At 49.4% G+C, this 287,088-nt stretch overlaps 3 protein-coding genes and 2 long non-coding RNA genes across 8 annotated transcripts; 3 read left to right on the top strand and 2 right to left on the bottom strand.

Annotated features, from left to right (window-relative positions):
• The first annotated feature begins 42,642 nt into the window (after positions 1–42,642).
• SH3RF3 (SH3 domain containing ring finger 3) lies at positions 42,643–204,280 on the top strand. The gene is given in 11 exon segments (XM_070379514.1): positions 42,643–44,588; positions 44,591–44,721; positions 121,618–121,872; positions 133,890–133,985; positions 144,909–145,280; positions 151,076–151,149; positions 164,894–165,064; positions 166,530–166,783; positions 175,353–175,663; positions 195,557–195,885; positions 202,972–204,280. Coding segments are annotated over 11 exon segments (2,550 nt in total). The 5' UTR covers positions 42,643–44,200; the 3' UTR covers positions 203,141–204,280.
• On the bottom strand, positions 68,019–73,635 carry LOC138989898 (uncharacterized). The gene is made up of 3 exons (XR_011466062.1): positions 73,232–73,635; positions 72,553–72,761; positions 68,019–68,650 (listed from the first exon to the last, which is right to left on the bottom strand). It is a non-coding gene; the product is annotated as an uncharacterized lncRNA (long non-coding RNA).
• Positions 204,281–208,365: 4,085 nt separating the features above from the next.
• Positions 208,366–244,118, top strand: LOC138989899 (uncharacterized). Of its 2 annotated transcripts, XR_011466064.1 has the most exons (4): positions 208,366–208,636; positions 219,921–220,070; positions 239,307–239,503; positions 244,042–244,118. It is a non-coding gene; the product is annotated as an uncharacterized lncRNA (long non-coding RNA). The 2 variants fall into 2 exon arrangements; XR_011466063.1 differs by lacking the exon at positions 244,042–244,118 and having other exon boundaries at positions 239,307–239,556.
• SEPTIN10 (septin 10) lies at positions 220,137–270,505 on the bottom strand. Of its 3 annotated transcripts, none has more exons than XM_005889041.3 (11): positions 270,291–270,500; positions 252,345–252,413; positions 248,348–248,465; positions 247,743–247,938; positions 245,683–245,869; positions 242,373–242,534; positions 240,830–240,926; positions 239,550–239,718; positions 232,774–232,906; positions 223,533–223,720; positions 220,137–221,683 (listed from the first exon to the last, which is right to left on the bottom strand). In XM_005889041.3, exons 1-11 carry the CDS (start codon positions 270,315–270,317, stop codon positions 221,668–221,670), a joined length of 1,362 nt encoding a protein of 453 aa, XP_005889103.2. In that variant the 5' UTR covers positions 270,318–270,500; the 3' UTR covers positions 220,137–221,667. The 3 variants fall into 3 exon arrangements, with proteins under 3 accessions (XP_005889103.2, XP_014338830.2, XP_070235616.1); XM_014483344.2 differs by having other exon boundaries at positions 221,599–223,062; positions 270,291–270,505; XM_070379515.1 differs by lacking the exons at positions 252,345–252,413; positions 270,291–270,500 and adding an exon at positions 250,621–250,639 and having other exon boundaries at positions 221,599–223,062.
• An 820-nt stretch (positions 270,506–271,325) lies between these two features.
• Positions 271,326–276,907, top strand: SOWAHC (sosondowah ankyrin repeat domain family member C). The gene has a single exon (XM_070379516.1). It carries the CDS (start codon positions 271,432–271,434, stop codon positions 272,590–272,592), a length of 1,161 nt encoding a protein of 386 aa, XP_070235617.1. The 5' UTR covers positions 271,326–271,431; the 3' UTR covers positions 272,593–276,907.
• The last annotated feature ends 10,181 nt before the right edge of the window (positions 276,908–287,088 follow it).

Genomic DNA, 287,088 nt, shown 5'->3' on the forward strand with positions numbered 1-287,088 from the left:
TCCCACTCTCTCTCTCTCCAGAGATCATGCTGCGTTGAAAACCCTCTTGTGTCCATTTTCCTGAGGTTTTGGAGGGAGCAAAGGTGTGTATCAAGTCAGAGTCTCTAACAGGCGTGACTTTTCCTGGAATTCAAGGGCTCTCATTCCCGCCAAGTCACCAGCCGGACCCGTGAAGCTGTCACCTTGGCTCTGAGCTGATCCAGTAGTAACCAGGAGTCTGGCCACTTTTCTGCCCTAGTATCCACGGAGGCAACGCTGTCTTTCTCTTTAAAGAAATGTAAACTTCATTTAAAAGAGAGGAACATTGTGTGTCTGGGGGTTGTTCTGAACTGCCAGGGCCCTGCACACAACTAGGGTGAGGAGTGCTGCTCGCTGTGTCCACCCGAGAGGCCCAGAGGCCCGTTGTGCATGATTCCAGCCAGGGCCCCCTGGAGGACACGTTCTCAGAATCCCCCTGTCTTTGTGTGTGCGTGCTCAGTCGTGTCTGACTCTTTGTGACCTCATGGACTGTAGCCTGCCAGGCTCCTCTGTCCATGGGATTCTTTAGGCAAGAATACCAGAGTGGGTTGCCATTTCCTCCTCCAGCGGATCTTCCCAACCCAGGAACTGATCCTCTGCCTCTAAGGCCGTTCATTTCTGTCCCTTCCTTGGGGGAGTAACTCAGTCTGGACCCATGTCCTTGTGATACCAGCGGGGATTGACCTCTGCACAGATTACTCTTCTGAGTCATACAGCTCGTGGTTGAAAACTGAGGCCAAATTCACAGCAGATTTTTATAAAAATACATTTTTTACTGTCAGCACAAAAAGGCAGTTTTTCCCCATGTGATTTACTTTTTTAGGATAATTTTTTTCATCCAACAGCTGTCACTATGGTAGCCTGATTACTTTTTAACTTTACAACTGATTTCTCTTGAAAAGCAAGTGGTTTAGTGTTTTGTTTGCTTCCTTTTAGAAAACATTAATAGATAAAGGGGTAATTGCAAGAGCTTGAGGTAGTGTAATATCATTCTCAGTGTAATGATTTGCCTCTCTCAAGGAAGCGCTGTTCTTACAAGTAAATGGCTGGTTCCCTTCAGAGGCGCACCTGCCCACTTTGAGCAGTTTGCGAGAGGCATCAGTGCACTTGGGTTACAGATGATTTAACGATGTACAAACATCACTAGAAAAGCGGGGGAGTGTGTGCCCTCGGGCAGCCCTGTGACACACATGGTTGTCTATTCAAGCCTGTTTGTATTGCAAAGTGCAGGGTAATCTCTTTCCACTCATTCTTAATGGCTCTGTCTACTCCCATCCCGGATTGTTACTGGATAAAGTTTGAAGTTCAGAGCAAGTCAAGTTACTTTGTTCCCCAATTTTAAGCAACAGGGAAATATTCCAGTTCTGAGTTTTCTAGACAATAGGACAAGCCAGCTAGAATTCCAGGGTCTTGGAGACAGTATTGGATGTGCGTTGTTTATGGGCTGGTGAGCCGTTTAGTGCTACGTTTAATTTTTATGAAGTCATTGCAATCAACAGTCTCTCCAGCAGACAGGAAAGGTCTCCCATCAGTGAGAACACAGCCTTCTTTTCCATGTACTCCTCAAGTGGCCGTTGCTTTAGAATTTGGGTTAAGACATGAGGGTCTTGCTGGGAACTAGGAGAGGCCCTGAGTGTGTGAGCTTGACTACCCTGAGCTTGGTCCCTGTTGTGCCCAGTCGTGAGCCTTCACAGGATTCTGCGGGTGCAGTGGGTAATGTGCGCTGTGCAGTTGAGGGGGGTGGGCAGGAGGAGACCAGGGCTGGAGCAAGGCCCAGTGTCCAGAGGGGCCCTGGACTCAGAGGGGCCAGTCAGGAGAGGCTGCCCTCTGACCACACACGCCCCTCCTCTGCCATGCACTTCTCTCCCCCAGACCCTCTCACCCCTCCCTGCTTTCCTGTTCCCCTCAACAACCTGGGTTATTCTCTGTGGTCAGACCTGTGTCCTAGAGGGTAGGGAGAGCAGAGCAGTCTGGGCTCAAGGGCTCCCTGGAAAGAATGAAATTTTCACTGACAAGTTATCTCCCAGGCTTCTGGGACAAGGGAATGTATGATGTCACTCTGAGCTCTGCAAAGAGGGCATCCATGTGCCTCCCAGGTCCCTCCCCATATTGCTCATTCCACCCCAGAGACTCAGCATGGCCAGCATGGTCTGTTGAAGGCAGGGAGGGTCTGAGTCAAGACTGGGGACCTTCTGAGCCCTTTCCACTTCCTCTACTGGGTCCAGGCAACCTGATCTGGGCATCCTTACCTCTGGGGCTCCGAAGGGGTGACTGGCTTGGTCAGCTGAGTAGCCCGACTCCTGGACACAAGCTCAGAACTTTTGACCCCAGCCTGGAGCTTTGAGACAGACACTGAGGTTGCCTACCCAAACTTCACTCTTGTCTCCCAGAGGGTCCAGGGCCCTTGAGACATGTATGTGGCTCCTGGGGGCGGGGGTGGTGTGGGGGACTTGTGTGGGAGATAGAACAAATAAGTGGAATCATTTGGTTATCATGACTTCAGCTGTGATGGCTTATTCATTTAGGCCTCAGTTCAGTTCAGTCACTCAGTCATGTCCGACTCTTTGTGACCTCATGGACTGCAGCACACCAGGATTTTCTGTCCATCACCAACTCTTGGAGCTTACTCAAACTCATGTCCATCGAGTCAGTGATGCCATCAAACCATCTCATCCTGTCGTCCCCTTCTCCTCCCGCCTTCAATCTTTCCCAGCATTAGGGTCTTTTCCAATGAATCAGTTCTTTACATCAGGTGGCCAAAGTATTGGAGTTTCAGCTTCAGCATCAGTCCTTCCAATGAATATTCAGGACTGAGTTCCTTTAGGATAGAGTGGTTGGATCTCCTTGCAGTCCAAGGGACTCTCAAGAGTTTTCTGCAACACCACAGTTCAAAAGCATCAATTCTTTGGTGCTCATCTTTATTTATGGTCCAACTCTCACATCCATACATGACTACTGGAAAAACCATAGCTTTGACTAGATGGACCGTTGCTGGCAAAGTAATGTCTCTGCTTTTTAATACGCTGTCTAGGTTGATCATAGCTTTCCTTTCAAGGAGCAAGGGTCTTCTAATTTCATGGATGCAGTCATCATCTACAGTGATTTTGGAGCCCCCCCAAATAAAGTCTCTCACTGTTTTCATTATTTCTGCACTTATTTTCCATGAAGTGATGAGACGAGATGCCATGATCTTTGTTTTCTGAATGTTGAGTTTTAAGCCAACTTTTTCACTCTCTTCTTTCACGTTCATCAAGAGACTCTTTAGTTCTTTGCTTTCTGCCATAAGGGTGATGTCATCTACATCTGAGGTTATTGATATTTCTCCCTGCAATCTTGATTCCAGCTTGTGCTTCATTCAGCCCAGCATTTCACATGATATAGTCTGCATTTAAGTTAAATAAGCAGGGTGACAATATACAGCTTTGGCATACTCCTTTCCCAAGTTGGAACCAGTCTGTTGTTCCATGTCCAGTTCTGACTGTTGCTTCCTGATCTGCATACAGATTTCTCAGGAGGCAGGTCAGGTGGTCTGGTATTCCCATCTCTTTAAGAATTAGTCACAGTTTGCTGTGATCCGCACAGTCAACGGTTTTGGCATAATCAATAAGCAGATTTGGGGGGGGGACTTTCTTGTTCTTTTGATGATCCAACAGATATTGGCAATTTGATCTCTGGTTCCTCTGCCTTTTCTAAACCCAGCTGAACATCTGGAAGTTCACAGTTCATGTACTGTTTAAGCCTGGCTTGGAGAATTTTGAGCATGACTTTACTAGAGTTTGAGATGAGTGCAATTGTGCGGTTGTTTGAACATTCTTTGGCATTGCCCTTCTTTAGGATTGGAATGAAAACTGACCTTTTCCAGTCCTGTGGCCACTGCTGAGTTTTCCAAATTTGCTGGCATGTTGAGTGCAACATTTCCACAGCATCATCTTTTAGGATTTGAAATAGCTCAACTGGAATTCCATCACCTCTACTAGCTTTGTTCATAGTGATGCTTCCTAAGGCCCATTTGACTTCGCATTCCAGAATGTCTGGCTCTAGGTGAGTGATCACACCATTGTGCTTATCTGGGTTGTGAAGATCTTTTTTGTACAGTTCTTCTGTGTATTCTTGCCACTTCTTCTTAATATCTTCTGCTGCTGTTACGTTCATACCATTTCTGTCCTTTATTGTGCCCATCTGTGCTGGAAATGTTCCCTTGGTATCTCTAATTTTCTTGAAGAGATCTCTAGTCTCCCATTATATTGTTTTCCTCTATTTCTTTGCATTGATCACTGAGGAAGGCTTTCTTATCTCTCTTGTTATTCTTTGGAACTCTGCATTCAAATGGGTGTATCTTTCCTTTTCTCCTTTGCCTTTCACTTCTCTTCTTTTCACAGCTATTCGTAAGGCCTCCTCAGACAACCATTTTGCTTTTTTGCATTTCTTTTTCTTGGGATGGTCTTGATCACTGCCTCCTGTACAATGTCTCGAACCTCTGTCCATGGTTCTTCAGGCACTCTGCCTATCAGATCTAATACCTTGAATCTATTTGTCACTTCCACTGTATAATCATAATGGATTTGATTTAGGTCGTACCTGAATGGTCTAGTGGTTTTCCCTACTTCTTTCAATTTAAGTTTGAATTTTCAATAAGGAGTTCATAATCTGAGCCACAGTCAGCTCCCAGTCTTGTTTTTGCTGACTGTATAGAGCTTCTCCATCTTTGGCTGCAAAGAATATAATCAGTCTGATTTTGGTATTGACCATCTGGTGATGTCCATGTGTAGAGTCTTCTCTTGTGTTGTTGGAAGAGGGTGTTTGCCGTGACCAGTGCATCCTCTCGACAAAACTTTGTTAGCCTTTGCCCTGCTTCATTTTGTACTCCAAGGCCAATTTTGCCTGTTACTCCAGGTATCACTTGACTTCCTACTTTTGCATTCCAGTCCCCTATAATGAAAAGGACATCTTTTATCAGTGTTAGTTCTAAAAGATCTTGTATGTCTTCATAGAAATGTTCAGCTTCAACTTCAGCATTACGGGTTGGGGCACGGACTTGGATTACTGTGATAGTGAATGGTTTGCCTTGGAAATGAACAGAGATCTTTCTGTCGCTTTTGAGATTGCATCCAACTACTGCATTTCAAACTCATTTAGGCCTTACCTCACTCCACAAGGAAGGTGGAAGGCTCTGTGGTTGTTATTACTGTTGAGAGTCACCTGGACCCCTTTTTACTGAAACGTGGTTGTTGTATGATGTTGTATTAGTGTTATGGGCCCAAGGGCCTGGAGTACCAGCACTGAGTCCCACGAGGTCCTGCTTCCCCCTGCCACAGCCTGGGACACCCACAGGGCTGCAGGCTCGACCTTTTAGTCCAGCTCTGCCCCCTCTTGTTCTGTGAAGGTAGGTGAAAGGAGAGACTCTATCAGCTGGAGGGCAATGCGGGGCTGAGCGCGGCCCAGGTCAGAGTGAGGCTGGAGTAGCTTTGCCAAGGCAGCTCCTTTCCTTCTGTTGTAGCCACACGTTCCAGGAAACAAACTCACTCAGAAAGACAATGCAGATAGTGAAAAGCAGTTTATTACACCAGCGGGCCCAAGGCAGAGTCTGCTCTTAGCCAAGGACCCCGACCAGCATTTGTGAAAATCTTTTATACCCGATGTGTACGTGTCTGAACCCACCATTCCAAATTCCTTGAGACTTACATAAACAAAGGAAGGGTATCCCAATAATCCCATCATTCACGTGTTATGTGTTCCAACAGTTAAACAATTGGCCAATAATCAATAAGCCCAAGGTTACACTCCAACTGGTACAGAAAAATTTATGGCCAATAAATAAATCACCCAAAGGCAGGGGTGATTAATGTATGTTTTCTCTTAGGTGATGAGTAACCTGCATATGATCTTCAAGGTTCCCCTGTCCAGAGGGGGTCTTATCCTTCTGTTGTCGTTTCCATAGACACTAAACACAGAGTTCAGAGTCCATTGGAGAGGTGGCTGAGTATGATCAGCATGAACAGGCCTAAGATGGAGTCCAGGCCCTATGAATTCCTTCTTCACTGCCAACTGTTGAAGTGGGCTCTCTGGTGCTCGGGGAAAGGGCACATGGTCCTTCCAGTGGACAAGGCTGGCACTGTTCTGTGGGTTTGACTTTTGGCTCCAGAAGCAGAGGAGAGGGACCTGCAGGGACAGGAAGCATACCCCCACCTGAGACCCCCCACGTGCTTTAGACCCCGGAGTGGGCATTCCTAACTATTCCTTTCTCCACATGTCTCTCCTGTCCTCACCGGGGCTATGGCCCAGGAGCCCAAAGAGCGTGTCTGCCACCATCGCCGATAGCCTGTGTCTGGGGGTCAGTGGGTTGAGCTGATGGTTACATTGAGGCTGTGACCACCTAGTGGGAGGTGAGACAAACTGGGGGTGACCCCAGAACTCTCAAGGGTGGCCTGGTGGCTTGCTCCCAGCTGGCTGCCCCTATGAAGGTGACACTAGCCGTCTGGGGTCAAGGACCTGACTCTGTATCCAGTCTATGGTTCATCCCTCACATCTTCAGGGAGTCTCCCTCCATCCAGCATCCACTCAAGACCGGTTTATGTCTCAGACGTACTGCCCAGTGTCCTTCTCCAAGGAGAACAAGCCCCCCTAACTGCCCCTTGCCATCTCAGAGTGTCTTGTCTGTGTAAACCAGGTTTCCAATTGGGCCAGATTCAGGGGCTCTTGGAGGAGACCCCCAGCCTAAACCCCAGCCCCACAGCCAGGAGACCAGGCTCCATTCTCCACTCACCCCGTGTTTTAGAGCTTTCCCTAGAAATCCCATCTCCCTCTCTAACCAGATGGCGGTATGCTAGGTAAAATCCCTTAAAGTTCTCTTGTAAGTGGATTTCACATCAACGAAGCCGGTCTTGTAACGTCCTTGGGAGGGTTAAAGTTAGGAGGTGCAATAACCCGTCACTGTGCTAATGGACATCACAGCTCCCAACAGAGCCCGGTGCAGGCGGGTGAGCAGGAAGTGTTAGCTGAATGGGAAAATGAATGAGTGAGTGAATGAATAAAGAAACAGCCCCACCTGCCAGAAGGGAGGGCCCTGGAGAGGGGTCACCTGCACACTGGGCAGGAGCAGGACTGTCCCAAGGTCCCAGGTGCTAAAGTTCTTGGACCGTTTTTGTCGACACACCAAGTTGTTATCCATGTTCTGCCTCAACAGTTTTTGAAACCTTCCCAGACCTGACTCTCCTTTGTGGAGTGGATGACAGCGAGACATACACCTAACTGGCACAGCTCCTAACAGCCCACTGACAGGGCGTGGACAGCTCTGTGATCAGCCACCTCTGTGCTTCTTGTTGCCCTAGTTGCCGTGAGGGCCCGGAGCTCACGGGGTAAGGCCTTTCCAAGATTCTCACCCCTAGACTCTCCTGTGGTCACTCGGCTGCAGAGACCGGTCACCCTTGGCCTCCTAGCTGGCCGGCACGTCGGTCACTCCAGTGAACACGGAGGCGGACCCACAGCCCCAGGATGCCCTGTGCTTCTGGCGTTTTCTGCCAGAGGCTCAGCCCCGCCAGCTGGGCTGAATAGACCCAGAACGAACCGGTACCAAGTGGCTGTTCCAGTGCTGCTGGCCCTGCAATGGCCCCGGATGCCCGGTTTCGTGAATGAATGAGAGAGAGCCCCGTCTTGGCCAACAGCCAACAGAACCCTCTTCCCTCTGAGCATTTTCTTCCACAAACAAGCTTTTACTTTTAAAAATTTCTTTCACTTGAAAGCAGTGCCCGCCCCCGTTTCCTTGCCCCCCACATTTGTTCACTCGCTTTGACCTTCTGCCAAAACTCTGTTTCTTGAGGCTCAGCTGCCCACCTGCCTGGATCACAGTGTCAGTTGCGGGGCGTCCTCAGCGTTCAAACCCCCCAAGGTCACAGGGAACAGAGGCTGGACTGTCTCCTTTCTCTTTTTAGGGTTTTGTTGCAGGTTCCTTAGGGCTTCCGCTGGCGTAATTACCGCCGTTTCCTTCCCAGAGCTGCCCACCTCCCTCTGTTTTGCTAAAAACTCCGTCGATCTTCCGAGATTTCTTTCCTGGTTAAAGTTCTGGCCTGTCTGCCTGCACCTCAGTCTCGTGGATTCTGCTTCAGGGTGTTTTACAGAGCAAGCTTGCACAGTGATTGTTCTGCTCTCCACTTTTTTGTGGAGGGGAGGTGACACAGGACAACTGAGTGGAGCTCAGGGCCCCTCCCCAGGCCCGTGGGCTCGGCCGTGCCTGCCACCCGCCTGCGGCTCCTCTTGTGAAACTTACCTGTGGTGACTTAGTACACACGGCATACTTTCCTCTCCTCCCACACACCTTGCACCCCACTAATGAGGCCCCTTCCCAGGCCGTGAGAGACCCAGGCCTTGGGGCTGCCTCACCTGGGCCCCTCCCTCACCGGTGGCCCAGGCAGGTGCTTTATACCAAGTTCAGGTTGTGATCATCGAGCCCTTGATTAAAGCCAATGTTGATTAGGACTCAGATCAGGATGGAAAATCAACCCCCCTCCCCAAGTTGTGGGGGTCATAGCTGAGCTGCAGATTCTGTGGGCATAAAGGGAAGCCTGTCCCCCAATGGCTATGGCCACCAGGCTCTTGGTCCCCCGCATGTGACCAGGAACTCATTTTCCCTGGATGAGGAGGCGTGTTTGACCCACATCCAGGGGGTAAGAGATGGATAACCTCTGAGCACCCCTGATGCTGCCCTTGGGAAATACATTTCCTGCTGACCAGCTGTCAGGCCTGCCCTTGATCTAACCTTGAGGACGGTGCTGACTCCCACAGGTGGTCACTCATCGACCATGACCTTTCTTGAGAGGCAGCAGCTCCCCTGGATGGAGTGCTGTGGCCTCAGCTGGCTGTGGACGGACACGTCCATGTCAGTTTTAATCCATCCTCACTCGCTTCTGTGAGCTGGGAGCCTAGACTCTCCCTGCAGAACAGAGCCTTGGCGATGACCTGGACACCATGGTCCCCACCTCCAGTCTGGACCAGCCCTTGAAGGGTGAACCCGTGGCACTTTCTTCCTGTCCCCACTCAGTTTCCCCCCTTCTCTGGAGGGTGTAAACGCTGGGGACAAGGAGACAGAAGCTGGAACCTGGGATGCTGGGGGGCCAAACTGAGGGTCTGCAGGGGGAGGGGTGAGGCCAGAGAGCCAGTAGATGGGGGGTACCAGTGGAGCAAAGGTGAGTCCTCCTGCCCCCACATTCCTTCTCTGGCCACTCTCTATATATTGCATGGATCTGGACTCAGGCCAGATGCTCCCAGACATGTCCCCAGTAGCTTGGTCCAAGCTTCAGGGTCTGGGATGAACCGATGGCGTGGTAAGCAATTGTGGAGATGTCTGGGCTTGGGTGTGGCCTCTGCTCCACACAGAACTTCTTGTTAACAGTCAGTAAATGGTGATGGCTAATGATGACCTGGAAGCCCATCCAAGAGGAGAGGGCTTGAAAAGGGCACAGGGAAAATTGCAGAAAAGAGAAGGGGCACATTTAAGCAAGGGGAAAATAGGGCTGGAACACAGGTTAGTCCTGCCCTTTGGTGGAGGCTCTGCCATACTGCCAGCAGTGGAGAGCTGTCCTGGGTTTTTGAGGAGTCACTTTGCTGAAAAACTGCCCTAAATCACATTTTCCAGGGGTCAGCTTGGGTCAACACACATCCAAACTGACCAATAAGTTTAATGCAATTCCTGTTAAAATCCGAGCAAGGTGCTTTGTAGGTACACGTTTACCCCAAAATTTATGTAGAAAGACAGGACCTAGAACAGCTTAAAAAAAAAAAATCATGAAGCACAGAATAAAGTAGGAGAAGCCTCTGTGTCTTACTATCTAGCTCCAGGGACCAAGGGAGGGTGGCCTCAATGTTGCAGGTAGGGGGACCCCTTCCAAGGCCTGAGAGGGGACTCTTGTCTAGTACTCAGAGATACACAAGCTGACAAAGCAAGAGATTTTATTGGGAAAGGGCACCTGGGTGGAGAGCAGCAGGATGAGGGAAACCAGGAGGACTGTTCTGCCACGTGGCTCTCAGTCTCGGGTTTTATGATGATGGGATCAGTCTCTGGATTGTCTTTGGCCAATCCCTCTGACTCAGAGTCTTTTCTGGTGGCGCATACGTTGCTCAGCCAAGATGGATGCCAGCAAGGAGGATTCTGGGAAATGGTCGGACATGTGGTGTCTCCTTTTGACCTTTCCTGAAATCTTCCAGTTGGTGGCTTGTTAATTCCATGTTCCTTACCTGTCATAAAATAACTCACAAAAATGGTTACTATGGTTCCCAGCCAGGGTGGGTGTCAAGCAGTGTACCTACCCTGACATCAGCACAGGGACAGAGGCCAACCCCAGAAAAATAGACCATCACCAGGGTGCCCGGGCAGAAATAAACCTCAACCTAAAACAGCTTACCTCACATTGGAACTTGACTCCATGTGCTGGGTCTTGAACCCAGCCAAAACCTACAGTCTTCCAACTGGGATCACAGACCTGGCTTCAGGACCTAATGAAGCTCAGGTTCTAGATGTCTCATCACAGAGAGAATTCAGTGAGAGACAAAGTGATAGGTAAGAAGTGGATTTATTTAGAGGGAAACACCCTCCACAGTCAGAGTGTGGGCCATCGCAGAGGATGAATACAGCCAATGAATGTGTTATGGTTGGCTTTTATGGACTAGGTAATTTCATAGGCCATAAAACAATAGAATGGTCATAGTAAACACCCTCTTCCAACAACACAAGAGAAAACTCTACGCATGGGCATCACCAATTGGTCAACATCGAAATCAGACTGATTATATTCTTTGCAGCCAAAGATGGAGAAGCTCTATACAGTCAGCAAAAACAAGACTGGGAGCTGACTGTGGCTCAGATTATGAACTCCTTCTTATTGAAAATTCAAACTTAAATTGAAGAAAGTAGGGAAAACCTACTAGACCATTCAGGTATGACCTAAATCAAATCCATTATGATTATACAGTGGAAGTGACAAATAGATTCAAGGGATTAGATCTGATAGGCAGAGTGCCTGAAGAACTATGGACAGAAGTTTGTGACATTGTACAGGAGGCAGTGATCAAGACCATCCCAAGAAAAAGAAATGCAAAAAAGCAAAATGGTTACCTGATAAGGCCTTACAAATAGTTGAGAAAAGAAGAGAAGTGAAAGACAAAGGAGAAAAGGAAAGATACACCCATTTGAATGCAGAGTTCCAAAGATAGCAAGGAGAGATAAGAAAGCCTTCCTCGGCGATCAATGCAAAGAAATAGAGGAAAATTCTATTTTGGGGAGGACGGGGGAAGATTAGAGATCTCTTCAAGAAAATTAGAGATACCAAGGGAACATTTCAAACAAAGATGGGCACAATAAAGGACAGAAATGGTATGGACCTAACAGAAGCAGAAGAGATTAGGAAGAGGTGGCAAGAATACACAGAAGAACTATATGAAAAAGATCTTCATGACCCAGATAACCACAATGGTGTGATCACTCACCTAGAGCCAGACATCCTGGAATGCTAAGTCAAGTGGGCCATAGGAAGCATCACTATAAACAAAGCTAGTGGAGGTGATGGAATTCCAGCTGAGCTATTTCAAATCCTAAAAGATGATGCTGTGAAAGTGCTGCACTCAATATGCCAACAAATTTGGAAAACTCAGCAGTGGGCACAGTACTGGAAAAGGTCAGTTTTCATTCCAATCCAAAAGAAGGGCCATGCCAAAGAATGTTCAAACTACTACACAATTGTACTCATCTCAAACTCTAGTAAAGTCATGCTCAAAATTCTCCAAGCCAGGCTTCAACAGTATGTGAACTGTGAACTTGAACTTGAACATCCAGATATTCAGGCTGGATTTTAAAAAGGCAGAGCAACCAGAGATCAAATTGCCAACATCGTTGGATCATAGAAAAAGCAAGAGAATTCCAGAAAAACTTCTGCTTTATTGATTATGCCAAAGCCTTTGACTGTGTGGATCACAACAAACTGTGGAAAATTCTTCAAGACATGGGAATACCAGACCACCTGACCTGCCTCCTGAGAAATCTGTATGCAGGTCAAGAAGCAACAGTCAGAACCGGACATGGAACAACAGACTGGTTCCAAATTGGGAAAGGAGTATGCCAAAGCTGTATATTGTCACCCTGCCTATTTAACTTAAATACAGACTATATCATGTGAAATGCCGGGCTGGATGAAGCACAAGCTGGAATCAAGATTGCCAGGAGAAACATCAATAACCTCAGAGATGCAAATAACACCACCCTTATGGCAGAAAGTGAAGAACTAAAGAGCCTCTTGATGAAAGTGAAAGAGGAGAGTGAAAAAGTTGGCTTAAAACTCAACATTCAGAAAACAACAATCACAACATCTGGTCCCATCACTTCATGGCAAATAGATGGGGAAGCAATGGCAACAGTGACAGACTTTATTTTTAGGGGCTCCAAAATCATTGCAGATGGTGACTGCAGCCGTGAAATGCTCCTTGGAAGAAAATCTATGACCAACCTAGACAACATATTAAAAAGCAGAGTTGGCAAACAATTGCTTTGCTAACAAAGATCCATCTAGTCAAAGCTGTGGTTTTTCTAGTAGTAATGTATGGATGGTAGAGCTGGACCATAAAGAGAGCTGAGCGCCGAAGAATTGATGCTTTTGAACTGTGGTGTTGCAGAAGACTCTTGAGAGTCCCTTGGACTGCAAGGAGATCCAACCACTCCATCCTAAAGGAACTCAGTCCTGAATATTTATTGGAGGGACTGATACTGAAGCTGAAACTTCAATAGTTTGGCCACCTGATGTGAAGAAGTGACTTACTGGAAAAGACCCTGATGCTGGGCAATATGAAGGCGGGAGGAGAAGGGGACAACAGAGGATGAGATGGTTGGATGGCATCACTGACTCGATGGACATGAATATGAGCAAGGTCCCAGAGCTGGTTATGGACAGGGAACCGGCACGCTGCAGTCCACGGTGTCACAAAGAGTTGGACACAACTGAGAGACTGAACTGAATTGAATTTCATAGGCTAATGAAGGGGAGGATTATTCCAACTATTTTAGGGAAGGGGTAGAGATTTCCAGAATTGTGCTACCACCCACTTTTGGTCTTTTGACAGTGCCTTGGAACTACAATGGCGCCTCTGGGTGTGTCATTTAGCTTGCTAATTGAGGATCAAGGTCTATTAGAAGTTGATTTGTCTGCCTAGGTGAACCCACTTGATTCTAATCAGTTTGTGTTGTGTCCTCGGGCTATGTCATTCTTTCAAAAGTTGTGCCCTGCCCCTTTACTCAGACACAAAAATAGCTCAAGTGCATCACAGGCTTCGATGTAAAGGACAGATTTATGAATTGGACCTCATCGCTATAAAAACCTCGAGCTCCATGAAAGACTCTGTGAGGAGGATCAAGAGGCAGGCTCCAGACAGGGGGATGTTTACAAACCACACATCTGACAAAGGACTAGCATCTGGAATAAAGAACTCTTAAAACTTGAGTCAACAAACAATCCAGCTAGAGAATAAGCAGGAAACAGGAGGGGATATTGAAAGGAAGAGGATAAACAGATGGCAAATAAACACAGGAAAAGAGGTTCAACATCAGCCAACTGTTAGGGAAATGCAAATCAAAACCTCCGTGAGCTAGCACTGCACACCTATCAGAACAGCTAAAAAAAAATAGCAACACCAGGAAATGCTGAAGCCAGATTGCTTACACCTTGCTGGTGGGGTGGAAAATGATAGACACTCTGGAAAACAGTTTAGCACTTTCTTATAAAAGTAGGTATGCAGTTACCACAGGACCCAGCAATGGCACGCTTGGGCATTTATCCTAGAAAAGTGAAAATTTATATTCACATCAAAACCTATATATGAGCTTCATAGCAGCCTTACTTGTAACAGTCAGAAACTGCAAACAATAGATACCCTTCAAAGGGTGAGTGATTCAGGAAAACCTGGAGCATCTGTATCACAGAGTACTATTTTTCAGGACACAAATGAGTGAGCTATTGATACACAAGTGATATCGATACACAACTCCAGGGAACCATGCCGAGAGCAACAGCCAAGCCCAAATATTGTGTACTGTAAACTCTATATAGCATTTTTCACAGGATGAAATCTCAGATCCTATTTATATTGTTACCTGCTAACTTTTATAGTAATCACGTCCTTGCTTTTTTTCTTTACCATCTAACCAAACATTTCTAAACATTAGAGATTTTTTAAAACTTTATTCTGTTGGAATCATACATAGTGTATTACATCATGTTTGTCTATCACACTCAGCAACAATGTGTTTTATAAGACGTATCTAAGGTGTTCCTGGACCTACCGGTCTTTCATTTCATTTACTATGTAATATTCCACTGAATAGTGTACCACAGTTTATGTCTTTCTCTTTCTTCTCTTCATGGACAACTGGCTTGTTTGGCCACCGTAAGAAATGTTTTTGTGGGTGCATGTCAAGAGTTATTCTGGCTCTCAGTAACTCTCTTTAATTGGGCTTCCCTGGTGGCTTAGTTGGGGCTTCCCTGGTGGCTTAGAGGGTAAAATGTCTGCCTGTAATGCAGGAGACCCGGGTTCAATCCCTGGGTTGGGAAGATCCCCTGGAGAAGGAAATGGCAACCCACTCCAGTACTCTTGCCTAGAAAATCCCATGGATGGAGGAGCCTCGTAGGCTACAGTCCATGGGGTCACAAAGAGTCAGACACAACTGAGCAATGGCACAGGTAGCTTAGTGATAAAGAATCTGCCTGCAGGAGTCACAGATTCAGTCCCCGATCTGGGAAGATCCCTCTGAACCTGTGCTCTAGAGCCTGGGAGCCGTAACTACTGAAGCCCACACGCTGCAAGTACTAAACCCTGAGCACCTTAGAGCCCATGCTCTGAAATAAGAGAAGCCAGTGCAATGAGAAGCCTGAGCCTGACAACCAGGAGTAGCCCCGCTTGCCGCAACTAGAGAAAAGCCTGAGCAGAAACGAAGACCCAGAGCAGCCAAAAGTAAAAATAATTAATTTTTAGAAAGATCACCTTCAGGTTTCTAAAGCACTGTACTAACTCATATCCAGTAACAGCTTTAAAAGCTCCAATTTGTCCACATTTCAACAGTTGATGTGGTTTGTCTCTTTCATTTTAGCCATTCTGGTACACGTACAGTGGTATCTCGTTGCAGTTTTAATTTGCATTTTTCTGCTATTAAGGAGGTGAATGTGATGGTTAATTTTGTGTGTCAAATTAGCTCAGTTGTTTGGTCAACTGAGCCTAGATTTTGCTGTGAAGGTGTTTTTCAAATTTAATTAACATTTAAATCAGTGACTTTGAATAAAGCCGATTGCTCTTCATAATGTGGTGGGCCTCATCCAATGAGGAAAAAAGCTGAGGTTTCCAAAGAAGAGGGACTCTTGCCTCCAGACACCTTCAGACTCAAGACTGCAGGTCGAACTGCCCCCTGAGTTTGCCCCCTGCACTCCTGGGGCTGCCAACAACACATCAGCTCTCACCTGCCTTCTTCATTCTAACCATGGCTCTGGGGCAAAGGCAGCTCAGCAGGCCATGCTCGCTGACCTGGAATTCAGTATCTGCTGGACGTTAGCCTCACAAGTCTTGCTGGCGCCCTAAGAAGATTTAAAAATAGCTTATTCAGCTTTTAGAGATGTCCCAGGAGGGAAGATTGATCCAAGCTATCTAATCTACATAAATGTAAATCCTCATGACCATTTTCATAGTGACTCAGGTGGTAAAGAATCTGCCTGGAATGCAGGAGATGCAGGTTTGATCCCTGAGGTGGGAAGATCCCCTAAAGGAGGAAATGGCAACCCATTCCAGTATTCTTGCCTGGGAAATCCCATGGGCAGAGGAGCCTGGTGGGCTACAGTCCATGTGGTTGCCAAGAGTTGGACACAACTGAGTGACTAACACTTTCACTTTCAATGATCATTTTCATAGTCAGCAAATTTGTTTTACTTTTAGAATTCATGACTACGCTACTATTGAATAGTCACATTCTGCTGTGAATTTAATGAACTTTAAAAATGCATTTTATTTCATTGTGTGTAATAATTGCACACATATGTGAAAAATAGTTGTTTACATGTACACAAGTTCTTGAGACACACACAGAATCAGGAACTACTCACAATAATGGCCCTAAATTCTTTAGTCCACATGTTAATACATATTACTGAGTAAAGGAATTCGAGGAAAATGACTCTATTATATAGGTCAACCAACACTTATTAAGCACCTCTTCTTGGCCAGGTCCAGTGAGGGAACCATGGCCCATGTCCAGCTGTGGCTCATGTTCAACCACGTGGGCTCCTGGGCCACACTCATTAGTGGGGTTTTCTCCACACAGAGGAGGTGTCTTTGTGTAACCTGCATGAGGACTAAAAATGGCCCTAGCTAGGAGCTCCACAGATAAACAAGGTGGAGTTTGTCCTCGGAATCTGCAGACCTGAAGACCCACTTCCCACCCAGGGTCGGGTTGGAGCAGGAGCCTTCCTGAGTTAACAAATGACCAGGGATGGCTTACAATTAGTCATTTGTATGTAACTTTGGTTTTCTGAGTTACTCTATGAAATGTATTCACTTAAGAGGCTCTTTCTTTAAATTTTATTTACCTTGTTCATTTGTCTAACCGTTATTATTTTTTTAGAATAGTTAATTCCAGAGTAAACTTCACTACAGTTTACCTTTGAATTGCAGCAAAGTCTCGTGTTTGCATAAGAGCACACAAGTAGAGATGATGATTTCGTGACATGAATGGATTTCATAAGTGCCCAGGCACAGTTACCCAGATATCGCCTGGCCAGGTGCTGGAAGACAGGCATCAAAGGATGGAATGAGTGAGCCCTTGATCTGGTTGGAAGGTTCTCGGGAGACCTAACACCATGTTGCAGTAGCTGGATCTCTTCCCATTGTTACTGCTTCCCTGGGTTTACACTGCAACTATTCTGGGATAACTGAAAGGATGCAGGCAGTCCCAAGCTGCCCTACCATGGAGTGGAGGCAGGAAAGTGTTCGGGTCTCCACGCAGATTGTTGCCTCACCAGCGGGAGGAATCAGAAGGGGTCCTTCCCCAAGTCTAGCTCCAGTAAGGGCACTTCTGATGGAATTTTATATAATGGAAAAAATAGAATTATTTCACCCCTAAGTAAGTTAGTAAGGGGAGAGAAACCATGGGGTTATCTCTTATTATAGTTTAATTAGAATAGAGTTGAAAAAATAAAATTAATGTCGCCAATTTTAAAGCAGAAAACAGTACTTATGAAGCTGTCTTTCTCTGACTCATTCTGTTAAAATAAAATTTTTACAACATCACAGAACTGTAAGGTGGTAGAACCTAAACAAATCTAGGTTTCTTGTTCAGGTCTTCCTCCTTTGAAGTCCCGCTTTGAAGTGCCTGTGGGGAGACGGGTGGGGGCAGGAGGAAAGAAGGTACTTGACTCCTGTCTGTTCAGCTCAGGTTTGGACATTTTTCGTGCAACTCAGTCACCATGTGTGTCCGGGAAGCAAGCCTGTAATGTTTTGATGAAAAGCACCCCAGAGTATTTCTGTCGCATAAGAGGATGGTTTCTTTTGTACAAGCAAGTGACTCTACCAGAGTCTTCATATGGGAAGGACTCGTGTGTTAGGAAAGAGTGGGCGTGCAGGCAGCTCCATGTGAGTTTTACCCGATATGTCCTGCCCCGTGAGCTGTGAGGGCAGGAGAGGGGGGACCCCTGCAGGAATCTGTGATGTACACTGGGTCTAAGGGCAGGGACGGCTGAGGGGCTGGGGGCAAAGGGGCCTACTGACAAACACATGGAAAATCTGAGGGGTTTCCGGGGTCAAGAGGGCAGGGCAGGCCCGGGCGCAGGTGACGTTTGAAGTCTGCGATTAAGACAGAAAAGGCACCAGCTCTACACTTTGTATCCAACAGGAACAACATTTGAAAGCACTGAATCAGTTGATGCTCATTGTTCATCTTCACCATGAGGGCTAAGCCAGGAGCACGGCAACCCCAGGGAGGAAGGGCCTTCATGTCGCAGCTTGGGGCCTGGAAAGAGAGTTTCCCACAAGCAGAGGCAACCAGACTGGGGCTGGGACGTGAGGCCTAGATGTCAAGGTCAAGGTCAAGGTCAGGGTGGGGATGACGTGCCTCTCAGGGGATGGGGCCAAAGCAGAGAGATAGAAAGGCTGTCAAGAGCAGGGAGACTCCCAGAGGGGGGGATGACTCTCCTTCACGTGTGACCCCTCATGAGGTCAGCCTGGATGCCTGAAAGCAGGACCTGCGGGTGTGATTGTCCTTCTGTTCTGTTTCCTTGGCCTGAGGACACAGTTACTTCCAGCTCTGACCACACAGTCACTTCCAGTGAGTCCATTATCTGGAACTAGGAATCTAAGCGTCCTCCTCTCGCCAACCCTCCCACATCAGCAGGCCTGGGGTCCAGGCAGGAGGAGCACAGTTACAGGAAGTGAAGGGCAGGCGTCTTCTGGCCTCAGTCTGCCAGTCTGTGCAGTCATTCATGCCAGAAACCCATGGAGGTTTTGGTTTTGGTGGTTAGATCATGGATGATTTTTGTTTGTTTTTACTTTTTTTAATTTGTTTTGAATTAGGTGAAAATTTTACAAGCATATACAGCTTTTTACTTTCCAAGACAAAAGAAAGCAAAGGGATAGGTTATTTCCACTTGAACTTACAGGAGAAGACAAACATCACCCCCTCCACCCATGGCCCCAGAGCCTGTCTTGACCACAGGCTGTTCTGAGCTGGGGTCTGGGGGTAGCAGCCAGAGTCCAGAAGGTTGATGGGGGGTAGGGAAAAGGAGGCATGCAGCCCCTCGCACCTTCCTGCCTGCGTTGCACCTGCCAAGACCCCACCTGGACCGAGTCAGGCACTAGAGCAGGCAGGGGCCCGCTGGGTGCCCCCTCCTTGGCTCTCCCTGGTCCCACCCACCCAGAGAAGTCCTGCCCCATGATCCCCACAGCCATGCTGGTGCCTGATGGCCTGAGGAGCCACTCAAGGTCAGGATTCAGGCCCTCCGTGACCTCTGACCCCTCCACAGCTCTCCTCGGGGCGAGAGGGGCCTTTTCCTACTGTTGTTGGGGTTCCTGACAACCCCAGAGGGGAAGGGAATACTTGGCCCACCAGATGCTCTGCTCTGCCCCTAGTCACTGCATGGGTCCTGCCTCAGTCACCCCCAGGACTGCTTGGTGTCCCGATTACAGCAGCCACTGAACCAACAGCTCCTTGGTCCAAATCAGGGCCCCTCCCCAACCCCGCAGTCTCGCTGGCCACACACTGTCCATTCTACCCAGCTGGAACCAGGTCCTGGGTGGTGGGAGGGTTCATTGTCACCGTCCCAGTTAGCTGATTCTACCAGCTGAAGTGAAATAGGATTTCCTAGGTCTCGGAGTGTATCTGCATAACTCAGACAAAAAGTAATTTGATAAAACATGTTCTGGATAACCGACTTTTTCCAAGTATTCAGGCTGTTTATTTTATCTGTAAATATAATCTTTGTGGCGGAATGTTTTTTCTCTCTGTTGCTAGATATGATTAATTTATTTACTCTCCAGGGTTTTATCATACCTTTGGCATTAGAATTAGGCACGGACTGTCTCCCAAAAGAGGTGACTTGTGGCATCGTGCAGACATTACATTTAACCATCCTAGGCAATCGTGTGATGCTGTCCTGGAGCCTGGGTTCAGAGCAGCTGTGACCGCACAGAGTCAGGTCTTCGTCTGCGTAACTGGTGGTCAAGCTGCAGCTGGGGCCCTTCTGAGCTGCACACTGACCCACTGGCACCAGGACCACACGTGCTGCCCTCAGGGTCAGGGAACCGAGGGCATTTACCGGCAGCCCCCGGTGTCTGCCCTTTAGAGATCATTCACATTCCTTTTGCACACTTCTTTTAATTATTGTAGAAAGTGAGCCACGCTTTTGAGGACAAGAATCTGCTGCAGCCCCTGCTCCCTTAGTCTGCGTGTGTCTGTGAAACTCCCCGCAGCTGCCTCCCTTCAGCACCCACAACCTGGTCTTCTCCGGTGGGTTCCCCTCCGGGTGGATGGAGAGCAGATCAGGAGCGAGGTCCACCTCACACACAATGCCTTCCTGTGTCCGGACGGTGAGAACAGTGAAGTGGGCTAACGGACCTGAACAACTCCCCCGTTTTCTTTAGAAGAGATTGAATTACCAGGTCGGTGTCACGGTTCTCCTTTTTGGACCATCCACTGTTTCCTGTCTGTCTCCTTTTTAAAGAATCGTCATGTTTAGCATGTGAAATGTGCCCTTTGTGAATAAGATGGAGAAGAAAGAAAAACGTTTTTCCTGAAGGACCCACAAGGCAAGAATTTCAAACAAAGGTGTTTTTAAGTGAAGGTTTCCTAGGAGACTGTGAGCTCATTACGGGATGGGTGGAACCAGGGAGCTAGAGCAGCTCAGGGAGGCCAAGGGCAGAGTCCAGCCAACCTCGGCATCCTGTCTTTCCCTCGGCACCCCCACCACCATCCTCCAGGTTTGCTGAACATGCCTCTGAGAGGGGCACTTGGGTGTATTTTTAGGGTGTTTTCTCCAGAGCAGGGAGCTTATCTGACATTGTCTGACAGCGAGCTTTTCTCTGCTTGTGCTCTTTGGAGCCGCCCTCCCCGCCCCTTGGAGAAGCCCCCATCTTGGGCTAATGTGCAGAGGGACACACGGGATCTGAGAGCAGAGAGGCGACCAAGGCCCTCTTCCTTTGATTTAAGAAGCTCCATGTGATCCGATTAAACTGGTTTTCATATTTATTTCCATCAGTGTCAGGGGACTCTCATTATGCAGGCTCTCAAGGGGCCCCTCGATTCTGAGAAATTGCCTCTCTTCTCTGTCGAGTGTTTATGGGACACGGAAATTTATGGGGGTTTTAAATAAAATCCACGGATCACACTGGCCAGGAAAACCTCCTCAGAACTTCAGCTTTTTCCTTGTTAGAGCTATTCTTCATTTGCTCAGGACTAACAGCAAAATCAAGTGTGTGTGTGTTTGTGTGTGCGTGCGTGTGCCTGTGCACGTGGGCCTGGGTGTCTGTGCAGCTACACACCCCTGTGGCTCCCTGGCCCTTGAAAATGGCTGGTCGAAGCTGAGATATGCTGTAGCCATTAATCACCCACTGGATTTCAAAGACTAAGCATGAAAAAAATTGTAAAATATCTCAGTGGTTTACAATTGCTTACATGTTGCAATAATATTTTGGATACACTGGGTTAAGTAAAATGTAGTATTAAATCATATAATTAAATCATTAAACATAGTATTAAAATCACTTTCCCCTTTTCTCTCTGCTGCATCTCTGGCTCATGTTCTGTTACCTTTAGACAGCACTGCTGTGGGCAGTGCACCCAAGGCCTGAAACCAGGACTGTGAGGGGCTGTGTATCCTATGCTCCCTCTGCAGGCAGTTAATGCTTGACAGTAATGGTCACTTTGGATCTGGTGAGTCTTGTGGACTCAATGTTGTGTGTTAGCAAGATATTTTTACATGTTTTTTTTTTTTTTTTAAAGACAACAGAAATGTTTGTTATGAAGAATTGCTGCACGTTTAGGGCAGGTTCCGGGCACAGAGGAGGGATGACCAGGAACGATCCATGGTACAGCAGGGAAGGGTCCTCTGAGCCCTCCCCACCCTGGGTTTCTGCCGTGTGTCTGGTGTCCCATGCCTTCCCGGCTTCCCCTGCAGGAGGCTGGGCCCCGACTGCAAAGAGAGCCTCCAGCTGTGTGGTTCGGTAGGGTGCCTCACACAGAAGTCTCCAGCAGGTTGCCTGTGACCACCTCTGCTCCCCAGCTCGGTCTACCCCCACTCCACTGTCTGAGCCTGGGGGCTGTGTGCGGGCGGGGCCCCCTCTGCTCCTGACCCAGAGGATGTGGAGGAAGCCACTCCGCTCCTTGTCTGCATCTCTCATCCGCCCTGAGCTGCTGTTCCACCAGCAGCCTTGCGCCCCATCCTGGCTGTTTCCCCAGAAACCCCAGGCTCTGCTTTCTGCTCTAGGTTTAAACCTCTCCCTCCCCCATCAAGGTCCTGAACAAACCCTACATCAGACTGCGTACCCCACCCCTGTTCTCTCCCCAAGGGGGATTTCTCCACTTCCTCACGCCGGCTCAGACCCACTCTGGTCTCCGCAGCCCACAGGAAAGTATGCGGAATGTTTGCTTTAGAATATTGTCTGAACATTTCTTGGCTCAAATCAATATTTGGTACATCAGCCTTAGAAATAATAACCCAAGCGGGAGAAAGATAAGTTATAGGAAAGAATGTGCTTTTCAAATACAAGGAGAAGGCAGCTGGTTGGGTCACCAGGGTCCCTCTGCTTTCATTACAATTGCTCAAGAAACTTCATGTTTGTGATATTTTACATTCTTTTGGGAGGGGAGGTGGTGCAGGGGCAACTGAAGTTTCTGGATTGCTTCTGGAGGGCACAAGAAGGTGGAGACAAACTCCAGGGGGAACTGGCCGAGGCTGGCTCCTGGTTATCGCCCATCATAGCAGGGTCCATAGGACCCCGATGCTGGTCACCGGGTTGGGTCAGCATCCAGTCTAAACCACTTTCAGAGCCATTAGGCACCCCCTCCATCTTTTTAAAAGGTCTGCAGTGCTTGTCAAACAATAAGTGCTTAACAAATGGTAACTGACTGTGTAAATAATTGAAGGAAGGGATGTGTTTATTCACCTCTGTTGGTTCAGCTTTGAAGTTTAATCGCTAACGGTAATCACAATATTGAATCATAATCACTAACATGGGTTTTCTGATGCTCCAGGAATCCTCCCAGTTTCCTGAGAAACGTCAGACAGTCCTTCAACCTTAAGTTTTACCAGCCTCCTCCGTCCATGGGATTTTCCAGGCAAGAAGACTGGAGTGGGTTGCCATTTCCTTCTCCAGGGGATCTTCCCAACCCAGGGACTGAACCCAGGTTTCCCGCATGGCAGGCAGATGCTTTACCGTCTGAGCCACCAGGGAAGCCCTAATAAAAATAAACAGAGATAGCATAATTAATAGAAAGAGGGGGCTGTCTTAGTGCTTTGAGCATGGCTTTGACATATTAAAATATTTATACTTTGGGTAAGTCACCATTTTTATTTCTTGGAGTAAATTTTGAGCATAGTCTGATTTTCTAAAGCAGCAAATTCGTAGTTCTGAGTTTTCTCTGGGGCAAAAATGGCAAAACACAAAATTCCCCAAATGTATTTGAAAGGCATGCCCACACGCTCACCCAGCTTCCTTGTGGTTCGTGCCCTGGGCTGAGCCCCTCCCAGGTGACTTCCGGCTGCACTGACAGGAGGTGGGTCTGGCTGTCACCTGGTCACAGGGCCCGGCTCTCTGGGGAGCCGCCCTGAGCTGTCAGCAGTGGCCCTCCAGCCTCTGGTCTGGCTGGACTGCTCTCCAAGTGAGCAGAGGGCCCCTTGGTGCATATGGTACCTCATTTCATGCTCATCTCAAGCCCCAGAAAACGGAGGGAAACAAGCTCAGCTGGGTTTTCTCAGCCAGAACATGCTGGTGTCTGGGACCCCGCTCCCTCCTCACTGAGGCCCTGATGCCACAGGCACCCACTCCTGGCCCCCATCCCCGAGGGTGCTCTGGCCTGGGTCCCTGGACGTTCTGCCAGAGAAGAACCCCATACAATACAGTCCCCACTCAAGGGCATGTCCACTCAGATGGCTGTGTGGAAACAAAAACAGCCCCTGAGAGCTGCTGTCTGTTTAGAGCCACGTATGAGCTTCCAGAGTGCTGGTGGAAATGTCCGGCAGAGCCCGTCTGTGGGAGGCCAGGTCTGCGAGCCTGCCATGCGAGGAAGCCATGAGGACTCGGCCTGGGCTCTGCTGGGGCCGGCCCCGCACTTCTTGTCCTGGGCACACAGCGTGGTTGTGCTCTCTGACCAGCCAACACACAAAGAGAAGACGGCAGTTCTCCCAGTCTAGGCTCCGGGGAGGGTTGGGCTGCCGGGCAGGCGGGCCTTACAGATCTTCCCGGCCTCAGGCAGCCCTTGGCTCAGAACCTCCATCCTCAGCCTTCCACCTCGCCCGCCACCCTCTGCAAACTCCATGGGCCAGAACCATCCCCACCCTCAAGTAGAAGACCCTCCCAGCCCCCAAAGCCCATTGTTTTCTCCTCTTGCTTTACGTTCTCCACCTGACATTTCAGATGCTTGCTCTCTCCTGTCAAGTGCATGAGGATTTATGTATTCCAGTTACTGCTGGACCCCAGTGTCCAGCTCGGTGCCTGACATACAACATATGCTAAATCCTTTCAGTCATGATTACGTAAGTAAGTATTGCTGGGAGAATCCAGTTGGAAAGCCGGGGCATGTGCTCAGAGCTATTATTGACTCCTGGATTGCACAAACCTGCCATTTTGCTTTGGGGCATCTGAGAGTCCCTGCCCGTGAGGTCAGCCCAGCACCCCACATTTTCTCTGAGTTCTAGGCCCCAACTGGCAGGGGTCTCAGACTCCTTTATTCTCTGGCCCATTGTCATGCATGTGGGCTGTCCCCAGTGGGCCCCTCAGCTACCGCGTCTAGGTTCCTGGCAGGACGACCAGGGCAGGCCCCTCTTCCTTTAGCCCCAGGACTCCCCAAGGTGCTTGCTGAGTCTAGGGTCCTGCTGAGACCACCAGGGCAGGCCCCCTTCCCTAACCCCCAGCCCCCGAGGTCTTTGCTTCCTTTCCTGCCTCTGCTCTTAATTGAGCTGATCTGTTATCAAACTTCAAAAGGCACAAGGCGCCATCCCTTCCTCCTGGGGGGCCTGGGCCTGACTCAGATTTCCCCAGTCTCTGCTTTGCGTCTTTGCTTAATTGAAGTATGATTTGCATAAAGTAAAAACATACAGATCTGAAACTTTGAGCTGGATGAGTTTGGACACATCCCTACACCTGTGTAGCCTCCACTCGGGTCAAGACCCCCCTACCCCCCGCGCCTCCTGTTCATATCAGCAGAGCCCAGTTAGGCTCATTCTAGAATGTCACACCCATGGGGTCTACTGGAGGTGTTCTGAGTTTCAATAGTCCCTTTTATCGCTGAGCAGTGCTCTGTTGTATGTGGGTGCCCCGATTTGTTCATTCACATTGGGGTGATTTCTAGTTTTTGCTGATTATGAATACAGCTGCGATAAACTTTATTATAATTTGAGAGGACAGAGGTCTTCATTTCTGTTGGGTAAATGGGAGAAAAATGGCTGGTTCAGAAATCAAATGACAATGCTGAGCCGTGTTCCCAGGGACTGTGTCATTTCCTGCTTCCCCTGGGAACACGTGACTCCCGGTGTGTCCATCTTCCTGACAGCAGCCACGTCAGTGAGTGTGAAGCCGAATCTCCTGGCGGTTTTAATTTCTGTTTCCATGATGATCCATGGGGCTTCCTAGGTGGCACTAGTGGTAAAGAACCTGCCTGCCAGTGCAGGAAACCTGAAAGATGTGGGTTTGATCACCAGGTCAGGGAGATCCGTTGGAGGAGGGTATGGCAACCCACTCTAGTATTCTTGACTGGGAGACCCCATGGACAGAGGAGCCTGGGGAGCTACAGTCTATGGGATCGCAAAGAGTCAGACACAACTGAGCACTCACACACCATGACCGACTGGACTGAGCATCTTCTCATGTGTGTGGTTTCTTTTGTGAAGTATCTGTTCAAGTCTTTTGCCCATTTATAAGCAGTGGATTGCTTATTGTACTATTTTATTTTTCAGAGGGTGAAATTTGTGTTTTGTTGGGGGTACAACTGACGTGTAACATTGTATCAGGTTTGGGCACCCACAGGATGAGTCAGTGTTTGTAAACACTGGAAGGCTCACTAGTATCCAGTCACCATCCAGATTCTCATCTTCTTATCACTGAGGTGTGGCCAGTTCCCCGGCAGATCCCTGTGTTGCTGACACTTTTCTCTGGTTGTGTCTTTTCCTAAGTGTCCCCTGTCTGCCTCTGTAGCCTTGTCTGCCATACTACACGGCTCCAGGGTTACGTGCGGTGTTCATTTGATCCTTGCTCATTGCCAGGCTGTGGGAGGAGGATCTCTGACCATGCAGCATCCCCACCCTGGCTCTCCAGGAAGCACAGTCATAGCTCTAAGCTCCCAACTTGGGGAACAAAACAGGGTGCTGGGTAAAGGAGCATCTCCTGAGGATCAGGAGATGTGGTAGCCTTCTGTTGTCCCAGCAGCCCAGCCGTCAAGACTGACCCGGGTCCCTCACCTCATCTAATGAGAACCTGATTTTTGAGTACACGCTGTCATAACTGATAAATTCAAAGTAACTTTTAAATCCCAGAATTCATAGTGACTCAGATGACTATGAATGTTCTGCAAAGGAAACAACTCCCATTGTGTCTGGGGGATAGAACTGGAGTTAGTGTTAGTGGTTAATTCACAGTCTCAACTTGTGGGTGTCAAATGCACCCCTCCTGATCCCACAGGTTAAAGTTCGGGGAGTGGTCACGTCCCAGGGACCCTGTTTCCTGAGCCCGCCCCTCCGTCATCAGGGCCCAGGACACCCAGCCCGCTGTCCCCTCACAGAAGGAAGGGCCACGGGGGTCTGGCGCTGGGCCTCCTCCTGCCGCCTTGGAGGACAGGGCAGAGTTCCGCACACAGGCCCTTGGGACCAAGTGATGAGGAAAAGATGGGCTTTAGCTCCTCCTCCCTGGCGCTGACTGACCCCCTCCTCGAGGTGCGAAGCCACCTCCAGGCCCTTTCAACCAGGTGCTGGAGGTGGCGCTCCCCCAGGGTCTCTGGCACCCTCTGCACACGGGTCAGGCATGGTCTTGGCACACCAGTGAACCTGCCCCAGTGTCTGCACCACGTGATCACCACCCAGGGCGACACAAAGGCCCCACAACCCCGCTCAGCTGGAGGCTCTGAACCATTAGGGTTGGGACCGCCATGGCTGGAGAAGGCAGACCCCAGCCATGAGCAGCCCTCAGGCCGTTACCCACACCGCCCTGTCTGGGTGACTAGCTCAGGCCATCCCGGGAGCGGAAGCCTCTGATGGGGCCAGAGGGCTGCGGGGGAGGGTGCTGGCAGCCTCTCGAGTTTGTGGGCCTCAGGGCGACCACCTGTGCAGACGGAGCCCCCCCAGCTCACCACCCACGCTGTCCTGCCTCTCCTCCTCTGCAGCCGCTTCCACCTGCTGGGCTGTGCTGCCCCCACCCCTATGCCAACCGGAGAGCCGCCACCTGCCCTGGGGCTGCCACCTCCCCGATCCGCCCCCAACACTATGCATGTGAGACCTGGAGGTTTTCCAGCTGTACTTGTACATCTCCAGGGGCCAGGGGGGGTGGGAAGCGAGCCACCCACTCCCTGGCTTTTGATCCTGCCTCCAATTACAGGTCGAGCCTCCCAGTGCTTCCTGGCCCCCTCAGCGCCTGCCCTGAACCTGGGTCTTCCTTTCCCTTCCCAGGTGCCCAGGTCTTGTGACACCAGAACGCGGGACCCCCCCCCACACACACCCCAGTCACAGTTGCCCCTCAGGAACACCTCCTTGTGTGCAGGGAGCACTCCCGGGTGATCTTGCCCAACAAGGAGGCAGAAAGTTGGCTGGGGAACAAACGCGCAAATGTTCCTGCCGGCACCTGAGTACACACAGGGGCACGTGTGCCCCACACATGCACTGTAAACCCCTGGCTTGCTGTCTTAAAAGAAGAGGATTTTCTTTCTTATGACAAATCACATCTAGGTAGTGACTTGACTTAGGCAGGCTGGCTGAAAGGAGTAACTGCTATAACTGAAAAGCTAGTTTAGTGTCTTTAACAAATAGAATTTTTTTTCCTCACCAAATACTAAGCTGAGGCTTTGTTTCAGGCATTCAGCAGTAACTGTTAATAGCGATTTTGTTGGTCTCATACTCATGCCCATTGCTATATGGCTACAGATTGGCTGCCCCGACTCCAGCTATCACATCCATTCAAGGTGGGTAGGTTTGGTTTCTAACTGTACCCACTGGGCTCCTAAGAAAAGAGAAACATATGTTCTAAGTGACAAGCATTGTCTCATTTAATCCTATGGTAATTCTATATGTGGGTACTAATGTTATTACCATTTTAAGTCATGAAGAAACTGAAATTTAGAGAGACTATGGGCTGGTAAGTGGCAGAGTTGGAAATGAGTTCCAGCAAACGCAGGGAGATAGTGAAGGACATGGAAGCCTGGCATGCTGCAGTCCTTGGTGTCGCAAAGAGTCGGACACAACTTAGTGACTGAACGGCAGCAACAAACGGCAGAGTGTGGACCAGAGCCCACTTATCTCAGTACAGCCTTTTCCTTCCACACACGGTCGAGTTACGTTTGCTCCTGTGGAAATACAGAGCAAGTATTTCAGAAGCTCTTTAAAAACTAAAATCACCTTGTGGCTGGAGGAAGGAGTGGGAAGCAGGTGAATGAGTGTGGGGCATGACCCGAACCCTGGGTGGAGGGATGGGGCCTCTACCCATGTCTTGACTGGATAGCCCTGTGTCTCCAGCTGGAAGGCATCCTGCACCCTACACCTTCCCCCAGTGATCTCTTGTTTCTGGGAAACAGTCTGTCTACTCAGCCTCATCATCCCAATCTATCCAGCCACAGCTGGAGATGGGAGCTCTTTACAGCAGCAGATGAAGGGACAGCTGGGGCTGGGGGGTCAGTGCTTGGTTAGTTCTCTAAACATTTGTTCAGTCTCTCAGTCATGTCCGACTCTTTGCCACCCCATGGACTACAGCGCCAGGCTTCCCTGTTCTTCACCATCTCCCAGAGCTTGCTCAAACTTAAGTCCATTGATTCGTTGATGCCATCCAACCATCTTGTCCTCTGTTGCCCCCTTCTCCTGCTGCCTTCAATCTTTCACAGCATCAGGGTCTTTTCCAGTGAGTCAGCTCTTCACATCAGGTGGCCAAAGTAATGGAGCTTCAGCTTCAGCATTGGTCCCTCCAATGAATATTCAGGACTGATTTCCTTTAATATTGACTGACTTGATCTTGCAGTCCAAGGGACTCTCAAGAGTCTTCTGCAACACCACAGTTAAAAGCATCAATTCTTTGGTGCTCAACTTTCTCTATGGTCCAACTCTCACATCCATACATGACTACTGGGAAAACCATAGTTTTGACTACACGGACCTTTGTCGGCAAAGTAATGTCTCTACTTTTTAATACTGTGTCTAGGTTTGTCATAGCTTTTCTCCCAAAGAGTAAGCGTCTTTTAATTTCATGGCTACAGTCACCATCTGCAGTGATTTTGGAGCCCAAGAAAATAAAGTCTATCACTGTTTGCCCATCTATTTCCCATTAAGTGATGGGACCGGATGTCATGATCTTAGAGGCAGAAATCATGGAAATCTATGACCTCTGGAGTGAGTCCGTTTCCAGCAAAATTCTGGCGTGGACTTTTAAACAGGTTTAAATTGAGCCAAAATCAACTGGCTTTCTCAGCATAGCCATCTGGGGTGTAAAACTTCTGTGGGGGTGCATTTGATGGGTGGATGTACCCAGAGAACCAGGGTTGCTCCCATGGAAGCTCTGTATCGATCCAGTTCTGCTGAACACTTTTAAATCATTAATTTCAGGGAAAACGTAGACAGGATGCTCAGAAATTACCAAGAACACAAACCTGGGAGGGCTAGCTTATGAGCAGGATACAAAGTAAAATTTCAAAAGACTTGAAAGACAGGCGCCTTGGGGCTTAAATAAATTAAAAAGGAATCTGATAGGATTCATGTACTGTCTATGACTTAGGTTCAAAGACTGAGCAGATATGTGCAGGCCCAGGGCTCCTGGTCCCTCGTGAGGTGGAAGGCAGAGGGCAGGGTCAGCCACAGACCACGGAGCAAAGGCGGTTCCCAAAGTCTGACACAGGCGCAGATAGGAGGCATCCCCAGAGGAGTCTGTCCTCTGTCTGTGAGCTGTGGCTAGTCTCCAGTGTTCCAGCTCCTGGTCTGATGGGGTTCTGTATTTACTCTTGCTAGTCACCCTTTCTGGATTGCATATCCACTGGCTTTCTGTAGACCTTTGACTATTTCCAGAGCCCCAACTAAGTCAACCCTGAGTTTTTGCTCCTGTTTTCATGCTTCTGGAATGGATGCTGTGAGCTTTCATCCCCAACCCCTGGTCCACCCATACTGGCCATGTCACTGCAGCCCCAGGTGTCAGGACCAGCTGCAAGTGACCGAGCTGGTGAAGGCCAGACACCTGTGGTCCTTGGCCTGGAAAGGAGTAGGGGCTGCTGGGGGTCAAGTGGCTATTTTAAAATCATGAGGTTCTGACACTGCATGGTTACAAAGAGAAGCACAAGGAGTTGGTGGGAAGTGGTGGAGACCCAGGGCCTCGAGCAGAAGGGAAGTGCTACATGCCCTCAGTTGGGGGGAGAGGGGGCGGTAAGGAGGGCAAGGTTGGGTTCTGCCCTCGAGGGAGCTGCTGTCTGACACTGTGGTTTTTCCTGCCCCCAGCTGCTCTGGGAAAGGCCTGGGTCCTGGGTGTCCCACCCCTGCTCCACTGACCCCGCTCTCTGCCCCGCCTTCCCCCTCGTGATGCTGTGATGGGAGCCTGGCCTGGGAACTGTGGCCAGGACTCCAAGATGAATGAGGAGGTGACTCTGGGATGAGCCTTAAAGGAAGGAGGGTCAGTGGGTGACAAGGGGAGCCCTGCCCCTCTGTCTGGAACCCAGTGTCACCCTTAGGACCTTGGCCACGTCTGGGGATGCTGGGTCATTGTAACTGGCTGCAGGTCGGGGGCAAGAGTGCCCAGGAGGATCCCCAGGTGTTAGCTGCAGAGGCAGGTGTACACGTGGAGAAAGAGTGTGGTCACTGTTGTGTCTCCAGCACCCAGAACAGGAGTCGGTACAAGAGATGCTCTGTGAATGTTGAATAAGTAGGTTCTGGTACATAGACAGCACTTGGTAAATATTCGCAAGTTATTTCTGATGGATTCATGGAATTTCCAAGCCTAAAGCTTTCTGAATGGCCTCTGCCTGTCTCCTGGGTGGTGTGGCCAAGTGGGCAGGTGCTGGACTGGTCTGGACTCGGCTTAGCTACAGGAGCTGTGTGTCTCTGGGCCAGTCCCTTCGCCTCTCTGGGATTTTATTCCCTCAGCCACTAGGTGAAATCAAATTTGCTTTTCTCTTTAATCTGTCAGATTATGGGATGAGCAGATATGATCCTGTGTCAAAATGCTGTCAGCAACAAATACCTTTAAATTACTGCCTTTACGAGATGCCTTCTGCAAGGCGGAAATCTCACTAATGTCACCACAGTGGACACCCACAGCGGTCAGGGGCCTGTTCCCTATAACTCAGAGGGCCCCCTTTAGACAGGCATTTTGAAAGGAGAAGCAGAAGGCCCTTAAGACACATCGCAGGTGTCTCACTCATCAGTGTTTGCATTTAAAATTCAGGCAATATGCTCAGGATAGTGCTAATGAATTTTCTATCTTGAGTAGTTTTTCTCAGACAGACACAAAATAAATTAATCAAAGAAAAACCCAATGGAACAGATGAAAAACACGCAAGGTGGCGACTGTGAGTCCAGGGCCTGGACCTCTAGCTGGCCCCATGGCTGCCTTGAGCTGAGGCCCCTGGTGTTTCATCTGGACATGTGTCACACGGAGGGATCATGTTTCTTCTGAACAAAACATCAAAGGACACGGCCAAGGTGCCAGCACACAGTGATCTGCAAACACGTGCCCAAGGGAGTAGGGGCCCCCTCCCTCAGGGACTGGACCCGTGGAGTGTGGTGCTTACTGGCCGTGAACCTGGCCAATGACAGCTGTGTGAGACTGTGGTAAGACCTGTGACATCAAAACAGGGCAGTGTGCTCATGCCAGAGCCAGGGTCTCAGCCCCACCCTCTGCTCAGTGGGGATTAAACCTGAAACAGCCTTGGAAACGTGGTGAATGTAAATATTACCCGCCTGGCAACACCATTCACATCTTCACTTCTGCTTCTGGGAGTCATGTTCTTTCCTCGAGGCACTAGTTCATTCATTTGTCCAACAGTTATTTATTAGATTCTCACTACTGCTGGGCACAGTCTGACACAACTGAAGCAACTTAGCATGCAAGCTGCTGGACGGTACTCTGAGTCCCCACAATCTTGTGGAAAACCAGACAAGTAACAAGTAAGTGGTGTAACTTCAGAGGGTCATAGTGTTAATATTTTTAAATGTCCATACTGTCTAAAGCAACGTACAGATTCAAGGCCGTCTCTATAAAAATTCCAATGATGTATTTCACTGAAATAGAAAAACAATCCTAAAAGATCAGGAAAGAACTCAAATAGCCAAATGAATCTTGAGAAAGAAGAACAAATCTGGAGGCATCACGCACCATGATTTCAAACTATACTACAAAGCTATCGTAATCAAAAACAGTTCGGTGCTGGCATAAAAATAGACAGATAGATGAATGGAACAGAATGGTGAGCCTGGAAATAAACCCACACATATATGGTCACTTAATCTATGATAAGGAAGGCAAGAATATACAATGGAGAAAGAACAGTCTTGTCAATAAATGGTGTTAGAAATTTGCTACTTGCAAAGAGGTGAAACTGGACATTGTCTGACCTCACAACAAAATTAGCTCAAAATTGATCAAAGTCTTGAACATAAGCCATGAAGCCATAAGACACCTAGAAGGAAACACAGGCAGTAAGGTCCTTGACATCAGTCTTGCTGATGACTTTTTAAATTTAACATCAAAAGAACAGGCAGCAACAAACATAAACAAGTGGGAATACACCCAACTAAAAATCTGCACAGCAAAGGAAACTACCACCAAAATGAAGAGGCAACCTACCTAACTGAAGAAAAAAATACAAATAAACAGGCAGAGTGTCGAGATAGACATTTTTCCAAAGAAGACGTGCAGCCAACAGGCACACGAAAGGAGGTTCAATGTCACAGGGCCTGATCACCAGGGAAATGCAAGTCCAAACCACAGTGAGCTATGACCTCCCAGCCGTCAGGACAGCCATCACCAACAAGACAAGAAATAACAAACGCTGTCGAGGATGCAGAGAAAAGGGAGCCCCCTGCACTTGGCAGGGATGCGACTTAGTGCAGCCACTATGAAAAAATGTATGGAGGTCCCTCCAAAAATTAAAAACAGGACTCCCGTATGATCCAGCATTTCTACTTCTAGGCATTTATCTGAAGAAAACAAAAATACTAACTCGAAAAGATACATGCATCCCCCTCCCCCGCAATGTTCACTGTAGCACTACTTATAATAGTGAGGACATGGAGGCAACCTAAGTGCCCATCAAGGGATAATGAATAAAGAAAATATGGTAGCTGTACATAAAATGCAGGGTTATTCAGCCACGAAAAGGAGGAAGTTCTGCTGTTTGTGACAACTTGGATGGCTCTAAGGATGTTATGCTAAGAGAAATGTCAGGGCCCTTGTGCAGTAGACAGTTGAATCTCACAGCAAAGGTACTGCACACTTATGATCTTGAGAAACATTGAGTTTCACCATTTTTGCACTGGTCTTATGCTCTGGGCAGCTTTAACCCATTGCATAATGGCCGCAAAGCAGAGCTCTGTAGCCCTTCAAAGGTCAAGTTCCTGGTACAGCTGCTTGTCACCTTGCTCCACACGTGAGCTCTGATGGTGGCTTCTTCTGTCACCTCTCAAAGACCGCCCCCCCACCTTGTTCTTCTTCAAAGGAAAAATCTACAGTGAAAGGAATACAAAGAGAAAATGAACCAGCCAGGTGCCAGCATGTCCTTACTTCTCAGGAATTCTACCTTCAAGTTCATGTCAACCAAATTCATACATTAAAAAGATCCAAAAAGTCTCTATTTTGGTGAGAAGGGGAAATTTGGAGACTACAGAATTAAGATTTTCACGTGAAAAAGGCACCTGCCACTCATGCATTTTCTGAAAGCTTCCATGAATCTCTCGGGAAATCAACAGGCTCATGTTCCCGCTGTGGGTGAGGACGCCATCGGTGTGAATGGCCAGATGGAGCCGAACTCCACATCCCTCACCTTCCTGAAGTTTCTACAAACTGGCCCGAGACCACATTGAGGTTGGCCACGGCCCTGCTGTCCCTGTCGGCTTCTAAGAGGCTGCGGCTTCTCATCTCTGTCTCCCGCAGGGGTGAGGGGTGAGGGCTGAGGAGGGTGACCTAGATGTTGTCAGAATCTTGCCAGGGATGTTTAAGATCAGAATGAGCTGAGGCCTGTGAAACCATGAAGATGAACAAAAGAGGGCTTTCCTAAGACTTGAGGACAGGACAAGGGCCCACGGCTTGTCCTCAGAGGGGGACCATTTGGCACAGAAGGACCCTTCTTATGGATTTTGTCAGCTTCTCTATATAGAAGCGAGGTCTCTAAGTGACGAAGAAAGAAGGGACTCTGGTATGAGGAAGCCAGGGCCCAGGGCAGCAGAGACGGCAGCTGCGAGCTGGGTACATCTAGGGCTATGGCAATTCCAGCCCAGTATCATGACGCCTGAACCAGAGCCGGCCCTCCTTGTGCCCACCTGGGGGCTCGTTAAACAGCCAGTCAGGTGAAGCCCTCGAAATAAGAGAATCTGCAAAACAGAGGCAAAGAGAATGCCCTGAATTTTAACCAGGGGAAGAGGTGAGTTTAGGGAATTTCCCCACGTTTCCTGCCAGACAGGAGCTCAGTCTTGCCCTCAGAACCACGATAGTATCTTCCTCACTGAGAGCATCCCTCAGGGGCACCTGGCCACAAGGAATTGACTGCGCATGCGTTGGAGGCGGGGGCAGGGAGGCGGCTGCTCCACCCTGAGCTCTGCCAATGACCGTGGTCGACATCACTTTGATGAAGATGTAAAAGGGCGCACACTGGGCAGTTCATCCGTAGTATTTATGCGGTTGCTAAGCACGACACAACGTTCACAAGATGAAAAGGAAGACATGGAAGCAGATAAGGCGTCCAGCCAAAGCAGGCACCCCAGGAACCACCGCCTCCCCCACCCCCCCGCCGCCCCTCCTCCCAGAGAGGGCCCAGAGAGGCCTGAGGAGAGGCTATGGTGTGGAGCTCCGATTCTGAGGATCAGATTTAATTCAGGACCTTGATGGCTTCTTGAAATGGCATTTGTGTCTAACTGCAGGTCACCAAGGTAAGTGCAGGTGAGCAATGGCTCCCAGGCAGGCAGACAGGAAATCCAGGAGTGAATGGGTTTCCTGCAACCTGTTATGGTTTATGTTGCAGATTTAATTAAATTGCTTCCTTCAAATGCCGCCCACTGCTGATTAATAAAAGTATGTTTTCTATTTACACGAATGTGGATTCTTACCTTCCCATTATACTTTACAGGCAAACAAAGACTTCATAAATGTGGGTGCAAATTATATTTCAGTTCAGTTCAGTTCAGTTCAGTCACTCAGTCGTGTCCCACTCTTTGCGACAATCACAGAGCTCCGGGCTTGCCTGTCCATCACCAACTCCCAGAGTTCACTCACACTCACGTCCATTGAGTCGGTGATGCCATCCAGCCATCTCATCCTCTGTCGTCCCCTTTTCTTCCTGCCCCTGATCCCTCCGAACATCAGAGTCTTTTCCAATGAGTCAACTCTTCGCAAATTATATTTAACTCATATCAATAGATTAGAGATTCGTTTCGGCTAATCCTGATGCAATTAGGTGAACTTAAAAGGATATTGAATCAATTTTCTTTTCCTGAAGACAGTAGTCTTAGAATGAATTAAAAATTTTTCTGTGGTCCTTCTGTTCTCATCATCATAAAAAGAACTTTTGATCTTTAATTCTGCTGCCACATACTCGGAGAATTGAGCAAAGAGTTCCATAGCCCCCCTTTCCTTGGCTCTGTGCTGCAAGTTCTTTACAAAAGGCTCTGAACGTAGTGCCTCTCTGCTCCTGAGGATCCCAGGATGGTCCTTGCACTGTCACCCTTTTCTGTCTCGTTTGCGACAGCCGGCCAGACGGTAGGGTAGGAAGGCAGGACTCTGATGCACAGGGCATTTCTGTACAACAGGCAGAAGGTGGATGATGAATGAAGGCCTATGGATGGTTGTCCTCGTAGAGTGCCTGGAAGCAGGGTTCACCGCTTCCTTCAGGAAGTAGCACCGGCTCTGTGTGGGTGGGTGGTGGACCAGCACGCTGGGAGATACAACAGGGCCTGACTGACCCTGAACGCCTGACATGGGCAGCTGGCATTTGTCGGAGTTCTGGGTGTCCATGTCCCAGTCCTGCGGCCCCGAGAGATGCTTGGGTGCTTGAGGGCTTCTTCCCACGCTGTGTTTAGACCCCGACCCACAGAATAATTCCTGGGACTAAGACTAACTCTGCCAACCCGGCATCAGCAGTGTGTAGAATGTGTGTTGCTAGAATCACAGGCTTGGTGCTGTGGGCACCTGCAGGATAACTGGCTGATAGTGGCCAGTACAGGGTTCCCTCCACCTGTGATCTGCTGGTCAGCATGGGCTGGCGGTCACTGGAAGGCTGGGCGTGGAATGGTCTTGGGAGGCAGCTATCCACGCCTTCCCGTATCAGGTGAGATTAGGAACAGTTCATGCAGGAGGATGGGAGCAGAGGTGTGTGTGTGCTAAGTTGTTGAGTCACGTGTGACTCTGTGCGATCCCATGAGCTGTAGCCTACCAGGCTCCTCTGTCCATGGGATTGTCCCAGCAAGAATACTGGATTGGGTTGCTATGCCCTTCTCTGGGGGAATCGTCCCGATCCAGGGATCAAACCTGTGCCTCTTATGTCTCCTGCATTGGCAGGTTCTTCACCACCAGCATCACCTGGAAAGCCTGGAGCAGAGGTGATGTGTGTCATTAAGGCCCAGTCCTCCAGCTGCAGGGGGCTCTGAACCCCAAGCAAGCCGGGCAGCACCATGCAGGGTGTGGGTCCCACACCATCACCCCTACCACCTGGGATGCTGCCCTCCACATGAGTCAGAAGCAGACCTGCACTGCGTCCACCCACAGAAAACGTGGTGTTTGTTTACTGCAGAAACCATCAGTACCCTAATAAAAGTGTACACGGTGACTCTGTTACTGCTTGAATATTTTCATGCTGAGCTGAGAGACTTCCTGCCTTGCGGGCAGTCCACCCTGTTTCTGAGTTAATAGACCACCAATCCCCATCATGATAGAAATCCTGCCTCCCTCTACCTGCCACATGGTGGCCCATTTTCTACATGTAGATCTGTACTTTCAGAGGTTTATGGGTTGTTTTTTTTTAATTTTTAAAAATTATTTTGATTTATCGATTCATTATTTATTCTTGGCTGTGCTGGGTCTTTGTTGCTGTGCAGGCTTTACTCTAGTTGTGGAGAGTGGGGGCTGCTCTCTAGTTGCTGTGCACGGGCTTCTCACTGCAGTGGCTTCTCTTGTGCTGGAGCACGAGCCAGAGCACAGGCTCAGTAGTTGTGGCCCATGGGCTCAGCTGCTCCTTGGCATGTGGGATCTTCCTGGATCAGGGATCAAACCTGAATCTCCTGCATTGGCAGGCAGATTCTTTACCACTGAGCCACCAGGGAAGTCCTCAAAGGTTTATGTTTTATTGATAACTGGAATACAACTTTATTGTGGGAATTTAACGGCTGGAAATGCTATGACACACCCATTCCACCACTGAATATTTGAATATCAGGATGCAACCATAGCAGGCTCTGACTGACCCAGAGGGAAAGCTCACTGGCTCTGTTCACACTTTCTCCAGCAGCTCAGGGCCCGCCTCTGGAAGGAGGCTGCAAACCCACTGAGCTGGGAGATGCTGTTCTCCCAGGAAAATCGACATTTCCATCATAAGCTCTGACACCTCAATCCTGCCCCTCATCTGGAGGGGGCCTGCATGTCTGCAGCTCTTCACACCAAAGAGCTCCTGGGCCCACTGCTGGGTGAGCAGGGGCAGAGAGGGGCCTGTGTGACTTCTGAGGGGCTACACTGCCCGTGCCCCACTCACTCCAAGGGACTGGTCACCATGGACCACACTGTAGGCCAGGCACGTGGGCCTCGTGGCTGAGCCAGGGAGAGAAGTTGCCCCATTTAGCCCAAGGGACAGATATGTGAGCAAGATAAATGGTGTCCTGGTTTCAAGCCTCTAAGTTCGGGCTGTTTTCCACATGGCACAGACACTGGACCACACGCTGTGATGCCCCAGGACAGCCTACATAGATGGTGAGAGTCCATCCCAGGCCTACCAGGAGGCCTCTTAGCAGAAAACAAATCAAAGTCTGGGTTTCAAGTGTTCCTAGTCCGCGGTCAGCGTCCACACTCATTCCTTGCTGCCTGGGGAAGAGGATGCAGGCACCCCGCATGAGAAGCTGGAGGGACTTCACAGTATCACTGAAGACGGCAGTGTGCACGGAGGCCCGAGGCCTGGCCCCTGGGCTGCAGGAGTGGGTGTGGGGCTGGAGGGGGACATCCTGACGTGGCATCAGTGAGTCTGTCTGAGTCCCCGTTGCTTCTGGGGAACTTCTTGGGGAAGCCTCGTCCCAAGCACACATAAGGCTGTGACCCCATTTTCTCAGAAGGGTCCCCAGTCCCTCCTCCCTCCATGAGTGAGCGGTGTGTCCTGTCCGCAGAGGCACATACAGGCCTTCAACATGCTTTTTACCCAGAAGGTCCACGTGTTTCACCACAGCTCAGATTAGAAAGAGTGCTCGGCAGACCCACACAATCCTAATCTTTCCTCGGAAGGAGGAGAGCATTATCTTACTGAGAAAAGGCTCGATTTTTCTTCTTTGTGAGATTGATTCTTCTACATTAGCACTATGTCTTTCATGAGCATTTCACATTTTTCTAGAAAACACATCAGTATCATTTATAATTGACAGCCTCCCCTGGGGTGATCTAAGACGTACTTCTGCCAAGACATGGATTCAGATATTAAATATTAGTCAATGTCAATTATGCTGTGATTATTCAGGAAGATTTTCTTTATATTCAATTTTCATTCATTTCACCTGTGACTGTAATTTAAACATGGGAGTTTCTTTATCAGGTTAAATGTGTCCCTGTGCTTTAGCTGATGGCACACAGCTTCAAGTATCTTCTGAGATCTGGGGCCAGACTGAAATAAAGTGTTATGTCTCCAGATTGCAGGAGAATCTATTATAATTCTTTTGAAGGCTGTGAACAAAACACAGGCAATGGCAGGATTATTTTTAATCCCCGAAAGCACTTGCAATATTTCTGTCCCAGTGCTATGGAAACTGCTGGCAGGGAGAAGCCCCGCCCGCAAGCCGTGGTCCTTCCTGCAGAGCGGAGGCAATTCTGACTTGTTTATTTAACTGAATGGCCTGCTCCGTCAGTTTGAGCAAATTCACATTCAGATAATCACTCAAGGCCCTACTGGATCGAATTGAGGGAAGCCCAGAGTCTGTTTGGCCTTCTCTCTGTGTCACCCACGAATCCCCAACCCGAGGGGCAGGCTCCCTTTCCACGGCAGTCACCTGGCAGGACCCAGCCTGCCTGGGTTCTGGCGTCACCCTCTCTTACACCTGGCACAGTGGGGAAGACCCTGAGATATTCTAAGGCCAGTCCCTGCCCACAGCCACCTTCAGGCAGCGAGGTTCCCGGGGGCACCTCCTGGAATCATCCAGATACTCGGGCCGTGGTCCCCAGATGTTAGGCCGGCCATGGAGGGGCAGTCTTCTAGCCTCAGCCACGTGCTCACTGGGTCAGCTATCCATGAGCACCAAGACCTGAGCCTCAGACCAATCCTACCGCTTCTTGCAGGGTGACCTCTCTGTCCACCAGCCTTCAGTCTGAAAGTATCCTGACGAGGGGTTGAGAGGACTGGAAACCAACTCAGCCTTTCGTTCGATGTTCCCAGAGATTTGGGGGAAGCGGCTCCTGTCGGGTTAGAGTCGCCCCAGCAGTGACAGCTCCCTCTCACCGGCCTGTAGCTCAGGTGTCTCTTCCCCGCAGAGACGCCCCAGCCTCCCTCCATGGCCCTCGGGGTGGCTCCTCTGCTTTAAGCAACTCACATTCTGTCCAGCCAGGTGTCCAGGTGTCCCAGGGTAAGGAAGCAAATGTGGGCTTCTGCAAAGCAAGGATGCATCCTGACCTTGGACTAATGATATTTACATCGAAACTATGTGGAACCACTGCCTCAGACATAAATGCCAGCACATGTCCTGTGAGCCCAAGACGGATGCTCTGTCATCCCCTCTGCATCATTTGAGAAGCACTCCTCACACCTGTAAGCATTTTGCCACCTGCAGATGCACCATGTCGCAGTGACTGAGAGTCCCCCTTGCCACAGGCTCCCTGGCCTCATCCTCATCTTCTGAGCAGAAGGCAGGAAGGTTCTTCCCTTCCAGATCCAAGGAAGGAACGCAGCTTCCTCTTCTCACCCGCAGTCTCATCCATCACCTCCAGGAAAATCTCTCCCAGACCTGCACGCCAGGCTCCGATTTCCCTCCAGAGTTCTGTTCACATCACTGTGCCTCCGGGGCTGCCAGTACTTCAGACTCGTGCCCAAAATAAGACCTGCTGTCTGGCCTCTTATCTCAGCCCCTGTGCTCTGCTGAGGGTCTTGATGGAGCCTACTGCCCCTTCCCTCGTTCCTCCCTGTCCAGCAGAGGTGTTTCTTTCCTCTGGTGTGCACAGCACCTGCTTGCTTGTGGGGAGGGTGCGAGCTTCAGGACGTGCAGAAGCATGGATTCAGGAAAGGGAAACAGAGCCTCTGTGCTGCATGGGGGAGAGGATAAGGTCAAGGGAGGAGCAGGTATCCAGGGAAATGGAAGGGAAGGGGCTGAGGGTTACAGGCTGCCTACCCTTCACCTGGCATTCAGCACTTGCTTTGGTTTCAGTTTCCCCAGAAGCAGGTCCTCAGGGCAGGTCTGGGGGCATGTGGCTTATTTGGGAGGGGAGCCCAGGAAGCTATAGCAGAAGGATACAAACAGAGTAGTCAGCCAATAAAGAGTTCCCTGGCCAGTAAAGCTCCATGCCTCTGGGCACTCAGGCACCATACAGTGTCATCTCTCCCAGGACCAAGGGAACTGTCCTGCTATCCAAGATCATGCCTGGCATTTACAGCCTCTGCCTCTGCCCAGCGCAGAGAGCCCGGTTCTGGGCTTGCACCGGGTGTTGTGGGGAGAGTGACCTCGGGACCTGGCAGCCCCCACCACACCTGCACTGTGTTTCTGGGGGCCCCATCAAGCAGTAAGGCAGGTGGTCTTGCCTCAGTAGCAATGGACAGCCGTGAAGAACCCGGGCAACCTGCATGGAATGTGAGCTGGCTGTGGAGGAGGGGGCACCAGGAACAGTGTGACTGTGTGGCTCCCCAGGCTTCCTGGGGTCAGCCTGGCTCACATCTGCATCCCCTGCCCTGCTCACCAGCAGGGGCCCAGCCTCCTCAGGCCCCTCTGCTCTCTCCCTGCCCCTCCATGGCCCTGTCTCAGGGCTCCCAGGCGCTGCTTCTCCCCACTGCCCATGGCACCGGGTGCCCATGGCTCTGCTATCCCTCGCCATCCACTGCATGGGGCTCCTGGCTGCCCACAACCTGATAAACCTCAGTGCTTGCCTTATTCATGAGCTTGAGAAGCTGGCTACATATGAAACTGACTCTGAATTTCCACCCTTTGGATGCAGGTTCTGACTCTTCCACTGAGCAGCTGTGTGACCTTCGGTGACTCACTTGTCCTCTCTGTGCCCAGGTTTCCTCCCCTGCAAAGTAGAGGCCTCCTGTTAACTCACCTTGTGGGGAGTGTGGAGGCTGTTGCTGTATTTCCAACTGCTTCCGGCTCATCCTTCTTGCAGGCCACAGTCCTCCACCCTGGAGCCCCTGTTGAGGCTTTTTTATTTTTACAGTGTGATGAAATATACCAGCTCACCCATTTTAGGTGTTCAATGGCATTAAGTACATGTCTGCTGTCATCATGCTATCTCTCCTGAGTCAGATTCCTCCTTGTCCCAAGAGACTACATTCAGGGCTGCCCTCCAAGCCTTCCCAAGACCCATGCATCCTCAGGCTGGCTGGTCACCAAGCCTGACATCTCCTGCTCCACCATCAGCCTGTGCTGTACTTGCATACCCATTGTACCCTGTTCTCCTGCCAATCAGGTGTCTTCTCTGCTCCTCACATTGTACCTTTGACCTTGCAGATGCCCTGCCCCGGGGTCCTCTCGCCTCCTTCATGAGGCTGAAGGCCTCCTCCTTGAAGCCCTCTAGGCTGCCCTTCATAGCGACATTTCAGTGCTGACAGGAAGTTCTGAGGATGTGCTGTGAACTTTCTCTTGCTGACTCTCTGGGGCCGGGGCTGTGCCCTACATGATGAATGCATGCTCAGGTACATGGACTGAGCGTCCATGTACCTGAGCTCAGTCAGACTGAGCGTATGACTCAGGATTGGCTGCCCAGTTGGTGCTGGTGGTAAAGAACCTACTTCACACTGTAGGATACATAAGAGACGCTGATCCAATCCTTGGGTCTAGAGGATCTCCAGGAGAAGGGAATGGCAACCAGTATTCTTGCCTGGAGAATCCCATGGACAGAGGAGCCTAGTGGTCTACATACAGTCCATGGGGTCACAAAGCGTCAGAGGTGACTGAAGCGACTTGGCATGCATGGATATGCATACGATTCTGGACACCCCAAACTAAGATGCTAAGATGTGCATTCAAATCACCACAAGACAATGACTTGGAGACCATTTTCCCATTAATTTCACAAATGTTTATTGAACAACTACTATGTGCCTGGGGTTTCCCTAGGCACTGGGGATTCCAGTGTAAAAATACGTGGCTTGTAGGGAGCTTGTATCACAGTGGACTGAGATCTTTTCTATGCATTCGGTTCTGGAGACACGAAGATTTAAAAAATCCAGCTGCAATGATTTCATAAGCATAAGCTTCATTTTCCTTGCATGCAAAAATGAGGTTAAAATAGTTATCTCATAGGGCCGTTTAGAGGATTAAATAAAAAGATGAACATTTTTGGCATTGAGGCCTCAACAGATATTATTTTTTCCCTGAAAAGTCTAAAAAGCCACACATAGCTTCACAAACCTCAAGACAGCCTGACCAGCAGTCAGGCCCTCGCGCCTTTCTTCGGTAGCCCAGTCTTGGGCTGTGCAGGTCCGCGGGCCAGCCCTGGACCAGGCTATGTCGGCCTCGGCGGGGCCCAGAGCGGCCACGAGGGGGCAGCGCTCGGCAGGGAATCTGCGCCACCGGCCGCGGCCCCGCGGCCCCCGGGCCTCCGTGCGCTCTTGCGTCGCTCTGACGCGCCCGAAGGCGGGCGCCGGGAAGGAGACCGCGACTCCCCTCATCTGCGCCTCCGGAGGAGGGATCGAGCGCGTTCCCAAGGCGGCCCGCGAAAGACTGGGGTCCGGCGGGCAGCGGCGCAGTCTCGGACCCGCGTCGCCGGGAGGACCCCAGCGTCCTCCCCCCTCCGCCTCGCCCGGCGCCCCGCGCGCCCACCCTGCTCTGGGGCTGTCACTTCCGCGCGCCGCCGGGCAGGGGACCGGCCGTCGTCGAGGAGGATGCCCGGGTGCTGGCTGCGTCCCCAGGCTGCTGGCCGGCGCTGCCCAAGGAGGCGGTCGGGATAGCGCCGCCCAAACTTTCCTTCGCTGCAGCGTCAGGCGGAAACATCCCGCTCAGAGGCTCACGGAGAGCTCAGGAGGCTCTGTCGCCAGAGGGGACAGGCCCGGGCCTGCGCTGCGGAGCGCCCTGGAGTTCCTGGGGGCGCTGAAGGCGCCTTAAGAACAGGACTGGTGTCCGGCCTGCGCCCAGGCGGGGCAGGTCCAGGGCGCGGCTGCCCCTTCCCGGCGCCCCGCAGTGACCGTGACCTCCGCGCGCTCCCCGCGCACGTGCTCGCGGCCGAGGACGAGGAGGGGTCTGGCTGCACCCGCTGGGCAGAGGCTCGCGGGGAGGCCCAGGGCTCACCGGGGCGGTGCGGGGGAGCGCGCACGCCGCGCCCCCGCCTCCCCCGGGATCGGACTGGCGGCTGAAAGCTCAGAGCCGCCGGGTGTCTTGCCCGCCCGGCGGCGCCGCTGGAACCCGTGCCGGCCGGACTCGCAGAGAAGAGACAGGTGTAGTCCGCATCTGCGGGCGCTGCGCTCCGAAGCACTGGGTGGGCTCGGCGGTCCGGAGGGGGCTTGCGGGACTCGGAGCTCCGGTCCCGGCCGCGCAGGCCGATTGGCACCCCTTGGCGCTGCCACCCTCAGGGAAGGAAGTCGCGGTGTAGCCCGGTCCCCAAGCGGTCGTCCAGACGCGACCCTGGCGCCCACTGCCTTCGGCGGCGCCCGCAACGGCCCCGGGACCTAGAGGTGCGCGCGGTCGCCGCCGGCGCCGCCCCCATGCTGCTCGGAGCGCCCAGGCTGTGCGCATCCCGGGCGGCCGCCGCGGCGCAGAGAGAAGACGACGGCGACAGGCTGGGCGGGGACATGGACGAGTCGTCGCTGCTGGACCTGCTGGAGTGCTCCGTGTGCCTGGAACGCCTGGACACGACGGCCAAGGTGCTGCCCTGCCAGCACACCTTCTGCCGCCGTTGTCTGGAGAGCATCGTGAGCTCGCGTCGCGAGCTGCGCTGCCCCGAGTGCCGCATCCTGGTGGGCTGCGGCGTGGACGAGCTGCCGGCCAACATCCTGCTGGTGCGCCTGCTGGACGGCATCCGCCAGCGGCCCCGCGCCGGCGCCAGCCCCGGCAGCAGTCCGCCCGCGCGTCCTGGCCCGGGCCCCAGCCCCGCTTTGGGGGCGGCCTCGGCGCTCGCGAGTGGCGGGGCAGCTCTCCTGGCTCCCCAGTCCTCCTCCCCGCGGCGACCGGCGCCACGTCCAGCCTGCGCGAGCTGGCGACCAGCAGGAGCGCGCCCCCGGCAAAGGTGGGTGTGCGCTTCTCCGAGTTGTGAGTGTGTTGTGGGCAGGGGGCAGTGCGGAGGGGCAGGGGACCAGAGGTGTTCTGCGATGGCCTTCACCTTGTGCTTCTTTCTCGACTGGCTTCCCTCCATCGACTCCGTAGGTGTAACCCTCCGAGTCCCACTTGCCGACTCTGGGGCATCACTGTGCTCCCATCCCGCCCCCTTCCAACTTCTCCTTGTGACTTGACGTCCATCCTCTCCCTCTGGAATCCCTGTGCCCACCTGCACTTGTTATGTGGCCTGTGCGTTTGTGTCAGTGCCCCTCACCACCACCACCACTTGGTGTGGCCAGGACTCCCTGCCCCTGTCCCCATCCAGTCCCTTGCTGCACTGGACCTGTTTCTCCACCTGTAACTTTGCTGGGCCTTTGGTCTCTCTGAACATAGTCTTCTCCTCCTGGACCCCAGACTAACCCTCTGTACACCCTTGCCCACCTGGACTGAAGTTAGTGCCTGCTGATTTCCCGGGTCCTGGCTGCTGGGAGGTGGGGGTGGGGGGGCGCTCCTGTCTGGTGTCTGGCAAGAGGGAGTCTGGCAGAGGCCAGTGCACACCTGGGTTACGAGAACACACACTGTAAACCTGTTTAGCAGGAGGGAAGAAGTCAACCTGGAGCCCAGGAATGTCTGCTTCAGCCCTAGGTGGACCGGGCCTGTCTGGCAGCCCTGGTCCTGTCCTGGGATCTCAGGCCTGCCGTGTCCCCACTGGGTTGTTATTTGAGGGTTTTTCTCCTTTTGCCTTTGGTGCAGCTCTGTTGTATAGCGTGGACTGCTTCTGTTTCAAAGACCGTATCTGGAGGGTTCCGGCGGTTTTGTTTCAAGAGCTACTCAGAGTATGTCATTTCACACCTCGGCCACCTTGGGCTCTGTGGCTGGGGGAAGCCAGCCCGTGGGATGCTGGTTTAAGTGAGAGATGAGAAAGTACTTGTGTTTCATGTTTTGTTTAAATGTGGAAAAGCTTAAAAGGATTGTTGATCTGTTGCAAATATTCACTTTAGAAAGCACAGCCATACCCCTCTGCTTTTGACCTTTTAAAGGTCTGGTGGTGCAGAAGCCATTTAATGAATCCTTCTTATATCTGAAGTACTGCAGTAAGGGAAGGTCTCCACCAAATTGCTAAGCACTGCAGTGTCTCTGAGGTCAGGAACTTAAGCCCTTGGGTAGTTAAGCTTTGGAGTTAAAAGTCAGACTTTGCCAAACTGGGTTTTTCCTATTAATCAGGGGGAATGACCATTCTCAAGTCAAGAATAGTCAAGGAATATTTATAAACGGGATCACTGCTGAAGGGGAATTGATGATATTAATTGCACGCCTGCTCAGTTGTTTCAGTCGTGTCTGACTCTTTGCGACCCCAGGGACTGTAGCCCACCAGGCTCCTCTGTCCATGGGATTCTCCAGGCAAGAATACTGGAGTGGGTTGCCATACCCTCCTTAAGGGGATCTTCCCGACCCAGGGATGGAACCGGCATCTCCTGTGTCTCCTGCATTGCAGGCAGATTCTTTACTGCTGAGCCACCAGGGAAGCCCGATTGTGTTAATTAATTTGGTTTTTAATTGTGATTAAATCCAGTTATAAGTGTTCTTGTTACAGATTTTTAGACTTTTCTTTCCCGCCTTGCTGTTATTGTCTAAGGTATTATAACTGAAGGCCCTTTTTTTACAAAACAAGTGGGTTACCTCTTCTGGCTCAGAGAATGAAATGATTTTTGAATGATGCTTCTAGTGAGGACGTTTTGTGAATGGAGTCTGATCAGGAGGGTGGGAGGCCTTGAGGCAGCTCCTGGAATCCATGGCATTTGCAGCATTTAAAGACATTTGTGAAGGGGCTGAACTTATAATTTTTAGTGATGACACTTAGTTCCAGAGAATTAATTTTTTGTTGCCTGGAGTTGGGGATGATTAACTGACTTTCTGTCTGGATACGTGCAGCAGATTCCGTCCAGGTCTGTCTGAACCCAGCAGACTCTGGAACACATTTCCCTTTTTCATTTTCCTGTTTTACCTAAGTGGGAGCTCAGTCCTTTTTTTTCAAGGCCCCCTCACCTAAGACACACTAAGCTTGTGTCTTAGGAAGGGTCCGAATTAAATCTGATATTACATTTGATCATTTTCAGAGAGGAAAGAAAGAATAGCGTCTGTGTGGACTGTAGTATCATCTAGGCTTTTAGCCACTGGTTTTCAATAATCGCTGGATGTCTTGGATAGAGGACTGTTAGCAGCCCCTGTGAGTGTGGCAGGCAAAACCTTAAGCTGAGCATCACTTCCAAGTAGGCTCTGGTACTTGACTGTCCACTGGAATAAATCTGGATCCGGGTGTTGCCGTGTGCTGTTTCATAGATGGGCACTTGCCATCAGTGGGTACTATGTATGCCTTAGTAGTAGGTGACTAAATATAAGACAGTCCCATTTCCCAGCGAGAAGCTCCTCCAACCTTCCTTTGGGTCAGTGGGGAAGTGTGGATGTTTTATTAGGTGGGTGGATTAGCAGGTATCTGCTTAGATGTCTGTTAATTTAGTGACAGGTAGATACTGGAATCAGAGAAGGCAATGGCACCCCACTCCAGTACTCTTGCCTGGAAAATCCCATGGATGGAGGAGCCTGGTGGGCTGAAGTCCATGGGGTCTCGAAGAGTCGGACACGACTGAGCAACTTCACTTTCACTTTTCACTTTCATGCATTGGAGGAGGAAATGGCAACCCACTCCAGAATTCTTGCCTGGAGAATCCCAGGGGCGGGGGAGCCTGGTGGGCTGCCGTCTATGGGGTAGCACAGAGTCGGACATGAGTGAAGTGACTTAGCAGCAGCAGATACTGGAATGGACTTAACTCCATTCAGTTCTGGGAACACTTTCCAAACCCTCACTTGCATCTTTCACTGGAGGTACTGGGACCCTCCAGCCTGGTGGGCGGGGCTCTGCATTCACCTGTGCTGCCTGGGACAAGGTGTTAGAAATGAGTTAAACCTGCTGCCCTGGAGCTCTTACACCATGGTTTCGGTGCCCACTGCCCAAGGCTGGCAGATGCCACCATCCTGTATGGCTATCAGAGTCGCCTTAGCCCGTGGGATGCGCTGCCACTGCAATTGCTGAGTTTCTCAGCCTAAGCTTTTTTTTTTTTTCTGTTTTACAGTTTTGCAAGGTGACCCCTCAAACACCCTAACTGCATTGATGGAGGTTTTTAGGGCCACTGGTCTTTCTGAGAGGGTTTTGTGGTTCCCAGTTGAGTAATTCAGAGAATACTTTTTAATGTGAATGAGTAGGGCATAGATATCAGACAACTGCAGTCTTTTTCTGAGTGATTTTCTGAGAAAATCCTTGCTTGTATCTGGCATACACCTGCACTGTGCAGGCGCCATCCTGGGTGACCAGGTAGGCGTGTCCCCGATGGAGCTGACATTAGGGCCCGGAGCCATTCTACCCTCAGGAGGTTCCTGGGGGGCGCCAGGCAGGTTTTGGCCAGAACTTTGTGGTGGTTAAAGGAAGGACATTATCACAGTTAAAGACCTATGGAGGGTTTGGCTAAGGCTCTTGCTGATGGAAAACATAGTGCTAGAGTCTGACTAGTTTGCCCGAAGGTACTTAAAACCTTGTGTATCTCTTGGCCAGCAGTATCTCCGAGAGATGGGGTCCGGGTAATGGGAGCGACCCAGTAATGGGAGCAGCGAAATGAACCATACCAATGATGTCTATTTGCTATTATATCTTACAAACACACACATACAATAATTCACCATATTTTGGATGCAGACTCAGAGTGTTCTCTGGGTTCTAACTTGCCTTTCTAGTTTGAGCCACAGTCACAATTTATGGTTTCCTATTTGTTTCTTTCAAATGGACTGAGGACTAAGAGACTCAAAATAATCTGAGTGGAGCACCTTCCAGATTTTAAATAATTCCCCCTGAATGTGTTCTGTTTTTGTTCCGGCCAAGTGCCAATTTTAAAGCCATCTCTCTTTGATAAGTCTTTCCTAAGTCATCACCTTGGTTTTCCAAGAAGTGACTTTTTATGCACTTAGATTTCTTTGGTTTACGTACTATTTAATTAGAGTTGTATCTATAAGTAAGTATATAAGCACGCTTGCATAAACATGCTTGAGAATCCAGACAGCGGACTCCTGGTGAGCACCAGCCTCCCCAGCAGGAGTGTTTACCTGGACAGTGGCCAGTCAGGTGCAGCTCTCTCTGGGGTGGACACCTTGGCTGTCCTGTGGAGGGTTAGGGCTAGGACATGACTGTGTCCTAAGGGTGGGAGGCTGTGGCTTTTTCTAGGGTGTCACAGGGGCTCCAGAGAAGGGACTTGGAGGTTATGAAAGCCAGGCTGCTCCCAGGATGGCAGGCAGTGGTGACCGCGGTCACTGTGTCTCCAGGGCAGATGCCAGCCTTTGTGATGGAAGAGTCGTGCCAAGTCCTTTGGGACATGTTTTTAGAAGGGCCTTGGGTGCAGAACCAGCTCTTCTGGGACACGTGGCCATTATTGAGTGCCTGCTGTGTGTGGGTAGGCTGGGCGGTGTAAGTGTGTCTCCTTGCTTTCCAACCGCAGCTCAGCGAGGCTGTTTCTTAGCAGATGGAAACTGACCTTGGAGGTGAACTCTGGATATACCGGCCTACTGGCTTCCTGATTAGCCACCTCTCACTATCATAGACCTAATCAGTTAGAGACTCTGGTCCCAAACCAGGCAGTTGGGTCCTGAGGTCACTCTGCCCACAGCTGCAGGTGTTTTGGGCCCTATAGGCGGGCCTGTGCAGAGTGAGGTGCTGGTGGGGGTCCCGGTGGGAGAGTGTCATGTTGGCTGTGGCTCTGGGGACAGGTTGCTGGCAGCTGTAAGTGTGGAGGCCCGGGCATCTGGGGTCTGTCCAGGGCTCCATTCTGTCCTCAGGGATGTATCTTCGTTCACCCTGTTCTGTCACTGTCCTGGGATGACACCAGGGGTCTCAAAGCAGATGCAGGGGCATCGTGACACTGTGAGAGGCCAGGTGTTCACTGCTCAGGTCAGGGAGCAGACCCAACTCGGCCACCCCCACCACACACCCCCGCACCCCATCCCTGAGGACTGGAGCCCAGCTCCTCGGGGTTTGGGACCCAGGCCCACCTCCCCCTGGGCCGCGCCCCACCGCCCCACCTCAGGTATTGGCAGGTTTCAGGGCTCCTGAGGGCCATGTGAGGAGGGTGGGTGGGGACTTGATAGACAACCAGGACTGGCACTGAGGATGGGTGTGTTCATTCCTGGGCAGATGGCTTGACTCTCCTGGGCCTTCTCATTAGTGGTGGGGAGAGCTTGTCTGCATTAGTGGGTGAAGGAGGTGATGCAGGTGGAGACCAACACAACCCAGGGGCTGTCGGCTGGGTACCATCAGCCACACACATCTTGAAACCTCAAATCACCACCAAGGTGTGCTCCTTGGGTCCACCTGACTGCTAGTGGAGTCAGAATATGGTGTCCTAAGTTGTGTGTGTGTGTGTGTGTGTGTGTGTGTGTGTGTGTGTCTCTCATACATGTTGTACCTCTAGGTTCAAAGTCGGTTCAAATCTAGTTCTCGTGACTGAATCTCTGAATGTTGAGGAGCGCCTAAGGGCTTGAATCTGTTTCACCTTTAAATTGCCTCCAACTTTTATCTGTTATTGAGGTAGTGTTCTTGATCCTTACAAGCTTCATTGAACTGAAAAAAAGCCCAAAAGATCATCTGTTTTAGGGAAGGCAGCTTAATAACCCTGCTGGGTGCTGAGTTGCTGCTTGGGCCTCTGCTGAGAGGGAAGGGGCACAGCTTCCTCCTCTGCAGGATGGGGGTAGTAGGATGGGGGGAGAGGAGTCGGGGGTCTCGTCTATACCTCCCACCTGTGCAGGAAGTGGTGGTGGGGGCTCATCTACACCTCCTGCCTCTACAGAACAGGCTTACCCCCGTTGTTCCCTCATCCAGCCCGTAAGAGCCCATGGGCTCGCTGGAGCAGGATGAGATTGAGTCTCAACTATAGAGTTGTTTCAAGTGTGCATTTCACTTCAGTCTGTATTTAACCTTTATTTTTGCAGTTAATATACTCTTTTTCAAGGTACATTTTTGGAATAAAACATCAGCAGGATTCAGTTGGGGAAATGCTCTAACTTTATGGTGCTTGAAGAGACCAAGGTCACTTTGTATCTGATTTGCCTTCCTTGGAAGATCTTCCAATCTGATGTACTTGATGCACATGTCATGATGTACTTGATGCATGTGTGACGTCAGTCCTGTTGGAATTCTAATTCACCTTGAAATGCGAGAGTGTCAGAGAGGTGGTGGCTGTGGTGAATGGTTTAAAAACTGTGGTGTGGCTCCCTTCTCCCTCCACACAAAACTGGACTAAAAAGAGCAGGTGAAGCAGCAGCATGATTCAGAGTCTCTTCGTAGGCTGCTGCTCCTTCGAGCCGGACTTCAGCTCCGATGGGAGGACTGGAGTCCAGCAAGCCCAGGGAGCTGCTGCATGGACAGCATGCTGCAGGCAGTCCACTTGCGCCAGCCAGCCCTGGACAAGCTACAGTACTTGGGCAGCAAAGAAATGCTCTTTGTATATTGTTATTTTTCATTTGCTGCTTGGTCAACACATCTGAGTCACGTTAAGTGAAAATCTTGCTGCACTAAATGGAATTCTAAACATAGCCCCATAAAGGGGCCAGAGAAAGATGCAGTGTCAATTATTCAAGAGGGTCGAACGTACGAGGTCTCATACTGTCACAGTTCCCAGTGCTTTCAAAAGTGATTTACTTCTTAATTGTCCACTGAGTGACCTTTCCAGTTATATCTTTCTGCTTCTAGGTCTTAGGGCACTTGGTTTAGTAACTTGAGTTTCTCTTACAAGTATGACAGGTAAATCATCAGTTGTTTAGGTAAATCGTCTGGAATTAGAGCCTGACCTGTTCATTCTCACTCAGTGACAAATATATTTCAATATATGTAAATGGATTTATGTATATACATACACATAAAAGACGCTTACTTCTTGGAAGAAAAGCTATTACAAACCTAGACAATGTACTAAAAAGCAGAGACATCATTTTGCCAACAAAGTTCTGTATAGTCAAAGCTATGATTTTTCCACTTGTCATGTACGGATGTGAGTGTTGGACCATGAAGAAGCTGTGCATCGAAGAATTAATGCTTTTGAAATGTGGTACTGGAAAAGACTCTTGAGAGTCCCTTGGACTGCAAGGAGATCCAACCAGTCCATCCTAAGGACTGATGCTGAAGCTGAAATTCCAATACTTTAGCCACCTGATGTGAAGAGCTGACTCATTAGAAAAGACCCTGATCCTGGGAAAGATTTAAGGCAGGAGAAGAGGGCAACAGAGGATGAGATGGTTGGATGGCATCAGTGACTCAGTGGACATGAGTTTGAGCAAACTCAGAGAGATAGTGAAGGCCAGAGAAGCATGGTGGGCTGCAGTCCATGGGGTTGCAAAGAGTTGGACATGACTTAGTGACTGAACAACAACAAATACACATATACTAATATATAGGAAGTATAAATATATGTGTATCATTTTTATATGTTACACATTTACCATTATTAATTTGGTTGGCATTTCATCCCTTTGAATGAAAGTTTGGGGACTAGCTGACTTCTGGTGACCTTTAGTTTCCTCACAGTGAGTCGTGTGCTATGAAAGCCCATCCAGATGGACTGAACTGTCCAGTGGTGACAGGAAAGACCTGTCTGTGCCCACGCTGTGTCCAGTTCTGGCAGGCCCCTCTGGCTCTGCTACCAGCTGCCACAGGGCTTGGGCAGCGCTGGCCTTCTGGGTGCTGTCCGGGCAGAGCACATGGATGAAGGACCTGGATGTGTGGCTGCCCGAGAGCTGCCAGCTGTCACTGGGCTTCATGGGACCAGTAGAAAACTGGCATCGTGCGGTCGTGTCTTCTGGGCCAGTTAGTGAGAGGCTGGGGCTTGAGGTGTGTGCAGGTGTCGGCAGGTGCAGGCGGGCACTTGTGAAGCACGGAGGGAGGCTTGAGTAATTGGCTCTGGGGACTGTGGTTGCTGATGGGGCCGTTTTGATGAGTAATAGACCCCATTAGATCCAGCAAGGTGCTCGATGATGTATAATTAAAGACGGCATTAGTCAGGCAGAAACCACAGCGTTTAAAAGTGTGCAAGGAATGGTGTCTCAGGCTAAAGCTTGCATCTGGGATGGGGGAGGCAGGATGCGAACCAGTCTGAAGCTGCTGCCTCTGGACAGTTGGGTGGCTGTTCACAGGACAGCTGGTGTCCTCCTGAGTCTCAGATATTTGTAGTGACAGCGGCCATGGTAGTTTAGAAGTTTATTTTAGGTGAATTTACAGCTTGTGGAACAGTTCTGATTGGTTACCACAAAACAGAAGTCCTATTTCTGTTCTCCGTGGAGCAGGCTGAGCCCAGGTGAGCGCTGGTCTGAGACCCGTCTGCACATTCCAGCTTCGGCTCCCAGTCCCTTCCTTATTCATGCAGTGGAGGGTGGGGGTGTGTGGGGTGGGGGCTTGGGTCTCTGCGGGTGGGGGGAGTGGGCCCAGCAGCTGGGCTGAGCGCTGCCCTGGCCGTCACCCACCTGACCGTTCAGACCTCTCTGTCCAATGCTGAGAGAACCGTGTGCCCCGCTGGGCCTTGGCTCCTGGACTCCTTTTAATCAGAGTCAAGCGTCTGGCAGACAACCTCAGTTGTTAATTATGCTGCTGTTAATATTCATGTTGACAGTCATCTGCTCTTCAGCCCAGGGGTTCCCGCAGCGCTTCACAGGCCAGGAGGCGGGCCCCCTCCTGCAGCGACAGACACAAACGGGAGCCCAGGTCACTGCTCCAAATGTCTGCTCTGTGCCTCCCACCAGTGTCCCCAGGGGAGGAGGGCTGCAAGGCTCCTCCAGGCAGCCATGTGGCTCTGTAGCCTCACAGAGGCCAGGGTCTGGTCTCTGACGCCCTGGAGCTCAGAGTGTGGGTGTTTCAAGAGACCAAGTGGGGTGCCAGCTGAAAAATGTCAGATGCAATGGAGATATTTTGTGATGTGTGTGTTTTATACTCTAGATGGATTAATTTAGGTAAAAAAAAAAAAGTTACTGAGTTCTCTTTGCATTCCATAGATGATGTCTTTATTCTGTGGAAGAAAGTGTCCTTGAAAGGATTGCAGCCATGGTCCCTTATGAACCTGGTGCTCCTGGACTTGGGCCACACATTGAAGTCCTGTAAATGCTGCAGCGTGGCCCCAGCCCTGAGGTCTTGATGCATTCGATCTGGGTGCAGCCCGGCGTTGGCTTGTCAAAGTCCCCAGGTGGTGCAGACGCTGGCCTGAACCACAGGGGCTGGGGAGGTTGGAGGAGTCGGGAGGACATTTCTGGAAGCCCTACCTCCCAGACGGCTGGCCAGGTGGAGAAGGAGTGTGGGCTTGGAGGCCTGGGACCCCGAGGTGCAGGGAGCAGACTTGGTCCTGGAGGGAGGTGATCGGGGCCAGTGAGGGTCATTGGCCAGCTGGACAGGGTCCTGGAGGGAGGTGATCGGGGCCAGTGAGGGTCATTGACCAGCTGGACAGGAGGCTCCAGGGGAGCTGGAGACAGAGGGTCATCCTCGGCCCTTTTATTTAGGAGCCTGACGCTGCTCTGCTCATTAATTCACTTAATAAATAATTCTTTGGGAGAAAGCTTCATACAAAAGCAATAAATTCGGCTCATTAATCCACCAGTGCTTGTGACGACTCAGCAATCTGGGCACTGTGGTTGCCCCCCTCTATGCAGACCCAGAGGAGTGTAGGAACTTGGGCTTTTCTGGGGCCATGCTGAGGTGGAGGGCTGAGGCTATGAGCCCCTCTCCACAGGGCTTGAAGGCGAAGTGTGAGCTGGGTTCCGATTCTTTCCCGTTGTTTTCACCTCACCAGGATGCCCAACTGGGGAGATGCCAGGATACTTCCTGCGGTCTTTACCACGTCATGAAAGAGGCAGGTGGGTGGGAGAATTTCCTGGTGGAACCGAAGGGGCAGATGTGGAGGGAGGGAGTCTTCCTTTCCCACCTGAGGGGTAGGTGAGAGTGGCCTGCTGTCACTCAGGGCCGGAGCCAGGGGCAGCCACTCACCTCAGAGGCCAGGGTGACATGATGACCCGCCCTGTGCTGGGGAGGTGGGGCTGTGGGGTCTTCCTGCATTGGAAGGCCTCTGCATTCACACGGTGAAACCAACATTATGGAAATGCAGTTAGTGAACCTGGGTCCCCAGAAGTGTCCTTCTGTTCAGTGTTCTCACATGGCAGCCTCTGCCGTCCATCTGAGGCTGCCTGCCCCCTGGACTGAGTGTTAAAATTGGGCCAGATGTGCTTGCTCGGGGCTCCACACTGGTGGCCATGGAAACGGACTAGATACAGAATCTTCTCCTGGACATCTGTGCCTCCACGGCTCAAACACATGCACAAAAAGCTACCGGATTTACACATGTTCAGATAAAGCCTTCGGATGGCACAAATTCTAGATTGTATCCTCCAGGCAGTGCTGTCTGCAGGTCTAGGATGGAGACCACCTGTGAAACATACAATTTTCTATAGCCACATTACAGAAGTCAAAAAGCAACAGATGAAATTGGCTTAATAATGTATCTTATTTAACCACTCGACCCAAATGTGTACCTGAGCGCCGCTCAGCACAATACATTCTCAGGGTGCTTTGCCTCCCTGGTCCATGCCTGGTGCCAAGCCCGCTGTGTCTGTCACCGGCCAGCACGCCTCAGCGATGGTTCAAGGGCCACACATGGCTGCAGAGCCCCCTGGGGGCACCAGGCTGCTGGCAGGGCTCCAGACACTGTGACAGAGGGCTGTCGTCTCCTGCTTCTACATTTCCAGTGACCTGTGCCCACATGATTTGGAGGGTCTGTGGGCCATGCCAGGAGCCCCTCTAAAGTGTCAAGGTGACAGGATCTTCCAATGACACAGGCTCTGGGGATTTGGTGTGGTGACAGCGGGGGCAGCAGGAATGTGCCCCGAGGACCCCTCTGGACCCCAAGTGTGGTGGTTTCCTGCCTGGTCGATCACTTGGGTCCCTTCCTCACCAGCTTCATCATCAGCGGGCTCTTCTCTGGGTCCTGACAGGCATGGTGTTCTATCCCCTGGACAGAGTGAAGTCCAGCTCTTGTAGAAGGAGGGCCAGCGTCCCCCACATAAATGGTTATGTAACTGTCACCTGCCCGGCTGTCGGTTTCCTGAGGTGACAGGTGCACCGTCGGGGAGGGGTGTTTCCCTTCTCAGTCACCTGCAGTTTGTTCAGGGTGATGGTGGTGGGGGGCACTCTAGCTCCTTTCAGCGACACCAGGCAGGGCAGGGTTGTTTGGGTCTGACTTGCCCTTGGGGCGGTGTCCAGGGCAAAGCCCAGTTAATGGACTGTTTGAAAGTTCACGACCTGAAACTCAGATTTTTGCCTTTTCTGGTTTGCACTGTGTATTATCAGATTTCTATATCAGGCTGTGAGGACTTAGTTCAATTCAGTTCAGTTGCTCAGTCATGTCCGACTCTTTGCGACCCCATGAATCGCAGCACGCCATGCCTCCCTGTCCATCACCAACTCCCAGAGTTTACCCAAACTCATGTCCATTGAGTTGGTGAGGCCATCCAACCATCTCATCCTCTGCCGTCCCCTTCTCCTCCTGCCCTCAATATTTCTCAGCATCAGGGTCTTTTCCAGTGAGTCAGCTCTTCGCGTCAGGTAGCTAAAGTATTGGAGTTTCAGCTTCAACATCAGTCCTTCCAATGAACTTCCAGGACTGATCTCCTTTAGGATGGACTGGTTGGATCTCCTTGCAGTCCAAGGGACTCTCAAGAGTCTTCTCCAACACCACAGTTCAAAAGCATCAATTCTTTGGTGCTCAGCTTTCTTTATAGTCCAACTTTCACATCCATATGTGACTACTGGAAAAACCATAGCCTTGACTAGATGGACCTGTGTTGACAAAGTAATGTCTCTGCTTTTGAATATGCTATCTAGGTTGGTCATAACTTTCCTTCCAAGGAGTAAGCGTCTTTTAATTTCATGGCTGCAGTCACCATCTGCAGTGATTTTTGAGCCCCCAAAAATAAGGTCAGCCACTGTTTCCAGTGTTTCCCCATCTATTTGCCATGAAGTGACGTGCCCAGATGCCATAATCTTAGTTTTCTGAATGTTGAGTTTTAAGCCAACTTTTCACTCTCCTCTTTCACTTTCATCAAGAGGCTCTTTAGTTCTTCATTTTCTGCCATAAGTGTGGTGTTATCTGCATATCTGAGGTTATTGATATTTCTCCCAGCAATCTTGATTCCAGCTTGTGCTTCTTCCAGCCCAGTGTTTCTCATGATGTACTCTGCATATTAAGTTAAATAAGCAGGGTGACAATATACATCCTTGACGTACTCTTTTTCCATGATTTAATGAAGAGTTAGCATTTCATTGGAAATTCAGTTCCTGGGTTCTGGCTGGAGTGGGCTTGGGCAGGGACTGGGTGTCCCGTGGTGGCCTTCGTAGTTGGTCAGCAGCCCCACACCCTGTTGACTAAGGTGAACGATTGTAGCATTTGAAGTTGTGTCTCTACTTTGATGACACATCTTTTGCTACTTAGGATTTATTTCAAGCAGAGTGTTGGGTCTGTGATTTAATTCTGAGTTATAACATTGAGCTTCAGTATAGCTTCCATGTAACAGTGCACATATAATACACACTGTGTAAGAGTACACATGTAATGGCACCCGTGGAAGAGCACACGTATAAGTGCATATGTAATGGTGTACATGTAAGAGTACAAATGTAACACACATGTAAGAGTACACGTGTAACACATGTGTAAGGGCGCACATGTAACAGGACGTGTGTGTGGGCGTACATGTAACAGTGCACATGTAATGGTGCACGTGTAAAGACACACATGGAAGAGTGCATGTGTAAGAGTTCATGTGTAATGGCTCACCTGTAAGAGCACACCTGTAACGGTACACGTGTAGAGCATACATGTAACAGCACACGTGTAAGAGTACACATGTAATGGTGCATGGGTAAGGGCACAGATATAATGGCACACATGTAACAGTGCATGGGTAAGAGTGGACGTTTAATGGCACGTGTGTAAAAATGCACATGTAATGGTACATGTGTAATGGAGCATGAGCAAGGGTGCCTGTGTAAGAGTGCATGTGTAATGCTGCACATGTGATGACACACGTGTAAGGGTGCACATGTAAGGGTGCACATGTAACAGTGCATAGGCCCAGGTGTGTAACTGATGCAACATAGACACGCCCTCACCCCAGACTGCGAGACTATCTTAATTCCCAGTGTCTCTGTTCACTGTGTTCACTGCACCAAGAATGTTGGGTTGATTTAGCTTTTCTTGGTGACTGGGGGTCACTCATGGCAGTTCCTGAGCTGTCCCCTGAGTCAGGGATGCCCTGGGGGCCCCTGGGGGCTCCTGTGCTTCTGTATGAAATGCCCCAGGTTGGCAAAAGCAGGGCCTCCCCTCTTTGCTGTCACTTTAGTGATTGCTGGCTTCGAGTTGTCCTCTCTGCTCCTACAGCTAATTTGCAGTCACCTTTTGCAGATGGAGCCCACTGAGGGTGTTGCTGGGCTTGGTAACACTCTGGAGCTGTGGGTGGAAGGTCCAACAAGTCTCACCATGACCAAGGGCGAGTATGTGTTTCCAACTTGTTGGTGGCTCCCAAGCCAGGTGCTGACACTGCCGTGCTCCATCCAACGTGAGGATCTCATAGGGGAGTAGGTGACCCGAAGTGCTTGTTTGGGGACTTTCGGGTGATTCTGGGCAGCGTCCCTGAGTGTGAACACAAAGTTGTAATTTTTACGTTTTTAGAAAAGTGATGTGAGGGGTTGTGTAACTTTCCATGACGATGGGAAGTTACCAACCAGTTGCTCCTGATTTGGTAGTATCCACTGTGAGTTCTTTTCAGTTTAAATACTCTCTTGTTTGAAGATTTCCAAGTAAAGGTAACAAAGGCCAATTTCTCCCTGAAATAGCACAGGGATTATACATTCCATCAGCTTGCTCCCTGTGGAAAGGGTCTGCAGCTCTGACCTGGAGGGTTCCGGCATGTCTGTGGTGAATGTAGGGTTTCCTGTGATGTGCCTGGCATGTTCTCATCCACTGGGATGAAAGCCCAGGGGCTGTGATAGTGACTGAGGATCTTCACAGAAGTCACTCTGACCTACTTCATGCTCTGGGTCCCTATCCTGTGCCACCCACAGACCCCTTTTCCTGGGAGTCCCAGGTCTGGGCTGACTCCCAAGCTGGGCTTGGGCAGCTGGTGACCGTGGGAGTTTGGGTTGTTCAGGCTCTGAGCCCCACTCTTGCCCTGTCATTCAAGGCAGCTTCTCCTCCCAGCAGTTGCTGCTCCCACAGGTGTGTGGGTCCAGAGGCAGTGCCGTGCACCTGATGCGAAGGTGGGCAGGGAGGCTGCCGCTGCAGCCACTGGGGGTGATGAGACTAAGTCTGCTGAGGTTGTGTGGGTAAGTCCAGGCCACCTGGTGGGCTTTGCATGTGAGAGTTGAGGGTGGATCCTTTTGAAAACATGTAGATCCCCCAGTGAGGAGGGGCGTCTATCTCTCTGGCCGTGGACCTGCCAGTCCAGGAGCAAGGGCCTGTCTTGACCCCCAGGGCCGCCTGGTGAGAGGCCATCAGCGTAGTCAGCCTTCCTCTTGGGTGGGAGTCTCTGCCTTCCTAGGAGAAACCATGTGGTGTCAGGACACAGCGTGAATGGTATTTGCACACAAATGACTGTGCCCTGATGGGCTCCCCTCCTCCAGCTTCCTCACCTCCCGGAAGGGTCCACAGGGTCTGGGCGGTTCTTCTTCAGTCACTGAGGGCAGCTTCTCAACGCCTCTGGGCCAGCGAGTCCTGGGAAGGGCTAGCTTTTTGCATGGAGCAGCCCTGCCAGATCTAATGACCTGAGCTTGACTTCACTGGGGTGAGAGTCCACCGTGGGATGATTCTATATCCATTGGAGAGTTAAGCATGGCTGGGATGTATGTGTTTGACCAGGAGGAGGGGAGCAGCTTTTGCTAAGTTCAGAGCGCCTCCCCATGAATTCCAGGATTTCAGGACGGCTCCCCTGCCCTTGCTGTGAAGGTGTAAGTGATAGTGGTGTGATGGCAGTGATGGGGGTGATGGGGGTGATGGCAGTGATGGGGCTGATGGGGGTGATGGAGGTGATGGGGCTGATGGGGGTGACTGGAGGTGAGCTGATGGGGGTGATGGAGGTGATGGGGCTGATGGGGGTGACTGGAGGTGATGGAGCTGACAAAGGTGATGGAGGTAACAGTGGTGATGGAAGTGATGGAGGTGATAATGGTCATGAAGGTGATGGAGCTGATGATGGTGAGGGAGGTGATGGTGGTGGTGGCAGTGGGGTCCCTGCAGTGGAGGAGCTTTGGAGGCCTGTGATCCCCTGGGTGCCAACTTGTTCAGAGGTCCACTTGCTGTTCTGCTTCTCTGGGCAGAGCAGATCCTGGCATAAATCACCTTGTGCTCGAACATGGTGGGGGCATCACTGTTTCCTGGACTTTTAATTTTCCTGGGGTCCTTAACTTAGGGATGCTAATACATGAATTGAGGTGAAAGAAACATCAGCTCCTGTTTCCCTAATGACACAGAACTTAGCCTTCATCTTCTACTGCCCGAAGCCCTTACAGTTCTGATGGCATTTTGGCCAAAAGACATCATTAAAAGTATAGTTCTTATGCCTTTAAAAGCTTCCTTAGTGTGGAGGAGGTATGGTGTGTGGTCCCGTGGCCATGGGGAAGTAGGGTCCCTGAAGAGCCCTGGGACCCTAGGTGTCTCACATCTGCTGTCCCTCTCTTCCTGCCTTTCCTGTGGCCACTGGGCCATATTTTCTGAGAGTTGGTCCATCCTGCAGCAGGACGTTCATTCAGCAGTTATCTGGGGCAGAGATGGGGAGCCCCAGGGTCTCAGGGTCAGTCCCTAGGCAGATTTCCAAGCTGGAGACAAACGATCTTTTCCTCAGTTCAGGGGAAGCGATGGGCTCAGGGTTCAGTGACTCCCAGGTAAACAGGACGACTTGCCAAGTCTAGGAGCCTGGGGAGGGGGGCGTGGCTGGACCTGGGTGGGGCTGCAGCAGAGTGGGTCCTAGCAAGGCGAGGCGGGGCTGAGGGGGTTAGTTTACAGACACCCTGCTTGCTTTTTGACTTTTCTTTTCCTGAATAATTCGCAGAATTTAAGCAGCTCACCAGGTTTTTGTTGGTTGCCAGCGTCTGTCTGGTTGACTGTCCTTTTGTCTCCTCGCCATATCTGTGTCTTGTCTGCAGTCTGCTTAGAGTTCAGGGGTTTTGTCGTCTTCAAGCAGAATGGTGAGCTCTGCTGTCAGTTCCTCTTGTGGGCTGAGGCAATGAGCTCTCCCATGCCCTGAGCCCTGCTCCTTCTCTCTGTCCTTCTCAGAAGGACGCTGGGGGCCTGGGCACACAGCTGCGTCAGGACCCTCCTGCCTGAGGGGGGACAGTAAGTTCATCTGGACATAGAGCAGCTGTGCCGGTCCCTCCTCATCGTCTGTTGTCCGGGAGACGCTTGCTCTGGGAGTTTGGTCCCGTGATGCAGCCTGGAGGCCCCACCCCTCGGTGCCCTCCAAGCCCCTGCTCTGTGTCCCAGACGGTCCTTCGGGGCCTGTGGGGTCCTAACTCACTCCAGACTGGGAGAAGGGCTGCATCTCTTTCACAGACGGAAGACCTGTTCATGTTTCATGTGGATTTGTTTGTGAAAATCTCACTTCGTGTTCCATTAAGTACACAAATGTGCAGAGAACTGAACCATAGCTACCTCCTTTGTGGTAAAACTCTATCATTTTCTGAGTGACTTTGAGCTGACTTGTCCATTTCCCAGTCAAAGCCACTTCCATTGAAATGACCCCAAGGCAGGGGGCTTGGAGAGCATTTCTTCCTCTTGGAACCCTCTGCACAGGATGGTTGATGAGGAGCTGGCCATTTGTACCTCCAGTAGGTCCTCGGGGGGGCGGGTCTTCAGTCACAGATGACTGAATCATGTTTGAGCAAACAAAGTGAGCTCTTAGCCCCCCTTAACAACAGCTCAGAGAGCAGCAAATCTGAAATCTTAGGTCTTTGCTTTGGCGTAAAAGTGAGCTGTGTGCTTCCCTCATGGTCCAGTGGTTAAAAATCCACCTGGCAATGGGGGGACACGTGTTCAATCCCTGGTTTGGGAAGATCCCACAACTACTGAGCTTGCTTGCCTGGAGCCTATGCTCTGCAACAAGAGAAGCCACCTCAGGGAGAAGCCTGTGAACCACAACGAAGAGTAGCCCCTGCTCACCCCAGCTGGAGAAAAGCCGTAACAAAGACCCAGCTCAGCCAAAATAAATAAAATACATCTTCAAAAAAAAAAAAAGTAAGCTCTGAGCAGAACCTTTATTTTTAAGGATAAAGAATCAGTAAAAGGAAAAGTTACTTTCCCTAGGGGATTTTTCTAGGTGGGTGAACTTAAAATTAAATGAGTAGTTTTTAACACTGTGACCTTAATAGAAAATAATTCATTTTTCACCAACTTTAAGCTGTCATTCCAACAGATTAGTTTTTAACATGCATTTTAGTTTTGCATTTTAATTATTTATGGGATAAGTGCTGATTTATTTTTCCTGAGAGTCCTTTGAACATTTTATGGTGATACTTCACTTATCAGGATCACTCACATTGAAGCACATCAAAGAGCCAAGCAAGCAGGTGTCCACCTGACCCTCTGTTTATATCCATGAGACTTTCTTGGTGTCCCTCTGGGGCTTGTCTCCTCTTGGTTAACATACTGGGAGAATTCACTGAGTCAACCTGCATTCGTGCCTGCTCTTTTCTTGGCACAGTGCTAGGTGCTGAGAATTCAAAGGATAATAACCAACATATAGCCTGCTGCTGCTGCTGCTGCTGCTAAGTTGCTTCAGTCGTGTCCGACTCTGTGCGACCCCATAGACAGCAGCCCACCAGGCTCCCCCATCCCTGGGATTCTCCAGGCAAGAACACTGGAGTGGGTTAATATTTCCTCCTCCAATGCATGAAAGTGAAAAGTGAAAGTGAAGTCGCTTAGTCGTGTCCGACTCTTAGCGACCCCGTGGACTGCAGCCTATCAGGCTCCTCTGTCCATGGGATTTTCCAGGCAAGAGTACTGGAGTGGGGTGCCATTGCCTTCTCCGAACATACAGCCTAGTGAGGGAAAAACAGTCTGTACCATAATCATTTTGTGAAGTGTTAGTCGCTCAGTCGTGTTGGACTCTGTGACCCCATGGACTTTAGTTCATCAGGCTCTTCTGTCCGTGGGATTCTCCAGGCAAGAATACTGGAGTGGTTAGAGCCATTCCTTTCTCCAGGGAATCTTTTGGACCCAGAGATCAAACCCAGGTCTCCTGTATTGCAGGCAGATTCTTTACCATCTGAGCTACCAGGGAAGCCTGTTATTTTGTAAAGCTTGAGTTAAATGGTAATTGTAGACATTCAAAACATGTAAAAGTGCAGAGAAGGAAGTCAGTCAGTTGAAAGATCATTTCAGAGAGGGCTGGATGGAGGGCTTTGAAAGATGATGGATGAGTAGCGATGAGAGAGATTGTCCAGTTGGAAGGACGCTGCCTGTCCTGGAGACCAACAGTTGTCATGATTTCTGGGTAAATGTATAAGGGCCACGGAGGCAAGAAAGAGGGCAGTTATGTGGGCAGAAGCCAGGCTCAGCCCTGAACCTGAGTTCACAAGAGCCGGGGCATCGCTGGATGCTTTCAGCAGAGATGACGCTGTTTAGGGGAGAGGGACTGCTGTGTGTAGAGGTGGGGACATAGTCCTCAGGTGAGGCCGGTCAAAGACCACACATGGAGGAGGCTCTGGATTCTAGATGAGCTGTGACTGCCCTCTGAGGCCGTGGAGGGAGGATGAGAAGATGACCGAGGAGCAGACCAAAGGGCTGAGGAGGAGCCCTGCCCCGGGGCTAGGCAGTCAGGCTTCTCCCAGCTTTTCACCCACTAGCCCTGTGACCCGAGGGCGGTTACTTTTCACTGTTCCCAAATCTGAAGCAATGCACTGTGTCACCTGGGTGTGGGGCCCGGCTGGCCAGTGAGACACACCCAACCCCCTTTCTTATCATCTGTTAGAACAGGAGTGGTGGCCCCTTGGCAGGGCTGTTCGACAGGCAGGTTAAGTGCCACCTGGGGCTGGTGCACAGAAAGGGACGAGTGGCTTTCTTTCACTTCTATAAAGATGTTCGTGGTGGGACCCATGGGTGTCACCAACCAGGCAGGAACAATGGACATGAAGTGGTTTGGGGCAGGGGTTTCTTACCTTGAGACTGTGGCTCCCAAGAGGGTCTGAGGATGGACTTTGGAGCCCTGTGACCCTGGGGACCGTAAGTGCTTTCTCATGGAGATTCTGTTTTCCTGGGGACTGTGGCTGTCAGATTCTCATGGCAGTAGGGGTAGGGGCATGACCCCACCAGGCTGGAGCCGTGATCTGGAGCAAACAGGGGTCCTGAGGTGTGTAAGGTGGACCCGGTGCCAGGCGGCCTGGGTGTCCCAACCACGCTGAGATCCTGATCTTTAAAGGAGCCTGAAAACTCTCAAAGTGACTCAGGCTAGGAATGCTCAGAGGAAAATCACAGGAGTTGTTCCACTTGATCCTCCGGTAGATTTTGATGTAAGGAGTATCAAAGCCTATTAGACAAGGCAGTTCTTCTGATTTATTTTGGCTGACTGCCTGATGGCATGTGGGTCACCATGTAGTAAGCTTGTTTGTTTAATCCGTCCTTCTCCTTTGAGATAAGATTTCTGTCCTAAATTGGAAGTTTCTAGGGAGCAGGAGCCTCATTTGATTGGTCTTTCTATCTCCCAAAGCATCTAAGTTGCTCGGGAAGCCAGCAGACCTAACAACCCAAGTCTTTTCTCCTAGTTGTTCAAGCACGTTTCAATGTTAAGATATAAGCAAAACAAACAAGCACATGTTCTAAAACCAAAACACTTTCCCTTCCTACGTCTAAACCCCATCTGTCCTGTTACACTAACCACAGTTGAAAATATTTGAAAAAGTTACAGAAAGTTTCAAACAGCAAAACTTGAATTTGCCGCCTCAGCAACTATTTGCATAGCATTTATGCTGTCTGAGGTATTCTCAGTCACCTGGAGGTGACCTCTAGTCTGCCGAGGATGAGAGTAGGCTGCGTGCACCATTTTGTACAGAGGACTTGAGCTGCTGGAGTTAGATATCCTCAGGGTGCTGGAACCAGTCCCATGGGCACCCAGGTGGTGCAGAGAAGAAGCCAATTCTGACTCGATGTTGAAAACTGTTTCTTTGACTCACTTTTCATTCCTCTTGTTATTATAATCATACCAATGGCTTCCTTAAAAGGACTCTGCCCCTCTGACAGCTGAAGACAAGCATCCTGGGTCCCTGACTTCCCAGAGTCCTGGTCCCTGAGCTGGCATTAAACTAAAGTCCTTTTGTTCAGAACCCTGTCCACCTGTAGATCGCAGGAAGGAAGAAATGAACACATCCCCTGCTGGAGGCTTGCCATTCTAGATGTTTGCAAGATTAATTGGCTTTTTACTTTGCTTCCTTACCTTCCCCACCTCCATCTCTGATTTACAAAAGAACCTGCCATCCAGACCCCATAAGATGGTTATTTAGAAGAGGCGCTAGCCTGCCATCTTCTCAGTCAGCTGGCTTTCCAATAAAGTTGTTTTCCTTGCCTCAACGCCTCGTCTCTGGGATCCATTGGCCTGTCGTGCCGTGAGCAGAGCAAGCTTAGACTTGGTAACACAGGGACAACCGTATCACGTTGACTTTTGGGCCCTAAGTCTTTGACCTCAAATGTGCTGTTTGAAAATCGATCCCTGGTAGTTGAATGAAGCAGACAGTGGCTTGGCCCGCTCTCCCTCCTGGAATTCACTTCATTAAAAATCTTGTGTCACTCACTTAAATCTAATTAACATATTTAATTGGCATGTTGTGTAGTTCTGGAAGCTGCTTATTAGATTTCATAGGTGTCTCTGGCAGCACAAAATGTTAAATGAGCAAAATAATTGTGTTACAGTGAAATGAATATAAATTAATAAATGAGCTAAATGATGACTTCATGGAAAGTCCTGAGAACTTTGGGTTTAGGGTTATCTTCTCAGCATAAGATATGAAAATTGACTTTTTATGTGTATATGGAGGTTTTGGAGGAAAGAAATGTGCTTTTTATTTTAGATGGTGAAAATCTTGGGTGTATGCATGTGGTTTTAACCAGAATGAACATCTGTAAGGAGAGTGGGCTGGTGTCCTTTGAGACTGGACGAGCCTGGAGTTGGCTGGGGTAGTGGCAGGAGAGCCGGGCTGTGAGACGTCTCTGAGCAGGGAGGTGACGTCCCACCGCAGCTCTGGGGAGAGTGAGGGTCTACTGCCCTCTCTGATTCTGGACATGGTGCGGGGGAGCAAGAGGATGATATGAGAAGAGTGGTCCAGAGACTCGGAGCTCCTGGGGCAGCAGGTGAAGACGAGCATCCTGGGTCCCTGACCTCCCCAAGTCCTGGTCCCCGAGCTGGCATCCCAGGGCTCTTAGCCTCCAGCCCAGAGCCCTTCTGGCTGAGCCACCCTGCCTGCCACCCTCGAAGTGTTCCTTGTGGGAAGAAAATCGAGGGGCCAGAAAACCCCAGGGCTGTTAAACAGAGGCTGGCTTGTCCTGGTTCTTTAAAGGCTCTTGTGGTTGCAACAAACAAACCCACTCAGACCCATCAGGTGGTGGGCATTTGTTGAAGGTTCCCCCGCCTGGGGACCCAGCTGAACATGGGGTGCAGGAGGCAGGAGCCCAGCAAGAGGCCGACCCAGGGGGTGGCTGCCCTGCGGTTGTGTGCCCACCTACCAGCTTCTCTCTCCAGACATTCTCCTGCTGACCTCAGCCCAGGTTTGTCTACACCCTCCTCCCCCAACTCAGTCTCTGCTCCTCCCGCTCAGGCCGCCTCTCCTGCCTGAGCAGCTGGTGTCCTGAACCCAGATCCCAAAACAGACCGTCATAATGGCTGGGAAAGCTCTGATTCTGAAAATGCTCCCCCCGGCCCCCAACATGTCCCTACCTGGAGGATGTGGTCCTTACAGAAGCTCTGCCAGGTTAGGAATAGTTTTTCCATGTTTTAGACATGGAGGTAAGGCCCAGAAAGGGCAGGTTACTGGTTCAAGGTCACGCAACTCATAGGACACAGGCTGTCAGTGTCTCGTCTCTGAGGCCTCGTCCTGGGGGTTGAGCTCTCGAGTAACCCCGCCCCCTGTCACTGGCTGGGGATGGGCTCCTTAGCACGTCAGCCCCTCCTTTCTCACCTGTAACCAGATACACAGCAGTTGTGGATGGGTTAATGCTTGGTTGTGTTAACCCGTGCGTGCTGGCTGCCTGATCTCTGGTGGATGCGATGTTGTGTCCCACCCAGGGCACTGCTGGCTGAGCATGGTATCTGGGCAGGTTCACGTCCCCCTCCAGGTGGTCACTCGCTTGGGAGTCCTGGGGGACTTATGGTCAAATCATCCTTAGCAGGTTCTCTCTCCCATCTCCTAAAGAGCAGGTCCAGACCCTGTTCATCAGAGTGACCCCTGATTAGGGTGGACACGGGGAGTGTGGCCAGTTCAGGTACAGGGGTGGGGGTGGGGTGCTGGTGTCCTGCTGTCTTGCTGTCCCTGCTGCTGCCCAGGCTCCACTCGGGATCACTCAGCCTTCCTACGAGAGTGTGTCCCCCCAGGCCCCCTGCTCAGGGGTTCCTTCTCCTCCGCCTGAGGCAGCCCTCTCTCCAGTCCTCCATCTGAGGTGGGCGGAGCCACTGGCCAGAGTTTGGGGGGCAGGGGCCGTGCCACCTTTAAGAACATGTTTGCCCACTGGGGCAGCTGAGCTCCAGTGGGACACCCAGCAAAGGTCCTGGGAGACGGGGCCTCATCAGCCATGAAAAGTATCCATGTTTCCCTTTATTTCCGGGCGCCCTGACGGCATCACACCCAGGTCCTGGCTTCAGGGCCCATCTGCTGTCCTCTTAGTGTGGCTCTGAGTCACTTGCAGGGTGATCACAGGTCACCGGGTAGGTCCTGTCCCCTAGTAGACCCTGCGTTGCATCTGGAATGTTCTCCCAAGACTGCTGTGGGTCTGAAGGGCTATTGCTGTTCTGTGTATCGACCAGAATCACGTGGCAGGGATGTGTCGTCAGGTAAATGGTACTTCTGAATCGATGTGGATAAAATCCCCTGTAAGACAAGTTCAATGTGTGTGCATTTATTTAAACAATAAAAAATTGGATTGTTAGAGCTTCAGCAGAGAGTGAAGGCAGCCGCATTTGTTCTTTGGGAACTTGTTTTAAATCCTTGTCTGAAGAGGCAGTTGATCTAACAGAGAGAGGAGGACGTCTGTCTTCCTGGAGAGACAGAGCAGTGCTGAGACCTGCTGATGCCCCAGGCCAGCAGGTCTCTGGGTGTTAGTGGGGGGTCCCCACCATGGACAGGACACCCCAGTTCACCTCGGCTCTAGCCCATGGCTTTAGGGGGAGAAGATGTGCTGGGGACAGGAGGTGGGAGCTTCCTGCGTTTCAGACACGAGGCTTGTCCAGGGGTGACACATGAGCCTAGCTGATACAGGAGTTCATCTTTGGTTGAACTTCTGATCTTCTGTGTCTCAGCAGGAGATAGGGTGGTGTCCCTGGCATTACAGGGTCCCAGTGTGGACACAGATGCCCCCTGGTGTGGACGCGGATGGCCGCCCTTGGGTTCCTGAGGACATCAAGGCTGGACAGCAGGTGACACGTGGTGTCCAGGGACTCAGCCGCCCTTGGCTTCCTGAAGGGGGAAGTTCACTCTTGTCCTGGCTGCCTGGGGGGCACTTCCTCACAGGGTGCTTCCTTCTGCTTCAGATTTTCTCCAGCACTGGTGGGGCTGCTGTCTGCTGGCTTCTGAGACTTTCTGAGAGGCCCTGTTGCAAAAGCAAAACATTACAATCTGGTTATTTATTGACGTCCGTGAACACAATGAAAAACGGTGCTGGCATTCCAGGCTGCTCCTCCAAGTGCCACTGAGAGGGAGAAAGTGTTTGCTTTTCTGGGGCATTTATAGCAGCTGGCATTTATTCTAGCACTTTTTGTATTTAATAAAAGAATCCAAAAATACGTTTGAAGTGCTCGTTTCAGTCTGAAGACTAGAGGCTTCTTCTGAGGGGAGGAGGCAGCCCCCCAGCAGTACATCCAGCTTTCCAGGGCCTTGGGAGAAATGTCGGGGTCACCCCGAGCTCCAGCCCAAGCCCGGGCTCCCAGGAGCCTGTGACTTCACTGAGGGTTGAGTTTCTTCTAGGTGAAAAACAGTCTGTGCCCCACAGTGACAGCGAGGCCTTGGGTGTCCTGAGGGTACCTGGTGTGGGGCCCAGTTTGGGGGGGACTCTGGCTGCACCCCTACATCGACCACCAGGGTCATGTGCCTTGTGGCCTGATGGGTGGGGGTTACCTGCTGGACACCCCCTCCCTCTGACTTTCTGTGTTGCCCTCCTGGGGAAAAATGACCATCACAACCACACTTTCTCTACAGTTTTATTCAGCGAAATAAAAAAGGCTATTATTTACATCAGTGTTCTACATTTTTCATACTCTCCCACCAAATGATTTTCTAGTGAATCACAAATATAGATCCTGGAAATGGATCAATTTGATGTCTTATTATTAACCAAAGTTGACATTAAAAGCCCAGAGAATAGCTTTTATGTTTGCATCACTCCTGGCTACTTGTCCAGAGCATCCAGCAGTTCTGACCGTCTCTTACAAGCCCCAGGGTGGCCCCACCCCACAGCACATGTCCAGGTGTGCCGGCTGCTGGTGGAACAGACTGCTGTATCAGGCACACTTGTGGTTGGTGGAAGGCAGGGGTCACGCCTTGCAGGCAGACTCAAGGGGTCAGGAACAGCCAGGGTTGTGGGTCTTTAACTGTCTGTCCACAAGGAGGGGGAGCTCTCAGGACTTTCTGACACTCTCATTGCTTTAAACCCTCCTGTAATTGGGTGATTTTGCCTACATGAGCTTTAACAAAAGCTACGATCTAGCTCTCTCCCTTGATTGCAATCAAATTGGCGTCTTATTTTTATAGGTTGTTGCTGACAGGTTGTAAACTTCCAAAATGTTGATTCTTCTCCTCTGGAATTTCAGGACACTGAGTGAGCAGATGGTTAATGAGACGACAAGTTCCCCGCCTCTCATTGTACCTAATTATGTGGCCCTTGGGGCACACTTTTCTTATTGTTGCATTTCCACAGCCATGTGCATTTCAAGTCACCTGCAAACTGTTTAAAACCATTGACTGTGCCTGGTGTTCCTTCCTTTTCCAGTCAAACGGCCTGACACTCCTGGGATAGGAACACCAGTAGGTGCAACACACAAGGCTGAGGCTCAAATTAATCATTTTTAGGGGAATAATCAATTCAGGAAATATTTTATGAGACACGTGTGGTATGCAAAACACCGTGCTGTACACAATGAGAAAATGCAAGGTACTGTTTTCCCAGCTAGAAGCAAATATTTTTGCAGAGGAGATAACTCCAATTAATTTAAATAATTGCTTTAATACGGAGTCAGCAAATCTTTTCTGAGAAATATTTCAAGCTTTGCCGACACCAGTAATCTACCTGTCTTGTGGTAGCAGGCTGGTGGCCGAGGACAATATGCAGATGCAATTGGAGAGAGACAGGGAAGATTGCAGGTTGAGAGTCAAGGGGGGCCATGTAAGGCTGGTGGTGGGGGAGGCAGGGACAATGCCCCTGAAGAGGAGGTGGGCTTAGACACACAAGCCGGAGGAGGTTCCTGGCTGACACAGAGGGGAGGTGGTTGGAGACAGAGAGGGCATTTGCTAACCCGTTGAGAGTCCACGAGGATTCAAAGGCCCTGGGGACTCTGCTCAGGGCTGGGTTTTCTTGACTGCTGAGTCCTGTTTCGAGGAAAGTGGGATCATCAGCGAATCTGTGGGTTTGAGAGGGGCCCGCCTGCACCAGTGAGCTGTTTCTGGTCACCCTCAGCAGCCTGGCTTGGGGAGACCCTGTCCCATGGTGCTCTCTGGGTCTCCTCTGGCAGGGGGGCACTCTCCTCGTGTCATATGGCTGGACACGCAGGCCTTGCCCATGTTTTTACAGGCAGAAATGGTAATTGAGGACAATGCAGTCCAGATGGTGGAGGTGGTGTGGCAGGTGTAATGAGCCCCCTCATGGCCAGCTGTGTGGATGTCAGAGTGCTGGGGCCTCCGCTGCAGGGTCACCAGGCAAGGGGTGAACGCAGTAGCCAGGCTGGGGCTACCACAAATCATCTGGGTTATTCAGGCCAGACTTGTGGGCACCTTCGTTTCTTTGTTTTTGGCAGAAGATCCCTCTGCTTAACGGGGACACTTAAATGTGGTGTTTTTCTGGTCCATGAGTAGGCCCAGCTCTTCTGACCTGGCCACCATTTTGGAGGAAGTGGTGACCTGGTCTGCCTTGCTTTCTTCCCCAAATGGGGAAACAGTGACAGTGGTCAGAACGAGCTGGTTTGCGGTCATGCCCCAGCTCCGTGGGGGCAGTCTGCAGATGGCAGTGACCTACATGGGCACCAGCCTCTTAGCTTCTTCTTGGTTGTGTCTGTTCCCAAAAAGGGGCTTGTCAAGTCACTCAGCCTCGTGGGGATGTTTGGGGAAACCATGGCTTACCAAAACCAGATTTATTTGAGGTGCTTGGGTACGGAAAGCAAGAGAGTTTTTAAAAAATCTCCTTTCTTGAGCAGCCATCATTTTCAAAATGCAGAGTGTTTATGGTATTTATTACTGTGGGAAAAGACTTTGATTATTAGGATTTAATTTTCATTAGCCTGCTACGCTTTGTGCTGGTTTGGATGAAGGCACTTGAGTGCACATGTGGTCACTTCTGTAGCTGTCAGCATGGTCCTCAAGTTGGATTTTATCCGGAAGTGGCAGGGGACAGTGGACAGGTCTGGGAGATGGCTCCGGCTTGCATTCCAGCTGCAGGGTGGGATTTCTATCCTGAGCGACAGTTTCAAGGCCTGACTTTTAGCTCTGGAGATGGGTTTGCATTCCTGGGACTCCAGGGCAGCCACCACAGTTGGTGGAGGCCCGAGCAGGGACCCAGGAGCTTCATCCTTGACAGAGGTGCTGGACTCACTCCAGGTCATGTGCGCATGTGTCCTGCTTCTATGAATTGCTAATTTACAACCTTCCTCTGAGAGATGCCACCTCAGCTGCAGCAGCCTTGTTATTTAAATTAAGGGCAGTTCAGACAGAGGGAGCGAGGTGAGCTCCTATGACCTGGTACCCAGCCTCCTGGCAGCAGCAATGCAGGTCTGCTAATGACCCAGGGGTCAACCTGGAGAGAAATCACTTAGCCTGGTTCAGAGGTGAGCGAGCAGAGAATTGTGGAGAGAGATGTCTTAATAGTTCTAACAGTTGGGTTTGGGATCCCAGAGGGCACGCCAGAGGCATCACTGTAAAAGAAGTGGAATCAGAGTAGACAATTCGAGCTCCCGGAAGAGAAGCTGAGGGGACGAAAAGTACGTCCCCGGTCATTCCTCCTACATTTACTTTTTTTAACAGTTTTCTTGAGATAGAGTTAACATTCCCTACAATTCACACAGGGGCTTCTAGTTCATGCAGGCGTGTGAGAGCAGCACATAGTCATCATTGAGAAGTTTCCGTCACCCTGAAACAGTCTTCCACTTCCTTCCCCCCACCTCCGGAGCCCCCACTGTTCTGCTTCCTGTGTCTAGGTTTCCCGTTTCTGGGTTTTCCTGTGCAGGGACCATACAGTTAGTGACCTTCAGAGACAGGCTTCTTTACTCAGATAAGGTTTTCCAGGCTCACCCATGGTAGCAGGAACCAGCATTCCAGTCCTTTTCGAGGCCGAGTATCATTCTGCTGTGTAGATAATACCCCGTTGAGTTTACCATCCCCGCTGATGGACCCTGGGGATGTTGCCACCTCTGCGTTTGCTTGTGATGATCGCACAGAAAGACCAGCCTGCACCGTCAATTCTGGAGTCCAAACCGTCCTTTTTCTCACATGAGAACTTCCTGGTGATTAAAGGGACAGTATTAGGTCAGACTAAGGGTCCGGCCAGTCTCGGGACTCTTCTGAGGTCTCTGGCCAGTAAGCAGGGATGGCCGTGCAGAGTCCAGGTGCCCCTGGAGGAGAGGAGGTCCCTACATGCAGCCTCCTCTGCCCGTGTGCACTCGGCGTGCAGGGTCTCCGTGTCGGGACGTTCTGGTAAATGTCCCTGGGCTCTGGGTTTGTGGGCGGGGGCTGTGGCTGGGCTGCGTTGAGCCCCCTGCCCACACCAGCCCTCCCAGGAGTTCCAGTGTCAGGTCAGTTCTGACCTACCCAGGGACCCTCGCTCTCCCACCCACAGGAGGGCTTCCTAGGCTCAGGATGGGGCCACGTGTGCCGTCCACCTGCCCCCACATGCCATCCCCTCCTGCCCCTGTGTGCTGTCCCCTCCTGCCCCCCATGCCCCAGTGGCCCATCCTGCCCCATCCAGGCTCACCTCCCTGCCTCTGGCTGACGACTGGGCAGGTACCTGGTGTCCTCCGAGCCCCGGGTGGGTGATCGGGGAGCAGCGGAGACAGAGGGCTTGCCACTCTGTCTGCATCCAGGCGACCTGGCCTGCAGACAAGTGTCTGCTGCTTATTCCGAGGCCCAGCCACGTTCCCGCCTGCCCCCTCCCAGCGGGGCATGGCAGGAGCTGTTGTACGTGGGAGCCCACGTTCCCTGGAGGCTGCTTAATTCAGTCCCCGTTTGCACCTCTCCTGGCGCACACGGCGGTTTCTCCCTCATTGGAGCTATTTTTGGGTCCTTTTCTGGAAGACGAGTCTTTCCCCGCAGGCAGCCTCTGACCATGCCAGATGGCTCTGTGGTGTTTTATTTTTCTGAGCACTTTCTATTCCTGGTTTCGTAGGTACTCAGTTAACCCAGAATTCTGATAAGGTGTTTAAAATAGCCTTTGGACTCCTGTGAGCTGCTGGACTTCTAAAGTTACTCTTGTACTTTTTTGTCACCACTCGACTCTGGGGCCGAGGCAGGTAATTGGATGTTTCTCCGTTCCCTCCTCTGGGTGTCCTGTTGCCCATGCCTGCCCTGCAGTGAGCAGGGCGGCAGCATGACCAGCTCTTATGGAAGATTCCAGGGAAGTGTGTTTGCTGATCCCGAGGCATGTGCTTTTTAAAAGCAGGAATCCCCGTATGTTAGCAGTGGACAGTAGACCTCTTTGGTCGTCTTGTTCATAACTACTCAGAGGCCAAGCGGGGTTGGGTTGCTCCAGGTCATGAGCTGGTTCTCTGAAATCCTGTCCACCCTCGGGGCATGTCAGGTGGCCTCTGGGGTGGTTATTCCCTGGGCCCATCACAGGCCACCTCTGAGGGAGTGGAGGCTGACCTTGGTCTGTGGGTGCGTCCCCCTGCCCTGTCCTGGCTTACCCTGAGGAAAGGCCTCCTTCCTGCCTTTGCGCAAAGACCCTGACTTGTTTCCACAGAGTCCCACAGACAGTGGACCGGCCAGGCTGGCAGTCTGAGCTGGGACTCGTCTAGTGTGAGCTGCCCTATCAGTGGACCTTCAGGACATGTGGGGTCAGCTCCCTGCAGGAGTGTGGCCCTGAGAAGGCCCCTTAGAGGCTCCTTCCAGACGTCGGGATGGTTACTTTCAGGAACTTCGGGGACTGTGAGTGACCTGATGGTGTGGATTGCAAATAAAAAATAGAGTAGGACACACCCGCAGTCTCGCCCTGTGAGATCACAGCTACAGTGTCGTGTGTGTGGCAGTGAAATGTATGTCCCCAGAGAATAAATCCTTAATAGTACAAGACGGGGGTTACTTGAAGATCCAGCTGACAAGACTCAGAGCTGGGGATGGGGAGGGGCTGCCTCACAGAGTCTGGCAGTGTGTGTCCCCAGACTTTGTCAACGTCTGGAGGCAGCCTGGTGGTCCCAGCCCAGGACTTGTGGCCAGCCTCTGTGTGGGGAGCCGGGGGTGGGGCCAGGTGCTTGGCCAGGGCACAGAGTCCCCGAGGGAGGCAGGGGCCAACATCTGTCTCTGCGGAGATTGTGGCGCTGCCCTGTCCAGGGGCCAGTGGGGTATTACATGTGGCCTCCATGTTTTCTTAAGGCAGCCCTGGGGGTACTACCATTTCCAGTTTCCAGAAGGACAGAATGAAACCCAAACTCCAGATGCGTGTCTGTAGAGGTGCCACTGAGGGTCCCCTAGGGCCAGGGGGTTAGGGTTTTGCAGGAGGATAGACCCCCCACAGACCCCAAAGCCTCCTCCATCCTGTGAACTGTGGCAACAAGCCCCCATCCTGTGGACTGTCCTCATCCTTCTCACCCATCCTGGCTTTTCCCGGGTCTGCTCTGGCCCTGTGTCCTGACTGGTCAGGGGCCCCCAGAGCCCCTGCCCTGGCCTGAGTCTGCAGCCCGGATCCCAGACTTATTGTCACAGTCACCAGGCATGCTTTGCCCTGAGATGCTGACAGCTCCCTGGGTGACCCTGGTACAGGGTCTTCCCTGGCAAAGGGGGAACGCCTTCCAGCAAAGCTGGGGTTTGGGCTTCTCTGGTCAACACAGCGGGGCCAGCCTGCATCCCTGCCCTCATCTGTCAGGGAGCCTGGGAAGGGAAGGTGAAGAAAGCAGGGGGCTGTCTACATGGCAGACACACTGCCATCAGGAGGAACTGGCTTCCTGCTTGGACATGCAGACCAAGTGACAGCCCTGGAGCCCAGAGTGACAGGCCCTTGGGAAGCGTCAGCCATGACCTGTGACCTCATCACTGAGGACAGAGTCTGGTTCTTTGGTGCTTCTGTTCAGAAGTGGGGCTCCCATCATGTGGCCAGCATGTTCTTCTCCCACAGGGTGCAGACGTGCCCGGACCCCAGACCTGCCCTCTGTGCCCACGAGGGTGGGGCAGGTGATCTGTCTCTGTTCCCGCCCAGAACCCCTGCAGTTTCTGTCTCATGAGGGTCCCTCTCGTCCCCCTCCCTCCTTGAGTCTGGGTCTTTGATGGACTGCACGGTGGGACAGACCCTGCAGATCCTCCAGTGATGCCTGCGAGACCCTCAAACATGCACACATTGATGCTTGGGAGACGTTCTGAACATGAGAATCAGAATATTCTATGTTCGAGAGAATGTCAGAGAATGGGAATATTCTACCTTGGAGAAAACGTTAGAAGACCGATCACACGTGGTCAGGATCTCCTCCTTGCGCCAACCCAAGTGCACAGGAGAGAAGACAAAAGGAAAGTCTGGGGAAGCTGGGGTCTTCATCACTTTTATTCAAATTCAGTAAGTTTTACATGATTGCTTTTCCTTCCGGTCTGTGAGTCCAAGATCTTGGATGAACAGTGAAACAAAACCTTGATTTTGTAAGCATGCCAGCTGAGCCAGCATCTTCACTCTTGTTCAGTCGCTCAGTCGTGTCCGAGTCTTTGCGACCCCATGAACTGCAGCATGCCAGGCTTCCCTATCCTTCACCATCTCCTGGAGCTTGCTCAAACTCCTGTCCGTTGAGTTGGTAATGCCATCCAACCATCTCATCCTCTGCCACCCCTTTTTCCTCCCGGTGCCTTCACTCTGAGAACCGGCAAGAACTTCCTAACATTGTCAATGTCAGGTCAACAGGGAGCACGTGGTCCATGTTTGGGATTTGCCACTTGTCCCTTAAAATTCATTCTGTGGGTTTCATTAAAACACAGTTCATTGGTTACTTTTCCTTGTAATGTGTCTCTGGTTGCTCTGATCCAGACCAGGGCTCCTCAACACCGTGGCTGCTTCTCAGATGAGCAGGTGAACACCTTGCCTCCCCTTCCCTGCAATGTCAGGTGCCAACCTCACTGTCCCAGAGAGGCTGTTGGGGGTGGGGGGAAGGTCTCCCCAGCCCTGCTGTCCAAGGCTGCAAACCTCTGATGACCCCAAGCCCCTTGTTCTGTAAAAACCTCATTCTGTGTCTGCAGGTCGTTTTGTGGGTGTCATTCTCTGAACCAGGCATGGGGGCCACACCGAAGGCTTTCTTACTTCCTAGGCAAATGATTTTGGAAACGTGACTTTTAAATTACAGCAGTGTATGTGACCATCTAAGCTCACAGAGAGAATAGGTTTGAGAAACTTCCTCACATGTGGGGGGTGGGGAGCATGGATGACAAGTCAGGCCAGCTCTACCCAGGCTCCACAGGGCCACGTCTCCTGTCTGTGCCAGGCTGGGCAGGGGTCTCCCCTTGTCCTCCCAGCACCACCTCACCTGTGGAGGTGACACTCAGGTGGGCTCTCTCCATGTCCCTGCAGCACCACGTCACCTGTGGAGGTGACACACAGGTGGGCTCTCTCCATGTCGCTGCAGCACCACCTCACCTGTGGAGGTGACACTCAGGTGGGCTCTCTCCATGTCCCTGCAGCACCACCTCACCTGTGGAGGTGACACTCAGGTGGGCTCTCTCCATGTCCCTGCAGCACCACCTCACCTGTGGAGGTGACACTCAGGTGGGCTCTCTCCATGTCCCTGCAGCACCACCTCACCTGTGGAGGTGACACCTGTGTGAGCAGCGCTCCTGGACCTCGGCTGACCTTCCTCCTGTCCTCGTGTTTACCGTGGAGGCCAGCTGTAGGTTGTGGGCTGTGTGTTTACTTAAAAGTAAAAGGCCGTGTTTCTCTGAGCTCCCAGCAGCGCTGAGATGACTCTACTCACTTTCTGGAAAGCGTTTAGAGACCTGGTGCCAGTGGGACCCTCTGGGCATCTCCTGGACTCTGAGGTCACTGAGGTCGTGGAGCACTTTGTGACTGAAGGTGTGAGGATGGAGGGCTGGCCCCCGCCCCCTGGATCCTGCTCAGCATCAGATGTTATTCTGCAGGCTCTGCAGGGTGTTGTTAACACAGACCTGACCCAAGGGCTCTGTGGTCACCACTCTGACCCCGCTCTGCCCCCGAGCTTGCCTTGAGTTAGGAAGGTCACCAGTGATTGGCCGAGCTCTGCCTCTGGGAGTGGGAGTTGTGCGTGAGCCCTTGGGGCTGGGGCAGGACCCTCCTGGATCATTCAGAGGGAAGGGTGGGGGCTGAGGTCCAAGCATCCTGTTGTATAATTACACCCTTGTCCAGCAGAGAGGACTGTTTATAGGGGCTTAGTTTTATGAACTACGGTTATTGGTTCTGCACCATGCTGGTGGATGGTAATCATTAGTGTAAGCCATGTATCTGACTAAATAAAGAATTTGTCTCAAATTTATGCCAATTTAAAGATGTCTCCTGTGTTCTCTTGTCTCTGGGGGAGGGGAGGCCTGTTGCTATGGAGACAGCAAAAGAAAGAGTGACAGCAAAAAGGCTCCGCTTCAATTTTGAAAATATTGGTGACACAGATGATTATGTATGTAACGATGTTGTGTGGCAGAGTTATCTTCCTTGGAAATGTGTGTCTTGGAATTTCACGGTGAAACGGTGTTTCTATGAGGAGCACGATGCTGTTTGTGTGTTGTTAGGATGTTGTCATGTGAACGATGAGGGTGTGATTGTTCCTGGGGGTGGGCAGGATGGAGGGACAGCTGCTGTAGGAGGTGGTGTGTCACCCATAGAAACTGGAAATAAGGCAGATGTCGTAAGACTCACTGAGATTTGTCAGTGGCTAAATGTGAACCTATATCACACATTTGAGAGACCAATTTGACAAACCGACACATGCTGTTTCCTTCTGTCCTCACGTCTCGCTCAGGTTTGGAATCCTGTCTTCTGCCCGTGTGAATGGAGAAGCCTCCAAACCCAGCCCCGAGCTGGGATTCCAATGCGGTTTAAGACATGAGGGCACTTCAGTGTGGACCGGGTCGGCCCCACAGTTCAGTGAACGTTCACTGAACGCCTGTGCTGGACACTCAGGCTGTTACTGCCGGGCCCATGCTCCAGGTTTAAGGTCCCAGGGACATGAAGTCACTGTCCCAGGGTGGGGGACTGCGCATCAACACAGTCACCAGTTCCAAGCCTGGGTTTTGTTTAACATCTTGGTTATTGATGCTAGAAGCACCCGTTAACAGGGATTTAACGGGATTCACAGATGATGTTACATCGAGAGGAAATATGGCAGTAGGTGGTGAAGCCACATCTGGGAAAGTGGAGGGCCTGCCAGCCTGCAGGGGGCCAGGGGACGGGCCTTAGGAGATCAGAGGGCTGTCATGTCCCCTTCTGTGCCTCAGCCTGGAACCCTGAACCCTCTGGGCAGCAGGTTGGCTCCAGGGTCCAGGGAGCAGCTGAACCTGGGGGCGCTTTGGAGGATTCCATGTTCAGTGAATGGGCTGGTCCAGTGGCCCGTAGCCGGCTGGTCACAGTCCCAGGCTTCCTGGAAGAGGAACCAGAGGACAAGCCTGATTTCCTGTGGGTCTCATCCTCTGAGGAGCCACCCACCTGCCTCTGCTGAGGGCCTCGCCGGTGACCCTTCCCTGTGGCCAGGAGGTCAGGTCTTGCCTCTGATGCTAGTCCTGTAGGCCCCATGCTGCCTCTCTTGGGTGACAGTGCTTGGCTGCTTCCAGGATGCGAGGGGGAGTTGGAAGTTGCCTGTGGGCACCTTCCTCTGAAGGGGGATGTCAGGTTCCCGGGACACATGTTGTGTGAGGTCCTCTGCACGCTCCGGCGTGGTCACAGGGGAGTGACGCCAACCAGTTAACCTCAGGCTGAGCATGTCAGCCCCTGGCGGGGGCTTGGTGGCTCTGGTCCAAGCCCAGCATTGGCTGGTGGGCCAAGGCTGCAGAGCCAGCAGTTAGGTCGCAGAGCTGGCCGCTGCGCAGAGGGGTGAGGAAGAGTCTGTCTCTCTGGGTTGTGTTGGTCCCAGCAGAGCAAGTGCTGCTGCCTCACCGCCTTCTCCATCCCCGAGCAGCTTCTCACAGAACTGAGTTAGCCCCGAGTGTAGAGGAAGGGGGCTCTAGGGACCCAGCCGGGCACACTGTCTACTGACCATCAGCTCCATGAACTGCGGTTGGAAGCCATGCTCTGTGTGAAGGTGGACAGGCCCACGTAGCAGAGGAGAAAGCCAGGACCCCAAGAGAGAAGATGCCCTAAGCCTGGCCTCATGTCCAGTCCAGCTGGACCATCAAGATAACAAAGAGCAGAGGTGAACCCTGAGGCCTGGGGGAGGGAAGCCAGGCTCTGATGGGGGTACTGCCTCAGCCTTGTCCCCAGACTTGCTGGGTGGGCAAAGTCACTCACCTACTGATCGTCTGATAGAACTCGATGTAAATGGAAATTGTGGGGAAATATAACTAGGCTTTACCATTTTAAAAGTTGTTAAGTGTCTGCTTCAGTGGCATTTTTCACTGTGCAGCCATCACACCCTCGTGTGCAGAACTTTCTCATCTTCCTAAAGTGAAGCTTGGTCCCCATTAAATGCTGGCTCCCCCAGCCCCTGCCACCTATCTATTTCTTGTCTCTCCTATCTACTTCCTGCCCCCATCTACTTCCTACCCCCATCTACTTCCTACCCCCATCTACTTCCTGTCCCCCATCTACTTCCTGCCCCCCATCAACTTCCTTTCCCCATCTACTTCCTGTCTCTATGGACGAGATACCTCTGGGGACCTCACAGTACTGGAGTCACACAGCACTTGTCCTCCTGGGTCTGGCTTATATCCCTGAGCATCGTGTCCTCCAGGGTCACCCATGCTGTGGCAGGTGTCAGTCTCCTTCCTCTTCAAGATGAGCAACATTGCACGGCATGGATGGACCACATTCCATTTATCCATCATCTGCTGCTGGGTTGCTTTTGCAGACATTTTTGTAGGCTATTCTGGGAACAGTCACTCAGTATAATTCTGGTTTTCCTTGGAGCTTTGATCATGTTTTATTCTTATTTTTAGTGTATGGCGTGTCCTTGGAGAGCTGGGAGGCCCTTTCTATAGACACAGACCTGGGGCTACAGGTACCACACTGAGAGCCAGGTGGCGCTGGGCTCCCATGAGACTGTTACCTGCTAGTCTGGGGTCACTGCCTGTCCTCCAGGTCTCCCTGGTCTTGACCTTAGTTGCTCTGCTGGTTTGTCCAGATGAAGGTTGATTGAGAGAGAGCTCATTCTCCTTTCACTGAGAGAGGATGTCACCTTGGCCTTCCCCAGACCTCAGGCATCTTTAGAATGTCCACCTCAGGGAAGTTTACTTAGCCTCCCATCATGAGTGTTTGGTGAACAGAATCAGAGCTCAGAACAGGAACACAAAGCCTAAGGGGGACTGAAGTGTACCAGTAGCTGGAGGAATCTCATATTCCAGGCTTTGGGAGTGGGGCTGTGTTTTAACTCCGAGTAACCATGGCAGTCAACACAGATGATCACCCCACTCTGAGCAGTGAATGCTGGTCTGGCCTGCCTGAGGGCAGGCGGGGCCCTTTTACTGGCCCATGCCAGGGCCAAGCCTCACTGTTTGTAAACCTGGGCCCTCAAAGGCTGTCCATGCCTCTGGGCTAGGGCGGGGTTGGACCCAGCAGAGCTGGTGGGCGATGGTCTGGGAAGCAAATGCAGCCATAACTTTGTTTTTAGAAGAGAGCTGGGACCTTGAGCAAACAGGCCCAGACCTCTCAACCTGAGATCCCCCTCTGTGGGGCTGGGACCCCTCCTATCCCCGGATTTCTGATGCCACCAGTCTCATCAGAACGTGCACTTCTCACAGTGGCCAGGGCCTCTTCTGAGTGTGCTGTGGCCAGCATCCCCTTCTCCTGGATGTGGCCAGTGGCCAGCATCCCCTTCTCCTGGATGGCACTGCTGGGCTGGACCCATCCCTCCTTCACAGATAGAGGAGCTGAGCCCAGGGTGGCAGGGACCTTCCCCATTAAACTGGGTGCAGGGTGAACCCCAGAGCTGGACAAGGGCCAGGCTCAGACTCCACGCTGGGGCTCTTCTCCTGACCTGCAGTGAGCAGGTGACAGAGCACCTATCTCGCTGAGCACTGAGCACCAAGGAAGTTATGGGCCATGGGAAGGGCTTGACTCACTGTGAATGTCAGTCCAGATCTGGTCCCCACTGTCCACCCTTGACATTGTTGTCCCATCAGAGTTCTCAGAGCTGTCCCGTGTGCCCTATTCACCCTCAGGACACTCCCGTGAGCGGCTGATGGGCTGGGAGGCAGCCCCGCCCTGGACATGACAAGGCAGGGGTCAAGGAGCTAGTGGCCAAGAGCAGGGTGTCCAGTGCTGACCCCTCACTGCCTGGCCTTCACTGGGCTCCTCATCACTGTCTTGCCCTCCCAGCCTTTCTCACTGCCCTGCTGCCCATCCCTTGCTATGTTTCTCAGCGTGTGACACACAGGACAGGGTGGGGACAGCTGTTGGTGGTGCAGTCATCCTTCTGGGTGGGCGAGGCCCCATGCTGGCCTCTTCAGGCCCCATGAGTGTCACCTCGTTTCCTCCACCAGAGCCAGGTGCCTGCTGCCTTCTGTCCAGCGTGTAAGCTCCTGGATGCTGTCTCTTCCTTTCTTTTCTGATTTTACACCCTTCATGGGGACTGGCCCTTCCTTCTTGGTCGGGGTGCTCTTTGGGCTCAAGTCCTCATGTAACTGACCTGGACTTGAATAATTTCCAACTTGCCATCAACTGGCGTCCACCTGATTGGCTGCAGGGAGTCCAGCCCCTCATCCCAAGCCCCACCTGTGGCGGGGTAGGAGGCACCATCGCCTGGAGCATCAGGGTTCTTGGCTGTCTCTAGAGTATCCCACGCAGTCACTGCCAGACATTTTGATCAGTATTTGGTTTCAGTTCAGTATATTTTCCGAAGCGTTTTAACTACATAGTTTCCACTTCATTGTTCCAAGTACAAAGTTTAAAATTTTCACCATCATTTAATAACAAACATCTTGATATCACAAGTAGATAGTGTAGCCATTTCTATTAAACAAAGTAAGGGAAGTTCTAGCCAAAGAAATTCAGTTCAGTTCAGTTCAGTCACTCAGTTGTGTCCGACTCTTTGCGACCCCATGAATCACAGCACGCCAGGCCTCCCTGTCCATCACCAACTCCCGGAGTTCACCCAAACCCATGTCCATCGAGTCGGTGATGCCATCCAGCCATCTCATCCCCTGTCATCCCCTTCTCCTCCTGTCCCCAATCCCTCCCAGCATCAGAGTCTTTTCCAATGAGTCAACTCTTTGCATGAGGTGGCCAAAGTATTGGAGTTTCAGCTTTAGCATCAGTCCTTCCAAAGAAGACCCAGGACTGATCTCCTTTAGAGACATCCAAATTAAAAAGGAAGAAGCAATATTTTTATGTTTGTAGATGACATGAGCTTATGATAGTAAACCAAAGAAGTACTTAGAAGTAATAAATGAATTCAAGAAACTCAAAGAGTATAAAATCAACACTTAGAATTCAGTTGTATTTCTATACATTTGCAATGAGCAACCCAATGTGCTGTGCTTAGTCACTCAGTCGTGTCCGACTCTTTGCAACCCCATAAACTATAGCCTGCCAGGCTCCTCTGTCCATGGGGTTCTATAAGCAAGAATACTGGAGTGTGTTGTCATGCTCTTCTCAACCCAAAAACAACCCAGTAAGGAAATTTAAAAAACAATTCTATTCACCACAACATCAAAGAGAGTAAAATAGGAATAGATTTAGCCAAGGCAGTAAAAGACTTGCACACTGAAAGCTACAAAACATTTCTGAGACAACTAGAAAGTCATTGCTTGTACATGGACTGAAAAACTTAATACTGCTAAGATGACAATGCTTCCCAAAGTGGTCCACAGATTCAACACCATCACTATCAAAATCCCAATGGTATTTCTTTACAGAAATAGAACAAGCTGTCCAAAAGTTAGTGTGAACTCTCAAGAGGTCCCAAATAGCAAAAATCAATCTTGCAAAAGAAGAACAAAATTGAAAGACTCACTCACAGATTTCAAAATATACCACAAGACTACAGAAGTGGACTCAGTGTGCTGGCCTGGGTAGAAACCACAGACCAATGGACTAGCGTGGCAGAAAACTTGCACAAATGTGGTTAATTGGTCTCAGCAAGACCATCCGGTGAGGAATGGCAGTCCTCAACAGATAGTGCTAGGAAAGCTAGATGTCCACACGCAGAAGAGTGGAGTGAGACCCTTACCTGACACCATATACAAAAGTTCTGTCTTGGGAGCTGGGCCTCTGTTATCTGAGGATGCTCGGGGACCAGTTCTATCTTCGGAAACAGGCCTCTGTTATCTGAGAATGCGCGGGGACTAGTTCTTTACTGGGAGACAGGCATCTGGTATCCAAGGATGCTCAGGGACTAGTTCTGTCCTGGGAGACGGGCCTCTGTTATCCAAGGATGTTCAGGGACCAGTTCTGTCTTGGGAGACGAGTGTCTGTTATCTAAGGATGCTTGGGGACCAGTTCTGTCCTGGGAGATGGGCCTCTGTTATCCGAGAATGCTAGTTCTGTATCCACCCTGCCCTTTTAATTTTAGCATGTCTGTGCCTGCAGCAGAGGGTTCCCACACAGGGAAGCACTGGGGTGGATGGGAATGGGGATAGTGGGGGCTATGAGCAAGAGCCTGGCTGTGGTTCCAGGGATGGAGTGGATGCCCAGGTCGTCTGATCCTGGTCATGAGGGCACAGTGAGGGCTGAGTGTGAGGCCCCATGTGTGGAGCAGGGGATGTTGTGGTGTAGACCTGGGATTGTGGGACTGCATTTGAAAGGCCCTCTCCCAGGCTGTCATGTACTCACTCCAGACTGGGCAGTGCTGGGTGAGGCCTCCTGCAGGGTCAGCCAGGCCCGGGACGCAGAGCACTGGGTGCAGAATAAGATGGGACCATCAGCAGAGGCCCCCTTGCAAATGAATGATGCAGGACTCATCTCTGCTGGCCTCCAGGCCTACCCTTGCTGCAGCAGGTGTCAGAACCCCTACTTTTTAGAGCCAAGTCATGTTCCATTTTGTGTGCATACTACACAGTTTGTTCATCCATTACCTGTATCTACTTTTAGAGGAGACAGAATATCTCATTTTCATTCCTGAATCTCCTGGGAGTTCACTGGCCCATTGGCTTCCCTTTGGGGCCACTCAAGTGCCTCTCAGGCAGGAAGGCAGGGTCACTTGAGTAGGAGGGAGGCTGACTGTGCGAGGCTGTGCAGGGCAGGAGGGTGAACTCTGGTTACTGTGGGAAAGCCTCCAGAAAGTGTGTGGAGGGCTTGGTGCAGTGGCTACAGCCCTTACTCCTCGGTCACTTCCTTCCTTCTTCCTCCCCTAGTGGGTTGGTGGGCAGAGGCTGGGCAGACCTTATGCTGTTCTGACAGAACGAGAGCTCTGGGAAGAAGTCATCCTCACGCCCCACCATGGCTCATGGACCTTTCTCTTCTCATGCCCACCAGATCTCGCTTATTTCCAACGTGCAGCTCAAATTCTTTTTGCAGAAACACCAACAAGAGTGAATGTCAGTGTTGGTCCGTGGGTGCCTCCAGCCTCTACAATTCTACTCAGTGATGCTCTGCTTTGCCACCTCCCAGGGGACCAGCCCCTTCCCTCTGCTCTGAGTCGACATGCTGTGGAGGACACGTTCTGGTTTTAACATTAGCCTGAGCAGGGATGTCATTATCAGTCGGTTTCCAAGTTAGAGCTTCCCTGATAGCTCAGTTGGTAAAGAATCTGCCTGCAATGCAGGAGACCCTGGTACAATTCCTGGGTTGGGAAGACCCCCTGGAGAAGGGAAAGGCTCCCCACTCCAGTATTCTGGCCTGGAGAATTCCATGGACTGTGTAGTCCTTGGTGTCACAAATAGTTGAACACAACTGAGCGATTTTCACTTTCACGTTTCCAAGTTAAACCTTACCATGCATCTACTGGGATGTATGTGCTGTGTTGACAACCTCTGACTCATCTGTAGTGACCAGGGTTGTGGTTCTCAGGCTGTTGGCAAGAATACCATGAAGTGCACATTCTGTGGACAGTTAACGTAGGAAAACTTTAAAAATGTTAAACTCTTCCTTTATTGTGAGACATTAAGCACTAAAACGTGCTGCCCTCCAGGCAGGAGGTGAGTAGATAGTTTTTCTGAATTTATTTGATGACAAATGTCTCATAGAGCCAGTATCCTTTGGAACCAAGTTTGGGAAATGCTGGGCTGCAAAGTACAGATGCTTGTTGGCGCTCCATCCAGTTATCTGCCATGTCTGTGCGGGCCTGCAGGTGTTACATCTCACCCGCCTTCGTTGGCCAGAATGAACCCCCGGACTGCACCTGCCTTCCTGGGGTCTGGTCGAGAATGTGTACATGGGGGGCAGCCGCTGGTCACCCCCTGAGTCTGGAGGGGCTCTGCCCCTGTCCTGTGTCCCAGCTGCGTTGTTCCCACTTGTGCATGGCTCACTGCCGTGGGATGTGGGTCTGGAACCCACCCTGATCCCTTTGCCCCACTTCCTCCTCCTTGGAGGCATCACTTTAAAGCCAGAACCCAGAGTGAAGAGGTTCAGAGGGGGCACTTGGAGCCCTGCCACCTGGGTCTCCAAGCATTTTGTGGAGGAGGAGCTTTCTTCAAGGCGCGACAGCCTGTAGGGGAAACACAGGAGTTCTGGGACGGGAGTGGCGGGGAACCAGGAACATGACTGTGCTTCCACGTCCTTCCCCTTCCCTCCCCTCAACCACTCTCTGGGCCTCCAAGGCTCCAGTCTGAGACCCCCATCCTCTCTGACCCTCTTCAGCCACTGAGCCAGGTGAGTCTGTACTTTCACATCAGTCCCTGTGGGGTGACAGGTGTAGGGGCACCTGGCCGCCTGGCCACCTGGAGACTCGGGAACAGGTGAGAGGGCCCCCATGCTGGCTGAGGCGGGCCTGAAATCCAGGGGCCAGGCCACAGAAGGACCCTAGAGTTGGCGCCTGGAACAAGTTCCCACCCAGAGAGGGAGGCAGTGCTTTCAAGGCCAACCACGCACAGCTTTACAGACAGGTTGTTGTTGCTGTTGTTTAGTCCCTCAGTCATATCTGACTCTTTTCGACCCCATGGACTGTAGTCCACCAGGCTCCTCTGTCCATGGGATTCTCTAGGCAAGAATACTGAAGTGGGTTGCCATGCCCTCCTCCAGGGCATCTTCCTAACCCAGGGATCAAATCCATGTCTCTTATGTCTCCTGTATTGGCAGACAGGTTCTTTACCACTGAGCCACCTGTGAAACTCTAAAGAGTCTTAACCACTGGACCGCCAAGGAAATCCAGACAAGTTAGAAATCTCATTAAGGCAAGATATACACCAGGAGAGATATTTACAGAGTGTATTTCAAAAATGTTCTTAATCTGTGGAGAATTTGTTGAAAGCAGTTGTTTAAAACTTGATTATGTAAAACAGCAAAGACTATAAGTAAATAATTCATAACAGAGAAAATGACAAAAGTGTTGGAAAACATTTGATCTTGTTGGTCTGAAAACGTGGAGAAATGTGTGGTCTGAGTAATTAGAGAGGCATACGTTTGCAAAAGCAGTAAAATGCTGTTCCTCAGCTGTCGAGTTGACGAGGAATGTAAGAGAGTGCAGTCTGGAGGACGTAGTGGTGATGGTCATCCCCAGGGACCTGCTCGGTGGGCTGAGAGCCTTGAAGAACCGTGCTGTGGGCTCCGTGGTCACCGTAGGGATCCACCACCAGAATACAAGCCTCAAAACCCACGGAAGCCAAACACCATCTCCACAAAGGCTTCCTTTAGTGTTGTGAAAAGTAGCCAACAGGGGAGACCAGCTTCATGGTATTAATTAATAGCATGGGGATCACTAAAGTCTCCTATACACAGTGAGTCCCATGTTATGCATCCAATTTAGATTGATTTTTATTAAGACTAATTCAAAAGGCGAGTGTTGGTTCTTAAAAATAAGCAGGATACCAAATGACATGTACATTGTTGTCACTGTATTTTTTTAAATCTTATAAACCTCTGCATGGAGAACAGAAGACAGCTGACAGGTAGATTATTAAGCCTTAAAGCAGATTTACCATTTCGGTGTGTCATGATTTTGTTATGTATTCTCCTGATCATGATGAGATAAAACTGAGTCTTTAAGCCTGTGACTGACGACGCTGCAGCCAAGTATCCAGACTGTGTGGATTCCCCTGGAGCTTCATGTGGTGATGGCGGAGAAGCTCTCAGTGCCACTGCCGCTTCTGCCTCTCAGGAGAGAGAGGGCCTCCCCAGAGAGAGGGCCTCCCCAGACAGACGGCCTCCCAAACAGACAGCCTCCCAGGTGGACATCTATCTCCCCCAGACAGACGGCCTTCCCAGGTAGACAGCTTCCTCAGGTAGACAGCCTCCCCGCGTAGACAGCTTCCTCAGGGAGACAGCCTCCCCATATAGACAGCTTCCTCAGGTAGACAGCCTCCCCATATAGACAGCTTCCTCAGGTAGACAGGCTCCCAGGCAGGTAGCTTGCACGTAGTATTTCATGCGAGGACGGTACTGTCAGGTGGAACTTCCTTCCCCGCCTCCACCCCTGAGCTGCTCACACTCCCCTGGGCCCTCCTCACTATAACCCCCGGGTTTTCTCTTCTCCCTGAGGCAAATCCCCCCTGGACTCTGGAGGCTCTGCATCCATGGGAACCCCTCCCTCTCTGTCTCCTTTCCTCCAGGGAAAGGAGCCCAGCCCTGCTTCTAGCCACAACTGGGTCCCTCACATCCACTCTTCACTTTCCTTTGACCCAGAGGACTATATTGAGCATCAGAAGAATTACTAAAATATATTGGCACCCTACTCCAGTACTCTTGCCTGGAAAATCCCATGGAGGGAGGAGCCTGGTGGGCTGTAGTCCATGGGGTCGCAAAGAGTCGGACACGACTAAGCGACTTCACTTTCACTTTTCACTTTCATGCATTGGAGAAGGAAATGGCAACCCACTCCAGTGTTCTTGCCTGGAGAATCCCAGGGACGGGGGAGCCTGGGGAGCTGCCGTCTATGGGGTCGCACAGTCGGACATGACTGAAGCAACTTAGCAGCAGCAGCAGCAGCAGCATGTTTAAAATCAGGCTTCCCTGGTAGCTCAGCTGGTAAAGAATCCACCTGCAATGCAGGAGACCTGAGTTCAATCCCTGGGTTGGGAAGATCCCCTGGAGAAGGGAAAGGCTGCCTACTCCAGTATTCTGGCCTGGAGAATTCCATGGACTGTATCATCCATGGTGTTGCAAAGAGTTGGACACTACTGAGCGACTTTCACTTTCATGTTTAAAATCAGCGACCTCAGTAATAAACTCTAAGAATGAGAGGCCTCATTGTCTAATAAATTAATCAAAATCAGATAATGGTCAAGGAGGACCAAGAGAAGGAGGCAAGTTTTTGTTTCCACAAGTGGAAAAGCAGCTTGTCCACATCTGCAGAAAATACACAGCAGCTGCGATCTGGCAATTTCAGTCTGAGAATTTAACAGGAAAAAGAGAAAAGGACAGCAATTCATTCATGAAGAAGTTCATCCCAGGGCTCCCCTGGTGGCTCAGTGGTGAGGCATCCACCTGGCAATGCAGGGGACACAGGTTCGATTCCTGATCCAGGAAGATCCCACGTGCTGAGGAGCAGCTAAGCCCGTGGGCCACAACTGCTGAGCCTGTGCTCTAGCTCGTGCTCCACCAAAAGAGAAGCCACTGCAGTGAGAAGCCCGTGCACAGCAACACAGACCCAGTGAAGCCAAATATAAATACATACGAAGATCATCCCAACATTAAGGCCATTATAAAGAGTGGAAGGACAGTAGAACAATTTAAGTGAAAAAAGGATACAAAATTCTTTGTGTGGTGGGACATTCCCCTGTTTTCAATGCCTTACATGTATGTATTGGGGGAGAAGACTGGAAAGAATATTTGCGAAGTGTCTTTTTTTTTTTATTGAAAATATTTTAAGGATTCCCCCATCTGGTTAATTAACACATCCATCTTATCACACTTTTAACTTTTTTTTTTTTTTGTCTGCTGAGAACATTGAAGTTCTGTCCTCTTAGCAAATTTCAGTTATACAGCAGGGAGTTGTCACCTATAGTCACCAGGTTTTGCATCAGAGCTTCAGACCTTGTTGATCTTTTACCAGCCTCTTCCTGTTCCCCACTCCCAGCCCCTGGGAGGGAAGGGGCAGAGATGGGGAAGGGGAAGGGCGAGGGGAGTGGAAGTGGAGATGTTGTTCAGTTGCTCAGCCGTGTCTGACTTTTTGTGATTCCATGAACTGTAGAATACCAGGCTTCCCTGTCCTTCACTATCTCCTGGAATTTACTCAAACTCATAGCCATTGAGTCAATGATGCCATCCAACCATTTGTTGCCCCCTCCTCCTTTTGCCTTCAAACTTTCCCAGCATCAGGGTTTTTTCCAGTGAGTCGGCTCTTCACATCAGGTGGCCAAAGTATTAGAGCTTCAGCTTCAGAACTAGTCTTTCCAATGAATATTCAGGATTGATTTCCTTTAGGGTTGACTGACTGGATCTCCTTGCTGTCCAAGGGACTGTCAAGGCTGGGAGCATGCAGTTCCCTCCTGCTCCCCACTTTTCAGCCCAATTCTTATTCCCAAGGAGCTAACTTAAAGGTCATCTCAGGTTCCAACAATGAATTAATTGTCCTTCTGGATTCCTGCAGCACTTTGCTTACGACTTTTTATGCAACAATTTTATTATTCCTTGTGTTTTATTTGTTTTGCTTCAGGCTTGTGAGATCTTAGTTCTCTGACCAGGAATTGAACCTGGGTCCTCAGCAGGGAGAGCTCCAAGTCCTAACCAGTGGGCTGCCAGGGAATCCTTTATTATTCCTTATGTGGTAGACAGTGCATGGCCATGTCTCCTCCCTGGACTGCAGACCACCTGAGGGCCACGTCTGTGTCTTCTCTATCTCACATCATCCCTCTGAACCCCGGCCAGTCACAGTTCAGTGAGGAATGCTGAATGGGTGAGTGGACAAACGTGTATAAATGAGTGGTGGATGGCTGAGCTGGGGCACGAGGGTACAGGTGGGAACCTCAGGATGGTCCGACAGTCGGAACTGAGCATGGATGCAGTGTATCTGCCACAAGATGCTCCTTGATACCTCTGCCCCACTCCCGCTGCCAGCAGTGATGGTCAGATCTGTGGCGGGTAATTGTAGGGACGTTATTTTCTGTTCTGTTCGTCCTGGGTTCCCTGTAATTCTGATGGAAACTATGGTTTGCTTGAACTGAAAATTAAGCAAATCCTCCTTCGCTATGTTTTTGTTTTCCTTGTACTGTTTTGAAGGGTGTACTGTTTACAGACTGAAAAACAATGGATTCTAATCTGAGCTGGAGATGAGGAGTGTATGGGCAGTGTGAGACGTTTGAGAAGCATGACCACACATGACTACGATGAGAAAGTCACATGAAAGCTTTCTTCAGAAAATGTGCACTTGGCATTTTAGGACCACCTTGGCAGGGTAGCCCTTCAGATCTCTGGCAGTATTAAGAAAATAAACACTATGTTAAGTCTTTACTGGTCTTCACCTGTGAATGCAATTCTATCTTCCTGATATGCTGGAAATACCCCCAGACAAATGTCAGTGTGAGACTGGACACTGAATTTATAGGGCCCTGCACTGTGTGGAAGTGTTTTTCAAGAGGAGAGCGGTTTGACCTGATGCTTGTTTCAGGGATAAGGCAGCAGAGTCAGGGAACCCCGGAATGTCGTCTCCAGAATCCCCTTCGGGCAGGGACCTGGAGGGCACCCACGAATGTCCTTGTTGGCAGCCCCTGGGTCTCAACCTCTAGAAACCAGTCAGAGGCACATGGAGCCTCCGTTCTCAGGCCTCGAAGCCAGCTGTGGCCCTGGACAGCCTTATGAGGGCTTCAAGCAGAAGTCACATGCTTTCCACACTGCAGCCCACTGCTGAAGCCCAGCTGGTGTGGGGTGGAGTCAGAGTCAAGGCGAGGTGGTGGATTGGAGGCCTCCTCCCAACAGGCCCTGAGCCTCCAAGGAGGGGAGCATCGTTCTCGCTGAATGCCGGCTGATGGTGACCCTGTAGATGATCTGCAAACATGACCCATGACCTGTCCTGCCTGCTCTCAGCAAGGTGAGGGGCTGGCTCCACCCGCCCAGAGCTCCATCGCCAGGCCTGGCTGTGAGCTCCAGGCTCCTTCCTGTAAAAGACCCTGCCGTCCTGAGGTCCGAGCATCTGTGCTCGAAGGTTTTCAGACAAAGAGGCGAGCAGAGCTGCTGTTGTGAGTGAGGCCCCTGCCTTCGGTCACCCACTCTGTCCCCAGCTCACACCAGCGTCAGCTGCCACTGTAGCTGGACCCCCTCTTGGTGTTCAGATGGAGCTTTTATTTCTTTGTGCAATTTTAGTCTGGACACTCAGACCCTCAGAGTCTAGAGAACAGACTTGGACGCCAGTTCCTCCTTTTCAAGGGTCCACTGGTGATGAAGCCTGGTTAATTTCTGTTTTTCTTGGACTAGCTACCCCTTATAGGGAGACACGTTTAAGGCTGTCTATAAAATATCTTCATGGATTTTCATGATTGTTGCTCATCCCTTGAACCGAACCCAGGTTCACTAAGATTTTCCTTTGAAGTTGGCCAGCACGGTGTACTAAGCAATTCAAGAAGTTCATCATAAATCTTCATTTTTGCTGTGATTCCTCAACCTGCAGATTTTCCAGTTAAAGTTGCCTCAGGGGATTCTCAGTTCTTTTTGTAAACTTCCGGAGGCTGAGGACGCTTGGACGTGGAATCTGGGGCTCTGACCCAGGCCTGGCATTATTCCCAGAATCAGGAAATCCTTTGTGGAAGCAAAACCATGTGCCCCTGTTACAAAATGTGCTGATTCACAAAGCAGCTCATTTGCAAAAAAGTGTGTGAGCAAGTTCTGAAATTAGGACACCTGGGCTCAAGCCTCGGTCATGATGAGGTCGTCTGAGACTGTGATGATGTCACCTGGGATGTGATGACATCACCTGGATGTGGTGGTATCACGTGGGACTGTGATGACATCACTGGAGACTAATGATGTCATCAGGGACTGTAATGACATCACCAGGGTTGTATGACATCACCTGAGACTGATGATACCACCTAGGATGTGATGACATCACCTGGGATGTGATGATGTCACCTGGCACTGGTTCCCGCTGGGTCCCGTGACAAGCACTCAGTCTCTGGGTGTGAATATGGTGGACCCCAGACTTACATAGCCACTGCATCCATTTCCCAATTCCTGACCCCCTGGTAGAAGAGTGGCACTGGGGTCTGAAGATTGTCTTGACCATGGCTGTGGATAAGTGGGTGCATCTCTGTGGATCACTTTTAAGGTTCTCTGGTGTCTTGAGCTGCCCAGGAGTCTCTGAGAACCCCCTTCCCAGGGGCTTCCCCCCAACCTGCAGAGCTTCTCCCCTGACCCTGTATGAGCCCAGAAGGCTGAGCTGTTGGGACCACAAGGTTGGATTTGTCCAGTGTCTGCCTGCACTGGCTCCTCCCAGGGGGACTCTGCTGGGCGCTTGCCCAGCCAGGATGCTGTGCCCACTCCCTGCTGCTGGTCATGGGGCCACTCCATGCTGACACGGTTCCTGACCTGCCTGCACACCCAGGAGCCCCATCGAGGGCATCCCCACACCCCTTGGCTGGTGGCCCCTTGTGACGTTGCTCCTTTCCTCACCAGCCCATCAGTCTCTGGCCCTGAGCTCTCTGCCCAAAAGATGAGGCTCTGAAAGGGACTCAGGGAGCCAGACATCTTCACATGCAACCTGGGGAAGGCAAGGAACCTGAATTCCAGCCTCGTGAGAAAAGGAAACTAACAGTTGGGGCAGCTGTCTTAACTGCAGTTGCTTTTGCAAACTCCATTTGGTGTCCCAGTGGGGCCTGGAGGCCAGAGGCCACCTGAGTTCTTAGCGTGTTGGGGCCACGAGCACATGGGTGATGGTCCCTCAGCCCAGTTCAGGAAGGAGGGTTTTAATGTAAATACGCCAGCTCCTGAAAACAGGATGAAACCAGACATAAGGGTTCCCTACAAAGAAGCCCCGTGTCGTTGGCACCAGAAGCCTCTTGTCTATGGAGGGTGGGCCTGCATTGCTGACTGCTTGCTGCGAGTTTTGCAAGGAAGGTGCCATGCCCAGAGGAGACATCCTTAAGCTCTTGGTGCCGACTTCCTCCTCGCCGTCCCTGAGCCTTACGGGTGATGGAGGACACAGTGAGGCCGCCAGTGATCGGAGAGCTATTCCGTGCTCTGCAGCTCCCAAGACGCTTTCTGGGCGCGTGCGGGACAGCAGATGGCGGGGCCGTCTGCAGAGCCCACACCCATGTGGCCAGATTGACAAGCTTGTCGTGGGCTCGTTGAGGACATAAAGGAATCATCTGGCCACGCATGAAACTGGCGTTGTGTTGTCACTAACATTCGGTCGTCAACTGTTCTTGGAATAGGTGTTAAATTGTAACCGAGGAGCTGGCATTATCAAGATGAAATGGGAGTTTTCCAAGCTGTCAAATGAAAAGAAATCCTACCTACCCTTCTCTCATCCTCTCTCTGTCCCCGGGAACAAGGCCCTTCCCTGCTGCCCACGACTTGGCATGTGGCTCCACGCTGCCTGGTGATGACGTACTGTCACCACCCAGGCTTTTTATTTACTCTCAACTAGAGCAGATCTCAGATCTTTTGCTTCTACACAAAAGAACCTTAAAAACCACCGTTTCAGGGAGTTACTGGACTGAGAGCTGGGTGTATCGTTCCATAGAGTGTGGTTGTTTGTATACACATTCGCCATCTAGATGGTGTGTCTCAGCTGAACCTTGGCTGTGGTGGAAATGGGTGCAGAGTTCAGTAACCATGATAACCGTGGGGCAGCCCTGGGAGGTGCCCAGCATGCAGGTGTCTCTGTGTTTGGTTTTGAAACATACCGAAAGCTATGCAGATTTCCATCCCGTGGCCTCATGTGACAACACGCATGATGAGAAGTGGCGGGTTTTTGACTCTGAGAGCATGTGCTGGGGGAGGGGTGGGGGGGAACCTGCAGTCAGGAAATGATGGCTTGGGGTTTTTAGCCCCAAACTGGGTGACAGTGAAATCTCAAAAGGGGGAACCCTGGGAAACCAGTTAGCACTCTCAGACCCCGGTTTGCTCGTCCGGCACATGGTGGGTCGAGCTGGGTGACCACTGAGCTGCCCTCCAGACCAGCCAAGGGCTGGATCCTAGGCTTTTCAGTCTGGGTCTGGCTTCCCACCTTGAGGTGTTCACTGTGTGCTGGGGGCTTGTTAAAATACAGAGTCTGACTCTGAGATCCATGGACGCAGATGCCGTGGCCGCTGGGTCCTTCTTCATCTATAAATTGTCGGAGCTCTTCTTGTTGTTTTTCCCTCAGCAGCAAAGACACATAAGGATGCAGAGCAAAACCGATGCATCATACCAGCCACTCAATCAACATTTATTAGTTAACTGATGGGAAAAGAACTGTGTATCCAGACTGTATATGCAGGCTGGGTATCCAGGCCTGCAACACTCAGAGTTCCCCCAGGCACACACATGGGCATGTGTACACGTGAGCACACCCCTGCACACACGTGCACACATGCACAGCCCAGGTCCTTGCTGGGAGCCCCAAGGCCTAGGTCTTCCCACCTTACCCTCCAACACAGCCTCTGTTTTCTTAGTGTCTCCATTATGAACACCCCCCATAACTCGTCACTTTCCATATCAGTTCAGCCCGGACTCCTCCTTGTAGCTGCCTAGCCCCTAGCTCCTTGTCCCTGATAGCTTCCCTGACCCTGGGAGCCCAGCCACGCCCACTTCCCTGCTCACATACCCTCCCTGGCTTCAGGTCCTGCAAACCCAACGCTCAGTCTTGAGCTTCTAATAGCTCACCTGGTCTAGGGCTTAAATATTACCTTCATTCTTTCTGTGTATGTTTTCTGCCTCTTTGGCCAGATGGTGAACTTGCTGAGATAGGGGGCCGTGCATGTGGCTACTTATCTTGTTGCCATTTCCCATTTCCCCAGGGTGGCTGGCAGAGTACTGGGTGCAGAGTGCTGGGTGCAGAGTACCAGGTACACAGTGCTAGGTGCAGAGTGCTGACTGTAGTGTTGGGTGCAGAGTGCTGGGTGTATAGTGTTGGGTGCACAGTAGGTGATGACCTGACATTGTCTCCTGGGCTCATCTAGTGCCCGTGAAGCCCATGGCTCCCTGACCTGGGAGGTGGCCAGGACCATTCCTGATGGTCAGATGGAGCCTGGTTTAAGCCTCTTGTTCTCCTGAATCTGGGATTGGGGGGTGCTCCATTGAACATGAGCCTTTGAAGATGCTGTCAAGATGATGTGGAGAATTGCCAGGAAAGCAGCAACAGAAGGCTGTCAGGAGAGAAAAGAAGCTGAGAAATTTCTGGGTTTGCATTATGCTCGAGGGGTAGGGAGGCTGTTTTGAGTTTCAGTGTTCTATGTGCAGCTGCCTCCGCCGGCTTTGGTTGGATGAGGCCCATGTGCCTGAAGGCAGGTGGGGCGTGTTCACTCGGGACGGGAGGGCTTCTCCGCTGTGGGAGTTGGGGGTGGGGGCTCAGGTCCGGGAGGCCTGGGGGCCTCTCATCCCGTGATGCTTATGGAGGATGCTCTGCTAAGCCTAGGCGGCCCTGCGTGGTGGGGAGGTGAGCCCCCCACTCCCAGTAGCTGCCTATTCAGGGCATCTGCGGCTCCAGAGCCGGCACCCAGCTCAGCAGTGGCACCCATTTCCAGTGACTCTCATGTCTCAGTCCCGCAGAGGAACCACCAAAAGCTGAGCCGCATTTGATGTCTTTTCAGTCTGAAAGTAATATGTATTTTTAAATGTTTGCATCTAATTAGAAGCATTATTTATGCTCACTACGGAAAATGTAGGATGTGTAAATGTATAAAAGTACTGTTTAAAGAAGGAAATAGAACTTGCCCTTACCCTAATGTAGAGTGAACCTCATGGAGCCTTTGTTGTTCTGCACACGCGTTTGTTTCCAAACATGATCAGTCACGTTTGTGTGCTGGGCTCTCCGCTTCATCCTTTGTTTAGAACATTTTCCCTTTTTTAGAGTGTTTTAAAGGCAGGATATTTAATGACTATGAAACAGATCATTGCCGATATTTCTGTACATTGTGGAACAAGTCTCCTGTTAGACACCTGGGCTTGGTCCCATTCTTCTCTGTGTTAAATAATATTTTATCTCATTGCTTCTAGTTGTGTTTTTCCTCACTTCTATTTTGGACTTTTTTCTCTTCCCTTCTGTCACTTTTCTAGCCGCACGTGCTGTCTGGCAGGACCTGTTTTGGTGAGGGCACGACAGGGCACCCACCTGCCTGGCTGGGCTGGGACCACAGAGTGCTCAGGGTTAGGTCCACTCCACAGTGACCCGGGAGGGCAGGTGGGGAGAAGGCTGGGGCCAGAACTCCCAGAAATGGCGCCAAACCTGCCATGCCCATGGTTTGTGCGGCCTCTGGGTTGATCTGGTGGGACTGGTGAGGAAAACCCTCATTTTAGAAACACCCAGCACTGCAGCAGAGACCTGCAGATCCTCACAGCTGACTGGAGTCTGCTCTTTCCTGCAGCATGCATCACAACCTGTAGGTCTGGACCATGTCCCCCCCACATGGAGGCAGAGGCCACCACAGCTGAGCACATGGGCCCTGGCCCTGCTTCTCCTGGTCTGAGCACTCATAGCATCACCAGCTCAGGCCAAGGACAGAAACCCGAGGGCTTGATTTCCTCACCCACAACCCATCTGCACACATGGTCCCCTGACCAGTAGAGGATGGAAAGCAGGGAGCCCGTGCCAACCCAGGAGCCGTTTCCTCCAATCAGCCCAGTTTCCCAGGCTCCGTCATCCTGGGCTGTGTCCTGTGAGAGCGGGATTGGGTTTCACCAAAGAGGAAGCATCCTGTCTTAGCATCCCTGCTTTGCCACTGCCATCCTGAAATCCCTCTACAGCATCCCTGGGGACAGAGCCCTCCCTGCCCAGGTCTGGGTAGGATGTGGGGGTTTCTTTTCAGTCCAGAGTCCTGTTCCTTGACACAACACAGATTTGCTGCTCTGTGTTGGTGGAGCTGGGTGTCCCATGCCTGCAGTCCGGCCTAGCCCAGTAGCTGGGGGTGTCACAGCCTTCTTGTCTTGCTGTTTGTGGGGCGGGAGTTGTTTGTGGTCTGTGGTTGTTGTGTGCCCCTCCCCACCCAGGAGACAGGTCACTCCAGCCAGAATCTTTTCTCCCGTCGAGTCAAGGATGTAGGTGCAGCTCCTTGGAGCCTCAGCAGTGCATCCCTGCAGGTAGATGGGTGCTCTGTAGGAGGAGTTTGGTTAGCACACACCTTTGCATTCCTTTGTCCGATCAGCAAACGTCTGAGCACCTCCCTAGTCCCGTGGAGAGGCCCACCTGGTGGAGGCGCTGGCTGAACTAGGCCTCGGCCAAACCCCAGTATGGAGCCCACGGTGAGGTGCCCAGAAGAGGGGCCTCACAGGCAATGAGGAGGATTTAGTGGTGGGCGAGGGGAGGAGCTGTTGCCTCAAATGTTACAACACTTTGGCTGAAGTGAGGACACATGAGGCCTGGAGCCACCCAGGGTCTGAACACTCGCCATGTCCACATCACCTGCTCCCTGGTGCCCACTGCATGCCGAGCACTGGGCCCCGAGTGAACAGCTGAGAGGGACAAGTCAGTTTCTGCCCTCAAGGAGCTCTGGTCCAGGCAGGAGAGACAGCTGGGACATTAAGCTGCCCAGACACATGTCCACAGTGGGGGCATCGGGGTTGGAGTCTTGGGGGGTCACGGTGTGGCTCCGACATGCCAAGTCCCCAGGAGGAGTCACTCCTGATTTCATGTTAGTATTGTTATTTCAAGTGCTGTAAATCATAGGAAAGACTGCCTTCTGTCTGCCTTCTTGGAGACTCCTTTGTAAAACAGTTGAAAGGAAGCCCACAACAGAAGGGAAGGGGGCGAAGAGGTGAAACTCTGCCACCTGGTGACCAGAGCTGACTAGCCCCTGGAGAGGAACCCCAAGCCTGCCCTCACCAGCACCTCGCCTCCTGAGGTGACCCTCAGGCATGCTCCAGTATGGAGAGGCACCGTCCCCTAAGGCATTGTTCCTTAGGGAGGACTGGGGTAGGGGACACCCGGTGCTGGACTGGGAGCTTCCTTTTGTTCGGGGACACGGAAACCCTGACTTTAGGGCACCTGCACTTGGCAAATCTTATACCAGTTCTGCCTGGAATATTCTCACAATCAGAGGGACATGAAGTACAGAAGAACCCCCTGCAAGGCTCTTTGCTGTGTTGTCAGCACCGGATGGAGGATGTGGTCATGGTACGGGCTCATTTATTTATTGATTAAAATGCTTACAAAGCCCAGCGTGTACAGCCAGGCTGAACATTCAATTAAAAGCCTGCAAAGAAGATTCAGAACTGCTGGGTGACGAGCAGGCCGTGCAGAGCAGCTCCAGGAGGGGAGGACTCAGAGCCAGCAGGGTCCCACCCCCCCACATAGTTTGGAGTCAGAGCATCGTGGCCCACAGTGCAGCCGCTGAGCAGGCAGGGAGGCAGGGAAGCTCACCCGGGGCGGAGGACAGGGACCAGCTTGGCGGTGGGCATGAGGGCAAGTGTCTCCAGCAGGGGGCTGGCCACCCTGAGGCCTCCTTAGGGAAGGACTTGGATGAGGCCCTGGTGCCAGCGTCTGGTCTCCATGTGGACAGCTCAGGGTGGGAGGTTCGTGTGCCTCAGGAGCTCCTTCTCCTCCATCCGGCCCCTCCTTCCCTCCGCCTGCAGGGGGTGGACACCAGCAGGACCGGCCCCTGGCTCAACCTGGTGCCCACTGCCCCCCACCTTCCTGGGAAATCAGAACAAGAGCTCTGGCTGTGGCCCCATGCCCTCGAGGATGCTGGCAGCCTGCTAGCCCTGTGGATGGGGTGCCCGGCTCCCTGAGTTCTCAGTGACTGACAGCTACTGCCTCCATCCTTGTGAGCTGCCAGCCGGTCTGCTCAAGACCTGAACTTGTCTAAAGGCTGCAGACAGCTAAGTGGTCACATGTTTTCCTGGCTCTGCAGGCATGAGGGCTTAGAGGGTGGCCTGGCACCCAAGTGGAGGCCAAGGGGGTCCTGAAGGAGAAGGGCTGGGCCTGGACTGAGCTGGAGCAGATGGATGCGGAGTGAGTGCTTTGCATCGAGATCCACAGGAAGTGAGGGGATGAGTGAAGAGGGATCTGGTCCCCAGGCAGAAAACGCCAGCGGAGGAGGGCGGACAAGAGCTCTGGCGGCTACAGTAGAGCCGCGTGGTCCCGCGTGTGCTTCGGACCCCGGGGTCTGCGCTTGGCTCCAGACACTGATCTGGGCACACAGGTCTCTGCGGTGTGCTTGTGACTTGTAAACGGGAGGCTGTGTCTTTCTCAACTCTGTATAACCATCATGAGGTCTTTATTTCTCTCTTACCATGACTTGAGACAGAAAAGTATCCACGCCTGGCGTCCTGCTCACCAGCGACACTGGTGTTTAGCTCCCATTGCTCAGATATGCCTGTTGGGAAAGCAAATGTACAAAGGAACCTTTTCACAGACTGAACTTTCCTTTGGCAAACTGCCCTCATCCCCAAATCCAGCATCACACGTGCCATCTGAGACCTGTTACTGTAGCATCTTCAGGGGCACCCAGTGGGGTCGGGTGTCAGGGGCTGGGGTTAGGGGTCAAGACCAATGCCAATTCTCTGCCCAGAGCCCCTTCTTCTGTGTGGCAGCACTTGAAACTGGGGTGTTTTCCCTTTGGTTTGGCTCTTCCTGGGGTCATGGATGGTTGAGGGGTGACTTGGGACCAGTCAGAAGGGAATCTCTGGAAGCTCCCTCTGACTGGTGGAGCTGAGGGGAGCTTGAGTTTGTCTTTTCTGGCTTCACTTTGGGAGCAGCCCTGACTTCGCATGATGAGCAGGTGACACTGAGACAGATCCTTTGTCTTTCTGTGCACCTGTCCCATTCTGTACCTGTGCCCAAATGTCACTTCCTCATTTTCTGTCCAGTTATTATATTCTAATAATCAGAGGGACAGGAAATACAGAAGAACCCCCTCTCAAGGCTTTCTTTGCTTACGCTTTGCTCTGTTGTCAGCACCGGACGGAGGATGTGGCCATGGTGCGGGCCAACACAGAGCCCCTAGCTGTGGATAGAGTCACACAGACCTCGGAGCTGATATTTCTGTAAACCTCAACCATGCTTGTTCATGGTGGTGCATTCAGGCTGGAAGAGCTTGGCACTGTCGTGGAGCTGACCTGGGCACCATGTGGCCAGTCCCGCAGCTTGACCTCAGCCAGGGCAAGACTGCGGTGTGCTCCTTGGTTGAAAGATATGTCAGCTACTCAGAACTGGCACCTTGCTTATTTGAAAACTCAGAATCTTACAAAGAATCACAGATTTTAGTAAACAAAATGTATGAGGCCTGAGGGACAGAGTGCACCGCCGCTCAGGTCTCAATCCTCCCTTCCCTGTGGCTAGAATTCTAACAAGTTCAGTTCTTGGCCCTTTATGATCTTTCACTGTCTTTTACCACATGAATGCCCCGTCGGAACCATTTTCAGGTGTACATCTGTCACCCCTGCCTGGCTCGCACTCCCGAAGCTGTCACTCTCTGTCCCACCCCCGCCCCCAGCACATGCTCTCTGACTCTGAATTTGCTTCTCTGGGGTTAGGGAATGATACAGGACATGTCCTTTAGTGTCTAGCTTCTCTCTCTCAGCATGATGTTTATAACTTTCATCTGTGTTGTAGCCTGTGGCAAGGTTCCCTTCTTCTTCTTTTAAAATAATATTTATTTATTTGCCTGTGCCGGGTCTTGGCTACTGCATGCAAGGCTTCGATCTCCAGAGCGGCAGGTGGGAGCTTTCCTGCTGCAGCATGCCAGCGCTTAGTCGTGGCATGTGAACTCGTAGCTGCAGCACGTGGGGTCCAGTTCTCTGACCGGGGATCAAACCCGGGCCCTCTCCTTTGGGAGTGTGGCATCTTAGCCACTGGACCATCACAGAAGTGCCCGGATTTCCTTCTTTTTCAAGGCTCATACGCCGTGTGCTTACACGCATTCTGTGTGTCCATCACCTGTGGACATTTGAGCTGCCTCTGCCTCTGGGCTGTGGTAAGCGGTGCTACATGGAGCTTGCTGCATGGGCATTTGCTTCAACACCTGCTTTCAGTTCTTTGGGGTGTATTCTGGGGCATGAATTGCTGCGTCCTGTGGTAATTTTGTTTTTATCTTGTCGAGGAACCTCCAACAGCTCTCGGGTTTTGTTTCCAAATGCACTAAGGTGGAACCAGGAGAGACTGACAGGTGGCCTGTCTAGAGGGTTGAGAAGGGATGAAAGAGGGGGGCCTGGCTCAAGCCCACTGGGAAGGGGTCGTGTGTCCTGTGTTCATCACCTCCACTGAGGAGCCAGGCGGGACCTGGAAATGGGTGGGACCCTCGTCTGTACCAGCATCCTCGGCCCTGGCCCGATATCAGGACCCATCCTCCTTGGGCAGGGCCAGACCTCAGCCTGACATCTCAAGGATGGAGCTCTGTGTTTGTGGTCACTGCAGGAGGTCATGGTGTCACCGGGAGTGCAGCCACAGCTGGGGCATCCCTGGTCCTCACATTTGGGTGCTTGCTGTGTGCCAGCTGCTCTGTGCCCTCTGTGGGTGTGATGCATTGAAGAGACTGAAGCCCAGAGGGGCTGCTTACTTAGCCTGAGGCCACACAACTCGGCCAACGTGGACCTGCCTCTCAAGCTTTGTGAGCACAAGAGGGTGAGAAGGGAATACTCTGGAGCTCAGAGTTCAGGGGGATCTAGTCTCCTGGCTCATGGAAGGGACGTTCTCCCTGGGTAGTGGTGTTTGCTTTAAGCCCATTTCTGGCGGTCAGCCTCAGACACCGAGGGTGGGTAACCCTCCCACCGTGGCAGCAGGAGCCGAGGAGAAGGGTTGGCCTTCCAGGTGCTAGTAGGAAAGAGCAGGTACTGGGCTTGGGAAGCAAAGAGGCCTGAGGAGGAGCAGTGAGAGGAGGTTTGGAGGGTTTTGGGGGTACAGAGAGGACGGAGCCCCAGGACCTTCCTCCCTGAAACAGGGGAGAGGGAAGAGGCAGCAGAGAAGACCCTCTGAGCACCTGGGCCCATGGGTGGGGCCCCGAGGCAGAAGGTGGCAGGCCTGAGCCGGTACCTGAAGGTGGGCGGAGGCAGCGGCGACCTGGGCGAGTAGCCAGGGGACCATGAGGAGGGGCCGCGTGTGTCATGCAGCCTGTTTAAGAAAGCAGGGCTTAGAATACAGTTTAGAAGAATGTGCTTTTCCTGAAATGATTAAATTGATAAATCCTCAGTTATCTTCTAGAGGCTCAGGATTTCAATAACGATGCTTGGGTGTAGCCAGGAGGGCAGGGATGTGGTGCCCAGAGTCAGTGGGCCACCCGGTGGCCTGAACCTCAGCCTTTCCTCGCTGCTGGCATGCAGACTGCCACTGCCTGAACAGAACAGTTAACTTTTTCACTCTCATCACCCCAGCCCTGGGGAAGAGTGTCTGTATTCTAATTTGCACGCATCTGTCACTCTGCATCATCCTTATGGTTGTGTGTACATTTGTCAGTTTCTTTAGATGCTAAGACATACCTGCTCCTTCATGAATCATTTTATGAATCTTTTTTTTTTTTTCTTTTATTTGGGTGTCCTGGGTCTTAATGGTGGCACATGGGATGGGATCTTCAGTCTTCGTTGCAGTACTCGGAATCTTTAGCTGTGGCATGTGAACTCTTAGTTGCGATATGTAGCATCTAGTTCCCTGACTGGGGATCGAATCCGAGCCCCTTGCATTGGAGGCACAGAGTCTTAGTCTCTGGACCGCCAGGGAAGTCCCTACTGACTCTTCTTAAAGGGACTCCTCTCCACCAGATTGTTTCTTACTCTGTAAATTCCTTCACACTCTGGTTTTATTTAATGTGGGCTTTAACTATACTGGCTTCCCTGGTGGCTCAGCTGGTAAAGAATCTGGCTGCAATGCAGGAGACATGGGTTCAGTCCCTGGGTTGGGAAGATCCCCTAGAGAAGGGAATGGCAACCCACTCCAGTATTCTTGCCTAGGAAATCCCATGAATGGAGGAGCCTGGCAGGCTACAGTCCATGGGGTTGCAAAGAGTTACTGGCCTCAACTTTTGTCACTGAGTAGGGAGCTGGATGGTAGTAAGTGTACTCGATGGGCCATCACAGACCTGCGTAGGCAGGATGTTCCCAGAGCCGCCCCATGGCTGGAAGGCTCCCAGGAACCCTTGGCCATAGGCCCCCCCATACCCAGTGTTCACCCCTGCTGTGTCCAGCAGGGCAAGGCCAGCCATGCACGGAAAACGGCTGCTGGGCTGGATGGTGGGAACACAGCGTGGCCTCAGCAGAAAGATGACAGGCTGCAGCTTCTGCTGGTCTGTGCTGTTGGCAAGCGGCTGTGTTTTTCAACTTGCTCTCTGGGGCCTCCTGTCGAAGGTGAGCCCCACCATGTGTCAAGCACTGCACTGTCCTCTTGACGAGGTGGCAAGTGTAAAGCCTCCTGGGTCCAGCCCCAACCTTGGCCTCCTGTCCAGTGTCGCCCATCCAGCCCCAGTGCCCTTTGTCCCTGCCTGGCTCTTGTGGGACAGGAATGCCTGTCCACCTATGCCCTTGTCATTGGGAGGAAACAGGGAGCCTTCGAGATGTGTTGGGTGGTTTTTAGGTCTGAGATTAGGTTTCACGCAGGTATATCAGGATTTTTTCATCCAAATTGCAAAATTTCTGGTATTTAGGGATTTGGAGCTTTTGAAGGAAAGAGAGGCAAAGTGGGAGAAGGTGAGTTCTGCCTTGAGGGCCAGCAGGAGATTGACCTGGAGGTTGTGTGGGCTCCTGCCCAGCAGCCGGTCTGCTCTTGGTGCTGCGGGGCCTCTGACATGGGAAGGATGACAGACGGAGGAGGGTGAGGCTTACTCCACCCAGCTGATGGTGGGAAATGGCTGCTTGGTGGCTGGTGGCCCCTCGAGCTGGCTGGGGGCTCAATGTGTTGGGGTCCCTCCTCTAGACACTGGCTCCCTGCCCAGCACAGGTGAGCCAGTGGGCATGTGTGTCCCTGTGCCCATGGCTGCTCAGGTGACCTTTATACAGTCCATGACATGAAGAGAGCTTGTCACACATGTAGGAGTTCTGTTACTTTAAAAAAAAAAAAAATAGACTTTACTTTTTGAGCAGTTTTAGGTTCACGGCAAAACGGAGAGGAAGGTACAGAGTTCCCATATGCCTGGCCCCCACCTGCACAGCCCCCACCACCCCCAACCCCCGATGGTACATCTCTTGCAGGTGACGAGCCTATGTTATCATCACCCAGAGTCCACAGGCCACGTGGGCAATGATGGGCATGCTTGGGGTTGCATCATCTGCAGGTTTTGACAAATGTATAAGGACCTATTGGAGGAGGAAATGGCAACCGACTCCAGTATTCTTGCCTGGGAAATCCCATGGACAGAGGAGCCTGATGGACTACAGTTCATGGGGTCGCAAAGAGTTGGACATGACTTAGTGACTGAATGATGATGACAAGGACCTATGCCTGCTGTTAGCATGTCATACAGAGAAGTTTCACTGCCCGCAAGAGCCCCTGCTTGTCTTTCCAAGTCTAGAAGTTCCCCACTCCGCAAAGCCCTCCTAACCCTCTGTCTTGGTCCTGGCTTCATGAAGACACTGAGGGCAGCCTTGTGTGGCATCTGGTGAGGATGGGAAGGATGTGGCCGGGAGCCCCGGGTGCATCTGGGGTTAGGGTGGCTGATGTCCTAATGGCATTGGTCCTGCTGGGCCTGCCCACGTGGTTGTCTCTGGGAAGCATGGAAGGGGTCAAGAGGCGAGGTGCTTCCCATCCCTGTGTGACCACCTATGGCCCCTCCGCTGGAGAGCAGGGCCCAGGCTCTGGCTCTTTCCTTAGCCCCCCGGGGCAGCTCAGGGCCAGGTGAGCACGAGGAGCCGGGGGCTGTTCCCTGCAAAGAACAGGAAGAACTCAGCTATCTCGGATCCCCCTGGGTTTCCTAATCCAAGGTCAGTTTCCATGGTCAAGAGGAGGCTCCTCTCCTGTGGGATCCACGCTTGTCCTCTGGGGCCACCAAGACTCCCACCAGCCTGAGCTGAACCTCCCAGCCCTTGGCTTTGAGGTCACCAGGGCCCATGTCAAAATTTCACTCTTCATCACACAGGACTCAGAACTGTTGTCTGTGTGAAATCCCCATGAAGTGTCCATGTGAAGGCAGGTGCTTCCGGTGGTAAGCCGCCTCCTACGTGCAGACAGACCACGTCTGGAGAAAATCACAGTGCCCGGGCTTGTGTGCCAAATGGGCATGGACTGTGGCCAGACCAAACTCGGACCCCTACACTGCTCCATCATCTGTGGGACCCTGTACAACTTCCATAAGCTTTCTGAGCCACAAACCTGTGAACCAAGGATAATGTTGCATCTTGCAAGGTTTTAACCAGGACCAGACAGACGTATGTAAGGCATCATCAGAGGTTGTTCACAGGTGCTCAGAACACGGCTGTGGGTACCAACCAGCTTCAGAGAGGAGAGCCGTGTCACTGCTGATGAGCATTAGTCAAAAGTCAGAAACGAGGGAAGGCCGGGAGCACGTCTGTCAAGGACTGCTGCTCTGTGCCACCTCTGAGATGACGCAGGCAGCAAAGGAGCAAGCCTCACACCCCCCGAGTCACTTTTAATTAGGCTGTTCTCATCAAAACGCTGCTCCTTCACTCTCTTGCCACTTAATTTAGAAAATTGGTGGAGCAAGTGTGGCATGCAGATTGCCTCTTCCTCTGAACATCCTTCACTACCAAAGCCGCCGCGGACTGGAAGCATTTGAAGTGGAAATGAGTGGAGTCAGGGCACGGAGTTGTTGATTCCTGATTATCTGCTTGTAGTATTTTAAAAATTAGATTGTGCTTTGTTTCCATTTAACAAAGGAAGGAAAGTGTGTCAGTGGCGTTTTTATTAAAATAGAATTTTGACAAACACTCTTCAGTGGCTTGATGGATTACAAGAGATGAGACACACCCACAGAGGATGAAATTTTGCCAGATTAGGAGTCCTGTCTGAATATAGCTGTCTTGTGGTTGCAGAGACCTGGTAAACATGAATGAACGACAGCAGTGTCAGATTGGTCCCTGCGGGCAGCTTGAGGAAAGGCAGGTTTCCAGAGTGGAGAGGGTGAGGGTCTCCCTCTAACTGCCAGGATGAACACAGGAGATGTGAAAGGAGGAGCTTGTCTACATCTGACGTCAGAGGCCGGCCATGAGAAAACCGAAATCCTCTCCAGATTCCGGTGAGCTCCCACCACCTCCACAGCCCAGCATAGCTGGGACTTGAGGCCACTATGGAGTGGAAGCTGGGGTCACTTCCTGCAAGTCTGAGCTCGGAAAGTCGTCATTCAGAGCCAAGGCAAATACCGCATTTCAAGGAGTGGATGGCTCTTAAAAAGTCACCCTGACAACTGGAAGGCACAGCAAGGCAAGAGGATGGGCGGGAAAGAAGGAAGGGACTGATTAGAGTGGGGGACAGACAGACAGGATACCCGGCATGGCTTCTAACAGCCTGGAACCCCAAAGCAAGTAAAACCACTGTGCATGAGGGTGGCCAGGCCAAGAGGAGGCCGAGCCACGCCTGAGAACTGCCTCCCAGGACAGCCTGGCAGGAAGGCTGGCAGGAGCCCAGGGTACAGAGCGAAGAGTTGAGCTGAAGTCAGCCAGGAACACCGTGAGTCTTGAGGAAGCTTGCATTTCTAAATAAGGCTCTGAGTAATTTCACGGTGGGGCCTGCACAGCAATGTGTGTGCTGGCTCTTGAGAGCTACAGCAAGGCTGGATTTGCTGAATGAGTGAATCTGCAGTGGCCTCCGGTCAGATGTGAAAGGACAGTCCAGTGCAGAAATCACACTTAAAAGGTGCAGCAACCGAGCACAAAGAGTGCCTGGGGACGTGATCTCCAGTTCATTAAGCTATGGACTGTCAGCTCAATCCTCGGTTTTCAGCAGAGAAGAATTCAAATGAGGACCCTCTCCACCTGGGCAGTCAGGCTTGTGCGGTCTGTGTGCTCACCACGTTGAGCTCTGGGCTGACAGCTTTATTGCCATCAGTTAAAAGTTCCACGCTCAGGCCTTGTAATGTTCAGATGAGGCCAAGAGGTGGCGCTTCCCTGGCTCAATGGGGATTTAATGAGTAGACAGACTCATAGGAAAGCCCAGCGTGGGATGTGCTGCCTGGCTGTCAGGGCTGCACAGGGGGCTCTTCTACTGTCTGTGTCTGTCCGACCCCAGGCAGTCTCATCGAAATGTCAGCAAAGATGGGGGCTCCCAGTCACTCTGCTGCTTCTACTCTGCCCACGTGCTGGGCTCCCAGCTGCGCTCCCTGGAGGGGGCTTGGCCCCTGTGGACGAGGCGTGGGACGAAGGGGGCCTGTACTTCTGAGGGGCATCCGGACCCTCTGGCTCATCAGGTCCTGGTCTGGAGGTCGTCAGGTGTTCAGTCCAGGCTGACATGGGGGCAGGTCCCCATCAGGCCAGTCATACCGGAGAGGATGCCCTGAAGAAGAGGCTGGGAGACTCCAACTCCAGGCTCTGTGTGTGCTCCATGAATGGGGATACACGGACACACACATGGGCTCACGGAGCACACACCATCCCAAGGAGTGTTCCGTGAGATTTAAAGGAACAACCACGGTGGTTATCTGCTAGTCGTCTGTGGTGCCCCCACCCCCAGGAGGAATATAATGGAGGTGGGAGGGGCACGAAATAAGCCCCCAACAGAGCAGTGCCAGCGTGACCCAACCTGGATGGCAAGGCTGCCTGCATGCGCCCTCCTGCAGTGGCGGGACTGTCCGGACGCTGTTCTAGACTGCCGGCCAGCCTGGCTTGCAGATGTCCATGCTTGTTGTCAGTGTAGGTCCCCAAAGGGCTCAGAGGGCTCACCTTTCAGTTTCTAAGTTTCCATTTTTATCTTTTAAAGTGGTTTTTAGTACAAAGTCGTGCGACCAGCGCACTGATCCCAGAGCATTTTCGTCACCCCAGAAAGGAACCCCACACCCTGTAGCAGTCCCTCCCTCTCCTCCGGTCCCCGCCTGTCCCCCAGCCCTGGGGCCACTCAGCTGCTTCCCGTCTCTATGGATTAGCCTATTCTCACCACTCCATGTAAATGGGATTAGTATATGGCCTTTTGTGTTTGACTTCTTTCCCTTAGCATCACATTTTCAGAGTTTTGTCATGCCTGTCACAAGTGTCAGCACCCCATTCTTTGTACGGCCGAGTAGTAACACGTCACATGGAGAGGCTCACTGGTTCTCGCTGATGCCTGTCAGCCTGTGGACACTTGGGCTGCCGTCACCTCGTGATAGCTGTGGTGAGTCCTGCCATGAATGTTCTTGTCTGGATTGTGTGTGGACGAGTGTCCTCGTTGATCTAGGAGCAGAATTGCTGGATAGCATGGTAACTGTTGAATCTTTTGAGGAGCTGCCTGACAGTTGCTCAGAGTTACCAAAGCATTTTTCATTCCCGCTTGCAAACTACAAGGGTTCTGTTTCTTGACCTTCGTGCCAACAGCCACTGAGGTCTCTTTATGGTTATAGCCCTTCTTGTGGGTGTGAAGTGGTTTCAGTTTATCTTTTAGATTTTAAAATAATGATGAAGGTTGTGGCCACCGCTTACCTTGGAAGGAAAACCATGCTGATGGTCTGTGAACTAATATTTATAAATTATGTTCTTTAACGGTCATGCTTTGAGAAGGCAAAGCTGACCTTTATTCTGAGCTCCCTGCTGGAAGCTGTGGACACCTCCTGGTGGTAAAGGAGATGCTGAGGACAGGACAGATGTGCAGACACCGGAATCCGTTTCTAATCCCACCACATCTTCTTTCCCAAGGCCCAGTGAGCTTGAACTCCACACGTTTTCGAGCACATGTGCTGATGTATCTTCTCCTGGAAGCAGCAGGACAGACGTCACCTCCCCAGGCCCTCTGTGTCCCCAGTTCTAAGTGACATGATGGTTCATACAGGAACATACGATACTCAACTCTGCAAGGAAAGTCCGTCCTGGGACAGGCCTTGGCTTGTGTTAAGAAACTTTTTAAAATTTATGTGTGGTTTTGTTTTTGCTGGAGGTTGACAAAGGGTGTGATGCCTCTCAGTGGTCCCTAGAGGTCAGTGTGGGAGCCACCCAGCAGGCCACACGTCCTTACGTGGCCCGGAAGCAGTGCTCAGTCTGACCTGTACAGAGCAGTGCTGGCACCGCCCAAGTGGGTGGGTCAGTCTCCACAGAGCAAGACAAGAAGTCATAGCATCTCTGGACTGAGGTGGACATCAGGGACCCCTGCCCTGCTTACTTCCTTGGTACCCACTCCCCGTGGCTCAGCCTCTTTAACTGCAGCCCCCAGAGTGGCTGTTTGCCGTCTGCCTGGACCCCAGACAGTGAGGAGCTCACCACCTCCAGGCAGCCTGTTCTCTTCCCAGTTTTCTTCTCTTCTCAGCTGGAAGGTTCTTTATTCTGTGACCTCCCAGTCTGCTGCCCAGGAACACCCCCCTGGCAGCCTGGGCTTCAGCCTGTGGCCACTCGTGGCTCAGTCTTCACATGGCGGCACCTTAATGAAAACAGTTAACTTAAAAACAGCCATTACCACCCCCTCCCTGACCCAGTGTCCAGGCAGACCCCCATTCCTCCAGCAACCCCAGGCCTGCAGCCATGTGTGGGGCCCGCAATTATCATGGATGCCTCTCCTGATCCCAACAGGAGCGTCTTAGGCCTTCATTCCAAACCACTGCTGGTGAAAAGCTTGGAGGGTTAAAAGTGTGTGCAGTGCTTAGATTAGGATGAAAGTCTGTAAGCTTTGTTTCTAGCAGCTTTTTTGTTGGGAGATGCATTGTACACAAGAGGGGGTTCGTGTGTGCAGTTGACAGTGAGAGCGGGACAGGCGGGGATGTCTCCACACAACCAGACCCACGGGACCTGAGGCCCTGCCATCCTTCCTTCGTTCCCTTCGGGTGAAGCCACACAAGGATGTGGACATGGATGCATGTGTCCACAGGGTCTGGGTGGTCGATCGGACACGTTCTGTGCTCACAACCACAGTGGTTTCTCCATGACCTTCTCCTGCTCATCAAGGACTTGCCATGTCCTCACGTGAGGCATCCAGCATTCCCACCGGACAGTGTCCATGATGGACGAGTCAGAATATTCCCGCTTAGCCCAGGGGCATTCCCTGCCCATGAGGAAGCGTGTTCTTGCATCCGATCCCTGGGCTGTGCTCTTGGGCCTGCACGCAGGCCTCTCACCGACCATGCAGACAGAAACTAGTTTTTATACCCTTGCAAACACTTGGTATTGTCAGACTTTTCAATGTTTGCCAACCTGGTGGGTTAGAATGGCATCATGTGTGCTTAATTTTCAGGTCTCTGATGACAAGTGACCAGTGTACTCATGGACCATTCATGTCTGTCTTTTATTCAATGCCTGTTGGAATTTCCTGCCTTTTCCTTGAAAACAAGCAGACAGTGTTCATCTCTGGTTACTGCCACCGTTCTCAGTGGTTTGGACACTCTGATAGTTCTAATCCTTCCCAGGGAAGTAGTTCCTAGTAGGGTGATGCCTGCCTCCTAGGTGAGGCAGCTGAGGGCCAGGTGGAGTGTCTTGCCCGATCCTGGAGGTGAGAGCAGGTCAGGGATGGCCGCTGACACTCTAACCACTGATTCATTTATATGTTCTGGGGACTACTACTCAATATCTTCTCCCAGCTTGTGGATTATCTTTTTCTTTTTAGTGTCCTGTGATGAAGAGACATTTTCTTAGTGTTGTTGAATTGAACACATTTTATGGTCAGTGTCTGTCTTGTGTCTGATTTAAAAAATCTTTTCCTACCTTAGATCCTTAGATTAGCTTCTAAAAGTTTCATAGTTTTGCTTTTCATGTCGAAGACTGTAATCTGGCTGGAAATAATTTCATACGGTGTGACGCAAAGGGCTATCTTTTCCCGTGTGGATGCTCCAATTTTGCCAACACCCTTTATTAGACGCCTGGCCTTCCCCTGCTGCCTGAGCACCCATGCTCAAGATCACGTCTCTCTGTGGGGTGCTGTTTCTGGGCTGACTCAGTCCCCTCTGCCTGTCTATCCCTAATTCCATTATGTTTTAATAATTGCTATACTGTCTTTAAAGTCTTGATGTCTAGTAGGAAAAGGAACTTTGCTGATCCACATGAATTTTGAATCAATTTGTCAGAATCCTGCTGGGATTTCCATTGGAAACGCATTTGAACCATGCATCAATTTAAGAGAAAATTATAGCTTTTCTAAATCCTCCTACTCAAAAACATAGTATTTCTTTCCATTAATTTCAATGATCTCTAAGGTCTTTCAATAAACTTTCATAATATTCTCCATAAAAGAAATGCGTATTTTTTGTTAAATATATTCCTAGTACCATTTATAATCCTGGAGAAGGGAATGGCAACCCACTCCACTAGTCTTGCTTGGATAATCCCATGGACAGAGGAGCCTGGTGGGCTACAGGCCATGGGGTGGCAAAGAGTCAGACATGACTGAGCGACTAACACACTGTAGTAGCAACAAAGAAAGTATTTTAAAACTTATATACTCTGCTTGTTGACTGTGTATAGAAAAACAGCTGACCTTTGTGTATTGGTGGTTGGATCCCATAACCCACCTTCAGGTGCTTGTGTGGTGTGTGGAGCTCAGCAAACAGAAAAAGAAAGTCATGTGAAAGCAACCAGTGTCCAGGAGTCTCTCTGGGGAACCTGCAGCTTTGGGTCTAATGGGTTCCTGGACCAGCAGTCATGGAACCAGGCACTGAGAAGGGGACACCATAAGTTCCTGGCCCTGAAGAAGTGTTTCTTTTCGTCCAGAGGAAGCAAAAGTTCAAAGGTTTTCAAGGCATGTGCATGATGAGCTGCATGTGCCTGTACCAACTGTCTGTCTCCTCTCCGGCTGTGGGAGGTTCCCTGAGGGAAAGTGCAGGAACGCGTCCCGTGCCCGGCTTCGGTCACAGTGAATGTGTATGATCGGCCTGCACTGCCAGGGGCAGGAAGAATGCTGCCTTTCCTCAATTTTGGTTTGATTTCAAATGTTATTGCAAAACTAAAGAGAAGTGGCAAGCTCCTCCTTGCCCCATCTCTTTCCTTACTTTTTTCTTTTTCTCATCTTGGCATATCTCAGAAGCATCAAGACTTTTATACTGTAGATTTTTCAAGTATGTAATTTCCGTGTATTGTTGTATAAATGAACGCTCCATCTTCCAGGAAGCAAGTGGGTGACAGGTGGAACAAGGTAGTACTTCACGTCTGCACTGAGACGCGAAACAGAGACTGCCATCGCCAGCCCCAAGAGGAGGGGGGGTGTGTGTATGTGTGTGTGTGTGTGTGTGTGAGAGAGAGAGAGAGAGAGAGAGAGACTGACCCACCGTGCACGGGCTCTGTGTGAAGGGCTGGGAACCCTCTGGAAGGGTCCCTGAGCTGCTCACCACTGGTCACTAGAACCCTGGGCATATTTGTGATGGGAGCCCTGAAACATGTGCCGAGCACAGAGGGTGCCAAGGGTTAGCTCATGGTCTGAGCCCAGGAGAAAGGCCAGGGATTTGGAATCTTCAGTATCTGTGGTTGACTTTGGACCAAAATCTAAAAGGATGCCTCAGCTTTTCTCTTGAGCACAGGAAGGTGAGAGAAGAAAAACTGAAAGGCCATGCTGTGGGCCTGGAGCTCTGCTGCCCTGAGCATTGGAATCAAGACACTGAAACACCAACCACCCCCAGTTCTGCCTCCTCCTCCTCTTTTCTCTCTGCAGCCCACTTGCTTCATAAAGAAACCAATTTGATTATGAAAAGATGAATTCTCAAAGGGAGGACCTTCTCAGACCCCTGCCTGTCATTCCTGCCTGGAGTGTGTCCCCCTAAGCTGCAGGCTTCAGGTCCCTCCTTGGCCTCTCCCACCAGCTTGATTTAAACTGTGAAACCTACAGCCGCTGACTCTTGGACTCTCTTGCCTTGTTCTTTGTCCAGGGCTCTCCCTTCAGCATGCTGCGTGTATGGATGGCTCATTTTGTACATCTCTCCCTGCCTCTACAACGTGTGGCCCCTCAGGGCAGGAGTGTTTTCTGTCCACTTTGTTTCTGATGTATTGTTGTTGTTCAGTTGCTAAGTTGTGTGTGACTCTTTGTGACCCCATGGACTGCAGCACACCAGGCTTCCCTGTCCTTCAGTATCTCCTAGAGTTTGCCCAAACTCTTGTCCATTGAGTCGATGATACCATCAACCATCTCATCCTCTGTCGTCCCCTTTTCCTCCTGCCTTCAATCTTTCCCAGCATCAGGGTCTTTTCAAATGACTCAGCTCTTCGCATCAGGTGGCCAAAGTATTGGAGTTTCAGCTTCAACATCAGTCCTTCCAATGAACACGCAGGAGTGATCTCCTTTAGGATGGACTGGTTGGATCTCCTTGCCAGTCCAAGGGACTCTCAAGAGTCTTTTCCAACACCACAGTTCAAAAGCATCAATTCTTTGGCACTCAACTTTCTTTATAGTCCAACTCTCACATCCATACATGACCACAGGAAAAACCATAGCCTTGACTAGACGGACCTTTGTTGGCAAACTAATGTCTCTGCTTTTGAATGTGCTGTCTAGGTTGGTCATAGCTTTTCTTCCAAGGAACAAGCATCATTTAATTTTATGACTTCAGTCACTGTCTGCAGTGATTTTGGAGCCCAAGAAAATAAAATCTGTCATAATAACAGTTCCTAAAATGTGTCTGGCCCATGTTTAGGTGGCCAGTGTACATGCAGCGGAGGACCGAATACTACTAACAGTTCTGAAGAGTCTTCTGTTAAGACTCCAGAAGGGGCTGCGGCTCCCCGGCTTTCCCTATGGCCTTGTGGTGATCTGAGCCTGTGCGGGACTGGGGCTGAGCCCGTCCACACTGAGCCTCGGAGGCCTGCGAGCCGGTGGTGGGTCCAAGACGGTGGCCTTCCCTCCAGCCGCAGTGAGAAGACAGTGCAGTGTCTCCGGTCCTCCAGGCGCTTTGGTCTGGCCCTGTAGTGGCTGAGGCTGACTGTAAGGGCAGCAGCGGAGGCTCTTTACCCAGAGGGCTATGGCCTGTAGCCCCTTCAGCCTGCCTGAGTCCTGCCCGCCCTGGCCTCTGTGCCTCTGTGCACTGAGCCTGCTGTATCCTCGGGCTCCATCTTACATGAGCTCACGCCCTAGGGCACCGAGGCCAGCCTTTTGGCAGATGCTGTGAAGGCTGAGCCTCTGGCCAGGGCTGCCTCCCTCTCACCAACAGCTCAGCTCTGACCAAGGGCCGCCCCTCCAAGTTGCTTCACGCTGCTTCTGACCCTGCCTGCTCTCAGGGCTGTGTGGGAATGAGACAGAGCCTTCCCACCCCCGCGTACGGGGCCCCAGGCTCCCCTCTGCCCAGAAGGCTTTGTGCTTTCAGCCATGCCGGGACACCTTTCTTAACTTCCCTGCTGCTCTGAGCAGGCGGGCTGCCCACGGTGGGCAGGACCGGTGGGCAGGACCAGCTTTATCTGTCGGGCAGGAGGTGGGGGCATCAGCGTCTCTGCTGGGCAGGTGTCACAGACTCTGGGGTCCACAGGCAGCCGCTAGTTGCCTGTGTGGGTGGAGAGGCATACCACGCTCTTAAATTTACACAGTATGTTAATCATGTTCTCACAAATGCATTGAAACATTCTTGCCATGGGTGATAAATGCCCAGGAACCACTGGGTTCCTCTGAGCTGTTCTTATTGGGGAATGAACAGTCAAGCCAGGCCTCGGTGTGGCAGCTGACAGAAGACAAGGGCGGCCTTTGCACACCCACCTCTGCTATCAGCGTGGGGCTGGGCTATGTGGAGGCCTGTGCGGTGGAAGGTGAGTGTGGCCGAGCCTGGCCTGGTGGAGCGGCCACCCCCATCCAGGAATGACCCTGGCCCTGGGCAGACACCTTAGGGTCTGCCTACGTCCACTCTGAAGTCACATGAGAGCGTGAAGGCGAGAAGGGACTTCCCGTGGGCACGACGGCACACAGCCGGCCGGTTCTCCTGCACGTGGAGCACATTTGGAGCAAAGCTGTCCCCAGGAAGTCCCCCTTTCCATCTTGTAGTGACTCTGCCAAATAACATCAAAAGATGAAATTTGTCCATCAGATTATCACCTAAGGTCTTTGTTTCCACAGAGCTCGCCGGTGAGTGTGTCGCCTGTCGTGTGATGTGGACAAGTTGAGAGGGCATATCACGCCCTGCACAGCCAGGCCCTTAAACGTGCCGATGCCCAGTCACCCCCGATCCCTCCAGGGCCTGGGACCTGCTCTAACAGTGGTCTCCCTCTGGTCTTCGGAGCTGGATTCCTAAGGCAACTGATTATTTTTTAACCTGGATATTTATAAATACCTTATTTTTCCCTTGCTGTTGTTGTTTAGTCACTAAGTTGTGTTCAACTATTTGCAACCTCATGGACTGCAGCACATTAGGCCTCCCTCTCCTTCACCATCTCCCGGAGTTTGCTCAAACTCATGTCCATTGAGTCAGTGATGCCATCCAACCATCTCATCCTCTGTTGTCCCCTTCTCCTCCTGGCTTCAATCTTTCCCAGCATCAGGGTCTTTTCCAATGAGTTGGCTCTTCGCATCAGGTGGCCAAAGTAGTGGAGCTTCAGCTTCAACATCAGTCCTTCTAAAGAATATTCAGGACTGATTTCCTTTAGGATTGACTGGTTTGATCTCCTTGCAGTCCAAGGGACTCTTGGGAGTCTTCTCCAGCACCATCGATTCTTTGGTGTTCAGCCTTGTTTATGATCCAGCTCTTTTTTGGTAGCCTTGAAACAATGATGTTTTTTTAAAGTATTTAAAATAAGGTGGTGTTAGTGAGGGCTAAAATAAGGGCCTGAAAGGAGCCATCTGCCTCTCATTCTTGAGAAAGGACAGAGCCAATGAGAAGCCTCTGCTTTTCTTCCTGTCGCCCAGATACCCAGACACCTTTCATATGTGGCTGGAGATTTCATATGTGGCTGGAGATCTCAGCACAAAGCCCCTCCCTATAAAGCAGGCTCTGGTGAGTGACCTTCCCGCAGGATCCTGGGTGGAATGTGGGGACATATGACTGGCTGAGCATCCCTGGTTTGAGGCCACAACAGACCTGGGGTTGTTGGGGAGTTGCAGGCAGCTAGCCCCTCATCTCCTAGGGGAGCACTGGGGTACACACCACCAAACAGACCCTCTAGGGGCTTGGTCATACGCTCGTCTGGTAACCATTGTCCAGAATATAACTAGGAGCTTCTCAGAGTCGGTCTGCTGTTTGCTTGTTTTCCCTGAGAGTGGAAAAATGAACAATTCTCCAAACTGGATAAATGCAACACAGGTCTGGACCTTCCCAGCCTAATGGTCAACAATCCACCTTCCCTTTTCCTTCTGCACTAAACAGAGAATTGTCAGGGCCCCTCACCTCTCCAGTTTGGGTGGTGGTTAAGAGAAGAGGGCTGGCCCCCTCTTACCAGCCTCACGACATCTAGGAGCTGATTTGCCTCTTAGTTTTTCTCACGTGTCAAGTGGCAGTAATGACTGATTCCTACTTCTCACGGTTCCTGTGAGCAGTAATCAAGTTGCCTGGCATTCATGGCTCAGGGTCTACAGCTAGATAAGTGGTCATGTTATCAGGAGCAGCGTGAGTGGCAGGTATATGCTGGGCTCCAGAGGACAGTCTACCACTCTGCCACCTCTGGGACCCGGACACGTTACTGAACTTCACTATGCTTTAGCTCCCCGTCTGCAAAGTGGCAATGACATAAGGCCAGCCTCATAGGGTTGATGTGAGTGTCTGGTGGGTGGAAAGGGGTGTAGCCTGGTGCTCAGGAGGAAGGAGCCCGTCCTCACTGTGAAGGGGTGACAGAGAGTGTGAGTCAGGATGGAATGTCCCCTAGAATCAAAGGGGCCCTGAGCCAGTGCCCACAGACACGCAGGAGGGAGAGGGGGTGTCACACAGGGTTCTACTTCTCTGGTATCACTTCTGTTGGATGCAATTTAGAGTTAATGTGTGCAGGTGCCAGGCCTGCTGGTATCCTCACTGTACCCTCTGGCCTGTGTTCCTGCTGGAGAGCTGGGCTCCTTATTGGCTGTTTTCTGTGCTTAAAAGCATTTGCCTTTTCTAGGACTGCATCCAGGCTCCTGAAACACTTGTTTGCCTCAGTCAGCGATCCGTGAGAGTCTTTTTCATAGAGGGTTCTCCATTAAGAGATAAGAAGCTCCTTATCCTCTTCAGGTTCCTGGGGAATGTGGGAGGGTGGATTTGATGACCTGGTGTATGAGCCAGGCCTGAGTGCAGAGCCTGTTCCCCACGTGCCTGGTGGGGCTGCTCACCAGTGTAACAGGTGCCCTGCTCCCCCAGGGTGAGTAGACTCTCGTCTCTGACCTTGGCTGCACTCACCTTGACCTTCTACCTCACCTTTTCATACTTGTCAGAAGACGTTGGGCTTTCCTTGGGAACTGCACATTACAGAGCACCCCTGCCTCTCCAGGGTGCGTGGGGAAGAAAAGTCCACGCCTGGAGCCCAGTGTTTGTGCTGCAAACCTGGGGTTGTGCTCACTCCACCTGTCTGGGGACATATTGTGCACTTGTCTTTAGTTGCAAGCTTTCATGACCTTCAGGGTAAGGGATGTTTCACTCCCCAGAGGCACAGAGCCTGCTTCAGGACCTGATGTATCATGGTATCCCGTAAGTTCTTGGAGAAACAAGTGTCCAAACATGAAGAAGGAAACAGCCATCAAAATAAAAGAGAGAAAGAAACAGCCAGGATCCAAAGGAAGCTTTTAATAAGAAAAAGAGAAGAAGGAGCTTAAATTTTAACCTACGATAAAAGTAAAACCCGAGAACCTCCCAGCTGGAGTGTGATATAGTGACAACTTCGTTACAGATGAAATTTGTAGACTAGGAGACAGGGACTTTCTGGTTAAATACATTAGTAACATGTGCCTTTTCAGGTAATTCTAAATCTGAGTGTCCATGTTAGAAGGAAAGTGTGTGTGTGATGACCTCCAGGGCGATGTTAAGCGCTTTGACTTGAAACTGCTTATGAGCAAAGAAATTGTAAGTCCCACCTCAGACCCAGGCAGGATACAGGCTAACCTGCTGACGAGATCTCAAAACACGGCAGCTCAATCAGGATAAAGTTTCTTTTTTTTCATGTGACATCCGGGCCCTGCTCCCCAACGTGAGGACCTGGTCCTTCCCTCCTTTGCTTGGAGTGTCATCTTTGTGGAAAACGCTGCAACCCCCTCCTCTGCCCCCAGGGAGGGAGGTGCTGGTTAAGTGTTGGGAGGTGAGGGACTAGATATGGAATTTCCTCCTAAATGTCATTGCAAAACACAGCTCAGCCCAGAACTGGCTCAAGTCCCTCTCACTTGCCTTCATTGACTGGAATCTTGGCGTGTGGCCAGGGCTCCCCTCGAGCAGGGCTGGGAGGTGAAGTTCTTAACCGGTGAGCTTGCGCCAGTTGAAACTTGAAATATTCTTCCTGACAGGAGGAGCAGGTGGACTTGGGGGGCAATTGGCCGTCACTGCTGCCTTCTGAGACCCTGAGACATTTGACTAATTTGAGGCTGGGTGCTCTCCCCCTGGGGCCCACCCGCTGTCCAGGGAACTCACCAGGGTGTGTCTCTCCCAGGAGGCAGGCCCTGTGTCTCCAGCTCCTAGCCCTAGCTTGGCCTGGCTCCTCTTTGAGTGACCACGGGGATTTCCGGTCGTCTGGGCCCAGCCAGTGGTAACAAGGTTTAGAGCTGTGTGGACTCTCAACCTCCCATCCTGGGAGAAGTCCTTCCAGCCCAAGGCCCTTAAGCCGACTGTTATCCTAGGATTGGCTTGGCGGCCCATAGGGCAAGCCATTTGGTAGGTGTTTTGAGTAAGTGATCTGAACCAGGCCAGGGTCGGGGATGCAGCCTCGAATGTAGAAGCAGGTGGTGCCTGTTCTGGGGGCCCCCACACTGTAACATGTGCCCCCTGGGGAGTGGCGTGGTGGGAGAACCAGCGAGTCCTTGGAGTCTGAAGACTGAATGAGTTCTTCATCCACACTCTTCACCCTGTCTTTCCGGGGGTCAGATAGTGAGACCTGGTTGAGGGAAGGTCTCTTGGGGGCTTTATGGGCAGACGAGTGCAAGCAGTGCGTCCGCAGAGCTCACCTGTATGTCGATCCCAGTGAAGACAGAGCTGGCGCTGCTGTGCCTGCGTGACATCCCGCAGCTCCTCCACATCCGAGTCCTGAGCCGCGAGCCCAACGTCATCTGTCTTCATTATCACGGATGCCCCACGGGGTGGCTGTGTTAATAATCGGTGTAGGCACCCCAGTTGTGTGTCCCTCTCACTCGCCTTTCATCTTGTTTCCCGGGTGTTTTGATCCTGTTGAGTGGCACTTGGTAGCAGTGTTCAACTCAGCCGTCCCTCGGAGGGGTGCTTAGAGGGACGGGCTGCAGAGACCCCGTGGGCTTCCTGAGGTTGGGCCCGGGGCTGGTCTCAGGGGTCCTCTGGCTACCGCTGTGACATCTGCAGAGTCTTTTCCTGGCCCCACGTCCACCTGGCAGGACCTCCTCATGGACTCATTAGTTCATCTCATCAAGCATGAGAGGGTGAGAGGCTGGGGGTGCGAGACCCACCAGCTCCAAGCATTGCCAGGAGAGGGGAAGGGCTCGGGTTCACACAGCAACTGCCCCCTAGCTCCATCTGACTTCTATTCTTCACCCCCCAGGAGTGCACCTCCCCCTCCCCACCACGAAACTTAAGGTGGCCCCTCCTCTCAGTTCTATAGGAGATGCTGGTCTTGGCAGTCTGAGGGGCGGGAGGGGATTAGTGAGGTGGGTGTCTCTCCGTCTCCCAGTCCTGCTCCCCTAGTCTGCCTCCTCTTGCCACCTCCCGGTCCACCGACAGGACCAAACAGCAGCGTGGCCACCTCAGCAGGTGTGGCTGGAGCTGGTAAGGTTGTGTGCTTGCTCCCCGCCCAGCACTCCGACCTCCGCCTGAGGCTGTGGCAGGAGCCCAAGCCATCTGCTAGGCCCACTCCTGTCTCTGCTCCGGAGGCATCTGGCCTCTATCTTTCCCTCGCTCAGAGGCTGGCACCCATGGGAACTGGTCACTGCAGAGAAGCAGGAGAGAAACTCAGGCGCCCTGGCCTACACAAACCAGACCGGGGGATTAGTTGGCAGTTGCCCCAGGTGCGAGGTGTGGGGCTCAGTGGACCCATGTTACCCAAGAGCAGGGGGCCCGAGACTGGCTCGAGGCCAGACAGCAGATCAGAAGGGTAGCGGACTGGATGACCTTTGACAAGAGGACGGGGGCGTCCCACCTAGAAGGACCTGCCTCGGGCTCTTATAGATGAGGCCACCATGACCTCCGGAAGCCAGGGGCCATGGCAGGCGAGATGGGGGTGGCAGGGCAGCCGGGACTCCTCATTAGCGCTCTCAGCCCTAGGGGTGCCTTTCCCCCTGGTGGGCCTGGAGCCCGTGCCCCCAGGCCCTGCAGTGGTGATGTGTGGGGTGAGGGGGTGTGAAACAGCCCAGCAAGTCTGTCCTTTCAGCTTGAAACCCCCAGACACACGTTCTGAGTCACCGTCCTGTGGGATGGTGGTGGCTGGGAATGCAGCAGGGGGGATGGCACCCAGGGGATGACCAGTCAGCACGCAGTAGTGGGCAGAGCGTTCTGGAGCCAGAGCCCGGGTAGGGGCCCTATCCCTCTCAGAGTCTGCATGAAGGTCTCCCAGCTCCTCCTCAGCATCCTGCCAGCTCAGTGCATGGCAGCCCTCAGGGAGGCCTGGGGCACGTCTGGGGACCCCCTGCAGACCCCGTCCAACAGGGCGTGGCCCATATTTTTGGAACGAGTTGAGTTAGGCTGTTGTGCCAAGCGCTCTGTGTACCCGGTGGGCTGTGAGTACCCTGTATTCCTCAGAGGTATCCCCCCGTCCTGGGCTCTGAGACTTGGGGGCCCTGCAGGTCAGGCACTGGCCAGGCAGCTGCTGAGTAACACATGTTCTGTTTCCAGGGCCCTCCCCCACCACCTGCTGGCAAAGCCCTGCTCAACTTTGAAGGGACAGAGCCTGGGGAACTCAGGTGCGGTGAAGGGGACGCTGTCGTCCTGCAGCGCCGGGGCGACGAGCTCTGGTACCACGGCCTCCTGCCTGCCGGCTTCGTCCAGAGCGTGCGGCCACTGCCGCCTGCCCCGCCCCAGGGCAAAGCGCTCTATGATTTCGAGATGAAGGACAGAGACCAGGACAAAGACTGTCTGAGCTTCAGCAAGGTAAGGTGGGTTCGAACGCAGCCGTCCCCAGACCACAGCCCGAGCCGGGAGCCTGGGTGAGCATGTGAATCCTGGCCCTGCCCCAGTGGAGACAGCAGTGGTTTCTTCTTACTAAGGGTCTGCCAGGTGGAAGAAGGGGCACCCAGCCCCACTGATAGGTGCTCTCTGGTAGTGGGGGCAGGACCCTTGTTACCCAAGTCACGGGTGTGCAGGGCTCATGGGCCCTTGGAGGGGGCTTGCTGGGGAGACCATGGCAGAGACCCCTGGTCAGATCCTGGAGTGGGAGCTGGGCCCAGAAACCAGCCCGGGCCGGCCCTTCTTGGAGGGTCTGGGGGTAGATGCGTGTGTTTGGGCCATATGAGGCTCCACTGAGACCTCGGGACCCAGTCAGTGGCAAACTAGTTGTATTTCCTGTGTGCTTGTCCTGGGGATAACCTGGAATATGAAGTCAAGTGGGCCTTAGGAAGCATCACTGCAAACAAAGCTAGTGGAGGTGATGGAATTCCAGTTGAGCTATTTCAAATCCTAAAAGATAATGCTGTGAAAGTGCTGTACTCAACATGCCAGCAAATTTGGAAAACTCAGCAGTGGTCACAGGACTGGAAAAGGTCAGTTTTCATTCCAATCCCAAAGAAAGGCAATGCCAAAGAATGTTCAAACTACTGCACAATTGTACTTATCTCACATGCTAGCAAAGTAATGCTCAAAATTCTCCAAGCCAGGCTTCAACAGTACGTGAACGATGAACTTCCAGATGTTCAAGCTGGATTTAGAAAAGGCAGAGGAACCAGAGATCAAATTGCCAACATCTATAGGATCATCAAAAAGCAAGAGTTCCAGAAAAACATTTATTTCTGCTTTATTGCCTATGCCAAAGCCTTTGACTGTGTGGATCACCACAAACTATGGAAAATTCTTCAAGAGATGGGAATACCAGAGCAGCTGACCTGCCTCCTGAGAAATCTGTATGCAGGTCAAGAAACAACAGTTAGAAGCAGACATGGAACAACAGACTAGTTCCAAATTGGGAAAGGAGTATTTCAAGACTGTATATTGTCACCCTGCTTATTTAATTTCTATGCAGAGTACATCATGTGAAATGGCGAGCTGGATGAAGCACAAGCTGAAATCAAGATTGCCAGGAGAAATATGAAATACATCTCAGATATGCAGATGACACCACCCTTATGGCGGAAAGGGAAGAGGAACTGAAGAGCCTCTTGATGAAGGTGAAAGAGGAGAGTAAAAAAGTTGACTTAAAACTCAACACTCAGAAATCTAAGGTCATGGCATCTGGTCCCATCATTTCATGGCAAATAGATGCGAAAACAATGGAAACAGTGAGAGACTTTATTTTGGGGGGTCCAAAATAACTGCAGATGGTGACTGTAGCCATGATATTAAAAGACACTCCTTGGAAGGAAAGTTATGACCAACCTAGACAGTGAAGTAAAAAGCAGAGACATTAATTTCTCAACAAAGGTCCATCTAGTCAAAGCTATGGTGTTTCCAGTAGTCATGTGTGGATGTGAGAGCTGGACTATAAAGAAAGCTGAGCATCAAATAATTGATGCTTTTGAACTGTGGTGTTGGAGAAGACTCTTGAGAGTCCCTGGTACTGCGAGGAGATCCAACCACTCCATCCTAAAGGAAATCAGTCCTGAATATTCATTGGAAGGACTGATTGCTGAAGCTGAAGCTCTAATACTTTGGCCACCTGATGGGAAGAACTGACTCATTAGAAAAGACCCTAATGCTGGGAAAGATTGAAGGCAGGAGGAGAAGGGGACAACAGAGGATGAGATGGTTGGATGGCATCACTGCCTCAGTGGACATGAGTTTGAGCAAGCTTTGGGAGTTAGTGATGGACAGGGAAGCCTGGTGTGCTGCAGTCCATGGGGTCGCAAAGAGTCGGACATGACTGAGTGACTGAACTGAACTGAACTGTCCTGGGGACCGAGTGAGACACGGAGGGGCCTGGCTTCCAGGCTCCCGGCCTTGGGGGTGCAGTGTCAATGTGCAGAGGTAGCAGAGTCAGGGCTTGTGAACATCCCTGCTTCCTGGCTTCTTCACTTCATCCCAGTCCAGGGCTGGGAGGGCCAGAGCACCCGGACCTCGGAAACATCATCAATTCATTGTTGATCTTCAGAGCTGCCTACCAGGGTCCCCAGAAGCCTGTCTTCCTGATGTTGAAGCTGTTGCAGGAGGGAGGCCTCGTCAGGGCCTGGGAGTGGGCTTTTGTCTAATGCTCAGAAATGAATTGTCCAAGGTGATACATGTGCTGAAAAAGCACAAGACTTAACTGGGAAGGGCACCCAGGCAGAGAACAGCAGGACCCCAAGAGAGCCACTCTCCACGTGGCTCACAGTCTCTGGTTTTAAGGTAATGAATGGGGTTAGTTACCGGCTTGTTTCTGGCCAGTCATCTTGCTTGGCCTGTGTTTGTTCTGACTCAGGATCCTTGCTGGTGGCACGTGCCTCTCTCAGCCAAGATGGATTCCAGCACCAGGGTTCCTGGGAGGTTGGCAGAGCTTATTATGGGCTGGTATCTTCTCCCAAATTCTTCCAGCTGGTGGTAACTTCTTGGTTCCAAGCTCCCTGTTGGTATCACCTATTGTAAGATAATTAACACAAGTGGTTACTATCATGCCCGGCCAGAGTGGACAGGTTCCGCCTGTGGAGGGGGTTTCTGGTCAGCGGGTGTCTAGCAAAGCCACAGCTCTAAGAGGCTGCACAAACCTGCCCCTCTCCCATGTCCTGTCCTGTGTCTCCTCCTCCAGTCTCTCCCCGCACACAGTTGTAAACACAGAGCTAGGTTCCAGCTCACTGTGAGCCTCTCCTCTGCTCAGACTAGAGCTTAGCTGTGGTGCCAAGCACTGTGCAGGGATGTGAGAACCCCGTGCTCCATTTTGAGCAAAATTGGCCTGTTCTGTGCAGGCCGTTCCATTGTTCAGCCCAAAGGTGAATGATCTCTTTTCATTCACGTTTAACTCTCTCCACTTCCCTTCCATCAGGGTGTTCATTGCGATTGTCACCCGGCCCTGCAGCTTCCCTGAAAGCAGCATTAGGCGTCCCCCTCTGAGGTTGGAGCACGGGCTGCCAAGTGAGGTCAGGCAGCAGACCCCCTGGTGCCCACTCCCCTCGTGCCCAGCTCCCCTGCCCAGCCTGCCCTGAGACCCCTGGGCCCTGGTGCTCTGTGCTTTAAGGATCAAGAGAGCCGCCCCTTGGGGGTTGGATTGAGCCCTTGTGAGGACACAGACCCGTCACGGCTGACAGGGTTGGGGTGGGCCCTCCTCACAGCCTTCGTGGAGGAGGCTCACCAAGTGGACAGCTGCAGTGTGGGAGCCGCCAGCGTCTCCTCCCCGTGAGAGTAGGGAGAGGCCTCCCTGTCCTCCTCCTCCATCACACGCTCCGTGTGCCAGCCTCTGCCTGGTACCCTCACCTCCGGGGGGAAGTCCAGAGCCTACTGGACAAAGGACAGAGGGGCACCTGGCTGCTCACCAGCAAAACGTGCTGAGCCAAGCCCTGCTGGGAGCTGGGCTGTACCAACAAGCCTGATGTCGGCTGGGGAGACAGGGCAGGAATCCAGGGGACAGTTTCTGAGAGTGATGGGCAGTGTGGGTCACCCAGGAGGTGTGCGGGGTGTCTGGTCAAGGCGGTGGGTAATGTGTGTGGTATTTCAAAAGAGGCATTAAAGCTGCCTCATGGAGAAGGTGCGCACTCGGGTCCTTGAGACTTGCCTTGCGGTGGTGCTGCTGCCACTGGATCACGGGGCCCTGGCGCCCTGGACTGTGCCGTTGAGGCGAGTGGCCCCCAGTCTTCCCAGGACTTTGAGCCCAGATTAGGGAGCAGAGGTGTGGGAGCCGGTGGGCCACGCATCCTTCGGGCTGCTCTTCCAGGACTTTCTCTTCAATCCACGGACTGACATGGAGAGTTGGAGATGGCAGGGCACACTTCCTGGTGAAGACCTTGCTATGGCCCGGCCGTGTTCCCCACCGTGTTCACACAGGTGTGTCACCAGCACCCACTCCACACCCCTTAAGTTAGGGCACAGCCTGCTTGTCCAAGCACCTGCCCGTTCTCCTCTCTCTCCTCCAGCCGCTACTCCCCCCGCCCCCATCCCTGCCACCCTGCGTGACAGCCTGAGCTTCCCTCCACTGGCCTGGAATACTGGTTCTAACAGCCTCCCTCTCACCACCTTGAGTGACCACGTGGCTCTGACCAGCTTGGTTTTGCCTCCAGGGAGTGTTTTGCTGTTTGGATATGTTCCTTTCTGGACTCAGCAAGGAAAGAAGGAGTGTCTAAAATCCATGGATGGTGCTAACTTCCTTTTAAAAAACATCACTGTGGTGAGATGGATGAGGTTTTAAAAGGCATGAGGCATGTGCATCAAAGCAAGATTCTTACCTTCGATGTCAGCTCTTGAACAGTCTTGTTAAAATTGCATTAATTAAAGTCATTCTAAAACCAAAGTCTTTGTTTCATTGAAGAAGAGTGCATAATTACTTCTCGTAGGTAGAGAAGCTATAAAAAGCACAATTTATAACTTCATAGCAGTCCCACTCCAACGAGCTGGGCATGTGTGGATGAGAAGAGTCAAGGTGACAGCAGAGCAGTATCCCGCTCTGCCAGCCCGTTCCTCCGGACTGGCACCCGTAGTGCCCTCCATGTGACGGGAGGGGCTGGGCTGGTTTCTCTGAGCCGGCCAAGCCCATTTAAAGCCCCACTCATGTCCTGACTCCGGCAGATGCCCCTCCTGCTGGCAGCTCCACAAAACCCTCCTCACGGTCTTCCTCCACCTCTGAGTGTTTACTGGTCCTTCCTCAATGAGGAGATTCTCTGCTTTGTGAATTGGCCCAGCATTAATCCCAAAGCAAGTTCTGATAGAAATCAAATGTATTCAGAGTTTCAGCTCCTGAGTGAGATGGGATTCAAATTGTGACACCTTCACTTTTATCTCTTACTTTGGGTCATTTAGGGCTTCCCTGGTAGCTCAGATGGTGAAGAATCTGCTTGCAGTGCAGGATACCCACGTTCAATCCCTGGGTCCAGAAGATCCCTTCGAGAAGGGAATGGCAATCCACTCCAATATTCTTGCCTGGAGAATTTCATGGGCAGACCATGGAGTCACAAAGAGTTGGACACAACTGAGCAACTAACACTTTTACTTTCACTTGAATCATTTACTTCACCTCTGAGTATCTTTTTTGACTATAAAATGGAATTGATAGGATTCAATGAACAAAGGCATTTTGGGAACCAGCCTCAAAACAGGCACCAATCGGGGGCTCGCCTTTCTGTCCTTTCTGCCTTTGCCCAGGGCACTCCACGAGGCTGGGCCTCCTCCACAGACACACGCATTGGAGCTGAGTCCCCAGATGGGTCCCCTGCGCCCATCTCATCCTGGTAACTGCATCTGGGCAGACTCACAGGGGTGTGGAAGCCCTCATCCCCCAGGTCAAGGCCCCTGTGCCCACTGTGAGCAGCCTGGGCCCCCGTGTGTCCTGTGTCCTGAGGGCAGTCATGAGGCTCTCAAGGCGTTTCTGAAGGGCTTCCCCTGGTCTCTGCTTCTCGTTGCCTCTTGGAGACCACGTGGCTGCAGGAAAAGAGGGGCCCGAGGAGCTCAGAGGCCCCTGGAAGGGCAGGTTCCCCATGTGTGATCCACCCCACAGTGCATTTAGGAAATGGTCCAGCCCCCAGGGCTAGTCTTCTTGGAGCTGCTGTGGGAACTTTCTGGGTGTGGGCCAGGCCCTCAGTGTGTGAGACGTCCCTTTGACAGGGTGCTGGGGACAGTGTACTCAGCCAGCCACACTGTGGTGTCCAGGACTTCAGTGCAGGCAGAGACCCCAGTCTCCTGGCAGGTCAGAGAGGAAAAGCCTCAGGCCTGGGCTTCCTAACAGATTCATCTGTCTGCAGCTTGGCTTTTCCCCGGCAGGAGTCATGCACAGACAGGAGTGTGTGTATGTATGCTTCATTGCTCAGTCGTGTCCGACTCTTTGCCATCCTATGGACTGTAGCCTGCCAGGCTCCTCTGTCCATGGGATTCTCTAGGCAAGAATGCTGGAGTGGATTGCCATTTCCTCCTCCAGAGGATCTTCCAGACCTAGGAACTGAACCTGTGTCTCCTGCATTGCAGAAGGATTCTTTACCACTGAGCCACAGGGAAGCCCTACAAACATGGGAGAGTTGGATGAATTAATTAGAAATGCAGTTAAAGCCCCTTGATGTGGGGCCTGACTCCTTTGCCAGCAGGCTCAGGCTGCCCGCTGAGCCTGAGCAGGAAGGCGGTCCACTCCTCATATGACCAGTGTGTGTTCAAGGCCGCTCAGGACCACTCTGAGCTCTGCCTCTGGGCCCTGGCCCTTGATGTTGATTGAGCTTGGAACAGGGAGGTGGCCTAGGGGATCCACTGACCCGCGAGAGGAGCACTTGCCAGGGAGCCTGGAAGTGAAGCAGAGTTGTGTGTCTGAAGGTGGAAAGATGACACAGAGCAACTTTCATCCAGAAAATCCTTGACACGGCCAGACTGGCCCAGACCTTGTCCCACTCTCCAGCCCTTCACTGGTGTCCTGGCATCAGGAAGAGGACACTTGTTGCTCCACCCTGGGCAGCAGCTAGGGAACTGGGCTCCGGCCAACCTGCCCACTGGCGGCGGTTTCCGTCTAGTCTTGCTGGCTCTCATCCAGACCCCTTCACCCACTCTCCTCCTGCATCTCTGGCAGCTCACATCCTAAAAGAGCAGAGTTGAGCACTAGACAGAGAAGGTACGCCCAGCAGATCCTGAGATGCCAACTCCCTGGCCCAGGCTGGAGAGTCTGCAGCTTCAGTGGTGCTGCCCAGAGGTCCCTGCGTAGCCACTCACCTTATTTCGCAGAGGCCTCGGTGCCCCCGTGAGCAGTGCACTGTGCCCTGGACTCGGGCCTGCCCTGTCCAACACAGCTGGGGTCCCAGGGGGTGCATTTATTCACATTCTCAAGAGGCTGCAGAGCAGATGCCTACCCCAGCCCTAGGCTGTGAAGTATGACAGCAAATCCGAGGCCTGACGAGGACCCAGGCATCGTTTTCTGGGTCCTGTGTTGGTGGTGGGAGAAGGTGTGACTGTTGGCAGGACCTATGGAACTTGGTGCTGGTGGCTCTGCGGTGCCACTCAGCTCTCAGTGCTCCTCACGGAGGTTGTGTCCCTGGTACGGGTCAGGTTGGAGCAGAGCATAGCGGTGGGGAACTAGCCTCAGTGATATCAGGAAGTTGGTCACTTGCTGGTGCGCAGCCCAGCCAATAGCTTTACCATAGAGACTGCAGACTCCAGGACTGGGCCGCCTCAGGCCAAACAACTAATAGAGAGGGCTCACAGTCCCACCCATCAGCAGAAAATTGGATTAAAGATTTACTGAGTGTGGCCTTGCCCACCAGAGCAAGACCCGTTCTCCCCACAGCCAGTCCCTCCCATCAGGAAGCTTGCACAGGCCACCACTCTCTCCCCCACAACTCCTGGTAACCACTGATCCTTTTACAATCCTTTTTATGTTGCCGTTGTTCTGGATTTTGGTCATTCTATTAATAATCGTGTGCAGTGGCATGTTATTTTAATTTGCATATCCCTGATGACATATGATGTGGAGTATCATTTCATGTACCAGCTGTGTATCTTCTTAAGTGACGTGTATGTTATAGTGCTGACCTCATAGAATGAGTTAGGAAGTAGTCCCTCTGCTTCTGTTTTCTGAAAGAAATTGTTAGAAAATTTGGCATAATTTCTTCCTTAAATGTTGGTAGAATCCATGAGTGAACCCATCCGGGTCTGGTGCTTTCTGTTTGGGAAGTTTATTAATTATTGATTCAATTTCTTTAACAGATATAGACTTATTCAGATTGTCTATTAGTATTTTTCTTGTGTGAATTTCAGCAGATTGTGTCTTTAAAGAAATTGGCCCATTTTGTTTATTAAATCTGTGGGCATAGATTTGTTCATAATATTTCTTTATTATCTTTTTAATGCCCAAGGTATCTGTGGTCATGTCCCCTCTTTCATTACTAATATTAGTGATTTGTGTTGTTTCTCCTTTATAGCTATTGCAGCTTTCTTTTGAATAGTGTTAGTGTGGTATATCTTTCCTTATCTCATTATTTTTCACTTATACGTATCTTTATATTTAAAGTGGGTTTCTTGTAGACAACATCTGCTTGGGTCTTGTTTATTTTTAATCCACCATGACATTCTCTTTCAATTTGTACATTTAGACTATTGCTATTAAATGTGATTGTTGATATTGTTGGATTAATATTTACCACCTTTGTTTTCTATTTGTTGTCTTTGATTTTTGTTCCTATTTTGTTTTCTACTCTCCTTTGCCTTTTATAGTCTTGATTGAGCAATTTATATGATTGCATTTTCTTTCCTGTCTTAGCATATCAGTTGTACCTTTAAAACAATTTTTTTAGTGGTTTCCCTAGAAATTGCAATACACATTTACAACTAATCCAAGTCCACTTTCAAATGACACTGTACAGTGTGGGTACCTTATAATAATAAAATATTCCTAATTACTTCCTCTTGTCCTTTGTATCATTGCTGATACTCATTTAACGTGGATGTCAATATACATAATATATATACTTACATCTGTGTGTGTGTTAGTCACTCAGTCATGTTCAACTCTTTGCAACCCCATGGACTGTAGCCCACGAGGCTCTTCTGTCCACGGGATTCTCCAGGCAAGAATACTGGAGTGGGTTGCCATGCCCGTCTCCAATATGCTTACATACTATGTAATATATACTTATGTATACATAGATATGCATATATGTGGTAGGTAGATAGGTATACTTAATCAGATTCATTGTTGCTGTTATTATTGTGAACTATTTTTTCTTTTACCTTCACTTATTCCTTCTCCAATGTTCTTTCTTTATGTAGATTCAAAGGTTTTGACCTATGCAGCTTTTCTTCTAAGGAACTTATTTTAACATTTTTTGCAAGGCAGGTCTCCTGGCAACAAATTTCCTCAATTTTTGTTTGTCTCAGAAAGTCTTTATTTCTCTTTTGTTTATTTTTTTCTTTCTTCTCCTTCCTGTATTCCCATTATGTGTATATTACACCTCTTGTAGTTATCCTACAATTTTTGGATATTCCATTCTGTTATGGATTTTTATTTTTTTGTCTTTGTTCTCTTTGCTTTTCAGTTTGAGAGGTTTCTATTGAGACATCCTTAAGCTCAGAGACTCTTTCCTCAGCTGTGTTAAATCTACTAATAAGCCTCTAAAAGTCATTATTTCTGTTGCAGTGCTTTTGATCTCCAGCATTTCTTTGCAGTTCTTTCTAGGAGGTACCACCTGCCAGTTTGCAATGCCTACCTGTTTTTGCATGCTGCCTACCTAATGCATTAGAGCCCTTAGCATATTAACCATGGTTGTTTTAAATTCCCTGTTTGATAATTCCAACATTCCTTCCATATCTAAGTCTGGTTCTGATGCTTGCTCTTTGTCTTCAAACTATTTTTTGCCTTTTAGGACACCTAGTGATTTTTTGGAGAAGGCAATGGCAACCCACTCCAGTACTCTCGCCTGGAAAATCCCATGGACGGAGGAGCCTGGTAGGCTGCAGTCCATGGGGTCGCTAAGAGTCGGACACGACTGAGCGACTTCACTTTCACTTTTCACTTTCATGCATTGGAGAAGGAAATGGCAACCCACTCCAGTGTTCTTGCCTGGAGAATCCCAGGGACGGGGGAACCTGGTGGGCTGCCGTCTATGGGGTCGAACAGAGTCGGACACGACTGAAGCGACTTAGCAGCAGCAGCAGTGATTTTTTTCCTTTTTGGTATTCAGACACAATGTACCACGTGAAAAGTGCTGCTGTAAATTGGCTTTTTAGTGGGGGAAGAGAGGTTCTGTTTTTAGGGTCCCATCTTCTGAATTGCTGCACCTCCAGACTGTGAGCATCTCCACCTTCCCATCCTCCTTAGGCAGCCCTGGGTGACTGGCGTTATATTGGTGGACATACCATGAGTTATCGAACTAGCCCTCTTTGTACATTTGTCTCTAGTTTTTCTCTAGTTGAGCAAACACTGTAATGAGCATGCTCAGAGCTGAATCTTCTTGCGTGTCTTTGATCTTCTTAAGAAAGAGGCTCTAGAAATGTTCTTTCAGGTCAGTGTGTATGCAGGCTCTCACATTTGATAGGACTTGCCAAACTGCTGCCATAAGTTTATATCCCTGACAGCAGTGGTCAAGTGCCTGTAGACTTCACACTGACCACACTGGCTGGCTTCTGTTCATCCCTGCTTATCTGATAGACACCCAAAGAACAAAGAGGAGAGAAGGAATTTTCCTCTCTAAAGTTGTACTTTTTGAATGTTAGGTATTACATTTTAAAATGTATTTAACAACAGTTTGCTTTTCTTCCTTTTTGTAAATTATGTGATTTTTTGCCCTTGGCCTGTTTTCCTTTTAAGGTATTTATCTCTTTTTCCTGCAGTCCTCATGTAGCAAGAATATTCAGTCTTTCCTTCGAGACTTTTTCTAAGTCCTCTTGTAGCAAGAATATTCAGTCTTTCCTTCGAGTTCCCTGCAAGTGTTTTTCTAGAGTATTTGCCTTTTTGTCTTGTTCTTCTGTTTTTAACGTAGAGAACTTCATTTTTCTCTAGCCAAATCTTTGTTATTTACCTCTTATGACCACCCCCAGTTCAAGATTAAACATCTATTCATATTTTCTTCTTGGACTTTCAAGGTTTTTTTTTTCTTTTCCCTAACATTTAAATCATTAATACTTATGGAATTAATTTTAGCATATACAGTGAATTAGAGAATCGACTTTATTTTTTTAATGATCAGCCAATTTTAATCACATTTTCTAACTGATTATTGGTGGTAGATGGGGAAACCAATGATTTTTATGTATTTATTTTAAAATTAGCAGCCTTTCTCAAGTTCTTACTTATTCTAATTTTTAATTGATACTGTTTTTCTAGGTAGAAAATTGTATGGTCTTTTTCCCAGTATTTATACTTCCTATTTTTTTTCTTTTATTTCTTTCGGTCTAGTTTCTTGACCAGTCTCAAATAACAGTGTGGATATTGTGTATTTTATTTTTTTTTACCAAAATTAATCTGGCATTTTTTTTCTTTTTAATTTTACAAATTTAAATGTCTTTTTTTTGTTGTTTGATTTATTTTGCTTTTGCAAAAGCGCTGACTTATAAGAAGCCTGCGATTCTTTTCCTTTGCACCATCGGCAGGATCTCGGCGCCACCCTTTGGCTGAATCTGAGTGGAGTTCATTGTGGGCACAGGGCTCTCCTGGTCGCCCCTGAATGGTTCCACTGTTCCCCTGGCCTCACCAGCCCGGGCCCGACGCTCGCTGCTGCCAGTCATCCCCTCACTCCTCATCCCGCCCCCACCTTGTCGGCTGTCCCTGCACCTGTGGGTGCACCAGGCAGGTCGTCCCCTTGCTCCTCGTCCTCTGCCACCCTTGACTGTCCTATCAGCTTTGGGCACCTGTGTGGGCATTAGGTGGGGCCACCCTCTCTGGCCACCTGTCTCCCTGCTTCACGACCCTCCTGTCTCTACCTCTGTCCACCTTCTGCCTCTATCCTTGATAATGTCTGGCGTGACAAGAATTTAACAGGCTTGTTCAGACTTCCACGACTCTAAGTAAAGGAGTTGGATTGGGTCATATTTTGTGCTTTGATGGAGGTAGAAACACAGAAAGGATTAGTTGAATTTATATTTATTGAAAACAATCTTATCCATAAGTAATTATTAGGAACATGAATTTTAAAGTGCTCACTAGATTGTAAATTGCCATACACTTCCTTCAGAGGGTCTTGGCCTCTAATCAATACCAGAGAGGAAAAGCGATCACGGGTGAAGATGTGGGGATGAACGGTTTTCATGTCAGATCTCATAACAAGTCATCACTTAGAGTCTTCCCTTGGCATCAGTGACACTGACTGATCTCTTGGTTCTGTTTCTGTGTCTGTTTTGTGCATGTCCCTGGGCTTGTCTCCATGGGCCACTTCCAGGATGAAGTCTTGACCGTAATCAGAAGAGTGGATGACAACTGGGCAGAGGGAAAGCTGAGAGACAAGATCGGGATATTCCCACTGCTATACGTGGAGGTGAGACCCCCGCACTGCCCCGCCCCCATGATGTACCTGGAGGTGAGGTCCTGCCCCAGCTCTGCCCCCTGCTGTACCTGGAAGTGAGGCCCTGCCCCAGCCCCTCCCGCTGCTGTACCTGGAGGTGAGACAGTGCCCTAACCCCACTGCCTGCAGGTGGAGGTGAGGCCAGACTCCCAACCCTTCTCTTGCCCTTTGTGGTTTGTTTCACTAGACCCCAGGGTGCCCTGGTCTTGGAGCCCCTCTTCTAAAGAGAAGCAAGCTGCCCCACAGTCTTCTGAATTCAGGTGGGGTTGACCTGTGGGTCACTCCCTTGTCTCACCATGTGGCAGGAGGCAGGGCTCCCCTGTGGACTTCTGCTTCTCTCTTTACAACTGAGCCTGAGCCCTGTTTCCTTCTCCAAGACTCTCTGGGTTTCCCCCAGAGGCACCTGCCCCCTTCCCCCGCCCACACCCTGCGCCTGATTCTGCCAGCAGCCAAACAGATGTTGAGGGTCCCGGACTCCAGGTTTGGAGTGGCTGGTCAGCGGCCGGTTCCTGGAGTGGAGCACACTTGGGGCTTCCTGCCTTTTCTCTGGGGCTGATGGCTGATGTGCCGTAGGTATCCAGTGAATGTGTCACGGGCAGTGGCCAAGTGGGGAGTGTCCACAACCTTTGACCTTTCAAGTCCTGGTTGCCGTGGGCGGTGCCTGCACCCTGGACCCTTCTGAGGAGTCCTCGTCCCGCCTCTCACACATCCAGAGCATGAACACCAGGACTGCATCCCCTGCCCCCATGCGACCGATGAGCCAACAGAGAGGCTCAGAGCCGACTGCGATCGCAGGTGGACGTCTCTTGACTCGGCTCCCAGTGCCCCCACTCAGAGCCCACGGTCCCCAGTTCAGGGTGCGCTGCACATGATTCCCGGGATGTGGCCAGCTTTGCCTTTGTTGAGCCCTGTGGGCCAGTGGGCTCTGGGCCCTGCAGGATGGAGGCTGCTCTCTGGGGCAGGCAGCCAGGGCTCTCTGCACCTTGGCCTCCTCTGCTTTTCCAGCCACATTTCTGGCCCTTTCCCTCCATTTCCTAAATGTCCTGCCCCCTGCAGTTCTCACACTCACTCTGGATCACCTGCCCAGGAAATTCTGAGACCCTCCCCAGCAGTAAGGCCACACCCACGTACATGCTCCTCTCTGGCACCTCGTGAGGGGCACTCAGGGGCACACACTCTGCCCTCTGGCTCCTGGTATGGACCCCTGTCCTCACCTGTGCATTTGCCCCAGTGCCTGGGGTGGTCTCCATCCTACTGCTTCAGACCCAGAAACCACCCAGCGCCGTCCAGATGTGCAGAGTCAGACCCCACCGATGTCTTTAGTCAGTAGAACCTCTTCCTAGGCAGACCCTCGAGGGGCCACTCAGAGACAGCCATGGGACGTTCCTAAGAGCCTATCACGATGCCCCAAACTGGAGCCCAGTGTTTCCTCATTTTGTGCTCTGGGCCCCTGGAGGCCGATTGACTTGGATCCTCACGTCCTTGTGGACGGTCACTGGAATCTGCACCCGGAGGGCCGAGGCGGCTGCGCCTCTGCGCAAGGGGCCAGCACGGCTCAGGAGCTTCCCGGGGACCCCTGCCCTGTAGTGAGAAGAGCTGATCCCAGGAAGACCACTCTGTGGAGGGGGAGAAGTCTGGAAGCAGAGGTGAGCAGGGAGTGGGAGACTCTGAGGAGGTGCGAGGAGCCTAGGGGTGACTCTGGAGTCTTAGAGCCAAAACATATTAGGCCTGCTCTGGTGGACCAGGCCAAGGTGGGAGGTCTTTGAGTCCCCAGGGCCCTGAGGACTGGATGGGGCTCACTGTCCCCACAGATGGGGTGGAGGTCAGCCCCACCTGCGGTTGCAGCAGGAGCTCCATCACAGATAGGGTCGCCCACACCCCAGGGGTAGAGGGGCTGACCTGACTGCCCTCAGGGAGGAGGTGGCTGGAGAGGAGGGTCTCGGAAGGAACAAGAGATGAGGAGGGGGCATTGAAGGTCTGCGCCCAGCTGTCCTCATCTCAGCCTCTCCGCAGAAGGTTGTTTGTCAAGAGTGTTCAGGACGCAGTAGGAGGTGATTTGGGGACTTCACCTGAGGTGTTGAGACCCATGAGGGGCAGGGAACCAAGGAAGACGTGGAGGCTGGGCAGGCTCCTAGTCAGCCGAGCAGAGGTGGACATGCCAGAGGACAGATGTGCGGCTGCGGGCACCACAGCCACAGAGCAGGTGCAGTGATCGATGAGGGCGGCTTTCAAGGAGGAGAGGACATAGCCCAGAGGAGAGAGCTGTGCGCTGCAGGCTGCAGCCCAGGGCTACATGTGGGTGTGAGGGGCTCCACGTGGGCGTGAGGGGCTGGAGGGTGGAGGTGGGGGTGTCCATAGTGGTGCTGCAGGAGTCCTGTCTCCCTCCCACTGACCCTCGATATCCATCAGAGCTGCCCGCGTCCATCCGTCCACACAGCTGGATGGACGCGTCCATAGTGGCGTCTGTTGAGAGCCTGTGTCCTGAACCTGGAGCCATGTGTGTATCTGGTGGGCCTATCCTCTGGTTCCTGCTCCCCCTTCTGCTGCCCCACACGCTGGGATCAGGATCCGCCCTGATCTCCCATGGCCGTGGGGTACCTGCAGATGCCTGTATCCTGGATGAGGAGGTGGGGAGGCTGGGTGAGCCCCAGAAAGTGGGGGCAGCCTCATCCCGGGCAGGGGGCTTCCAGAGAGTTCTGACCTTGGGACCGGATCCAAGCCTCCGTCTGCTGGTGCTGCTGCAGGCCTCGGCTGATCCCTGAGGCTGATTGGTGCTATTTACAGATCCGGGAAAAGATGGAAGCAAAAACTCAAGTCTTGATTTAGCCAAATAGATGTAATGCCCAAAATGGTATGGTTGCTAATGGCAACTGCTTCCCATGTGAGAGGCTTGGTCTTCAGCGCGATGATTGCTGTGGAAGTCGCTTGAGCCTCCGCTAATTGCGATGTTGAACTTGGCCTTTCTTGCTCCTGGAGCACTATCGTCTCCTTGTCACTTTGCCTTATGAAGAGAGCATGTTATTCTGAGCATCCATCTCCAACTGTGGTATCAGAGCTGCCAACATCCCTGGAGACAAACAGCGTTGAAGCTGTCTGTTCTGTTTCAAAGGTGCGGGCTGCCCCGCACACATGGGGTTTGCTGACCCAGTAACTGCTGGCTGTTTCTTCACCTTTGTCTCAGGCCCTGGGGCAGGCAGAGTGTTTCCAGGGAGGAGGCTGGGGAGGGTCCTTGGCTTCTAGTGGAAGGTCCACGCCCAGGCTCAGGAAAAACAGAAAGACACAGGAGCTCTGAGCCCCATCCAAACCTCAGTGCCTCCACAGACCCTAGGTGTACTTGGGATCCAGGTGGATAGACCTGCTGGGGTGTCCCTGGTTGGAGGGCACAGCTCCTGGAAAAGAAACCCTGCATGTTGGGCATGCATAGCTCTGGGAGGTGGGGTTCTGACTTCCTGCTCTCACTGGGGGATGTTGAGGGGTGCTGGAAGGCTGCTCTCCTGGTCCGACTCTGGACCCACAGGCTACCTGAGGCCACTGGAAGGGATGGGAGGCCCTCACAGCATCTGAGGGACCTGGCCAGCCGTTCCCACTCTCTCAGCCACCCAGGGAGTCAGGGCAGTGACTCTGAGCAGAGGGGCTCTCTCAGAAAAGGGCCTCTTCTAGCTACTTTTTCTTTCTTTCCTACCTACAAACGACCAGCATTGCCAGCTTCTATGAAGTGGCCCTGGCCGACATGGGGATGGCTGTGTGACCGTCAGGCTGTTAGAGGGTCAGGGAAGGTGTGCAGCCAGGTGGGTTCTCCAGAGAGAGTCAGTGGGATGGGACCCTTGTTGGGCAGCCATGCAGACCCCCAGGCCCCCAGGCTAGTGGCCTGATGAATCAGTTCAAAACCAGCAACTTGCAGCCACATCTGGACGATTGACTGTGAAGCTCGAGGTGCGTTCACGTGGCGGCAGCTATTCCTGAGACTCTCCCATCGCATGGCCTCCCTCATGGCCAGCAGGTGGGTGGGTAGAACCGGCCCCAGAATCTCCCTGGGGCATCTTGTAACAACCACCCCCCTGCCCCATTCTTTCCTAGAGGGTTTTGTTTGACTCTGGGGCTTCAGGCCCCACCTGTGTGGAAGAAGGTAGGAAGCGGCCTTGGTGGAGTGGCACATGGGAAGCATGTGCCCAACAGATAGATGGACGGACAAATGGACAGGGCCTCTGTGCCACGGACGGATGGGCTGGGTATCCAGGGAACTGGTCTTTAGAAGATGGATGGCGTCTTCCTCGTGTCCTTGGGGTGTCTCCTGATGTGCACACTGGCCTCGCTGCTCGGACGTGGGGAGTGTGGTCGGGGTGTCCACTGGTGCTTCCCCACCGACTCTGGGTTCTGGCTGGTTCTGGTTCTAGGTCCGCTGATGACCTCTTGCCCTGTGAATACTGACCCAGTTGGTTTACGGGCTGCATTCCCTACCGCTTTGCCTGCCTAGCACCTCTGAGGGGATGCGGTGTTGTGAATTTGCCTTTTCGGATGTGGGGTGTTCTTGCATGCCTACCAGCATTTGCATGCCGTCCTGGGATGTACTGAGCTATGCACGGAGAGGCTGTGTGATGCTTTTCGTGCCTTGCTCATAGCTTGTTAGGCAGAACGAGGGCGCCTCAGTGTGGGGCTGATTAGACGCCCTTCTAAAGCTATGTTTTCAACTGCGTGTCCTGCGGTGTATGAGGTTCTTCACTCCTCAACTGGCCAGTGTTCCATGTCTGAAAGCCGTGTTTCTTTAACCTGTGTTTAGCATTTCAGAGGAGAGGGTAAACATGGTCCTTGTTGCTCCTTCTTGTGAACCTGTGATGGATTAGAATTTTGAAATAAGGGTGGCAAACCATTATTTGTATACTTTAGCACAGTGTCGTATGTCAATTATATTGCAGTAACTGATATAATTGTAGTTGGGGACAAACAAGGATGATAAAATTAAGATCCCCGAGAGGTATTTTCTGCAGAACAGGAAGTCTGTGGGTCAGCTGTGGCTCTCCCGTGCTGAGGCCCCTCAGCTCAGGGCCTAGAGTAAACAGCTTCCACCAGAGAAGTGAGGACCAGGTGCAACTCTCTGGGGTCATTGTTCTCCATGGAGACAGGTTACAACCACGTCCAAACACTGTTCTGTGACCAGCACTCCAGGTGGGCCGGGGGGTGGGGCTCCTCCATGTCTCCCGAGCCAGGGTAACCCCTGCTTCCTCACCCAGCTCCTGACTCTCACGCCACCCTGATTCTGCCACACCAGAGGTGACCTGACAAAGTCCCAAGGAAGAAACAAGAGAGGAGCTGCTCAGGGGTCCCTGCCACAGAACACTGGGGAGATGTGATGGTGCTTGAAGCTCTGTTTTGTTTTTCCGTTTTCTTCTTCATGTCCTGTTTCTCATGAGCACCATCAGTGGGCAGCTGAGGCGGGGGTTCCCCCTCTGGACCTGGACATGAGCTCTGCCCACATTTCTGTGTCCAGGTTCAGACTGTGCCTTATGAAGAGCTAATGGGCTTCCCTTACAGGTGATGCCCAGTCACCACAGGGCAGGCTGGGTGAGGGAACAAGGCGGGTGGAGCTGACGGGGCTCCATCAGAGAAAGAAGGACCTCAGTGTCCCTCAGGTGTGCACCCCAAGGCACAATCCGAGCAATGGGATGTGGTCCTGGGTCCTCCACAGAGGCCAGTAGGTGCATAGCTACCAGCTCTTCCTGACCGCTCTCCCCTGTAGCACTTTTTGAACTGTTTGTGAAGTTACATCTTACAATGTGATACATACAAGGTAACATGTAAACAGGTATATTCCCTGTCATCCTGTCTCTACAGCTGCATAGGGAGCCAGTTTGAGGCCAGACCAATGACAATTCCTTTCCTTTCTCGTCCTGGCATAGTACTCGGCACACAGTAGGCAGTTAGTTCATTTGTGTAATGTTGTTTGGCTGTGGGCCAGTGTTTCATAGAAGTCAAACTATTATATAAGGACTAAGCCACCAGCCATCACCAAGGTCTTAGCTGGGACCCTTTCAGCGTGCCTGCGTATTAGCACACAGGGACCTAGCAAGGCCTGTGAGACCAGTCCCTCTGGGCCTTGAACTGCCAGCCTCTCTGGAGCCATCCAGCTGCAAGAGGGCCAAGAAGAAAGCAGAGGCGCTGACACGAGTGAATGTCCATCTTCCGTAGACCAGCGGAATGACAGTGTGGCAACCTGGAGCTGAAATGCAGGGAGGAGCCCGGCCTGGCTGCCGGTGGGGCCCACGCCTCTCCTGGGGCCTTAGCCCGCCTAGCATGGGGATGGCTGCCGGCTGTGCTGCGTTGACTGTTTCTGCTCAGGCGCCAGCGTCTTTCCTCCCTTCCCATCGCGTGTTCCCCACGTGGGCAGCAGTGACCCTGCAAACCAGGCACGTGAGGATGGGGCCATTTTTCAGCCAACTGAGCTCCCCCCACTGGATGCCGCCAGGCTTGGAATCTCTGTGTCCTCAGCTGCCGTCTACTCTTCTGCATTCTGCTCAGGGACACAGGCTCCTCAGCAACCCCCCGCCTCAGGCCGCCCTGGGCACCCTCCCGCCTGCCCTTCCCTTGGCCGTGGTTTCAACAGGTGCCTTTGCTCAACTTCCCTCCTCCCACCCCGACTCATCCCATCCAGTCAGTGACTCAGAAACTTCAGTGAGCATTAAAGTTGCCCAGAAAGCCCAGGCTCAGCCCCAAGTCTGACAGTGGGTCTGGATGGACCTGTGTCTGAGAAATAAGTTGGGGAAAAGGATCTTTTGCAGATTCCATGTGGCCCCAGGGGTGGACCTTGGCCGTGGATATGGGGTTACCTGCCCCTTGGGTGGGCCTCCTTCAGTTCAGTTCAGTCGCTCAGTCGTGTCCGACTGTTTGAGACCACATGAACTGCAGCACGCCAGGCCTCCCTGTCCATCACCAGGTCCCGGAGTTCACCCAAATCCATGTTCATCGAGTTAGTGATGCCATCCAACCATGTCATCCTCTGTCGTCCTGTTCTCCTCCTGCCTTCAATCTTTCCCAGCATCAGAGTCTTTTCCAATGAGTCAGCTCTTCCCATCAAGTGGCCAAAGTATTGGAGTTTCAGCTTCAACATCAGTCCTTCCAATGAACACCCAGGACTGATCTCCTTTAGGATGGACTGGTTGGATCTCCTTGCAGTCCAAGGGACTCTCAAGAGTCTTCTCCAACACCACAGTTCAAAAGCATCAATTCTTCGGCGCTCAGCTTTCTTCATAGTCCAACTCTCACATCCATACATGACCACTGGAAAAACCATAGCCTTGACTAGATGGACCTTTGTTGACAAAGTAATGTCTCTGCTTCTCAATATGCTATCTAGGTTGGCCATAACTTTCCTTCCAAGGAGTAAGCGTCTTTTAATTTCATGGCTACAATCACCATCTGCAGTGATTTTGGAGCCCAGAAAAATAAAGTCACTCACTGTTTCCCCATCTATTTGCCATGAAGTGATGGGACCAGATGCCATAATCTTAGTTTTCTGAATGTTGAGCTTTAAGCCAACTTTTTCACTCTCCTCTTTCACTTTCATCAAGAGGTTCTTTAGTTCTTTTTCACTTTCTGCCATAAGGGTGGTGTCATCTGCATATCTGAGGTTATTAATATTTCTCCTGGAAATCGTGATTCCAGTTTGTGCTTCCTCCAGCCTAGCGTTTCTCATGATGTACTCTGCATAGAAGTTAAATAAGCAGGGTGACAATATACAGCCTTGACATACTCCTTTTCCTATTTGGAACCAGTCTGTTGTTCCATGTCCAGTTCTAACTGTTGCTTCCTGACCTGCAACAGGTTTCTCAAGAGGCAGGTCAGGTGGTCTGGTATTCCCATCTCTTTCAGAATTTCCCACAGTTTATTGTGATTCACACAGTCAAAGGCTTTGGCATAGTCAATAAGGTGAAAGCAGACTTGGCATGGAGAGATTTGACTCTAGGTGTTTATAACGTGACAACAGAGCAGGGCTTGGCTGAGGTTCAGGCTGTGTTCAGTGCAGAAGGAACGGCTTGGCTGACTGTGCAGCTGGAAAGGGTCACGGGCCCCCAGGCTTCTTGCTTCCAGAGCTGAGAGCATTTGTGGGGAGGTGGCCCTGCAGTTCCTGCTGCCTCCACATTCATTCTCAGACTTGACCAGGAATTACTTCTGAGGTTAACTCTCTGGGCCAGTTTGAGAAACACCTCCCATCATCATGTTCCTCTTGCTCCCTTTGGCAGCACTTCTGTGTGGAGGAGAGGCTGTGTGTCCCTGATGACCTGACCCGTGCGTGTACTCTGTCCACTGTCTGCAACCGCTGCAACTCCATCAGTTACTGCAGAGAGAAAACACAGCTAATTTGGGCTGCGCCCACTCAGAGAGGCTCAGAGCTCTCCTCTGTGGCTTTTGTTTATTCCAAAGCCTAAAAGTGAGAGCAGTTAGGAGGTGAGTGTGAAGCTGCTGAGGACTCTGAGTCTGCTGGCACATCTGAGCCCTGGACCGAAACAGCAGTTTTCAGCACGTGGCCATCCGAGCTGCCTCTCATTTATTGAGCGACTGCTGTGAGCCAGGCCCTGGGAGAGTCATCTTGAAACCCAGGTTTTCGTGGGAAGAGACACAGATGGAGAGAAGGTGGAGTCTAGAGGCAGTGTGTCCTCCGTGGAGGACATGGAGCTGGAAGTGGGAGGAAGCTAGGGGAGGAGCTGTAACTCTCCTGCTCAGAGGGACCCGCAAAAAAGCCACCTTGGGGACAGGAGGAAGGGTGAGGGGCCAGCCCCCAGTGCCTGTGGGGCCAGGGTGACCCAGCAGGCCCAGTGGGGAGGCGTGGGGAGAGGGCAGGGGCCGTGGGAGGCCAGCCTGCTCACTCTCGGGACTCCAGAGTTTGCTCCACACATCAGAAGTAGGTGACTCCAGACCCCCTGCCTGTTCCAGGAACAGCCCTTGTGCCTCTGTCCACTGACCCCTATGCCCAACCATGTCATTCATTTCTAACTTTGCCTTTACCTGGAGTTGATAGCATAAAGCGAAGGTAAAGAGAAACTTTCAGAGGAAAAGTTTTCAGCTGTGCTGGGTGTCAGCCCTCCCAGGGCAGCCCTGCCATCTGTCACCATCTCCCAGACGACCCTCCACCCCCTGTCACCTCCCCATGGTCCACTGTCACACACGGACCGGACCATCTCTACAAAGGTGACTCAGGCCTCACTCCTGCCTGTATCCCTGGGGCGGGGGGCATTACTCTCAGAATAAATCCAGGCTTCTCTCTGCAGCCCACAGGCCCATAGGTCTGAGGGATCTGTCACCCTCACCCCTTCCTCACCGCACCCCCGCCCCCGCCCCCGCCACATGACCTTCAGGCCAGACCCCTCTGCCATTGTCACAGAACAGAGACTCAGTGAACAGGATGAGGCCAAACCGTTTTTCTGCCTCTGGAGGGTGCTCCTCTGGGGTCCCCTCGCCTGCGGCAGGAGTGGGAGAAAATGCAGAGGCTTCACCACTGGGAAGCAGCATTTGACACTCTCCCTGTGGTTTGTGGAGACCGTCTTCTTCAGTGGACAGTGGCTCGTCCTCCTTTCATCACCTGCGGAGTCACTCAGGCCACCCTAAAGCCCAGCTCTCCTTGTGGGGGCAGGGTGGTGGACATGTCAGCTCGGGGCAGACATGTGGTGGGCTGCTGATCGTGTGGCTGAGTGGCCGGTGTGACCGTGGGGCCAGGGCGTACCTAGTCCTGCTGTGTGCACATGTGCTCTGGGCATGCACACACCTGCCTTGTCCTTCCCTGGATTCCCTGGTCCTGAAACTGTGGTTTCTGACACTGACTCCATAGGGTCCCTGGGACGGAGTGCGGGGCTCCAGGGCTGCTGCTCTGGGGCTAAGGGGGAGTTGAGCCCGGTGGCGGCGGCAGTGCCATTATTTCCATACAGAAACCTGCCACATGGAGGCACAGGGCGGGTAGTTTAGACCAGGTTCTGGTGCCCATGCTTCCTGCTTCTGCTCTTTGGGTGGCCCCGCAGTTGGGTGCAGAACAGGGGGTACAGGAGGCCGGCCTCCAGGATCAGAGGGCCCCCCCAAAGAAGGGGGAGGGGATTCAGCACTGTAGAGGGAGCAAATGAGTAAAACCTTAAAATAGAGCAAAACAGCTGAGCCTCAGTGAAGGCAGCATTTCAGAGGAAATGATCCTGGATTTAGATCCCAGGTTTTGGGGCCTGGAGTGAATTGTATGACCCCACCCCAACCCCGTGAAGGATGGGTGTTTGCAGTGGAAATGCAGACAGCCCTGTGCCTGAGCAATCCGGAGCGCCGAACTCCAGTGCCTGCGATCTGTCAGCTTGGCCTGTGGACGCACCAAACCTTCCCCTCGCTGCGCGAATCCAGCAGCAAAGGCTTGCAACCCTTCTCTGCACCCGCCCCTGGTATGGTGCCCCACCACGGCCCTGAGCTCAGGCCTGGGCTCTGCTGTGCTCCCCTTGCGCCCCGCTCCCCACCTGGTACAGGCGTGTCCTGTTCCAGGGGGGCCTTTGTTCTACCCACCTCCCCGGACTGTGGGGACAGGGCTCTGCCGCAGCCTGAAGCCGCATGCACAGGGGGTGGACGGGGGGTGTGTCCTGCTGGCCCACGAGGTGTGGAGCACGTGGGGGCACTTCCCTCCACCCCCTGGGTGTTTCCTAGGCAGCACATTTGGGCCACAGTGGGGCAAAGGGAGCAGACCCCTGAAAATACAGCTTTTCAATCAAGTGCCCAGATGCCACCCTGGCCTTTACTATGTTTCCTCAACACTGTTCCTATTGGACATGCTGTTGGAAGGTTCCAGCACCTCAAACACACTGGCAGCTTTGAGGTGTGAGCAGAAGGCTGGACGTGGGGTGCGGCTGCTGATCACTGACCCTTCCCTTCCTCTCTCCTTAGCTCAATGATGCCGCCAAGCAGCTGATGGAGATGGACAAGCTGGGCCTGGCCTCGGCATCCGGCTGCCTTGCCTCCCTGCCCTCTGAGGCCGGCGCAGTGGCCACGCTGGCCGGGCCGGCCACGCTGGCCCCGGGTCCCTCTTCTGGCAGCACAGGGGCGGTCAGCGCCTTCCAGCGGCGTGTGGACAGCAAGAAGAACGCCAAGAAGCGGCACTCCTTCACGGCGCTCAGCGTGACGCACAAGTCCACCCAGGCCAGCGGCCACAGGCGCTCCATGGAGATCAGTGCCCCCGTGCTCATCAGCTCCAGCGATCCCCGGGCTGCGGCCAGGATTGGGGACCTGGCGCACCTGTCCCGCAGTGCTCCTGCCCAGGTAATTCCATGGCCTGCAACCTGGGGGCCCTCCTCAGTGCCACTCACTTCCCTCCCCCAGTCCCTGGGCAGGCATGAGAAGGCCAGGCACCTGTGCCTTTTGGGGTCCCAGCCTCAGGGCCCCCAAGCCCTGGTGGAGGTGAGTCTCCATCTCAACCACAGCACTTACACAGCCCTGGTGAACATGAGGGGCTTCTCAGGGACCTGAGATAGCCTCTGAAGGTTCAGTCCCAGCCCCCTGAGCCCTCTGACACAGGAGAAAGCCTGGATTAGTGCTCCTGTGTCTTCAGCATCTCGTGAGCCTGACCGATGTGCTCCCTGTGTCCACGGGTCTACGGAGCCCGTCTGTGTGGGATGAGGCACCAGCTCCATCTACCAGGGAAGTCAAGGGGATTTGCTTTGCTCGCAGCCAACTAGCAGAGCCAGACTGGTTCTGCTCGCTGCACGAAAGGCCAGTCCATCAAGAGATGAGGTGTTGGGGTCAGCAGCAGCGATGACCAGGTCCTAGGACCAGTGTTCCTACAGTTACACTGGAAGCAAACATTGTGACCAGGCTCAGGCCTCAGTGAGGCTGTCAGGAGGGGTGAGAGGTCAAGGGAAGCAGCTGCGCCCATCTCTGGAGCCTTGTCACTCAGCTGTTGCGAGGAGGAAGGGGTTCGATCGTTGTGAGCTAAGGGCAGGCCGGCAGGGCTGCGGGGCTTCCTTGGTGGCTCAGCAGTGTAGAATCACCTGCCAATGCAGGAGACACAGGAGGCAGGGGTTCTATCCCTGGGTCAGAAGATCCTCTGGAGAAGGAAATGGCAACCCACTCAAGTATGCTTGCCTGGGAGATCCCATGGTCAGAGGAACCTGGTGGGCTACAGTCCATTGGTTGCAAAGAGTTGGACATGATTGCACACTCACTCACAGGGCTGTGAATGGCATGTGCCAGTGTGCGCGGTGCTCGTGGGCAGTGGTCATGGGTGGTGGATGCTTCTTGGTGGAAAAAGGCCCCACCCATTGGCTCAAAGTCAAACCTTATGACGCCCGACAGGTCAGAAGTAGTCCTGTAACCGCCTTCCTCATCCCAGCTCGTTAGCGCTATGCAATTTTCAGCCCCGGACTGAATGGTTCCCAAGCTTCCCACTTTAGGGGTCCCACCCCTTCAGAGTGATCCGGGGAGGCCTGTCCAGCTCTTGGCCCAGCGCGACAAAGGCAGGGGCTGGAGGTGTGTCCTCTCACCGCAGACAGCACTTACGTGGGTTGGCCAGCTTTTCGGCCTTTTGGAGTCTGCGACCTCGTGGTCTCTATTGCAGCTTCCCTCCACCCTGGGAGCCAGGAGAATCTTGTTAATCAAGGCAGGGGTGGCAATGGCCAAATGTGACCTCGGGTGGGTCTGAGGATCCGAACGGACCTGGAGCCAGAGGCTCAGGGCTATGTTGAGAGTCTGTGGACCTGTCAGGGCCCCTTCAGGTGAAGTGTGAGTGGAGCCACTTGAGGTGAGCTTGGCCTCCCATCGGCCTCTGTCTTGCGTGGCCAGCCAGCTTTCCCGGGGCTGATGGAGAGAACTGTGAATGTTCTGTTGGCACAGTGCGATGGCTCCTTCTCCCAGGACAGACTGTTTCCTTCAGATCCTCGGCCTCTGACCTCTAGCTGCAGGTGCAAGCTTGGCCAGCCCAGGCCAGGCTCTGCCTGGCCAGGCTCACCACCCAGACCCTGCCTCCGGTCACCCTGGCCCTTCAGGTTGTTGGCTGTTCTTCTTGGAACTAAGCAAAGAGTTTGGCTGTAAACGTTTTATTCTGAAGTTTTATTTGGGAAGCATGTTCCTGAGAATCTTTTCCACCTTGCGTTCCAGGGTGGTAGCAAGTGATGAGTGAACTTGCCCATTTCCCAGCTTCTCAGGGTGATGACAGTGTTTTCTGGACACATACTAAAATGAAAGTGAGATGTTTCTTCTTAGGGTCTTGGGCTGCGTCAAGGAAAGTGACTTGGAGCACCTTTTAGCAGGGGTGCAGTCCACCAACCCACAGACCGTTTTCCCTTTTATTAATTCCAGTGGGAAATTAAAGGCCTGGTTCCCGGCTACTGCTCAGGGGCCCCGGGAAACGCCGCGGTGCGGCCTCCGGCGTCTAGTAACAACCTGACGGTTTAGAATCACGTCTTCTGGGGCTTGTCCTAGACTCCTGTCAAATGCTCCGGGAACCATTGCTGAACGAGGCTAGATGGGTCACTGGGGTCGGCCGCCCTGTGGTTAGTGGCCCCGAGGACTGTGCCACCCACGTCCTCACCCTGCTGGCGGCTCCCCTGGTCGGGCTGTGCTAGCCTCCGGGGCTAAGTCCCAGCGCGCGGCCATTAGGAGTCTACTGAATAGATTCCGCCTATTCTCAGCGGACACCTTCCCGCAGGCACAGGGCGGGGCCGGGAGGGCCTGGAGGGGCGGGGCCTGGAAGGAGGGGCGGGGCCGGGAAGGAGGGGCCGGGACGGAGGGAGGGCGGGGCCTGGACGGAGGGAGGGCGGGGCCTGGACGGAGGGAGGGCGGGGCCTGGACGGAGGGAGGGCGGGGCCTGGACGGAGGGTGGGCGGGGCCGGAGGACAGAGCCGGAGCCGGGGCGGAGGTGGGGCGGGGGAAGGGGGAAGGGGGAGGGGGAGAAGGGGGAGGGGGAGAGGGGGGAGGGGCGAACCGTCACCCGGAGGCAGGAAGAGCTTGTCCCAGGGCTGCGTTCCCAATATTTTTTATCTGAAAGCGCTGGAGCTGGCTCCTTCCTTCCTTCATTCTTGCTCAGTTCCCTCACTCCTACCAAGCCCTCGCTAATTCCTTCAGGCCCAGAATCATTTAAAAGTAAGTCATTAAAAACCAAAGCGGAATCAGCCTCCAGCCCTCAGCTAGGAGACAGGCCCCAGACCCTGTGGGAAGCCTGTTCCACGTGGTCACAGCAGAGGACATGGGGCTGCACTGAACGACCTCAGTTTCTGCGCCTCTGGCCAGCGCCGTCCTCCGGGGACGGGCTGCTATGACTTGGAGGCACATGGGATGCCTGGTGCTTCCAAGCCCTTAATCCCGATGCCGTGTCTCCCTTGGGGTGAGCAGAGGCCTGCCTCACAGGCTCCTGGAGGGGCCGCCATGTCTGCGGCCGCGTCCTCCTTCTCTGGACCTGTGTCCTCGGCTGCCAGCGGGGGACAGCCCACCACCCTCTCTCAGGAGGAACAGAGGTGAAGACAGAACTCAGAGCGGGATGGGTGGGATCCTGCCCCACCAGGAAGTCCCAGGGGGGCTCCCACCACTGGGTACAATGTCAAAGGGGCCTTCATCTGGGCTCCACTCTGCAGGGGACTATGGGACCCCGGCTCAGTGGGCTTGGTCTTAGATGCTCTTCATCTCGACCTTGACCTTGGGAAAAGGGGTTATCACAGGTGTGGCCTCTCATGCCTGCATCCCTGCTCTAACGGAGGGTCTGCCCTGAAATCCCAGTTATTTGCTTTGTGGCCTCTGTCATGTCCGATCTCAACTGAGGGCCTGGTGTCCAGGGAGGGCCCAGCACTGCTCCCCTGTGGCTCCTGTAGGGCATCCTCGTGGCCCCAATGCTGGGTGAGTGCCCCGTCCTCCTGCCCCCAGCATCTGTCATCCAGAGTGATGGGCCAGGTCCGTAGGTTCAGCTCTGCGGCTCAGAGCTCAGCCACACCAGCCTATCCCTCCTCTGGCTGGGAGGCAGAGGCAGCCTCATCTGAGCTTGTCTCCTCTGGGTAAATCATGGCCAGAGTGGCTGGAGAGCAGTGAGGTGCAGAGAGACACCGGGGAAGGCTACCTCCAAGCACAGCGGGATTCAGCAGCCATGCCAGGTCATGGGGCTTCACGTGTGGTGCCTGTTGGCTGGTAGCTGTTTCAGGAGGCTTTATTTGCATAGGAACCCTCTGATAAGAGGTGGATTGTGAGTCTAGCTCCATCCAAGCCAGTCATCTTGTGGGTCCTGCAGTCCGGCTGAGGCCCTCCAACGGCACTGTGGCCACAGTGCCCAGATTTGGTCAGCAGAGTGGCTGATCTGCAGGGTCGCCCACAGTCCTCTCCTGGCCCCTCCTGGCCCCCCACAAAGGTGGCATGTATGGAATCCAGGAAACACGTGGTCACATCAACCAAAGCTTGATCTTGAAACAGACCTCAGATAATTGAACTCTGTCATTCTGTGTATCTCACTTTGAAAATGTATTGGAACCACTCACTGTTGGTAGTAAAATGATGGAAAACCTGAACAATTTTTAAAAAATTAACTCAAATCCCAACTCCGTAAGACTGGCTTTATCATCTGTATGTAAATTTCCCAATGGAAGCAGTCTGTATTTTATAGAAACAAGCTAAACCCAGGTGTCCAGCTCCCTCACCCAGTCCTGTTCGATGTGCTCCACGCAGCTGTCCACACCCACTTGTGCAGTTCCTTCTCCCTGTCGTGTGGGGGATGCTGGTTAGTAGACAGAGTCTCAGGTCAGCCTCTGTCCTTCCTCCGCTCTTTCTCGAGGCTGAATCTTCACCTCTGACCTCCAGTGGCTGCAGAAAGAATGAGGCCAGCATTTCCTTGCTTGCAGCTGTGAGTTACTGTATCTAATATTCCAACTCACCTGGAAGGTGAGGCCCCTCGATGGCCATTTCCTCATCCCTCCAGGCCCTGTCTTCACTGCTTGATTCTTGGGGACCCCAGGCTTCACAGTCTTGTCTGGTGCCCAGCTGTTCTGAGTGGGATGCACACTGTGCCTGTCCCTGAGCTGTGGTTGGGGCAGAAGTCAGGGCCTGAGGGTGTAACGCGCCTAGGGTCTCAGGCTGAGAGCTCAGGGCTCAGGGACCCTGTGCTGATCCTGAACGCACATGTCCAGGCCGTGCTCCAACTCCCCAGCCCCTGATCAGCTTCCTGCTGCGTCATCCTCAGGATCCAAGCACATCAGACTCACTGTGTCCAGTGCCCAGCCCATGGCCTCCCCCAGGCCTCACACTCCCCACTCCCTTCACTCAGCATCTCTGTCCTGCCAGTCACTAAGGACGGAGACTCAATGCTCCTTGTCTTGCATGCCATTCCTCGCCTGAATCCACTTGTCCTGTTGGTAGAGGGGAAATGATGGCCCCAAATATGTCCAGTCCTGATCCCCAGAACCCATGAGTGTGTTGCCTCCCTTGGCAGGAGACCAGAAAATGGAGCTAGGAGACAGTCCTGGACCCTCTGGGCCATTGTAACCACAGGGGCTTTCTGAGAGGAGTCCAGAGGGTCAGAGTCAGCGAGAAGCAAGACCGACCCCGGGGGTCCTCCCCTGTTGAGTTTCCTGGAGCTGCTGTAGCAAACCGGGTGGACTGGCTCCTTCTGCCTCAGCCAGCCCCTCAGCAGCTCACCGTGTGCCTGGCACTCGGCAGGAATCACCTGCGAGGGGTCGTCCCTCTGTCATCTTGCAGAGTGGACCCTTGAGGCTTTGCGCGCCTGGTCAGGCGAGATGCCTGTGTTTCACATCCTATCCGCTCTAGCCGCTGTGTTCACTGTGGAAGGACTGGTTTTCCTTAGCACTCAGGGATGTGGTTTTAAAGAAGCTTACATCTTGAAGCATGAAAAGTTTTGTCTGGCTTTTCTTGGACAAACACAGGAGTAACTAATTCAAGTCCTAAGAATAAAGGCAGCCCTCTCCCCTACTCCCATCTCCTTGCACGTTGAATGCTGCATCCGCTGTCCAACCAGACGTGGGCAGGAGCAGTTTCCTGAGCTGCTGTGGGAGGGACAGGGTTCACTGGCTGCCAGGCTCCCCCGGGAGCCTGTACTCCATTCACTGTGTCTTCTTATCTGTTTCCAGGACTCCTCGGCCGGATCCACCCCAGCGACTGAACAGCAGAGCACGACTCCCAGAGTCCAGCTGCCTCTCAACGTGTGAGCTGCCATTTATGTGCTTTCCGTACCTACCCCCACCCTACTAGCGTGTCCGTGTGGGGTTTTCTTGTGTGTCACCCACTTGGTTCTGTGCTCTCAGGACTGCTGATGGGGCAGCCTGGAGAGCAGGTTGGCAGGTTCATCAGCGTCTCCGCTTCTCCAATGTTCGGTGAGAGCTGGAGCGTGGTCCAGACATTTGATGACACCCACTGATCACTCAGGAAAGGGCCCCAGGCCCCTGAGGAGGTGGGCGTGGGCCCCATAGGGCAGAGGATGACCAGAGAAGCGGGTGCCACCAACGGCCCAGACGCAGCCTGCGGTCGTCCCACTCCCCAAAACGAGCTGCTTGTCATCACCAAATCGAGCCAGATGAAGGCTGCTGGGAAGTGCAATGTTTGTCTGTTAAGAGAATCTGCTCTTGTTAAATGACAGCTTCTAAAAGATGTGCCATTTAACATCGCCGTTCAAGAGCGTTCTGAAGAGCACCTTTCTGGCTGCTGTCAAGTAACTGCTGTTCAGCTACTTGAACGAACATTTAAGGTGGAGAATGTGAATCTGGCAAACAACGTGGCAGAGTGGAAAGCTCCCAGGGTCCAGAACGGCCAGAGTGTCAGTCTGTGTCGCTGCGGAACACTGAGGGTCTCGAGCACGCTAGGCTTTCACAGTGCAGCCTGCCTGTCTTAGGTAGGATTCCCAGGAGGCGACTGCATCCGTCCGCTGTGCAGGCTCGGCTGCAGAGTCCAGTCCCGACACGCGCCCTCTTCTGGCGCCAGATGGGACTCCCCGAACGCCTCCCTTACCTACTCGCCCTGTGAGAACTGGGTTCTTGCCACAACAGACCCAACCAAGGGCCTGGGGACCCGCCCCCTTTACACAGCTTCCTGAGGGGATGCAGGTTAGTAGGTGCTGTCTAGAGTCTTCAGGAAGAAGTTCAGGACAACACTGGACAGGAAGCGCTCCCTTCCAGCCAGGTCTGTGCTTCAGCCTGGAGACGGGGCACCAGGGCAGGCCGGGCAGTCGTCTCACTCTTGAAAACTGGGTGCCAGACCCTTTTCTGAAGAAGCAGCCTGTTCTGTGGGAGACAGTGGGGCTCCTGTCGCTTCCTGAGTGCGAGGCAGGACAGGAGAGCTCTTCAAGGACAAGCCCAGGGGTTTCATCTTGGCATCCCCAACAAGGTGCCTGGCATGCAGGCTCTCAGGAGCTATTCCTTTGTTCAGAGACAGCCAGTCCTCCCCTGCTGGACGCTAAGGGTCCTGATGGCAGCCCACCTCCTGCTCTTGTGCCCCCGTCAGCCACCCAAGAAGGCGGCTCTGCCTCAGACCCCAGAAGGTTACCAGTTCCAGGAGTATCACCCCAGAGAGCCATCAGAACGTTCTGGAGGCCTCAGCCACCTAAGGACCCTCCGTATCACAGAGAGCTTAAGTTTGGGGCAGAGTGTGTAGGGACTTATTTCTCTCCCAGACCCCCCTCCCCTGGCCTTAGGGCTTGAGGGATCAGTGTGGTCCCCAGCCCCCTGCCCACTCCCTCTGCCTCACCCCAGAGCATGGCTGTTTGGGTGGAGATCTTCGTTTAGCTGACAGAAGGGAGTCCGATCCATCTTTCAAAGGATAATGAGCATTTTGGCAGGAATGTGTCTGCTGGTCATGGTGGTCGTCACCTGGATGGTGGCCAGCGTGAGTTTAACTGGCTCCTGCACCTTAATGTGTGTATTCTGTAGCTCTGTCTTTTGAAATATAGCTTTGTTCTTTTCTCAGGGTTTATTTGGATCTTTGATGTCTTTTGTGATTTCATACAAATTTTAGAATTATTTGTTTTAGCTCTATGAAAAATGCCATTGAAATTTTCATAGGGATTGCATTGAACCTATAGACTGTCTTGGGTGGTATGAACATTTTAACAGTATTTACTGTTCTAATCCTTGAGCACAAAATATCTTTCCATTTATTGTGTCTTCTTCAGTTTCTTTCATCAATGTCTCATAATTTTCATTGTTTTCACCTCCTTGGTTAAATTTATCCCTAGATATTTTATTCTTTTTGATGCAGTTGTGAATTAGATTGTATTCTTCATTTTTCTTTTGGGTAGTTTGTTGCTAGATCTCTAATATATTAATATCATATGCTGCAACTTTATTAAATTCATCCAAGATTTCTAGTAGTTTCTTTGTGACATCTTCTGGATTTTCTATGTATAGTATCATGTCATCTGCAAACAGTGACAATTTTACTTCTTCTTTTCCCGCATGGATTTCTCTTTTTCTTGTCTGATTGCTATGATTAGGACTTCCAGAATTATGTTGAGAAAAAGTGGCAAGAGTGGGCATCCTTGTGTTGTTCCTGATATTAGAGGAAATGCTTTTAGCTTCTCACTATTGAGTATTATGTTTTGTTTTTGGTGTTTTTCAGTCCTAAGTCATTTCTGACTCTTTGCAACCCCATGGACTGCCACACACCAGGCTCCCCTGTCCTCCACTATCTCCTGAAGTTTGCTCAAACTCATGTCCTTTGAACTGGTGATGGTATCTAACCATCTCATCCTCTGCTGTCCCCTTCTCCTTTTGCCTTCAGTCTTTCACAGCATCAGGGTCTTTTCTATTGAGTCCACTCTTCTCATCAGGTGGCCAAAATATTGGAGCTTCAGCATTGGTCCTTCCAATGAATATACAGGGTTGATTTCCTTTAGAATTGACTGGTTTGATTTCCTTGCAGTTCAAGGGACTGTCAAGAGTCTTCTCCAGTACTATAATTCAAAAGCATCAATTCTCTGGTGCTCACCTTCTTTATGGTCCAACTCTCACATTTGTACGTGACTATGCTTTGACTATATGGACCTTTGTCAGCAAAGTGATGTCTCTGCTTTTTAATATGCTGTCTAGGTTTGTCATAGCTTGCCTTCCAAGAAGCAAGCATCTTTCAGTTTCATGACTACAATCATAATCTGCAGTGATTTGGGAGCCCAAGAAAAGAAAATCTGTCACTGCTTCCACTTTTTCCCCTTCTACTTGCCATGGAGTGATGGGACCAGATGCCATGATCTTAGATTTTTTGGATGTTGAGTTTTAAGTGAGCTTTTTCACTTTCATCAAGAGGCTCTTTAGTTCCTCTTTGCTTTCTGCCTTTAGAGTGGTATCATCTGCCTATCTGAGGTGGTTGATATTTCTCCTGGCAGTCTTGATTCCAGCTTGTGCTTCATCCAGCCATGCATTTCACATGATGTAGTCTGCATATAAGTTAAATAAGCAGGGTGACAATATACAGCCTTGAGCTACTCCTTTCCCAATTTTGAACCAGTCAGTTTTTCCATGTCTGGTTCTAGCTGTTGCTTCTTGACCTGCATACAGATTTCTCAGGAGGCAGGTACTCCCAGGTACTCCCATTTCTTTAGGAATTTTCCACAGTTTGTTGTGATCCACACAGTCAAAGGCTTTGTACAGTCAATGAAGCAGGTGTTTTTCTGGAATTCCCTTGCTTTCTCTACAATCCAAGGAAAGTTGGCGATTTGATCCCTAGTTCCTTTGTCTTTTCTAAAACCAAGTTCTGGAAGTTCTTGGTTCATATACTGCTAATGCCTAGCTTGAAGGATTTTGTACAGCTGGAAGTACTTGGTTCACATACTGCTAATGCCTAGCTTGAAGGATTTTGAGCACAAACTTACTAGCATGTGAAATGAGCACACTTGTACGGTAGCTTGAACATTCTTCGGCATTGCCCTTCTTTGGAATTGGAATGAAAACTTACCTTTTCCAGTCCTGTGGCTACTGCTGAGTTTTCTAAATTTGCTGACGTATTGAGTGCAGCACTTTCACAGCATCATCTTTTAGGATTTGAAATAGCTCAGCTGAAATTCCATCACCTCCACTAGCTTTGTTTATAGTGTGCTTTCTAAGGCCCACTTGACTTAACACTCCAGGATGTCTGGCTTTAAGTGAGTGACCACACCGACATGGTTATCTGGGTCATTAAGATCTTTTTTGCGTAGTTCTTCTGTGTATTCTTGCCACCTCTTTTTAATCTCTTCTGCTTCCATTAGGTCCTTGCCATTTCTGTCCTTTGTTGTGCCCATCCTTGCATGAAATGTTCCCTTTATACCTCCAGTTTTCTTGAAGAGATCTCTAATCTTTCCCATTTGATTGTTTTTCTTCTATTTCTTTGCACTGTTCATTTAATAAGAACTTCTTATCTCTCCATGCTATTCTCTGGAACTCTGCATTCAGTTGGGTCAGTCAGTCAGTCAGTTCAGTCACTTGGTCGTGTCTGACTCTGCGACCCCATGGACTGCAACATGCCAAGCCTCTCTGTCCATCACCAACTCCTGGAGTGTACTCAAACTCATGTTCATTGAGTCAGTGATGCCATCCAACCATCTCATCCTCTGCCATCCCCTTGTTCTCTCACCTTCAGTCTTTCCCAGCATCAGGGTCTTTTCTAATGAGTCAGCTTTTCACATCAGGTGGCCAAAGTATTGGAGTTTCAGCTTCAACATCAGTCCTTCCAATGAACATTCAGGACTTATTTCCTTTAGGATGGACTGGTTTGATATCCTTGCAGTCCAAGGGACTCTCAAGAGGCTTTTCCAACACCACAGTTCAAAATCATCAATTCTTCGGCACTCAGCTTTCTTTATAGTCCAACTCTCACATCCACACATGACTAATAGAAAAACCATAGCCTTGACTAGACGGACCTTTGTTTGCAAAGTAGTATCTCTGCTTTTTAATACGCTCTCTAGGTTGGTCATAACTTTTTTTCCAAGGAGTAAGTGTCTTTTTATTTCATGCCTGCGGTCACCATCTGCAGTGATTTGGGAGCCCCAAAAAAATAAAGTCTGCCACTGTTTCCCCATCTATTTGCCGTGAAGTGATGGGACCAGAAGCCATGACCCTTGTTTTCTGAATGTTGAGCTTTAAGCCAACTTTTTCACTCTCCTCTTTTACTTTCATCAAGAGGTTCTTTAGTTCTTCTTCACTTTCTGCCATAACGGTGGTGTCATCTGCATAACTGAGGTTATTGATATTTCTCCCAGCCATCTTGATTCTAGCTTGTGCTTCATCAAGCCGAGGGTTTCTCATGATGTACTCTGCATATAAGTTAAATAAGCACGGTGACAATACACAGCCTTGATGTACTCCTTTTCCTATTTGGAACCAGTCTGTTGTTCCATGTCCAGTTCTACCTGTTGCTTCCTGACCTGCATACAGATTTCTTAAGAGGCAGGTCAGGTGGTCTGGTATTCCCATCTCTTTCAGAATTTTCCACAGTGTGCTGTGATCCCTACAGTTAAAGGCTTTGGCATAGTCAATAAAGCAGAAATAGATGTTTTTCTGGAACTCTCTTGCTTTTCTGATGACCCAGCGGATGTTGGCAATTTAATCTCTGGTTCCTCTGCCTTTTCTAAAACCAGCTTGAACATCTGGAAGTTCGTGGTTCACATACTGTTGAAGCCTGGCTTGGAGAATTTTGAGCATTACTTTACTAGCGTTTGAGATGAGTGTGATTGTGTGGTATTTTGAGCATTCTTTGGCATTGACTTTCATTGGGATTGGGATGAAAACTGAACTTTTCCAGTCTTGTGGCCACTGCTGAGTTTTCCAAATTTGCTGGCATATTGAGTACAACACTTTCATAGCATCAACTTTTAGAATTTGAAATAGCTCAACTGGAATTCCATCACTCCACTAACTTTGTTCGTAGTGATACTTCCTAAGGCCCACTTGACTTCACATTCCAGGATGTCTGGCTCTAGATGAGTGATCACACCATCGTGATTATCTTGGTCGTGAAGATCTTTTTTGTACAGTTCTTCTGTGTATTCTTGCCACCTCTTCTTAATAGCTTCTGCTTCTGTTAAGTCCATACCATTTCTGTCCTTTATTGAGCCTATCTTTGCATGAAATGTTCCCTTGGTATCTCTAATTTTCTTGAAGAGATCTCTGGTCTTTCCCATTCTGTTGTTTCCCTCTGTTTCTTTGCATTGATCACTGAGGAAGGCTTTCTTATCTCTCCTTGCTATTCTTTGGAACTTTGCATTCAAATGGGTATATTTTTCCTTTTCTCCTTTGCTTTTCGCTTCTCCTCTTTTCACAGCTATTTGTAAGGCCTCCTCAGACAGCCATTTTGCTTTTTTGCATTTCTTTTTCTTGGGGATGGTCTTGCTCCCTGTCTTCTGTACAGTGTCACAAACCTCAATCCGTAGTTCATCAGGCACTCTGTCTATCAGATATCAGTCAGGTATATCTTTCCCTTTATCCTTTGCCTTTTACTTCTCTTCTTTCCTCAGCTATTTGTAAAGCCTCTGTAGATGATCACTTTGCCTTCTTGCATTTCTTTTTCTTTGGAATGGTTTTGATCACTGCCTCCTGTACAATGTACAATGTTATTGTACAGGACAAACATGAAGCTCCATCCATAGTTCTTCAGGCATACTGTCTACCAGATCTAATCCCTTGAATCTGTTCATCACCCCCACTGTGTAATCATAAGAGATTTGATTTAGGTCATGCCTGAATGGCCTAGTAGTTTTCCCCTACTTTCTTCAATTTAAGCCTGACTTTTGCAGTGAGGTGCTAATAATCTGAGTCAACTCTAGGTCTTGTTTTTGCTGACTGTATAGAGTTTGTCCATCTTCAGCCCTAAAGAATATAATCAGTCTGATTGCGGTATTGACCACGTGGTGATGTCCATGTGTAGAGTCATCTCTTGTGTTATTGGAAGAGGGTGTTTGCTCTGATCAGTATGTTCTCTTGATGTTAGTGTGGACTTATCATGTATAGCTCTTATTATGTTGAGATATGTTTGTTCAGTATCCACTTTGTTGAGAGTTTTTATCATAAGTAGATATTGAATTTTGTCAAACATTTTTTCAGTATTCACTGAGATGATCATATGGTTTTTATTCTTCAGTTTGTTAAAATGGAGTATCTGTCACACTAATTTGCAGATGTTAAGCCATCCTTGCATCCCTGGAATAAGTCCACTTGGTCACAATGTATGAACCTTTTAGTATATTTTTGAATTTGATTTGCTAACATTTTTAGAGATCTTTGCACCTATGTTTGTCACAAACAACCTGCAATTTGATATTAAATCTTTGAATATTTTGTGGAATTCATCAGTGAAGCCCTACCTCAGGAAACATGAAAAATTTCAAAGAAATAATTGAATCTTACACCTAAAGGACTAGAAAAAAGAAGGAAAAACAAAACTGAATGTTAATAGAAGGAAGGAAATAATAAATATCGGAGCAGAAATAAATGAAATAGAGACTAAGAAAACAACAGAAATGATCAGTAAAACTAAGAGTATTTCTTTGAGATTTTTTTTTTCTTGGGAGAATTTTGGTCACTAACTTTGTCTGCTAACTTGTAATCAGTCAGTTCAGATTTTCTCTTTCTTCATGGTTCAGTCTTGGAAGATTATGTTTCTAGAAATCTTTTCATTTCTTCCAGGTTGTTGGCATATGATTGTTCTCAGTAGTCTCTTATAATCCTCTATATTTCTGTGGTGTCAGTTGTAACTTCTTTTTTCCTTTCTGATTTTATTGTTTGGACCAGTTCTGTTTCTTTCTTGATAAGCCTAGCTAGAAGTTGGAGAATTTATCTTTTCAAAGAACCAGCTCTTAATTTCACTGATCATTTCTGTTGTTTTCTGTTGATCTGTTGATCATTTCTGTTTAGGTGTAAGGTTCGATTATTTGAGATTTTTCATTTCCTGAAGTAGGCTCATATCACTATAAACTTCCCTCTTAAAACTGCTTTTGCAGTGATCCGTAGATTTTGGATCATTGTGGTTCCATTTTCATTTGTTTCTAGGTATTTCTAAAATTTCTTCTTTGATATTTCTTTTCAGTGGCCCATTCATGTTCATGATTTTTTTGTTTGTTTGTTTTCTCCAATTTTTCTTTTGATTGATTTCTGGTTTCCCACAATTGTGGTCAAGAAGATGCTCGATATGATTTCCATCTTTGTAAATTCATGGAGGACTGTTTGTAAACGGATGTGATTTATCCTGGAGAACCTTCTGTGTGTGCTTGAGAAGAATATGCATCCTGCTGCTTTTGGATGGACTGTTCTGTATGTGTCCATTAGGTCCACTAGGTCCATTCTTCTGGGTTTGGTGTGAACATCGTGATGACCATTACTCTTTAATGGATAGATTGCTTATCTCTATTTTGTTTAGTTCTTTCTCTGAGGCTTTATCTTTTCTTTCAGTTGCAACATGCCTTTCTGTCTCCTCATTTTGCCTGATTCTCTATGTTTGTGTCTGTGTATTAGTAAATCATCTGTGTCTCCGTGTCTTGTAGGAGTGGCCTTGTTTAGGAGACATCCTGTGGGGCCCAGAGGCACCAGCCTGCCTGGCCACCAGAGCCAGGCACTCGAGGGTCCCCTCTGTGGGTGGTGTGTTCCCCCCTGTTGTGGGGGGCTGTAGTTACTGCTTAGGCACACTCGTGTGTGGGCCCAGCCACAGCAGCTGCTGGACAGTGGTGGGCAGAGTTCTCACTCAGCCAGGGTGAGACCTCACCTAGGTGCAGGGGTTGCAGGGGTTGGTGGACAGGTTAGATTTTGTTGTTTAGTCACCCAGTTGCATCCAGGACTGCACACCCACTTCCCTGTCCTTCACTGACACACACCCACTGACACTGACAGGTTAGATTTTGTTGTTTAGTCACTCAGTTGCATCCAAGTCTTCACAACCTAACAGACTGCAACACACCAGGCTTCCCTGTCCTTCACTGTCTCCCGGAGTTTGTTCAAACTCATGTCCATTGAGTCGATGATTCTATCCAACTATCTCATCCTCTGTCATCCCCTTCTCCTCCTACCTTCAATGTTTCCCAGCATCAGGGTCTTTTCTAATAAGTCAGCCCTTTGCATTAGGTATTCAAAGTATTGGAGCTTCAGCATCAGTCCTTCCAATGAATATTCAGAGTTGATTTCCTGTAGGATTGACTGGTTTGATCTCCTTGCAGTCCAATGAGATTCAAGTCTTACAGTCCAAGATTCTCAAGAGTGTTCTCCAACACCACAGTTCAAAAGCATCAATTCTTCGGCACCCAGCTTTCTCTGTAGTCCAACTCTCACATCCATACATGACTACTGGAAAAACCATAGCTTTGACTAGATGGACCTTTGTTGGCAAAATAATATCTCTGCTTTTTAATATACTGTCTAGGTTTGTCATAGCTTTTCTTCCAAGAAGCAAGCGTCTTTTAATTTCATGGCTGAAGTCACCATCCACAATGCTTTTGGAGCCCAAGAAAATAAAGTCTGTCACTGTTTCTATTGTTTCCCCATGTATTTGCCATGAAGTGATAGGACCGGATGCCATGATCTTCGTTTTTTGAATGTTGGGTTTTAAGCCAGCTTTTTCCACTCTCCTCTTTCACCTTCAAGAGACTTTTTAGTTCCTGTTCGCTTCCTGCCATAAGGGTGGTGTCATCTGCATATCTGAGGTTATTGATATTTTTGCCAGTATGAAAAGGCAAAAAGATATGACAAGTTAGATGGAACATTCCAAAATTGTACCCACTGGGGTGGCATAACAAGGTAGCCTGCAATTTCTGAAATGGCTCCAGCTAGTGAGTCAGTCCCCAGGGAGCATCCCCCCGGCTCCTGACCCCTGGCAGATGCTGCCACATTACTCAGTGGCCTGTGCGCTATTCAGTCTGGTATTTTTATGCTGGTTTCTGGGTTGAATGAGCCTGCATACAGGCCCACTGAGAGCACGTTTTCCATTCCAGGTGCTTCTGTAGTTTTCCTGGTATTTTCTGTTGGTTTTCAAAGCCAGGTATTTGGGGGGCTGGTCTCTCCTGAGTGGGATCGAGGGGTTGGGTCCCTTCTGACTGGACCGTGGTGGCTGGGGAGGGGTTTCCTGGCGAGTCCGTCTCTCTGTCTCCTGTGCTCTCTATTGTCCTCCTGCCCTTAGTGGTGGAGGCTCTGTCCATCCAGTGTTCAGGTCCCTCTCTGAGGAGGTGGTCCCATAATGTGGTTGTGGGTTTGCTGTCTTCCTGGGAAAAGACAAGTTCAAGAGTGTCCTGTGCCGCTATCTGAAACCCTTTCCTCAGCCAATTCTGCTGATCGAAGGTCAGCAAGCAGGCACGTGTTTTGCTGGCCTGAGTCCATGCGGCACTGGCACCTAGAGCAGCAGGAGCAGGCTCTTTGCAGGAGGATGGGAGAGAATCTCACTTATTTCAGAAGAAATGAGCAAGCCATCATATGGAGGCAGAAGGGTGTGAAGTTAATGAAGGCGCTAAAATTTTTTAATCACTGCTTGATTAGAGTCTATAGACAATTAGCAGCAAGTGAAGATCTTCCATAGAAAAGAGCAGTTATGCGGTGAGTGGCGGCTGTTCCCAGCAGGCTGCTCATGGGAACACAGCTGCAAGTAGAGGCTGGGCAGCCACAGCTGCCGCGTGTCCAGACTGCATGCTGTCCAGCCGAGGGCACCAGGGAAGGGGCTGACGTGTCCCCAGACTCACTCCCCCAGGGCTGCATCAGCCTGGAGGCGGGGACGCCTCTTCCAATGGGCAGGAGAGCCCCCTGCCGGCCACCCGGCCATGGGGAGAGCCTTGTGAACCAGACCTCCCACTCTTGTCTGAACCAAGTACCTTCAGTACCAGCCTTGTGAGTGAATCCACTGAGACAAATGAATCCCAGGCCAGTTCTGGAGCAGCCGGCTCTGTGTCCTCTATGGAGGCATGTGCAGAGCTGAAGTCCTTTGGAAGGAGTAGAGAGGGAGTGGAGGAGGAGTGGAGGGGAGGCTGAGGGGAGAGGCACGTGGAGTACCGGAAATCCTGCAGGCGCTATCTGGTTCTCCTGGCCCTGGGCTCTGTGGGCATCGGCCTGCAGCTCCAAGGCCCTGCCGAGGGCACCCTCCAGGCTGGTGGGCGCGGGCGAGAGGGTGGGGACAGAAGAGGTGCAGACTATGCACCCTTCCCTGTGGCCACACTCAGACCGGGCCTGAGTGACCACTGCACTGCAGGGGCCACAGAACTGCAGACATCAGGCTGGGAGCCGCCAGCCCCTCCGGAGCATCCCAGGCCTGCGCACGAGCCTCAGGCAACAAGCAGCCCCACGTGCAGGAAAAACGCTGGCAAGGCAGTCTGGCTTCCCCTGAGGCATCGAAGGGAACAGGTTGGGGGGCAGGGGGTGTGCCAGGTGAAGTCAGATTGGTTTACACTCCACCCCCAAGCAGTGCACACGGAAAGACTGAACTTGAACTGTTGAGACCAGAGAACAGATTGCTCCTCGGAGAATGAATTCACAATAAGATGAAGGCCTCAGGACCCCCTGCTCCCGGCCTCACCCCAGCTTCCTACGGGGCCTACCAGGCCCTGGGGCCAAGAACAACTGCATGCCTCCAACTCGCTGCATAAACAGAGACACTCCATCTTTTTGAACCTCAGTTTGCTCAGCTGTGAAATGAGTAAGTAGCCCAGCCTCAGAGCTCATGTGGGGCTCCAGCAAGACCATAACAGACTCCAGCTTCCCACCCTGTCTGGACTCCGGACACCTGAGGGGGATGGGCTCTGCACACTGTCCCACAGGTGATGGCAGCGCCTCCTAAACAGAGTTCTGATTGATGATGGAGGAGGGTGCCCCGTCCCCTGGAGTGAAGGGGTCCTTAGAAGCAAGCCTATCTCCCTGCATGGTTAGCGCCTGAGGGCGCCAGGATCACTGGCATCTAGTAAATGAATGAACAGCTGAAACCAGAAGGAAACATCACCTCCCACTGCTATGACTCTAGAGGAGGCAGGACACAGGATAAATCAAGATATGCCTGCAGACCTGCTCACGACTCGGCTCAGCAGAGCCTATGGTCCCAGAGGCAAGAGTCGGGGAGGAGGTGCCCCCACCCAGTGGGGCCCGTAGTTGGTCCAAGTTTGGGGAGTCGGGTGGTAGTGTCAGCCAAGTTCACTTCTGTTGCCTGTTTTCTGCCTTTATTACCTCATTAGGAACCACGGTGTGTTTCTCTAAAGTACAAGTGGGATTTTGAAAGAAGACTGTTTCAATGTAAAGGCTTAATCAGGGTGCCTTAAGGCCCACAGTCTGAAAATAACTCATTCTCACTGTGATGGGAAGATCCTGAGAGGTGAACACAAACCTTGTTCCCTGAATGGCTTGGGGATTCCAGGATTTTGAGTGGGATCATCCACTCATCCCCAGAGATCACTCTGTCATCTGAAGACCCCTCCCTGAATCACAGACAGACAGACACACACACATACACACAGCTCGTCGGGCCTTTGCTGCAGTTGCTAACACATGTCTGTCTTTTAGAATCTGGGTTGATGCCACTGTGAAAGTAGGTGCCAGTGGGCACTATGCTAGGTGTGGGGGAGGCTTGCTGGGTGTGCGGGGGGACTGTGCCATGTGGAGGGGAGGGCTGCCCTGGCTACTGGAACCTCTGAGCCTCTCGCTCACTGCCCGAGGTCCTACTCTCCCCAGCAGGGACAGCACTTCACCCTCGGATGGCCCTCTGTCCACAGCTTCATGCTCCACTGGGCAGTGGACAGTACAGGTAGCCCCTGAAGTCACCCAGTCCCGGAGGCTGGGAGGGTGGCTAGGAGGCAAAGAAGGAGGCTCCTGGGGCCCAGCAGGGGCAGTGTGCCCACCAGGCCCATCCTGAAAGGAGGCCCAGGAGATGATGCTTCTTTAGAAATGCATCTTGGGATTTCCCTGGCGGTCCAGCAGTTAAGACTCCATGCTGCCATTGCAGGGAGCACATGTTCGATCCCTGGTCAGGGAACTAAGGTCCTACATGCCACATGGTTACAGCCAAAAAAAATTGTTTTAATGCATCTCGTTTCTTTGTTGGAGTGAAGCCCCCACCACTTTTCCTGCCCAGATCTTGCAAGCAGGGTATTTGCCTGAAATCATTCTCTCTGTTAGGTCAAACATTCCCTTCCACAAACCCCCAAAGTAGCAAAGCACTTATCAGAGGTTCTGAGGATGGTGCCAGGGGCTCAGGATATTTCAAAGAGTCCTGGCAAGTGAGGAGTGCAGTGTCTAAGCCCTCAGCTAGGGCTCACACCACCAAGCTGTTAAAAAATCTTGAAAGTAGAATTTCAGTTAGTCACCTATCTAAGGAGTCCCTAATTGGGCTGGTTTTTCTTTAAAAGGGCCTCCAAATCTCCTCCAGTTTTCATGGCTGGGTGAGTGGGCAGGTGGGACTAAACGAGGAAACCCACCCAAAGCTGCGTAGTTCACCCGTTTTCCCTAAAGCCTTCTCTTGCCCAGAGCTGCTGCTGCTGCTAAGTCGCTTCAGTCATGTCTGACTCTGTGCGACCCCATAGACGGCAGCCCACCACGCTCCCCCATCCCTGGGATTCTCCAGGCAAGAACACTGGAGTGGGTTGCCATTTCCTTCTTCAATGCATGAAAATGAAAAGTGAAAGTGAAGTCACTCAGTCCTGTGCGACTCTTGGCGACCCCATGGACTACAGCCCACCATGCTCCTCCATCCATGGGATTCTCCAGGCAAGGGTACTGGAGTGGGGTGCCATTGCCTTCTCCAGAGCATCAGGTATTAATCAGAGAAAAGAGAACAAAGTGGACCCAGACAGCTGGCCCCTCATCTGGTCCTGGCAGGGCCTCTCTGAGTTCAGCCTGCAGGTTGGCAAAGGGTGTGGAGCCCGTGGCTCCAGGGGTCTTTCCCCGGGGGCTCCTCCTGGCCCCTGACTGCCCACCAAGTGTGCGAGGGCACCCTTCTGTCCGCGGCACCACTCACCACCTGCTTCTTGCCCACAGGTACCTGGCGCTCTATGCCTACAAGCCCCAGAAGAGTGACGAGCTGGAGCTGCGCAAGGGCGACACGTACCGCGTCCTGGAGAAGTGCCGGGATGGCTGGTTCAAGGGCACGGCCCTGCGCACCGGACTCTCAGGCGTGTTCCCTGGCAACTACGTGACACCCGTCTCCAGGTGAGGCCCTCACTACCCGCCTCCTGTGGCCGCAGCCGTGTGGAGACCAGAGACCGCGCCCCGCCTGCTTTCCTTCTGCCCGCTGCCCCGGGGAGAAGGTGGCCGGGAGGAGCTGGAGCACCACACGGGGGCATGTCACAGGGCCGGATCTTGTGGGCACAAGTTCATGCATGTACGTGTGCACACATATGAGTACAGTGGGTGTGTGTGCAAAAGGCACATGCCATTCACACACGTGAAGGAAAGATTTCATGTTCCCAAAAGTTAACCATTATTACTGAGTGGAACATTATGAGTAATTAATTTTTTTCTTTCCTTGTCATTTCCTGTGTTTTACGAATTTATGGTTACATTATTTTTATAAACTGGCAAAAGCAAGTTTAATAGTTAGCTCGAGGTGACCCAGGGTTGTCAGATGTTTTCATGGAGAGGGGCGTCCCCTGCAGGTTTGGTTTAGGGTTGGCCTCGCTCTGGGGAGCCCCGGATGCCTCAGCCCAGTGTTCACAGCCCAGGACCTGCAGAGACCTGCTACAGAACCCCCACCCCACCCCCTGTTAAGACTCCAAGCAAAGTAAACACCCAGACCTGCACTGACACAGCCTGACTTGTACCTTCACAGCAGCAGGCCCGGGAGCCTCATCCCCCATACCCTCCTGGAAAGGCCCACTTGTGAGCCCTGTGGCCCTGTGGCCCTGTGCAGGGAGGCCCTTCTCCCCACAGCTGCTCTGCAGAGGCTCTGCTTGCTCCTACCATGGGTGGCTCCCCGAGCCTCATAGCTGAGATCCAGAGGAGACAGATGGGGAGTTTTTCCGGCTCTTGGACAAATGGAAGGCGTGTGATCCTGATAATGGATCCTAGGAGTTCCCCACCCCAGCCCCACATGCTTGGTGCTGGTGCATGGTTCAAGCTGGCCCGTGCAGGGGGAGGAGCCACTGGGGCCTGTCTCAGAGTCCTGTGCTCCACGGTGTGTCCTGGACTCTCCACATCACTTCCTCTGGAAAGTCTGGGGTAAAACCGCAAACACAAGGCTCATCTGCGCCCTTTCCTGGACTCCCAGGAGTCCCTCATCCAGAAGGAGCCGGGCCCCTGCCTCCTGCTGCCTGCCAGATGTGCCAAGCCCATTCCTTCTGCCTCTGTTTGGGGACACACAGCTGTTTGTTAGACTAAATCAAGGCAGTGACTCTGGAACAAAATATCTGATTAGCATCACTTCCCTGTTTCCTTTGGCTCTTTCACTGGTTGTCACATATGCAGGTGGAGAGACTGTGTGGTTGTCAGGGGCTCTGCTGTTCAGCCGGGCCTCTGGGCACCACATGCCCAGGTCATCTTGGTACTGCTGTAGGACTTGTCCTGGATGGCGTGGCCTCCAGCTCTCAGAGCCAAGCGGCTGAGCGATGCTTCATCAGTCTGTGTGGCGTGAGTGTATCTGTGCCCTCCCCTGACTTCATTCTGTTCATTTCCTCAGGATTCCTGTAGGAGGGGCTGGGCCACCCCGGAATAATGCAGTCGGAGGGTCTCCCCTGGCCAAAGGGATGGCCACAACCATGCACCCAGGCGGTGGGAGTCTGAGCAGCCCGGCCACGGCCCTGAGGCCAGCCCTTCCCCTCACCACAGCCCAGGTCCCAGCTCAGCACCAAGCCGCCTCTCCCCCACTGGGCAGTTGTCTGAGGCACACAGTCCAGCCAGCAGCCAGCCAGGCCCGGAGCGCCGGCCCCACTGGTATGTAGCAGCCTCCTGGGGACCTCACTCTGCTGGAAAATTTGAGGAAGCTGATCTCAGGGACACAAGTTATGAGTGTCCTTTGGCCCAGGTCTTGAGCGGTCCGTGGAGGGGTGCCCTGTAATCATGAATTTATGCTAGTCCTGGGGAACATGTTGACATATCTTCATAGCCTGTCCTGTAGCTGGAATGGATTAGAAAATTCACAGGTGTTTATACACTTCATGCAGCAAGAGGACTGGCTGGACCAGTGAGGTGACCTTGGCACCTCTGGGTGGCCCTGTGAGCCACTGTGGGTCACCTGCATCTACATGCCAGGCATCAAGGGGTCTCCTGATGAGGCAGCAACCCCCCCACTTCCCCGCCCCACCCAGGACAGAGCTGGTAATGAGACCAACCCACAGAGGTGCTTCCTGAGATGCTTTGAGGCTGAGGAGTGATGGCCACTGCTCCTCATGCAGCTTCATCAGTAGAAGACCAACCAGAAGTCAGGACAGTCTAGGTGGCTCCCTGTGTAGCATGAGATGAGAGGAAGTGTGGGGAGGTTCCTGAAAGTGTGAACAGGGTAAATGCATCTTGCTTGGAAGCTTGGCAGTCAGCTAAGAAGAACTGCTAAGCTTGACTCACGTGGTCCTCCTGGGAGCCAGGCCAGTAACTTTCCGACACATAAGCCAGTAACGTTGTCACTGTGTGGTGAACGGGACCCAGGATGGGAGGACCTGCCTCTGAGTTTCATTTAAATGATTCAGAATTCTTTTCCACTCCCACCCTATTCTCAAAAATAATCTCTTTCTCAGAATGTCTTTTTTTTTTTTTCCAAATTATTTATTTATTTTATTTTGGGCTTCCCTGGTGGCTCAGTGGTAAAGAATCCACCTGCCAGTGCACGAGAGCAGGTTTATTCCCTCAGTCAGGAAGACTCCCTGGAGAAGGAAATGGCAACCCACTCCAGTATTCTTGCCTGGGAAATCTTGCGGACAGAGGAGCCTGGCAGGCTACAGTCCAGGGGGTTGCAAAAGAGTCGGACACGACTTAGCAACTAAACAGCAACAACAATTTATTTATTTTATTTTTGACTGTGGGCTGGGTGTTCATTCCTGTGCACAGGCTTTCTCTAGTTGCAGAGTGGAGGCTATTCTTTATTGTGGTGCCCGGGCTTCTCGTGGTGGTGGCTTCTCTTGCTGTGGAGCTCTAGAGCGCCTGAGCTTCAGTAGTTGTGGCACATAGGCTCGGTAGTTGCAGCTCACGGGCTCTAGAGCCCAGGCTCAATAGCACACGGGCTTAGTTACGTGTAGAATCTTCCTGGAGCAGAGATCAAACCTGTGTCCCCTGCATCAGAAGGTGGATTCTTATCCACTGAGCCACCAGGAAAGTCCCCAACAGCAGCCCTACCCTGGTGTCCAGCCTCATGCTGGGTGTTCTCATTCAGCCACAGCAGGCTCTGTACCAAGGAAGCCCTGTGGATGGGCTTGGCCCCGCCTTTGTGTAGGTTTGCTAAGACTCACTTTGTAAATGTGGGAGATGATAAAGGACAGGGAAGCCTGGTGTGCTGCAGTCCATGGGGTCATGAAGAGTCAGACATGACTTAGCAACTGAACAACAAGAGTCCTTCATATATGTTTTTTTTTTCCCCTAAATTAGTGGAAAGTGAGGTCTGTTTTTCACCTGGCCAGTAGGGCCCTGGAGAAGAGCTTGTTGTCTCTGCCCTGGAAGAATCTGCAGCGATATCACCTGTGGCCAACCTCTCGGCCCAGCCATTACCTTCCATCCAGCCATGCTCAGGGCAGCTGATGGTGCTCATTGTAGCCTCCGGCTGTGGATGCAGCCCCTGAGGCCTAGAGATAGCATGCCCAGGGAGTGCCCACCCACTGCTGCACGGCTGGGGAGACATGCACTGAGGTGCTGGTCTCCTGGGCCTGGAGCTCCCAGGCAGGGCCTCCTGCTTGTGACCCCCTCATCCATTCCCCAGCCTGCTCTGTGCTCCATGATGCTGAGAGCCACGGCAGGCCTGCCTCTCACGGAGTGTACATCCATCCCAGCCACCCAGCTCTGCACCAAGTGCCCTACGAGGGCCTGTCCACACTCCACCATGTCAGGAACCCACCAGTTCAAGGAGGAATATGACCTGCCCATCTCATTTATGGAATGGAATAACAGCAGAATCAAAGAAATCGGCAAGCCAGAGCAGAACAACACTCTCTCGGTCCTCAGTCACCATGGTAACCAGCATGGGTAACAGGCATGCTCTTCCATCTGTTTAATTCACGTGTGGGAGAGTGAGGCACAGGATGGTTTAATGGCATGCTGGGTGTGTTCCAGCCCAGGGCTGGTCCCCAACTCATGTGCCGCAGCCAGGATACAGGATGCCCCCATCATAGCAGTAATTAGGTATCTGGAGTCCCCACAGCATTTTCCACTTCCTTCTGTGTCTGGAGAGCAAGAACATACTCTTGACAGTGTGCACAGGCAGGGGATCGCTCACTGCAGTGACTGCCCCATCTCAGCAAACCCCAGCTCCGGCACCTGGGAGATCCTTGTTAGTGTCCTCAGACCAAACCACAGTCATGGACAAAGGCCTGGTTGCCTTGGCCGTGGTGCCCAGAGGGCAAGGGCCCCACATGGCCAATCATTTATCAGCAAAATGCACTGGGAGAGAGCTGGGTGCACAAGGGTTCTGCTGGGGTCTGGACCCATTTCTATCCCCCACCTTAGAGAGGAAGATGAGGAGACCCAGGTTACAGTGGAGTTTGAAAAGCACTGGGTGGAGGCTTGGGGGGTGTGAAGGTATAGGGAGCAGTGGGGGTGGACCCCCCTCGACCCCTCAGACCAAGGGGGAAGGAGGGGGTGACTGCGGAGGGGGCTGTGGACCATCTCCAGGAGGATGTGATGCTGCCTTGGTTCCTAAAGGACAGACAGAAGTACCCGAGTGGACCAAACAGATGGGGAATTCCGGCCACGAAGGCATGGAGATGAGCAGGACCACAGTTTGTGCTTAGAGTGATTCTGACTGTTTTAGTGTGACTGAGACAGAGGTGGGAAGGAGGAGCAGAGTGTTGGTGACAGTTTCTCTGCAGAGGCAAGGTGGACGTTAGGTCTAAAGCTCAGAGCAGAGCGTGCAATGATGGAGCACGAGGGAGGCTCTGAGCCCCAGAGGGCAGGTGTGTTGGCGGCTGTGAGGCCTGTGACAAAGCTGAGGGGAGCAGATCGGGCTGTTTCTCTTCCACTGGGTCAAGGAACGTCAGTTTTTATTCTGTGGGCAGCAGGGCTCCTAAGAGGATTTAAAATAATAGATATAACCAGATTTTTATATGTAAGGGAGAAAGCTAGATTTCTGCTTATGGCCAAGATAAAGCAATGAGGTCAGGATTTACCCTCCCACTGGAAACAACTGAAAAAAACAAGGAATATATAAAACAGTGGTTGTGAGACACTGGATACTAGAAGACCAAGGATGGTGATCCATGAGACATGAGAACACAGAGGAAGGAACACAGAGGAAGGCTCACCTCCTGGGGAGAAGGCCAGGTGTCAGCACAGGGAGAGCACGGGGCTAGTCCAGAAGGCTCCCTGGGTGGGGGTATAGAGATGAGGGTCTGGATGACCGAGCTCCAGAGTGTGCAGTGTCCCTGGCTCAGGACACTGAGAACTGATGGGCAGGCATGTGAGGGACCATGTGGGCCAAGAGCACAAAGACTCTGCTGGGAAGTGCCTGTTCCCACCAGCCGGCTCCCAGGACACCAGCCACCGTGCAGAGGAGCTCACCTGGCTGGGGCAGCCGCACCCCGCCCACCTGTGTCTGATGGCAATAATGAAGCACCAGGCATGCAGAAGAGCAGGGAGAACACGCCCCACAGAGATGAGATCAACCAACCAGTCGTCAAAGCTGACCCAGAACAAAGATGCTAAAAAAGATGTCATAATTGTATTTCATATGCTCAAAAAGGTAAGTAGAAACATGGAAGATACTTTAAAGACTGAAATCAAGCTTCTAAAAATAACTACACAGTGTGAGATCAAGAATACACACTGGATGGCATTAATGGCAGATTAGACATTGCTTAGAAAATAGTAGTGAACTTGAAGATCTAGCAGTAGAAACTATGAAACAAAGAGACAAGAGAATTTTTTAAAATGAACAGAGCATCAGTGAGCAGCAGGACAATTTCAAGTTGCCAAATATATTTTTAATTGAAGTCCCCAAAGTAAAGGAGACAAGGGTGGGACAGAAAAATGAGTTGAATAAATAATGACCAAAATTGTTCTAAATTTGATAAAAGCTGTAAACTCATGGATCAGTGACACTCAGGGACTCCCAAGCACAAGGAACATGAAGAAAACTACAACAAGGCAAAGTATGATCAAATTGTTCAAAATCTGTGATGAAGACAACCTTGAAAGTTGCAATAAAGAAAAGATACATAGTGTAGGAAAAAAATAAGGGCGACAGTAGATTTCTTGTCAGGAACACTACAAGTGAGAAGACAGTGGAAAACCTAACAAGTCCCGAAAGAAATGCATCTGTCAAGTTAGGATTCTACACCCAACAAATGTCTCTCATAAATGAAAGCAAAATAAAGAATTATTCAGACACAGTGAAGTTAAAAAGATGTCATCACACACCATGAAAAATGTCAAACAGTAGTCTTTAGAAAGAAGGAAAAACATACCAGGTGGAAACAGGCATCTACACAAAGGTTACAGAACACAAGGTCAACATACAAAAGTCAATTTTGTTTCTCTATGCCAGGAATGATTTTTGGAAATGGGCATTTTAAAAATGATACCAATTTTGATAGCATTAAAAACATAAATTACTTAGGATTAAATCTGATAAAAGATGAATAAGACTTGAACACTCCAAAATATTGGAAATTAAAGAAAGAAATTAAGGAAGTCTTAAATATTTACAGAGATATACTTTATTTAGGAGTAAGAAAACTTAATGTTGTTAAGATGTTTATTCTCCAAAAACTGACCTATGGAGTCAGTGGAGTGCCAATCAAGATCTAACCCAATTTTTTGGTACAGCCTGAAAATCTGCTACCTAGATTCATATAGGCATGCAGAGGACCTTGGTCAAAAAAACAAGTTGAAAGCTAACACTGATTTTAAGACACATTGTAAAGCCGCATTTCTTCACGCCAGGCTTCAACAGTATGTGCACTATGAACTTCCAGATGTTCAAGCTGGATTCAGAAAAGCCAGAAGAACCAGAGATCAAATTGCCAACATCTGTTGGATCATTGAAGAAGCAAAAGAGTTCCAGAAAAACATCTAACTCTGCTTTATTGACTATGCCAAAGCCTTTGACTATGTGGATCACAACAAACTGTGGAAAATTTTTCAAGAGATGGGAATACCAGACCACCTGACTTGCCTCCTGAGAAATCTGTATGCAGGTCAAGAAGCAAGTTAGAACTGGACGTGGAACAACGGACTGGTTCCAAATAGAAAAAGGAGTACATCAAGGCTGTATATTGTCACCCTGCTTTTTTAACTTATATGCAGAGTACATCATGAGAAATGCTGGACTGGATGAAGCATAAGCTGGAATCAAGATTGCCAGGAGAAATAGCAATAACCTCAAATACGCAGATGACACCACCCTTATGGCAGAAAGCAAAGAGGAACTAAAGAGCCTCTTGATGAAAGTGAAAGAGGAGAGTGAAAAAGTTTGCTTAAAATTCAACATTCAGAAAAGATCATGGCATACAGTCCCATCACTTCATGGCAAATAGATGGGAGAACAATGGAAACAGCAACAGACTTTATTTGGGGGGCTACAAAATCACTGCAGATGGTGACTTCAGCCATGAAATTAAAAGACGCTTGCTCCTTGGAAGAAAAACTATGACCAACATAGACAGCATATTAAAAAGTAAAGACACTGCTTTGCCAACAAAGGTCCATCTAGTCAAAGCTATGGTTTTTCCAGTGGTCATGTATGGATGTGAGAGTTGGACTATAAAGAAAGGTGAGTGCTGAAGAATTGATGCTTTTGAAATGTGGTGTTGGAGAAGACTCTTGAGAGTCCCTTTCCATCCTAAAGGAAATTAGTCCTGAATATTCATTGGAAGGACTGATGCTGAAACTGAAACTCTAATACTTTGGCCACCTGATATGAAGAGCCGACTCATGGGAAAAGACCCTGATGCTGGGAAAGATTGAAGGCAGGAGGAAAAGCAGATGACAGAGAATGACACTGACTTGATGGACATGAGTTTGAGTAAGCTCCGGGAGTTGGTGATAAACAGGGAAACCTTGTATTTTGCAGTCCATGGGGTCGCAAAGAGTCAGACACGACTGAGTGACTGAACTGAACTGGACTGATAAAGCCGCAGTCATCAGTGTGGTATTGGTGTGAAGACAAATGACTGGATCAATAAGTACTTTTTCTGAAAACATAAAAGTGTCCATTAATTTGATGAGAGAGGAGTCACAGTTGCTCTTGTCCAGATAACATGATGGAAGAATGGGGTGAGAAGCGGTGTTTCTGGTATGGAAGTGAGTTGAGACTCCTGGAAGAATGAATCATGTGGGACTCCTGCCCCTTGTTCTCGTCACAGAGAGCATGGTTAATTCTGATACTTCAAGAAGCAATTGTGTGGATGTAAACAAAAGGACACAAAAGAGTTGATGTGCTGGCCTCCTGGGCTCCGGGATGAAGCTGATGGTGTTGGCTGACTCTCACCTCCTGCAGAAGACCGACAGGCGGCCCCTTGAGGACGTCTAAGGACGAAGGCCATGCTGAGGGTGGTCAGTACTGAACCCCTTGCTGGGGGTGATCATTACTGAGCCCCCTCCTGGGGGTGGTCAGTATTGAGCCCTTCTTGGGCATGCTCTGTACTGAGACCCCTCCTGGAGTAGGGGAGGGAATGGAGCTCCACCTGGACTTGGAGGTGAGTCTAGCTCTGGCCTGAGGGCGGGGTTAGCTACAGGAGGGGGCAGAATGACGGACAGGAGAAACTGAGTGCATGCCCTGGGCCTGGAGGCTGAGGGGTTGTGTCCAGACAGAGATGGCCCTGAAGTTGTGGACTTTCCAGCATCTGCTCCTCCATGTGACAGGACATGATGGCCTGAGAGTGAGGGAAGGACAGAGGTGACAATAAGCAGATCATCTTTCACTCACTTGCTTTCTGTAAAGCGCCCACTGAACCCAGTACTGGGAGGCGGAGTGGACCTGTGAGAGCCGGCAGGATTCAGGGGCCCAGAGTTACTGAGATGATGGGTTAGAGAAGTGGGGGGCAGACTGAGAGCAATGGCATGTCCACAGTCTTTCCTCCAGCAGCCCACATCTACTCTGGTGTCGCAGACCAGCAGGCTTAGGCGGTAACAGGCGCACATTTGGGTCCTGCCAGGTGGGCGACTGAGGGCCCATGGACTCTAACCCTCGTACCAGTTGTGGAGTGAGCCCCACCTCTCTTTGGAAATGTTCTTTTCTTCTCCAGTGGTTTAGTTCTGTGAAATCTGTACAGGTGTTTTAGCCGAGTTCTCTTTTCTCAGACACAAATATTCTGAAACAATTTTATTCAGTGCTTACTATGTGCCAGGCATCATTCCAGCTGTTTGGAACATGTTAGTGAATGAAACGTGAAGGTCCCACCACGCAGAGCTTACACTGGGGTAGGGAGGTGGGTGGTGAGCCTTCATCAGTGATCGTGGCTGGTGCTTAGCCAGCTCGACCACTGGGTATGGGAGCCAGGGGCTGGGCCGTAACTTCCAGTTCCAGGTGGAGACCGCCCAGCCACACTGTCCAGAGATCCCCTCACATTCAGTGGTGCCTGGTAACCCAGGGCCTCCCCAGGCTTCTTCCAGGCTCCTCCACAGTGTCCACTAAAAAAAATACACACAACCTAAAAGCTGAGAGTTAGGTTTTATTCAGTAGGAATGTTAGGACTCGAGCCCAGGAGACAGCATCTCAGGTGACCCCAAGAGTGCTTTGAGGAGGTAGGGGAGGAGGCAGGCTACATACAAGTTTGCAGGGAGAGGCAGGTAATCTAAATATTAAAATATTATGGTTAATTAAGAGAAAACTATATCTCTCACATGAAGAGATTTAGTGATCCTCTATGTATGGGAAAATTCAAGCGTCCAGGCTTGCTGAAATCATTTCTTTCATATGCACATAGCTATCTGGGGCCAATCCTGCTTTCTTTATTGTTCACAGACTAATTCCTTGTTCACCGTCAAAGAAGGCAAATGTAACGGTGTGGCCGCCTCTCACATCCCCCCAGCTCCTCAGTGCTTACAGGAGAGGAAGCAGCTGATGGCTTCCAAATAGCTGGCTTTGTTTCACCTGGGCTCAGAAATGTGCATTTGGAAAAGGCTGTTTACTGGTAGAGCTTAAAGCAGGAAACATTTCATTTCACTAGGGGCTTCAAGTCTAGAAGGGTTGAACAGGGTGTTTGTAAAACCAGAGTATACTGGTTCATCACCGGCAGACAACTGCAGTTCAGACTGTAGGAACCTGGGAAGGGCCAAGGCGAGGAGGTCGGCAGAGGTTTGTGGGCAGGAGGGATTGCCAGCTGCAGAATGACCTTCCCCCGCCCTCTCCACCCCTCTCTCCTAGCTGCCCACCCGGCCCAGGTCCAGGGCCGGCCGACCGCCACGGTGTCGCCCCTGCGCACTCAGAACTCCCCGTCTCGCCTGCCCGCCGGCCTCAGGCCCCCCGCCTTGGGGTCCCCGCAGCACAGCCCCCAGCCAGTGACGCAGTGCCCCCGGCCGGCCATCCCGCTCGCCTCGGCAGCCTCAGCCGTCACCCCTCCCAATGTCAGCGCCGCCAACCTCAACGGGGAGGCCGGAGGGGGCCCCGCCGGTGGCCTGACCGCATCCAGCCCCACCAGCGCGGGAGGCAGACCAGATGAGAGGAAAAACGAGAAGGTAAGTGCCAAGTGGGTGGTCCTACTTCTTTGGCATCAGACAGCATTTGGGGAGGGCTAGCCAAGCCCAGCGTGCTCGTGTACATCAAAAAAACAAAAACAAAAACAAAAACACCCCCTCCTCAAGACGCTTCAGTTCCTTCTGCGGGAAAGTCGCGGTGAACTACTCGCTCTGCTGGGATTAGACACTTACTGCCAGGTGTCAGGACGTCTAATAACACGTCCACAGACCTCTCATGCATGTGAGCAGTTGCCATCCTCCCCTCAGTGTTCTGTCCATGGGCAGCGCACACTAGGGCAGCGCGGGGCACAGGCCAGGCTCGGGTGCCGGCCTCCTCGTCGGTGTGGCTGGCCCTCAGCTCTTCCCCAGCAGTGAGGAAAGTGGGCTTATTTCAGAAAGAAACTGAGTCTGGGGAGCTGGCTTCAGTCACCATCAGCTAGCGGTCAGCTGAGCCAAGACGGGAGTCCAGATTTCTATGTCAGTGCCGCAGATGGAACTATAATTCAGACCACACGTGTAATTTGCAGTCTTCCTGTAGCCACATTGTGGAAAGTTAAAAATAAGATAAAAAGTGAAATTCATTTTAATGGTGTAATCTACTAGACCCAATATCCAAAAATGTTGTCATTTCAGCATGGGATCTGTATAAAAAAATCGTTGATGAGCCATTTTACCTTTCTTCACTTTTGGTCTTTCAGGGCAAGTGAGACGTGTCCAGTGGTCAGGCTACTGTGCTGCCCAGGCTGTGCTGGACGGCGGGCCCAATCCCCAGCAGGGGTCACTCCCTTTATTGGCCTCGCTGTCCAGGTGGCTTTTTCTCATGCTGTTGGCTCTGCTACAGCCTGGGGTGTTTTTTTTTTTTCTCTCTCTGGTGCACGCTTTTTAAAAATACTTATTCACAAATTTGCGCTGCCCTTGTGGCTCAGATGGTAAAGAATTCTCCTGCAATGTGGAGAGAGTGGGAGACCTGAGTTCAGTCCCTGGGTTGAAAAGATTCCCCTGGAGAAGAGAACGGCTACTCACTCCAATATTCTGGCCTAGAGAATTCCTTGGACAGAGGAGCCTGGCAGGCTGCAGTCCATGGGGTCCCAAAGACTGGGGTACAACTGAATGAGCTTTCACTTTAGGGGCTTCCCTTATGGCTCAGCTGGTAAAGAATCCACCTACAATATGGGAGACCTGGGTTCTCTCCAGGGAAGAGCCCCTGGAGAAGGGAAAGGCTACCCACTCCAGTATTCTGGCCTGGAGGATTCCATGGACTATACAATCCATGAGGTTACAAAGAGTTGGACATGACTGAGCGATTTGCACTTCACTCACATATTTATGGCTTTGAGGGATCTTAGTTGCGGCACTCAGGATCTTCGATCTCCACTGTGGCATGTGGGAGGGATCTAGTTCCCTGACCAGGGATGGATCCCAGGCCCCCTGCATTGGGAGTGTGGAGTCTTATCCGCTGGACCACCAGGGAGGTCCCTGTGGATGTTTTCAGACCCTTCAGTATGAAACCAGCTTTGATTTGAGCATGCCCCTCAAGTAGACAGCATGCTCTCTGGTCCCTTGGGGGCAACACCCGATCCAGATGGTGAGGCTGTCTGCCTAGACCCCAGAGGGTGGTGGGAACGGGGAGCAGAACACCTGTCAGTCAGAGGAGGCCTCCTGGCAGCCTCAGCTGAGCAAAGGCCAAAGAAAGTAGCCAGCGGAAGCAGCCCAAGAGCCGCCGGGAGGCCCCAGGTGGGAGAAGCATGGGGGTCAGACCTGACCAGGGGCGCTCACGTGCCCCCCTCCCCTGCATCCACTCCAAGGTTGACTGCTGGCTCCGGCCAGCACTGTCCGTGGCCCCAGCATGCTGAGGGTCCTTCTGGTGACCCATGTTTGAAAGGACCCTCAGGAGTCACGAGACCAGCTTAGTGGATTTGGACCAATGTATTTTTAGATGGAACAGGACACGCAGCGGGTCGGCAGGCCCAGCACACAGGAGGGTCAGCATGTGTGGGGGTTGGTTGCTATTTGTGCTAAGTCCTGATTTAAAACTTACTTCAGAAACCTCAGAGCCCTGACTGACCCTGGAGGTGCCTCATGCATAGCGGGCATCTGGTGATGTTTGTTGATTGAAGAGAGTTGGAAAAACTGCCGGTAAAGTTCCCCCCGCATGACTTGTAGAAAATTCTTTACTTTATGGGCCAGAATAAAGTTAACTTTCCCCTGGTCGATGAGGGGTATTTCCTTGATGTTTCCCCTGGTATTTCCTTTTCACAGAGTAATAGAGTCTGGGAACCGGAAAAAACTTCCCAAGATCTTCACATTAAACTGTTCATTCTTGATGACCCTCCTAGGTTCAGAGATGCTGAGGCACTTGCCTAGGATCACAGAGCACTGGCTGTGGGGCCAGGCTGAGGACTCTGGTCTCCAGGCTGTCCGGTCCTAGTCCACTGACTTGTGGTAGCCTCCCCTCCCCATGAGACCGTGACTGCTGATGTTTTTGGCTCGTGCAGGACTTGGAGGGCAAGAAGTCTAGGGTAACTGCTGGCAGGAGGTCCTGAGGTCAGCCCAGAAGAGGGGACTGTGAGCCTGGGGCATCTGCCTTCTGGTTGTACATGATTCAAGTACAGCCAGAAGGGGTCCCATGAGAGTGAACCATCTGACCAAAACCACGCAGAAGGTGTGGCCTCCGTGGGCTAAGCCTTTGGGGGTGGGTTTGGGCTGATGGAGGCCAGTGGCTTTCCTGGTGGCTCAGACATTAAAGCTTCTGCCTGCAATGTGGGAGACCAGGGTTCCATCCCTGGGTCAGAAGATCCTCTGGAGAAGGAAATGGCAACCCATTCCAATATTCTTGCCTATATAATCCCATGGACAGAGGAGCCTGGTAGGTTGTAGTCCATTGGGTCACAAAGAGTCGGACACGACTGAATGACTTCACATGGTTCCGTGGTTGGGCCAATGACCAGGGCAGAGCAGGTGGGCCTGCTAACTGTAGGGACCTCATGGTGTAGGGACCAGTTTGCAGGTGAACTGTCCTTTATTAACCACAGCCCCGGATTAAAATTGTGTGTATATATGATGTGAGGGGGGCTTCCCTGGTAACTCAGCTGGTAAAGAATCCTCCTGCAATGTAGGAGACCCAGGTTCGATTCCTGGGTTGGGAAGATCCTCTGAGGGATAGGCTAGCCACTCCAATATTCTTCGGCTTCCCTGGTGGCTCAGATGGTAAAGAATCCGCCTGCAAAGCGGGAGACCTGGGTTCGATCCCTGGGTTGGGAAGAGGAGGGCACGGCAATCCACTCTAGTATTCTTGCCTAGAGAATCCCCATGGACAGAGGAGCCTGGCAGGCTACAGTCCATGAGGTCTCAAAGAGTTGAACAAAACTGAGCAACCAAGTACACCACACATGATGGGAGGGATACAATGACATGTTTAATGAAAACTCAGGAATGTACAATCTGAAGAAATCTTGAAGATGAGGCTTTTTTTTTTTAGGAATTGTCCCTGGACTTTTTTTTTAAAAGATTTTTTATTTTTGGCTGTGCTGGGTTTTCGTTGCTGCATGGGCTTTTCCCTAGTTGCAGTGAATGGGGGCTTCTCTCTAGTTGTGGTGTGCAGGCTTCTCATTGCAGTGGCTTCTCTTGCGGCAGAGGACAGGCTCCAGGGTATTCAGGCTTCAGTGCTTGTGGCACGTGTGCTCAGTAGTTGCGATTCCCTGGCTCTAGAGCACAGGCTCCATAGTTGTGCACACAGGCTTAGTTGCTCTTGACGTGTAGAGTCTTCCCAGACCAGAGATGGAACATGAGTATCCTGCATTGGCAGGCAGATTCTTTACCACTGAGCCACCAAGGGAAGCCCCAAAGTTGAAGCTCTTAAACAACCAGGCACCTTTTCCTAAAGTGAAGAACCACTGGTTTGTGAATTTATTTCCCCTATTGGGCATCCATGCGCCAAGCAAGCCGCTGCCCGTGCTGTTTCTAAGATGTAGATTAGGAGGAGGGTTTTGTCGGCTCTGTAACCAGTGTATCGGTTGTTGCCAAAGTGTTTTCATTTTCAAGACAGGCCCTGGCTTTCTGTTCCAGTGCCCCTAGCCCTGCCAGCCCCACCAGCAGGACACGGGGAGGCATCCTGCAGACATCATACCCAGTGGGGGAGTGGACTGGGTCTGACCTCACCAGGACTGGCATCCCCTGCAGGCCCTAACATCACACTGACCTCTGCGGGGAGGATAGGCCCACACCCTGCTCTCGATCAGCGCTGCATCCCCAGTGGGGCTCAATTACGCAGGAAACTCACTGAGCACACAGCCCAGGAGGCACATTCTCAAGGGCTTCAGGAACCCTGTCCACCCCACGAATGAGTTGCTGAGGAGTCCGGCGGTCATCTGGCCCCCACAGGCCATGGAGACCTGCGTCCTCCCTGGGACGTGCATGCTGGGCAGTCCTGCCTGCTGCGGTGCTGGAGTTGGTGCCCTGGCAGGCGGAGGGCCCTTTGCTGACTGCCCCAGGCCTCTGGAGGCCTCATGACCTCAGCCCTTCACCTCGGCTCCCTGCAGCTGGACTGCTGGTGGGAGGAGGTGGGCTGGCGTGAGGCAGGTGAGTGGTCCTCGGGCAGACAGCGAGCCCATCCTGAAAGCACACATCCCCACTGTCAGAACAGTGAGGCTTTACAGGCAACTTACTACTGGAGAGAACGTGCCATCAGAGCGTTCCTCCCCCGGTGACATGGGTAGGTTGTAGACCCTGAGTAGGACAGTCCAGGCCCCTCTGGTCTGTGGAGAGCTCAGAGGCAGCCTGGGACCTTCTCTGCACTCTCCCAGGAGGGCCTGGCCAACCTCCAGGCCTCCCTCTGAGGCCCCTGGCCCTTGTCCTGTGCTGAGCCTCAGTCCACCAACTTCTGGGCCTCAGCTCTGTGTGGTGCTGGTGAGCTTTCAGGGCGTGATGCACACCTGTGGGGCCAAGGCCAGGCATCTGGTAACCCCCTGGAGTAAGGCCAGGCCTTGGTGCTCAGCCAGTGCCCATGCCCTCTCCTCGGGCCTGTTGGTCAGCTTCTCCTACTGGGTGCCCAGGACATCAGGGTGGCGGGCAGGAGCCAAAACTACTTACTACACAGCGAGTGGAGCTTGAATTTGGAGAAGGAGGGCCCAGATGAATGGATGTGTGTGAAAGGGGTGGAGTCTCACATCACTGCCCCCGTAGGGGCTCCAGGGGCTTCCCCTGCTTGATTCCTGCATCAGTGAGGTAGCAGCATGGCATCTGCCACCATGGGGTTTGGAAGGAGGAAGTGCTCATTCGTGCTTTGTTGTTCCGTCACTCAGTCGTATTTGGCTCTTTGCAACCCCATGGACTGCAGCATATCAGGCCTCTCTGTCCTTCACTATCTCCCAGAGTTTGCTCAGATTCATGTCCATTGAGCCAGTGATGCCATCCAACCATCTCATCCTCTGTCGTCCCCTTCTCTTGCTTTCAATCTTTCCCAACATCAGGGTCTTTTCCCATGAGTCGGCTCTTCACATCAGGTGGCCTAAGTACTGGAGTTTCAGCTTCAGCATCGGTCCTTCCAATGAATATTCAGGGTTGATTTCCTTTAGAACTGACTGGCTTGATCTCCTTACATACATGCTTAGCATAGGTATTTGGACGAAAGTATTAGGAACCATTATTAGGTATCTGACAGTTCACTGAAGGCCAGATCCCATAAGAATCGTGGGTTAGATATAGATGCACAGCTTCTATTCCTGAGGCTCCTGAGGAAAGATTAAAAGGGGATTTGATTTTGCAGTTTCAGAAAAAGGACACCTAACGTTGCCAAACCAAGAGATGCTGCCTACTTGAAATGAACCTGGGCCGGTTGGCATTCTGTTTGTGAAACAGTACTTGTTCATCTCCACACTGGAGGCTCCATTTCCTGTGCCACCAAGAAACACGGGTGTAAAGGGGTTTTTAAGGTCTTAGTTTCACACCTGACATTTAGCCTGAAGGATGGATGACACCCAAGAAAACTATTCCAGTCAGAAGTTGGGTTTTTGCTGCAAAACATTAAACCAAAATTCATTTTTTCAGAGTGTTGAAGTTTTTTTTTTTTTTTGGCTGTGCTGGGCCTTTGTTGCTTCGGGCTTTCTCTAGTTGCTGTGGGTGGGAGCTACTCTCCGTTGTGGTGCTCAGGCTTCTCGTTGTGGTGACTTCTCATTGCAGAGCACGGGCTTCTAGGTGTTCGGGCTTCAGTAGTTGTGGCAAATGGGCTTAATTGCCCCAGGGCATGTGGGATCCTTCCAGGCCAGGGATTGAACCTGCGTCCCTTGGATTGGCAGGCAGATTCTCAACCACTGGACCACAAGAGAAGTCCCCCAAATTCATTTTTAAAATAGCAATAAACTCTACAAATGGAAAAGAATTTGTGACTCCGTCTAGTCAAGGCTATGGTTTTTCCTGTGGTCATGTATGGATGTGAGATTTGGTCTGTGAAGAAAGCTGAGCGCTGAAGAATTGATGCTTTTGAAGTGTGGTGTTGGAGAAGACTCTTGAGAGTCCCTTGGACTGCAAGGAGATCCAACCAGTCCATTCTGAAGGAGATCAGCCCTGGGATTTCTTTGGAAGGAATGCTGCTAAAGCTGAAACTCCAATACTTTGGCCACCTCATGCGAAGAGTCGACTCATTGGAAAAGACTCTGATGCTGGGAGGGATTGGGGGCAGGAGAAGGGGACAACAGAGGATGAGATGGCTGGATGGCATCACTGACTGGATGGACGTGAGTCTGAGTGAACTCCGGGAGTTGGTGATGGACAGGGAGGCCTGGCGTGCTGTGATTCATGGGGTCGCGAAGAGTTGGACACGACTGAGCGACTGAACTGAACTGAACTGAAGTTTCCCAGGAGGGCAAATGTTACTGTAACTAATCAGGATGGCAGACATTTGACACCTGAACATCCAGGGCAGCCAGGACAGCTGGCTGATGGTACAAAAGGTGGACATCCAAGTACATCCGAGTGGCCGTGGGCCATGGGCCCAAGAGATGCAACCTCAGCTAGAATTATCTGGTACAGAATTCCAGCCCAGCACTAGTGCTGTCTTCTGAGACCACTGTGTCCTCATCAGACGTGGGAGACTTTTTTTCCAGTCCTTCATGCCCAGGGAGTCTCAGCTGATGGAATCAGTTCAAGAGAAAAACTTGGGCACAGCCCATAAACCAAAGGTAGTGCCCACAGGAGACCGGGCCAGCAGGTGGCCCTCAGGAACTGCAGTGCCTTCCCGTCTTGTCACACACGCCATCGTGCAGGCAGCTGTGTGGAGGCAGGGCAGCATCCCCACCTTGGGACAGGACAGGAGCTGTAGACCTGCACTTCCCTCCAGGGCGAGGTCACTGTGGGGGCAGGCTTGACTGTTACGGGCTCGTATTTCCTTCCGGGCCACATCTTAATAAATTACAAGACATGTTCGCCTGTGGCATGGGAATGAAGCACATTCATCTTTTTAGAGGATTCACTCTCTTTCCAACCATATCTCAAGTAGAACTGATGGGTCAATTTAAAGAAAATGTTATCACTTCACGGTCTCTTTGTAAGACTAGCAGTTGCGGCTGCGTTTCTGGCTGCATCCACTGTCTTCTAATGTCTTTGCTTTTTATCACCTTAGACAAGTCCCGGAAATTTCTGTTTAATGCTAAGATGGGAAAAAGTGAAAAAGCTGGCTTAAAACTCAACATTCAGAAAACTAAGATCATGCCATCCAGTCCCATCACTTCATGGCAAATAGATGGGGAGACAATAGAAACACTGACAGACTTACTTTCTTGGGCTCCAGAATCACTGCGGTTGGTGATTGCAGCCATGAAATTAAAAGACGCTTTGCTCCTTGGAAGAAAAGCTATGACCAACCTAGACAGCGTATTAAAAAGCAGAGACATTTATTTGCTGACAAAGGTCTGTCTAGTTAAAGCTATGGTTTTTCCAGTAGTCATGTATGGGGCTGAGAGTTGGACCATAAAGAAGGGTGAGTGCCGAAGAATTGATGTTTTCGAACTATAGTGCTGGAGAAGACTCTTGAGAGTCCCTTGGACTGCAAGGAGATTAAACCAGTCAATCCTAAAGGAAATCAACTCTGAATATTCACTGGAAGGACTGATGCTGAAGCTGAAGCTCCAATATTTTGGCCACATGCGGCGAAGAGCTGACCAATTGGAAAAGATCCTAATTCTGAGAAAGATAGAAGCCAGGAGGAGAAGGGGGCGACAGAGGATGAGATAGTTGGATAGCATCACTGACTCAATGGACATGAGTTTGAGCAAGCTCCAGAAGATGGTGAAGAAAGCCTGGTGTGCTGCAGTCCATGGGGTCACAAAGAGTCGGACATGCCTGAGCAACCAAACAAAGATGGGAATAATGTCTTCTGCTGATTACAAAAGCCTTTCTTCATTATTGGTTTGTTCAATCAGAGTTCCACAGAGAAGCAGAGTGAATAGAGAGAGGTGCATTTATGCACCTCAGGGCCTGGGTTAATGCTCATCTGAGGGACTGGGTGCTGTGATGATCATGGAGGCTGGAAGCCGAAGACCTTGGTGCCGACAGGCTGAGAGAGGTTGGGGATCAAGATGCTATCTGGAGGCAGAAGGTCTTTCCCAGGAAACCTTGCTTGTTCCCTCGGCACGTGACCGCTGGCACCGGCCACCTGGCCATCAAGGCCCATGCTGCAAGGAGCCTGCTTTCCTGAGGCCCCAGCTTGTGGAGTTGACCACATCTGGACACACCTTCCCCACAGCATCCAGACGAGGGGCTGACCACTGGCCCCACAGCCTGGCCAACCTGCCACACAAAGCACCCATCATGGTGTACCCTGTTAGCTGGGCCCTGAGCCCAACTCTGACCCAGCCTCGTCTCTGAGTAAAGACAGCGAAGGGGCTTGCTTCTGCTGATGTGAGATCACTGTGCTGCGAGCCACTGGGATGAGCTAATCCCCACAGGGGGATGGCAAGTCCTCCATGATATTCGTGTTTCTCCATGGTGTCTTGTAACTGCAAGCCCGAGGTATAAAGTCAGCACTGCTGATGTTCTGTGATGAGGAATGGGAGAGTGAACAATCAACAGTATTTTATAGGTACACACACACGGCTGCATTCCTAACAGAACAAGGAAATCTCTGTGCCGACCACAGCACTCGTGTCTGTAACTGCCTCTCCTACCACCTGCTCCGTTGCCCCTTTGCCTCCAGCGAGCAACTCAGCTGCCGTGGTTCTGATCTGGGGACTCAGGGCTCCATGCTGAAGGGTCTGGGCCATCAGCTGTCCTGCCTGGGTGGGCTGTTGTCATTTCCCAATGACCCTGAGCATAGGGCATGGTGACACTGAGATGCCCCAAGGGGTCTCCTGGATCCAGACTCACTGGATCTTCAAGAGGTCACTGCACCACTCTGTCAGGCTGCCTGCTTGTGGACAGTGAGGGGCAGGGTGAGACCAGTGAATTCCACGAACAGGGGCCCATTGTCATGCTTGATTTTTTTCCAGAAGCATTGCTATGTAGAGTATCGGAGTATCGTGATGCTGGGTAAGGTATTCCCTGAGTCCATAGACAGGAGTTTTGGCAGAAGCATTGTATGTGGGGAAGGAGCCATGAGTCCAGAATAAGTGACTCTTTCAGTGGGAACTAAAAGCTGCCCCATCTGCGGTAGAAGTGGTCCCTTTTAATCAGCCTGCCGCCAGGGGGCACTCATCGCCCAGAGGGCAGGGCGTACTGGGGGCTCAGTGCTGGTCTCTGGCAGACTGGGCAGTCGGCAGTGGCTGCAGCCAGGAAGCGCTGGTGGGAGGACACCTGTGATATTGAGCCCACACGTCACCTCTGTCCCTACCACCATGGTCACTTTGATAGGACTGGCTGGGGAGAGAGCTGACTGGTGGCCACAGGATGGGTCATGAGCCCCTCCTCGCTGAGGTCACCTTGGGAGCATACACACGGGACACAAGTTATGTTCGTGTTTTCTGCCCATTCAGAGAAGGCTGTCACGTGACATGAGAAAGCCACTTGTGTGGAAAACAAGGCTAGGCTTATCTACAAGACCTGTGCCTGTTTTTATGTAGAAACCTTATTCCTTATTGAGTGTGTAGTGGGGGGAGGGGGGTGGGGGTGCCCATATTCCGTGAAGATGAGAGGCAGAGCTAGTATTTATTTAAAGGGTTAGGCTGAGCAGAGAGCTCCCGGTCGCTGCTGGTGGGAATATTAGTAGAAGACGATACACATGCTCTGGAAGAGAGCCCAGTGGTTCCTAGAGACATGAACCCAGCCACTCAGTCCTGAAGGTCTTCCTAGGAGAGAGGGAATCTCATGCCCCATGGGCTCCAGAATGAGTGTGCAGAGCAGCTTCGTTTGTGACGACTCCTAGTATGACACAGCACAGAGGTCAGGCGGCTGTCGGGGGGACAGGCGTGTCTGGTGCATGGACCAGGGACAGCAGAGCAGTATAGGGAGGAGGTGCCGGGCCACACTGCAACCGAGTGTCATTAGAGCCAGGGCGGGAAAAGGACACAGACTCGTGACACCGTTTCTATTGGTGGTTGTCACACCAGCCTGTCCGGGCAGTGAGCAAGCCCAGAACCGATTCTGGTCAGTGGAGCAGAGCCCCCCTGGAGTGGAAAGACCCGTCTCGGCAGGCTGACAGCACCCCCACCAGAGGGTCCAGGGACCTAATCACAGAACGAAAATGAGCTTCCCTGCTCATCAGTGAAGGAGGAGTCTGATGGGGGGTCTGCAGGACCCAGAACCCGCGGCAGTGTGCCTCACACACTCACACCCCTACAGGGCCCCCTCCCCAGAGACTGACTCCCCCGTGACCAGAAATCCTGGCAGCACCTCATCAATCCTTGTTTTTCAGAACTCACCCTTTTCTTCACTGCATACCTGGGCTGCCCTCAGCCACCCGTGTGCTCTTTGATCCACTGACACAAGAATCTTTGTGGGCGCTTACTCGGCGGCGAGCCCTGGCTTGTGCCCGGGCTCAGAGCTGAGCAAGCGGGTGCTCCGTAGGGCGCCCTGGAACCCGGAGGCAGGGCCCATCGAGGGGCAGTAGGGAGACATGCAGGGGAGCTGCAGGCGGCTCCTCAGCCTCCTATGCAGAGAAGCCTGCCTTCCAGCCAGAGAGACACTCGTAGTTTGTGAAGGACACTGGCACCTCCCTCCTCTGTGCCGATGGCAAGAAAACACTGCTGCTGAGGCGAGACTGGAGAACAACAAGGTCCATCCCAGGGAGAGATGTGGGCTTTGTGGCCCCCCTCTGTGCTGGTCTGAGTCTCTGCCCCAGGGCACACACTGGGAGAGGGTCCAGAGCCTCTGCTTTCGGCACCCCTAGTAGAAACAGCCCCAGGAGTCAAGTCGTGGAAGATAAACTCACCCACAACTCATAGGCAGCCCTCCCTGCCCTTTGGTGTAAGCAGCTCTAGTTAAGCCTTTCCCACATCCTCCTGCCAGGACTGCTCACGAGGTGGACTCTGAGGCCCTCCCTCCATCTTCGAGGCAGCCGCCTCTTCCCTATTAGATCAGCAGCTCAGAGAGGAGCCATGAGGGGCTCCTGGTGACCTGAGTTCACTGGGGTCCTGACACCTCGAGTTCTTCCAAATTTCTGTCCTTTCCTAATCATTCTAATGTGATGATGACAAGCAGGCATGTGCATGTGGTGGCAGCTCTTTAGAGTTTAGGAGCAGAAGAGCCCAGTCAGGCCCTTCTCAGGGAGGAGCAGCCAGGCCAGGGTCTGGGATTTGCAGGGCTGAGGCCGACCACGCTGAGCTGGTGCCCAGGGGGTGTCACCTGACGTTGCCTGCAAACAGCTGTGCTAAGAAGGACATGAGTCCAGGAAGACAACTCCGGTGTCCCTGAGAGCTGGCAGGGCTGGTTGTCAGTGCTAGTGGAAATAACAGCTTAGATCCCTACCTGAGCCTCCAAGATCCTGCATCCCGCTGACAGAGCCCCTCCAGTGTGGACAGCCCCTCCCCTGTGGTGACCGTCCTGCTGCCGTTTTTCTGGTTGGATGAGGTAGTTTCTACCCATCTGTTTTGTTTAAAAAATTTTTCAGAAGTACCTGCACTTGGCACACCTGAGTAGATAAGGATGTGTTTGATCTTCCTTGTTCCATTCCAGAACTTCTGGAGGATACCAGGTTTTGCAGAGATTTCATCTGAATGCATTTCATTTAATCTAATATTTTGTGGTGGCCCCACACTTGTTCTACAGAAAACAAGCAGAAGCCTGTTGGAAACGTACTTTCAAGGCAAGGTTGTCCTGGTGGAGGAAGCCAAGAGCGGCTCAGACACAGCCTAGAGCCAGAGGGCTGTTCTGGCTTCACGCCTCTGCCATCTGCCCTCTGGCCTGACCTCCTCAGAAGCAATCTTAAAGACATTAGTGTTGAGCTATAAATTCTGCCGAGTTAACAGGCCTTCCTGCATCAGGGTGAGAAGAGAAAGGAGCAGGTCAGAATGCTGAGTCCAGGGAAAGCTGTGATGCAGTGAAAGCTCAGCGTTTTAACCCTCCCTCATCTCACTGCGTTCTGCCCAGTGACTTCTTGCCTAGGGACAAGGGTACCGCCCAGAGGCCTGGTCTGGCCCCGATCCAGAGCCGGGCTCCTGTGGGAACTTCCCTGGTGCAGGCACCACTGCCCATGGGCCTGGGTTACAGCACAAATTCAACCAGTGGTCCATGTAGGGGAGGGGGTAAAAAAACAACATACAGAGGCTGAAGACCTGAAGGCATGCAAGTGGACAGAGTGGATGAGAGAGAAACAAGCTCTCCCAGAAAGGAATGCTCACCAAGGGCCAGGGATGGGCTGTGAGTAGAGCTGGAGGGAAGGGATAGAGGGACTGCGCTCCCAGGGAGAGGAGAGGGATGTGCACGCCCAGCCCAGCCCACCACCCCTCTCCAACAGCCCCGCTGCCCAGAGAGAACCTGAGGGAGCCACTCTGGGAGGCCTTGGGACCCCACCTCTCACTGGGGCTTGCCCGCTGTCTCACCCGCGCACTGCTCTCTCCTGGGGTATTTCCTGTTGGGGGAAGACGTTTCTCTCCCCTTCTGGGTCCTTCTGGCAGATTTAAGAACTAAATGAGGTGTATCAATAGGAGGATATCGAAGTTTAATAACACGTGCATGTGGGAGAGGCCCAGGAAAAGTGAATCACCAGAATGGGGGAGGCCTCACCTTGAACACCATCTCTGCTCAGGACACAGGAGGATGTGGGTGATGGTGGAGGGGGTGGGGTTCAGAACTCATAGAAGAGGAAAGAGTTTCACATGGAGATGGGAAAGCAGGTGCTTGCTGAATGCGGGGCCAGGCAGCACCCTGGACACAGAGCGGCGTCTTAACAGACCGACCACAGGCTCTGCCCTGTATACACACCTAGCCTCACTGCCATCGCCCAGGGAAGCCCCTTCTGGAGCTGCCCTCTACCCACCTGCTCCTCGGCATTAGGGAAGGCTCCTCCTGAGTCTTCTGATTCTTAAAAAGAATCATAAACAGCTTATGGTATTTTATATATATATAAAATCATAAAAGGGCTTCCCTGGTAGCTGCTAAGTCACTTCAGTCGCATCCGACTCTGTGCGACCCCACAGACGGCAGCCCACCAGGCTCCCCCATCCCTGGGATTCTCCAGGCAAGAACACTGGAGTGGATTGCCATTTCCTTCTCCAATGCATGAAAGTGAAAAGTGAAAGTGAAGTTGCTCAGTCATTTCCGACCCTCAGTGATCCCATGGACTGCAGCCTACCAGGCTCCTTCGTCCATGGGGTTTTCCAGGCAAGAGTACTGGAGTGGGATGCCATTGCCTTCTCCGTTCCCTGGTAGCTTAGATGGTAAAGAATCTGCCTGCAATGTGGGAGATCTGAGTTCAGTCCCTGGGTTGGGAAGATCCCCTGGGGAAGGGAACGGCTACCCACTCCAGTATTCTGGCCTGGAGAATTCCACAGACTGTATAGTCCATGGGGTCACAAAGAGTCGAACATGACTGAACAACTTTCACTTTCATTTCACATGCCAGAGAGATGGGACTTGGTGCAGCACACACAGTCCCCTCACTCCTAACGACCGTCTGTGCAGCCCAATCCCACCAGCGCAGCCGCCCTTCTCCTGGGGGCACTGTGTCCCATCCCCCCGGAGCAGCCCGATTGTTTGGGTCAGTCCACAGAGATGCGGGAGATGCGGTCCTGGGTGGGGTGCCCCTGGATTTCTAGAGGAAGCTTCTTTGCCTCTGTTTGGACTCATCACCTTAGATTTGGGGTGTGGCTCCCACTTGGGATGAATAAAGTGAGGCTGGCAGGATGGCAGTTTTCAGAGCCTGCGGGTGTTCAGAGACACAGGTCCAGGGGGGCTTGGCTGCCTAGAATATGTACTAGTCAACCCATGGATGCCAGACTCCCAGCCGCTCCTTGGGGTAGTGGGTGCGGGTCCCCTGGCCATTCAGAGTGGGGACCCAGCCTGGAAATTGCAGGACTTCCCAGAGCCCAGGAAGTACCTCAGTTCCGACCCATGAGGCCCTGCCCTCACTCGTGACTGAAGAACCCTGTGACCCTCCCAGGGCCCACCCAGCTGCCCCATTTCGGCACCAGGGAGGGCAGCACCCCTCCCCGAGTCCCTCTCCATGGCTCTCCAAGGGCTTCTGGGTCATTCTGTCTCCATCTCTTCATCCCCTGGGGAGACCCATGCAATGGAGTCGTCAGCCCCCAGCTTCCCAGAGCTGCTCCAAGCTGGTCACGTCAGCCCTCAGGTTGCAGAACCGAGGGTGGGGGTGATTGGGATGCAAGAGTAGCCCTGAGTGCAGAAGGCCGTCGCCAGCATCTGCCTCGGGCTGCTTTAGGGGAGGGACAGGCAGACGCCGGGAGCCTGACACCCGAGCAGTCCTGCGCTGTCAGCCAGGGGGCCTCGCCTCGTAGGACGTGGGGCAGCCGGTCAGAGCTTCACAGCCACCGCCTTTCACCTCGTTGTTTCTCAGCTGAATTAAACCATAGCCTCTTATCCCTGGTGAAGGGTGTGACCTGCTTTGAGAAGCTACCTGCACCCAGCCTGGCAAGTCCAGGGGCTTCAGAGAACCCAGGAAGCACCTCTGTTCAGAGCCGTGAGGCCCTTCACAGCCCAGCAGGTGACACTCCTGTTGGGGAAAGACATTCAGGCCTTCTGCTTCCTGTTCTGGCTCTGCTCACAGCCCCTGCGGCTCAGCACAGGGAAGGGCCCCCCTCTGCCACACATGTCACCACAGCCTGTGGGAAGCACAGCATCAACACTTGCATCCTGTGAGGACTGCTGTCGAAGAGACGAGGTCCTGGCACTGTTCCTCTGGCTGAGCATGGCATTTCCATGCCCAGAGAGTGAGATGCAGCCGTGGAGAGACACCCGTGTGTCACTGGTGGACTGGTGGCCTCAGAAAGAAGTCTCCAGCCTGCTCTGGTAACCATAGTGACGAGAGGGTGGTGGGGACAGCAGGCAAATGTCTGGCATGTCTTATTTCATCTGGTCCCCAGGCAGCTCTCAGGAGCAGGGACTGTCGTCACCCCCACTTCACAGGTGAGGAAACGAGGCCCAGGGGCACCTGCTGGGAGGAGTGCCAGGTGGCATGGCCCTTGCCCTCACCCTCTCATGTTGGGCCCCAGCCTGGCTTTGCACCCTGGGGCCCTTGGGGCAGGCGCATGTGCACAGGCCTCCTGCCTTCGCGGAGCCCTGGCCGCGGTGCCTCCTTCCCTGTGCTGGCCTTTGTGACACCACCTGGTGCAATGACAGCGTCCTGGGCTACACAGCAGAGGTGGGACCACCAGGGTCCAATCCCGAGTTCAGGGCCCTCACAGGGTGCTGACACCCCAGGGGTTCGGGCCACCCAGTCCTGGCCCTGGGAGGCTGTGACAGTGAGGAGTGGGAGATGTCAGCACTTGCTCATCTGATGGGCCAGGGGGCACAGGGAGGTAACCCAGCCCCCCACCCAGACCTGCTGAGCTAGAGCTCAACATAGCACCCAGGTTTCCTGCTATGGAGGCTGCTAGCTGGTCCATATCACGCCATGGCCCTCACTGAACATGGGGTATCTCTGGGACAGCAAGGTACGCAGGACGTTGTTGCAGTGTGTGGTTACCTGCAGTGCTGGGGGCCATGTGTGGGGGAGGCCCAAGACTGGCAGGAGAAGGTGGGGTTCTGTCCCAGGAGCTCCAGGACCTGAGGCAGGTTTGGGCCGGGTCAGCCGTGGCCGTATGATTGTGCTCAGGACACTGGCTGGAGACCCGGTGGGTCAGCAAACACTGAGTAAGGCCCTGAGGTGCAAGGCAGTAACGCCTGGAGGGTGAAGGGAGAGCAAACTCCCCCACCCTCGCTCATCCTGCTCCAGCAGTTATGGAACAGGCAGTGTTGGGGTCAGAGAGTGGCTGGGATCCTGCATCCAGACTGCCAGCTCCCCTCCAATCCCACTGCCCCTGCGACTCCAGCCTCTCAACCAGGCCCCCAAGGAGCCATCCACCATGTTGCTCTTCTCACAGGCCCCATGCTCCCCCCTCCCCACCTCCTGGATTCTCACCTGGACCTGCCCAGTTGGCTGGCAACCAGCCCAGCTTTCAGGCCACCCCAACCCCACTCCTCCAAAACCACCTCCCTTCCCATCCACGGAACAACAGAAGTTCTCTCCGGTACATCATGTCTAGAATCCTGTGTGCGGAGCAACTTTTACAAGTTTTGCTTTCATGTTCCTCTCAAATTAAGAAGAAACAACATTTGACATAATATGTCAGAAAATATCAAAATGTGTAATAAAATGAATTATCGCCGAGCCCCTCCTGCACCTGCTCTCCTGAGCCAACGTCAGCCATCTGGGGGACTAGATCTGCGCTTCCCCGATGGCAGCGATGCCCCCAGGCCACTGAGGGTGGACTCAATCGGAACATGGTCCATGACCCTTGATCCATGACCCTGAACTCCTGTCTCAGCTCGTGGAAATGTCCTTTTGGGCACCTGGCAGAGTGCACGTGTGTGGCTCTGTCTGTGCCCTGTGCTCGGAGGTGGTGGGAAGAGCCTGCCCTACCCACAAGTGCATTTGGTCCTGCAGGTTGAGGTTTTCCTAGGGGGTCGGGGCTGAGCCTTGCAGACCAAACCATGTACATATCAGTGCTGCCCACCACACCTGCCCAGCATCCAGTGTGTGCCCACCAGCAGCTTTAAATGTCCTGTGAACAGAACACAGGGTAAATCTGTGTGAGAGAAGTGGGGCCATCTAACCCCGTGGATTAATGAGGAAAATGTGGCACTCAGGTCTACTTCGTTTAATTAAATGAATTGACTCCCTAAAAAAATTAATGTCACATTTTATAAATCAAATTCTGTTCTCTTTGACTTCTTTTAATTTCAGAGATAATTTTCCATAATTTTAACTGACTTTTAATTGGCAGCAGTTTTTCATTTAAGCTTTAAATTTCTTTTTCCTTCGGCCAAGTTTTTGCATTAACGTTCTAAGGAACAAACCCTCTAGGGACAGAAGCTATCATTTTATTATTTTTAAGATGTTTTGCGGTTCTCCTGTAATGAATGTATATCTCTTTTATAATACTGGTTTCCAGGTGATTCTTTGCTAGCAGGCTATGGCTTTATCTCAGGTTGTGTGTGTGCGGTGTGTGTGAGTGCATGCGTGTTTGTCTTTCTAATGTTCCCCTGGGCTCTTCTCTGATGTGCTGACCCAGGTGTGGACCTCGACAGCCTGGCTCCGCCTGTCCCTTTGCCTGCTGTGCCTGGCATGGCTGCCGTGCCCACTGAGCCCCTATCCTACGGTGGCCCTTGCCACCCAGTTGGCAGGTGCAGGTGGTGGGAGCCCGACACAGGGCTGGCAGCCCTACTGGTAGGCCTGGCGACCTGCTCTACTGGGAAGGCTGTGGCTTTGCCAAGAAACCTCCAAGAGGCCTTGCCCACTTGCCCTGGGCCTGTCCTAACTGTGTCTCCTTCGCCTTGATTTTATATGGAGCAGCAGCCAGAGATCTGAGCTGGGTGAGACCTAGCAATGGGCACAGTCAGACCTCACCGGGGATCGAGAGACCCTCCCCCTGGTCGCTGGCAGGTCTCATGCAGGCCCCTCCCCACTGGGCATGCAGGTTCTGGCTAACTCACCCAGCAGGACTCTCTGGCTATGATGCCACCAACAACCCAGCTCATGCCTGGAGCCTTTGTCCCTGCCCTGGTGCCCATGTGGTCCAGTGGCCCCACCGGGGTTTGTTGGTGAGTGTCCAGAATTCAGTCCCTGTGCTCTGAGAACCTGGCTGGCCCAGCAGAGCATCAGGAAGGGCAGTCAGCCCTCAGCTCCATGGGGTGCAGGCTGAGCCAGTGATGTGAACCTCCTCCTGTCGTGGATGGCACCATGGGGCCACTGGCAGGCCTGGGGACCCATCACATGGATCTTAATTTTATTCACCTGTGCGTGCACACACATGCACACAGACACACATGCATACATGTGCGCACATACATACGTATGCCCATGTACATGCATACACATACTGATACCGTCACACATAAGCACACACATTCACAAATAGGCACAGACATTCACGCAGAGGCTCGGACATTCACACAGGCACACACATATACTGTTAGATTACTTTTAGAGTTTTCATCTCCAGATCCCACTTGACCACTTGATAGCCAGTGGGTTTCTGCCAGAGACCCCGCAGTGTTTGAGGGTCTGTTGCCAGCCTGTCTCCCTTTCCAGAGCCCCCAAGTGAGCTCCAAGGACCCTCTGTGCACCTGAGCCGATGCCCTCCCCCTGCTGGTCTCAGTTAGGAGGCTGTCATCCTGGGAGTCCCTTCCTCTGCGTGGTGGCCTCAGGAACGTGGCTACTTGGAGGGTGGCAACACCTCCGAGCCAGCTGCATAGCGCCCCCTGGTGGCTAACTGACCAAAGCTCTCCTGAATGTGTCCCATGCTCATCTCGGTGGATACTAATCAAGGCTGCCCTGTGCCACATTTCCCCCATGCCTGCTCCCCTCCAGGCTGGGGCTTGCCCATGCCAGCCGTGGTGTGCATTCAGGGCATCAGCTCCAATCCTTTCCATCAGTACCAGTGCTTGGAGTAGAGAAAAACTTCAGATTTGTTCATACTAAAATGTTATTGACTTACTTTGAGGCACACACCCCTGCTAAGTGTGCTTTATGGCAATTTCAGCACCACTGACTCCCCAACAGCTTGGGTGGAAAAAAGAGTCCCCATTGGGCCACTGTGGGGTCCAACCAGCCCCATGACCCAATCAGACGCTGTGGTGGCCATTGCCGACCAAGGGCTCTGTGTCAGACTTAGAGTGCCACCTGTTTCACACCACACCCCTTGCCAACTAGCTAGTCCTCATGCAACGTCAGAACAGTCAGTTCCAGGAGGGCCGCAAAACTGGACACCAAGGCCAGCACATTTCCATGGAAGCACCTCTGCGTGTACACATCTTCCTCCTCCACACACCCTCACTCATACATGCACACATATATGTGACACACATGGAACCCAGCTCCCCGTGTGGTACAACCACAAACAGTGCTGTCAGGGCCTCCAACTGAAGGTGTGTGGGGTACTCGGTACTAATGTGGAATAACCACCCGCTCCCGCTGCAGGAGACCCATGGTGCCCTCAGCTGGTGGTGTTTCCAGGCTGGGATGTGGTCCTGAGATGGGGGTCCTGAGGTCAGGGTTCCTGAGAGGCGGTCCTGAGAGCGGGAGTCTGGGGGTGCGGTCCTGAGGAGGGGGTTGTCAGGTTGGCACCTCCAGGTCTAGGTCTGTGCTGGCGTGTCTTCCACGTCTCAGGAAAGGAAGGAAGCGAGATGGGAAAGCTTTCCATCTTCACTGTCCTCCTCTAGGTAGCTTTACTTGACCAGGACCAGAGTCTCCTGACAGGGCCACACCACTCACTAGAAGCACTTACCCAACTTCATTTTGTGTGTCTCTAGAAAGACAGGAAGAGTGGGCTGCTGAAGCTGCTGGCCGGTGCGTCCACCAGGAGGAAGTCGCGCTCTCCGCCATCCACCTCTCCCACCCATGACCCGCAAGCAGTGGACGCCTCTCTCCAGGGCGCGGTAGGGCCCGAAGTGTCCTTGCTGTCCATCCACGGCAGGGCTGGGTCCTGTCCCATCGAAGGCGAGATGCAGGGTGCCTTGGGGATGGAGCCACTGCACAGGAAGGCAGGCTCCTTGGATCTGAGCTTCCCGTCACCCACCCGACCGGCCGCCTTCTCCACAATCGCTGTCCGCCCTGAGCCCAAGCCACTTCCCAGAGAGAGGTAATGGGGAGCTGTGTGCTTCCGGGTGCAGTGGTCTCTCAGGTGTGGAGCCACTCTGGGGAAAGCGACGATGGGATTCCTGGGGAGTGAACCTGCCTGGTGTCCCTCACTGTCCCAGAGACTCGGATAAAACAGGAGCAGGTCTCACATTCTGAGTCCATCTGCAATCCGAGTTTGGATTTACAAGGAAAATCTGATGGAACTGAGGTGTTCAGAGCCCAAAGAGATGAGCTGCGCCCCCAGCCCCACGGGAACCTGGAGTGATCCCACCCCGGGCAACTCTTCTGGAAGCCTGGCCCCTCACCCCAGATTGGCTCAGGGTTAAACCATATGACATGGCCCGTATTCATCTGTTTTTCACCAAAGCCAGCGATTTCATAGAGTTCAGCCCAGAGTTTCTGGATCTGGGAACTGAGTTCACCAAGGCATCAGGTGGAAGGGCCAGAGGTCAGCATCCTCTTGGTGAGCAGCGCCATTTGAGTTATCGGTCCTTAGAGAGCTTCAGACAGGCCAGGGGCCTGCCGGGAGGAAGTACTTTCCTTTCTGAGCACCTCCTCCTCTGAGAGCTGCCTGAATGGTAAAAGGAGGGGGGTCCCCTGAGAATATAGTCTTGGTGTCTGTCAGAATCCTTCCCCCACTCGGCCACGCTGACGAATGCCAGCTCTTCCATGTGGCCTGAGACACACCTCACACACCATGTACGCCATAGACACCATGTACGTCAGACACAATATGTACACCACACAACCATGTACATCAGGCACAATGCAGACACCATACACACACCATGTACATCAGGCACAATGCAGACACCATACACACACCATGTACACCAAACACAATACAGATGCCACACACACACCATGTACACCGGACACAATACAGACGCCACACACACACCGTGTACACCAGACACAATACAGACACCACACACACACACCATGTACACCAGACACAATACAGACACCACACACACACCATGTACACCAGACACAATTCAGACACCACACACACACACCATGTACACCAGACACAATACAGACACCACACACACACACCATGTACACCAGACAATACAGACACCACACACACACACCATGTACACCAGACACAGTACAGACACCATGCACACCATGTACACCAGACACAATACAGACACCACACACACACACCATGTACACCAGACAATACAGACACCACACACACACCATGTACACCAGACACAGTACAGACACCACACACACACACCATGTACACCAGACACAGTACAGACACCACACACACACCATGTACGTCAGACACAGTACAGACACCACACACACACACCATGTACACCAGACACAGTACAGACACCACACACACACACCATGTACACCAGACACAGTACAGACACCACACACACACACCATGTACACCAGACACAGTACAGACACCACACACACACACCATGTACACCAGACAATACAGACACCACACACACACCATGTACACCAGACACAGTACGGACACCATGCACACCATGTACACCAGACACAATACAGACACCACACACACACCATGTACGTCAGACACAATACAGACACCACACACACCATGTACACCAGACACAATACAGACACCACACACACACACCATGTACACCAGACACAATACAGATACCACACACACCATGTACACCAGACACAATACAGACGCCATACACACACACCATGTACACCAGACACAATACAGACACCACACACACACACCATGTACGTCAGACACAATATATACACCACACACACACACCATGTACGTCAGACACAATACAGACACCACACACACCATGTACGTCAGACACAATACAGACACCACACACACACCATGTACACCAGACACAGTACAGACACCACACACACACCGTGTACACCGGACACAATACAGACACCACACACACACCGTGTACATCGGACACAATACAGACGCCACACACACACACCATGTACACCAGACACAATACAGATACCACACACACACACCATGTACACCAGACACAATACAGACGCCACACACACACCGTGTACACCAGACACAATACAGACGCCACACACACACCGTGTACACCAGACACAATACAGACACCACACACACACACCATGTACACCAGACAATACAGATGCCACACACACACCGTGTACACCGGACACAATACAGACACCACACACACGCCGTGTACATCAGACACAATACAGAGGCCACACACACTCCGTGTACACCGGACACAATACAGACGCCACACACACACCATGTACATGAGACACAATACAGACGCCACACACACACCATGTACACCAGACACAATACAGATGCCACACACACACCGTGTACACCGGACACAATACAGACGCCACACACACACCATGTACGTCAGACACAATACAGACACCACACACACACACCATGTACACGAGACACAATACAGACACCACACACACACACCATGTACATGAGACACAATACAGACACCACACATACACCATGTACATCAGACACAATACAGACACCACACACACACCATGTACATCAGACACAATACAGACACCACACACACCATGTACGTCAGACACAATACAGACACCACACACACCATGTACGTCAGACACAATACAGACACCACACACACCATGTACACGAGACACAATACAGACACCACACACACACCATGTACATCAGACACAATACAGACACCACACACACACACATGCCACACTCAATCTCACACACCACACACCTGCCTTTCTTCCACTTCCCTCCACCTTGGGGCCGCTCTCCCACATCAGAGCCTTCCTTCTTACATGAGACCAGCCCAGCTGCTATGGTCTCTGCAGGGATTTGGCCCTTCTCCAAGGCCCACGGCTGGGCTCCTGGAGCATCTCCAGTCAGGGTGACAGGCCCTGCAGGTGCTGAAGCTGCCCTCACATCTCCTCCGAGTTGTTTTCTTCTCAGCTCTCTCAACCTCCAGACTCTACACGGGGCTTAAAAGACCCTGCTGTAAAAAATCTCGGGAGTCTCTGAGTAACTAGAAAATTCAGGGAATTCCTCCCATTTGCCCACAGTCCCAGCTAATCTGCATGTCATCCCTGGGGCCCTGGACACCCTCCTGCCCAGCACCCTGCACAGCTCGTTAGTGACCAGCACTGCCTAGCACGGCCCTCGCCCCACACAGCCCTGCGCAGCCCTCAGGACGCCACGTCATGGCCCCCAACAGGCTGGAGCCAAGGACGTGATGACAGCAACGTCACCTTCAGGCTGGGGCAGCTCACCTGGCCTCAGGCCACACTCCCAATGTGTGGATGAGGGGTGCTGCCGCTGGCCTGTCTGTTGCCGCCTGTGTGCAAGCTGTTTCTGACAGTGATCTCAGAGGAAGGACCTTTAGGTTGAGGGTGCTATCGAGGGAGACTGCCCAGGTGTGTGTGGAGGAACCATGGGGAGCACCTCCCAGGCTGGCCAGGCTCTCAGGAGGAGGCCTTAGGAACCAGGGTACTGCCCTTCCAGGAACCTAGCTTTGGGTGGTCTGCAGCACCCCAGCCTCTGGGCAGTGCACAGGGAGTTGCGTTTCTGGACATTGCTTGGGATCAGGAAAGCTCTTGTCCGGCTGTTCTGCTGGGGTCGGCTGAGCTCCTGCCTGCACTCCCTCCCCATCCTGCCCCTGTGCACCACGGTCCGCTGCTTAACAGCCATGTCACCCAAATGAGTGCCTTTGCTGTTTGAGTCCCAGTCCCCACACACAACAAGAGGATGACGGTGCCTGGGGGTTATTATATTTGCAAAGCAGCAGAATTAGTACCCAGGAAAGGACCAACAAATTTGTTGTTCAGTTACTAAGTCATGTCCAACTCTTTGCAACCCCGTGGACTGCAGCAAGCCACGCTCCTCTGTCCTTCTCTATCTCCAGTGTTTGCTCAAACTCTTGTCCACTGAGTCAGTGATGTCATCCAACTGTCTCATCCTCTGTTGCCCTCTTCTCCTCCCAGTGAACAGCAAGGGCAAGGACAACCATAACAACACAAAAGATGACGTGTGTGACAGTGTCGTGTGACATCACGTACATGACAGTGAGTGAGATCATGGTGGGGGTGGTGGTCTCCCCCCTTTGATTGACAGTCCTTCATGTTCACATGCATAGATGGTATGTCCTCACCTCCCGCTGGCCTGTCAGCTGTTGAGCTCTGTTGGGATTTAGAAGTTTCTTGCTTTGATCTCTTGTGGGTCATGATAGTGGAATAATGGCTCCCAAAGACATCTCTGCCCTAATCCCCACACCAAGGATAGGATGGCAGATGGACCAAGCAGCTGACCCTAAAGTGGAGAGGTCATCTAGACCCAGGCGTGCCCGTGTGACCACAGGAGTCCTCGCAGGCAGACAAGGAGTTCAGCTGGCCTTGCTGGCTTTGAGTCGGAGGAAGAACAGGAATGCTTCTCGGGAACGCTGGCAGCTTCTAGAGGCAGGAAAAGGGGAGGGGACACAGTCTCCCCGAGACCCTCAACTGTGTCCACGTGAGGTTGTGACAAACATCAGGCTTTCAGAACTGCCAGATGTGCACATTGTTACGTGCTGTCTGTGGGAATCTGTCAGACGCTGCAGGGACCCCAGGCCCATGTAGACCTTCAAGTGTGGTGTCCAGCGTATATTCTTGCATCTCCAAGGTCCGGCAGGACACCGCTGTGATGACCTCAGTCCCTACCTGGGACCCCTTGTCCTCACCAGGGCCCCTGATGTGACACAGAGGATGCCCCCCACCCCACATGCCAGGCAGTGGCGCCTGCAGCAGTCAAGTGGTTCCTGAGCCCAGTCTGCAGGCTTGCTGTGTGTGTCTGACGCACGACACCAGGACTGTGCCGCGAGCTGCTGCCCTGCCCGTTCTCTTGGCCCTTCAGCGTCTTGGAAGGATCTGGATGGAATCCCAAATGCTTGTCTCATAGACACTTGGTCCACGTCATCCATCCGGGCTCTTTAAATCACAGGATTGCTCAGAAGCACCAAATTTTTAATTACATTTTTAAAGTTGCTTGTTTCACATCTGGCAGTTGAGGCAAAAGCTAAAACTTGTGAGAAATGAACTCACCATTGTTCTTTCCTTGGGGGGTTGGAAGGGAGTGGCAGGTGTCTGCAGAGAAGGCAGTGGTAGCTGGAAGCCATGGGGGAGGCAGCGGTCCTGATGGTCACACAGCCTGGGTGCTAGGGGTGGGAGATGCTATCTGCATGGTGTTGGCTGACCTCACAGGTGCTGCTGTGTCCCAGCAGCCACCCGTCCTCCTCCAGGGAGTGGCTGGCAGGCAGCTGCTCACAGATATGCCAGGTTGGGAGGAGCTGTCACCCTTTCCTCACCCTGAAGGGGACCAAGGTGGAAACTGGTCCCAGCCTGCACACTGCAGGCACCTGGGGAGCTAGGCCAGCCCGCTCTCTCAGCACCAGGGCCTGCTCACCAGCCCAGCCAGCCCAGAGACTCCTTTTCTCTCTGCCCCTGCTTCCACCCCCTGGAGCAGGCTGGGAACAGGGTTTTCTCTGCCTGAGCGTCTTCCCCAAGCCCCGCACCAACTCCAGCCAGACAGGCCGGCCCCCAGGCTGTGTGCAGCTGGTTGAAGGAGGATGAAGTCGGCCTTAATGTTTTCATTCGGCATCCTGGTCCTTAGACGTCTGCGGGCAGATCCTGAGGAAACTTGTTCCCTGGTCCACTCCCCCCAGAATCTCATCCAGTGGGCCCAGGGTGCCCAGTCTGTGGGCCTCACTTCTAGAAGAGCTGACCTGGGACCTCTTGCTTTATTACATCCTGATTCCTCCAGGTCCAGGAAATACCAAGTCAGAGGCTCTGTGGACAAAACCCCTTGAGGACCCTGGGGACCCCCAGCTGCCAGACTCCTTCAGGGGCCCTTGGTGTGGCTGTGGCTGATGGGGAGGCAGGGCCCAGGGTACGGTCAGGAATCTCTCCCCTTCCCCAGCCAGGAAGGGGGGAGGGGGTGGGCAGCCCTCCTCAGAGAGAGGGGAGGGAGGGCCCAGAGCTCTGAGAGCATGGGGGCAGGGGGTAACTGGAGAGAAAGAGTGTCACAGTCTGCACCTCTGGCCCAGGGAGGACACCTGGTGGTTTGTGGGACTCGCAGGGCTGGGAGAACAGAGAGTGCCCTGGCTGAGAATGGCTCTCCCCAGCCCAGCCTCCTTCTCTGCCGCTGCCCACGACAGGGGTGTGGGCCAGACTGAGCCCGGGAGCAGGAGGTCCCTGTCCGGGTCACCTGTGGGCCAGACCAGTGGGCGGAGCTGAGCTGGGAGGTGGAGCCATGGGGCTGAGTTGAGTCTGGAGGGAGTGGGGACAGATGGAAGCACAGGTCCTCTTCCCAGCGTGCTTCTCGTTTGAGCCATGTGGTTCTAGCCCAGGAGGGTGGTGTGGATGGTGGGCTGGGATGGGGGTGGGTGGGGAGAGATGAGGAGCATGGCGAGGCCCAGCGCTTGGCAGGTCCATCGCGGAGACTTCACTGACCCCACATACCCAGCCCGTGGTGTCTGCAGTTTGCAGCCAGTGAGAACAGGTGCTGTGCTGGCCACCAGATCACCCAGACTGGGGTGTGCACAGAGTCCTCAGCTCCCTGCCTGGTCATTACCCCCAGAAGGGCAGTGGGCATAGGGCCAGTGTGACACCAGTGGGATGCCTGTGTGGCCCCCAGCTGGAGGGGTGTGGACCAGCAGCTCTGCTGGGCTGGATGGCAGGGAGGCCGGGTCACAGCCATCTGCCCTCTCCTGGGGGTGCTTTAGAAGGCTGGTCCTCAGAGCCGCCTCCTTGAGGCTTTCCAGGCAGGTGTGGAGTATAGACCCACCCTGTGCCCTTGGCCAGGCATGGCTGTCTCAGATCTGGGGAGCCCTCGGTGGGGAGGGGGGCCACCTGCTGAGGCCTGTGTGTCTGTTCCTGATCAGAGCCCAGGCATTCAGCAGGCAGAAGCTCCCACAGCGGAGACCCAGGTGGATTTTATGGCATGTTAGTCCGAAAACAGGGGTGGGAGGCCCTGGAACCCTGGAGACGGTGGGCTGCTCTCTCACCCCGGTGTCTGTTTCCCCAGGTACCGCGTGGTGGTCTCATACCCACCCCAGAGCGAGGCAGAGATCGAGCTGAAGGAGGGGGATGTGGTCTTCGTGCACAAGAAACGTGAAGACGGCTGGTACAAGGGGACCCTGCAGAGGAACGGCCGCACCGGCCTCTTCCCCGGCAGCTTCGTGGAAAGCTTCTGAGGCCGTGCCTGCCCCCCAGGGACAGAGGTGCAGGGACCCCAGGGGAACAGCCACCAGAGGCCCCAGTCCTTCCAGGCAGGCGGCAGGACCCACACACTGTGGGGTGGTTTGCTCCCAGGACCCTTCTTGCCCTCTACTTATGGGGCTGACAGGGAGCACGGGCCCAGCACATTTGGAGAGCGTTCTCAAGGCGGCTCCGGGCTTCACTTGGGTCTGGATTGCCCCTCACCCCATCTATACCTCAGGCACCACCACCGGGACCCTTAGCATGGTGCCCTGGCCCAGGTCATTATCGGCCAGGTCCCTGAGGCAGCGCTCGGCTCCCGTGGGCGAGGTGTACACAGTGCTTCTCGCCTTGCTACCACGGTCCTGCTCTCGTTCTTCTTTCTTACACCTTTTTACTGCAAAGCTGTTAGACTTTATAAATCTCTAACAGGTCGTACACTGCCTATTTTTCATACATCTGGTGCTGCCTTTTTGTAAAACTAGTAGGACTTGGTTGAAAAGATCTCTGGGGAGACAGCAAATGGGCAGAACTTCTGCAGGCACCCTGTGAGCCTGGGGAGCCTGATGTTCACAGCCTCGGTCCTCCTAGGGCTAGAGGGGCCTCAGCGTTGGCGGGAGTTAGGAAAAGCCTGTCTCTTTAGCCCTTCCAGTGGCCCTGCTGCATCTGGAGATGTTCTGACAGGGCTGGCAATGAAGGAACAGGAGGGGGGACCCCAGGCCGAGAGGCCCTCCTGTCACTGTAGAGAGGAGACCACACCTAAGGTTTTCACTGTCGAAACGTGCGGTGGTCACCACAGTTCAGATTTGCCACCTTGTGGAGGTTTCACCAAGTTTCCTTTAAATGGATAACTACTCTGTTCTCAGTGCAAACCTTGGTCTCGAGACCAGAGACATGGGGCTAACCAGGGCCACCAAAGGGCCATAGGAGCAGAGTCAGGGGTGGCAGCCATGGGTTGAATGCAGGCTCTGGCTGGGAAATGCTTGGCACTTTGCACACACACACACACACACACACACACACACACACACGTTGTTTCTGTTAGACACAGATGTGTGTGATTTTGGAGGAACGAACTGATGACAAACCACGATGCCTGTGATTCTGAGTCTTTAAATAAAACTGAACGTGGAGAAGTCTGGTTTCTGGTTGGGGGAGCAGTCAGGTGGGGCCGGGCTGGGTGGGAGCTAAGCTGCTAGAAGACCCCACATCCCCTCCACTGCCTGTGGGCGCACAGCCCTGCCACCGCCAAGAGCCTCAGAGTGGGGAACCCGTCTGTGTGGTAGGGTGGTATGGCGCTGAGGGTATGGGGGTACCAGACAGTCACACCCGGCACAGGGAGGAGTCCACTGCTGGGCCAGCAGAGCTGAGCCTGGGTGGGCGTGGGCATCTCTAGGTGCCCTGCAGGGTCTTGCCTGCCTGGAAGGGCAGAATGGCTTTCTATAGGTGATGCCCCTCCCTTGCTTGTGGGAAGCCTTCATGCCAGGAGTCATGCAGGTCCTGTGGACTAAGGGCGCCTGGAATCAGCCTCCAGATGAGCACACTTAGGGCCCTGCCTCAGGCGTCTTGGCTAAGGAGACCTGTCCTGGATCACCAGGTGCAGGGTGCCTGACATCCACCAGCAAGAGGGGTGTCAAGAGGCTGCCAGTTTCCAAAAGGGGGCTTGTAACCAGTAGCAGGTGGAGGACTGCCCATGGCCCAGGAGCTGCTCTCTTGGCCTGGACTACTGCCCAGAACCTCTGACTTTCACATCACTGGAGGTGGAACGGAGCTTAGCCCCAAGAGCTATTTCTCTCTTCTATAGGAATGGAGTGAACTTGGGGGTGGGGAGGGGAGGGGAGGGCTGCACTGCCATGATGAAGCCTCCACACACCTCTCCAGGAAACCGGACCAAAGACACTTGGCCAGATGGGCAATGGAGTTCAGTTCAGTTCAGTCGCTCAGTTGTGTCCAACTCTTTGCGACCCCATGGACTACAGCACACCAGGCTTCCCTGTCCTTCACCAACCCCTGGAGCTTACTCAAACTCATGTCCATCAAGTTGGTGATGCCATCCAACCATCTTATCCTCTGTCGTCCCCTTTTCCTCCTGCCTTCAATCTTTCCCAGCATCAGGGTCTTTTCCAATGTGTCAGTTCTTCCAATAAGGTGGTCAAAGTATTGGAGTTTCAGCTTCAGCATCACTCCTTCCAATGAATATTCAGGATTGATTTCCTTTAGGATGGACTGGTTGGATCTCCTTGCAGTCCAAGGGATTCTCAAGACTCAAGAGTCTTCTCCAACACCACAGTTCAAAAGTTATCAGTCCTTCGGCCCTCAGCTTTCTTTATAGACCAACTCTCACATCCATACATGACTACTGGAAAAACCATAGCTTTGACTAGATGGACCTTTGTTGACAAAGTAATGTCTCTGCTTTGTAATATGCTGTCTAGTTTGGTCATAGCTTTTCTTCCAAAGAGCAACTGTCTTTTAATTTCATGGCTGTAGTCACCATCTGCAGTGATTTTGGAGCCCCCAAAATAAAGTCTGTCACTGTTTCCATTGTTTCCCCATCTATTTGCCATGAAGTGATGGAACCAGATGCCATGATCTTAGTTTTCTGAATGTTGAGTTTTAAGCAAACTTTTTCACTCTCCTCTTTCACTTTAATCAAGAGGTTGTTTACTTTCTGCCATAAAGCTGGTATCATCTGCCTACCTGAGGTTATTGATATATCTCCTGGCAACCTTGATTCCAGTTTGTGCTTCATCGAGCCCCGCATTTTGCATGATGTACTCTGCATATAAGTTAAATAAGCAGAGTGACAACATACAGCCTTGATGTACTCCTTTCCCAATTTGGAACCAGTTTGTTTCATGTGCAGTTGTAATTGTTGCTTCTTGATCTGCATACAGATTTCTCAGGAGGCAGGTAAGGTGGTCTGGTATTCTCATCTCTTGAAGAATTTTCCACAGTTTGTTGTGATCTACACCATCAAAGGCTTTGGCATAGTCAATAAAGCAGAAGTAGATGTTTTTCTGGAAGTCTCTTGCTTTTTCGATGATCCAGTGGATGTTGGCAATTTGATCTCTGGTTACTCAGCCTTTTCTAAATCCAGCTTGAACATCTATAAGTTCAAGGTTCCTGTACTGTTGAAACCTGGCTTGTGACATTGTACAGGAGACAGTAATCAAGACCATCCCCAAGAAAAAGAAATGCAAAAAGGCAAAATGGTTGTCTGAGGAGGACTTACAGATAGCTGAGAAGAGAAGCTAAAGGCAAAAGAGAAAAAGATATACCCATCTGAATGCAGAGTTCCAAAGAATAGCAAGGAGAGAGAAGAAAGCCTTCCTCAGTGATCAATGCAAAGAAATAGAGAAAAACAATAGAATGGGAAAGACTAGAGCTCTCTTCAAGAAAACTAGAGATACCAAGGGAACATTTCATGCAAAGATGGGCACAATAAAGGACAGAAACGATATGGACCTAACAGAAGCAGAAGATATTAAGAGGTGGCAAGAATACACAGAAGAACTGTACAAAAAAGATCTTCATGACCCAGATAATCATGATGCCAGACATCCTGGAATGTGAAGTCAAGTGGGCCTTAGGAAGCATCACTACGAACAAAGCCAGTGGAGGTGATGAAATTCCAGTTGAGCTATTTCAAATCCCAAAAGATGATGCTGTGAAAGTGCTACACTGAATATACCAGCAAATTTGGAAAACTCAGCAGGACTGGAAAGGTCAGTTTTCATTCCAATCTCAAAGAAAGGGCAATAGAGATCAGAAGATAAATGAAGTGCACAGATATCATGGCTCAGTGGACCTCCAAGACCAACTCCCAAGGCTGGGCGATGAGCCAGGACCTCCATGGAAAGAGTGTGTTGGGCATGAGGGTGAAGGGCGGGCAGTGCCTTGGGGATCTGCAGGCCAACTAGTGGGGTCCTGACAGCAGGGAGTAACACATCGACCACCGACCACCACCCCCCACCCCCCACCCCCCCACTCCAAGAGCCACATCCAAGTCCTGGCAGGTTTCCCTTTGCTGGTTTCACCCCTGTGGGGAAGGGCAGAGGTAACAGAAGAAAAGGAAAGCAGAAAGAAAATGCAGAGGTAATGGGCTCTGCCTCCTGCCCCAGTGCTTGCCTGGGCCTCAACCTGAGGGTGGGGACGAGGTTCCTTCCCAGGGACCCCAACCCCTGGGTGAAACAGGAGAAGGGACCATCCCTCTCTAAAGCAGGAGGGGGACTGGGAGGGCAGCAGCGAGGGGCTGCGAGTCAAGTGTGCTGCCGGACGGAGAGCCATGGCCCCAGTGTCCCAATCCCTCTCAGGTTACAAATGACAGAGAGGGGCTGAGGTTGCTAGCCAGCCGACAGGAGTTGGGAGCCACTCTTGGTCAGCGGGTGGGCCCAGAGTGATCACAGGGTCCTTGCCAGGACTTCAGGGAGGCTGGAGAGGCGCTGCGTGGGAAGGACTCCGTGCCCAGGCTCTGAAGCTGGACAAGCCACAGTCTCTTTTGGCCCAGGTCGGGTCCTGAGTGACCCGGGGAAGCCGCTAGGCCTCGGCCTCAGTTTCAGGAGGGCTGGAGTGGGCCTATTTGAACCGGGACGGGAGGAGGGCCAGTCGGGCAAAAGGAGAGGGGCCTCCTATCAGGAAGTGTCCGTAAGGGTCCTGGTAAGAGCTGAAGGAACTGCTGAGGAAGACGCTCCAGGTAATCGGGAGGCCCCCAAGGAGGTGAGCACCAGGGCCGCGCCGCGGAGGGACCACCAAGGGGGCGGTTCAGCTGGGACTGGGCTGGACGCCAGCCCCGCGAGGAGAGAGGTGCACCCGGCAGTGGTGGGGACTGAACACGGATCAAGGAAAGAGCGCAGATCCCTAGGAAGGCGACAAGCGGGGACTGGGGGGTGGGGGCGGTGGAGGGGCGGAACGACAGGCTCTGCCTCCTGCCTCGGGGCTCAACCTGGGGGTGGGGACGAGGATCCTTCCCAGGGACCCCACGCCCTGGGTGAAGCCGCAGCCCAGCTGGGAGACAGTCCTGCCCGCTCTGTAGTTCGCAGAATGACTCTCTCCCGTGCCAGGCCCCTTAGGCCCTCGGCTTTTTGGCACCTAACTGCCCTTTTCTCTAAATATGAAAATTAAGCAGCTCTTGCCCTGACGGTTCCCCAAAAGAAACACAACGGCCCCTTTAAGAGAAGACGTGCAGCTGCCCTCGGAATCAGAAAAACGGGGTCTACGCGATACAGGGATCGCAGGCGGACGTTGCGTGGTCGCAGGGACGCAGGTGTGGCCCGGGAAGGGGACTCGGCGCACCCGTGTCCCAGGAGCACTGGACACACGTCCACAGTACGTTCACGCACGGGACCCACGCACGGCACGTCGACCCTCGGGCTCACGCACGGGTTTCGCACGCGAGGCTTGGGCCACTGTGCCGACCCGGGAGGCAAGTTTGCAGCGGTTCTCGTTAGCTGGCTGAAGAGGCAGACGAGGAGTGGATGGCGCGCGTTCTTGTAAGAAACGGGAGGCGTGGGGAGTGAGTGTGTGTGTGTGTGACGGTGACAGGCACACGGCTGTGCTTCGTTCGTGCCGTGTTTCACACGAGAAAGTTACGGACGCGGGGAGCGCGACCGGGCGGTGGGCGGGCCTTGTCTGGAGGTCCCTCAGCGCGTGCTGTTTTCTGTAACCACGTAAGTAACCGGCTTTTTCAAAACTTAATTTTCAGTGTAAAAGTCCAATGACCCGTTTTGAATGAAAGTCAGAAGCTGAGCCGCTGCTGCCTCTCGGGGCTACTGACAGGGATCCTCAGTCCGCGCTCACCCGGCGGAGACGCCTGGGCTGAGGCGAGGCGCGGGAGGCAGCCTCGGAACAGGCGAAGGAGGGGGCGGGGAGGAAACGGGGCGGGGCGGGGCAGGCCCTGGAGGAGGGACGGGGAACCTGCGCCTCCGGCGGCCCACGGCCCCTCCGCCTCACCTACCCCGACTCCTCACCCCAAACCGGCCCGACCTTCTCTCGTGGCCGGGCGTGTGGACCCTGGACAGCAGAGCTGGGCCGCCCTGAGGGCCGGGCCTGGGTGTGGGTGCGCTCTGTGTACGGTCGCAGACGCAGTCCTGACGCTGGTTTCAGACGCTGAGGCCTTCAACCCTCCAGGCTGAATCGTGTTTGGCGGCCGCCCTCGGGGCATCGTAGGGCGGCTCTGTGGCCTGAACGCTGACTGATCACGGGAGGAGGGGGCAGGCCCTGCAACACCACCAAGCTACCCACACTGTGGCACGTCCAATTCGTGCTTCTGAAGTCAGCCCTTTAATACGCATCTTAAATGTGCGTCAGAGCCCTAGTAAACGTAAATCATACTGGGAATGACCTCGCAGCTGCTCGCCTGCCACATTGCAGATTTATGTTTTTTCAGCCAACTCATCAAAGGACCTACACTTTATTTATTTATTTCTTAAGTAATTTATTTATTTTTGGCTGTGATAGGTCTTCGTTGCTTGCATGGATTTTCTCTAGTCGCCGGGAGCGGGGACTGGCTGCTCTCTAGTTGCGGTGTGGTGGCTTCTCTTGTTCCTGAGCATGGGCTCTGCGCACGCGGGCTTCAGTAGTTGCCGCGTGTGGGCTCAGTAGTTGTGGCACACGGGCTTAGTTGTTCTCGGCTTGTCGGATCTTCATGGAGCAGAGATGGAGCCCGCGTCTCCTGCATTGGCAGGCGGATTCTTTACCACTGAGCCCCCAGAGAAGCTCAGGACCTACAGTTTTAATCAAATGCTTCACAATCTTCTGTGGGGCCCAGTCAAATCACTGTCAGTCCTCAGGGAGGTCTCTAGTGGCATACCACGGGGCTCTGCCCAGTTGAGTATTCTATAATTCAGGTGAAGGCATTAAGGTATTAAATATCACATCTATCAATTGCTCAAAGCTTGGCCACACAGGTAGATATAACAAGACGGCAGAATCACCGACATGCATTCCTCAAGGGAAGAGATTTCATGCACAATTAAAGTGATTGTAGAACCGTATTTCCAGAAATGTGTGGTTTATTGTGTTTGACCAACCAGCATGACTGGGTTCTCCATAAGGAGGACATGACAAAAGTAAATCCCAAACTGCCAAGGTGAGTTCAGAGAGAGGGCCCCCCACCCCTGAAAGTCTAGCTGAAGGCAGGTGCAGCGGTGGGGCCTGGGGAAGGGTTAGTGGCCACACAGCTGCCTTCAGGAATCAGGAGTTGGAGAGGACTCCCAGGTTGGCTAGGCAGGACTGGAAAGGCAGGCAGGCTTCCCTCAGTTTCAGACCAGGTGATTTCCAGGTTTTGGAATTAATTATTAATAGAAAAGGTCAGGTTGCATCAACCAAGTAAAATTGTAAAAATTGTTTTAAACTTTATATCCTCAAATCCCCAGAACTCTTTGTTCAAATGAAATCTTCTCTGGAAACCTAGCACACAAACCAAATGAAAGCAGGGCTGTTCTTGAAACAGTAGTGTGACCCACAATCCACTGCCCTCTGTGGGTCTCCCAGACAAACAGGAGCTTCTACTTTGTTTCTGTAACAGCTAACAAGCCATCGGTGGGCTGGGGCCTGCTATTCTAATAAATTCCTTGAGGGTCTTGTCAGAATGTTTAGACCCAGAAGCATATCCAGAATTGAAATCACAAAGCTTGGTCAAACCCTTCAGTGACCACACTCAGTCCTGTCCATCATACTCAGCTGAGGCTATGCTCCCAGAAAGCTTCAACATTTTGTTTTGGGCCCAGTGTCTCCGATCTGCTCATTTCTCCTTTTACTCAGTCTAAGGACCACTGTCACGAGATGTCCCTAAGCGGCCACTTCATGGTCTTGGGGCTCCTGCCTCCTAAGCCACATAGCTGCCATGAAAGTGAAAGTTGTTCAGTTGTGTCCAACTCTGTGACTCCACGGACTATGCAGTCCCTGGAATTCTCTAGGCCGGAATACTGGAATGGGTAGCCTTTCTCTTCTCCAGGGAATCTTCCCAATCCAGGGATCAAACCGAGGTCTTCCGCATTGCAGGCGGATTCTTTACCAGCTGAGCTACAAGGGAAGCCCAGCTACAGCTGCCGTGATCTGCAGGAAAACCAGGTTCTGTGGAGGTTAATTCACTCCTGCGTCTCAGTGAGACGGCTTCTTCTCCTCTATCTCTAGATAGAAAAGCCTCACCTGATAGACACTGGCTTTACCTTCCTCCTCTGAGGGCAGGATGGTGCCTAAATGCATTTTCCAGTCTGCCCTGCAGCCAGGCCTGATCCTGAGTGGGGATGCCTTCCTTCTTCCCATCTTTCTGAGAGCTCGGGTGTGGATGTATTGACTTCAGTCCTGGCCACAAAGACAGGAGCAAACTGTACAGGATGGAGGAAGAGGAGGAGGAGGTGAGGGCTCTGACCAGTCAAAGCCTCGGTGGACAACCTGCCCACGGGAGAGAGAAGGAAACACTGTCTATTTAAGCCATGGTCACAGGGAGGCTCTTATTATAGTAGTCAACCTTTTCCTTGTAAACCTGTGGACTTATTTTTGGGAGGACACCAGTCTTCACCAGATTGCTTTCTAATCTGATGCTCTATGAATGGATCATAGATGGAGCAGATGTTTCTGAGTGACCAAAAGCCAGTTCTGACTTTTGCTTATGGACATAATGGAAAAACAGAATTGGATTTACCCTGCCATCTGACATAGCTAGAAAACCAGACAAAACACAGGACATTGGAACATGGGCATCACAGAATGATTCTTGGGAGAAGGGCCCTTTAGTGAGTGAGGGCTGCCATCACAGAGAACCACAGATGGGGCCTAAAAACCAGAAGTTTAATTTCCTGCAACTCTGGAGGCTGAAGGTCTGATATCAAGGTGTCAGCAGGACTGGTTCCTCCTGAGGCCTCTCTCCTCGGTTGTGTGGACTACCGTCCCCTCCTTGGGTCTTCACATGGCTCCCTCAGGGCGCCTGTGTCTCGATCTCTTCCTGTTGGATTACAGGCTACCCATATGACCTCATTTACCTCACTTACCACTTTATAGAGACATTACCAACAAAGGTCCGTCTAGTCAAAGCTGTAGTTTTTCCAGTAGTCATGTATAGATGTGAGAGTTGGACCATAAAGAAAGCTGAGTGCGGAAGAATTGATGCTTTTGAATTGTGGTGTTGGAGAAGACTCTTGAATCTTGAGAATCCCTTAGACTGCAAGGAGATCAAACTAGTCAATCCTCAAGGAAATCAGTCCTGAATATTCATTGGAAGGACTAATGGCTGAAGCTGAAACTCCAATACTTTGGCCACCTGATGCGAAAAACTGACTCATTGATAAAGACCCTGATGCTAGGAAAGATTGAAGGCAGGAGGAGAAGGGGATGACAGGATGAGATGGTTGAATGGCATCACTGACTTGATGGACATGAGTCTGAGCAAGCTCCGGGAGTTGGTGATGGACAGGGAAGCCTGGTGTGCTGCAGTCCATGGAGTTGCAGAGAGTTGGACACATCTCAGTGACTGACTGACCTTTTCACAGACCCTGCATCAAACAGGGTCACATGCTTCAGCTTCATTGCATGATTTTCTTGTGTGTGTGTTGTGTTTATTAAGTTAAAAATATTTTGTAAATTTGCCTCTTTTTGAGCTGTAGGTTTTTTTGAAGTGTATTATTTAATTTCTGAATATTTAGTATTTTCCTGGGTATTCTTTCCATTACTGATAGCTAGTTTAATTCCATTGTGGTCAGAGAACATACTTTACACAGTTTCAGCCCTCTTATGTTTATTCATTGAGGCTGATCTTATGGTAAAAAAATCTTCTGTGTGAATGTGCTGTGTGCCCTTGAAGAGAATGTGTGTCCTCTCCTGGGGGTTGGAGTGACCTCTAAATGTCCATTAGATCAAACTGATTGATAGCGTTGTTTAAGTTTTCTTGAGCTTTGTAGATTTTTGTTGTATCAATTACTGAGAGAACCTTGTTGGCATTTCCTGTCACAGGGTGGGCTTATTCTTTTAACCTCTGTGGTATCTGCAGGTCTCAAGTTCTGTCAGTTTTTTCTTCAGGTACTTTTACTTAGTTATTAGGTGCAAAGACACATGGTCGATAGATTCTCCTGGTAAATCGGCCCCATTATCATTCAGAAATGACCCCTTTATCCCTATCCCTATGCAGGTCCTTGTTCTGAATTGACTTTGTCTTGGTTATGCTCCCACTGGTGGCTCAGAGGATAAAGAATCTGGCTGCAATGCAGGAGACCTGGGTTCCATCTCCAGGATGGGAAGCTCCCTGGAGGAGGAAATGGTAACCTACAGCAGTATTCTTGCCTGGAGAATTCCATGGACAGAGGAGCCTGGCGAGCTACAGTCCAGGGGTTACAAAGAGCTGGACACGACTGAGCGACTAACCCCTTTGGTTATGCTGCCGTTTTAGTTTTTGTCTCATTCATGTTTTCGGGAGATGTATTTTTCCATCCTTTTACTCTGTCTTCATATTTAAAGTAGTGTTTTAGTAGACAGTGTATAACTGTATTTTACTTCTAAAATCCAACCTGACAGTCTCTGCCTGTTAACATTGGAGTGTTCTGACTGGTCGCAACAATGTAATCAGATTTAAGTCTACAATCTTGCTATTGTTTTTCACCCATTCATTATTTCTTTTTTCTCCCTCTTTCTGCTTTGGACTTGTTATTTTTCTGTTTTCCTAAAATAAAAAGGAATTTTATTTCCTTTTTGACTCCAGGCATACTTTTGTTTTGAAATTTTGTGATTGCTTTGGGTTTACAATATGTATATTTAGTTATCATTGATAAGTCATTCTGGTGTTAAAGATACACATTATGCCTCTTCACTTGTTTTGTGAGCATTTTTATTATTCAGATATGCCAATTCTGCCCTCAGTCTCCAGGCTGCTGTTTTCGTGTTTTCCTTCTGTATGTGTTACAAAAGCCCATAGTCTGTTTTGATTTTGCTTTAAACAATTGATTATCTTAAAGCAGTTTAAAATATTTTTATATTGGAGTATATAGTTGGTTTACAGTATTGTGTGTGTTTTAGGTGTACAGCAAAGTGATTCAGAGATACAATTATATCTGTTTTTTCAGATTCTTTTTCTTTATATTACAAAACATTGAGTATAGTTCCTTGTGCTTTGTGGTAGGTCTTTGTTGGTTATCTATTTTATACATAGTAGTATGATATCAAAGCACTTTTTAAACTAGAAAAAAAGATTTTAAGTTATGTATTTACCATTTCCAGTTACTTTGTGTAAATTTGAATTTCCTTTAGGTGTCATTTTCCCTCTGCCTGAATCACCCCCTTTAACATTTCATGTCATCCAGGTGTGTTAGTGGTGAAATTTTTCAGCTGTTGCTTGTCTTAATATCTCTCTTTTGCCTATATTTTTGAAAGATATTTCTACTGGCATGGAATTCTAGGTTCTTTTTTTCATTTAGCATTTGAAAAGGTATTGTCTGTTGGTTGGCATTGTTCTTGATGAGATCTTTGTTTATTCTTAACCTAGTTTCTCTAGTAATAGGGAAAAACCTCTTAATAGAATTAACTTGTATTCTATGTTAGTCACTAAAGGGATGTTCACTATAAGCCCTAAATTCTACATAATGGCCCATCTCTGGGAACCCCACCTCCCAGGTAATGAGCAGTAAGCTAAAATACCTTCCAGGAACCCTCCTGACCAGGCCTACCTGTGAGTGACTATAGGAGGATGAAATTCACATGTTCCCTCTGGAGGCTGATGGGAATCTGGAAGTGTCTGACTTTATTCCCTCCCCTTTGGTATAAAAGGGGCCTGCATTCTACCGTCTTCTCAGTGTGCTGGCTTTCCAGATAAAGTCACTACTCCTTGTCCCAACAACTCGTCTCTTGATTTATTGACCCGTTGTATTAAGAGCAGGATGAGTGCGAACTCGGTAACACCACCATTCAGACTCCTTGGAGTGTCGAAGATGTTTCCTTCTTCAGGCATCTTTTTTTTTTTTAATTAGTTAATTTATTTTAATTGGAGGCTTTTTACTTTACAATATTGTGGTGGGTTTTGCCATACATTGACATGAATCAGCCATGGGTGCACATGTGTCCCCCCATCCCGAACCCCCCTCCCACCTTCCTTCCCATCCCATTCCATCCCTCTGGGTTGTCCCAGAGCACCAGCTTTGGGTGCCCTCCTTCATGCATTGAACTTGCACTGGTCACCTGTTTTACATACAGTAATATACATGTTTCAGTGCCATTCTCTCAAATCATCCTCCCTTGCCTTCTCTGACATAGTCTAAAAGTCTATTCTTTACATCTGTGTCTGTTTTGCTGCCTTGCATATAGTGTCGTCATTACCATCTTTCTAAATTCCATATATATGCATTAATATATTGTATTAATGTTTCTATTTGACTTACTTTCGCTGTATGTAATAGGCTCCAGTTTCATCCACCTCATTAGAACTGACTCAAATGCATTCTTTTTTTATAGTTGAGTAATATTTCATTGTGTATATATACCACAGCTTCCTTACCCATTTGTCTGCCGATGGACGTCTAGGTTGCTTTCATGTCCTAGATGTTGTAAATAGTGCTGCAGTGAACATTGGGGTACATGTGTCTCTTTCAATTCTAGTTTCCTTGATGTGTATGCCCAGCAGTGTGATTGCTGGCTCATATGGCAGTTCCATTTCCAGTTTTTTAAGGAATCTCCACACTGTTATCCATAGTGGCTGTACCAGTTTGCATTCTAACCAACAGTGTAAGAAGGTGCCCTTTTCTCCACACCCTCTCCCACATTTATTGTTTATAGACTTTTTGATGGTGGCCATTCTGACCAGCATGAGATGATACCTTGTGGTAGTTTTGATTTGCATTTCTGTAATGAATGATGTTGAGCATCTTTTCATGTGTTTATTAACCATCTGTATTTCTTCTTTGCAAGCATCTTTTTAAAGCTAGTATTTTTCCCGTGTGGAGTAACATCTTAAACACTGTAGTCAACAATTCCGCAGGGAAATAGGGAAAGGGGAGTGAAAACGAAATCTGGGGCAGGCCCTGGCTTTGATTCAGAGGCTGCCTGCCTTCCGCTCCTGTTCTCTGACATGAGGGACTTGATAAGCTATTTCCTGATGCCCAGGAACGTGACCCTCAGCCCACTGCTTCCTGGAGACGTTCTTTCTGCGCAGCAGCCTGTGTTGATGCATAAGACGTTCAGAGACAAGTATTGTGGACAGAAAGCTTCACTGTTCACTTGGAAAGACTCAGAAGTGCCAGGTTTCCTTTGCCCAGCATGGCCACCATCACAGGAGGAGACAGGTCAGACCAGACTCTGACTCCTGTTCCACCTCCATGAGCGCAGGTCTCTCTTCCCTGGACCTCACCTCACCCTCTTTGCTGATCCGTCTGGTGGGGCAGCAGCACAGACTGCTTGCTTCCCAAAGTTCAAAGAAGAGCCCAAGAGTCTCGAGAGCTACTGGGAGTGGGAGGCCCCAGAAGGAGCAGCTGTAGAAAGCCATGAGGGGCCGTACAGTGGGCGGTGCCCTGGGGTGGTTTACTTGTTTGGTCAGCTCTTCCCTGGGAGCCCGGGCAGGAGAACTGAAGGTCTGGGACCACGCGGCTCTGTGGTGGGTGACCCCAGCCTGTGGTGACTCTGCCCACACAAGTGACAATTTCCCCACAGGCAGGAATTAAAGCAGACTGCTTGGGATTCCCTCACAGAGGCACAGGCCATGTACAGGCACCCGGGATCAAGTTGGCCTTGTGGAGGACCTTGACTTTGAACCACAGGTGGACAGGCCTGGGGGCAGCAGAACCTGAGCACAAGCCAGTTAATGAAGGGCAGTTGTCGAGGCCATACAGAGTAGGCGGGACAGAGCTGAGGACCCAGCTTCAAGAGCTGAGACTCTGCTTAGTGAGAACAGAGTGTCAGGCACTGAGCCTGCCCAGTGGCCAGCCGCATTCAGTCATCAGGTGGGCATCTGTGCCCACGACCCTGTGGACTCCTGACCCCAGTGCTCAGTGCTCTGACCACTGCTTCAGGTGGACTCGCTGCAGACAGAGCCGTGTCACCTGTGAGAACTGAGATCATCTTAATTTTTTGCCTCCAGAGGTGACTGCTGGCTCCAGTGATGTGTCTAACAGAAGGGATGGTCTTGCCACTCTTCCTTGCCTCCAGCCTTAAAGTGTGATGCCTACTCTGGGTTGCTGTTTGTGGGTACCCTTTATCAAATTGAGGAAGTTTCCTTCTATTCAGTGTTCTAAGAATCTTATCTTTTTAAAAAATATTGAAGATGCTACATTTTATCAATATTTTCTGATTCTACAGGGATGACCATATGATTTTTAATGTTCATGCTTTGAGTTACACTGGTTAATTTCCTACTGTTAAAACATCATTGCATTCCTGGATATTGGGAACTGTCTTTTTAAATACATTTTTCTGGATTTAGTTTGTTAGTAACCTGTTCAGGATTTTTGCATCTTTGCTCATATACGAGATTAGATTATTCTGTCCTTTCTCAGAATGTTATTAGGCTTCATTGTTAAGGTGTTAGGTTGCATGAGTTTTACAGACTTCTGTAGCCACATCATCCCCACACACTGTAGACCTGAGGCACCTGCACCAGCTGTTGGTTTCTTCCTGCTCCTGAGTCCAGGTTGCCCCCCAGCAAGGCTGTCTTCATCCTACAGAAGTGATGCCTTCTATAGAGAATATAGCTGAATAGCGAGGAGGGCCTGGCAACCCACTGCAGTATTCTTGCCTGGAGGATCCCCGTGGCCAGAGGAGCCCAGCGGGCTACAGTCCATGGGGTCACAGTCAGACACAACTGAGTAATTAAGAACAGCACAGCACAGCTGCACAGCAGCTTTTGGTTGAATGCACATGATGTACCTTTACCTGTCAGGATGGAAAACTTTAATCCTTTCTTGTAAAGTGACATAGCTGATTTTAAAAAACTTTTGCCTAAAAAAAAATTTATTGTGATTACTGGTTTGGGCCTAAATCTACCATATTACTAAATGCTTTTTGACTGTCATATCTGTTTTATTTCCTTGTTTCCTTCTGGGTTATCATTTATCAGGCTAGTTTTCCTTTTGCTGGCTGGAAAGGCACTTTGTCACCACACTTACGTGCTCTTCCTTCCTCTCAGTTACGGTGCACGGGGATCTCTACCTGCTCCCAGTTAACACAAGGCCCTCCTACTCCATTCATCCCACTCTCAACTGGCATGCCACTGAAGTCTTGAACTTTAGTTCCCTCTGTATTTCTAGCTCCAGAGGACATTTTCAGGGTTTTACATAGCCATTATTCATTTAGGCTGATCCATGCCATTTTTTTTTTTTACTATATATTCCTTTCTGCCTCAGTGTTATTTAAACACTACCTGATTATTCTCCTGTGCATGCTGTGGTAGGAACTACTGGCCTGGGCTTCAGTCTGAGTTTTCTTGCCCATGGCCTGGCTCATCCCTTATCACACCTTTCCCTCTACTCTGGATGAGTATCTGACTATGCATGTCAGACCTCTCCGTGACTCCTCCTGCTCAATGGGTTAGGTTTATGAACTCCTTGTCTGTTCCCTGCCTCCTTCTAAACCCCCACCCTCACTCACATCCTGCCCCTCATGTTTCCCCGATCCTCTGTTCACATCGAGCTGCTTCCCGGGGTGCCCAGGCTTCCCTGTACCCAGGTCACCTTCTTCCCCTCCTACATCTGAAGCTGCTTCAGTCCTTCAAGGCCAGTCACCTCGGCGCTTTCCTGTGCTCCCTGGGCAGGAGCCTTTCTGAGAGAGGCTGCTCCATAGGGGCCTCATCAGTTTGTGCCCCCATTTCCTGTCCAAATAGGAAAACAGGACTTAAAACAGTTCATCTTCCAGATAGGGGTAGTAATCTTCCACATGATGCTTGGAACCTAGAATCAGAATCTGTGTGAAAGAACTTAAAAATGCAGTCCTTGGTATGAAGGTTAGTGGTTGGCAGTCAAAGACAATTATGTTTCAAATGCTTTATAAAAAAAATAATAAAACAGGTCTAGCAGTCCAAAGGGTCGCTGAGGGTGGGACACGACTGAGCAACTTCACTTTCACTTTTCACTTTCATGCACTGGAGAAGGAAATGGCAACCCACTCCAGTGTTCTTGCCTGGCAAATTCCAGGGACAGGGGGAGCCTGGTGGGCTGCCGTCTATGGGGTCGCACAGAGTCGGACACGACTGAAGTGACTTAGCAGCAGCAGCAGCGGCTTTATTTTATTCCCTGAAATTTATTGCTTCAAGCATCAGTGGATAATACCTCACTCTGTAACCTTGGAGAACTAATATGCTTTGTGAGAAGCTGAGCTTCATCCAGGCAGACCTCGCTGTATTGTGCAGGTGTGTGTTCTTTACACACTGAAGGCATGTGGCAGCCCTTCGTCAAGCAGGTGTGTCCGTGCCATTTTCCCACAGCATTTGTTCACTTTCTGTCTCTGTCACATTTTGATAATTCTCATAATGTTTCAAACTTATTATATTTGTTATGATGATCTGTAATCAGAGATCTTAATGTTACTACCACAACTTGCTGAGGGCTTGGGATGGTTAGCATTTTTTAGCAACTGAGTATTAACTAAGGTATGTGTATTGGTTTTCTTAGATATAAGCTACTGCACACTTCACAAGAATACTGCACAGTGTAAACATGGCTTTTGTATGCACTCCAAAAACAGTTCATGTGACTTACTTTATTTTAATACTCACTATATTGGATAGGTGGTCTGGATCTGAGCCTGCACTGTCTCTGAGGTCTGCCTGTACTGTAGTTGTTTAAACAATATTTTTTCTTTGCCATGCAGCTCTTCTAAAGTAGAATCTTACATGGAGTCGCAGATACATGAAGCAAGTACAGGACTCGCACTGTGGGCATGCACATGTGGTGAGCCTCCTTCACAGCAGCATCACCCGCAGCACAGGCGCCAGCCCTTCTGTTCAGCCCAGGGTCTGAGGTAGGTGTCCATGATCTTTTCAACTAGGAACTTGAATAACTTTTTGTAAGATGCCAACAACCACTCTGGCACTTAAAAGTAACTTTATTATGGTTCAGGATAGCTGTTTATACACAGTTTGATATAATAGGCTACGAACAACCCCCACTCGCGTCAGGTCACTGAGCTTGCCGCGTCGCTCCTGGGCTAAGGCTCAGCGCTGCAGCACTGGCCGGGCTCGGGAGGCCAGGCTACCTGCCTGCGAGGACTCACCGGCTCTCCTGCTCCCACCTTCCAGAGGCTGGGCATTACTGATCCTGAGAAAAAAGTGCAGAGCTTTTTCTGTGATACTTATAACTTATGTTACTAAAGTTCTAAAGGGCTAAGAGACATTTGTGAACTTTAGATTAAAAAATGGAATTTAAAGTGTTGGTCCGGATAAGCTGTGCTACAAAAGGAAAGGTTTCTGTTGCGACTTAAACAGAAATTCGTGAAAAATACACTGCTCAGAATCTGACATGTGCCATGTAAAATACTCTGTTGTCTGAGAAGTACTGATCATCCACCCCTGTTTTAAAATAACTCAAACATATAATTAACTAGTTCTGATAAAGTGTTTAAGATCAATATGCAAAAAGAAAAGTTAAGGTGATTTAAACACAGTTTAGTAAATATGTAGATACATTTTATTTGTCAAGAGTAAATATCAGTTTCATTTAGAATATTCAGGTACAAAAAGTGAAAACTTAATGAATGTTAAGAAAAAGTTAGAAACCATTAAATTGTTCTGCAAATGCTAAGGCACTGAATTAAATATGCTTTACAATATGAATTACCTAAATTTTTATCTTTAATATTCAGATGTTCATAGCTTATTTTCTTAAGAAATATTTTTAGTAAGATGATATAACTTTATTTACCCTAGAAGACAGTTTTAAACAATTACATAATACAGACTAATGCACACAGTGTGAAGACACCCAGTTCTAAAGTTACTTAGCACTAGAAAAGGGCTTATTTACCTGAGTGTTTCTGCTCTTAAACATATCACAACAACACATGGACCACAATGCTGAAGCACATATTATGTAATCTGATACAAAAGCTTAGGATCATGTTTCCAACTGGATAATTATATCAAAACTTTAAAAGTTTTGAGCTGCTGGAGTTTCAGGTACATAATACATTTTAAAACATATTCCCCAAAGTTTACCTTTACATACCTTTGGTATGTACACAAAAGATTCATCTTGGAATATATATGCAATCAGAGCCTAATATATATGAGTCCTGTATTTTCAAAGCCACCAACAGACACTCTTGTCACAGTATAGTGACAGGCAGTGGGCAGCAGGGGAAATTATCTCAATTCATCACAAACTTATCTTAAACTACTAACAGTGAATAAGTAATACCATCCAGTCTGGCTTATATATTGACCTCATACTTAAAAGTATTTTCCCATAAATGGCAGTAACTGTGGCCATTTGCCAGATAAAGAATAAGTAGTACAGCATAAGTGATACATCAAATAAAAACAGCAAGAAAATCAAAGCATAATTCTAACATTTTAATAGCTTTTGCTTGTGATGACCTTCTGTGATCTGGAACCTTTGTTTTACATAAAATTGGAGCTGGAAAGAGAAAAAAAACCTTTTGTTTGGTACAATAGAAAACCATATAGGAAATAAAAATCACTTCTTTTACAAAGTTTTTACAGATACACATCTAGTATATGATAGGAAATCTAGCTGTGGGACTCTGGAAAAGAAAAAACAAACACCAACATTTCTTGAGGGTAAATTTTTCTGAGCTCGTAAACTGTGGGCTTGGCCCTGATTTTGCGAACAGCAGCCCATACCTTATTTTTCAAGTATGGAATGAAATGGGGGAGTCCAAGTCTAGTAAGACTAGACTAGACTAGTCTAGTAAAACTGGACTAAGTCGAGATGATGAGAAGGTGAACGGCCCCTTAGTTTTATAATTCAAGACACATTGAAAAGAAGTCATAAATTATATGTAAACAGTTGGCCCTCTGGATCTGGGGGTTCCACATCTGAGGATTCAATTGACTGAGGATCGAAAGTATTTGGGAAAAAAATTCCAGAAAGTTCCAAAAAACCAAACCTGAATGTGCCACTTGCTGGCGAGTGTCTACCTAGCACTTATATTCTATTTGCATTGTATTAGGTGTTAGAAAAAACCTGGAAATGATTTAATACGTACAGGAGAATGTGCATAGGTTCTGTGCAAAAACTATGCATTTGATATGAGGGACTTGAGCAGCAGTGGATTTTGGTGTCTTCCTGGAACCAGTCCCCCACAGATAATGGGGTGGTTTATTTTTTTAAATTCAGTGTATTCATTTTTTTTTCACAAATAACTGCATGCCTTTTTTGTATCAGGCACTGTTCTAGGAACTGAGGGTGGATACATCAGCCAACAAAACAGATCCACTCCCTGGAAGAGCTTATGTTAAAAGATTATACATGAGAATTCCTTCTTCCCACAAACCTAACATCCACAGGCCAATTAAATGGATTTAACTCTCCATAGTTCAAAAATGGAAAGCTATCACAGGCAATGTTATATTTTCCTAACTTTTTGAAGGTGACTTATAAAGAATTCTGACAATACCAGTTTGAAATACAATGTGGTGATAAAAGAAACCCGAGGACTGCCTTGTGAGGCCCAGGAGAATCTGAGCTGCCACAAGGCGGGCTGGATGCTCAGCAGAGCGTGCAAATAGGCAAAGTGAGGAGGACATTCAAGGGGGAGAAATACAGTAAAAAAATACAAAGGAGGGAAAACCACCTTATTTTCTAAGACTTTGGTTACACTGATTTTAACACATACCCCAGATCTACAAGCCTTGGCGCCATCCTCCACCTGTTATCAAGGCCGCCCTGGCGCACGGGGTCCCTCTCTACCTTCCTCTGCATCTTTACGTCCACCAATCGTTTCACAAGCTCTGACATCAAAGCACAGGAGTTCCAATCGATAGCCTGGTTCCCTTATCAAAATAAAAATTCTCACAAAATCATTAGCGGAATTTGTTTAAAAGAAGTAAACCTAAGAATTAATTTTTTATCAAGTATTTTCTTATGTCTCTAATTTCCCCAGGAAAGTATATAGCTTCTGTCAGGCATGAAAGTCGACAGAACTGACAGGTCAGTGGTTACTAGACATGTCCTGGAGTGGACAGTGCCCTCAGGTCACAGACCCTCACACGTTTTGGCAAATTTGTGTTGTGTTCACTCACACATTCATGCAAACATTCACTCAGATGTGTACAGAGCACTAGACACGTGGCAGGTGCCCTTCTATCTGCTGGGGAATCCGCACACCAGGAGGGACCAGGGCTCTGCTCTCAAGGAGCTTTTTGTTTCAGTGCAGGAGACAGAGGGGAATAAGGAGACAGGGCAAAGAGCCATGAAGAGGGGGCACTGAGGCTGGAGGGGTCAGACCAGGGGAAGGGCTTACTTCTTGCGGTCCTTGTCCTTCCTCAGGTTGCTGCCTGGGGTCATAAAGGTCTGGTTCTGGTATATCTCAGAAGTAGCTTTCTTCTTGGAGAAAGCCATGATTTCTTCTTCCAGAAGTCTTCTCTTCTCTTCCAGCCTCAGCTTCTCCTCTTGGTGGACTCTTTTAAGGTGTTCAAACTTGGCCTGGAGCTGTGAAGCCAAGTGAGATTCCTGCTGAGGATGCTGTGTGGCAGCACACACCTGCGCCTCTTGGCGCTGCAGCCCTGCTCAGGCTGCCTGCACAGCAACCAGGCAGATGTTCACACATGGAACTGCTTTAACAGTAACTGACATGAGCTCCCATGCAAAAACGCACAAGCAAAACAAAAACAGCCTCACAAACCTCAGTTTTTTAAACATTTGACCTCTTCTTAGAGTTTCTCTTTAGTTGCTCTACACATTTTCACCAAAAAGCCTCTTCAAATAAAGTTTCTAAAACTGTTATTAATAAAAGTGTGGGACATAAATTAGAGAATCGAGTTTTCAGAAATAGGGGAAAAAGTCCATCTTTTCCAAATAAATTTACCATGTACTAGTGAAATAGCTGTTGGTTACACTGGTGAACCTGTGTGGAAAGCAGTGTCAGTTTAAATCAAGAACCTTACAAATCTGTAGTGTTTTTCCAGTCATTCACCTTCTTGAAAATTAAATCAAACACTGTTGAAGATGTGTGTCACAGTCAGCTCTGTATCTGATTCAGCTGAGTGTGGATGGCACAGTCTTGTGGACTTAGTAAGTGAAAACACCCACCTATAAATGGGCTTATGCAGCTCACTCCCCAGTGGTTTAAGGGTTAGCTGCCCTCACCGTAGTAGGATCTACACCATAATTGAGGGAAAAAAACTTTGTCTCTAAGAGAAATAACACTTTAAAATTCATTTATGCTAAATATACTCGATGCAGTCATTAAAATGAATTTTGCCAAAGTTTAGAGATTTCAGATTTCCCTGGTTTAATTGTTGTTTATCTGAAAAAAAAATCTAGGGACTTTAGCAGGTTCCTTATGAATCAGCTGTGTGCCAAGAATACAAGCACAGCATCTAGAATCTGCATCAAAAAGTCACTTTTTTGGGGGGATTCCTGGGTCTGGTTTCATTTTCTATTATTATTTTTAGCTCTGGGCAGCAACCTAATGTGTATACAAAAAGTAGGACTTGGTTTATAGAAAAGATGGCATATGATCATTGAGGAAATACTTTGCTAAAAACTAGAGGCTGAGGGCAGAGACAGCAGAGAGCTACGCTGCTTCCTAATAAAATTCGATATTCTGGATACAGAGCAGCTATCTACTGAGCCAGCAAACCTCACAGAAGAGTTTAGACAGAGACAGAATAGTGTTGAACAGGTGAGGTGAGGCCCAAAGACTCTTGTATTCCTGAGACTGTCACTTTCAGAGAGATCAGCACCTTAGCATCTGCATGTGCCTTTATATATATATATATATATTACATATAGCTAGGACATGGAAGCAACCTAGGTGTCCATCGGCAGATGAATGGATAATGAAGTTGTGGTACATATACACAATGGAATATTACTCAGCTATAAAAAAGAATGCATTTGAGTCAGTTCTAATGAGATGGATGAAACTGGAGCCTATTATATAGAGTGAAGTAAGTTAGAAAGAGAAACAGATACTGTATATTAACATATATGGAATTTAGAAGGTAACAATGATCCTATATGCAAGGCAGCAAGAGTCAAAGATGTAAAGAACAGATTTTTGGACTATGTGGGAGAAAGCAAGAGTGGGATGATTTGAGAGAATAGCATTGAAACATGTAAAATATGTAAAATAGATGACCAGTGCAAATTCAGTGCATGAAGCAGGGCATTCAAAGCTGGTGCTCTGGGACAACCCAGAGGGATAGGGTGGGGAAGGAGGGGGGTTCAGGACGGGGGGACACATGGGCACCCATGGCTGATTCATGTCAATGTATGGCAAAAACCACCACAATATTGTAAAGTAATTATCCTTCAATTAAATTAATTTAAAAAGTTATAAAGAGTTGGTGGAGTGGCAGCTCTCTGAGCACGTGTGCACCCTTATGAATTGGGAAGAAGAGCAGAAGGGAGGGTAATGCTTGGAAAGGGAGGCTACAGGGCAGGTTTATTATATATTATGTGAGTAGAATCAATCTCTGATTCCTTAAATGGAGGGTACATACTTTAAATATTCTGAAAAGCTGTAGAGTACTTCACATGTCATTCATGAGGTTGACGAGAAATTCCAGGAAAACTGTAAAGACAAAAATGGCCTAGAAAAGGGGGTAGGCAGAATCTGACTATTATTTACATTACATGGAGTTCACAGCTTTTGGCAGTGACAGTCCACTCCACATATATGAAGCACTGACTTGTGGTACCACTTTTCACTACAAGGCCTTTAATTCAGACACATTTTCAAATACTTGAAAAGTTAAAAGCAGGAGACCTTCTGTGCTGTTGAAACTACTCAATGATGTTCTGAAGCGTCTGTGGCCACATGGTACACTGCTGTCTCTTGTACAAAGGAGCTTCTGAGGACATCGTACATTCTGCTGTGCAGTGACCTTTTTAAAGTATCTATTTTTAAAAGTGAATACCAGAAACAACATTCCTTTCTTGCCAGACTAGCCAGTGTCTTTGACCTGAGTTCTATACTTTGCTGGGGTCCCAGAAGTGTCTCTGAGAAGCACCCAGGACCGTGGCTCAGCCACACCTTGTATATATACTGCATATACTCACTCTGGACTCTCCAGGTCTGGGTTTTAGTGCAGCTGTACTTGTTTACTTCAAAGTATCTACAGTAATTGTGGAAACAGGAGAGGCATAAATATTAAGTGAACAATTAAGAAATAGACATGTGTGTGTGTTAGTTGCTAAGTGAAAAGTGAAATCGCTCAGTCGTGTACGACTCTTTGCGACCCCGTGGACTGTAGGCCACCAGGGTCCTCTGTCCATGGGATTCTCTAGGCAAGAATACTGAAGTGGGTTGTCATTTCCTTCTCTGGGGGATCTTCCTGACCCAGGGATCGAACCTGGGTCACGAACATTGCAAGTGGATTTTTTACCGTCTGAGCCACCAGGGAAGCCCCAATAGATAACTGGGTGTTTACAGTTAGAAGACAGTTTCCAGTGAGGCTCTGTGTGGTGGGGGCATGATGGCTGAGCCAACTGTCCAACCAAGAAAGATTATTCTCTGTGTTTGTGTGTGTTAGTCACTCAGTTGTGTCCAACTCTTTGCAACCCCATGGATTATAGCCTGCCAGGCTCCTCTGTCCATGGCTGGAGTGGGTTGCCATTCCCTTCTCCAGGGGATCTTCCCAACCCAGGAATCAAACCCAGGTCTCCTGTATTGCAGGTGAATTCTTTGCTGTCTGAGCCACCAGGGAAGCCTACTTAACATATAAAATTGGGAAGTACTAGCATTTGAATGGGAGAAGGCAATGGCAACCCACTCCAGTACTCTTCTTGCCTGGAAAACCCCATGGACGGAGGAGCCTGGTAGGCTGCAGTCCATGGGGTCTCGAAGAGTCAGACACGACTGAGTGACTTCACTTTCACTTTTCACTTTCATGCATTGGAGAAGGAAATGGCAACCCACTCCAGTATTCTTGCCTGGAGAATCCCAGGGACGGGGGAGCCGGGTGGGCTGCCGTCTATGGAGTCGTACACAGTCAGATACGACTGAAGCAACTCAGCAGCAGCAGCAGCAGCATTTGAATGATGGTTATATACTTCACTTGGAGGATAAATATATACTGTACTTTTTCTTGTGGTGTAAGAAGGGCTATACGTCTAGAATGATGTGGATAGAGATGTAGAAAAGGTAACATTTAAACAGTGTCTTGACATGACATCTGTCCTGTGTATCCCCTGCTCTACCTATCCAATGTTCACCGCATCTTCAGGTAAGTCTATACTCCACATGAAAATCATCCTAATGTATGCTGCTGCTACTGCTAAGTCGCTTCAGTCGTGTCCGACTCTGTGTGACCCCATAGACAGCAGCGCATCAGGCTCCCCCGTCCCTGGGATTCTCCAGGCAAGAACACTGGAGTGGGTTGCCATTTCCTTCTCCAATGCATGAAAGTGAAAAGTGAAAGTGAAGTCACTCAGTCGTGTCCGACTCTTAGCGACCCCATGGAGCCTACCAGGCTCCTCCATCCATGGGATTTTCCAGGCAAGAGTACTGGAGTGGGGTGCCATTGCCTTCTCCTCCTAATGTATACATAAGGTGAATTAGGAGGTATTTGTTTATAACCATATTGGCAAGGGTATTTTAATAACAGGGTCAGCTAATTCAGACTTAGATAATCCTGTGGGTTACCTGCCAGTGTCTTACTGATGAGCTAGCTTTGAATGTCCCAGTTTACCCCGTAGATACCTGGTTTACATCTGTTGTTCAATGTCATTACTAAAAAGCCACCTTTCTCTGCAAAACTGCACGAACACTGAGGATAAATTATATGGTCCTCCTTCATCTGAACTTCAATTGATGGTCCTTTTTTAAAATTTTTATTTATTTTTGGCTGTGCTGGGTCTTTCTTGCTGCATGAGCTTTTCTCTAGTTGCGAGCGGGGTCTGCTTTCTAGTTACACTGTGAGGACTTCTCACTGCAGTGACTTCTCTTGTTGCAGAGCATGGGCTCTAGAGCAGAGGCTCAAAAGTTGTGGCACAAGGGCTTAGTTGTTCCTCGGCACGTGGAAGCTTCCTGGATCAGGATTGGAACCCATGTTTCCTGCATTGGCAGATAGATTCTTTGTCCCTGAGCCACCAGGGAAGCTCACCTGATGGTTCTTGAGTGAATCATCACTCACATAACCGCTGATGACCCCAGACGCCCTTCTTCACCAGACCTGACTCTATAAAGTATAGATGATAACCTATGAGCTTTGCAGGATGAAACTGGTCATGAGGGAACTTATTAATATTATTGTAATATGAATAAAACAGGTCCCTAATCTACTATTTGTAAGCTTACATAATTATAAGTTGTCACTCTTGTGACAACTTTAAACTCATAACTTCATCATTAATACAATACAGTGTTTGAATCATTAAAAAAAAATCTACAAAGCACCTAGTGACAAATAATACTTCTTTTTCTTTCAACCATTTGGTCACCCTGAATTTTCAATTTACTTTTAAGTAATACACATTTGAGCAAAATTGTGCTTAGTTGCTCAGTCATGTCCAAATCTTTTCGACCCCATGAACTGTAGCCCGCCAGGCTCCTCTGTCCATGGGGATTCTAGGTAAGAATACTGGAGTGGGTTGCCATGCCCTCCTCCAGGGGATCTTCCCCACCCAGGGATAGAATCAGTGTCTCCTGCATTGGCAGGCAGATTCTTTACCATCTGACCCACCAGGGAAGCCCTTTATTATGTGTAACTCATGGATAATTATTGAATAATTAACAGATGTTTTGAAGAAATTAGTGAAGTGAAAGTCTCTCAGCTGTATCTGACTCTGCGACCCCAAGGACTGTAGCCTGGCAGGGTACTCTGTCCATGGGGATTCTCCAGGCATAAATACTGGAGTGGGTTGCCATGCCCTCCTCCAGGGGATCTTCCCAACCCACGGATTGAACCCAAGTCTCCTGTATTGTAGGCAGATTCTTTACCATCTGAGCCACCAGGGAAGCCCAAATATTCTTATGGGGGTTTTTAAAAATTAAAATTCAACTGTAAACCACTTCTACATCTTCTCCTTGGAGAAACTGAGAACCATGATATATGAGACAGAAACTCTTACAAGAGAAGTGTATGCTAATCAGAAGAAAAGCCAGCACAGTTTCCTACTCATCACAGTCTTCCTCAATGTTTGTATTTCAAAATAACTTCAAGCTAGGCACTGTTCTCGAATAAGAGACGACACAAAACAGAACACTAAATGCAATATTAGACCTAAGATTGAATTCTGGTTCAAAAACAAAAAATCACCAAATAGAAAGGAATAACAAAAGATAATCTTGGGATGACTGGAGAAATTTGATTATGAACTGATGATCAGGTTAGATTGTGGCATTGCTATTACTGTTCTTAGGTGTAATACTGGTACCATGGTTATGGAGGAGAAGGCACCTGAGCTTCAGGAATGCATGACATGCCTTTGATGTTTACACCAGCCTTCAGGCAGCCAGGAGAACATACACTCTAAAGATGGTGATATGTCCATTCTAAATCTAGGTGTGGGGATGGACATGGGTACCCTGTACTTTCACTTTCCCATTGTCTGAACTTTTTGAAAATAAAGATCAAATTATAGACAAGATATATTTGTACATTATTAAATTTATAAAACCACTTACTATTGGGTTTATTTAAATAGCAAGTACTATCAGAGTATTTTAAATAATAGGTTTGTATAGTTAAATTAAGCTTCCGAGGTGGCATTAGCGATAACCTGCCTGCCAGTGCAGGAAAAGCAAGAGATGGTCGGGAAGATCCCCTGGAGAAGGACATGGCAGCCAACTCCAGTATTGCCTGGAGAATCCCACGGACAGAGGAGCCTGTTGGGCAATAGTCCATGGAGTTGCAAAGAGTTGATCATGACTGAAATGACTTAGCATGCATGCATGTTCTCATGGATAATTTGATTACAAATAACTCTGCATTCAGATGGGTATATCTTTCCTTTTCTCCTTTGCCTTTTGCTTTTCTTCTTTACTCAGCTATTTGTAAGACCTCCTTAGACAATCATTTTGCCCATCTGAATGCAGAGTTCCAAAGAATAGCAAGGAGAGATAAGAAAGTCTTCCTAAGTGAACAGTGCAAACAAACAGAGGAAAACAATAGAATGGGAAAAACTAGAGATCTCTTCAAGAAAATTAGAGATACCAAAGGAACATTTCATGCAAAGATGCACACAATAAAGGACAGAAACGGTATGAACCTAATAGAAGCAGAAGATACTAAGAGGTGACAAGAATACACAAAAGAACTATACAAAAAAGATCTTATGACCCAGATAACCACGATGGATGGAGTGATCACTTGCCTAGAGCCAGACATCCTGGAATGTGAAGTCAAGTGGGCCTTAGGAAGCATCACTACGAACAAAGCTAGTGCAAGTGATGGAATTCCAGTTGAGCTATTTCAGATCCCAAAAGATGATGCTGTGAAAGTGCTACACTGAATATACCAGCAAATTTGGAAAACTCAGCAGTGACCACAGGACTGGAAAAGGTCAGTTTTCATTCCAAGCCCAAAAAAAAGCAATGCCAAAGAATGTTCAAACTACCGCACAATTGTAGTCATCTTTCACACTAGCAAAGGTAATGCTCAAAATTCTCCAAGTCAGGCTTCAACAGTATGTGAACCTTGAACTTTCAGATGTTCAAGCTGGATTTAGAAAAGGCAGAGGAACTAGAGATCAAATTGCCAACATCTGGTGGATTATAGAAAAAGCAAGAGAATTTCAGAAAAACATCTGCTTCATTGACTACACTAAAGCCTTTGACTGTGTGGATCACAACAAACTGGAAAATTCTTAAAGAGATGAGAATAGCAGACTACCTTGCCTGACTCCTGAGAAACCTGTATGCAGGTCAAGAAGCAACAATTAGAACAGGACATGGAACAACAGACTGGTTTCAGACTGGGAAAGGGGTACGTCAAGGCTGTATATTGTCACCCTGCTTATTTAACTTCTGTGCAGAGTACATCATGTGAAATGCTGGGCTGGATGAAGCAAGGCTGGAATCAAGATTGCTGGGAGAAGTATCAATAACCTCAGATATGCAGATGATACCACCGTTATGGCAGGAAGTGGAAAACTAAAGAGCCTCTTGATGAAAGAGGAGAGTGAAAAAGTTGGTTTGAAACTTTTTTAAGTTTTCTTAAAACTTCAGAAAACTAAGATCATGGTATATAGTCCCATCACTTCGTGGCAAATAGATGGGGAAACAATGGAAACAGTGACAGACCTCATTTTCTTTGGCTCCAAAATCATTGCAGATGATGACTGCAGCCGTGAAATGAAAAGACGCTTGTTTCTTGGAAGAAAAGCTATGACCAACCTAGATAGCATATTAAAAAGCAGAGACATTACTTTGCCAACAAAGGTCCGTATGGTCAGAGCTATGGTTTTTCCAGTAGTCATGGATGGATGTGAGAGTTGGACCATAAAGAAGGCTGAGGGCCGAAGGATTGATGCTTTTGAACTGTGGTGTTGCAGAAGACTCTAGAGAGTCCCTTGGACTGCAAGGAGATAAAACCAGTCAATACTAAAAGAAATCAATCCTGAGTATTCATTGGAAGGACTGATGCTGAAGCTCCAATACTTTGGCCACCTGATGTGAAGAGTTGACTCACTGGAAAAGACCCTGATGCTGGGAAAGACTGAAGGCAGGAGGAGAAGGGGACGACAGTATGAGATTGTTGGATGGCATCACTGACTCAATGAACAGAAGTTTGAGCAAGCTCTGGAAGATGGTGAAGGACAGGGAAGCCTGCTGTGCTGTAGTCCATAGGCTCTCAAAGAGTTGGACATGACTGAGTGACTGAACAAGAACAACAAATAACTCTTCAGGAACTCTCATATTAGCAAGTTCATTTGTATTAACATTCCTGTCTTCTCTCAGAAATTTTTTTTTGCAGCTCTTCCTTTTTGATCCTCAGCTTAACTTAGAATCCATTTACTTAGATGCAGCCATTGCAGTTAAGTCTACAGAAGATACCTTAACTCAAGTAAAGGTAAAATTTATCCTTGAAGAACCACAAGCAAACAAAACTAAAGAGAACCAAACAAAATTCTTTGCAGATAATTCTGTGCCAAGGCCACCCAAAGGCCACCTGGACCACCCACCTCCCCCAGGAAGCCTGACTTCACACTCAACAGCTCTGAGCCACCCACTTCCAGCAAACAACAGTGTGAGTGACTCTCAAAACTCAAAAGGGCTTATCAAACCTTAGCTAAAGCATCTCTGCCTCCTAGTTAAGATAGTTGAAACCCTTCTTGGTAATGTAGTCCTCTACCAGCACTCAATACACCACTTCTAATCAAAGACACTTTGTTCACAAAGGCAAAATTTTTTGTTTTCAGCCTGTGATTTTTTTTTTTTTTTTTTTTGGTAAAATTCTGCATCTAAAGACTACATGTTAGAATAGCTACTCTTAAAGAACAGCTCGTCTTCAAAACCACCTGTTAATTCTTGAGATAGACCCCCAGGTTAATAGGACACCCCAAATAGAAATCACAGCAAATAGCACACTTGCCTCTCTCTCAGCTTCTTTCAGGATGGCTTCTTTCTCCTTCACGCGCTGCACAAATAGCTGCTTCATCTCTTCTTCCTTCCTCTGGCGCTCACCATAGAACTCGTGTCTCTTGGCTTCGTAGGTCTCCTGAAGACTGAAAAGTTATTTGTGTTACTCTCATGTTAGCAACGGAGAAGGCAATGGCACCCCACTCCAGTACTCTTGCCTGGAAAATCCCATGGGTGGAGGAGCCTGGTAGGCTGCAGTCCATGGGGTCGCAAAGAGTCGGACACGACTGAGCGACTTCACTTTCACTTTTCACTTTCATGCATTGGAGAAGGAAATGGCAACCCACTCCAGTGTTCTTGCCTGGAGAATCCCAGGGACGGCAGAGCCTGGTGGGCTGCTGTCTATGGGGTCGCACAGAGTCGGACATGACTGAAGCGACTTAGCAGCAGCAGCAGCATGTTAGCAAGATGACGTAGAAACCTGCAAACATTCAAACTTCCAGGTTAGGCCTCGTGACTGTCACCGCGTGTGTGCCTCCAGGGAGCCACAGGCAGGGAGAACCCACCTCCTTCAGGGAGCACGGGTCTGTCTGTGGGTCCCTGCTGTGCCAGCACTCCCAAAAGTGCTCGTTTCACCCCACACGGGTTCCTCCATCCACTTCTCTGGACTCCTCCCCTCTATTCGTCACCACGTCTGATCACCAGGGTCTGGGAGTTCAGCCTGGGACCCCAACATCATCTCAGTCCAGGCTTATTTTGATTTCTACAGACACACTGTTCAGCCCAACTTGGTCTTTGAGCTTTTCTGCCTTCACTGTTTTAATAATCTAATTGAGCTCTAAGATTTGAGTTCATCTTTCTTTCATTTTGTTCTTCCTGCCACTCCTCAGATTTTTCCACCAAAAACACAGATCTCTTTTATCTTTTCCTTCTGCATTAGTTATATTATCTTCAAAACGAGAGCACTTTAGAAACTGCAGAATCCTGCAAACAGACCTCTCCTCCTCAGGTTTCAGGCACACATCTCTTGCTCCAGCCACTGCCTGCTGCCCTGCCCTCACTCTGCCCTACAAGTCCTATCCCTCCAGGAATCCGCTTCTAGTCTCCCTGGGTGGAATCCCCTGTTCCCTCCACACACTTCCATGGCTCTTTGTTTATACTTCTTCCTGGGCATTCCCACCCCAACTGCATCTCTCTTCCACCAGCTCAGCATCTTTGTAATCCAGCTGTCCAGCAGAGCTCTCTGACACTACGGTTTCTTCATAAATGTTCATCTAATGACAGAGACTGCAGGGAAGTAGGGCCAGTGTAGCCCACAGAGCAGGGACTTCCTGGAACTCCATGGCAAGCGCCTCTCTTGCCTGTGAAATTTCAGAGGAACCACAGACCTCCCCACATGCAGAAGCGCTGAGCCCTTCCACCGCAGCTCACTGAGAGAACGTCCCAATGTTTAACAGGGAATACAATAAACTGACTTTAACAGGTGTGTCATGATTAGAAATTTCTACTGCTTATGAAAATACTTTATAGCTAAGTAGATTTAAAATGTGATAAAATTTAGGAATTTTACTAATCTTGTCTAACCAGAGAAATAAATCTTTTATGGATAGAACTGTATACCTTTAAGGAAAATTGGTCAGTTTTCATTCCAATTCCAAAGAAAGGCAAAGCCAAAGAATGTTCAAACTAGTGCACAATTGCAGTCATCTCACACGCTAGCAAAGTAATGCTCAAAATTCTCCAAGCCAGGCTTCAACATTACATGAACTGTGAACTTCCAGATGTTCAAGCTGGATTTAGAAAAGGCAGAGGAACCAGAGATCAAATTGCCAACATCTGCTGGATCATCAAAAAAGCAAGAGAGTTCCAGAAAAACATACTTCTGCTTTATTGATTATGTCGAAGCCTTTGACTGTGTGGATCACAACAAACTGTGGAAAATTCTTCAAGAGATGGGAATACCAGACCACCAGACTTGCCTCCTGAGAAATCTGTATGCAGGTCAAGAAGCAACAGTTAGAATTGGACATGGAACAATGGACTGTTTCCAGATTGGGAAAGGAGTATGTCAAGGCTGTACTGTCACCCTGCTTATTTAACTTATATGCAGAGTACATCATGTAAAATGCGGGGCTAGATGAAGCACAAGCTGAAATCAAGATTTCTGGGAGAAATATCAATAACCTCAGATATGCAGATGACATCACCTTTATGGCAGAAAGTGAAGAAGAACTAAAGAGCCTCTTGATGAAAGTGAAAGAACAGAGTGAAAAAGTTGGCTTAAAACTCAACATTAAGAAAACTAAGATCATGGCATACAGTCCCATCACTTCATGGCAAACAGATGAGGAAACAATGGAAACAGTGAGAACTTTATTTTGGCGGGCTCCAGAACCACTGCAGGTGGTGACTGCAGCCATGAAACTAAAAGACGCTTGCTCCTTGGAAGAAAAGCTATGGCCAGCATAGATAGCATATTAAAAAGCAGAGACATTACTTTGTCAACAAAGGTCCATCTAGTCAAAGCTATGGTTTTTCCAGTAGTCATGTATGGATGTGAGAGTTGAACCATAAAGAAAGCTGAGTGCCGAAGAATGGATGCTTTTGAACTGTGGTGTTGGAGAAGGCTCTTGAGAGTCCCTTGGACTGCAAGGAGATCAGTCCTGGGTGTTCATTGGAAGGACTGATGCTGAAACGGAAACTCCAGTACTCTGGCCTCATGATGAGAAGAACTGACTCATTGGAAAAGACCCTGATGCTGGGAAAGACTGAAGGCAGGAGGAGAAGGGGATGACAGAGGATGATATGGTTGGACAGCATCACTGACTCAATGGACATGAGTTTGAGCAAGGTCTGGGAGTTGGTGATGGACAGGGAAGCCTGGTGTGTTGCAGTCCATGGGGTCACAAAGAGTTAGACAGGACTGAGTAACTGAACTGAACTGAAGGAAAATCAGAGTAAGAAATGTTACACATTAGTTCTTACAGCTGAGCATGAGTGTGTGGTACTTACAGCATGTGTTCCAAGGAGCAACAATCCTATACATTGTCTTTAGGAGCAAAGTTTATAAATATACACAGTGTTCTCGATGATCACATTAATGCCTCTGATCTCAAGGAGGCATCTTATTTCTTATGAGGTTTTTTTTTTTGTTTTATTTTTTCTGTGTTTGTTTTGGTCTTGTTTTAAAGAAGGCTCTAAATCAGTCATGCCACCTTCACTCACATTTCAGTGGTCCTACACTGGACTGATAGCTTTTAAAGACATAACTTGGTTTAAATAATGTATCTAAATCATGTCAAATCTAACTTTTAAAATGTTCTCAGAAATTTATTTACACAAGCCCTTGAGTTGTTTAGGAGGAAAGTCAAGCCACTTGACAAAGAGAAAAGACCAGACACTTAATAGCTGTGGCACCCTATTCCAGTACTCTTGCCTGGAAAATCCCATGGACGGAGGAGCCTGCTAGGCAGCAGTCCATGGGGTTGCAAAGAGTCGTACACGACTGAGCGACTTCACTTTCACTTTTCACTTTCATGCATTGGAGAAGGAAATGGCAACCCACTCCAGTGTTCTTGCCTGGAGAATCCCAGGGATGGCGGAGCCTGGTGGGCTGCTGTCTATGGGGTCGCACAGAGTTGGACATGAATGAAGCAACTTAGCAGCAGCAGCAGGGACTGGTCTGGACTCTCACTAATCCCTGTGGCACCTTGAAGAACAGGCACCAACACTGTCCTGCAGGGTTAGTGTGCTGATGCTCAGAGTGAGGTCATCTGCCCAGAGGGACAGAGTTAGCAAGGGCAGAACTGGAGCTGGAACCTGGTCAGACGTGCTCCAAAGCCCACATTCATAACCCCGATAAATCCTGCCTAAAATGATGCCTCAGCAGAAGGTAAAGGGAAGCACTGCTCTGATGTGCTCTCCATCTGTCACACGTGCCCACCGTGACATGGAAGCTTACAGAGCCAACTGTAAGGACCCTCTCTTGGGACCTCATCCGTGAGCTTAGGGTCCAGCTCTCCCAGGACTGCTGAGCGCCCCCACTTCTGCTGTAGGCCAAACACAGAAAGGGAACTACTTCTTGAGAGTTCCAAAGAAACAAAGTGTATGACACAGAAATTTTTCCAGACACTTAAGGAACTCTAAAATACCACACAAATCGACCTTCCAAACTCTAGAGCAATGATGATCAACAAGACTGTTATGTTCATCTAAAGTAGCTTAGGGATTTGAGGTTTATAAAAGCATGTTTTATGTAGTTTAAATAATTAAAGATCAGTTAATTAAGACCTTAAGGGTACACACAATGCCATTACCTGAACCTCATGAAAAGCACGAGATTGGCGTGGGTAGACTGGGACATGAATCACAACTCCGCACAACCAGTCAGTGAAAGGAAATGAAGATGCTGCAGGGAGGAAGCGGGGTCTTAAAGAGAAGAGGTCATCCAGACAGGCTTATTTTTCTAGTTGATACAATATCGAGGGACAGATTTTACATGCCAAGCAAATTATAGTGACTGCTGTTGCACACACACGAAGTAAATGGGAAGATCCCCCAAAAGACGGAATATAAGTTCTTGAAACCACACTCCTGAAACCTTCCTAAGACCCCAGACTAGAAAGAATGACAGAAGTTTTATCAAACAGTGTATCCACAAATGAGAAAGCATGAAGAGGAGAGATACTGTGCATGCCTGGCCCAGGGAATCTTGTCTCGTTAGGACTTGCAGGCCAGGGCAGGGTAGAGGCCCACCAGCTCCTGGGCAGCAGGCAGGCCCCCCCATCCCCGAGTGGAGTCCTTATCCTTCCTGCTTCTGCCATCCATCCTCTTTCAGCAGCCTGTAGCCACTGCTCCTACCCTCTCACCTACCATCCACTGAAGAGCCTCCTTTCCCATTCTCCACCTGTCCAGTGGACAATGCTTCCCAAACTGAAGAAATACTAAAAGAATGGCTGTTCACCTTGCCTGCCCACCACCTGTCTCCAGTTGTATTGCTATTCTACTTCTCCCCACAGGAGGCGTCTTGGTGGGACAGCCAGTCAGGCTCACGCCCACCCTGCCAAGACATGGGCACACGTCCTAAGTTGGGCCCATAAGACATCTCACTGTCCTGGAAGAAAGACTGGAAATGGTCTGTTCATCCTTCCACTCCAACAGTAGAATGAAACTGCTGGTTTTCTCCCTTCGAACCTGCAAGCCCTGGCCAGCACCGTAATCATGACTGACATGGCCTGCTCTTCTGAGAATGGCAAAGGAAGCGAATGGACTATATTGCACTGCTGTACAGTGACAGCACAACCCAGTCCCCCTCAACATGGCCCACCTCTCCCTTCCTGAGTCCCATTAAGTTCACCTTCCAGTTCCCCTGGAAGGGTAAACACGCATCTGACCATCCCCCTGCCACCACCACTACCAACCCCCTGTGTTTGTGCTTGGATGCCCATAGCAGCCTCCCGCCTGGGTCTCCTCATGCCCAGCTTCTGCTCATCATAACAGGGCAGGAGCGTCTTCCACTCTGGGGCCCTCCACAGGCAGGGTCTCTCTATCCCATGGTGCACATCTACCCACTGACCAGCAGGACATACCTGACAAAGGGCTGGATGCGGATTTTAACTTAAATGTGATTCTTAGATTCCATATCCAGAAATTCCGAGCCTGTATTTCTACATCACCCACAGGTGACTGATAACTGATCTATCCCTCTTCTCACTCATGCACACAGAGACCCCTGTGTAACCTCAGACTTGGAAGAATGAGAAATGAAGCCTCCTCTGGGAAACACTAGGGATGCCAGTGCTGGACAATTTCTCTTCAGCAGAGAAAATCACTTTACTAGAACCAGTCTGTTATAGCACGCCCAAAATTGGTGAGGAGGGTGAGCTATATAGAATTCTTAGTTTATTACGCTGCCAGAGCTAAAACACTCATTAATCTGTAGAATGGAAAAGTGTTTAGCCTCACCTGATATTAAACCTTCCCAAAGGTCACGTGCAGTGGCAGCTGGCTCTAGGGCTCCCCCCTCTCATGGTGTTTGCTCTGGTGCAGACAGGACACCACGGAGGGGCTGCAGAGTCAGAATGAGATGCCGAGGAACCCTTGGTCCCATAGCAGATTTAAAACAGTGCTGGTCCTGAGCAGAATTGTTTAGGAATGTGACATAAAAATAAACCTGATTTAGCACGTTTGCATAGTTTAATTTTAAAAAAAGACCTCAGGAGTGTATCAGCATATAGAATAATAAAAGAAGTTCCAACAACACTTCATGCTCTAACCACTGAGCAAGTTATAGTTCCTGTAACTTATGGTAATACCTTTAGTCTAATCTCTGACTCCCCACAAAAATGTTCATGCTTCCTTTATAAGAAATTTTCCTACATTTAGTCATTCCAGAACTTCCATCAGGATGAGAGACAACAGCTTCATAGTTTTATTTAATGATTTCATCTTCCAACTTTTTAAATAATAATATACTTTCATTTTTTTCATATAAATACAAAATTAAAATCAAATAATGAGAGTTTTTTCCTTTGGTTTCTATTTCAGCAGGTACTGGAATCCTGAGATTCTACCTTGTGTTCTTCCTTCTACGTAACTCCCTGAGTCGGATGAGGACTTGGAGACCTCCAAGAGCAAGAAGCCTTCCAGTGATTCAAGCAGCATAGAAACCGTGATAATAAATCATTATTAAGTGGTCTTTCATGGTGTGGGAGATTCTCCTGTCATCCTGGACAGATAAAGAGGTACCATCCTCCCTGCCACCCACTCCTCCGTTGGCTGGCTGCTCACCTGAGTGGCTGGTTCTCTGGGCCCACATCCATGAAGCCCATCTCCTCCAGCTTGCGGCGCCGGTACAGCTCATAATGCCTCGTGTGGGTCTGGTCTCGAAGATCCTCCATATTTGTACAAATGAGCATCTCCCGGAGCTTGACAAAGTCGCAGTGGTTTTCATTCTCCACTAGCCAGAGAGAGAGAAAATACCAATAGTGACTTTCAGTCCTGACACACAATTGGTATTTGTTGAATGGATGAGTAAATGAAAACATATTTGAAATAAGCAACAGCGAAATGATCAGTCTGACGAACAGCTATGGCTGTTTCACCCAAGTAGCCAAGGAAGCACTTCTTGTATCACACACACCAAATTACAGGCAGTGCTCATTAACAGACCAGAGCGCTGGCTTAAATTTGGTAGCCAAGGGAAACAGGAAAGAAATATATTCTATCTGGTACTGTATGCTCCACTAATTTCACTAATATTTTGTTACCAGTTTATAAACCATCCTTAGGACATTTCACGTACCACCTGAGAAGAGTATATAACATTTTTTCACTAAAACTTCAAGGTGGTAAATTCTGCACACTCAACAACACCATCTGTGCCTGCTGTGATTATCAAATCCTTGTACAACCACTATGCCACATTTGTGGTCCTGAGTCAGGTACCTAATTGTGACCAATAGTTGTAAATACAATTATCTTTATATTTTCTAAACATTAAAAATGTTAAGTTTTGTAAATATTTTCCACTAATTAAAAAATTTGTCAATTAAAAAAACAACACTGAGAAACCATTATCAGCAGGGGTAGTCTATTTCCCCATTAGTTAGTACCATGAGTGAATGAACCAGACAGTTAATTTCATACTCATTGCAATGTTAGATACATGCTAAAAATCTTCATTTGGCTGACTGTTTGGGAAATAGTTGGCAATACTTTTATAAGTAAAAATATATAAATTTATAAGGTTTATTGTGTTCCAGAATTAACTAGTAATTAATTTATGTACTATGTTTAAACAATACTATTTACACTCAAATTCTGTTCAAAGTACCCAACTAGTGGTTCCTACCTTCTGAGTGTCTTAGCACACCTTGACAGGTAACTAACTGGTCTAACACAAGAAGTGGGGAGGCTCTATTTGGCTCTGCAGACGTGGCTAAAACAGAACACAGCCAGCCCTTCTGACAGCTAGTCAGAACCCAAAATAAGCATTGCCTCCGAGGATGCACTAAATGCAGCTTTTAGACTGTCAGGCAAGCACACATGTCCTCGTAGATCTCCTTTACCTTGTACGACGCCCCAGGGATACTGGCGAGCTTTGACCATCTTGTTTCCAACTTTCACTTCATCCATACTTCCCACCACAGCAAATGGCAGGTGTCCCTGCAAAGGAGCCAGCATATCAATCACATCTCATACCAATGGCAACAGAGAAAAGGACATTTACTAAATGACAAGTGTGTTAAAGTCAAATGGTCTGCTATGCCTTAGCTTTTAAAACCTGCCCTGTGAATATATGCCAGCTGTTCTATGGTCATCCTCAGGCCCTACAGAGAAAAGTAGTTACTGAGAATGCCCCACATGCATTCCAACTTTGCTATAAGAATACAAAAAAAAAAGAATTCTAGCACAGGTATCATTTACCTCATGGTCTTGGATATAAAAGACTGTTGAAGAAATCACATACACATCATATAACTAAAGTATATAACTATATTTAGGGTATACATACATACATAACACCAATATCAAGTAGTATTTAAGTCCCAAACTATGCTAACTACAAATGTTACAGAAATGTAGAGGAGGGAGAGATCTCTGTGGCAGGAAGACACAACCAAGCTGGAGACAGAGCAAGCAGAATAGAAGAAATAGCACAGCAAGAGGAAGCAAGAGGAAGATTGTGAAAAAAGACACAGTGGCTGTATTTAATGGCAGTGAGGAGACTGTCCTGTCAGACACTGAGGATTAATTTAGGGGAAAATCTAATGTAAACAGTATTATGTTTAATATTTAATGATTGTGTAATCTCTTAATTGTTACCCTCTGAAAATGTATTCCAGGTGGGCACACACACACAAAATCAGATATAAAGAGTTTAACACACAGGAATTATCACTTCCTTTACATAAGTCAGCTTTTTATATATTTAGTTTAAGTATCTTAATATGGACAAAGTGTGAAAAAATCAGAAAAGGAATAGAGGAGAAATGGAATGAACAGGTACTGAATGTCACTGCCAACCAGTGAACAAAGCTGTCTCCTTTGTTTTAAAAACATTTACCTGTTTTATAGGTAAGTTAACAGTCTCAGGAAAATGGGGAGCCCCATTTTATAGGTAAGTTAACAGTCTCAGGGAGGTTAGGAAGTTCCACAAGAACTCCAAAACCTTTGATCTGTCAAAATCCAACCAAGTATTTAAGAAATTTGGTAGCCTGAAGTAACACAAAGGACTTAGTCATTTTAAATCATACTGTTATGTATAATTAAAATATATACTAAATATATTCTATATTAAAACACAAAAGTTATGTGAATGTTTCACATGTACTTGTGATACTGTAAGGGAGGAGCTTAAATACCAGATTAGAAAGCTCCCTGTAAAGTCTCTCAAGAGGGAGGCTGTGCCGTCTTCTCCTGTCCTTAAGACAGGACAGAAAGGACTCTTACTAAGGAAATAAAAAATGGTTCCACAGAAGGAGAATCCCAGTCTCACAAATGTATCACTTCATTTAGGTGAAAGTAGGGAGGGAAGAAAAATGCTCACAAATGTAGTAGCAATGTCACTTTTTTTGTATATAAAACAGAATTATTCAATTAAGAGCTTACATTCATTGAAGCATTGATCTTAGCAATAGTTTCATCATCTGTTGGGAATTGGTATATCTGAACACCATTGCTGACCAGTTCACTCATGAGCTTGATCTTAAACTTCTGTAATTCAGTTTTAGAAATGGCATCTGCTTTGGCAATCACTGGTATAATGTTCACCTATTAAGAATAAAGAAAAACAAAATCTTATGATTCGAGGGTTTATTTTTTAATAACAAAGTTTCTGAATTCAAAACCACTCAAGCTCTGACAGATTTCCTTAGGACAGGCAAACTATGGTCCACTCATTGCCTGTTTACATAGGTAAAGAGTTCCTGAAACACGGCCAAGCCCACTCATTACACATCATGTGTTTCCTGTGATCACTTTCATTCTGTAACAGCAGAAGTGAGCAGTTGCACCAGAGGCCCATGACCTGTGAAGCCTGAAGTATGTACTACCTGGCCCTTCAAGGGAAAAGCTTGAAGGCTCCTGATGTAGAAATCACTGCTTCATTCTTACCAGACAGCCCTACACAGCCATTCCTGCAAATGCTGGCCTGGTAATAACTGCTTTTCAGAAGCAGAGCTCTTACAAAGTTCATCCTGCATCTGAAGTCAGGTTCAGAAATCTCACATTTCCCCCTCTGTCTCTTACAATTCTATCATACACAAAATAAGTAGAATGTAAGAGAGGAGCTGAAATCACCTGCATAATTCACTAAGAATTTTTATCTGTTAATAATCTCAGCACTAAGTAATTTGGTGACTGATTTCAGCAGACCTATGGGTCAGGCCACAGGCCTCCTCTGCCTTCACTGAAGCAAGCCCCTCTTCCCAGTGAATGCATCTGATCTGACCCCACTGTCAGAATCTTACCCACATGTCGACAGAGGGAAATTTTATGGATACCAACTAAAAACATTCACGACTCAAAGGAATTAGTTTTTCAGCATTATTTAAAAGTCCTGTCACTGGCCAGAGTGGAAGAGATGCAGGGACATGAAGACTAGTTCTGTGAGATGTTTAAAAAATATTTATTTATTTGGCTGTGCTGGGTCCGAGTTGTGGAGTGTGGGATCTTCAGTCTTCATTGTGGCATGCAGGATCTAGTTCCCTGACCAGGGATTGAACCTGGGCCTCCTGCATTGGTAGCCACTGGACCACCAGGGAAGTCCCAGTTCTGTAAGATTAATGTATCAACAAAGGAGTGATATCACCACAGATTAAAGGGTTTGTAGGCTTTTCGTTATTTATTAGCTTGTTTTTAGTGAAAAACTTCAGGCTGAGTAGTCACATGTGTCAAAAGAGTGAACTGTCGGTATAATTTTCAGAGTAGAAATGAAAACTAAAATAATTCTTTTTCTATTCTTAAACATCCTTTTCTTCTCCAGCTTCACGTTGATTTACTGTGTGTACATTTGGATTTATTAGTCTTAAATATGTTCCAAAGGGGATAAAGATTTTTCCAACTAACCATGAAATAAACTTTCCAGCAATTTTGGGTAAATGCCTTTCAAGATAAGTTAGTCAAAGTATATAAAAATTTGATGCCAAGTTCTTGATTTCAGTATCATATATACTTAGATATTCAGTAAACTATGCCAAGTTATACTTCTAATTGATTCCAGGATCAATAGCAGAAGCACCCCAGTGTATGTAGCTGACATTAAGCTTTCTCATTGTAGTATGAAAACCTGACTGATATTTGACTGCTGAGGCATCTGTTTCAGATATCCATTAGAATAAACAGCCAGCACCTGAGGACACAGCTACTGGCTGCCATCAGGTAAGGAACAGGTCACCCTCCTGGAGGACTCCTTTCAGAAAGTCTAGGTGACCCACCTCTCCCTTCAGGCCCCAGGTCCCACGGGGGTGCTTTAAAGTCACCCACAAAGAGGGAACTGGAGAAGCCCGAGATGCCCCACCCTCAGACCCTGATAGAGGCTGATCCCTCTCTCCCTTTTCCCTCCCATCCTCTTCCCCCTGCACCTGCTGCGCTGTGTACCCTCAGATCCTGTAGGAACAACCCTTGATCCTCAGAGTCCCCCAGTGCTTGTTGCTGAGGTGCCGCCTGGGATTCTAAGAACCACGAGGGCCGGCCCAGTGTCCCTGGAGGTGGGAGAGTGTGTAAGGGCCCACTATGAGTAAATGCAGGTGTGGAGCACTTCACATTCCCAGCCAAGCTCATCACCATCAGCTGAAGGACATGACACAGGCTGAAAGCAGATGTCCCCGCGGATGGGGTCATATCACCAGCTGCACAGGTAATTCCCCATGTAGAGCAGTGGAGTCATCTTTTAAGAACAAGATGCACTATCGATTTAATCACCCTCAGACTTCTTTCAGAGGTAGATAGTTTTGATTTTAAAAGTGAAGAAACTGAAGCTCAGAGTGGTGGAAACTTGCCAAGAACACAGGGCGATCAAGTAGCAGAGGAGCCCTGAAAGTCACCCCCACAACTCCACACAGACCTCAGCCTGGAGCTCTGTCTGCCTGAGATGAAGCTGCCCACTCCTGCATTCATGTCCCTTTAGTAAGGGTGGATTTCCACACATCAGACTCAATTGTGAAGATAACTGGCTGAATGGTTACAATATCCCATCAGGTGAACAGACTCTCACTCCAGCTCCTCCAGGTTTGTCTCAGCCAGGGGACCACAGTGCTGGTCTCTGTGCTGAAATGCCCACCACCTGCCTCCCACACTGACTCCTGTACAGAAGGCAGCCCTGGTAGACCCCATGCTCTCCCAGTGCCAGCTCACAGGCTGCTCAGCCAGGTCAGAGGTCACAGGGGAACCCTGGAGACCTTTTTAGTGTGAGCGTGTAGTCTTTATCCTTTAAACAAAAAAACCTGAAGTGAGTTAATTTCTGGATACTACTACTTACAGCTCCCTGAATTTATATATAGCTCATTGGCTCAGAAATTAAAAATAGGTTTTCTGGATACAGTTCAAATTAAAATTAATTTACTGCATGAGACTTTAGACCTTAATCTTCATCAGTGAGCTTCTTATCATTTAATAGTGTCATAAAGTAAAATTAGTGTCAAATAAATTCTATAGTTAAATGAAAATGAATACACATATTCTGACATGCAATTTAATCACTAAAAAAGGACTGAAATTTTATGTTAACACTTTTTCTTTGTATCTCATCTTCCAAACTGAATTTCTCTGTAAAATATCCTAAAATTGAAACTTGCTAAATGTTTTAAAAATATACAGAATGAGATAGTTAAGATATATGCACATATCATAAATATATTTATATATTTAACAGTTCACTCTAAATCCTGAAATGCAACTACTGGTTCTTCTCCAGACGCACCTTGCTATCCAGGCTCTTCATGGTCAAGAGATCCAGTGTCTTCAGGGAGTGGCCTGTCGGGGAGATGAAGTAGAGGCACACGTGGACACGGGAGTCATGGTAGTTAAAGAGAGAGCGCTTGATCTTCAGCTCTTCTTGGAGGTAAGCTTCAAACTGAGCATCTATGTAGTCAACTATTGGTTGGTAGCTGAAAAAATATTTAAATATTTAATATGATATATTCATGGTATCTTGATAAAGTATTTGCATAAATTTAAAGTTTGAAATCTGTTTTTTCACCTGTGAACAAACAGTTGACTTCTATGCTAAATAGATAACTTCAGTAATAAAATAAATGTGCAAATGTGCAGGTACAAAGGCAGTACTTTGAAACTATCAGAACAACCTGTGCCTTAAATGATTTTACAGAAATGACACTGAATGTGCCTCTCACACTCATTCACACCTGGAGCCCTCTGGCATGGCTCCCCAAACCTGCCAGGCTGCTGAAGGAGGATAAGCATCTAATTGCAACCGTGCTGGACATGGCGTATTACCCTACATGAGTATCAGCAACATAAAAGTTACTTAAGTCAAATTCCATGACTTCTTGTTTCTGAAATTAAATTTGTGTGGCATGGAAAGCATTAACATAGTAAGGAAAGGGCACACCCACATGGAAGTATCATAACTGGTGACAGAGGCACAACTTTATTCTCATTTACTTACAAGCAGAGGAAGGCCCATCACAGCCGACAGGCTTAGTCCTTGCATGGATCCATCCTCCTGCCTGAAATGCCTAACCCCAAGAGAAAGCAGTGCCCAGGGGCTGCTCTGCTTTGGGAAGAACTGACGTGTGGGCATGTGAGGAGAGGACCCAAGACTACAGACATTTCCTATAACCATCTTGGTGGTAGAAAACTACGCATTTGTCAAAATTAAGTTGTACACTTAAACCAATGCATCTTATTTATTGTCTGTAAATTTTACATCAATAGAACTTATTTATAAACAAATTAGAAAGGAAGAACAATGCCATTATTTTCAGACTATACTATTGCATACATAGAAAACCTAAACAAATTTATTAGAGATGCATTAACTAGAATTAACCAGAGAATACACAGAAGTTTCTGTGTACAAGATCAATTATATTTCCACACATTAAATGGAAAATGAAATATTTGTAAAAGATATCATTTATGAGCTCATCAAAAATACCAAATATCTAAGGATAAATTTAAGTAAAGCTTTACATAATTCCTATATAGAAAACTAAAAAAAAAGCCATGTATCATGGGCCTTTGCCTCCTCCACTAATATACTTCTTCCAGAAAGCCCACAAAAATTGTTTCTTGAAATCTATAGCAGAACACACAAATGTGCTGAACAGGTTAAAACATAATGAGAGTCAGTTTTGCAACATATTTTCACTCTAAAGCAAACTTTTGGGACCTAGAAAACTACCTGTAATAATGAAAATATATGAATTTCAAAAAGGAAAAAGAATGAACAGTCATTGCCTCAGTCTGTTTTCTCCTTTTATGGCTTAAATTTCATATTTAAGTCAAAATCATCTTTGTAATAAGATAGGAGAAATAATGACAAAAAAAGTAACCTAATACAAAATATAAATTAAAATTGAATCATCACACCTTTCCTGCAATGCTTAATGTGGCTAATTTAGTTAGAACTTCACAAAAAAATTCATGTACCATGGATTTGGTAATTATGTATTTGCCATGTATGCCTTTTTTTTTTTTTTTTCAACAAAACGGGTCTTGCCTGAAAATTACTTAATATACACTGAACTGTCATATCAGGAAAAAATTAAAACTATTTTTGCTGCCATGCACACTTTAAAAATGTGATTCAAATTATTCTAAAGAAAATAGACAACTGGGTAGAAAAATGTCAATTTGTTAACAAAAACAAAATATTGCTTTATTATTTAAAGAATTGAAGTCTGGGAAGAATGTCATGGGTTTCTACAGATTAAAGTCAAATCAGCACACATAGCAAGAAGGCAAATGTTCTGTAATAAGAAAAAACCTGTTTTATTACTAGAGGAAAGCATGTACCTCTCTTCTTTGTTTATTTGGTCACCAAATCCCACTGTATTCACGATGGTTAGTTTCAATCGAACGTTACTTTCCTGGAGTTCATACGTCTGTGCTTTAAGTCTAACATGTGGGTAAAAATGTGAGGATTCATGGTCTTCAAAATTAGTATTAAACAATGTGTCAATCAGCGTTGATTTTCCAATTCCAGTCTCTCCTGAAAGAAATGCAGATACATATTCATATTCACAGGTGCACAGGATAGATGAAGAACAGAACAATAAACTCTTACAGTGATTTGGTTTCATGAATCCCAAATATTTCAAATATTGCAAAGGCTGGATTGTCCCTGAAAGAAGTACACGCTAAGGTGGTTCATTCTAAGCTGAGCATAAAAATGAGCCCTGTATGCCGAGTTACTCAGAACTCTGAAGAAGGCACTGAACTGTTTAAAGAGCAAAGAGAAAGCTTAAAGCAGCACGGCTAAGAAAAAACTGATAGAACTTAAATAACTGAGAAAATCTGTACTCGTGCTCTCAGGTTGCTCAAATGGGCACCATACTGCCCATCACAAGGAGGTGAGCACAGGAACAGGACGAAAAAGTCTGGACAGGCTGGGCACTCACCCACACAGAGAATATTAAAGCAGAAGCCTTGCTGGATGGACCTGTTGACCAGCTGATCAGGCAGACTCTCAAAACCAACATGGCCAGACATGGTTAAAGAGCGAGGGCTGTCTTTTTGCTGCAAGGAAACAAAAACAATGGCAACAGTTTTCTTAAAGTTTTACTGAGACAGAGTATAGGCATATTGGAAAGCACAGACATAATTTATCAAAAAAACTAAAGACTTTTTTGATCATTATACCTCCCCCAGGATACAACTGGTTTGTGAGAAACCTGTGTCCAGACCCTCAAAACATGTATTTCTTATTATCTTCCTACTATGACAGCCTGACACCATTTAAACATTAAAATATTTGATTTCCCCACACAGAAAAATACTCAAACTATGGCATAATCACTCACAAAATGGAGTGTGGTGTGTAAAAGTCATGAAAGATGTTTATGATGAATTTTAGATATAAATTGTCACATTACAATGTCAAGTGAAAGAGGTACAGCACAAAGTTACAGATGGAGTTCCAGCTCACAGTTGTGACAGCATAACTTATGTCACACTCAGCCTCCTTGCTGGTTAGTTACAGTCAGTTCCCTCAAGTCACTGCAGCCAAAGGCAGAGAGACTGTGGAGTGAGGGACACACCCTTGTAGCTTCTCCCCTGAAGGCAGACCCAGCCGCTGCTGTACAAGCAGACAGAGCTCAGGAGGGAACTAGGCTGACTGGGTTCAGAAGCCAGTGGAGACAAGGGCAGGCAGGTCAGCTGAAAGGGGAAATTCCAGAAAGGAGGGAGTCCACAGTTGGCTCACACACACCCCTCAAGTCTTTGGCTGAGTGCTGACCTACACACGAACAGAGAAATGGGAATTGGAATGGCCAGCCTGGGGAGCTTAGACTTTAAGTCTATAAGTTAAAGGACTCAGTAAACACATGAAAACCTACATGGGTCTCATTTTAGGAGTAAGGATCAGGTCCCAGCACTCAGAAATCCTCCCTCGTGCTGAAGGCACAACTGAAGTAGACCTGCTGTAAACAGAGATGAGTGTGACCAGCCAGTGACTCAGCTAGTACCTGCTGGACCAGAGGCCAACACTCCTCAGAAGAAGACAGTCCAGCACCTCTCCAGTGTGTCATCCACAGCACCTAACTGTACAACCAAAGTACTACACAGAAAGAAGCAAAAAACACAGTTCACAGTCAAGGAAGAAGAAAACGGGCAGCAGAGCAAGATCCACATATAAGCCACATGTTGAACTAGCTGGTAAGAACTTTAACTCTGACAAATATGTTAAAAAGAAAAATGTTCTCTTTCTCTACAGAAGAGATATATATGACAGGTGACGTGACAGGTAATTATAAGAGAAACAAGAAAGCTCTCAACAACAATAAAAGGTGACAAATGAAATTCCTGGAGTGGAAAAATGCAACATCCAAAATAAAATAGTATTAACAGCAGATCAAACAATGGGAGAAAGACTTGTTCAATATCATATCCATACTAAATATCTTTGTCCATCTCTCATAGAAAATATAAAACTATAACAGAGCCTTAAAAAACTGGCACAATATTAAATGGTCTAACACACTTAGTGGGAATGCTAAATGGAGAAGAAATGGGAGCAGGGGATGGAGGACAGAAATTTGTAAGTAATAGTGACTGATAATATTCTAATTGTTTCAGCATGAACTCAGAGATCCAAAAATTTCAACAAACTGCAAACAAACAAAAGCAAAGGAATCCACAGCCAGGCACATCAGAAAAAACCATTTAAAAGTAAGAATGGAGAAAGATCTACAAGTAGCCAAAGATGGCAAGACATATTACAGACAAGTAAAACATAAAATGATCACGGTATTGGCACAAGAAATGATGTAAACCAAAAGACAACAGAACGTCATCAGTAAAATGCCAAAAGTAAGAAAATGACAACTCAGGATTCTTTATTTTTCCGAAATGTGTTTATATCTTTATGGCTACACTAGGTCTTTGTTGCTGGGTTTTCTCTAGTTGTGGCGCAGGGCTACTCTAGTCATGGTGCGAGGGCTTCTCACTGCAGTGGTTTCTCATTGCAGTAGTGTGGCGTACAGGCTTAGTTCTCGGACCAAAGGATCAAAGCCCTGTCCCCTGCACTGGCAGGCAAATTCTTAACCACTGGTCCACCAGGAAAGTCCCTTACAACCCAGAATTCTGTATCCAATGAAAATATCCCTCACAGGTGAGGGCAAAATGAAAACATCTTCACACAAAATCTAAGAATTTTACTGCAAGCGGGCCTTACCTGATAAGAAATATTAAAAATTCTCAAGAGAAAGGAAAATGACAACAGATGGAAATTCAGATCTACAAAAAGGATAAAGATTTGTCAGAAAGGTAAAAATATGGGTAAATACAAGAGAATTTTCTGCATGTTTTAATTTCTTGAAAATGTAGATTGACTGTTTAAAGCACTAACAACAGTGTGATGCAGGACTTACGATACATGGAGAAGCGGGATTCATGACCATGACAGAACAGAAGATGGGAGGGGAGGAATCACCCTGCTGTAAGACTCCTGCGCTGTCCATGAGTTGCCATCACCCTGCTCAAAGGCAGTGAGGTACCCCTCAACTACTGTTTTAAAAAAAAGAAGTTTAGCTAGTAAGCCAAGAATGGAGATAAAATGCAACCATAAAAACACTCCATTAATTCAAAAAGAGGCAGGAAAATAAAAAAATGAAAGAATAAAAGGGACAAATAGGACATAAATGGCCAGGCGGCAGACTGAAACCAGCCACGTCTGTAGTTACAAGGAAGTGGTCCCAGCCAGCTGTCCAGTAGACCCTTCCGGGACAATGCCAAGCTGCCAAAGGAACCACTAGCCACATGCAGACATGGCACACCTGGTTGTGACACTTGCAACTGAGGAAGGAACTTTCAAATTTTATTTAATTTTAATTAATTTAAATATCCAGGTGTGGCTAGTGGCCACCATACTGGACAGTGAAGGTCTAAGCTTTTCAAATAAAAGGAAATTGTCAGACTGGATGAAAGAGCAAGACCCAACTCTGTGCTGTCAATACAGTAACTGACAAGCTCCTTGTAAAATTTACATGGGAAGCCAGAGGACTTAGCATCGCCAGAATCACTGTTCAGAAGAACAAGCTGAAGGATACACACTAGCTGGTCTAAGGCTGCAGTCACCAAGTAGCGTGTGTTGTGACTGTCTACTACTTACCTACAATTTAACAAAGAGGAGGGGCTGGGGAACATGAGGACTTAACAGTGGGCACTCAGTGCACCAGTCACCGAGCAATTACAGTAGATTCAGCAAAGCAGCGTGTCAGAAGGCAGGTTAAGAGTAATTCAGAAAGTCTGTGAGGTGGTAAAATAAAGATGGATAAGCTACTGTTACCAGTAAGAGAGCAAGAATGAACAAATCACCATTTATCAAAACTATGGGGACTTCAGCATGTGTGGAGGAAGAGAAGAGACTACAGAGCACAAAACTACAGGAAACCAATCATGATCACCTATGCTCATGTTTGCAGTTTTCTTTTAAAAAAAAAAACTCACCTTGTTCACCAGATTAAATTTACTCCTCTCTTTTTAAATAACTTTTTAATAAAAAACTACCAAAACCTGTCCTCCAGCGCAAGTACATTCAGAACCCCCTTGGAACCATGAAAGTCTGACGCTGTGCTCAGGAAGGCTCCTACAGGGCCATCCCATGGCACCACGCCTTGTCATCACTGAAGTCTATGAGGACACCTGCCAGAGCAGGGCCAGCTCCCCGACCGCTGTGGCAGAGCTGGAACCTGAATCTGCTTGACATCAGGCAGGGTAGAGACACTGTGGCCACTCAACAGTGATTCAGTCGATTACTGATTTTGAACTTGGATCAACGTTAACAGTTAATTCACATTCAAGGTGAGTACCAACAACAAGTCTGTCTAACCGCATCCTGAAACCACAGAGGCATCCACAGTATGAGGTGGGTCTGGTCTACTTAAGAGACATACTCACTTTCTGTTCATGGTCAGATACTTGTGAGGACGTATGAGCTGTTTTTGTTGTAATGTGAGACTGAAAGAGCTGAAAAAGAAAACACAGATGTTACTTAAAAGAAAAAAAACCTATATCTAAGTAATATATTAATAGTTACATTAAAAAGGAATTCTAGTATTGTCATTATCACTAGGCTTTGACTTGTGATCTACACAAGGTTTTCTTGCTGGAAGGATGTCTGCAGAGGTCAGTACCATGTGATAGTCAACACATGATACACATTATTGCACTAACACCTTCACTCACAAAAATGTAAGTTATCATCACAGAACCCCTGCTATAGCCATCCCCAGGCCGATGGGGCCCAAGCAGCTGTGGGGTTCTCAGAGTAATGCTGCCTCAAGAGCACTCCATCCTGGCATGCAGCACAGGACATGGAGAAAACGTGTCCTTTTTAAAAAGGAACAATAACATGGATGTAGTATGAAAAAGCGCAAGCAGTGGCGAATGAGAACAGAGAGCAGACTAAGTTCCCTCCTCCCTTGACTCCTGCAAGCTGGCAGTTCTCTCCCTTGGGGGTAGAGGCAGCCTGGAGTGTGAATGCACAGTGTCTGTGGCTCATGACTGGCGATCTGCAGTGGTTGTCCTTGCCACCTAATCTATGGTGGGGACCGCGTCAGCAGAGCATGAGCTACCTCCCTCCCTTCCTCCCTCCCTCCCCCCAGGATAGTGCCCCTTCTGTAAACTGCACAACATGCAGATGCACCATCTTTAACTACAACAGCTGCACTGCAGTGAACAGCAGCTTGTCTACACATGGGACTAAGGGGAACCTGATGCTGTGGCAAGGGAGGGCACCTTGAACCCCAACACATGGGGTGGCCAGGACTGCATTCTACAGAACACTAATGACCCCTTCCCGTGGTACTTTCTGGGTAACGTGAGCTCTTGAAGGTGGGCCCTGGGACCTCACCAGGCACCTTGAGCAGCCAGCTGAGCGCACTGTGCTGGGAGTGGCTCTGGCCAGTGGGAATGCGCTGTGTATTAAGAGACAGCCAGGTCTCGGGGTGAACACAGGAACTGTTGTATGTATAAGAGAAAAGCACCTTGATACAAAGCCCACCAGAACTGGACTAGTGTGGCTTTAACTATACACACACTGCCCTGACTTTCCCTACCCCTGCCACCATGTGTCACGTGAGCTGGAGAGCACACCCCGAGTCTGAGCCAGCACAGAGGAGCCAGGGCACTGGGAAGACAGCCATGGTCACAGCCACACACAGAAGAGGGAAGACGACAAAGCGCTGGCCCAGGAGACACCAGCCTCAGGCAAGACGGCACTTAAGATAGAAAACATCTGTATAGAACAGTCTTTTGGACTCTGTGGGAGAGGGATGATTTGGGAGAATGGCATTAAAACATGTATATCATATAAGAAATGAATCACCAGTCCAGGTTCGATGCAGGATATAGGAACCTTGGGGCTGGTGCACTGGGATGACCCAGAGGGATGGTACGGGGAGGGAGGTGGGAGAGGGGTTCAGGATGGGGAACACGTGTACACCCATGGCAGATGCATGTTGATGTATGGCAAAACCAATACAATATTGTAAAGTAAAAAAATAAAAATAAAAAAATACATAATTTTTAGATGTTAAAAAAAAAAAAACATCTCTGAGCCCTGAAAGTGAGGTGGAGTATCCTATCTGGATAAAGTGAACCATCAGTAGAAGAGTTTGCTGGAAACAAAGGGCTCATCATCTCTTGTTGTGACGTTATGAAGAGGCCAGAAGTGGAGCAGGGAGCTGCAGGATGAGGCCCGGAGTGTCCACCTGGGGTGGAACCTGCTGTCAGGACACCAGGCACCATGGAGGGAGACTGAGCACAGCAGAGCCTCTGTGTCTGCCAGCATTAGATGGGAGTGGGTGCTGCATGTCTAACTTAATTTTATCAACTACAGGACTCTAATGAAGATTAGTCTTTAAAAAACTGCAGTAAGTAGTCTTGGGTTTTTAGTATAATGGATAGCATACTGAAATTTTTGTGAAATGCTGCTTAGGAAGCAGTATCATTGATACATAAAATTTGCTTAGAAAAAATAAGGTTTTGTACTTCTTTATTATTAAACTTTAAACTTTGACTAATAAAACCAAGGTTACATTTCTGTCATTTATATGAATTCATATCAAGTATTCACTTTTGTTCGTTCATTTCCTGTGTTTCTGAACACCTGCCAGAAAGCCTACTTAAAATCTCTGTGGATAAATGGTTTGATGAGGAAGTACAAATGAGTCACATAAAACTATTATAAATAGTTGTTCTTAATATTTCCACTGGTATACCTGGCTAGTCAGATTTCCAAAACAGATTTTAGAATGAAAACAGTTTTTAATAAATTAACAAAGACATTATTGAAGATAAAATAACAAGGGGACAAGAATTGACCCAGTGCACCTCTAGTGGTAAATCCTAAATTAAAAACTTGGAAGTGGGATTCCAATCTGCTCTACCACTGACTTACCTTCTTACCGTCTACTTTCTTACAAGCCCTGTGCTGGGAACGGGGTATCAGGAGGAAGACATGGCCCTTGATCTTAAGAGCTAATCTCGCAGAAACACAGGCAAATGATTGACAGTCCGCTCTCATTTCAAGGCAAAAGGGAGACCAACAGTCCCTATCTACACCTGATGACAGTTGGTAGTTTTTGTGTTAAATACATGCATCATAGATACACAAACACATGTATTTAAATCTATACATCCACATCCTAGAAAGGAAGAATGTATACAGTACTTTTAACTCTTAGCAAAGTCTAACACATTTTTTAAAAGTTTTAGTATATAACGAATCACACACACAAAAAAATGCCAGAACATTTGGGGTTAGATCAGATTCTCCACCTTCTTCAAAGTATCAGCTTGGGGAGTGTGGGCAACACAACAGATGTGGCATGCAATCTGTTCTGGGGTCCTCTGAACATAGGTGGTAGGGATCTTCTTCCTATGGGTCAGTTACAGGAAGGCATTTGGTGATTCAGGACAGGACCCAAGCTCTTCTGACCCTCCAGCAAACAGTCCTGTGACTGCCTGATAGCCTCTCTTTAGGCATAACAATGAGCTTTGGGTGAACAGAATTATGACTTGGGTTACAATTGCTTCATTTTACCTTCGTGTTCCCACTGTTTATCTTTGTAAAGCCAATCCAAGGAACAGAACCAAAATTTTCTAACTGTCCTCTGGTATTTCTTAAGAGTTTAGTTCAAAAAAAAAAAAAGAGCAGAGAGGCCAAAATAGTTAAACTGGGTCTATTTTATGGGTTTCAATAGGTCAGGGTTCTTTGGCTTAAGATAGTACTTTGAAAGTTTCCACAGATACATTATTTAAAATAATTTTATTAAATCTTCAGCTTAAATAAATGTTAATATGCTGATCTAAAATTTTCCTAAAAACAAATAGTAAAATTACCTTATTCAGATTATGTGGAAGATGATTCTTGAAGTACATAGTAATTACAACCAGGGAAAAAAGAGAGAATCCAACTGAATCAGTAAGACTTGACACAGGAGAAGCAGTGTGTTGGCCTCCTGTCCCCCAGAGGACAGACTTGGTCAAGGACAGCTTGGGGTAGGCCAGGTTCCATCAAAATATCACTTCAATTTTACCATCATCTCCAATACACATAAAAGAAGGTAACTACAAAGTCTGATATGCAGCCTCAAAATATCATCAAGACAGAAAAATTCTTGATAGTAATTCATAATGAAGAGATTTTAAACTCAAAAAAAACCTTTACAGTAATGTGTATTTAAGGGTTAAAATATAAATGAAATTTTATTTTGAAATTACTTTCCTCCCTTAAGTAGAAAAGGAATAGTTTGTGTATTATAGAAAAAAATACCCTTTGTAATAATTGTGTTACTGTAGTAACAGTACAGTGAACATCCTTCTGTGGCAGCCAGAAGGTATGCCCCTCAGATTGTCCCTCCAGTAAGCACCTGCAGGACCGGACCCCAGACCACTCCTTCCTAGGCAATCCTAGCCCAGGCCTGAGCAGAGTAGTGGGGCAGTGGGTCAGGACCTGGGCCATTCTGCCCTGTGAAGACTGACCTGGCAGGTACTGGGCTGGCCCAGACTCTGCCAGGTCTGCATGGCTTGTGAGCCTCTGTGGATTCTGTTTCTTCCCCTTTCTCCTCCAGGGCCTGACATCCCTTCCACACACAGCCCTCTGTCCCCTACAGAGGTTCCTCCTTGATGTCAGGTGGCAAAGTGTGGTAAATGCCAGACAGGGACACGACCCAGAGCAGTCAGGGCAGCAGTGGGGGCAGAGTTTCAGCAAGGTGCAGATCAGCTCAGCAGAGAGAGGACAGGCTTGTGCCAAGAGAACTGGACTCCTGCAGGCAAAAAACAAAAAACAACAACAAAAAAAAGCGTGCCACATCCAATTACCTCAAAACAGATCATAGGCCTAAAAACTCTAGAAGAAAAAGTATAAAGTTTTTGTGGCCTTAGGCTTAGGCAAAGATTTCTTAGATACAAGAAGCGTGATCCACAAGACAAAAAATGATAAACTGAACCTAATAAACCAAAAAAACCTCTGCTCTTCAAAGTACAGTTAAGAGAATGAAAAAACAAGACACATACTTGGCTAAAAGATTTGTAAGTCATTTATCTCATAAAGGACTTACGTAAGAAATATCTATATATTTTCAAAAACTTGGACAACTAGAAACAGAATAACTCAGTTTTTTAAAAATAGGGAAACACTGGAACAGACGCTTCACCAAGGATATAGAGATGGCAGATAAGCACACGGCAAGAGAATCAACATCATTAGTCATTGAACAAATGCAAATGAAAACACAAGGTGTCACTGCATGCCTACCAGAATGACCTAAAAAATTATCTGGCAAGGATGCAGAGCAGTTGTTAGCAGGAATGCAAACCCTGGCACAAACATTTTGGAAAACAGTTTGGCAGTTTCTGAAGTTAAAACACACAACATACTCAGCAATCCCACTCCTAGATCATCAGCCCAAGGAAAATGAAAAGTAATACTCGAATAAAAACCTGTATGTGAATGTACATATACAGTAACTTTATTAAAAACTGTTAAAAACTGGAAACAGCCTAAATGGTCTTCCAGTGGCAAATGGATGAACAGATTACACTGTGGCCCACGTGCACAATGGGCCACCACTCAGCAGTAAGGGAACGTGAGCAACGTGGTGGATGGGTCTGCTCTGCACTGAAGAAACTAGCTCAGAGGCCGCAGGAATCCACATGTATGGTGCAGGCGAAGCCACAGGGGCAGAAGGGGATGAGGAGGCAGACAACAGAGTAGCACCAGGGGATGTGGGCTGGAGGATGAGGCAGAAATTCTGTAGTTTTCATTGTGTTTGTAGTTATACAACGGTATACATTCATCAGAACTCATGAAACTTTATACTAACTGGAGCCTATTATACAGAGTGAAGTAAGCCAGAAGGAAAAACACCAATACAGTATACTAACGCATATATATGGAATGTAGAAAGATGGTAACAATAACCCTGTGTACGAGACACCAAAAGAGACACTGATGTATAGAACAGTCTTATGGACTCTGAGGGAGAGGGAGAGGGTGGGAAGATTTGGGAGAATAGCATTGAAACATGTAAAATATCATGTATGAAACGAGATGCCAGTCCAGGTTCGATGCACAATACTGGATGCTTGGGGCTAGTGCACTGGGACGACCCAGAGGGATGGTATGGGGAGGGAGGAGGGAGGAGGGTTCAGGATGGGGAACACATGTATACCTGTGGTGGATTCATTTTGATATTTGGCAAAACTAATACAATTATGTAAAGTTTAAAAATAAAATAAAATTAAAAAAAAAATACCTTTGAAAGACATCATTAAAGTAAGGGATTTCACACACACAAAAAAAGTAAATGTTACTGTGCATAATTATAGCTCAATATAAAGTTAATTCTTAAAGATATAACAGAATTTTCTAACAGTAATTAATACATGGAAAAGCAGCAGCTAACAAAAATAGATTATCTGAAGACAATGATTTAAGATGATACATGTATGATTATTTGTGAGAACCAATAAAGAAAATATACAGCAAAATAAGCAAATTCAAAATGAGATTAAAATATTTTCTCCAACTTCAAATTACAATTCATTATTGGTTTCTTTTGGCTCTCAGAGTCATGTGGAAACTGTAAGTTATAATTCTTTTCCACACAACAGAATCTGTTACTATATGACAAGCAGCCTATCTTTTCCTAAAACAGAGAGCCCCTAGAAATTGTCTCAATGACCTGTGTCACAGGAGAGAACGGTTAACATGACGACAGTATAAATGTATGGTGTAAGAAGGCTGCTGGAGTTAACTGTGCATGGCAGCAAGAAACAGAGGTCTGGAGTGCTGAGTAACTGCCAGAGCCATGCACCAGGGCCTGGGCAAAGATGTACCAGCACAGCAGAAGCAAAACAAGACACTGTTCCACAAATTTTGAGACCGTTTACCCTCACCCCCAAGAATGGAGATAACAGTCCTCAGCTCAAGGGGCCGGTAGGAGAAATGTGATAATGCAAGGCCAAAACCCACCCCAGTGGATGCAGTCAGCACCAGGAGACTTCCGTTATCCCAGTGGTGTCCCAAAAAAATATATCTCCGATACATAACGTTTGCAAAGTCTTTAGATATTCCTAGATCCCTAAGAAAGTAAAGATACATCTAAAGAAGTTGAAAATAATGGTTAGTTTCCTTTAGTTTTCAAAAAATATACATTAAATTTTACAGCTATTTTTTTCATGATTGGCAAATACAATTGAAAGGCATCTTGTGATATTCTAAGATTGAGAATACAGGCTGAGTATGAGATGATGAATCTTTTTCATGCTTAAAATATTACCTCTGTGCTCATCCATGGCTGTCTCTTCCTTTAATACTCACCTCAATGCTGTGCTTTGCCAAAAAGTCTTCATTCTTTATATTTAAAGCTAGTACAAATCACCATGTCACATATAGGTTGTTTTCTCCAAAAGTTCATTTTAATAAGCTGCTTGGATTTACAGAAACAACATTACATTTAAAGTCCTGGTAGGTTGACAAATACCTTATTTAACCCATAACATACTATTTATAATCTTAGACTAATTTTTTTCAAATCCAGCAGCAGACAAAGCACATTTATTGCCCTATTCCTAAAAAGACTACTCCAGATCATGCATTCTTAATGGGGGGTATCCCCACCATAAATGTGGTAGAAATTGGTTCTGGGGGGTACCAAAAAATTCAGTGGTTTGTGGCCTTCCAAATCTCAGTCAACCTTACCTGAAAACAACTTTTCTAGTTTCTTCTTTAGTACCAACTCCCCTCTCCTTTCTTCTCTGGTACCAACTCCCTCTCATTTCTCCTAGAGGAATTCTAGTACTGAATTCCTCTCATGAGGGAGAACTTGATTAACTGGATCAATTCATAAGACTAGGTAAATGTTATTAATTAACTGAATTTAATTTAAATTTCATTTTTGTCCTGAAAGGTCAGTAATGAAAAATGGTAGAGAACTACTGCTCAGATAAACCCTGAAACAGGCCACATCTGCATGCGGCATTTTCCATCTTCCTCTGCAGCCCTCTCCACACTGTCCCGCACTCCAGTTTCTTCACCCAGTTCAGTCCTAAATCAATTGCCCACCTGTCTTCACTCAACCAAATTCTGTGGTCCATGTGATCATTTTGGTTAGCTTTCTGTGGTTGTGGTTTTCATTCTGTCTGTCCTCTGATAGATGAGGATAAGAGGCTTGTGCAAGCTTCCTGATGGGAGGGACTGGCTGTGGGGGAAAACTGGGTCTTTTTATGGTGGGCAGGGCCATGCTCAGTGAATCTTTAGTCCAATTTTCTGCTGATGGATTTATTAAAATGCAGAGACTTTATCAACCAAGGTCCATATAGTCAAAGCTATGGTTTTTCCAGTAATCTTGAATGGATGTTAGAGTTGGACCATAAAGAAGGCTGAGCGCCAAAGAATTGAGGCTTTCAAATTTTGGTGCTGGAGAAGACTCTTGAGAGTCCCATGGACTGCAAGGAGATCAAACCAGTCAATACTAAAAGAAATCAATCCTGAATATTCATTGGAAGGACTGATGCTGAAGCTGAAACTCCAATACTTTGGCCACCTGATGAGAAGAACTGACTCATTTGAAAAGACTCTGATGCTGGGAAAGATTGAAAGCAGGAGGAGAAGGGGACAACAGAGGATGAGATGGCTGGATGGCATCACTGACTCAATGAACATGAGTTTGAGCAAGCTCCGGGAGATGGTGAAGGACAGGGAAGCCTGGCATGCTGCAGTCCGTGGATGGGGTCACAAAGAGTCACACATAACTGAGCGACTGAATAACAACTAGGCAGTCCTGGTTTATTAATAACTCAAAGTAATATTCCAGTTAAAAAGTATACACTTGACTAAGTGAAAATATCACTGTGTTCTACTTATTTTTGTCCATGAAAAAACTGGAGAACAGACCACTCACAGAACATTTATGGTATCTATCAACATGTTCTTGACCTAGCATTCCATTATTTATGAACTCTTTCTACACACATCACACTGGCTAATTAGAACAAAAGGCCTCCTTCACTGCCTCCAAAGAGAGGCAAGATGACCTTGGTCTGGCTTTTCAGAGCAGCGTGAGAGGAGACCAGAGAAGTTGTTCCACAGCTCTCCCACCTCATATCTGGTGAGCCCTGTAGTTGTGAAACAACAGAGCTGCCTAAAACTAACTTGAGGGGCTGGGGAACCCATCCCACCTGGCAGGAAACCTGCAGGGCCAGCCCATCTTCCTGGCTCTCTGCCTCACCTACATCACAAACAGCAGTTGCCTCTTCTACTTTCCCCCAGCCTTAACCCCGATTCCTCATGAGGCATATTTTATTTTTTCAACATATGGCATAATTTTAATTCCCCCTTAAGTTGTATTACTCAGGTCTGACATCCCAGAAAAAAACCTATTCCTTCTATATGATTTCTACTTCTGGTTTGTGAATTAAATGATTACCATGCAACCTCTACTAAACTGCCATATGCTTACGTTTCCATCTGTCAGCTGTCTCAGGCCTCAGAGTATTGAGGATTGTTCAAACAGAAGAAGATTCAGGATGGCCCTAAAATGGAACACGGCCAAGAGGGTGTATCTTTTTCCCTCTCCCCTAACAGAGGTTCCAGGGCCTCAACCCTCCATGTCCATGTGGCACTGCTGCCACTTTGTCCAGGTATCTTCCCTTGTGACACAAAACTGGGGTGAAATTTTGACACCTGGGTTCATCTTCCTTTGCTTCATTTCTCCCAAAGGCTGCATTTCAAAAATCCCTCATATGCTCTGTTTGAGTCTGCCTTCCTTTTTTAGTCTCACTACCTGGTTCATCTTAAAAAATTTCCCCAACAATTTATTCTATAATCTAAATTTTTCTAGTGTCATAAAAAGCAGACTGAAAGAAATCTGAAAATTCTAGAATTCCTAATATAGCCTCACTCATGGCTCTTGAGAGAATATGGTCACAATGTTTCTCAAAATAGATGTTCCAAACACATGGTCTGAAAGTATTCTGTACCTGGGAAGATACCTGGCACTGATCAAGAGAGCCCAGGACTTCTCAGAGCTTCTCTAAGCTGGTAAAACCCTATAGCCACACGTCTTCATTTGTCTCTGACAGGAAAGGTCTGCAGAAAGCCAAGGGGGAGCCTGCTGCTGCTGCTGCTAAGTCGCTTCAGTCGTGTCCGACTCTGTGTGACCCCATAGACGGCAGCCCACCAGGCTCCCCTGTCTCTGGGATTCTCCAGGCAAGAACACTGGAGTGGGTTGCCATTTCCCTCTCCAATGCATAAAAGTGAAAAATGAAGTGAAGTCGCTCAGCCGTGTCCGACTCCTAGCGACCCCATGGACTGCAGCCCACCAGGCTCCTCCGTCCATGGGATTTGCCAGCCAAGAGTACTGGAGCCTAGGTGACACCATTTAACCAAAACAATAAACAAGGAAAAAGAGGCCACTTAAAGCAATTTTGGACAACTTTAACATGTAGGCACATGTTCACTTTTACAATGACAAGTTCTAGAAGGAATCACATAATGTAATGAACGTTGGGTTCTATTGTATCTAAACTGCTTCAGCTAAATCCTCAGTGAAGAAATCGCCAGCCTTGTTTAGACAAAGTAGTTAATTTCAAATAAATGGAATTGCCAAATAAAAAAATTCAAAAACAGGAAAAATGCTCAAGCAAAATATGCTTATTTACTAAAAGTAATAAAAAATTGTAAGGATGCTAAATCATAATTGGTCTTAAAGGTATTTAAAATCATAGCTTTCAATCTCGTGGTTATGTTTGAGCCTATGAGCTTCTTATTTTCTGTGATCTTCAAAACATAAAGGGTGTTAAAATTTTAAAGCATCATCTAAATAAAACTTCCTCCCAGATATGATCAAAAGAAAGTGTAAAAATTAAAGTTCTCAGTGAAAAGCTTTGAGAATCAGGTATTTTATATTAAGAATACTTAAAATCTTCAGCAGAGAAAATTGAATTTAGTATGGTTAAAAATAAAAGGCCAGTAAGTATTCTTGAGAAGAAGAAATATATTCTGCAGTAAAATATGAAAATTTAAAACACCTTCTTCCTCCTTTCCCACACACCAAAATAAATAGGTAAATAAAACAGTTAACAGTTTGGAACAATGTCAGGAGCAAAGTCAGCCTGGGAAAAGCTCAAAGGCTTGGAAGAAGGAGGAGCCTTGTTAAAACATAAATGTAGACTAACAGCTCTGCCTGTAAGAATTTATAACTAATATGTATAACAATCAACAAGAATAAAATGACTCAAAAATGATCATGGTTATGGAGGATACAAAGAATATTACAAGCTGTGTTTCCTAAGTAAGTAAAGTCGCTCAATCGTGTCAGACTCTTTGCGACCCAGTGAACTGTAGCCCACCAGGCCCCTCCATCCCTGGGATTCTCCAGGCAAGAACACTGGAGTGGGTTGCCATTTCCTTCTGCAGGGGATCTTCCCAACCCAGGGATCGAACCCAGGTCTCCTGCATTGCAAGCAGACGCTTTAACCTCTGAGCCACCAGGGAAAGATCATTTAACTGAAGGGGTAAGGGGCAATGCAACTCACTAAAATTTAATGGAAAAAGTAACAATACAGAACATAAGTTAGGTATTGCAAGGAAGACATGACTAGTGGCAAACAAGCGGAATGACAGAATGCCATGGGTTAAAAGCTTCAGAGGAGATGGGACAGAAACTTGGTCTCATTATGACTATAGGACCTGGGCCAGTGAAGGGATGTCACTCCAGATCAGAAACACAAGATACTGAGGTAGTAATTAACTCCAGGACATAAAAGAGAATTAAAAGTCACAACTTCAAGAGAGAAAGTAAAACAAATGCGGGAAACTTCTGAGATATAAAAAATGTCATCACTGAATGATAACTGAAAAAAACAAGAATTCAGAAGTATTGCATCTGAAACAGGAAATGAAACAGGCAAGAAATGGAAAGATCTGGATATCATTTAAAAGGGCAGTCTGAAGATGCAGAAAATTATGAGTGTGTTTCTCTGGAAACAGGAAAAGATAGTGTCATTACAAGATCCACTATCACAATCAGCAGTACATAACTATACAGTCAAGCTCTCCTGAATCATAAAACGTAAGCAATTACTAATACTGCAAAATTCAGACTTCAATTGAAGAAAGTAGGGAAAACCACTAGACCATTCAGGCAAGACCTAAATCAAAACCCTTAGGATTATACAGTGGAAGTGACAAATACATTCAAGGGATTAGATCTGATAGAGTGCCTGGAGAACTATGGACGGAGCTTCATGACATTGTACAGGAGACAGGGATCAAGACCATCCCCAAGAAAAAGAAATGCAAAAAGGCAAAATGGTTGTCTGAGAAGGCCTTATAAATAGCTGAGAAAAGGAGACACTAAAGGCAAAGGAGAAAAGGAGAATGCAGAGTTCCAAAGAATAGCAAGGAGAGATAAGAAAGCCTTCTTCAGTGATCAATGCAATGAAATAGAGAAAAACAACAGAATGGGAGAGATTAGAGATCTCTTCAAGAAAATCAGAGATACCAAGGAAACATTTCATGCAAAGATGGGCACAATAAAGGACAGAAATGGTGTAGACCTAACAGAAGCAGAAGATATTAAGAAGAGGTGGCAAGAATACACAGAAGACCTATATAAAAAAGATCTTCATGACCAAGATAACCACGATGGTGTGATCACTCACGGAGAGCCAGACATCCTGAAATGTGAAGTCTGGGAAGTCAAGTGGGCCTTAAAAAGCATCACTGCAAACAAAGCTAGTGGAGGTGATGGAATTCCAGTTGAGCTATTTCAAATCCTAAAAGATGATGCTGTGAAAGTGCTGCACTCAATATGCCAGCAAATTTGGAAAACTCAGCAGTGGCCACAGGACTGGAAAAGGTCAGTTTTCATTCCAGTCCCTAAGAAAGGCAATGCCAAAGAATGTTCAAACTACCACACAGTTGCACTCATCTTACATGTTAGTAAAGTAATGCTCAAAATTCTCCAAGCCAGGCTTCAACAATACGTGAACCTTGAACTTCCAGATGTTCAAGCTGGATTTAGAAAAGGCAGAGGAACCAGAGATCAAGTTCCCAACATCTGTTAGATCATCAAAAAAGCAAGAGATTTCCAGAGAAACATCTACTTCTGCTTTACTGACTATGATGCCAAAGGCTTTGACTGTGTGGATCACAACAAACTGTGGAAAATTCAAGAGATGGGAATACCAGACCACCTGACCTGCCTCCTGAGAAATCTGTATGCAGGTCAAGAAGCAACAGAACAGCACATGGAACAATGGACTGTTTCCAGATCGGGAAAGGAATATGTCAAGGCTGTATATTGTCACCCTGCTTATTTAACTTACATGCAGAGTACATCATGCGAAATGCAGGGCTGGATGAAGCACAAGCTGGAATCAAGATTTCCGGGAGAAATGTCAATAACCTCAGATATGCAGATGACACCACCCTTACGGCAGAAAGCAAAGAACTAAAGAGGCTCTTGATGAAAGTGAAAGAGAAGAGTGAAAAAGCTGGCTTAAAACTCAACATTCAAAAAACTAAGATCATGGCATCTGGTCCCATCACTTCATGGGAAATAGATGGGGAAACAATGGAAACAGTGAGAGATTTTATTTTGGGGGGCTCCAAAATCACTGCAGATGGTGACTGCAGCCATGAAATTTAAAGACACTTGCTCCTTGGAAGAAAAGCTATGACCAACCTAGACAGCATATTAAAAAGCAGAGATATTACTTTGCCGACAAAGGTCTGTCCAGTCAAAGCTATGGTTTTTCCAGTAGTCCTGTATGGATGTAAGCGTTGAACTATAAAGAAAGCCGAGCACCGAAGCATAGATGCTTTTGAACTGTGGTATTGGAAAAGACTCTTGAGAGTCCCTTGGACTGCAAGGAGAACCAACCAGTCCATCCTAAAGGAAATCAATCCTGAATGTTCATTGGAAGGACTGATGCTGAAGCTGAGACTCCAGTACTTTGGTTACCTGATGAGAAGAACTGACTCGTTGGAAAAGACCCTGATGCTGGGAAAGACTGAAGTTGGGAGGAAAAGGGGACAACAGAGGATAAGATAGCTGGATGGCATCATTGACTTTATGGACATGAGTTTGAGCAAGGTCTGGGAGTTGGTGATGGACAGGAAAGCCTGCCGTGCTGCAGTCCATGGGGTCACAAAGAGTCGAACAGGACTGTGCGACTGAACTGACTAATAGAGGACATGCTGGAGATCATGCCAGACACAATCTGGCCAAAGCATATCTCATCATCATTAGCTGTGACCCCTTGAGTATCCACTAAACCTCCCTGAATCTTAATGCAGTTTTAAAAAGTTACTTTCCATTTACAGTTATTACAAAATATTGGCTATATTCCCTGTGTTGTACAATATATCTTTGAGTCTTAACGTTCTCATCTATTAAAAAAAAAAAAAAAAGTCTGAAAACCTGAAGAGTTTCAAGTGAGTTTTAAAACAGAACTCTTTTAAAAAATAAAGGTGGAATGAAAATGAAAATAAAACATACCAAAATCTGTGGGACACAGCTAAAGCCCTGCTGAAAGGGAAATTCATTAATACCTTATGTGTATATTAGAAAGGAGGAAAAGTCTCAAGTCAGTGATCTAAGGTCTCTCAAGAACTTAGAAAAAGAAGAGCAAACTAAACCAAAAGCAAGCAAAGGAAATAAAAAGATCAGTTTTTTGCAAATAGAAAAATAACAGAAAAAAAACGGTGAAACAGAAATAGTTCTTTGAAAAGGTCAGTGAAGTTAACAGACTTCTAGCAAGACTAAAAAAGATAGGCAGAAGATGAAAATTTTACCAGTATCAGGAATGAAACAGGGATTATCACTATAGACCCTAAAGAAAGCAAAAGGAGATTAAGAGAATATTATGAACATGTCTATACACATAAATTTGACAATCTGGAAGGAATGGATTGCAAAACCACATACCATCACAACTCACCCAGTGTGAAATAACATGAACACACAGGTAACTATTACGGAATTTAAATCTGTAAGTTTAAAACTCTCCAAAAAGTCATCTGCAGGCCCAGATGGTTTCACAGAAGAATCCTACCAAACATTTAAAAAAGAATACCAATTTTACGTAATCTCTTCCAGAAAACAGAAGAGATGGGGACACTTCCCAGTTTCTTTTCTGAAACTAATATTACTCTGACATAAAACCAAAGACAGTACAAAAAAACCTGCAGACAAATATCCCTCTTGAACTTGATAAAGAGTATCTACAAAAGAACAGCAGCAGCCTGCTGCTCTGATGATGGACTAAATTCTTTCCCGCCAACATCACAGTAAGGCAAGAATGTCTGCTGTCACCACGCTTATTCAAATATGGCAGAAGAGAAAAGGTATACAGATTGGAAAGAAAGAAAGAAAACTGTCTCTGTGTTGAGATGACATAATTTTTATGCACACAAGAATTTACTCCAAGGAATTTACTCCTAGAATAAATTAATTCAGCAAGGTCAAAGGACTCAAGAGAAACATACACATCTCAATTGTATTTCTGTGTTAAAATGATATGAGGACAATGAAAATAAAAATATGGTATCATTTGTAACTGATAAAAAATGAAAGAAATGTAAATCTAACAAAACAAATGCAGGACTTGTGTACTGAAAACTATATAAATCTGATAAAGGAAATCTGAGAAAATATAAAGAAATGAACAGAAACATCATGTTCATTAGCTGGAAGACTCAACATAGGTAGAAATAACAATTTTCTTTAAATTGAGACTTAATGTAATATCTATCAAAATCCCAGAAAAATTCTTTGTACATAGACAAGACTATTCTAAAATTTATAATGAAAGATATGGAAACTAGAATAGCCAAAAATTTTTGAAATTTAAGAATAAAGTGAGAGTAATTAGTCTACTTATTTCAAGATTTATTTATATAGTTATAGGAATCAAGACTGCATGTTAACAGAGACCCCAGAAAAAGATCCGCACAACATGCTCAACTAGTTACTGACAAAAGTGCAAAAGCAATTCCATAGAATATGATAGAATTTTCAACGAATGTTGGAGCATCCATTAGTCAAAAATGACCCTTGACCTAAGTCTTATACAAAAACTAACAAAATGGGTCATGGATTTAAATGTAAAATGAACTACAAGACTCTTAGGAAAAAAAATAAGAGAAAACCTTTGGTATTCTGAGTTAGGCAAAGGATTCTTAGACTTGACAAAAAAGTACAGTCCATAAGAGGAAAAGGTGATAAAATGGATTTTATCAAAACTAAATATGTTTGCTTTGCAAAATATTAAGAGAATGAAAAAGAGAAAAAACATTTGCAAACCACATATCAAGGATTGGTATCTAGAATACATATTTTAAAAACGTCTAAAATCAGCAGTAAAAAAAGAAAATCCAGTTAGAAAATGGGCATTAAAAAATGAAATTCAATGAAGAAAATATACAGATGGCAAACAAGCACATGAAAAGATGTTTAACATCACTAGCCATTAGAAAAATGCAAGTTAAAACCACAATATATAATTACATACCTATCAGAACGTCTTAAAAAAAAACACCAGGAACTCCAAATGCTGGTGAGATGTGGAGAAACTAATCTCACATACACTGGTGGTGGGAATGGAAAATGCAGAAACTGGGAAACAGTTTGGCAGTTTCTTAATGAAACTAGTAACTGCCATGTGAATTCCAGAGAACTGAAGACAACATTTTCCTTATGTTACGTGTTAACATACAGTTAACGTAACTGTATGTATAAACATACAGTTTATAGCAGCTTTATTTATAATAGCTCAACAATGGAAACAAGGCAGGTGTGTCCTTCAAAGTGTGTTACATCCATACCATGTAATATTACTCAATTAAAAAGGAGCAAACAAATACTTGGAACAACCTGAATGAACCTTCAGAGAATGCTACTGAAGGAAAAACATCCAATCCCAAAAGGTTATATTCTAGGTGATTTCATTATGTAACAGACTTGAAAAATTACAGAAATAACAAATTATAGTAGTTAGGGGTTAAAGAGGAGGTGGAGTGGAAATGAAGTGGGTGTGGCTACAAAAGGGCACGGGAAGGGTCCTGTGGTGGGGGCAAGTTCTGTCTCCACAGAATCAGTGTCCATGTGCTGGTAGTGGCCTTTCCTATGATTTTGTAACATTTTACTATTAAAGAAGAGTGCGGACTCATTGGAAAAGACCCTGATGCTGGGAAAGACTAGAGGCAAAAGAAGTGGGCAGCAGAGGATGAGATGGTAAGATAGCATCAAATTCAATGGACATGAATTTGAGCAAACTCCAGAAGATGGTGAAGGACAGGGAAGCCTGGCGCGCTGCAGTCCATGGAGTCACAAAGAATTGGACACGACTTAGCGACTGAACAACAACTATTAATGAAAATTGGGCAAAGTTACTGGGGAATTCTGTTTCTTTATCACAATTGCACACGAATTTAGTTAACTCAAAATAAAAAGTTTAATTAAAGGTAACATTACTGCAAAATAAGCACAGCAACAGACAAGAAATCCCATGTTTAATTCTGAAGATTAAACTTCACTCTGAAACAAAGACGTGTACACAAACACAACAAATGTAACAAGGCAGGTCAGAGAGGAAAGCCGAGATTTCTCTAAAAATGAGACAGAGAAGAAAGAGACCTGGCTGAATCAGGAGAAAGACCCTCCTCCAGGCTCTGTCAGAGAAACTGGCTGTGTGATTGTGGACCCATCTACCCTCCCAGGTTCCTACCAGCTTAATTTCTAGAGACTGCTACCAGCACGTCTCACTTTTTGGTCTCAGGTCCCAGAAGAGCTTTTGTTTACGTGGATTACGATCGCTGGTATGAATAGTATCAGAAGTTAAATTTTTCAAAAAGACAAGTGGTCCTTCCACACGGCGTAGCGTCGGGAAAACAACAGGGACACAAGAGAATGAGTGAAAAGGGCAAGCAACAGATTGGTGTGGCCGAGAACACCTCTGTGGCCCTCCCATGGCTTACTCTGAAATGAGACCAGTGTAGAGGAGGGACAGAAAACAGAACACATCAGTCGCATCCGTTCTTTTAACGGACAAGGGCTCCAAGGCAGGGAAAAAAGGCTATAATCCCAAAGATGTCAACGCTGGGTAAGGTGGGAGGCTTGTGAAGGCCTGGGAGGCCGAGTCCAGTGGGGCGCCCGCCACCAGTCCCGCGCCCGCGCGTTTGGGACCGTTACGCAAACCGCCCGCTTCACACTCCACTCTGGGGAGACGGGAAGCCGAGAGGCGCCGCCCGAGGGAGCGGGCGGGAATCGCGGGCCCAGCCGGGAGGGCGGGGGTCCCTGGCCGAGGGCGTAGGGCTGGCGGACTCACCAGGTGCCGCGCCACCTCGGAGGCCATGGTCCGGGCGACTGGGCGGGCGAGGGGCCAGCAAGGCGGCGGCTGCGGCCGACCAAGCCGCGCGTCCAGCAGCGGAGGGCGGGATGGAGCGGGGCGGGGCGGGGGCCTAGGAGGGAGGAACGGAGGGGAGGGGTCCCCCGGCCTCAGTGACGTGGGGGGCTGAGCGGGATGGCGCGGGGGGCTGAGCGGGATGGCGCGAGGGGCGGGGCGGGTCTGGTAGGGTGGGGAGGAGAACTGAGGGGAGGAGTCCTGTGGCCTCAGTGACGTGGGGCTGAGCGAGATGGCACGGGGAGCGGGAGTCCAGAAGGGAGGGGAAGGGAGATGAGAGGAGGGGTCCAGCAGCCTCCGTTGAGCTGGGGGCCCCTGGGCGGGCTGCGAGTCAGGGCTCCCAGACACCTCCTCGAATTGGGTCTGTCACAGGAGTGCCTAGATGTTTTAGAGCAGCAGTCTCGAAACTTTTTGGCACCAGGGACCCTTTCATGGAAGATATTTTCACAGATGGGGGGAGGGGGAGATGGTTTCGGAATGATCTATACACAATTATACACACAAATATACACACGTTTATTGTACACTTTCTATTATTATTATAATATCAGCTCCACTTAAGATCATCAAGCACTAGATCCCAGAAGTTGGGGATCCCTATTTTAGAGAATGACCAGTCAGTGCCTGGGAGAGGATGGAGCACAATTGCTAAGTTAGAAAAAGAGGCGGGGAAGAGCAGCCATGGCTCTTCAGACCTTTGGGCGGGGCTGAAGCACTGATTGCGGCTCTATGGGGCCGGAAGTGGGCGTGTCAGGGCGTGTCCTCTGGAGGGAGCAGCCATTGCTGCCAGAGAGGGGCCGGAAGTGGGCGGAGCCAGACGTGTCCAAGGGAAGGCGCTGAATGCAGCTGGTTCGAGGACCCAAAAGAGGTGGGGTGGAGTGGGGCGGGGCCCGCGGGAACAGTAAGGCCGCCTCCGGGGAGGCCGGAAGTGGGTGGGGCCCCCGACGGGGGCGTGTCCGCGGGCGAGGCAGGGGGGCGGTGGCTGTTAGTCCCGCGGCTGCGGTGCGCTAGGAACTTGTGGAGCGGCCGCCGCGTAGGTCCGGAGCCAACCAGGTACACTATCGAGATGGAGGGACCCGCCGAGTACAGGGCTCGGGATCGGCAGGCCGAGGTGGAGCAGCCGGTTGGGGGCGCCCTGGGCGGATCGCCCGAACAGCGCGCCAGCGTCCGCCCCCGCCCCAAGGAGCCAGAGGACGCGGCGGGAGACCGCGCGGACCCCTTCGACCCGGTGGAAGGCACCCCGAGCGCACCGCTCGGAAGGCGACCCCGCGGTGGCCTGGTGGGGGAAGGTACGCGGCCCGAACCGCTAGGCGATGCGCCCCCCACGCCGCGGCCGGGCCGCACTGCGCCCCGGGACCCGGCTGCAGGCGGCTCTCCTCAGCTGCGGCGCGGCCCCGGGGGCGCGGACGGCGCGGCGGCCGAGGAGGAGGGCGCGGGCTCTCTGACGCTGGATCCGCTGGAGCACGCGTGGATGCTGTCGGCCGCCGACGGCCGCTGGGACAGCCTGGAGGGGCTGCTGGCCTGTGAGCCTGGACTGCTGGCCAAGCGCGACTTCATCACCGGCTTTACCTGCCTGCATTGGGCAGCCAAGCACGGCCAGCAGGAGCTGCTGGCCCTGCTGGTACGCTTCGCAGGCCAGCACCGGCTGCCGGTGAACATCAACGCGCGCACGAGCGGCGGCTACACTGCGCTGCATCTGGCGGCCATGCATGGGCACGTGGAGGTGGTGAAGCTGCTGGTGGGGGCCTACGACGCGGATGTGGACGTTCGCGATTACAGCGGCAGGAAGGCCTCGCAGTACCTGAGCCCGAGCACCGCCGAGGAGATCCGGACGCTGGTGGGCGCCCTGGACGAGGACGAAGGCGAGAGCGCGGCGGGCAGCGGGGGAGGGCGCTGGAGGCTCTCGAGGGTGCTACCCTCGCACCTCATCTCCGGCAGGCTCTCCCACGCTCTGGAGGACGGCGGGGACCATCATCACCACCTGGCCGAGGGATTGACTGCGGGCAAAGCAAAGGAGCCGAATCGCAAAGCCTCGGGCAGCTCTAGTGGGCGGATGAAACCCAGACTCAACAAAATCCGCTTCCGAACCCAGATCATCCACACCACACCCTCTTTCAGAGACCCAGAGCAGCCTCTGGAGGAGGGGGAGGACGAGGAAGAGGACCGATCTCTTAAAGGCCACTCGTCCTCTTTCAAATTGAGACCCAAGTCCAATGTATTTGGGTAAAAATCATTTCTTTTAGAAAGTTCTGAGACTTGTTTGCCGTCAGGAATAGGATACTAGATGTAGACAAGAAAGTGAGACCAGAAAAGACGCTGAAGGCTGCATTCTTAATCCGAGGAGTCTCCCCAGCAATGTGGCTGCCGTGGCTTTCCAAGTGATTCCTCCAACCTTGACCTCGGTCCCTTGCCCCCTGCAGCCTCTCTGCCCTGGAGTTGCTGTTTTGGAGAACTAGTAATGTATCTAAATCCGGTGCAGAGTTGATGATTGCAGGTTCCTTTAATTTAAACATTGCCGGATGCCATGCAAAGTAAGGAATATTGCACTTTGCAGTATCTTTTTAAAAGTGGTTACTCTTCCAAGAGCTTCCCTTTGTGGCTCAGCTGGTCAAGATCCAACTGCAATTCAGGAGACCAGGGTTCGATCCCTGGGTTGGGCAGATCCCCCTGGAGAAGGGAAAGGCTACCCACTCCAGTATTATGGCCTGGAGAATTCTGTGGACCGTATAGTCCATGGGGTCCCGAAGAGTCGGACACGTATGAGCGACTCTCACTTTCACTTTGCACTCTTTCAAGAGCAACAAGACATGCAAGTAGTAATGAACTGGTAGTATTTGTAAGTGTAAACAAAACTACACACCGCCGTCTGTTTTTACTAATTGCATTTGCTTTAAGATACTACTGATGGCCAGGTCAGAGTTTACATGCACAAATACTAATTAGGGAATAATATGAATACAATTGGGAATTCTGTTGGTACCCTACTTGTAAGTTGTGTTCAACTCTTCAAAAGCTGTTTCAGCTTTAACTACTGAACTGAAGATATGGGCAACATTCACTTTTGAGTTAATCTGTTGGGTGGTTTCCTCTTAACTATCTCTAATACCCCTGCACTCAGTATTAAGGTACATTATTAATAACTACAGGGCTTCCCTGATAGCTCAGTTGGTAAAGAATCCACCTGCAATGAAGAGACCCCAGTTCGGTTCCTGGGTGGGGAAGATCCACTGGAGAAGGGATAGGTTACCCCCTCCAGTATTCTTGGGCTTCTCTTGTGGCACAACTATTGAAGAATCCACCTGCAATGCCAGAGACCTGGGTTTGATCCCTGGGTTGGAAAGATCCCCTGGAGAAGGGAAAGGCTACCCCACTCCAGTATTCTGGCCTGGAGAATTCCATGGACTGTATAATCCATGGGGTCTCAAAGAGTCAGACTCGATTGAGCGACTTTCACTTTAATGACTACACAAGTTTTTATTTAAGAAAACACTTGTAACAACCTATGGTACTTCTAGGAAAATAATTGCCTCTGGTTCTTATTCTCACAAACTTGTTTTGCTCTTGTAAAAGTCTGAATGTTAGGAGTTTTTGTTCCAGGGCTTATACAACCGTTGGTTCTACTTGATGTGATCCTCTTTGTGCTTAGAGTTGAATTGCCTACGGAAGCTGTTTCTGGTTTAGGTGATGAGCAAAAATTGATGTAAATGTTAGCTGATGCTTCTATGAAGTAATTATTAAATCAACTTAATGATTCTCACATAAGGTACACTTTTTATTTTCTAATGAAATACATTCATAATCTCAATACTTTGTAGCAGTGTTTTGCAAATGTTTAAAATACTAAATCCTTTTAGTTTTCATGTTTCTTTGAATCTATTAGAGACATAGAGTGAAGGTATTGGGAAGCTGGCTAGTAAATCTACCCAGTTAAAAATAGCACTTTATAAAAAAGGGAAAGATAATAGATGGGACATTTTCTATATTTAAATGCTGCTGGCTATTGAATCCTTTTGTATATAAGTGAAAAATATCAGTCATTGCAATTAAAGACTCAAGTGTACTTAATTACATGTCATTCAAATATACTAGGGTGAATGTCTTTACAATTATTGTTAAATTTAATTCAGAAACATATTAAATTCACTTGTAACAGGATTCAAAGCAATTTGAGAGAGATCTAATTCCAAAAACTTCTTCTCCCTTGGTCTTTTTCCTTGTAAGAAGAAAAAGACAGTTCCTGAAACATGCATTTTGCAGCCTACGGAGATGACAGAGTGAGTTCACAGCTTGCAGAGTGAATGAACCAATACACGAATTGCACACAACTGCAGTGTTTAGAGAGTTCTTAAATCTTTAATTTCCCAAATTATAGAAATTTGTAACAAATTGGTCACACTTCCCTAGATAGTAGTTGAAATTGTTTAAAGGCTAATGAAAAGTATTCATATAAAACAAAGTATTGTCCATTCCTGTGCTTTTAGTTTTGTTTTAGGATTACAGAAGTGGGCTATGTACATTTGAGAAGCACTTTTATCCATACATTTAGGTGAAAAACAATCTAATTTTGTATAAATTAAAAATAGGTTCCTATCTAGTACAGGATAAGTTGTAATTTGTCACCAAGTCTTAGGCTTACAGACGTGTGAAGCTGAAGTGAGACATAAAAACACTGCAGAACCACCTCTACGTTCTCCTGAACAGTGTTAATCTCTTAAATGTGTATGGTTGGTTTAGTCACTCAGGCATGTCTGACTCTTACAACCCCATGGACTGTTGCCTGCCAGGCTCCTCTGTCCATGCAATTTTCCAGGGTTGTTGTTAGTACTTAATTGCATAAAATCTATAATTTGCTAGATCTTTAGAAACTGAATCAATTCCTAATTTGCTTTTCTGATAAAATGTACTTTAAAGTTTCAAAAATCATTCCTCGGGGAACAATTTCTAGCATTCCTTGTCATGAGGTACTTGTGTGCAGTAAGTACAGCATTTTCAGCTACTTAACTCTGTTCCTCTTTTTTTTTTTAATTTCCAATTTTTTTTTTTGGAATTTTCCAGCTTATGAAAAGCAAGTGATTTATGTAGTTTGGTATCTGTGGAGTTATGCCTGCCATTAATGGAAATATGTGTGTCAGTTACTCAGAGGTTGTCAATATAAAACTGGTTAGAAAATCCAGGCATGTCCATGTGTTTCTTCCAGGTGCAGTGGAGACTGGTGAGTCTGTCACAGCTCCCTTCACTGTTATGGTATATGAAGTGCAGCTAGCTTATACAACCTGGACATATGGTGCTATTTTATTCATGTCTGAAATCTTGGCATCCAGAAGGCCTTGTCTCTTATTTTTCAAATAAGTGAAACTTTGGGAGTTCAGAAAGTAAAATCTATGAAGTTTGTTTTGTCAGAATAAAAGATTCACATTAGATTTTCCCTCTGAATTGTCTAAATCGCTGTAGTCTTTTACCTTTTATAATTTTATGGGGTTTTACATTTCATACAGTGCTTGTTTAAGTTTCCATCTGTCCTTTTTCTATCCCTTAAGTCACTGGCCATATATCCCTAATTACATGTGGGGGGATGAAAGTTGGTGCTGTTCAGCACAAAGCAATGGCAAGAGGACCTCAAGACTCAGCGCTCTTCCACAGCATTATCTTTTCTGCACTTTGAATTGCTAAGTTTTGGCCAAAGTGCTCTGGTTGGGCATGAGTGGTGGAGGATTCAGCTAGAGGAGAGGGTCATACCTTTACCTTAAAAAATGCGAACAAAGGGACCAACAGGGATTAGTTTCTAAAACATACATATGGCTCATACCAGCTCAATATATATATAACACATATATATAAAACAATAAAAAATGGGTGGAAGATCTAAAGAGGCATTTCTCCAAAGAAGACATACAGATGGCCAAAAAGCAGATGAAAAGATGCTCACTGTCACTAATTATTAGAGAAATGTAAATCAAACCCACAATGAGGTATCACCTCATACCAGTCAGAATGGCCATCATCAAAAAATCCACAAGCAAATACTGGAAAGCGTGTGGAGAAAAGGAAGCCCTCCTACACTGCTGGTGGCAATGTAACTTGATACAGCCAGGATGGAGGTTCCATAAAAAATTTAAAAATAGAGCTACCATATGATCCTACAATCCCACCACTGGGCACATATCCAGAGAAGAACATGGTTTGAAAGGATAATGCACTCCAATGTTCATAGCAGCACTGTTTACAAGAGCCAGGACATGGAAGCAACATAAATGTCCATTGACAGAGGAATGGATGAAGAAGATATGGTACATATATGCAATGGGATATTACTCAGCCATTGAAAGAGTGAAATAATGCCATTTACAGCAACATGGTCGGACCTGGAGATTATCATACTGAATGAAGTAATTCAGAGAAAGATACATATATGCTATCACTTGTATGTGGAATCTTTAAAGTGGTACAGATGGGCCTATTTACAAAACAGAGACAGATGTAGAAAACAAATTTATGGTTACCAAAGGGGAAAAGGGGAAGAATAAATTGGGAGATTGGGATTGACATAAACACACTACTATATATAAAACAGATAATAAGAACCTACTCTATAACACAGGGAACTCTACTCAGTGCTCTGCAATGGCCCATATGGGGAAAGAATCTAAAAAACGGGATACATGTGTATGTATAACTGAATCACTTTGGGGTACACCTGAAACTAACACAACATTGTAAATCAATTATACTCAAAAATTAATTAAAAAAAAAAACTATGACTCTTGCACAAACCAGCTACCATAAACCCTTCATGCCCAGTCAGAAGCTTAAGAAAGAAGGGAATGCCTTTTTCCATTCTCTTCAATATCCATCAAACATTGGACATTAATTAATTAATTTCCTCATCAAGGTTGCCCTTGATCTTTGTTTTGATGACGTTCAGCAGATACAAAGTGTCATGTGAATCCTTGCTGTCAACTTCCTCATCCCTCCCTGTAGGAAGATCCTGCTACTGTTGCTGCTGGGACTTAGTGTTGTTGCTGATGTTTTGTGACAATGCATAAAACAAGGTTTCTGTTTCTAGAATAACTTCTTTCCTTAGAAGTGTGTATCTTAAAAGGGCTCATTGATGAGTTCATGTGAACATATCTGTAATTTTTCCTAGTGAAAGATATTTTTTATTTTGCTAAATACATGGTATTATTAATATTTAGTTTCTTTTAAGTTAATCCTGAAAGTACTCTGGGAATTTGCTGGAATCCATTGTTCCTTAAGTGATGAGTCACATAGTTAGAATTTGAGGGCTAGAAAGTGACCCTTTGTGAACCAAGGGTTCTTGAAAAACCATATCTGTTTTTCAAGATATGGCAGCAGTTGTTTGCATCATTATTGATTTTTTTTCCAGTGAAGAATATTGTTCTCATGTTACCAAACTTTTTTTTCCTTAATCTTCTCTTTAAATGTCAGTTTTGTCCCAGGAAGGGGCTTCCCCATTCAGTTAATAAAGTGTCCACTTTTCCATATTTATGCTTCCCGTGATGGCTCAGAGGATGAAAAATCTGCCTGCAATGCAGGAGACCTGGGTTTGATCTCTGGGTCGGGAAGATCCCCTGGAGGAGGAAATGGCAACTCATTCCAGTATTCTTGCCTGGAGAATTCCATGGACAAAGGAACCTGGTGAACTACGTCCATGGGATCGCAAAGAGTAGGACACGACTGAGCAACTAACCCCTTTTTCATATTTATTGGGGAATGTGTGACAAGTGCCCCCCCTGGCACGAGGCCTGGCATGTTGAAACGCTAAGGAAATTTTTCATAATGTTGCATTACATGGATAATTTCAATAATATGCTTTCATTCCAATTGAATAAAGGTAAGAATTTTTCCTACAGTGTGACTGCACTGCCAGCCAAGCACTCCATCTGTAGCCCAGCCCAAAGAACAACCTATTTCGATCCTGGAGGTGGAATCGGCTTTATTAGGATTTTACTTTGTAAGCAATTTAAGAGATTTTCAACAGTAAATTTGATTATAAGAAGTTTTACTTACAAGTTTATTCAAGTACCTAATCCCTAGGAGAATCTGCTTTAAATGGCTTTAAATAGTCTAAGTATTATCATGCATACAAATGACTACTTGTCCTGTGAAGCCACAAAAGCAAGAGAACAGGGAGATGAAGTTTAGTTCAGCTTAGAGAGCTTTCTAATAATCATTTTAAGCAAAGAGTTGGACACAACTGAGTGACTGAACTGAACTGAATCTGTCCCATGAGGTAGAACACTCAGCCTTTGCAAATAACTGGTCAGGGGCTACATGAGGACCAGAAAAGGTGAAACATCATTTTAAAGCACCCCTGTGATTGATGCTGTGTTGAGAAACATTGCTCTAGACCACTCACTGACCAAAGCTTCAGCCCAAATTTGGCTGGGTTAGAATGAAGTTACATATATGTTTTGTGTTTTTTAAAACAAATGTTATATGCTGTTCTATCAAAGAACCTGGAAGTGCCTGTTAGAATATTCTGGGTCGCTAAGAAATGTTGAGCTAAATATTCTAGAAATATAATTGAGTATCCTTGAGATTTGTCCAGAAGTGTCTAGTGTTTTTTGTTTTTTTTTTAACATTTACTCATTTTTGGCTGCACTGGGTCTTAGTTTGCAATGCTCAGGGTCTCTAGTTGTGATGCTTTGGCTTAGTTGCCCCAAAGCATGTGTAATCTTAGTTTCCTGGCCAGGGATCAAATCTGCGTCCTCCACCTTGGAAAGTGGATTCCCAACCACTGGACCACCGGGGAAGTCCCTCCAACATTGATTAATGGGATCATGTTTGTCTTAGTCTGTTTGGGCTGATGAAAGAGCATCCCATAGATTAGGTGGCTTTTAAACAACAGAAGCTCGTTTCTCACGGTTATGGAGGCTGGCAGTGCAAGATCAAGACCTCGGCATCTTGGTGTCCAGTGAGGGCCTGCTTCCTGGTTACTGGCAGCCATGTGCTCCGCGTGTCCCTCTGGTGCCTTGGCACAGGGTCTCTGGCAAGGGCACTAATCCCATCATGAGATGAAGCCTTCCAAAAGATCCCACCTCCTCACAGTGTCACCTTGGAGTTTGGCTTTCAGCATGAATTCTGGGGGACACAAACATTCAGTCTGTGATGAGCTTATGTTCACAAGGCTCACTTGGTTGCAGTTAGCAGCTCAACTTGCACAGAGGGGAGTGACTCCTGGCTGCTGCTAAGCCACTTCAGTCTTGTCTGACTCTGTGCGACCCCATAGACGGCAGCCCACCAGGTTCCCCCGTCCCTGGGACTCTCCAGGCAAGAGCACTGGAGTAGGTTGCCATTTCCTTCTCCAATGCATGAAAGTGAAAAGTGAAAGTGAAGTCACTCAGTCGTGTCCAACTCTTAGCGACCCCATGGACTGCAGCCCACCAGGCTCCTCCATCCACGGGATTTTCCAGGCAAGAGTACTGGAGTGGGGTGCCACTGCCTTCTCCAGACTCCTGGCTGAGGGTGTTCTTTGCGTAAAAGCCATTCATTCTGCTAGGAGGATGACTGTGTAAACCAGGCAAGGTTTTAAGCACATTATAAAAAGTAAGCTGTTTAATTCTCCCACCTCCCTCCCGCACTCAACTCTGGCATCTCTGATTTGTTGATGAGCAGTCAGTGGCAGAAACTGGCTACTCGCCCAAGTTCACGAAGCGAGTTGGCAGCAGAACCTGGCCTTGAACTCCAGCAGCTGGGCCCCCAGGCCACGCAGCAACCACTAGCTGTGCCACTTCTCTGGGAGCACAGAGGCAGGACTACACCCAGTGGTGCAGAGTGTGTACAGTCCCTGTGGAGGAAGAGACCCGACAGATCACCAATAAGTACTAGTGGGTGAGACAGACTTGACTTGTACACCTAATACCATTCCTGCACAGGAATAAGAATAGAACTGGACTTTTAGATGCTTGGTTTTCTTCATCTCACCTAGGATAGGATTCATCTGGGCTGGAAAAGGGCATCTCCTTAGCTCAGATGCTGGGGTTGCTCCACTGTGTAGGGTGTGGTCATATTTCTCCTCCGGCCACAACCTCCACCCAGTTGTCTGAGCACTTGAGCTTTACTTGAAGGTTCCCGTCCTTTGTAGTCCTGGGATTCCAGGTGGACCTGGAGGAAAACCAGCAGCTCGGCATTCACTTTCCTTACAGTAAAATTATAACTCACGACTGATGCTAAAGCTGAAACTCCAATACTTTGGCCACCTCATGCGAAGAGTTGACTCATTGGAAAAGACCCTGATGCTGGGAGGGATTGGGGACAGGAGGAGAAGGGGACGACAGAGGATGAGATGGCTGGATGGCATCACTGACTCGATGGACATGAGTTTGAGTGAACTCCAGGAGTTGGTGATGGACAGGGAGGCCTGGCGTGCTGGTATTCATGGGGTCGCAGAGTCGGAAACGACTGAGTGACTGAACTGAACTGAATTATGAATTTTGGAATCTCATTTCAGAATATGCAGAAGCTTACCTTTGCTCCACTACAAAGGGTGATGGGTGAGTTAAGAACAGAATTTCAAAAGATATTTGCTCCATTGTTTGCAATTTCTCTTAAAAAACCAACGAGTCACTTGCTACAATTTTGATACCCAATTAATTATGCATGAACTTCAAATGAACAAAAATGCCTAGTTTTATTTACTATTTTTGTATTTTAAAAAAATGTATGCTCATGGGTAGCTTGAAGCAGATAGGGTGAAAAGTAAAAACTACTAATTTCTCCTCCATTTGCATCCCCATCAGAATTCCAGCTAACGCTTCCTTCTATACTTTTGGGTATTTGACTTTTCCTTAATTCAGGCTGGCCTCTCTCCTTGACTTAAAACGCTTTATCCACATTTTACTGGATTATACCTAATGCAGATACTGAAGAAGCAAAGGAAAGCTGGTGTTGGGCTTCCAGCCTGCGAGCCCCTGTGCGTGCCGGCCTCCAGGGTTTCCACAGCCTCCTGACCACGGCCCACTGCTCTCCGCCCTCACCTTGGGCCACTAGTCGCCAGCGCTAGGCTCCTTCCAAGCCTGGCACTCTTCTCTGAGCTATGCAGGCAGTGGTGTCACTTTCCAGTCGCTGCCTCGTCCCTGCCTCTGTCCCCAACCCTGACAAGTCTGACAGTTTTCTGCTGCTTGCCTGGGCCTTGTGTGCCCCTAGCTCTTGGAGCTGCGGGTTTCTGGCCATCTATCTGTTCTCAAGCGCACGCCTTCATCTTGCCCATTCATCCTGAACGTGAAGACTGAGGAACAAAGGGCTCTTCTGGACACCTGGTCCCCCACCATCTTTACTTTGCACACAAATTTTGGATCCCTAAGAAGAGGATACAACTTGAGCTCTTCTTTTCTCAGACCTATGCTGAGCAGTGCTGCAGGAGAGCTGCTAGGTGATGAGCCTCGTGTGTGCCTGCAGTGATGTAGTTCCAAAAAGCCACCCCCTTGATTATCTTCCCCAAGGTTTTACCCAATGCCTGTTCCTTGAAATGTTCCTTCCAGGAGAGGGAACATGTGAAACCATAATGACCACTAGAAAACACTGCATTCCTCTATGAAAAACCTGGGAGTTCAGTTCAGTTCAGTCGCTTGGTCATGTCTGACTTTGCAACCCCATGGACTGCAGCAAGCCAGGCTTCCCTGTCCATCACCAACTCCCAGACCTTGCTCAAACTCATGTCCATTGAGTCAGTGATGCCATCCAACCATCTCATCCTCTGTCGTCCCCTTCTGCCTTCAATCTTTCCTAGAATCAGGGTCTTTTCCAATGTGTTAGTTTTCCCCATAAGGTGGCCAAGTATTGGAGTGTCAGCTTCAGCATCAGTCCTTCCAATGAATATTCAGGACTGATTTCCTTTAGAATGACTGGTTGGATCTCCTTGCAGTCCAAGGGATTCTCAAGAGTCTTCAACACCACAGTTCAAAAGCATTAATTCTTCAGTTCTTAGCTTTTTTACAGTCCAAGTCTCACACCCATACATGACCACTGGAAAAATCATAGCTTTGGCTATACAGACCTTTGTCAGCAATGTCTCTGCTTTTTAATATTCTGTCTTTTCTTCATAGCTTTTCTTCCAAGGAGCAAGCATCTTTTAATTTCAAGACTGCAGTCACCATCTGCAGTGATTTTGGAGCCCCCCAAAATAAAGTCTCTCCCTGTTCCCATTGTTTCCCCATCTATTTGCCATGAAGTGATGGGACTGGATACCATGATCTTAGTTTTTTGAATGTTGAGTTTTTAGTTAGCTTTTTCATTCTCCTCTTTCACTTTCATCAAGAGGCTCTTTAGTTCTACTCTTTCTGCCATAAGGATGGTGTCATCTGCATATCTGAGGTTACTGATACTACTCCCAGCAAGCTTAATTCCAGTTTGTGCTTCATCCAGCCCAGCATTTCTCATGATGTACTCTGCATTTAAGTTAAATAAGCAGGATGACAATATACAGCCTTGACGTATTCCTTTCCCAATTTGGAACCAATCTGTTGTTTCATGTGCGGTTCTAACTGTTGCTTCTTGACCTGCATACAGATTTCTCAGGAGGCAAGTCTGGTGGTCTGGTATTCCTATCTCTTTCAGAATTTTCCATAGTTCGTTGTGATCTACACAGTCAAAGGCTTTGTTGTAGTCAATAAAGCAGAAGTAGATGCTTTTCTGGAACTCTCTTGCTTTTTTGATGATCCAGCAGATGTTGGCAATTTGATCTCTGGTTCCTCTGCCTTTTCTAAATCCAGCTTGAACATCTGGAAATTCATGGTTCACATATTGTTGAAGCCTGGCTTGGAGAATTTTGACCATGACTTTACTAGCATGTGAGATGAGTGCAATTGTGCAGTAGTTTGAACATTCTTTGGCATTGCCTTTCTTTGGGATTGGAATGAAAACTGACCTTTTCCTGTCCTGTGGCCGCTGCTGAGTTTTCAAAATTTACTGACATATTGAGTGCAGCACTTTCACAGCATCATCTTTTAGGATTTGAAATAGCTCAACTGGAATTCCATCACCTCCACCAGCTTTGTTCGTAGTGATGCTTCCTAAGGCCCACTTGACGTTGCATTCCAGGATGTCTGGCTCTAGGTGAGGGATCACACCACTGTGGTTATCTGGGTCATGAAGATCTTTTTTGTATCATTCTCCTATTTATTCTTGCCAACTCTTCTTAACATCTTCTGTTATGTCCATACCATTTTTGTCCTTTATTTTGCCCATCTTTGCATGAAATGTTCCCTTGGTATCTCTAATTTTCTTGAAAAGATCTCTAGTCTTCCCCATTCTGTTCTTTCCCTCTATTTCTTTGCATTGATCACTGAGGAAAGCTTTCTAATCTCTTCTTGCTATTCTTTGGAACTCTGCATTCAGATGGGTATTTTTCCTTTTCTCCTTTGCCTTTAGCTTCTCTTCTTCCCTCAGCTATTTGTAAGGCCTCCTCAGACAACTATTTTGCCTTTTTGCATTTCGTTTTCTTAGGGATGGTCTTGATCACTGCCTCCTGTACAATGTCAGGAACCTCTGTCCATAGTTCTTCAGGCACTCTGTCTGTCAGATCTAATCCCTTGAATCTATTTGTCACTTCCACTGTATAATGGTAAGGGATTTGATATAGCTCATACCTGAATGGTCTAGTGGTTTTCCCTACTTTCTTCAATTTAAGTCTGAATTTTGCATAAAGGAGTTCATGATCTGAGCCACAGTCAGCTCCCAGTCTTGTTTTTGCTGATGGTAATATAATCAATCTGATTTCAGTATTGACCATCTGGTGATGTCCACGTATAGAGTCGTCTCTTGTGTTGTTGGAAGAGGATGTTTGCTATGACCAGTGCGTTCTTTTGGCAAAACTCTGTTAGCCTTTGCCCTGCTTCATTTTGTACTTCAAGACCAAACTTGCCTGTTACTCCAGGTATCTCTTTACTTCCGACTTTTGCATTCCAGTCTCCTGTGATGAAAAGTACATCTTTTTTGGTGTTAATTCTAGAAGGTCTTGTAGGTCCTCATAGAACCATTCAACTTTAGCTTCTTCAGCATTACTGGTTGGGGCATAGACTTGGATTATTGTGATACTGAATGGTTTGCCTTGGAAATGAACAGAGATCATTCTGTCATCTTTAAGATTGCACCCAAGTACTGCATTTAGGATTCTTTTGTTGATTATGAGGGCTACTCCATTTCTTCTAAGGGAATCTTGCCCACAGTAGTAGATATAATGGTCATCTGAGTTAAATTCCCCCATTCCAGTCCATTTTAGTTCACTGATTCCTAAAATGTCTATGTTTACTCTTGCCATCTCCTGTTTAACCACTTCAATTTCCTTGATTCATGGACCTAACATTCCAGGTTCCTATGCCATATTGTTCTTTACAGCATTGGACTTTACTTTCATCACCAATCACATCCACAACTGGGTGTTGTTTTTGCTTTGGCTCCATCTCTTCATTCTCTCTGGATTTATTTCTCCACTCTTCTGCAGTAGCATAATGGACACCTACCAGCCTGGAGAGATCATCTTTCAGTGTCCTATCTTTTTGCCTTTTTCATATTGTTCATGGGGTTCTCAAGGCAAGAATACTGAAATGGTTTTCCATTCCTTTCTCCAGTGGACCACTTTTTGTCAAAACTCTCCACCATGACCTGTTTGTCTTGGGTGGCCCTACATGGCATGGCTCATAGTTTCATTGAGTTAGACAAGTCTGTGGTCCATGTGATCAGTTTGGTTAGTTTTCTGTGATTATGGTTTTCATTCTGTCTACCCTCTGATGAATAAGAATAAGAGGCTTATGGAAGCTTCCTGATGGGAGAGACTGACTATGGGGGAAACCAGATCTTGTTCTGATGGGCGGGGCCATGCTCAGTAAATCTTTAATCCAATTTTCTCTTGATGGGTATGGCTGTGTTCCCTTCCTGTTGTTGGCCTGAGGCCAAACTGTTGAACCACATCTCCACTGGAGACTCCTTGACAGTCACAGGCAAGTCTAACTCAGTCTCTTGTGAGGACACTGCTCTTTTCTCCTGTCTCCTGGTGTACACAAGGTTTTGTTTGTGCCCTACAAGAGTCTGTTTCCCCAGTCCTGTGGAAGTTCTATAATCAAATCCCACCAGCCCCCAAAATCAAATTCCCTGGGAGTTCTCAGTCTCTTTGCTGGATCCCCAGGCCAGGAAATCTGTTGTGGTTCCTGGAAAAAACTGGAAAACGACCTTTGAAACAAAATCAGTCTCCTAAAAATTCCTTCTTTAGTAAGTTAGGGGTGGGGAGAGAAAAGGACAAGGGAGGGAGGACCCAGAGAACCTGAGGTGGGGTATGGACAGCATAGGGTGCTCACCAGGGCCCCAGGGAGGGACCAGACCATGATCTCCTGTGTTGTCATGGGGCTCATTTAATTCTACAGAAATATGATGGTTGCCCTCTGTGCACGGTAGGGCTTGGTGTCCTCTATTAGTCTTCCGGCTCTGGAAGGGAGAGTCAAAGTGTTCAAAGGAGACTGTGGGAGCATGGAAGGGGTCTGAGGCTAAGAGGAAAACACTGCCATGGTTCAGCCTATCATACACAATTGTTTTGTGGTAAGCCTCCCTGGGGATGCTACACGGAGAGTTAGTGAGAGAGAAGCATGTAGCAGCAGCTTGGGACATCTTGCTCTGATTGGGAGTCGAGGGGGTCACCCACAGATCCTGGAGAGTGTCTTGAGCAGGACGGTAACAGGATGCATTTATGTCTTCAGGAGAGGTATCTAGCAGAATCAGTTGCTTTCCTTAGTCTAACAGCATTCTGGGCTATGATATATGTGTTCAGCCCTCTTGCCCACTGCATACTGAAGCCACTGCAAACCATCAGGGGTGTTCCTGGAGGTGGGCTCCTGCTACCCATCCCCACCCCCGCAGTGAGGATAATTGACTCTGGACCACGTGACCCTCTGCATGCACTGGCTTCCCACACCCCGTGCTGCCTCTTGCTTGTACCCAGGGCTCTTCAGGTGTGGGCAGTGTTGAAATTAAGCCTTTGGCTAATTATGAAGCAGGTGAACAAAACAGAGGAGTATTTAAGAGACGTGCTGCTATGGGGTGAGGGGTGAATGTTAAGCCACCACCATGTGCCTTTCATTCGAGGCTAATTCTGCCCCTAGTGCAGGATGTTGAAGAGAGATTCCCAACTCCTAAACCTTGAGGTCATTTTAATCAGAAAATTCTGTGCCATCTATGCTTCTTGTCATGCTCTGCAACCTAGCTGCAGGTCACTGTCTGTGTTCACTAACCCCAGGACCTGTGTTGAAACAGACGTTTGTCAGCCTAATATGAGTTTGCTAAATAGACATCAATCGCACATGCAACATCTTAGAATTCAGAATTTTCATCCATTCATGTTGATCTCACCTGCAATTAGTATTGATTTTAGTATTTTAAAATACTTAGATATAATTGACTCATGCAAAACACGTTATTTTCTCCTTTAGTTCTGTTCAGTTCAGTCACTCAGTCGTGTCCAACTCTTCGCGACCCCATGAATCACAGCACGCCAGGCCTCCCTGTCCATCACCAACTCCTGGAGTTCACTCAGACTCACGTCCATCGAGTCAGTGATGCCATCCAGCCATCTCATCCTCTGTCGTCCCCTTCTCCTCCTGCCCCCAATCCCTCCCAGCATCAGAGTCTTTTCCAATGAGTCAACTCTTAGCATGACGTGGACAAAGTACTGGAGTTTCAGCTTTAGCATCATTCCCTCCAAAGAAATCCCAGGGGT

This window comes from Bos mutus, chromosome 11, assembly GCF_027580195.1.
Source record: "Bos mutus isolate GX-2022 chromosome 11, NWIPB_WYAK_1.1, whole genome shotgun sequence".
Taxonomy (NCBI): domain Eukaryota; kingdom Metazoa; phylum Chordata; class Mammalia; order Artiodactyla; family Bovidae; genus Bos; species Bos mutus.

What these genes read in the sequence shown, in the direction of transcription:
- SEPTIN10 (XM_014483344.2), bottom strand. Translation starts at nt 270,317, where the DNA reads ATGGCCTCCGAGGTGGCGCGGCACCTG. An exon ending in TATCTGACCATGAACAGAAA is followed by an intron (nt 248,466 to 252,344) that starts GTGAGTATGTCT and finishes GTTTCCTTGCAG; the next exon opens with CAAAAAGACAGCCCTCGCTC. An exon ending in TCCCTGGGGCGTCGTACAAG is followed by an intron (nt 239,719 to 240,829) that starts GTAAAGGAGATC and finishes CTCTCTGGCTAG; the next exon opens with TGGAGAATGAAAACCACTGC.
- SOWAHC (XM_070379516.1), top strand. Translation starts at nt 271,432, where the DNA reads ATGGAGGGACCCGCCGAGTACAGGGCTCGGGATCGGCAGGCCGAGGTG.